This window comes from Aristolochia californica, unplaced genomic scaffold (genome assembly GCF_029961685.1).
Source record: "Aristolochia californica isolate CCGP_79_NKW_82.1479 unplaced genomic scaffold, dmAriCali1.0.hap1 SCAF_11, whole genome shotgun sequence".
Taxonomy (NCBI): Eukaryota; Viridiplantae; Streptophyta; class Magnoliopsida; order Piperales; family Aristolochiaceae; genus Aristolochia; species Aristolochia californica.
In genome coordinates, this window is record NW_027181782.1 from 4,990,444 (window position 1) to 5,278,801 (window position 288,358).

At 38.6% G+C, this 288,358-nt stretch overlaps 10 protein-coding genes and 1 non-coding gene across 23 annotated transcripts; 8 read left to right on the top strand and 3 right to left on the bottom strand.

Moving 5' to 3' along the window:
- Positions 1-5,075: 5,075 nt before the first annotated feature.
- Positions 5,076-13,535, top strand: LOC137944133 (uncharacterized protein At2g39910). 4 transcript variants are annotated; one of them, XM_068789677.1, is made up of 11 exons: positions 5,076-5,264; positions 6,643-6,824; positions 6,911-7,400; positions 7,539-7,625; positions 9,663-9,853; positions 9,982-10,177; positions 10,875-10,939; positions 11,236-11,337; positions 11,738-11,822; positions 11,935-11,992; positions 12,785-13,535. In XM_068789677.1, the coding sequence occupies exons 2-10, from the start codon at positions 6,745-6,747 to the stop codon at positions 11,950-11,952; spliced, it is 1,314 nt and encodes a 437-aa protein (XP_068645778.1). In that variant the 5' UTR covers positions 5,076-5,264; positions 6,643-6,744; the 3' UTR covers positions 11,953-11,992; positions 12,785-13,535. The 4 variants fall into 4 exon arrangements, with proteins under 4 accessions (XP_068645778.1, XP_068645776.1, XP_068645779.1 ...); XM_068789675.1 differs by having other exon boundaries at positions 12,934-13,535; XM_068789678.1 differs by lacking the exon at positions 12,785-13,535 and adding an exon at positions 12,442-12,769.
- Positions 13,536-15,287: 1,752 nt separating this feature from the next.
- Positions 15,288-16,031, top strand: LOC137944284 (histone H2B.3-like). Its single transcript, XM_068789920.1, has one exon. It carries the CDS (start codon positions 15,368-15,370, stop codon positions 15,800-15,802), a length of 435 nt encoding a protein of 144 aa, XP_068646021.1. The 5' UTR covers positions 15,288-15,367; the 3' UTR covers positions 15,803-16,031.
- Positions 16,032-22,223: 6,192 nt separating this feature from the next.
- Positions 22,224-34,096, top strand: LOC137944681 (uncharacterized). 2 transcript variants are annotated; one of them, XM_068790397.1, is made up of 6 exons: positions 22,224-22,647; positions 22,738-22,928; positions 23,049-23,094; positions 31,345-31,427; positions 31,518-31,634; positions 33,753-34,096. In XM_068790397.1, the coding sequence occupies exons 1-6, from the start codon at positions 22,470-22,472 to the stop codon at positions 33,822-33,824; spliced, it is 687 nt and encodes a 228-aa protein (XP_068646498.1). In that variant the 5' UTR covers positions 22,224-22,469; the 3' UTR covers positions 33,825-34,096. The 2 variants fall into 2 exon arrangements, with proteins under 2 accessions (XP_068646498.1, XP_068646499.1); XM_068790398.1 differs by having other exon boundaries at positions 22,439-22,502; positions 22,718-22,928.
- A 922-nt stretch (positions 34,097-35,018) lies between these two features.
- Positions 35,019-142,491, top strand: LOC137944269 (protein SHOOT GRAVITROPISM 6). Of its 3 annotated transcripts, none has more exons than XM_068789899.1 (51): positions 35,019-35,134; positions 35,208-35,298; positions 35,422-35,476; positions 35,552-35,683; positions 38,503-38,574; positions 40,173-40,263; positions 40,361-40,456; positions 40,626-40,704; positions 48,807-48,870; positions 60,557-60,660; positions 61,212-61,317; positions 72,871-72,960; positions 73,316-73,393; positions 73,569-73,636; positions 73,846-73,945; positions 74,421-74,597; positions 74,682-74,771; positions 74,913-74,978; positions 75,566-75,664; positions 75,792-75,866; positions 84,399-84,458; positions 89,092-89,181; positions 97,015-97,136; positions 97,456-97,585; positions 97,680-97,759; positions 106,125-106,260; positions 109,184-109,265; positions 115,422-115,585; positions 115,682-115,762; positions 115,932-116,056; positions 116,844-117,082; positions 117,288-117,397; positions 117,532-117,654; positions 117,740-117,814; positions 117,902-118,035; positions 118,270-118,342; positions 119,321-119,452; positions 126,582-126,757; positions 126,846-126,968; positions 127,066-127,126; positions 127,224-127,319; positions 127,414-127,514; positions 130,737-130,842; positions 132,438-132,551; positions 132,648-132,722; positions 133,474-133,572; positions 135,359-135,430; positions 141,320-141,405; positions 141,504-141,597; positions 141,838-141,945; positions 142,178-142,491. In XM_068789899.1, the coding sequence occupies exons 1-51, from the start codon at positions 35,095-35,097 to the stop codon at positions 142,355-142,357; spliced, it is 5,220 nt and encodes a 1,739-aa protein (XP_068646000.1). In that variant the 5' UTR covers positions 35,019-35,094; the 3' UTR covers positions 142,358-142,491. The 3 variants fall into 3 exon arrangements, with proteins under 3 accessions (XP_068646000.1, XP_068646001.1, XP_068646002.1); XM_068789900.1 differs by having other exon boundaries at positions 115,932-116,032; XM_068789901.1 differs by lacking the exons at positions 35,019-35,134; positions 35,208-35,298; positions 35,422-35,476; positions 35,552-35,683 and having other exon boundaries at positions 38,501-38,574; positions 40,369-40,456.
- Positions 142,492-143,701: 1,210 nt separating this feature from the next.
- On the bottom strand, positions 143,702-148,807 carry LOC137944271 (pheophorbide a oxygenase, chloroplastic). 2 transcript variants are annotated; one of them, XM_068789903.1, is made up of 8 exons: positions 148,746-148,807; positions 147,382-147,691; positions 147,046-147,281; positions 146,524-146,650; positions 145,345-145,481; positions 144,927-145,086; positions 144,400-144,678; positions 143,702-144,302 (listed from the first exon to the last, which is right to left on the bottom strand). In XM_068789903.1, exons 1-8 carry the CDS (start codon positions 148,781-148,783, stop codon positions 144,048-144,050), a joined length of 1,542 nt encoding a protein of 513 aa, XP_068646004.1. In that variant the 5' UTR covers positions 148,784-148,807; the 3' UTR covers positions 143,702-144,047. The 2 variants fall into 2 exon arrangements, with proteins under 2 accessions (XP_068646004.1, XP_068646003.1); XM_068789902.1 differs by lacking the exon at positions 148,746-148,807 and having other exon boundaries at positions 147,382-147,971.
- Positions 148,808-149,312: 505 nt separating this feature from the next.
- Positions 149,313-154,782, bottom strand: LOC137944272 (DEAD-box ATP-dependent RNA helicase 41). Of its 3 annotated transcripts, XM_068789907.1 has the most exons (5): positions 154,566-154,584; positions 154,129-154,304; positions 153,879-153,920; positions 151,546-151,692; positions 149,876-151,416 (listed from the first exon to the last, which is right to left on the bottom strand). In XM_068789907.1, the coding sequence occupies exons 4-5, from the start codon at positions 151,574-151,576 to the stop codon at positions 149,876-149,878; spliced, it is 1,572 nt and encodes a 523-aa protein (XP_068646008.1). In that variant the 5' UTR covers positions 151,577-151,692; positions 153,879-153,920; positions 154,129-154,304; positions 154,566-154,584. The 3 variants fall into 3 exon arrangements, with proteins under 3 accessions (XP_068646009.1, XP_068646008.1, XP_068646005.1); XM_068789908.1 differs by lacking the exon at positions 154,129-154,304 and having other exon boundaries at positions 149,313-151,416; positions 154,566-154,782; XM_068789904.1 differs by lacking the exon at positions 154,566-154,584 and having other exon boundaries at positions 154,129-154,555.
- A 14,394-nt stretch (positions 154,783-169,176) lies between these two features.
- LOC137943893 (calcium-dependent lipid-binding protein-like) lies at positions 169,177-179,167 on the top strand. 3 transcript variants are annotated; one of them, XM_068789319.1, is made up of 12 exons: positions 169,177-169,268; positions 169,499-169,677; positions 170,639-170,740; positions 172,701-172,751; positions 172,870-172,990; positions 173,993-174,111; positions 174,216-174,314; positions 174,687-174,767; positions 174,922-175,007; positions 176,175-176,400; positions 176,588-176,752; positions 178,511-179,167. In XM_068789319.1, the coding sequence occupies exons 2-12, from the start codon at positions 169,573-169,575 to the stop codon at positions 178,871-178,873; spliced, it is 1,518 nt and encodes a 505-aa protein (XP_068645420.1). In that variant the 5' UTR covers positions 169,177-169,268; positions 169,499-169,572; the 3' UTR covers positions 178,874-179,167. The 3 variants fall into 3 exon arrangements, with proteins under 3 accessions (XP_068645420.1, XP_068645418.1, XP_068645417.1); XM_068789317.1 differs by lacking the exon at positions 169,177-169,268 and adding an exon at positions 169,269-169,323; XM_068789316.1 differs by lacking the exon at positions 169,177-169,268 and having other exon boundaries at positions 169,305-169,677.
- Positions 179,168-187,912: 8,745 nt separating this feature from the next.
- On the bottom strand, positions 187,913-235,111 carry LOC137944770 (uncharacterized). Its single transcript, XM_068790516.1, has 8 exons — positions 234,346-235,111; positions 219,728-221,635; positions 219,567-219,621; positions 209,108-209,256; positions 200,825-200,911; positions 190,254-190,382; positions 188,736-188,904; positions 187,913-188,660 (listed from the first exon to the last, which is right to left on the bottom strand). Exons 1-7 carry the CDS (start codon positions 234,412-234,414, stop codon positions 188,761-188,763), a joined length of 2,541 nt encoding a protein of 846 aa, XP_068646617.1. The 5' UTR covers positions 234,415-235,111; the 3' UTR covers positions 187,913-188,660; positions 188,736-188,760.
- Positions 228,599-228,701, top strand: LOC137945083 (U6 spliceosomal RNA). The gene has a single exon (XR_011110902.1). It is a non-coding gene; the product is annotated as a U6 spliceosomal RNA (small nuclear RNA).
- A 12,644-nt stretch (positions 235,112-247,755) lies between the features above and the next one.
- LOC137943523 (EP1-like glycoprotein 2) lies at positions 247,756-249,164 on the top strand. The gene has a single exon (XM_068789017.1). The coding sequence runs from the start codon at positions 247,756-247,758 to the stop codon at positions 249,040-249,042; it is 1,287 nt and encodes a 428-aa protein (XP_068645118.1). The 3' UTR covers positions 249,043-249,164.
- Positions 249,165-253,080: 3,916 nt separating this feature from the next.
- Positions 253,081-279,980, top strand: LOC137944573 (uncharacterized). Of its 2 annotated transcripts, XM_068790256.1 has the most exons (11): positions 253,081-253,185; positions 254,051-254,139; positions 256,142-256,247; positions 256,697-256,795; positions 256,904-256,969; positions 257,072-257,188; positions 270,668-270,742; positions 270,957-271,059; positions 275,249-275,296; positions 278,869-278,990; positions 279,068-279,980. In XM_068790256.1, exons 1-11 carry the CDS (start codon positions 253,129-253,131, stop codon positions 279,167-279,169), a joined length of 984 nt encoding a protein of 327 aa, XP_068646357.1. In that variant the 5' UTR covers positions 253,081-253,128; the 3' UTR covers positions 279,170-279,980. The 2 variants fall into 2 exon arrangements, with proteins under 2 accessions (XP_068646357.1, XP_068646358.1); XM_068790257.1 differs by lacking the exon at positions 256,697-256,795.
- Positions 279,981-288,358: the final 8,378 nt, after the last annotated feature.

The following is a 288,358-nucleotide window of genomic DNA, read 5'->3' on the forward strand; positions in this document are numbered from 1 at the left end:
CTAGTTTGAATCAAGTGTTTTGTTCTTCCTCTGAGTGGTGATTTGTATTTGAGCTACCCTTAAAAAGTGAATTGTCTTTTTGTTGTGCGCTAAAGTTAGGCCATGTCTTCCGCCTTAAAAATTGAACGAACTGTGTTTCAGACTATGATCATTATTTATTAATGGATGGAGGCTTATCGTATGGCTAGGAGTGATTTTTTTCTCCCATATTGTGTTTTGTCCAAGTTGGGTCTTTATGTCCATTTTATCCCCGTTTTGAGGGGGAGAAGTATAAAAAATGGATATTTTGTTCCACATTTTGTGGTAATTTTTATGTGTCCAAAATATTAAAGAAAAGGGGAGCACAAAAGATGAAGTTTTTGCATCTATATAAAATTATTTTCAGCAAAAGAAAATTGAAGACCAAAAATATTTTTCATTGCAAACTAAAGTTATAAACTCTAACTTGAAGGGGAGTGTTGAAGAACACGTATGGAAGAGTCCTACTTGTCTCTCACATTAAAAAGTCTCATAGAGCTGTAATTAATATGGGAATCTAAGAAGAGTCTCATGGAAGGTGGTCTGACAAAAAAGTCTCAGTTAAAGGTATTTTAATTATGTTAGTCTTCTATTCAATTGTTCTACGACTTATCTTTTAGCATTTAACTTTGGGTGTAACTAAGATAAGGGTTGTTTAATTTTAATTGGATTTTACTTATTCCTTCCATGGTTAATTGTACTCAAATTACAACAAATCATTGAAATATTTTTCTTTTTCTGAAATTCAACAAAATAGAATATCAAAGTATCTTACACCCATTCAGTCCAAACTCAACTTTGAATCCCTTTTCACATAATAGACTTATGTTCACTGGAATATTTTTAGGAGGGAGTGGAGGGTTCATGGCAAAACACAACACCTAGAATATTTTTAATAATTATTTTAGCAATATAAATTATTTTCTTAATTTTTAAATATATTATTGGAAGCTTTTTAATATTTATTTAGTAATTATAGTTATTTATAATAATTAATATATAATTTATATTAATGTTTGAATTGAATGGATTCCATAATGTGTTCTTATTGAATATCCAATAGCAATTCATCAAGTTTATCAAGTTAATTGATGATATGAGTTCCATTTGAATTTGGATAAATCCAGATCCTTGACATCGTCGTTATCAAAACATCAAATATGATTTCATTGCAGTAAAACCAGGAGAAAATGGATCAAATTTGAAAGATAATCCAACTGAAAATAAAATATACATCCCATGCACAGAGAGAGAAAAAAAACAATTAACTCGTCGCTCTCTCGCCTGGAACGATATTAATTTCTTCCATGATAGCCTCATATCTGTTTCGATTTCGTAACAATCATAAAACCAGCAGCAACAATGGCGACGATGATCCCAGAGATGACGAATGCCGACTTAACTGTTTGCATTGCTTCTCTCTTCCCTTCTTCCTTCGCTTCCGCTCTTGCTTTTGCTAGCTTCTTTAGTCTCAACAAAAATCCAGTACAGCCAAAATAAGCGCCAAAGATAAATTAAAACGAGAAACCGAAGAAAATCTGAAAACAAAAATGACGAATACCATATACCTGCTGCTCTTTGGATGTGTCGACATCGGAAGATACGGGATCAACCGGAAATTTTTTCTGCTTGCTCGGGTTAAATTCTGCATCCAAGTCCACTTCGGGAAATGCCGACTCTGAGTTCGTTTTATCCATTGCCTGAGCCGCTGCTTCAGTAGAGAGGAATGACCGGAAAATCTACAGACTGTGTTTAGCTCCGCAGAGAGAGAGATGGAGAAGAGAGAAGACAGAGGGAGTCAAGAGAAATTTAATAGAGAAAATTAATGGATCATATCCATCCTTGTTATCAAGTGAAGAAGAGCCTGTGCCATTGCTTGCACGTTGAAGCCATCACGGCATCTGCGGGAAGGAAAGGCTCCATCCCAGCCCCGATGATGTAGCCTCTTTTTCTTCCAACTGCATTCTCATTTTGAATCGTCGTAACCGTTCGACAGAACTGCTGCAGAAGGCAAAACTGATCTCCTCGAGTCTGGATCATCGTTTTCCATTGATCATTAATCATCAAATGAAAGCTTTAACGTCGAAACTCAGATGATCGATGGTGGGCATCTTGCCCATAGATTTTGGTCCCTTTGATACCCAAAAATAACTCTCTTCCATTGTTAGTAAAAACTAATTATAAGAACCGGAAAACGCTCCAGTCCCTTGTCAACTGAGTTGTATGGGCATATCTAATCTAGTTCTGACAACGTTGTTCTATATATTTCAAAATTCCAAAATGCCCACCGAGCTTGTAACCTTCATAAAAATTACAAAAAAAAAAAAAAAAAATCATTTGGGGGTTTCAGAATTCATTATATCTTCAAACAATCTCTTTGTTCTTAGCTCTTGGAAAGAGTCACATGCAAAACTTAAATTCATTAACTATAGAAAAAGAAAAAAAAATCATCAGCATCATACTTCATACTCCAAGTTCTGTCAATCACTATTATTTTAAAATTTTCCTAAATAAAGAGATTAATAATTTTATAACTTTTAGTTTTTGTTATGAGTGGATAACTTAATTTAAAGAATATTTATATATATAATTCAAATATATATTTTGATAATGTTTTTATGTTTTTATGATATATATATAGGCCTAATCCAATACAAAAGGTCATTTCGTGCGAAACATGCAAAATGGCTATCTCAGCCGTCAGATCATGATCGAATAGCTGAGGTAGCCGTTGTTCGATCTGACAGTTGAGATAACCGTTGATCGGACATCTAAGATAACCGTTTATCATGATTGGACGGCTGAGATAACTGATTCGCACAAAATACCCTTTTGTGTTGGATTAGGCTATATATACACATATAGAGGGATGATGGGGTACGAAAATGAGTTTGATGCAAAATGTATGAAAGGACTATTTTAACAGTCCAATCTTGATCAACGATAAAGGCAAAAGTTCGCTCATTCCCTCTCATTTTGCCTTTGCCTATGCCATCGCCTCACCTCTTTCTCGCCATTGTAAGGGCTATAGACACTACCTTTCTCCGCATTGGTATGATATTGTCTATTTTGGGCCTAAACCCTTATGAATTTGCTCTTGGGCTTTTACCCCAAAAAACCTCATACCAATGGAGATAGTATCCACACTTATATATCCATGATCCTCCCCACTTTTAGTCAATGTGAGACTTTATTTGTATACCTAACAGCCATCACCTCCATCGATTGTCGCCATTCACTAAAAAAGCCTCATTTCCACTGATAGAGTGCCTCTTCCTAACCTTCACACCTCTCCTCACCTTATTCTAGAAAGTCATTCTCAGTCGCCTCTCATTCCCACCAGCCCCAATGCCTCCATTCGCCGTCGTGGTTCATCGGACCTTACTTCTTCCTTTAAAACGAAAAATCCCTCTCATTCCCTCTCATTCTTGCCTCTTTCTAACTTTCCTTCATGTCCATTCACATGCATGGCTCATGTGGCAACTAGAATTTTTTTTTTAATATTTCTATCCCATCCTGATTAATCACAATTTTTTTGTTTTTGCAGGTTGGAGGTTGTCATCAACCTCTAGCACCAGTAGAAGGCAGTGCCATGCACTGGCCTCCGTCACAACCTCGACGCTAGCCATTGTCGATGCACCAACTTAGGTAGTGCTCTGGCGAGATCACACCGAACGATGGCGCACACAGCGCTAGTCTACTTTGCACACGAAGAAGGAAGATTCAATCTCGATACCGACGCATCCAGCACCGGCCTTGGCTGCGTTTCAACACGTGCCACCGTTGTGATCGACACCGGCGCACCCACCGCCGGCCTTGGCTGTGTTCCGATGTACCGTAGATGTCTCAGCTCTGTTACAACACAATGCAGTCTCTCGACTACAAAAAGCCAACATCTCATCCATTCGGACTTGACTCACCACCCTGCACCCCCATCTCCTTTCTCTGGTGCCTCTGCCGTAGGTATTTGACTGTATTCTGAAACGTGTAGCATTAACAGTGCAAGCCCAACTCGCACCTGTCAAGTGCATAATGTCGACACATGTCAGGTGCACAACTTGCGTTGGCACACTCGACACCTCCCTTGGTTGTCTCTGCAAACTATCCTCACGCAGTGCCAAGGCATGATCATGGGACAATATTTTTTTATACGAGCTTGAGCATCGCACAGAGAGCTTGCTCTTTTTCTCTTGTAATGGAATTGAAAGGCAAATTAGCGGTATCACTTTTGATATCAAATGAAAGATAAACTAATTTTTACTTATATCATGAAATTCATAAATAGAATACAAACAGAAGCATGAACTCTTACCTCCAGCCATGGTGATCAAATTCAGGAATTGTAGAAGAGCATCTCATCTATTAAGAAGTTCCACGATGAAAAAGTCACAGCCAACCTCAGCTAGACCAGATATTTCATAAACCTCCATTTTCCCATCAAAAGAGGGAGTGGTTATATTACAATTTTTTTTTAATGGATGAATCACAGTAATTTGTTTTTATCCTTGCCAATATCTTACTTATCTGCAAGTTATGTAGGATAATATTCGCCAAAGTTTATTGGAATAGACAATTTATTCAATATTTCTAAATTTATTAAACTGTAAATATCGTTGTTGGTCCTAGATTGGTAACATTATTATTTGTTATCGATATACCCTACTTTCTCACTGTTGTCATCTCTGCAAACATCAAAAACTTTTTATGAGATTTTCAATTTTACTGAATGATAATAAGTGAATGAGCTTAGTTTTTTTCTCTCCCTCGATAATCTTATTTGAATATGATAATGTTTTCTTTTATATGCAGATTTTCCTCTTCTATTGAGCAGAGAAAAAATTGAATTTCATTAGAGAAACTTATTGAGTAGTTTCTAAAAGTTATTGGATTAAAACTCTTCTTTCGTAGAAGTTCAATGTTTGGCCTGCTCAATAATTGAATTTGATACGCCAGAAAGAAACAAGTAGTTTAAAGACACGAGTTGTATTATGATTATTGCTTTATTAAGGATGTTTACCTTCAAATTTTACTATTTCTTGGTTTCGAGTCGGCCACTTGAAAGTTCCGGGTACGACTAGGCGAGTTGAGGGTTGTACTGTCGCTTGTGAGAACTGATAACTGAGAAAATAGGAGTTGTCAATTGAGAAATGGGTTGTTCCTGTTGAGTTCAAATTTTCGAATTGGAACTAGGAACAATAGACACTAACCGCGATCATTGCATTGGGTTCTATCTGAGACCCAAAAAGGTAGAGTTATTTTCATCTCGTTCTGGGCTTCTCATTGATAGGATGAGCACGACTGCACAAGCAACAGAAAATGTTTAGGGCCTGCGCTGAGAGAATTTCTGTTTATCTTTCTTCCCCACAAGTTTTTTCTTTCCCATTTCTTAAATAGGCGTGGGATTTTTTATTTTTTTTCTGTTTCTGTTTCTGTTTCTGTTTCTTCTTCTTCTTCTTCGTTTTACTTTCTTATTCCATCCATTTAGTTTTGAGTATATTTCAGTTTCTACTGACTTTTCGCTGCAGCTTCACCAGTTTAATTCCCATTCTTTATCAATTCTTACATAAACACCTTAATTTTGTGTTCAAAGTAATTGATTATGAATCTCTGTGAGCTGGAGGTCTGTTATCTCCATTCATGTTTTGGGTTCAAGACTCGCCAGTGGTAAGAGGGCTCTGTGCGGTTGTAACCAGCACTCAAAAAAATAGTTAGGATGTCCATTTGTTTTACATGATGGTAAACATGTCGTTGAATCAGTATGACTTGACTCAGACTCTTGGCAGGTATAAGTAGTTAATTTAAGTCCTATTTTGTGTCATCAGTTAGTAATTTTTTATCATATTATATCAATTTAAATTTTAAACAGTTGAGGGTTTTTTATGACTAGTTTTTCTATAAAGTGATATGAATTTAAGGTACTTCTTACATATACATGTGTATAGGCTCAATAAGACAACTTTAGCAGGACCCAGCAAAACTTTTGGTTGATGTCCAAATCGGTTTGAGACATTAGACTACAAATTTCTTAATTAAACTATTTAATTTTGTTTATGAAGTATCATAAAAAATTCTAGGTTCATTTCCTTCCGGTAAAAAAAGAAGAAGCTAGGTTCATGTCCTTCCAAATTGCTGCTAGGTTTGTTTTCCAAGTGGCCATCTCTGATTGATTTTTTTGTTAGTTTTTGTTACATATCTTTTCTTCTGTGTCTAAGCCTTCTGATAAAGATATCATAGTTTCAACCATGCATATAGATTATGGAAGGAATTCTAGTGATTGACAGTGGAAAAAACAAAATTGTTGTGGTAAAAAAAAAAAGATAAAAATAAAGACAAGATTATAAACTATAATAAAATCCTTCCAATTGTCTAGAATTTAATTGTTCTTTTTGGTTGTGAAAGACTGGTTTGTGGGGTTTCTGAGAGGATGCCTGTTCTTATGATTTGTGTTCTCTCCCTCTTCTGTATCACCATGAATGGAAGTTTCTGACCACTTCATCTCAATTAGTTAACATAACTGTAGCTCTTCGTCTTGTCTGTTATGGGGCTTTTGACACTCCAGAAGTCATTTTTTTATCCATGATTAGTGTGTCCTGTGGGTAATCAACTGATTACTGTACTTGCCAGTGATGTGATGAAATCAGAACCTGAACTGCACACAAAGTGATCTTTCTGTGTTTAGTCTATAGAAGTGTACAATTAATTTGAGCAAAAAGTTTACATACCAAGATGCGGAAGGGTATAGTGCTAAGTGCTCTCTCCAATGAAGATCCGGAGTGTGCTTTAGTAACTTATCAACATCTCATCAGGTATGCCTTATCTAAGTTATTCTGGTTAATGATTCATTTTATTTTCATGCCACTTACTGTTGTAAACATCTACCTTCCAATCACAGGATTTCAAATACATTACAGAAATCCCTTTCAAAGACCAGTATAAATGTGCCAGAAGGTACAAATTTTCCACTTAAATCAGTGCTAGAATCTCTCCTCCCCAAGAAAGACTCATCATTGATTGATGAAAGCTTGCTCCAAAGTCAAATAAGGGACTTCTGCCTCTGCTGTGCTGGACTGGCTTCTGCAGAAGGGGAGGCTGGAGCTTTGATGTCTTCAATCCCAAGTAATCTATCTTTTGCAGCAAAAGTGGCCTTCCAAGAATTATCAGAAACATTGTTTAGCTGTCCAGATGGTGGTTTGGCGGGAACAATCAGCTGTGAGTGTAAGCTGGTGGTGGAGATGATGCCAGACCTGTTACCTTTGTTGAAAAAGGTTATTAAGGACAGCTCCATTGATTCCGAGGCTGATGAGATTGTTGCAGCATCGGCTAGGGTTCCAGTAGGTTCAGCAATCTTGGCTGCCTATCAGTTTCGATGGCTTGTTACAAAGGTATGTTGGGATTGTTTATGTAATTCTTTCAACTGTTGTTGTTATTGTCATCGCTATTTGATACTGTTTTAGCTTAAAGCAAGGTGCTTTGCAGTTGGATGGTTTTGATTAATTATGGGAAATTGTTTGAAATTTCAGGTTGGTAATCCACATTTTGGGAAATTATGCTCCTTGATAATACCATGTGCACTGACAGCTTTGGATCACTGGTCGCCAGAAGTTAAGGTATTGGCATTTGGCTTTTGTTTTCAGTTTATCTCCATGTACCTTAGCTTGGATTCAGATGGATGTTAGCCATTTTCTTGCAGAGGAAAGGATGTGTACATGTTGACTTGCATCCCGTTTATTGAAATTGAGTTCAAACTTTGGCATAATATCTGTTTGGCTAGATATTATAGAAAATAAAACTCTTGTATTTTTAAACAAGTAATTTTATGCATTTTTTTAAATGAAAAAGTGAATTTATGTATACGTTCAGTTATTATCAGTTGCAGTGCAGTAATAATTTCCTTCTTTTTTTATTTTTGCATGTAGACAGTGAGAAACAATAATTCATTTAAGAAAAGAATAAGCAAAGGGGCATTGAAGGGGTGGAAGGTACTATAAAGAGGTCGCAAAAAACGAAAGAAAAAGATATTTTCAAAAACCAGAACCACCCTCAAAAGACTTGAAACAAAAGTTCTAATTGGCAGTAGCAGGAGAGTCTGCAACCAATAGATGACAAATTAAACTAGAAACAAGCCCAGAAGTCTTGAAAAAAGGGCTCTAATTGGTCAACAATGTGTTTTTTGAAGGTAATCACATCTTGCAGAAGAACCATCACTTAGTCTGCACACTAGAGATGACAATTTGAGTTGCAATAGTCATGATGTTGTTGAAAAGTTACTGTGGTATGATCATCTTTTGGAAAGTGGCAATAAGGACTGCTATTCATAGAGTCATTGAAGTAGTTCAGTTCAAAATGATGAAGTAGAAAAAGACTACTTTAGGTTCTGAGATGGGAAGGAAGACAATTCTCTTGAAAAAGCTACTTAAGGAAGAAGAATAAGGATTCAACAAGATTGATTACTTCTATAATGTAAAAGATGGTTGATAAAGGATCCATCACTGTTAGTAGGAATAGATATTTGGACTTGTGAAGTTGGGTCCAAGGCCCATACCAAGATGACTAGCCAAATAATAAACTTAAGATCTTTGTACTCACTAATCTATATGGGACTATTCCTTAACACTCCCCCTCACATGTAGGCCCCCCTTTTTTTTTGTGGCTTTACATGTGGATAATATGGGTGGAGGCTCACATATGAGTACCTGCTTTGATACCATGTAAAGTTGGGTCCAAGGCCCATCCTAAAATGACTAACCAACTTAGGAAACCTTTTTTCCAATTAATAAACTCAACATCTTTCTACTCACTAATCCATGTGGTATTCCTTAACACTCTCCCTCACATGTAGGCCCTCTTTTGTGGCTCTACATGTGGATAAGTAGGGTGGATGCCCACGTATGAGTACCTGCTTTGATACGTGAAATTGGGTCCAAGGCCCATCCCAAAATGACTAACCAACTTAGGAAGCCTCTTTTCCAACTAATAAACTCAACATCTTTCTACTCGATAATCCATGTGGGACTATTCCTTAACAGAACTTTTAGCAGCAACAACATTGGTTTTCCATGGTTTCCAGGTGCGAGTAGTGCATGGAATTTCTACATCAGAAATAGAAAACTCTGTTGATTGAGAATTTCAAAATTTCTTGCCCGAGTTTTGTTAACTTGTTTCTCTTCTTTCTCATTCTTTAAAGTTGTGGCCCCATTAATTTGCAAATTTTCTCTCTACTTATAACATAATTTGTTATTTGTCTCTTCAGTTTTCTCGTTTCTTCAATCTTCCTCAGGTTGAGAGGAGAAGCAAAAGAGAAGAAACAAGCTGTCTTGCTGAACCTTGTAGTGAGGCTAAGTTTTAGATAGCTCCAACCATCATATTTTAAGATAATAACTTTTGGAAAGGATAATATCTAATAGGCACATACAAAAAATTAATCCGTGGGAAATAATTCCTTTCTTTGGTTGTTTAAAGAGAAGTTGATTTTGCAACACTTGAAAACTAACATGTTATATGGCTGTTCTCACTTCGATACTTGGATGTTAATACATCTGTACTTTAAATGTATTGTACCATTTTTATAGTATATCCAGTAATAAGTTACTTAACATCCTATCCTGAACTTATTATACAGTGTGGATTTTGGTATTTAACTTCAGGGTCAAGCAATGGTTAGCTTTATACACATGATGAAGAATGTTAATGCGGCTGAGATTGGTTCATATGAAGATGTGATTCTTGATGTTGCATATCGAAATATTCCTTCTTGTGACGAACTCTGGCATCATGTGGTTGAGATGTCCGTGCTTCTGTTAGTAGGCACTCAAAGGAGGAATCCTCGGAGCCCTTGGTATAAGTTAGCCTTCTACAATTAACAAGTGCACTTTGTGAAGCTATCTTATAGAATTTTTGCACAACTGGATTGTGAATTTATAGCCTATTTCTCAGGTTGCAGCTGTTTTTTTGCTTCTTTTATAGGTTTGAGAAGATCCTAAGTGAGATGCTAGGACACTTGGAGCGTCAGCCGAAGAATACAGAACGCCGAATTGCTTGGCTTGAACTCATCGATCAAGTTTTTGATGTGATGGGCCTTTTCTTGTTAGCCCATTTCAGACGATTATTTCCACTTTTCTTCCTGTGGATGCATGCAGATGATGATAAAACTGTCATCCTGGTGTGTTTTGATTCCAATCCTAACTTGTACTGATGAGCTTATAATGTAGGAAGATAGTAGAATTTGGTTTATATTTTAAATGAAACATTTGTCGACTGGGCTTTTGTATCAGCTATTTTTTCAAAATTAGTGGATAATGGCTACAAAACAAATGTCAAATCAGAACCTTGAAAAAGGACATCAGAGAATTAAGACTGTTTGAAATTGAATTTTTTTAGCAGTTTGGTCTTTAGATGAGATGGATAAGCATGACAGACATCAAACTGCTTGGGTTTAACATTACTATTCTTTTATACTTAAGCAAATTATGCATGTTCTTTTGGTATGTTGTATTCCGGTTTAGTTTTTTTTTTCTCTTAAAATCTTTTGATGGTGAACACTGTCAATATTATGGTCATTGGTTGGTTCAGCAATGTATCTGCTAATGAAGATAGAGAGTGAACCTGGAATAGCACCATGAATTTTTCTTGTACATGTAGTACAAGCCTATGTAAAGCTGGTGCAGTGCCACTGGTTTGGTGTTGATCAAAGACATCCTTAATGATGTCTCCCACCACATGACGTTGGCATTGGTTTCAAAGTTCTCGTTCTCGTTGGCTACAAAGTCTTTTAGCTCCTGCTCTTGATGGTTGTGCTGCTATATGTTTTGGCTTCGTAATATACTAGGGATCATTTAACTATTTCAGTGATCTTCCAGGTTCTTGAACGAGTTTGCATGATTCTAAAGCTAACATGGATCAGGAAGACTCAATATGTTGAAAGGTAAATTGCTTTTCTCTACTTAATTTGTATTATTCTTTTTTTTTTAAAAGTATTTTGCTTATTCTAGAAGCAGCCACAGTCATGTTAGCAATTTTCGTCAATTCTTAATTGTGTCTAATGCTCAAAATTCTGGTGTTCAAGAAGTCCAGATTCAGTGTGTTGAGCAGGTTTCACTTTATTAGTATTTAACTTAGTTAAGAGAAGGATCATCCTTGAGGACCTCAACATATTATAGTCCAGTCAAACTCTAAATATATTGAATTAGACAGTGATAGGTGTTATTTGTTTGATGCCAGATTGGTGGACGAGCTTGTCCTTGTGTACAAGGAATCAGCCGTCAGGAAGGATCGTGAAACAATTCGTGTACACATTGTCCGCATATTGGTTTTGCTTCATAAGTAAGGATATTTTATTTTCTTAATTGATTTTTTATGAAAATATTGCATGTAGTTTTTGAAATTATCTAAATCAAAATGAAACTGTTCAATGAAAGGCATCATTAGTCATCTGGGAGTTAGAATTCTTCAGAATTTGGTGTAACAGAAGTGGACACTACTGCTGTTAGTCAAATTACATGTCCTAGACTTGGAATTTTTGAAATTTGCAACAGAAAAGTGTTGGAAATATTAATGTTTAGAGACTCCTCTCCCCTATTTTTATTACAATCATGTCCCTACAACCTGTAAACCCTATGAATCTACTTTTTACAAGAAGCAATTTGCTAGAAAATACAGAGAACTAATTTAAGTCAAAATATTTCCAAAAATATTTGTTGAATTTTATGATGCTTTTCTCTAGTTGCATGAACCAAAACTTGGAAGCCGCTTGGGGTAAGCACAAGGATGATCCTAATCTAACTGCCCTGGCCTCATCTTTCAAAAAGGTAATTGTTTTTACAAGGAACTACTTTTTTGTATTTCTTGCATACCTGTATTGAGACTGACAGGTAAAACTTCTTGCTGTATCACGACTGTGGATTTCTTTTGGATATGCAGATGCAGGGAGTGAAGTAGTTGGAACGTGTCTGGCAATTTGAGCCTTTGTCTATGCATGGTAATTTTGGATAAATTGAACAAATAAATGGCAATTCTGTTTTTTTTTTTTTTATCATTTTCTGATTATTTGATCAATATAAGCATGCGTGGCTTTCTAAGAACTGAGCTTGAGATAGTCACTGAACATATAGCATCAAGAATTACACCCATATCTATTGTGTATACTTGTCTGATATTGGCTCACTCTTTAATTATGTTCCTACCCCAGATGACAAATGTCCTAGTTTTGCCATGAGCAGGAAGAATTATTATTTTGGCAAAAAGCATCAAGAATGACACCCAGATCTATTGTGAATACTTGTTCTGCTTTTTACGAATGACACCCAGATCTATTGTGTATACTTGTTCTGCTTTTTACGAATGACACCTAGATCTATTGTGAATACTTGTTCTGCTTATTACTTGTCTAATATTAGCTCACTCTTTTTTATTATGTTCCTACCCCAGATGTCAAATGTCCCAGTTTTGCCATGAGCAGGAAGAATTATTATTTTGGCAAAAGCATCAAGAATGACACCCAGATCTATTGTGAATACTTGTTCTGCTTATTACTTGTCTAATATTAGCTCACTCTTTTTTCTTATGTTCCTACCCCAGATGTCAAATGTCCTAGTTTTGCCATGAGCAGGAAGAATTATTATTTTGGCAAAAAGCATCAAGAATGACACCCAGATCTATTGTGAATACTTGTTCTGCTTTTTACGAATGACACCCAGATCTATTGTGAATACTTGTTCTGCTTTTTAGTAGTCTGATATTGTTTCTCTCTTTTATTATGTTCTTCCCCCAGGTGACAAAAGTCCTAGTTTTGCCATGAGCAGGAAGAATTATTATTTTGGCAAAAAGCATCAAGAATGACACCCAGATCTGTTGTATATACTTGTTCTGCTTTTTACTTGTCTGATATTAGTTCACTCTTTTATTATGTTCCTACCCCAGATGACAAAAGTCCTAGTTTTGCCATGAGGAGGAAGAATTAGCATTTTGGCAAAAGAAATCCACCCTGTCGAAATTGTGAAACTGACAACATTTGGATCCGGTAAACCATCTCAATTGCTTCATACCCATAAGAGCTGCTTTTATCTACTGAAGAGAGCATATCCAGTGACCTGTCCTAGAACGGGAGGCACACCTATCAGCAGTTTGGAGCAAGTTACAGTCTTTGTGTATAAACTTTAGCGCTTGGAAATGTACCTTCAGAGCCCACAGGTATTAATTCCAAATGCAATCTTATTGCTGTGCTTCACCTTCCTTCAGACTTGCGAAAAGGGTCAAGGCTGAGAACTCTTTTATGTCTTTTTATTTACATGCAAAAATGGAGATTCATCAAGTGGTAATTGGTGCCTGCCTGCCTATGTTTTTTGCTCTCCTCTTTCCATTTGGGAAATCTCTCTGGGTTTTCAATTAATCCTCACTTATCCTTGTAATATGACAAAGATTGCCTGTATAGCTTTGCCATTTAGACCTTACTATTTAACCCTAATAAATTGGGTTGGGGTGAAATCCAAAAACCCACATAGATTTAGGGTTTGTTTATAGAAAATGAGAATTTGATTATTATTATTTTTAAAAATAGTTAGTGAAAATAAAATAATGATTAAATTTTATTTTTTATTAATTATTTTTTGGGAATAATAATGGTTGAATTTTTATTTTATTTTATTTTATTTATTTTCTTTTTTAGGAGTTCCAAACAAACCCTTAGGGTAGTGATAGGTTTTTCTACCCATATTAGTTTGGGGTGGGAACAGGTTTTTCCATATGTGCGCTATCGATTTTTGGAATATATATACTATTAAATATTTTAAATTTTATTTAATTTTTAATTTTATGTGATTTATTTGTAGAGTTGTGTTTTTTAACAAAAAAAATACTAGAATTTTCATGATTAGTTGGCCACATAAAAGTATATAATGGAACCAATGGCTAGTATATAATTTATTAAATAAATATTTTTAAAATATGAAATTTGAAAATCAATGTGATTTTTGGAATTATTCTTTACATTTTCAAACAACACAGTTATGTTATTAATGTGATTGATTGTAGTTAATGAGGAATTAAATTAAATTTTATTTAAGTCGAATAAATTTAATTAATTAATTATATTTGAATGTCTTCATGTAATTAAAATTTATTTCAATAATGAATAGATTAGTTTTGAAAATAATCTATCCAAAAATATGTTATCTTCAATAGAAAAACAAACTAAAAATAAAATAATTTTAAATTTAAATTAATTTATTTACTTGAAAATTAATTTAATATTGTAATATAATCAACATTGTATATAACATTGATTAGCATAAAATTCACATATCCTAGTTGATAACTGATTAATTGGCTGATACATTCAATTTAGTAAAAAATAATTTTAGGTATTTTAAGATAATTAGTTATTAGTAGCCCCTAATAACATTGTAAACCCTATGATATTCGACTTTTATATATTTGATAAGTTTATAAAATATCCTTATGCAACATAATATTACATTAAAGTTTTTAACATTTAGTGCGGGACAAGGTTATATGTCACGAGTTTTTCACAAAAACGAAGTTGCAGGGCAAGGTCGGGTATTTGAAATCCTGTGTTTGACCTTAACGCCAATCCTAACCCGATCGATTGCCATCCCTAGGTGTAACATATGTGATGTTATATAATTAGTAAGTATTTTTTTTAAATATGATACATAAAGAAATATATTTTTTAAATATTTAAATCATATAAAAATTATAGAAATTGTAAAAAATATAATTTTCTCACACTCTAAGGATTTGTTTGAAACCCACAATAAAGAAAAAGGGGAGAGAAAAAAATTTCTATTATTTTGGTAATAAATAATTATTATAATAAAATAAAATAAGAGAAAAAATCACTTTTCTCTTTTTGTTAGTAAATTTCTTTCACAAAATAATGAAATTTGGGGAGAAAAAAAAAGAAAAAGAAACTTTAGAGAAAAATTTAAAATATTACTATTTTTTTTTACTTTAATATAAATAAAATTATATTTCTCTTTTATTTTCTCTCTCATCATTCAAAACATTTTTATTTCTTTATCTCTCTCTTCCGTTTTTTTTCCCCATTTTCGTCTACGGCGCGCCAAGAAAAGGATTTCGTAATTTGGGTGTATTTCCCGCGCGTAGAATCTAATCTCACCCGTGCATTCTACTTCCGAAAAAATCAACGCTTTCAAAAACTTCGATCCGCATCGAGTTCTTTCCACCAATCACAGCTCACCTCTCTCTCCTATATAAAGGCTTCACACACCGTTCCTTCCATCTTCACCCGAGCTGAATCCTGCGAAACGAAAACGCTCGCTCTTTCCTCTTTCTCTCAAGTCCTCGTCTTCAATTTGTTTGTTCTCTGTCACTCATGGCGCCCAAGGCCGAGAAGAAGCCCGCCGAGAAGAAGCCGGTCGAGGAGAAGAAGGCTGAGAAGGCCCCCGTAGCGGAGAAGAAGCCCAAGGCCGAGAAGAAGCTCCCCAAAGACGCCTCTACTTCCGACAAGAAGAAGAGGCGTTCGAAGAAGAACATCGAAACTTACAAGATCTACATCTTCAAGGTCTTGAAGCAGGTTCATCCAGATATTGGGATTTCGAGCAAGGCCATGGGGATCATGAACAGCTTCATCAACGATATCTTCGAGAAGCTTGCTCAGGAAGCGTCGCGGCTTGCAAGGTACAACAAGAAACCTACCATTACCTCTCGGGAGATTCAGACTGCCGTTCGTTTGGTGTTGCCCGGGGAGCTTGCCAAGCATGCTGTTTCTGAAGGAACTAAGGCTGTTACAAAGTTCACAAGCTCCTAGGTTAGGTTTTCGTTTTGGGGCTTTGTTCGGTTAAATTTAGGGTTTATTTTTCCTGTCTTTTTTTTTGTAGTGGTGGTGATGTTGCTGTAATTGGAAGTGAATGTATAAATTTCTCTGTGTTTGTCTTCTTATGCTTGATTCTTTTTTGGATCGAAGGGTTTTCATCCAAATACGGATGTATGTTACTCAAATCTAGTTACTGTACCTGAATCTCACAAGATTTTGTCTATCTTCTCTTCCTTTGGATGGAAAGACCTAATCCTGTTTCGCATTTTTAGATGTTGATCAGTTAATTTTCTTCTTGATGGCAGCAATTTGTGTGCGTGAAATTTCTGGATACGAGGGTCCAAAGGGAAAAACATCAAATAACCTTGTGAAATCAAATCGTGAAATTATTACTTTTTATCCAAATTAGTAATGCCTAAATTCTGGAAAAGATTAAGATGCGGAGAACATTTCTTCCATAATCTGTGTTACTATTCATTTGGCTTAGATGGGATTATTCCATCGGTGGAAGAATGGAGAAGTAGGTTACTTGGGCAGGGGACCAGTCCCTCGTCCACGGCATATACAAAGATCGGACTTTCCAGGTCTCTCTGCTTCCTTGTTCTCTTCGTCCCTTCTCCTCCACCGCCTGCTTCCTTTACCAGCTGACATATTAACCTGTGGATTGCAGCAATCCCGTCGGAGCAGAATGATCCTGAAAACCCAACCAGAGTTAGGCCGCTGCTGTGGGGGCTTTATCTACCGCCTCACCCAAGTCGAAGAGTACGAAGTGGAGTGCTGTGGCCATCATTGCGCTTCTACATCGGCTCCCAATCTGGGTGACGGAGTAGGCTGCCGGGGCCCTCGTTTCGCTCACATCCTGTCGATTGTCTTCAACCCCCAGCGCGAGCTCTCAATAGGATACGTTCCTATAAAATCAGAGCCAATATTAATCGAAAGAAAGCAGCGGTGGCGACAGATAGGTCATCTCATTAGCATAGGCGGCGACGGCGGTGTTGGTGGTATCCTCGCCGGCTCCGGCTGTGGAAAAGGGTACTGTGTGATAGGCGAAACCTCCTTGGAGCAAGAATCCAGATCGTATCGGAACAACGAACTCATGGTGCTATTTCTGCCTATCACCTTGAAGAGAGAATAGATGGAAACGATGGTTAGCATTCCCGCCCCTTCTCTTTTGACCTAATCAAAATTGTTTTTGATAGATTGTGACGGAGATGAGTAATTTCTTAAACCCTTTTGTGGAATAGAAGTGATTCTTAAAAAAAATTATGTTTGTTGAAATCAACATATCAAGAAGAAGACTTATTTGAAATTTCTGCCATTCTTAACCAAACACACAAAACTTTCTAATATTCAAGGGATTGAAGAACTTAAAGAACAAATTAATGTAAAACACTAAGAAATAAGTGGAGTTGAGTATGGATCCAAGCACATTGTATTGTAGCCAAACAAAGACAATTTAGGCAGCAAAACAAGTTTGCACAGCCGTTACAAGCAACGGTTGGAAGAAGTGTATCGAATCCATACTCATATGGAGTTGAGTACACAAGCCATAAGTAGAGCCCAAAACTTCTGATTTTCAAATCAAGCTTATAAAAATCAACAGAAGGAGTCAATCTCATAGGGAAGAAGTCGACCCCAAATAGTTAGGAAGAAGTCGACCCCATATAGTTAGCTGGAGTTCAGTTGATCCCTGTAGGAAGAATGCGTATATAGGAGTTGATTATATCAAATGGATTTGACCATTACTAAAGATGTTGAATAGGAAGGATTCAAAGCCTTGTAGAAAATAGAAGATATGGGATTCAAGTTAGACCGGGGATCGACCTAGAAAAGAGCCATTGGAGCATAAAGGAGTCCACATCAAAACAACTATTCAACCCCGAGGTACAAAATGGAAATTCAAGATATTCTAGAACTCCATAACTTTGGCTATAGATCTCCAATTCATATACGCGACCTATAAAATTTTTGGATTATTTTTCAATACTTTTTTACGAGAGATAGGTATGAAGCTTTTTTTTTTTTTTCAGTGGCTAGTTTCTTTCTTGAACTTTGATTTTGTTCTATAAATAGCCAAATCATTTCTAGCCTTTACAACAACTTCAACCACCAAAGTTTTATAACTTCCAAGTCATATTCAAGTGGTTTTCAAAGGGGCTAGGTTTGAAATTTGAGATTGGAGTCTCTCTTCAATTTTAAGCTAAACATTTATAAACGTTATTTTTACATCTATTGATTACTATTTGTCGAGCCTTACGTTTTTTAAATCAAAACTTCTATTTTGATTAGAACCAATTGATCTTTGTTTTATATATTTAGTAATGTTTTTGATCAAATTGATAGTTTCATCTAGAAAACTCTATGTAACTTTATTATGGTTTTCGATTTATTATCTACCTAATAAGAGGTATTGTAAAACAACACTTCCTTGCTTTTGAGTCAATCAGAGTAGAATGAGTTGCTGTATTTTTTGAAAATATATTTTTAGTCTAGGTGACTGCACCTAGAGTTGTTGGCTATAAGTCCTAGAGTGTTTTGGGAAGGTGTTGTAAATGAATTAATGAGCTTCAAAGCTATGGATATGGTTTAGCTTTTTATAGTGGATATTGTAATCCAAGGAAAGAGTCCACTAGGATATGGGTAACGATATGAAATAGTGATTGTGAACCACTATAAAATTTTGGTGTAGTGGATGTGCTTGTTTCAGTTATGTTAAATTACAAATTATCTTAGTAAATCTATTCACCCCCTCTAGGTTTACTTGAACAAAACCATTTCAAGCCTTTTCTCTCTGTCATTTGGTCAGGTATATGTCAGATGGTCTACCTTCATTAACTCCATAACTAATCACTAGACATTTTTGCATGTGACGTTCAATTGATCATAGTCGGTCGGACAAGTGGACTACTAATTCTCTTTTCAAGTCTTTATTTAGTTCTTAAGTGTTTATTATCGTCATAGTTACCTTCATGGAGATATTTTAGACTAACGAATTCTTGGATTACAACCTCGAGGAGTTAAAACAATTGATGACTGTAGTGCCTGCAATAATTAAAAAACAAAGTAATATTTTCCTTAACGATGGGAATGTAATTAGAGGTAACAATTCGAATGGGAGATTTGTGTACTTCTAACAGTAAAATCATGAGATATCATTTTTCTACAATTATATTATTATGTAAACTATTATTTATTTTACTGTAAACAATATAAATTATTAAAATATCATAAACTATAGGATAATATCATTTTATAAAATATTTATTTTATTTTATTTTAATGTGATGTTATATTATATTATTCAAATATTATTCGTTGTTTATATATATTTATTTTTATTTTACAATTTATAAGTTTAAGAACGAGGCTTGGTATGGGAGCATAAGACAAGCACAAGTTGAGAGATGGCATGTCATGGACAAAGTTGAAAATTCTTAGCTATCACAATTTTAAATGGGGACAACAAATCATAGTTGGATTTTCCAAAACTTGACCTAGCTTGAGCCAAACTCCTTTACATAACTATATGAGGATGCTGAAAATTTGAGCTGATTTAGTCATGATACGTTATCTCGGTTGATTCAAATAACCTATCTCACACTTCAAAGTAAGATAGTGCCTAACTAATTTAACCAAAATTTTTGCATGATAAAAAGTCTAATTAAATTCATTCCACAACCTTTATTGTGCACATTGCAATCCAAATCAATTTGGTGATACATAAAATATGATTTTTCTATATTTTCTTTGGAAATTATATTAATAGATATTAGGAAAATTTGATTATTTTTTTAGGCACATAACTAGTAAGGTACTAATAAGATTTTAAAATAACATTTTTTTGGAATTCTATAATCTGAAAAAGCATATCTGACTTTTCTTAGGATATAAATTTCTAGCCTAGGGCATTAATGGGGACCTAGATATTCAAGTTTGGATAGTGAAAATTAAAACTTGGTGAATATCAATTAGTGATCTAGAAGTAAGACTTAAATGAGATACCTCAGCTTTAGTTATTGTATCTAGACGAAAAGTTGGAGGAAAAGAGGTATTTGAAAGTACGTCCAATCCATATTATAGAACCTGCTACGTAAAAGATATGAACGTTGTTGGTCGGATTAAGGTTAGTCTTTCTTTCCATATATTGTTAAAATCACATATTTTAAGAATGTTTTCAAGTTGTAGGAAGCAGTAAAAAGTTAAAGAAATAAGTCAGTCATAGTGTTAAAGAAGGAGATAAGTCGGCCATAGTTTCATAATCATCTCAAATTCATTTGCAATCAATTACGAACAATTGGAGAATATGTCTCGTGTAGGACAAGGTTATGTACTTTTTGAGAAACCTTAAAGATAGAATATGAGATGTTCTTTCAATCTTTTATTACACAACCACTTCTACTTGTGATATCTTATTGCCTTTTTTACTTCAGGATGTGTGGTACCTTTGAAAATTTTATAATGCCCAAAGCACTAGTTGATCGGCCTTTGTTACTAGTTATGAAAATAATCAAAACAAAAGGGTAGTTTTTGGTGGTACAAGGTCTAGGAAGAGGAAAAGCTAGAGATGGTTGATAGAGGTTTTGTTATCAATAGTGACAACAAAGAATACCACGCCATTCATGTAAAATCTGTGCATGTTAGAACTCTTCATAGTCCCTTAATTTTTAAATTACTCTCCTTGTGCCATCTTTTCAAAGTCACTTATTCTCAATCTTTCAATTTATAAACTTATTAGATGTTGAATTTTTTCATTTATAAATTTATATGACATTGAATGTGTATATACTCTACCTATATCTTACCAAGGACTATATCTCATCATCGACCCTCACTATAGGTGAAAAGATAGGTTTTTATACTTCTTTGAAGTGGATTGTTACATTTAGAGAGGCCTAGCTGCACCAATGCATACCACAATTTTTTGTTCAGAGTCTAACTTGAAGTCTAAAAATTGTTGAGTCATGTTAGTACTAAATTTTTATGACATGGTCATTTTGATCATGGTTCAAATAACACAATGGATAAATTGTCCAGTTTTATTTCTAATTCTAATAAAGAACAACAAGATTCTCTTTGTCATTTTGTCAACTTTCTAAACATTCCTAGCTGCCATTTTATTTATCTGAAAGTAAGATAGATCACTTGAAATTGAATCATATTGATGCATAGGATCTAACCTTGTTTGATAGATGTTTCAATCATGGTATTATATTATATTTTTGGATATTTTTTCACTGTATTTGATTTGTATTTTTAAAAAAAAATCCAAAGTGTTTGACAGTTCTAAACAATTTCAAAATCATGTTGAAAAAATGTTGAATTTGTATATATCCATATTTTTTTTGTTAGAGACACACCATAATATGGCTTTTATTGTTAACAAGACATACCATATGGTGTCACACTGTCCGAGTTACTTTTTGGGGAGGCTCCTCACTACTCTCTCATTTGAGAACTTTTGGGGCTACTGTTTATGTGCACAACATAATCATGAAAAGATTCGCCTCCAAAGCGATTTTTTGGGTATTGTGATTTTTTTAAAAGTTACTTATGCTGTAACATTGACTCATTCATGATAGATATCTCAAATTGTGAAGTTTTGACGAATTTGGTGTTTTTTATTTTAATATAGTTTCGTTAAAGGATAATAATGGAGTTATTACTGCAAGAAAGTAGAACCACCTATAGCCAAAAATGTTATTAGATGTAGTGGGTCTACAACTTTAAATATAAATTATATAGCAGCCTTGTAAGGTATAAAACTAGTTTGATGGCTCAAGGATACAATAAAAAATATTTTCTTGATTATGACAATTTTTTTAGCTTAGTCATTAAAATTGTGACGGTTCAACTTAATCCAATTCTTGTTGTTTTGTAATTGGTGTTTGCAACAACTTGACTTCTTAAGAACAACATAACGGGTTTGAAAAATATATATACACACACATACACATACACATTGCTGATAATGATGGCATGACTATTCCTTTTAAATAATAGCCTGATCAATCTTTTTTAGACAAAGAGTCTGATTCTTTAAAAATATTTCCTAGGAACTAAAATTGATAGGTGCTCTAGTGGGATAATCTCAAGTTACTTGAGTCTTGTTTGTGGTTTGTATTATCTAATTCTAGCACATCTGGATAGCTTTTGGTGGATCCATTTTTTTAGTTCATGTACTCTTTGTCAGATGTCATAGGGAGGCATTGAAGTGAATGCACTTCTTCTACTACATTGGGTCTATATGGTCACAAAGATGAATCCTCATGGTAGTTTTTCTATTACTGGTTATACTGAGTTGCAGTAAGTCCAAGGATGTTCGAATTTGAGAAGTCAAACTAGAACATCAAACAAAACATGGAGATGCAGCCCAACTTTTTACCCAATTGGGATACTTTGGTTTAGAGTTTTCCAACATAGAATTGTGACTAAAGTCACTGGGTCTATGGATCGGAAAACCATGATTTTGTTTTTCTCAGACAGTCAAATGTAGTAGTCATTCCAGTCCGGTTATTTTCCTTTCATTGTCGGTCTTATCCTCAAAATAGCCAAAAGAAAACAGACGAAATATGTTTTCTAGGAGATTATTTGCTCTTTTTTTTTGTTGATTTTTCATTCTTTTTCTCCGTCTTTCCGTTGTTCAGATTGCAGCCATTTCCTTATGGCGGCTCTGAACTCTTCTCCTTGGATTCTAGTAAGCACCGTCTCCTCCATCCCTTCAAAAGACCATAGGACCCTTGCCTTCCCTCGCATTTCTGCTATAGACTCACCACCCAAAGCTCGATTTGTCGCCAAACGCTCCCAGAGCATCTCTGTTCGACAGCTCCAGAGACCACTCCGTAGGACTATAAACTAAAATATTAATCTATTACTTGCTTACTAACTGATTCATGGCTAATTTATGGCTAGGGTGTATTTGCTTTGCGCAGTTGAGTACATGGGGTTGCCCGCTAGCCAGTATTCAGTTTTGGACGCTGAGCGGATTGAGCGAATTGATGAAAACACATTTCGTTGTTATGTTTACAGAGTGAAATTTTTCGCATTCGAGGTTTGCCCAGTTCTTTTGGTGAGAGTTGAGGAAGAGTCCAACGGCTGCTGCATCCGTCTCTTGTCATGCAAGGTTCTGGTTCTTCATGTTAATAACCTCTTAAATTTTGTTACCTTTTTGTGCATTTCTTGTTTCTATTGTGTAACTGAGTTTGATGTTATGTTTTGACTTGTGTTTGCTCGTTATGTCAAGCTGGAGGGCTCCCCAATTGTAGTTGCTCAGAATGACAAATTTTCAGGTTTTCCTTCTTCCTCTCTTGTGCTCCTAATTGTTTATTAGCTTGAGAATGATCCTTAGAGTGGTTTTGCTATTTAATAATTATTGGGCTTTTGGAACGTAACTCACTAATTACAGTAGTTCCCTATACATATTTTAACTTCATTGCTTTATATCATGTTTTTTTCTTTTTCAGTGTTTTAATTTTTCTCCATTATACACTCCCTTTAGCTTAATGGAGGTGTTGCACTTCTAAATCAAGCATGGATATCAGTATGTACTTTTATACTTGAAGGAATATCAAGAATCAACGTCAAATGGTTCTGAATGTCAAGGATGTGACTCTTTTAGTGGGGTAGTATTTTTTTATAATTTTATTATTTTCTAGGCACTCACTTATCATTCAGATTGTTTTTTTTAAATAGATTTATAAATTTTAAGGGTTGAAGGGGCAGTTTTGACATTTGTAAAATCACAGTAGGCGTTTGGTGCCAATTAAGAACAGGGGCGCAGGGGTAGTTTTTGTTATTATGTTTTGAGTATATTTTAGGCAATATGCCGGTTTAGTGAATTTTTTTTTGGTGTTATGCCAAGGGAATAGTTTAAGGAATATATGAAGAACATGATGGGAAATATTTTGTAGGGTGAAAGACTTTTCTTAAGCTATAAATAGAGAGATTTTCAAGGGGAGACTCATACTTTGAACCCCATAAAATTTTCTGTATAGTTTCCTTTCTTTTTCTTTGTTTTACACTAAATGTATACTCTCTCTCTCTCTGTCTTCCAACTTATCTGTCTCTCTGTCTTTGATGCCAAGTTATCTACTCTTGGCTCTGGAACTAAGCATCCAAGTCGGGTCAGAAATATATACATTTGAAGTTGCGTCAACTCTTATCCCATATGAGTGGCTGAAAGAAGGTGATTCTTATTCATATAAATGAGGCTAGGATCTTTTGAGCTCATGAATAATGTGGGATTATTCATCCACTTACAACCCCTCTTGAACACATACCATGGAACGCATATAAAGGCCATAAAAAGGTGGGGCTTTACCCATCAACTTCCCTCCTTATGTCTATAGTACTAAGGAGACAACTCCTCTTGGGACATGGAGAACATAAAAGCAGACAACAGAACAGAAAGAGACCTGGGTGTGGATTTGCTCTAAAATTATGTTGAAATTGGGTTTTTTGAATCCCAAAATTGTTTCTGAAGTCAGCATATTACCAGAATTTTTTTTACAAATAAGCTTCAAGATTTTGCAGGAAAAATATAAATACTTCACCACACAAAAATAATTTAGCCATTCAAATGCTACTGAAAAATAATTCACAGAAACCTTTAGCTGACACAAACCTTTTCCTCCCTTTTTTCTTGTATTTGGCTTCATCTTCCACAGTCAGCCAATTCTTTAGCTGACACTCTTGCTAAGCAAGGAGTTTCCCTTCGATCGCTTGTTGTAATGGGAAATGCTCCTTTGGTTGTTAGTTTGCTCCTTTTGCTTAATAAAACTCATCCATTCTTTTTTATAAAAAATCTCTCTGCTAATCGGACTTAAAGGTTCGTTGTTTTCTTTCTACTGTGCCTTAACCTAAGGGTTAATAGCTCGTACTGCTGCTTTACTAGCAATTACTGTGTGATTATCTGATCCTGTAAGGATCAAATTATGTTCCTGAAGAATTATTGCCTACATCACCTAGCTTAGACACAAGGCTTCCTACACATATTAATTTCTGGGCCCACCCAGTTTGCTGTCCTGTCTCCTAATTGATTCAATTAGTATTCCCTTTTTGAATACTACATATCAAGGCTTACTACTATAAAATTCTAGGAGTTCTTTCGTGTCTTGTGAGGCACACATACCTGCGTATATTATATTGGATCTGCCAAGTGTTGATGGAAAGGTGTGTGTGAAGAGACTTGTTGTGCCACTGCATTTGTGTTTGGTGGCTGGTAGTGAGGGTAAATATGGTTGATTCTAGAGAAGTTATCACCCCTATGAAGTCTATTGAAACTGCAGAAAATAAGGAATATAATCAGATAACTTCTGTGAAGTTAGATGGGAAGAACTACTTGAATTAGTCTTGAGCTGTTAAGAAATTTCTAATTGCCAAAAGGAAACCTTAGTATATCAAAGAGGATCCACCTGATCAAATTACAGAAGATTGGGAGGCTAAGGATCATAAAGTACAGACAAGGATGTTGAATTCTATGCAGCCTCATGTTAGTAATCAAGTTATCAGTTGTAAAATTGCTAGGGATATGTGGATGATGCTTGAGTGTATCTTCTATCAAGAAAGCATCTTGTCTAATTTGATCAGGTGGATCCTCTTTGATATACTAAGGTTTCCTTTTGGCAATTAGAAATTTCTTAACAGCTCAAGACTAATTCAGAAGATTGGGAGGCTAAGGATCATCAAGTACAAACATGGATGTTGAATTCTATGCAGCCTCAAGTTAGTAATCAACTTATCAGTTGTAAAATGGCTAAGGATATGTGGAAGACACTTGAGTGAATCTTCTATCAAGAAAGCATCTTGTCTCATGTGTATGAGTTATATGTTAAGTTTTTCAGCATGAGCAAGGGAAATGAAACTGTGACGTAGTACTTCACTCAGACGCATGGGGTGTTGCAAGAGATGGTGGTACTTCATCCTTTTATCATTGATCATGTGAAACTACAAGAAAAGGATGGACAGATACAAGTGTCAGATTTTTGGATAGATTGGAACCAAAATATGAGGCTCTACAAGCACAGATGTTAGTAGACGATGTGGGGCTTACTCTTGAGAAGGCTTATAACAATGTAATTAGAGCAGAGAGTGCAGTACTATAAAAAAACCAGCAACTTTAATCTATTCTCTACTCCTTGATCTAAGATAGCTAGGGGGAGAGGGGGAGGTAGAAGACATGGTCATGATGGAGAGGCAGAAGCCGAGAACGTGGATATAGGAAATGCTCACATTGTGGACGGACCAACCACAATTCAAGTAAATGCTGGGAGAAATTTGGAAAACCTGTGTGGCCTAACTCCTTTATATCTAAAAGCACTGGAAGTGCACAAGAATCTATTGCTAGTCCACATGGTGAAATTCTGCTATTACTTCATTGTTTGGGACAACTCACAACTATACCCATGACTGCTCCTACTATGGTTGGTAGATCATCTTCCACTCATGCCACTCTAGCTACGCTAGGTATGTTTGCACTACATATTTCTTCTCAGCGATCATGAGTTATTGATTCTGCAATATATATTCTGAGGAGGTCTTCTAGATGCTACTTAAGCCAGTTTATAGACCGTGTTGAGAGGTGTTGCTGTGATACCTTTCTTGTGGCATCTAATAGTTGGTACATCCATCCCCATTAAAGTTTTATTAGTTTCCTCTTACTCTTTTCTTAAGATATTTTCTTTCAATGTCGATCATGCCAACTTGGGAAGCACCGTAGTAGTTCTTTTCCATTGAGTAGCAGCCATATTACAGTTCCATTTTAGTTAGTCCATTTTGATGTTTGGGGTCCTTGTCGGGCTTCCACATTGTTTGGATTTCATTATTTTTTGACTTTTATAGATGAATATAGAAGAGTTACCTGTGTGTATCTCCTCAGGGAAAAATTTGAAGTCTTCGATGTATTTATCAAATTTTTCTCTAAAATTGAAGCTCAATTTGGTGCTTCAATTCATGTGTTCTGGTCTAATTGTCTTGAATTTATGAATAAACAATTTTCATCTTTTGTGCATCTCATTGGTTTATTCATCAATCATCATGTGTGTATACCCCACAACAAATAGGGTTGCTAAATGGAAAAATCGTCATTTGCTAGAAGTAGCTCATACTCTATTATTAAGACGAATGTCTTCTATTGGGAGATGTTATTCTAACCTCTTGGTACTTAATTAATAGAATACCATCCTTTGTTTTGGTTGGAAAAATTCCATTGCAAGTTTTGAAACCATAATGTTCCTTATTTGAAGTCACACCCAGGGTGTTTGGTTCCTTGTGTTTTGTTAATTCATTTGGTCCACACTGTGACAAATTTTTTCCTCAGGCTGTAGAGTGCATTTTTCTTGGTTATCCTCATAATCGAAAAGGTTATAGATGTTAAGATCCTACTAATAGGAAAACTTATATTTTAGCAGATGTAACATTTTTTTAGACTATACCATTTTTTAGTGTATCTCCTAAGACATGTGGCTATTGAGTCCCCTATTCTTGTTCTAGTTATGGACAATCCCACTGTACCTTCCACTGTTTTGCCTCATGAACCATTGCAAGTATATCGGCACAAAAAGGTAAACAAACAACAGCCCACTAGTGGATTGCAACATCAAGGCTCCTCTATGGCCCCTTCTGACATGGTTGAATCATTTTGCTCTAAGCTTGTGGACCTTGTTTTCATTGATGTGCATCTTCACATTGCCATAAGAAAAGGTACTCATCATCCTATTTCATAGTGTGTTTCTATCCATAATTTGTCTCCTTCATTCTGGTATTTTGATGCTTCGTTGTCCAGTGTTCCTATTCCAACTAAAGTATAAGCTGCCTTGTGTTCGCTTGAGTGGAAGAAAGTTGAGATGGATGCCTTTGTTGACTAGGAATACCTGGACCTCGGTAGAACCTCGTACAGGTGCTGCCATTGTAGGCTCTCATTTGGTGCCTCCTATCAAATGTAATGCTGAGGGGACGATTGAAAGATATAAGGCACGACTAGTGGCTAAGGGTTACACCCAAACATATGGTGTGGATGTATTTAATACTTTTTTTCCAATAGCCCATATGACTATAGTCTAGATTCTAGTTTCTACTCTTGTAGCTAAGAGGTGACCCTCGTTTCTGTTAGATATAAAAAATGTTTTTCTCTATGGTGACCTTCAGGAGATGTACATATAGCAATCTCCTGGGTTTGTTGCTCAAGGGGAGAACGACAAAGATTGCAAGTTGCATAAATCTATGCATAGGTTGAAACAAAGTCCTTGGGCCTGGTTCAATAACTTCAGTACGGTTGTCATAGCATTTGGGTTTGTTAGGAGCCACTGTGATCATTCCTCGTTTGTTTTACATCGGTCATTAAGGAGTGTGATTCTTATAGGGGGGTTAGTCCCCCAAATGGATTTTTGAAGTTCAAGTTCATGTCCAACATGAAGATCATGTTAGTCATGTACATGAAGATCATCTTCGCACTTGGTGTTAGTGTTGACGACTTCATTTACACTGGAAAACAGTTTCCAGTGTTAGTGCCCCAACATGAGAAAAACATAAAAAACAAGAGAATCCCTAAACCTTTACAGTACATTTAATTACAACATAATCCTTAAACCCCAAATTAGGTAAAACAACCATTATTACTACACGAATAAGTTAATTAAATATATTAATATATTTCTTAATTGAATTAGATATTTTATTGTGCATTAATATGGTAATTACATGAGCCAATGAAATACGTACATGATTAATTACAAATAGTAAATAAATAACGTTATAAATAACAAAAACGAAAGTAATACGTTGAGTTATTAATTTATTAATAACATATGATATACTTTAACCTAAAATTAAATAATTTAAGAGAAAAAATTGATCTAATCATAACTTTAACACACTATATATTTTTACATAATATATTTTATGTATTATTAATTAATAATATATTATCACAAAATTTAAAACCATTGGTTTAATTAACTATAGCAATCAGATAATTATGCCAAAATAATTTATCAAATATTTATTTTAATAATATTTTAATTATGACTATTAAATCACTATTTTAATATAGTAATTATAAAATAAATATATTAAATAAATAAAATAATTATTTTATAAATATAAATAATTATTTTATAAATAAATTTTATAAATTAATGATTTTTATGACGATAGTTTAATTTTTCCTAACTTAAGAAAAATTAAACCATCGTCGTCTTCCTCAGCGGCTAGCCAGCGGGCGACGGCGATGGGCGAGTGGGCAATGGCAACGGCGGCGGGCAATGCCGACAGAGGCAGCCCTCCGACGGTACGCCGAGAGGGAGAAGAGTGGGAGGCCGAGAAGCTCTGCAATAGATGCTCGACCTCCCGTGCTCTGCGACGGAGGTCGAGAGGGAGAGGAGAGGGAGGATGGCTGTTAAACCGAAGCCGATGGCTGAAATCAAAGCCGAATGGGGAAATCGATGCCGAATCGAAGTAGAAATTAAAAAAATCGAAGCCCAAATGTCAAAATCGAGCAGGAGGTTCAGAGGGAGAGCGAGTCCGAGATGGAGAGAAGGACGCCGAAAGGACGTTTGCAGCAAGATGGACGCCGTGGAGAGGGAGACCGGAGAGGGACGGTGAAGACGAGAGAGGGAGCAGAGAACGAGAGAGGGCTACGGGAATGAAATGGCAGAGAGGGTGTGCGGCAGAGAGAGCCCCGCGATAGTGTCATGTACATGATTCTCAAAATCGGGCGGAAAACACTTTCTGCCGTTTACTCTTGGGACATGAATTCCTGAGTCATGGATGATCATGTACATGACATGAAGTTTGGCGTTCCTTAACGACTTCAGGACATGAACTGAGTAATGCGCATGAAGATCATGTCCTGAGTCATGTTGACTAACCCCCCCATAGTGTATGTAGATGACATAATGTTGTCTGGTAGTGATACCCAGGGGAGTGAAGAAGTGAAAGCCTATCTAAGCAGCCACTTCAAACCTAGGATCTTTGATCTCTAAAATTCTTTTTGGGATTGAAGTCACTAAAAGCAAGCAAGAGATAATACTTTCCCAGAGGAAATCATTGAAAGTCTTTTTTTGCAAATTCGGCAGCAGATGTGCTTGCCAAGCAGGGAGCGTCCCTTCAATCTCTTGTTGTTAGGGATCTGCTCCCTCTTCTTTTGTAAATTCTCTCTTGTTTATATAATACGTCTTTATAAAAAAAAAAAAAAACTTTCATAGAGGAAATATAATACTGACATGCTATGCAAGTATGGGCTTTTAAGAGTCAAACTAGTTTACTCTTATGGAGGTTGGTCATAATTTGTGGAATGAGGATAACCCGTTACTAAAAGACAAGACCATGTATAGAAGACTAGTGCGATAATTGATATTTGAGATTCTGACAAGACTTGATATTATTTTTTCTATTAATATGGTGAGTTAGTTTATAAAGTCTCCATGCAAAGTTCCTCTTGAAGTAGCTAAGAGAATCTTACGGTATTTGAAGTGAGCTCTAGGCAAAGGGCTATTTTATACTTCTCATGATTATCTTAAGATTTATGGATTTTACAATGCAAATTATGCTGGATCAAAACTTGATAGGAAATCCACTATAAGGTTCTGTGTATTTGTTGGAGGAAATCTTGTTAGTTGGAAAGTAAGAAACAAAATGTGGTAGAAGAGTCTAGTGCTGAGGCGATGTATTGATGGTTGGCCCACACAATGAGTGAGCTCATGTGGATTCATTATGTGTTGAAGGAGTTTAAAGTTGTAGTTGAAGAGCCTATGGTGCATGTGATATTAAAGTGGCTATTTTCATTGCTAATAATCCTGTCTTTCGTAAGAGGACAAAACATATTGAAGTTGATCTTCATTTTGTAAGAGATTAGTGATGGACGGCAAGTTGATTACTGTAAATGTCCAGACCGTTAATCAGATTGGTGATATCTTTACAAAACCTCTTGGAAAGCGAAACTTAAATAACTTTTGTACCAAGCTGGGTTTGTTGGGTATATAAGCCCAACTTGAGAGGGAGTGTTCAAAATCAGGGGTATTTTAGTTATTACATAGTGGTGGTATATCTGTAATAACGTAGCCAAGAGGTCCCAGATTTATAGTATGGAGTTGGGGTTGTTACTATGTAATTTTTAGATTATTTTAGATGCGTTTTTTTGGCTCTTATGTACAAGTTCCTATGTAAGGGGCAATGCAGTCTTTCTGTAACACATCTTCAGAGGCTTAATAAGATAAAGATGGGAATCAACTTCTCCCTCCGTTGAGTAGGCTCTCAACTAACCTTCTTTTCCCTCTCGCTTCTTGCTTTCTTTTCCTCTCTCTTCTTGCTTTCTTTTCCTCTCTCTTCTCTCATCTCATTTTACAATACTCTATTTTAATGGTAATGAGCCACTGAGACTTTTTTCTCTGGCCACTCAGGCATGGTGAACTCACACATGCTTATATTACTTATACGGTGACCCAATGTAGCAACTCTTAATGAAAAATAATGTTCTATTCTAAATCAAATATGCAATTTTTTTTCAGGATTCATTTGACATTGGTTTGGTCTGGGAAATGCAGCTTCGATGGTCAACAGAATATCTTGCAATACCAACCTAAGCAACTCAGAAGTACAGCAGCTCACTTCTGACACTGTTATTGAGGTGGCCACAATTATTTTTTGCTTGCGTTAAACAGTGAGGTGTGCCGTATTTTTTCTTTAAAAGTAATACTAATTATTTCATTACTTATAGGTTGGCATTGACATTCCCTTCGCTTTCCGGGCATTACCAGTTGAAATGATTGAATCAACTGGAGCCCAGGTTCTTGAACAACTGTTGGGAATTATGCTTCCCCGCTTCTTGGCACAGGTTAGAGAACTTGCAGAAACATCTACTCTTATTAGTTCATTTTTATTGTTCTATTCCTCATATTTTCCTAGAAAATGCTATCAAACTATTCCTTTAGCATCCAGTGAGGCCTTTTTTTGTTAAATATATTCAATATTTTCATATCAAATTTTTTGAAAAGTCAGCTGTAGGTGGTTGGCAAACTACTAATTTGAAGTAGAATTTTCTCTCTTATTCATATCGTCATCTCTATTATTTTAAAACATTTTGGATGTGCATTTCTTTTCAAAATCCAGTGTTTTTTTTTTCAGTTTTGCATGCTAGATCATGTCATGATTTATGAAATACTTGGAAGTATATACCAGTATCTTTTTTTTTTTTTTGGAATTCTGCAAATAACATAGCTATATATAGAAGCTTTTTCCAATATTTTCTTTAGTAGATGCATCCTAACCTTTTTATTTATTCATTTGAAACTTGTTGCGGTGTAGACCTATCCTTTGCTTGGGCTAATGTTTATGTCCTTAGATTAGGGATTAACTCTGAGGTATCAACTGTTCCAGTATCTGAATATATTTTATGTTAGATAACATACTTGAGCTGTTGAAAGTATTATACCGGCTGATTTGTTTTATTTTTCCAGCTGGTATCATGTTCTTCTTTTTTGAATGAGATGATGAATTAATTAAAGAAACAAATTACAAGCTAAAGGGGAACTCCCCTTGTAACAAGAGATTGAAGGGAGACTCCTTGTTTAGCCAAAGAATTGGCAACATCAGTTGCTGATATAGGCACATGAGACCAAGCACAATTAAAGTAAGAAACAAGAGGTACTGGATTCTCTTTCGGATAGGCCCTGAAAGGAGAAGGAAGGCTGGAATGCCAACAGACGTCTATTGTCTAATTCACCCGACCCAGTAGGAGGACTGGTAGCATTTGAAGACCAACTAATGACAATCTTGTAATCTCCTTCAATAATAAGAGTAACATTAAAATGATCATGAAAAATGAGTGGCCCTTGAAAAAGTGTAAATAACTCGCCTGAAGTAGAGTCTGAAATTCCCATTGGCCCTCAAATAAGTAAGAAGCTGAACACCTGAAGAATCATGAATAACCCCGCCAAATCCAACTTGACCAGGACTCCCAACAGCATTACCATCAAAATTAATTTTTAAGTAGTCAATTGGGGAGGCGGGGGGGGGGGGGGGGGGGGGGGGGGGGGGGAGGAGTCCATATAGTCATGCTAGGAGGTCAAGAAAAAACCTTTTTGGAGGCCTGCTGGTAGAGATGAAGTCAATCCCCATTGACAAACAACCAATCCAATTTGGATAAAACTGGTTTTTCTGTCTATTTGACCATGTATACACGCCTTTTCAGATAGACTAATTTCCTCCAATCCATTATTACTGGTGAAACCAGCAAAAACTCATATAGAAGAAATAATGCGAGTGTAAGGAGGCATTTTATCACTAAAAAAAGAACAACATTTAAAATCACCAGCCAACAGCCAAGGAGCAGTCCATAACCGAGTGTGATCATTTAGCTCATCCCAAAAACATTACACTCAATGTATCTGGTCGGTCCATTACCCCTGCAATACCCCAAGTCTGCCTATTATTTTTTCGTCTCTAATTTTTAACCCAATCAAGGAAATCCCCATAATATCATCAAGACAGTCAATCAAAAATTGTATTCCACATAATTAGGATTCCTCCTGAGAATCCAATGGTAGAGTAGCACCATAATTCATGAGCAATTTGATCATTCATTTGTTAGAGTTTAGTTTCTTATGAAATTACCAAAGACACCTTGTTTGATTCCAAAAAAACCACAGATTGAAGCTTTTTTCCTTTGACTTCCAATCCACGAACATTCCAAGATAATACAATCATTTTTTTGTTTTTCACTCCTGAAATATGAAACAATATGTTAGATTTTGAAAAAACATTGAATTCGTTGGGACATCTACTAGTTACCAAAATATATAAAGAGTAAATTACTCTAGCGAAGAGGCAGATGCTAGAGATTTGGTTCTTGTACCATGTTTGGGTATTCTGCAATGGATGTAAAGCTGATCATTACTGGGTATAGTGGTTATTATTTTGATTGTTAAACTTTTGCTCATATGGTTTCTGGCAGCTTTTGAAAGATTATCAAGCATGGGCTTCCGGTGACATCTCCAGGCAAGCCCTTGGCACTGGTGAAATTTGAGGCTGATGGATCTCATTCAGGATAGATTAGGATCTCACTGTGCATACTTCTCTTAGTCTCTTATTTTATAGAACGACGGTCTTAATTTGTTGTATTTCACTGTACAAGAAATTATGTGAACGCCTGCTGTGTAGTTCTTTCTTGACCATATATTTGCCTATGCCTTTCGGGCACTTTTCTTCTTAAACTTATTCTTTCTGGTTCTGAGAATCGTTAAGAAAGGTTACCTGGAGAAACATTGCATGAAGTTTGTTCTTTAAAAACAATTTCGGACTGGACCAGCTGATTAAACTGGATTGAGCCAGTTTCCTATTTAAGTTTGTCATTTTTAATTTTTTCTTAAGTTTTTTGAGCAAACACACTTTTATAGTGTAACTGGATTGTTAAGCACTTAACTAAAACTATCCAAAAGACCGGCTTGGTAGGTAGTGAAAAACCAAGTACTTAACCCTAAGATTATAATAATACTCCCATTGTTATGAGCCGACGTCCATGACGACCTATTTTAGTGACTTGTACCCTTTTTTTGCGTTACACAGGTCTCTAGGTCACCCCCCCCCCCCCCCTTGGGGATTCGAACTTGTAATTATCGTATAACTTTGATATTAAATGTTAAGCATATAGTTAATACTATCCAAAATACCGATTTGTTAGATAACGGAAAACCAATACTTAACCTCAAGATTATAACAATAAGTAGAATTAAGGTATAATTTGTAAAAAATTTAATTGAATTAGTATTGGTTTAGGTATTCCCACATTTTTGTTGCTCTCGTTACCATTTCATCTCATAACAGTATTTTTCCTTGTAAATATAAAAGGTTAATTTAAAGATTTTTATTCAATTATGCTAAATTCCTACATAATATCACTAAATACAAAGAAATAAGTGAACAAAGTATTAAGGAGTTTTCTGATAAAATTGTTTTTTCTCACTAATAGATTACATTTATCGGTGAAATTTGAATTTTACTGCTAAAAAAACAAGATAAACATTTGCAAATATGAAATTAAACTATTTCATTGTTACTTTCTTTTTAATACAGATTTCATGTTCTTTTGACCCGGTGGTAGGGGAGGACCAGTTGGTGGGACTCTGAGTCCACTACGCGACAATGTAATTAAATAAACAAAATAGCCGAAATTTAGTTGCTTTGTGCAGGTTTCGCTGGCAGCACTTTCCAGGCTTCCCCTTCCCTTCTCTTGTCTGTCCCTTAGCCTTTTCCTCTGTATTTCTGTTCCAATTTATTCGAAGATTTGCTACGAATTCATGGCTTCTACTAGCGGCGGAACATCTCATCCTGTGCCAGGTGATCTCAATTTCTCTCCAGTAAATAGAGAAGTTCTCCTTATTTGTAGTATAATTCCCTTTTTGATTCGCAGAGGCCGTGCAAGTTCTTGTGTCATCTCTGGCAGACGATTCCCTTATGGTGAGGGAAGCATCGATGGCTTCACTCAAGGATGTGGCCTCCCTGTAATGCTTCTTTCTCATTATATTTCGATACTACGGTGCAATAATGATACGGCATTTCCTTTCCTTCTCTTTATTTATTTATTTATTTATTTTTAAATTTTCTGATTAACATGTCTGTTGTAGGGAACCTTATTTGGTTCTGGACTGTTGCTCGGCTGTCTCCCGTGGAGGGCGTCGGGTAAACCTTGCAACTTCTCATCGGTTACCGCTGTATCTGTTCTTCGGTGATTATGATTCATATTTACTGTAGCAGCGGTTCGGAAACGTGGCTGGGCTTTTTCAAGTAATGGCATTTGCTGTACAAGCGATGGACAGGAAAGACGTGGATCAGGCTCTCATGGCAAAGTTGACAAAAATTGCCTGTGCTGAGATCATCACATCTAAGGTTAGTAAGAAGAAAAAATAGGTGTCTTCTTTTATTGGTCTTATTTGCTGACTCAATTAGAACTTTTAATTCCATATTTTTTACGTGAAGTTAATATCTATTAATGGTTCTAGTTGAGTAAATATAGTAAACAGATAGAGGAATATGTGAGGAGAATGGACCGAGAGGTCCATCTAAGACCAAACAGACCATGCAAATTCAATGGAGCATCCATATTGTATTAGGAAAGTTTGACTTCCAAGCTGGAAGTTTCTGGTGGCTTGGCAATGTCGTTTGCTTGTTCTATTTCGCTAGATGGTTTTGCTAGTGCTTTGTGGATATCCATGAAACTAGTCTATATATATTTGAACGTTGATTGCAACTACACCTCCCTATCCATGGTGAGGATTTTTATTCTCTAGAAATTTTATTTTTTACAAGGTGACGATTTTTTTGACCGGAGAGATATACCTGCCAAAATAAGAAATAAATAAAAATAGTAGATTGATAGACAAACAGCTTCCTAGAGGCAGTTTCTGTCTTAAAGCTAGATTTTTTTATGGAACTTATTGCAAGATGTGGATAAGAAATACAATCTTTAGCAAGGTGGGCTGCTAAATTTTTCCCTGAACGAGCTGTGTGACAACATATCACCTCTCAACAAAGAACAATGTTGTGAAACCCTAAAGTAGTAGCTGAGAAGCCAGGGGTGAACCAGCTGATGGCAACTTCTGTATTCTTCTTTCGATAGCTACCCCTAACGAGCAAGATTTGATTCAGGGGATTTTCAGGTAGAATTACCCCTCTCCTCTTGATAGAATGGGATTCTTTGGTGGTGGTTGGTTGGTTTGCAGCAGGACATGTCCCATTTTTTTTGGAAAATTTTAGGATGAGATTATGGTCTCATTATTATAAAAACCCGACAAAGTTCTGGATATGTGCGGACATCTTCAGCTTGATTGGTGTCCCACTATGACATGCACTAATGGAATGACAGATTCTCTAGGATGGGTGGTTCTCTACAATATCTTGTTGAGAGTGTCCCAGTCCCTATTAATGTTTTGTGATGAGTTTGTTGCATTTTAATATTTGTTTGTAGAGTCATCATTAGTTTTTTTTTTAATTATCTGTATCTTTCTTTGGTGAATGATGTACATTGAGGGTAATATGGTATTTTATATCAAGTGTTGTTTAAGCATTTGGTATCTTGTGTTTCCCTCTCCTTAGATTGATGGTTATGTAATTTAGATATAATTTTACATGTTTAAAGTGCTGTAAGATTTAATCATCTCTTATTTCCCAAACAATATTGCAGGAATACCCTCCATTTCCTTATTATATAATTTCCTTTTTTATCACTGAAATAGTTAGGAACGAAATTACAGGAATATTCACCATCTTTTCATTAGATATCATAATGCTTTTTAAACTCATAGAACTATATCTAATTACGTAACCAATCATTCTAAGGAGACAGGAATACACGATACCAAATGCTTAAACTACCCTTGATACAAAATTATCATACTGGCCTTGGTGTTCATTATTCAACATTCTTTTTATTCATTTTTGATTGCTTACTTTATTTTTTACATTTTTTTTATTGCTAACTTTAGGTGTGCTACCTTTTATATTTTTTTTAATTTTTGTGATGCTGAGATGTACCTCATTCTAATCCTGCTTTTTTCTTAATTCTTTCTTATGATTCTCAAAAATTGGAGTTTGCAATAGGTGGTTTGTAAACTTTACATGAGGCTGAATCCAATGAAATTTGGTTGACTTATTATGGCCTGAATATCTAATATTTGTTGGGTTTCTAGGGCCTCATTAATCAAGTCTAATTATTGCAAAGACGTCAAAGAGAGAGTATTTGTAAAATGGCTCTGTTGAGTCCTATATCGGTTATGGAACCAGTTCCTATAATTATGAAACCCATATGAGATATGGAAGAATAGGCTATTCTTTTTTTAAAATTGCCATGACCAGGAGAAAAGGGTGAGAGAAGTCATCCATCATTTATGATAGAAGAAATAAGAGAGGAAAAAAAGGAATTAGGGAGAACAGATGTTGAGTTAATTACTGCCCTCAGCCATCCTCTATTTATTATCGGAAGTACAAAAAACTTAAGATGAGGGTAGGAGAGTCGCTTAATGAAAGTGTACTGAGACTTAAATATGATTTAGTTATAAAAAAATGTTTTTTTTAAAAAAAGTAAAAAGTAAAAGGAAAAGGACTTCTTAATCTTGAGCTTTTCTTATGAGGGGAAGCAAGCTACTCTGCTCCAATATATCGTTCTGGACAAGATATCAACAGATTGGGATTCCAAGCTCTTCAAGTTTTGTTAAAGAGTCATTTAAAAAAAAAAAAGTTTTGTTAAAGAGAGGGTCTTTGAGAAAATTTGAGAATGACTGGGTATTCCATTTTTTTAAAGATGACTGCGTATTCTAGTATAGTCGGAAAAGGAACAAAAGGGACTTAACTCTTCTGTCAAGGATATAAATTCCATGAACAAAATTTTTAACGTTTAAAAAGGGAATTCCAAGGAGTGGATGCTTAGGCTGGAATCATATCTTGATGAAACTGCCTCTCAAAGATATCATGGTGAAGCCAAAGTTGGTCATGGTTCCTCTCTTTCGTCACGATGTTTAAAACTCTTTCTTTCACTGGATATGCAGCCAAGTATGCTGCTTCTTGATCTTCAAGCTTCCTAGAAACTCAATATACAAAATTTGGTTTTCTGTATCATATTCATACATTTAATTTTAACAAAATTAGTCCTCATTCTCTTATTGGATCTGATTTGTTTTCCTTATATGTCTTTAAATTCTTTCTGGTATTAGGAACTTGGATCTGATTGGCAAAGAGCTGCATCTGGTTTACTTGTTTCAATAGGGTCGCACATGCCTGATTTGGTAAGGATTCTATTTCTTGAAATTTGTTTTGTAGAGAAGCACTTTGATGCTGTTTTCCTATTTGAAAGGTAAGCTTAAAATGACATGAAGTCAGGAAATTTTTTGTGCCAGATATAGTTCAGAAATTCACTATTATATGGGAGAAGAAGTGACATTTATTTTGTCATCTTATTTGCTTAGTGCTCTTTGCTTGCCAAACTATCCATGAACTCCTCAAAGAGATTGAGTTGTCCTATGTTCAGTCATCAATTTTTTCCCTAGTAATTCAATGATATTGTTTATTTGATTTATTCCTTCTCGCATTCTTCAGTACTTGTGGTAAGCGCCAAACATGACTTAATCTCTTTGTAGTATCCTTTACATATGTTAATAATTTTCTTTAGGTGATGAGTTATACACTTTGGTTATCATCAATATTGAAAAGAAAAAGGAAGGCATTTTTGCTATTTGCAGAAAACTAGCCACAAAAGTTGCTTCCCCTCAGCTTTCCCAAAATTCACTTTAATTCTCCAAAAAAGGCATGTGGGTAGTTCTGGGATGATTCTGGCAGGACTGCACTTTGGCTACTGTATGGGCCTTCTAGGAACAGCTCAGTTCTGAGTCATGTTTTTTTTTTTTTTTTTTTGCAATTTTTAGGAATGAAAATTTCATTCAAGGCAAGCCAGGAACAAAATACAAGATTAAGGAAGGAGCTCTCCCAGTACTTGGAATCACATTCCTAGGTCAGCCAATTCTGTGGCTGATAGGCTAGCTAAATTTGGAACCTCCCAATAATCTCTCATTATTTGGGATGGTTCCCCCTCCATGTAATCTTGCTCTTTTGAGCCTTTTAATATAACTCAGCACTATTTCAAAAAAAAAAAAAAGGAAGGAGCTCTCACTTTACAACAAGCAATTGGAGGGAGGGTTTTTGCTTAGCTAGAGAGTAAGGTTGGCAAATATTTTTAGCCCTTCAAGTAGTGTACAAAACTTCGGTAGAGTTTCAATGGCTCAAAAGGACATAGTAGACCCGAAGATGTAATTGTCCATCAAATGGTTTCATTAGATTGCTTTCTCTAGAAGTTGGAAGATTGAGAATTGTTTTCAGTGAATTATATGCTCAATAACCCCTAAAAGAGTGGTATTGAATTTTAAAAGTTCAATTTCTGTTCTTCCCACGAAGCATAGACAACTGCAGCCTGAGAAGTCCACCACAAATACCAAAACTTGGCAATAGCCTCCTAGTGAATTGCATAATGATATTTGGGAAGGTTAGGGGAAACAACATTGAAAGCCAAGTTTTTGTAGCAAGGAGGCAAAAGGGCAATACAAAAAAATGTGATCGTCTTACTCAACTTGCAAATTACTGAACTTTACAATTTACATTTTGGACGATCTGATTCCTACGAAAAGCTAGTCTATTGTTAATACTTTAACGTTAGAACCGCACCATACGAAGTACCTAGTATTACGGGAGCAGGGTTGGGCGAAACTACTGGTTCATTTTGTACATCTTATGTTTGTAACTAACGATGCAACACATTAGTTAGTTCTCACAATTCTCTGTCATTCAACACTGTTTCTCATCTTCTCTATCTTGCTACTGTTGAATCGTTTAGATGATGGATGAAATTTTTCTCCACCTATCTGGACCTAATCCGGCTGTTCCCTCCATGGTGCAAATACTGGCAGATTTCGCTACTGCTGAAGGTTAAGCATCTTCATTTTTTGAGATGATGAAATTGAATTTGTTACAAGAGGACAACTTTAACTGAAGTATCTGCTTGATTCCTCATCTTATTTGAAGCTTTGCAGTTTGCCTCACGACTGAAAAGTGTTCTTTCACGCATATTGCCCATTCTTGGAAGTGTGAGGGATTCCCAGCGACCTATTTTTGCAAATGGTACACATTTTATTGTTCTGTTAATGATTCTTGCTGTCTTGTCAGCTTTCCATGAAGTAGATCATGTCTGAAGTGGTTTTTTGTAATTATTCTTTTGGTCTGTTTTGTGTCGCTCAATGACTTGCTCCTTTGTGGCATTTGTTTAATCGCTATAGCTATTGTATTGCAGCTTTCAAGTGCTGGTGTCAAGCTGCTTGGCAATATATCAGGAATTCACCTGCTTATGTGATTTTTGACAGTGATGTTATGTGAGTATCTGTCTGCCTTGGTAGCATGATTAGACTGTTGCACTCAATTGGAAGTGATCTTGGCTTGTATCCTAAGAAAGTTTGCAACTGTCATAGATATTTTCTTAGAATAAGAGCTGGCTACTTTTTTACTTAAAAACTTAACAGATGTTTGTTTTCCACTTCTCTCTCTCTTTCTCGGTTCAAATGGTGTCACTTCTGTTAGAAGGTTTGAAAAGAATTATTTTTTGAAAGGGTGTATTTCATTAAGCCCGAAGGCAAACAGGGAAAAATGGTGGGGGGCCTTTACAAAAAGGGGTTGGAGGTCACCCCCTCAGTTAGCCAAAGAATCAGCCAAAGCGTTGGCTGTTTGAAAAACATGACGCCAAACATAAATGAAATCATTAGCCAAATTCTGAATTTCATGAAAACAGTGCCAAAAACGCCAAAGAGGGGACCTTTTTTCTAAAGCACCAGCTAATAACATTTCTGTCAATTTGAGAAGAGTATATTAAAAGGTCACAAAGGTTGATTAATCATTTAGGCATGTAATTGAGCTGTATCAGAGCAAGTTGAATGTGTGGGTTGAAGGCCACTAAGTGGTTCATTATTTAGCTGATGTTACAGCTCGTCATTTAAGAGAATTTGAAATGAGGGTCTGCGCGCCCGAGCTTGCAGGAGAGAACTCGAGAGAGAGGGTGGCCCCGCCGGCCATCAAACCCACGACCAGTGCCGCCCGGACCCACCTGCTGGCCATCTCAATTCTGACAGCCCCGCTGCCGTCATCTCCGGCCAACCTCGTGCAGAGGCCGTCTTCCGAGCTACACCTAGAACCAGGAAGGACTCCTCTTCCAAAAGAGGCCAGAGCTGGTGTCGACAGTCGAAAACCTCTGATCACCACTCCGGTGAGCTTCCAAAGACTCCGACGGAAGGAATCGACACGGGTTGGACCACTGTCTCCCGGCGAAAGAAACAAATGACCTTCTTTCGTTTTTGCTACAGGAAGAGTAGAGTAACGATCGAGAGGGTCAATCGGAGCTCCGGTCTGGTCATCCACATCTCCTCTACAAATGGCTCCAAGCTTTCCTTCATATGCGTGCCAATTGTGGTAGTTTCAAGCTTCATCAAACAATTCCTCCGTGCGACCAGTGCGACGAAGAGTTTCTCATGCGAGCTGTGGTCGGGAGACTCAGTTTTCTTCTTCTCGGTGACCACATTCCGTGGCCGCCGATTATGCCGGATCATCCCTAAGGCCACGAACAGGTTTCTGCTAGCAGGAACTGGCTGAAGCCCTTCGTCTCTGTCTCCAACGAGAGGAGCATCCCCCCAATGAAATCAGATAGACCTTCCCGCCCCTTCTTCCCGAGCCTTGCCGCCACCAAATCCCCACGCCCCCTCCGAACCCAAAATCCAGGACCGATACCACCCTCTGCCCTCCAAAACGACCTGAACCATCCCCCATTTCTGTTCCAGAGCTCCCTGCTCTTGCCGAGCCCCCATAAAACATTTGAATCCCCCCAAATCTTCTCTGCGATGGACGGCTAGTCTTGGCGCGATTCATTGTTATCCGCACAAGCCCTGACATCGTCAAATCCAACATCCTTCAATGGCTGATTGACGAAATCCACCTTCCATACATGCCTATAATCTCCTATCTCACCACCCAAACCTGGCTTGTTCACTTCGGTACCCAGCAGGAGTCATCAGCGGCTCTCGCTTTCCCACCTCACACCCCCTAGGGCATCACGGGGATCTCGAAGTGGCTTCCCTCGATGCCTTCCAGCCAGTTCAGTCAATGGGTAACCATTACTGGCCTACCAACGAAACTTTGGCAGACTGCGGTTTTCTCGAGAATCATCTCTGAGTTCTCACCGAGCATTGACACCGTCTTGATGAGGCCTGGAGCCTCATCAATCCCCTTCGCTCATGCGAAGGTCAGCATTTTAGATGTATTATAATTGATAATGCCCGGTTTTGGGTCCGAATCTACATCAATGCCATGGATGACTTCCGATTCGTGGCCTCTCCCACTATAGTTGAGCCTCGAGAAGCATCCCCCCTGCTTGACAGTGCATTGGGGGCAACATCTCGGGTCTCCACCTCTCTCCTAGAGTTTCGATCCCCCTTCAGACAGCTCTGGAGCAAGTCATGATGTCATGCTTACTTGCCCCCCCCTCCCCCCCGACACACCTTCTTACATGTCTGCCCTGCCACCCCGCTTTTCTCAGTCCCCACCAGAAATTATTTCCTCTGAACCTTCTATCTGCCCTAAGCTACCCACCCCGCCTTAACTCTAGAAATAACCTCACCCCCACCCCCTTCGAAGCCTCCGCGTGTCCCTTGCAGCCTTCCCTCCATTAAATTCAACCCCCCCCACAACCCATACACTCTAGAAGCCATCCCCCAGAGTATGGACTCTCCCTCCTTCACCTCCGAGAAATCCTCACCACCTAAACCACTTCAACGCCAGTGAGCGTGATCCTCAAGGCCGATCCCAGAACCGCTCTCCTCCCCCTCTTGCCACATACCAACATCGTAACAAAGGCCAACCGCGACAGCTGCTTCAGGGAGGGCCCAATGCTCAGACTCGCTTCCCCCATGATCCAGAAACAAGCTTTTTTGTGTTTCCTGAACCGGGTTAAAGATCCCAACACTTTGTGGAGGCACTTCAGTCCGAGCAACATAAATTTGACCTAGAAACCTGGGCGCATATAGTGGAACTAGCCACAGTGATGGGCACTGTTTTCACAGAGCCTCTCCTGGGAGACAAGCACCCATATGAGAAGTAAAAAAAAAAAAAAGGAATGATCAATGATTGTTCTCTCATGGAATGTTCGTGGAATTGGGTCGACGCGGTGTCACGCGTGCATTCGAAGTCTCCTTGCCTCGACTAAAACTAGCATTGTTGTGCTTCAAAAGACAAAGGTGGCTTCCTTACCCTTGGTTACATCCTTGATTTATGGCCCCTAAAGGAGCCCAATTGGACTTTTGTGGATGCTGTTAGCTCAACAGGTGGCATCCTCCTTGTATGGGACACTAGTACTATTGAGTAACTGGACTACTGCAAAGGCACCTATTCCCTTGGAGTCAAGCTGAGGGATAAAGGCTCGGGGAATATTTGGTGTTTTGTGGGAGTCTACGAGCCAACCAGGCACAGTGAGAAACACCTCTTCTGGGATTACCTCTTATTGGTTTGTCAAAAAATGGCCTGTTCCCTTGTTGTTTGCGGGAGATTTCAATGTAACTCGCTTCTGCAATGAGAAGTCTCCACCGTCTCAGAGGATCATTACCTCCATGAGACTCTTTGCGGATTTCATTGGATGTTGGGACCTGGACGAGATTGATCTATTCGGAAAGACCTTCACTTGGTCCAATGTCACTGTTTCTTAGCCAACGAGGATTGGCTTCGGCTTTATAGCAATGCTATCAGTAAAGTTCTCGGTCGTGTAGTTTCGGATCACTGGCCGATCATGGTGGATACTCACATCGGCAGATCCCAACACTTTGTGGAGGTACTTTAGTCCGAGCAACATAAATTTGACCTAGAAACCTGGGCGCATATAGTAGAACTAGCCAAAGTGATGCGCATTGTTTTCACAGAACCTCTCCTAGGAGACAACCACCCATACGAGAAGTCAAAAACAAAAAAACAAAAGATCAATGATTGTTCTCTCATGGAATGTTCGTGGAATTGGGTCGACGCAGTGTCACGCGTCCATTCGAAGTCTCCTTGCCTCGACTAAAACTAGCATTGTTGTGATACAAAGGCGGCTTCCTTCCCCTTGGTTACATCCTTGATTTATGGCCCCTAAAGGAGCCCAATTGGACTTTTGTGGATGCTGTTAGCTCAGCAGGTGGCATCCTCCTTGTATGGGACACTAGTACTATTGAGGTACTGGACTGCTGCAAAGGCACCTATTCCCTTGGAGTCAAGCTGAGGGATAAAAGCTCGGGGAATATTTGGTGTCTTGTGGGTGTCTACGGGCCAACCAAGCACAGTGAGAGATACCTCTTCTGAGATGACCTCTTATTGGTTTGTCAAAAAATGGCCTGTTCGCTTGTTGCTTGCGGGAGATTTCAATGTAACTCGCTTCTGCCATGAGAAGTCTCCACCATCTCTGAGGATCATTACCTCCATGAGACTCTTTGCGGATTTCATTGGATGCTAGGACCTGGACGAGATTGATCTATTCAGAAAGACCTTCACTTGGTCCAATGGAAGGCAACCCCCCTGTAATGTCAAAGCTTGACCATTTCTTAGCCAACGAGGATTGGCTTCAACTTTATAGCAATGCTATCACTGGCCGATCATGGGGGATACTCACTAGAGTTCTCGGTCGTGTAGTTTCGGATCACTGGCCGATCATGGTGGATACTCACTAAAGTTCTCGGTCGTGTAGTTTTGGATCACTGGTCAATCACGGTGGATACACCCCCCCCCCCCCCCCCCCCCCCCCCCCCACACACACACACACACACACACACACACACACACACACATTCAGATTCAACAATGCATGGGTTAAGGATCCTACATTCGACTCTTCTATATAGTCTTTCTGGCAAAAGGATTGTTGCTATTGGCCTGAGCGGCTGGTCCCTCTTGGTGAAACTCAAGATGCTGAAGCTACTGTTGCGCTCTTGGGCCTTTGACCGCAAGTCCTCCCTCTCGGTTGAGACAGTCTCCTCCCTTGCTCTGATATCTTCCTTAGACTCAAAGGAGGAGTCTAGAAGCCTCTCATCTGCTGAAGCGGCTCAACGATCTGCCCTCCAAGGGCAACTGCAAGCTTTTGCCCACAGTGATCTTGTCCACTGGAAGCAGTGTGCTCGTTTCAAGTGGCTCTCAGAGGGAGATGCCAATACCGAATTCTTCCATGCTGTCGTGACAACACGGAGAAGAGCCAACCACATTACTTCGCTCAATGTTAATGGCGAGACCACCTCAGAATGATATCTTGTCTCTGACTGATTGGTGAGCTTTTTTGCAGGTCTCTACTCTGAATGCCAGGCAATTCAACCTTTTTTTCAGAGGGTCAATGTTTTGGCTATTCCTTCGGCGGCCGCCAACCTTATTGAGATCCCCTTTTCTAGTCGAGAAATTGAGAAAACAGTTTTGAGCCTCCCACTGGACCGTGCTCCCGGCCCGGATGGTTTTAATGGAGAATTCTACTGACACTATTGGCCCTTCATTGGTGAAGACATTGCCCACATGGTCCACTCATTCTACCATCGTGGCGTCGCCTACAGGAGTATTGGAGCTTCCATCATTGCCCTTATTCCCAAGAAAGATGGGGCTGAACTTCCTTTAGATTTCTGCCCTATCATTCTCACCACCAACACCTATAAGGTGATAGCTCGTCTCCTCGCTAACCGCCTCTGAGCGGTTCTTCCGGTGGCCATTCATGAGGGGTAGAGTGCCTTCCTCAAAGGAAGGAATATTTTAGACTCGGTAATGGCTTGTCATGAGCTCATCCACCATTTCAAAGCATTGAAGCTCCCCATATTCGTTCTCATGCTAGACTTCGAGAAGGCCTTTAACAGAGTTAATTGGAAGCTGCAGGATATTCTCCTTGGGAAGATGGGATTTGATGAAAAGTGGCGGTCTGGATTCAAAGCTGCATCTCCTCTATCAAGTTACTTAGTTCTTCTTAATGGGACTTGTTAAAATACTAGTTCAAGGGTATTTTTGTCATTTCTTATATTTTCCATATTACTTTTTTCTCTTATAGTTTGGCTATTAGATAGAGATATTTTATCTCTAGTTAAATTTTCATTCAATTTAGACATGTATTTAGAAGATATGTAATTTTGAGCATTGAGGGCATTTTTTTCCTTTTGTAAATTTTCACTTAAACCTTGATTATAAAGAAACAGGAAGGGCCTTTCTGGATTGGACTCCAAGGTAGCAAAGCTGCCCCTCTTCCAGAAATATTTTTCCTCTTCAATTTTCTCCCCAAATCACTACCGACTGCATGGAAAGTTGCTAATTGAAGGGGATTCCAAAGTATTCATCAGTTCGTGCTCCAGCACTAGCTCCCCCCCAGCACCAATTGCCAACCATTTCTTATATTGCTGACATTGTGTCCACAATTTATTATACATGGAATCACATTCCTAGATCAACCAACTCCTTGGCTGATAGGTTAGCTAAATTTGGAACCTCCCAGCAATCTCTTATTGTTTGGTATGGTTTCCCCTCCCTGTAATTTTGCTCTTCTGAACCTTATAATATAACATTTCGAAAAAAAAAAGGTGTGGGCTGCCAAGTTACAATTGGTGTGGAGCATAACTATTTGAATTCTTGAAAAATGGGTAAGAATTTATTCTATAAAAGGGCAAAAATCATTATAAGGGAGATGTGGAGCATTACTCCCTCTTTGGGGTACACTCTCGACAAAGAGAGTTTGAAGGGAGGCACCCTGCTTAGCTAAAGAGTAAGCTAACAAATTGGTTGAACGAGGTGCATGAGTCCATATGCAAAAGAGGGGGGAAACAATGTCCATAATCTGATGATAAGTTGGCCAATGTTTGCAAGGCGCTCCACAACAGAGGAACACCATCTGATCATGATCTAAGAATCGCCTTCAATAAGGAGGGGCCCGCTGGGGTGGTCATTGAAAAGAATGAGACCCTAGAGAAGCACAAAGAGTTTGGCTTAAGTGGAGTCTACAATGCCCCATGGTCCTGCATAGGAGATGAGAGTAGCACCCTGTGAATCCCTAAAGACACCTACACAACCTGCGATTCCTTGGCAGCCATGGGTGTTGCCATCGAAGTTGAGTTTTATGTAATCAGGTGGAGGGGTTTTCCAAGCAATATTGGGAGGAGGGCGGGCAGGGGCAGATAGGTTGGCCAGGAGATGTTGCGAAGGGAAGTACCCATGAAATAAGCGAATTCTTTCTTGGTGTGGAGTGAGGTGGAGATTTGACCAATGAAGCTGCAATAGAGCTCATTGGTATTTTTGGATTTGTAGGTGAAACGTCTCTGGTTACGCTCCTTCCACATGGCCCAAGGAATATAGGCAAGGCAGGCCGGGAGAAGTGACTTTCCTAGCTTGGGCAACGCTCAAATCTTGTTGTGGTTAAATTCCTTGCCTCAACTAATTAATCTTTTTAATTACTCCTTTGGGAGCTATACAACCTTCTTCTCTTAATGTAAATCATTCTTGTTGTTTTCCAAAAAAAAAAAAAGAAAAAGAAAAAAAAGAAATCAATTTCATGCTGAATTGAGTAAGACCATTCTGAATAAATGATCATCCGAAAGTATGGTCCATCATGTACATTTGGGTGGTGCATTTCTTGATCTGCAATGTCATGATATTTTGAGAAGTGCCATTTAGTTTTACTTTGTTTGCATGCCTAGTTCTGGATGTGTAGTGTCAGAAATTATAAAAAAATTATCATGATATCTTTTTTGGTTCATGATATATTAGTTTAATAGGTTAGATTTAATTAAGAAGAGAGAGAGGGGACGAAAAAATTACAAAAAAATTATGAAGGAAAGGAAAAATATTATCAGATCTCATGGGAAACAATAGGTCCAACCATGAGGCATTGGCAGACTACACTGTCTGATAGTAACATTGTTTCATACTTGTCCGACTGGAGTATGCGGTGTGTTCAGAGGTCACAATGGAGACCCTATTCTTTCTTATGCTGGTCCGGTGGGCATTGCCGATTCTAATACTACTGAAGTTAGTGCTCTGCTGTTCGGCCTCCAAATCTTCGTCTCCATGGCAAGTTAATCATTGTCGGTGACTCGAAGACTATTATTAGTTGGTGTTCCAAAGACAGCTCCCCCCCTTGGCGCCACTGACCCGTCACTGATGGTATTGCTGACATTGTATCTTCTACTCATTGTAATTGGAATCTCATTCCTAGATCAGGTAACTCTTTGGCTGATAAATTGGCAAAATTCGGAACTTCCCAGCAATCTCTCATTGCTTGGGAAGGCTTCCCTCCTTTGTAAATTGCTCTTTTGAGCTTTTGTCTTAATAAAAATCAGCATTATAAAAAAAAACATTGTTTCATACTCTATTGCTCATTTTCTCCATTTGAAGTTGATCTAGCTCATCCTTATTTTGTCACCCTTGGTTGAGTATACTGTCTTGCTTTCTGATGTAGGTCGTTTCTGAACTCTGCTTTTGATCTACTGTTGAAGGTGTGGTCTAGTTCTCGAGACCTCAGGGTGAGAAAAAAACCTTACATGTTAATTTTTCTCTGTTTCTCTCTTTTTGATATAATATCTATACGATTTTTTCTGTAACTAACTTTTATTTAACATTGATAAAAAGTATTGGATCACTCTGCCTATAGGATTTCTTTCCGTAACTAGCTTTTATTTAACATCGAATTTTTTTTTTGGGATCAGGCTGCCTACATTTGTACGACCACCCACAACTTACACAAGCCCGCAGAACCTTAAACACACACTCAGACAGTATGTACAAATTCATGTACTGAACAAACTTCAAGTTTTAGACACCAAGATTTCGTTTAGCCTGCAGAGCATTAATTCCTTTGTATACCATGGTAGAAGTTGGAAGCTCCTAATTAATCCTCGTTTAGTGTCATCCATATGAATCGACTTAGACACAAAACTTCCGTCACTGGGCCCCCTTCTTCTTCTCCATCTTTTAGAAGTTCTGCATGATATGGGAAGAGGTTGGGCGCCTCATCACCTGCAGATGTAATTAGAAGTGGTGGGGCTCGTTCCTTCCCTCAAGTAGATAGGGGAGGCTGCCTCCCTACAAAACAGCTTTTTTTTTCTTAATACAGTATATGATGTCAGATGACAGCATCATTGGTTCAATTGGCCTTTGGTTGCCTCATCCAGTGGCTGACCTGGTTGATTTTACAACGTTGCGTTGAATTTGGTTGCTTTTTGAGAGTGAATGTACTATAAGCTGCTTTTTGTTTGAGGATCAATTTCTAATCTGGTCGCCTCTTATCCATCAATCAGCATTCAGAGGCTGGTTTGCTCATGAGGGTGTTACCTATTGTCACCAGGTTATGTTGCTAGTTCAATGCTCCTTTATGTAATCAAGTGCCTTTTTCCTTATTTGCGGCAGTGCCACTTTCTTGATGTAGTAGCTATATCAATTATACTATTCAAGTGTCACAGGAATGCATCCCTACTTGATTGCTAAAGTTTCATTGCTTTTCTTTTTGTACCCATATTTCCTCTCCCCTCCCCTCTTCCCTCTTCCATGCACCTTCTACAATTCCATGGTTGAGACGACTAATCACCTCCTCCTCCATTGTCACTTTTCCTGGTTGGTCTGGTCAGGCATCTTCAACTTTGCCTCCTCAACATCCTCCTCTCTACTCTCATGATTGCTGCTCAGTCCTCCCTTCCAAACTTGGGAAGAATCTTAATCTCCTCTGCTATTGGGTTAGCTCCTTGGATCCTCTGGAAAGAGCGCAATAACAGACGCTTCAACTTCAAAGCTTGCCATCCCGGATTGATAGTCAACCAAGTCTCGGCCTTGCTTCACACCCCTAAGGAGTTCCGGTTTATTAACTCCTCTCTGTGCCTAGGTCAACCGTAACTCATATGACATACAGCCACCGCCCTCCCGCCATGGCTACCTGAACACCCCCTGCTGGATTCTTAAAATTAAATTTTGATGGCAATGCTAGAGGATGCCCAGGCATTGCCAGTTTGGGTGGAGTGTTCAGAGATGCTGATGGCTGAACCTTGCTGACATATTCGGGACCTATGGGGACTACTGATTCAACTGAAGCTGAGCTCTCTGCTCTTCACCATGGTCTCCTCCTTTTCTATCATCATCTTAGTGGCCCACTCATCATTAGAGGGTGATTCGCTCATCGTCGTCAATTGGTGCTCAACTACATCTTCTCCTCCTTGGCGTCACTGGATCGTCCTCCATAGGATCTTAGACCTCTCCTCCCAGATTCAATGTTATTGGACCCATACCCCCAGATCAGCAAACTCGTTTCTGATTCTCTTGCTAAAAATTGATCCCTCCTCCTATCCCTAATTGTAAGGGGAGAGCTCTCTTAATTCTGTTTGTATTTTTTCTGTTTTCTGCTAATAAAACTACGCTTTATAAAAAAAAAAAAACTTATATTTGTAGTCTTACATGTTGATACTTGTAGGAGATAGAATTTAGAGAATTCAAGGTTACAATTTTGCTTTGTATGTTCCCTCGAAGCTCAAGATGCTCAAGAGTAAATTTAAGGTTTGGTCCTCATATTGTTGCCAGCCTGCCATTGCCGAGAAAGCCTCCCTCTCTCAAATAGCTGACCTCGACGCTACCGAAGAATAAAGATTTTTACATGGAGGAATGCCACTCCAGACCAAGGCTTCTTGGCCTGCATTTCTCAAAGATCATTCCTACGTTGGCGGCTTTCCTTGAGCTGCCTTTTCTCTGCAAAAGAAATTGAAGATGCTGTCCTGGGAATGTGTAATGATCGTGCTCTTGGGCCAGAGGGGTACGATAGAGAATTCCTCAAGTGGTGCTGGCCGGTGTTGAAAGAAGATATTACTACCTATGGTGCACAACTTCTATAGCAAGGGCATATCGTTTAAATGCATTGGAGCATCCCTCATCGCCCTCATCCCAAAGAAAGCAAATGTAGAGTTGCCGGGTGACTTTAGGCCAATCAGTTTGGTGTCAAGCTCTTACAAGTTTATTGCTCGGATTCTGGCTCGCAGTTTCATGACTGCCATCCCTATGGTCATCCACTGTGGCCAAAGTGCTTTCATCTGCGTGAGAGACATTCTTGACTCTGATGGCCACTCACGAGATTCTAGATCACTTAAAAAAATCCGGCCTCCCCCACTTTGTACTTGAACTTGATCTAAAAAAGGTTTTTGACTGTGTAAACTGGGGCTTCTGGACGACATTTTGGATCATATGGGTTTTAGGTGCTGTGGGGGGTACTAGATTCTCAGCTGTCTTTTCTCTGCATCATAGATTCTCCTCCTCAATGGCACAGTTTGTGGCTTCTTTTGGGGCACTAGGGGCATCCAGCAGGGCGACCCTCTATCTCTGCTTCTCTTTAACATCATTGTCGAAAATCGACCCTCTATAGTTTATTCAACAAAGAACTTGAGATAGATTAATGCTGTTTCCCCTAAGGAAGAGTTCAATATTCCTTTATTGTAGTTTATAAATGACACCATCTATTTTGGAGTTGGCACAATTGATTAGTGACAAAATATGTTGAACTTGGTGATTGTATTGAACTGCATGAGGAACGAATTATAATGGTTTATATGTACATCAGAGTAACACTATATTAGGTAACTACCTAATCCTGGAAATGCAAATCAGAATCAAGTCAAAATCTACTCTAATCCTTACAAATTAGAAATTACAATCACTAGAGAAAGTCAAATATTCACAACTGTACACAAACTGTATTTTCCCACATGCTGCACATGCTGTATTCACTGTTGTACACAGACTGTATTTTCTCACATACTGTACTTGCTGTATTCACAGCTGTAGACGCATTGTATTTTCCCACATTCCCCCTCAAGCTGATGAATGGATATCATCCATTCAAAGCTTGTTTGTTATTCTCTGAAAACAGTACCACACAATCCTTTGGTAAGCACATCGGCAAGTTTTTATCAACTTTAATGTGTTTGGTACTGTCATTTTGTACTGGGTTGTGTGCAATATTGATGGCTGATTTGTTGTCATAATATAGCCTCATTGAACCTTCCCACCTGACTTTCAGATCCTCCAAGATTATCTTTAGCCATAGCAGTTCACAAATCCCAAGAGCCATTTCTCTAAACCCAGCTTTTGCGCTGGACCTTGCATCCACGATTTGTTTTTTGCTTCTCTAAGTTATCAAATTGCCTCCTAAGAAAGTGAAATACCCCGAGGTCGATCTTCTATCAACTATAGATCCTGCAATAAAATCATCACTCCTTAAAAAAATCATTTTTCTTTGCATCTTTCTATTTCTCAAATAATTGTTTTAAAAGAATGGAATTTTAGTGGCACCAACTTCAGGGAAAATTGGCAGTTAGTTGCAGATCTCTCTTAGCCCTCTTGCCCACCGGTCATGGCTAACTTTGATGAGAGTGCTCTTGGTTGCCCTGGTCTTGCGGGATACGAAGGAGTTATACACAATGCAAATGATAATCTCCTCTTCTCTTATGCGGACCCTTGGAAACTTTGATTCCACAACAGTTGAATTATTGGGACTGCTAAACGGAATCAAATTTTTTTCAAATCATCTCTCGGGTCCACTCTGCATTGAAGGTGATTCAAAGGTGGTCATCAACTAGTGTGCAAAATCCATCAGGCCCGCGTGGTGCCAATGAGATATGCATTGAGAAATTTGTAATTTTATTTCTCATTTGAATTGTAATTTGAAGCACATTCCTCACTCTGCCAATCACTTGGCAGACACCCAGATCAAGTTGGGCATTTCACTCTACCTTGTTGTGGAGGAAAGCCCTCCGACCTAGGTATGTTTGTACTTGCTCTTCTCTTTTAATCTATTTACACACTTCTTAAAAAAAAAAAGTATGTTGATCGCGCATATGGCGGGCCTCTGCAGGAATCCGATTATGGCCAAGATCCCATCCTCCCCCCCCGCCCCCCCCGCCCCCACCCAACTCAATTTCGATGGCAGTGCTTTAGGCTGTCCTGGACCGGCTGGAGCTGGTGGTGTTTTCATAGACAACAGTGGAGACCCTATTCTATCCTATGCTGGGCCAGTGGGTATTGCTGATTCAAATACTGTTGAAGTGAGTGCTCTTCTATTCGGCCTCCAAATCTTCAAAGAGCGCCTCCATGGCAAGCTGCTTATCAAAGGAGACTCAAAGACTGTCATCAGCTGGTGTTCTAAAGTTAGCTCACCCCTTGGCGACACTGGTCAATCATTGATTGTATTGCTGGCATTATGTCATTCATTCATTGTAATTGGAACCTCGTTCCTAGATCGGCCAATTCTTTGGCTGATAAATTGGCTAAATTCGGAACCTCCCAGCAATTTCTCATTGTTTGGGAAGGCTTCCCCCCTTGTAATTTGCTTGTTTGAGCTCTCTCTTAATAAAATTTAGCATCATTTAAAAAAAATATGAAATTTTATCTGGTTTAGTTTGGTTTCTTTTTCTAAAGAATAACAGGAGTTTTTGTCACTTATATGTATTGAAATCCCTTTGAATATTTGATTGTGCTTACTCTTGGATTATGAAATTGTTTAAAATGAAAAGGATAGTGAAAGATTGACCAGCTTACTTCAATGAGGCCAGGTTGTCCAGAATTTGATTTGCTAATATCATAATTTGGTAGTAGAATTTGAATATTATATTTTTCTTCATTGTCCCATTGATTTTTCTGTGTGGGGTGCTGAGCTGCAAAAATTTGCTGCCATTTTTACTTTCCTTTATCTTTTCCATATCTGATGCCAAGAGAATTTATTTATTTATTTATTTATTTATTTATTTTTTTAGTGCTAGTGTGAGTTTGCTTGATAAGGGGGTAGCCCTCTCCTCCTTGGCGTTTTTGGGCCAATAATATTTTTGACCTTGCTAAAGTTGTTGTTTCCACATGGTCTCATGTTCCTAGATCAACAAATAGTGCTGCTGATTGTTTAGTTACAGAGGGGGTAGCTCTCCAATCCCTATTGTATGGGCCCCCCTTTGCTTGATATATTTTTTTTAAAATGTTGATAATTTTATTTCAAAGAAAGGGAAGATACATCGAGGGAGACCTCCCCTAACAACAAGAGGTTTAAAGAGGGGGGAGTTGTAATTTAGCACACAAATTAGTAGCCGAATTGGCTGATCTAAGAACATGAGACCAAATACAAGAAATGGTGGATACAATGTCCAAAATATCAAGAAAAAATTACCAATGACACCATGGGGGAAAGGATGAGGTGGAGCACCATCCGATCCAATGACGACCTTGGAGTCTCCCTCCACGATAAGGGGACCACTGAAGCGGTCCTGAAAAATACGCAAGCCGTGAAGGGTACCAGAGAGCTCAGCAGTGGTCAAATCAACAATTCCGTGAGGGCTAGAGTAGGAGAGTATGGCAGTGCTGCCCAAATAAAAAATCACCCAACTAAAACCAGCCAAACCTGAGTTCCCAAAGTTGTTACTGTTAAGTTGGGTCCAAGGCCCATCCCAAAATGACTAGCCAACTTAGGAAACCTCTTTCCCAACTAATAAACTCAAGATCCTTGTACTCACTAATCCATGTGGGACTATTCCTTAACACTCCCCCTCACGTGTAGACCCTCTTTTTGTGGCTCTACAAGTGGATAATTTAGGAGTAGGCAATTTAGGTGTATGCCCCTCTTTTGTGGCTCTACAAGTGGATAGCTTAGGTGTAGGTCATCTTTTGTGGCTCAATAAGTAGATAGTTTAAGTACATGTCCACATATGAGTACCTGCTCTGATACCATGACAGTTGCTAGCCAATACACCCAAAAGATCGATCTGTTAGGTGCGGAAAGCTACCGCCTACAAGAGTGGACGAAACCACTCTGACACCCACCCCGCCCATTCTCTACCGCCTCTCACGGGATTCGAACGTGGGACGTGGCGTGCCCAACTCTGATACCATGTTAAGGCTAGGTACCTAACATTTGGTATCAGTGCAGGTAGGTCGTGTGTTCGAATCCTCCTGCTGCCCCTGTATCGGTTGTTGAATATGATCCCCCGGGTTAACATGGTCCCCAGTGTTGTGGTCGTCGCGTGCGGGGGAGTGTTGGAGAAGTCCCGCCGCCTGTCTTTAATATCCACGTTGTGCCTTCTCTAACAGGTCGACCTTTAGCGCAATTGGTTTCCATATGGTATCAGAGCAGGTACTCATATGAGGGCCTGTACCTAAACTATCTACTTGTAGAGCCACAAAAGATGGCCTGCATCTAAACTATCCACTTGTAGAGCCACAAAAGAAGGGCCTACACCTAAACTGCCTACTCCTAAATTATCCACTTGTAGAGTCATAAAAGAGGGGCCTACACCTAAACTACCTACTCCTAAATTATCTACTTGTAGAGCCACAAAAAGAGGGTTTACACGTGAGGGGGAATGTTAAGGAATAGTCCCACATGGATTAGTGAGTACAAGGATTTTGAGTTATTAGTTGGGAAAGAAGTTTCCTAAGTTGGCTAGTCATTTTGGAAACCTCTTTCCCAACTAATGAACTCAAGATCCTTGTACTCACTAATCCATGTGGGACTATTCTTTAACAACTACCGTAAAAGTTCAACTTATAATATCCAATGGGAGGCTCCCAAACTTGGCGAGGGGCAGAGGGGACGGGCACCTGAGCAATAATCTTCCAGTTGGTGCGGACCGGGGAACAAGAGAGGCAGGCGAACTCTTTCCGGGTGCGGATCCAAGAAGAGATGAGCCCTGTGGTGATGTAGGAAACCTCTGCAGTAGAGTGAAAAACACAGTCAAACTGTCTGAAAATTTTCTCCTTCCAAAGGCACCAAGGGATGAAAGCAATGCAGGTAGCTAGCAGAATCTTGCTCAAGCTGGGAAGGCGGGTCCATGAAGAGAAATGACACATGGTGCTCAGGTCAAGTGGGATGCAGATGTTGAGTCTCATAGTATCAATCATGTAAGTCCAGACCTTCCAAGCAAAAGCCGTAGTGGAAGAGAAGGTGAGTCACAGTTTCGGCCTCCGTCCTGTAGAAGGGGTAGAGAGGATCAGGAGTGGTGTTACCACGCCTAATAAGGTTGTCTGTAGTGAGGGTCTAGTTGCGGCAGGCACTCCAAAGAAAAAACTTCACTTTGGATGGGGCTGTGAGGCGCCAAGCAAAAGCTACTAGGTGGGGGGTGGGTGGCTGGGTCCATTCCATAAGATGGCTGTAGGCTAAGGAGACCGAGAATCGCCCGTTGTCATCAGGGAGCCAAATCATTCGACAACCGTTTGAGGGCAGACCATAACCCTACCAAGACTATCAATCAAGCCACATACAGAAATGACTTCCTCATCAGTAAGGCCGCGTTTAAGGCAAAGATTCCATGAGGCATTCCTCCAAGCGTCAGAGACAAATAAGTCGTGGTTGGTGGTGAGCTGAAGCAGTGGTGGATAAGACGAGGCAAGAGAGCCATCGCCCGACCACCAATCCGTCCATAAACGCAGACTGGAGCCATTCCTTATAAAGAACCGAATGATAGTGTGAAATGTGATGAACAAATGAAACACGGCCTTCCAAATGGGGGAGAGATGACGACGGTTGCCATTAGTGATCCATCTATCTCCAAGACGCCGAAAGCTTGAAGGCAACCATTGACTTTCACGAAGCCCCCAAGGAAGAGTTGAGCTTCCAGAACCACTTGAGAAGTAGAGCATGCCCCATTTCCTTGGTGTGTCTGATCCCGAGCTCACCCAAAGACTTTGGCCTACACATTTCATCCAAGGTGATAGTGAAACTCATTTCTAGTGCCTATCCCTGATTGGAAATCTGTTTATAAGTTGCTCCCAACATTCAATGTTGCGACCTCTTTTATTTTGGACCGACGAGTGGTGCGGTCCTCACCCCCTCTCTGAGGAACACCTGGGGCTGTACAGAATTGCTATGGACCTTTCATACTCGGTAGCCGAATCTTGGAGTAATCTTTCTTGGAGTCTTCTCTTCTGCTAGAGCTTGAATGATGATGAAGCTGTAGCCTTCTGCTCGCTTCTTTCCAGTCTCAATAATACCATCCTCCGGGAGGAGTGTCCAATGAATTGATTTGGAAACTTAGTATCAGTGGTACATTCACAGTCCCTTCAGCCTATTCCTACATCAGGCCAGTCAGCTAGAGCACAAGAAAAACATCGCCTGGTGGCTTTCAATGCCTAACAAAGTAAAATTCTTTATTTGGACAACCATCAGAGAGAAAATCCTCATGGCGGACAAACTTCACAGGGGAGGCTTCACTTCCCCGGATGCTACCTGTGTTAAGTTGTGGGCTTAATCAACGCCCTACGCTGAACGGTATGCGGATCAACCTTCGCGGTAAGGTCGCTGTGGGGGTTGGAAAGGGGGCTGAGTCCCTGAAAGGTCCACGATATATTGACTACTGTTTCATTAAGGGTAGTTTGGAAATTTCACTCTTGTAATGCGGTTGTGCTAGTTTTCTCTTTATAATTGGGGGGCAGCGCTATTAGGGTTTTATCATTATTTCCTTGAAGAAGGATTTCAAGTTGCGGTTGAGAGAGGTTAGAGAAAAACCACCTGTAAGTGTGTGCGATTTGTCTTGTAAACTATTTAATCTTCATAGTGGATTACTACAACGGCGGAAGACAGGATGTAGTCTCACCTTGAGACAAACCTGTATAAAACTTGGTTGTTCCCGTGCTTGCTTTTTTATTTGTGCCGCATTTATTATTATTGCTCTTGTTAGTTTGGAATTAGGGCGTCAAATTCCTAACAACCTGCCTCCTATGTGGCAATTGTGAGGAGTCAGTACAACATATTCTTCTGCATTGTGGCTTCTCGTGGAGAGTTTGGATGACAGTGTTCCAGAAAATTGGCATTCAGGTGGGCCTCCATTAGGGTCTATTTGGCACTATACAGATGGTTCTTGGGACTCGCCTCCCTAGAATTGGCAAGATTCTGCTTGCCTTGTTCACACCCCTTGGTGTCTTTGGCTTGAGAGAAATAATTGGAGAATCATAGTGGAGAGACTATCTTCTCCTATGCTGATCCTGTGGGCATTGCGGATTCTACCACTACGGAGGTGAATGCTCTTCATCTTGGGTTGAAGATCAAGACAAACTTCAAGGGAAGCTGTTCTCGAGCTTTTGCCTTAATAAAAATCAGCATCATTTCAAAAAAAAAAAAAAAAAAAAGGGAAGCTGTTGATTGAGGGAAACTCCAAAGTGGTCATAAGCTGGTGCTCTAATTCAGCCTCTCCCCTGTGGCAGCATTGGCGAATTACTTCATCTTTTTTTTTTTTTTTGTTGTGAATGAAGATGTATAAGCTATTAAAAGAGTAAAGAGTACAACAATTACTTCATCAATTGCAGATATTGTATCTTCCATTTCTTGTACTTGGAATTATATTCCTAGGTCAGCCAATTCTGTGGCTGATAGACTAGTTAAATTTGGAACATCATAGCAATCTCTCATTTTTTGGGATGGCCCCCTTCCTTGTAATCTTGCTCTTTTGAGCCTTTTAATAAAAATCAACACTATTTAAAAAAAAAAAAAATTCATTTCATATGTCATGCCACAGAAAACTTTTCTTGATCATGTCGATACACCGACTAATAGAGGCGGGGCAAGCCAGGAAAGAAAGGTAGTAGTTAGGAATACCCGTGAGGCATGAGTTTAAGAGGATCAATCTACCCACCTTGGAGAGCATGTTACCCTTCCATGTGGAGAGGCATCGCTCAAGCTGGTCGATCATTGGAGCCCATAGTCCCATTCGGGGTCTACTGTCAGTAAGAGGGAGGCCTAGATAGTACGTATCGCAACCAGACATCCCAAAGTCTCTGCCATTATCTAAAGCAAGGGGGGGATCAATATGATATCCTATAATGGCCGACTTTCCCCAGTTTACTGTTTGACCAGAAGTGATCTCAAAAAGGCCAAGAAGGGCCTTAATGTTAAGGACCTGATCAAGTGTGCCAACCCTGCTTGATGTTGCTGTTCAGCCTTGGGGCATCTTAATAAAAAGGATTTTTTCTCGAAAAAAAAGGGTAGCAAGAATGATTTTATTGGGAGGGGGAAAGATTACAATGAGCCTCCGAAAGAGAGAGGGAGGCTCAGACAACAAGAGCTAAAATTACAAAGTAATTAACAGAATGCAAACATCGTACAATCTAAAATTAAAAAAACTATGATTATAGGACGAAAAGCCAAGTGTTCATGATGCTGAATAGTCAGTTTCACTGCCTTTTGCTAACTTAACAGCTTGGCCATTAACTGATCTTCGAGTATGCAACAAGGAGGTGGACATCTTTTGCTCTATTGCTTGGGCATTGTGGAAAAAAGAAGAATAATGGAACTTCTCACACTAGACCCTGCACCACCGGTTGGATATTTGAGGTTATGGTTTAATAAGTAGTTCAGTATTAGTAAGAATCATCTCTTCAATATTTAGTTGGTTATGTTTTGAGGATGAATTGGATAGATATTGCTGCCTTTTTGACTTTAGGTTTGCTTAGGTTAAATCTTGACGGTAGTTCGGTAAATCTGAAGTTGCTGGGGGTGGGGGTGTTATTCTTGGTCATTTAGGGCAAGTCTTCCATGTTATCTCTGCTCTACTTGGGCATTATGATTCTCTTGCTGGATTCGGCACCCTTTATAGTTGGTAAATTTTTGTTGTTCTTGTGGTGGAAGATGACGCTTCAGAGCTTATTTCATTGTTCTCTACATCAAAGATTTCTCTGTGCAATTTTCTCTCAATATTGTGACTTTAAGAATATTTGTGGACCTTTCAAATTCATTGATGGTATACTCTATGTGGTGCAAATTGTATAGTGGATGAATTAGCACTCAGGGGTTTCTCTAGACCATTTTGTTGTGGGGAAAATTATCCCCTTGAGTTAGCAGTTTGCTTTTCTCGTTTGTTTTTGTATTGACTTCCATATTTGTTCTTTCCTTTTCTATGCCTCTGGCCTTGTTAGTGGCCTTGAGATGTAATTTTGATGTAATCTTTTGTTCTCTTTGTACTTTATTGTTATTTTCAAAAATAAAATAAAAATAAATCTGAAGTAGATTGGGCTTTTGGCTCAACGGTCACATTTCGTTTCTAATGTGAGGTCTTAGATTCAACTCTCGCTAGGATATATGTGATCAACATTCTAAAGAAAGTTGACAAAAGATTAAATTTTTGTATAGCGAGAGTTGAACCTAAGATTAAATTTTTGTTGGCCTTCCTATTTGTTGTAAACAAATCTTCTTTTGTGTTGCTTGAACAGGTACGTGTCTCTTCCGTGGAGGCAATGGGTCAGATGGTGGGTCTTATTTCTCGAACACAATTGAAGGCAGCTCTGCAGAGATTGGTTCCTACTATATTGGGATTGTAAGATGGTCTTTTAGTGAAAGTCCATGAGGCATCTTTACAATAATTGTTTTCTGTTAAGAATAGTCCTACATGGACTCAGAATTAGAATGATCTTATACTTATCACTTTGAATGAGATTCCAAACTTCAGCCAACAATTTTGGGATGGAATGAGGCCTAACTTTAATTCGGTATCAGAGTTGGTACTTGTACGTGGGTCTCCATTCCAAATTGTTAATGCGTAGGTGCCATAATAAGGGCTAAAAGTGAAGAGAGGGGTTGGGGGGGGGGGGGGGGGGGGGGGGGGGGGGGGGGGGGTGTGGGGGTTGTTGAGGATTGTCCTACATGGATTTGGAATTGAAAAGATTTTATGCTTATTAATTGGGAAGAGGCTTCAGGATTTTGGTTAGTCATTTTGGTAGACCCAACTTTACCACTTTCCTATTACTAAATGTTGGGATTGTTATAATGTAGTTTTGCAAGTTAGATCTTATGTTGAGTTTTTTCTAGTTTGCAATACATTAATTTTCAGAACTTCGACTTTAAAGCTTTTTTCTCTTCCTAAATCAGGTACATGAAAGATCAGGAAATTGCTTTTGTTGCTACCTGCAGTTTGCACAATCTCCTCACTGCCTCTTTGCTGTCAGAGACTGGTCCTCCTTTACTTGATTTTGAGGTAATTCTCTCTTTGATATATGTATAATTTTTTTTTTTTTGTTTCGAGAAAGAGCGCGATTCTATTAAAGAAGCCCAACGGCAGAAACAAACAAATATCAAGAATGGGAGTCTCTTACAATAAGTTGGGAAGGCTTCCCCCCTTGTAATCGGCTCGTTTGATCTATCTCTTAATAGAATTCAGCATTATTTAAAAAAAAAAAAAAAAGAGATTGATGTGAGACTCCCTTTTTAGCGAAAGAATCAGCTAAGCTATTAGCTTCTCTAGGAATTAAACTCCACTACAGACAAAAAGACTAGCTAAGTCATGAACTTCATAGAAATAATGCCAATGCCACCATGAAAGAGACTTGCCATCACACCAACTAATCACACTCTTGGAATCTTCTCCAACATGAAGCTGGCCTTGAAATTTATCACGAAAAAGACAAAGCCCTTGCCTAAGAGCAAGAAGCTCTGCTGAAGAAGAGTCAAAGATATCAATGGAACCCGAAAAAGCTGACAAAATTCTGCCATAAGAGTCTCTGAAAACACCATCAATTCCTGAAGGACCAGGATTTCCCAAAGCAGAGCCATCAAAATTTAATTTTATAATTTGATAATCAGGTGGTGTCCATTCAACCATCTTTGGAATAAAGACCAAATCTTGAAAAGCTACCTTAGCCCAACTATTCCTCAATAAGTCACCAAGAATGTCATGAAATAAATCTAGAGACTTTGATGGCAGCTTCCTCGACAACCCTAGTTTGGCAGGTTATGGTGGGGCCTTCCATGACTTGGACGGTACCCAACTTTTGTCCTACTCTGTCCCATGGGTATCGCGGACTCCATTGTTGTTGAGCTTCAGGCCCTCCTCACAGGCCTCATCATCTTTCATGAGCATTTCTCCGGGCCGCTCCACATTGAGGGAGACTTTGTGGTGATCATCGGATGGTTCTCCTCTCCCTCTCCCCCACCATGGCGTCATTGGGATGCTTACTACTCCATTTTGGACATTCTTCCTCATATTACCTGTATTGGGTCCCCATGTTCCCCGATCTGCAAATTCTGTTGCAGACGGTTGTGCTAAGCAAGGGGCCTCCCTCCATGCTCCTCTTGTAAGTAGGAGGCCTGCCTAATCTTGTTTTTGTTTCTGGTTTAATGAATTCATCTCTTTCTAAAAAAACAAGAAAGAAATCTAGGGACTTCAACCATCCAACAATTTGAGATAAAGCCCATAGCCAAGGATTCCTGAGAAGAGGACACTTGTGGAAAATGTCTAAGATTCCTCTCAGTCCAAATCAGCCAAGGAATGAGGGATAAACAAGTTTGGAGCATAATTTTCCATGTGTATCCCCAAGCATGGAGAAATAAAGTCTGAAATAGAAGCTGGGAAACATAGATTCATACAAACAAACCAAAAACTCTGTTCCAAATATACCAAGAGAATTTGTAATGAAGGAGCAAGTGGTCAATCGACTCGTTCTGTAACCCACAAAGTAAGCATAAAGTGCTGGAAAAGAAGGAGTTATGACGAATCAGATTGTCCTAGGTTAGAATCTTCCCATGGAGAGCACTCCACAAGAAAAGTTTTGACTTTGGAGGCCAGTGAAGAAGAAGTTCTGTAATTTGAAGGAGATCTTGCATTTTTTTTTTTTTTTTTGAATTAGTGCTGAGTTTTATTTAAAGGCTCAAAAGAGCAAAATTTCAAGGAGGGGGAGCCATCCTAAACAATGAGAGATTGCTGGGAGGTTCCAAATTTAGCTAACCTATCGGTCACAGGATTGACTGACCTAGGAATGTGATTCCAAGTACAAGAAATGGAAGATACAATCTCTGTAATAGAAGAAGTAATTGGCCAATGTCCCCAAGGGGGAGTGGCTGAATTAAAGCACCAGCTTATGACCACTTTAGAGTCTCCCTCAATTAGCAGCTTCCCTTGAAGCCTGTCTTTGAAAATCTTCAACCCAAGATGAAGAGCATTCACCTCCCCAATGGTAGAATCTGCAATGCCCACATGCGCAACATAGGAGAAGATAGTTTCTCCACTGTGATTTCTGAAACCCCCCACCTTGCCCCCCCTGTACCAGCCGGACTTGGGCATCCAAAGCACTACCGTCGAAATTCAACTTAATGCAATCTCTGGGGGGAGGCTTCCACTATCGGAGTCCTCTGGGGGCTCACCATGTGGGCCAGAAGACACCAATTCCATCGAAGGGAGATACCAGCCTGAGGAGCAAATTTCTTTTTGGTGTGGAGCTAGCTGGAAACCATACCCACAACGCAAGAGACCGTACTATCTAGATTGCTGAATTTGGAGTTGAATCTCCGATTATTTCTCTCAAGCCACAGACACCAGGGGATGTGAGCAAGATAAGCAGAGAGCAGAATCTTGCCATTTTTGGGAGGCGAGTCCCAAGAACCATCTGTAAAGTGCCAAATAGCTCTTGATGGAGGCCCACCTGTATGCTGATTTTCTGGTACACAACCATCCAAACTCTCCACTAGAGGTCCCAATGCAGAAGAATATGTTGTACTGACTCCTCACAAATGCCACATAGGGGGCAAGTAGCATCCATGAGGTGAAGCCTCTCCTATGGAGATTGTCTGCCGGAAGGATTTGCTCTCTGATGGCTGTCCAAATAAAGAATTTAACTTTGTTAGGCGCTGAAAGTCTCCAGGCGAGGTTTGCTTTGTGTTTTGACTGACTGAGGACAACTTCCTTGATGTGGGAATAGGCTAAAGCCACTGTGAATGTTCCACTTATACTAGGCTTCCATATCAGCTTATCCTATACTCTCTCCCGGAGGATGGTACCACTGAGACTGGAAAGAAGCGAGCTGAAGGCAACAACTTCATCATCATTCAAGCTCCGGCAGTAGAGAAAACTTCAAGAAAGATTACTCCACGATTCGGCTACCGAGCATGAAAGGTCTATAGCAATTCTGTATAGTCCTGGGTATACCTCAGACAGGGGGCGGAGACCGCATCACTCGTCAGTCCACAATAAAATAGTTCTCCCGTTTCTTGGGTAGAAGGAGGTCGCAACCTTGAAGGCTCGAAGCAACTTATAAACGGATTTCCAAATCAGGGATAGATGGCGAGGAGCGCCTTCCTCTCTCCACCAGTGCTCAGGAATCTGAAGATAGTGGTACACCATATTTTTCCACAAATTTCTATGGTTGGCATTGAGGATCCAAATCCACTTAAGCAGGAGGGTATTATTCATGTCCTTTGTAGGTCGAATGCCCAACCCACCTCTATCTTGAGGCATACAAATTCTAACTGACCAAATGATATCTGAATGTGTCTTCAGATCCTCTCCATAGGAAGCGACGACGAATAACATCTATCTTTGAGCACACAACGGCTAGACACTTAATAAAAGATAGGAGATAATTTAGCAGTCCAGCCAAGCAAGACTTTAGCAGGGTGAGTCTACCTGCTGTGGATAGGAGTTTTCCTCGCCATGTTGCATGACACGTCTCAAATTTCTCAATAAGGGGGGACCAAAGCCCAACCGTGGGCCAGGAATCAAAGAGGGGGAGACCCAAATATGTAGCAGGCTTATTCTCCAGAGAGCATCCCTGAAAATCAGCCTTATCTATGAGCTCAGCTCCATCTATATAATATTTCAGTGGAGTGGTTTTCCTCCACTTAATATTCTGACCTGAAGCCAACTTGAATAGGCCAAGAACAGCTCTCAACTTCTTGATCTGATCCATGGTGCCCATGCCAAAGCAAATAGTGTCATCTGCGAACTGAAGAATTGGTATGTCAAAAGCCGCAATATCCGCTGTGGGGAGAAGCTACCCCAAACCTTTGGCCGAATAAATCAGATAGGAGAGATATTCTGCCACCACATTAAAAAGCAGAGGGGACAGGGGGTCCCCCTGACGAATGCCCCGAGTGCCTTTGAAAAAACCACACATTGTACCATTCAGAAGCACCGAGTAGCTGGTCGAGGAGATGCAACTTTGAATCCAGAATCTCCATTTAACACCAAACCCCATTTTTTTTAAAAGAATATTAAGAAACTTCCAATTGACTTCATCGAATGCTTTCTCAAAATCTAGCTTGAGAACAAATCTGGGGAGTTTCAGGTTTTGAAGTAGTTTTGAAGCTCATGAGGTCAACTGAGACAACTTCTCCTAGGAAGGCCTAGTGCTGCTACTCGATACCCTCACAATTCAGAAATGGGAGGTTTCATCTTTCCGGAGCCGGGTGAAAGATCTCAGAATTTTGTGGCTGCTCTTCAGATAGAACAACATAAATATGACCTAGAAACTGGGCCCAGATAGTGGAACTTTCCAAGGTGATGGGCACTGTCTTCATAGAGCTTCTCCTGGGAAACAACCACCCATTTGAGAAGTCCAAGAAGAAAAGGAATGATCAATGATTGTTCTCTCCTAGAATGTTCGTGGAATTGGGTCCTTGCGACACCACACATTCATTCGTGACCTTCTTGCCTCTACCAAAGCAAACGTTGTTGTGCTTCAAGAAACCAATGCGGCTTCTCTACCCCTTAGCTATATCGGAGAGTTGTGGCCACTCAAGGAGCCCAGATGGTCCTCGGTGGATGTGGTGGGATCGGCGGGCAGCATCACCAATACCATCGAGGTGCGAGATCGTTGTTGTGGCATCTACTCCCTTGGAATAAAGCTGAGAGACAAAGGTTTAGGGAACATTTGGTGCCTAGTGGGTGTTTATGGTCCAACCAGACACAATGAGCGACATCTCTTCTAGGATGACCTCTTGATGACTTGTCAGGAGTGGCCTATTCCTCTGATGCTTGCGGATGACTTCAACGTTACCTATTTTTGCCATGAGAAATCCCCGCCCTCTCGGTGAATCACAACCTCCATGAGGCTATTTGTAGACTTTATTGGCTGATTAGACCTGGACGAGATTATCCTATCTGGGAAGACCTTCACCTAGTCAAATGGTAGAGAACCCCTCGTCCTTTCCAAGCTCGATCGATTCTTAGCCAATAATGACTGGCTCCAGCTATATAGCAATGTCACCGACAAAGTTCTTAACCGTGTTGTTTCCAATCATTGGCCGATCATGGTTGACACCCACTTACCCCCCCTTTCAAATTCAACAATGCGTGGATGGTGGAGCCCTCTATCCAGTCCTTCTAGCAGAGGATGGCCGTTGCTGGCCCGAGCAAATGGTTCTTTCCAGTTAAACTCAAGTTGTTGAAGCCGTTGCTGCGCTCCTGGGCCTCCTCGAGAAAGGTCTCTTCCTCAGCGGAGAAAGCTTTCGCCCTTGCTCAGATTGCCTCTCTAGACTCAGAGGAGGAGTTTAGAGGCCTCTCTTCTGCAGAAATAACCTAGAGATATGCCCTCCTCACGCTTGGATGGTGGACTCCCCCTCACACTGGTGCTCTCGTTCATGAGGCCCAGCTGGCATAAGAAAAGTGAGAGTAAAATCACTTCAAGTCGTATGACATTGCTCTTTAATCCAGTCAAATAACTCATGCTGGATGTTTGGCACACTCCTATCTTCTATAGGTAGTGCCACTCCTATTAATGTAGGTAGTGGGTTTATATGCCGCTCGAAAGTGTAATAAAAAAACTCCTCCATCACCGTGTTCCTCCACAGGACAATGACTCACAAGTGGTAGGAGTAATAAATGCCAATTCATGGGGGTATAACATAGAGTTAGTAATAACATAGATGTCCTTACGGGTAGTGGATATAGTAATAAGCTCCTCCGTCACGGTGATGTAAGATATATTGAGGTCACATCTTCTTCAATAATAATGTCTCATTCAATGAGACATAATAGCAGTAGCTGTAATGGGCTTGGGCCCATATAACATGAACCAAAATAATCCTTGTAAAATTGATCCATGAAATTATCTAATGCAAATATCTGTACCAAATAATATGCTGACCAAGGAATAATTTATCAATTCTTCAAAATAATAATCCAGCCAGAGAAAAATTTACCGAGTTGCGCTGAAATATGTATAAACTTGGGCACATATACTGAGGCAAAAAATAAGTGACTCTGTCCGAGTTGGTCTGGGTTGACTCGGTCTACTGGTGCTGCTCAACAGCAGCTAGAAGGGCAGCCTTGGGTTGCTGGGTTGACCCGGACTGGTCCGGGTTGGGCTGGAACAGGCATTGAACCGGCGCTTGATTAAGTCCGTTTCCTAAGTTAGGAAAATCAAATTTTCCAACAATAGTCTTCTTCCCATGGCACCGAAAAACCAGAGATAGCGATGAACAAAGAAAATCTAGGGAAGTTAGCTAATCAAGCTCCAACCGAATTTACGGAGCAAAGCAATACGACTTCCAGAATAAACTCATCTGAATAAACCTCAATAAAATCCATCCAGCAAGGAAGATAAAAATTTTCGGAAGCTCACGAATCTGTATCTCGGTATGAAATCCAGCTGCAGCAGAAAAACAGAGACAAAAACTCAGTGAAGAGAAGTTTCTGGAAAATATTTTTGAAGATTAGAGACTTTCATTTGATGGCTCGGGATGGATATTTCAGCAAATAGAAGTCACAAAAGTCATGACGACTGGATTGATCCGATTTAGCAAAAAAAACTTCCGAATCTTCCGAAGATGGAGTAATGCTCCCATGTTAATGTTTGAAGCTCGGCGATGACATCGGTGATGGAAATGGCAGCAGTAGCAATGGCAGCGGTAGGTCTCTGGCAGATAAGAAAAAAATTTCCGGCCGCAAATTATTTCGTCCAAGTTCGACTCCTGCTGTAGAAATCCATTGGCGGGGTTCTCTTCCCTGACATGGCTGGCTGACTCCTGCCTTTTGTGACTTTGAAACCGTGATAGTCTTTTGAAAATTCCTTTGGAACTCTGCGTTGGTGGTCGAGGACCGTCGTGGGTTGCTTCCTGCTAATGATATCGTTGAGCCAGAAACCGAAGAATTTTACTTTGCATGAGAGAGAGAGGTGGAGACGTCAGCGCTTGTTGGTACTTTTGTTTTGAAACTTTGGTGTTTTGCAGGAGAGATATTTCCAGTGCCCCAGCCTTTGCACCGGAGACGAGTGCCAGTGAAAGCAAATACTTAGTGGGCGGAAGCATAAACAAGCATATGATGGTGGCAATTACTAGTAGAAAAAAAACAAGGGCATGGTAAATAGAAAAAAATAAAAATAAAAAGGGTTTGGAATTTAAGAAACCATAGCTACGAGTCCCGAAAATCAATGCTCTGATACCATGTTGATTTTCAGGACTCCATGAATTTAGCTCATGGAGAAAAAGGGAGAGAAACCTATTGGGAGAAAACTGGAGGAAGAAGAGGTTATGGACTTGATTATCTTAACCCATTCCCTAAAGCTCAATTTATAGATTAATGAAACTACTATATTACAATAATACCCCTGAACTTAGGGTTTAAGGTTTTAACCCTAGAATTTTAACCTAATTACATCAATGCCATCTCTATGAGATGACTCTTTATTTACCATCCTACCATCATTGTATAGGCCCGTGGGCCTTCTCCTTGATGTATGGGCCTTGAGCCCATCTTTCACATCTCTTGGATGTGTGGGTCTTCCTTGTTCTTATGGGTTTGGACCATCTTTCGACACACTTGGATATGTGGGCCTTCCTTGGTCGTGTGGGCTTGGGCCCTATCTTCCAACAGAGGTCTCGTGTTCTGTTTGGATGGAGCACATAGTCCAGAAAGCATGGAAGCGTGTACAAAATGGTTTTCCCAAGTTGTGCAAGACAACATCCACCAACTTTCTGCAAACGAGCAACATTATAGTATTCACACCATCAAATAAGATGAGGAACAAAATCTCCCAACTGAATTGATTAAAGAGGCATGCAGTGTGAAAACAAAGTTCGACATGATATTGTTGTTCAATTGCCTGTTAGTGCGGGCTCCTCACTTGCTTCTTCCCCGGCTCCTAGTTGCTTGTGCTAGTCATGGAATCTATTTCCAGAAGGTTTTTTTTTTTATGGGAGGTCCTCGTCTAGTGGGTTGACACCAATTGCACGGCTCTCACCTAGGAAGATGTGTAGACATTTCCGGCCAGCCTATCCTGCATTCGAGCTTGAGGACAAGCTCTTTCTCCAGAGGGGAGTGATGTCATGGACCGAGTCATTCAGAGGCGCCGTGGCTGAGTCATGGAGTTATTCAGTTAATCACTTTTCTTTCAGTGTGCTTTTCCTTCATTTTATTTCAATTGTTGAGTTAGTATGCCGTAGGGGCATTATTGTAATTATTCCTTTTGAACTCTGGTTGGTGCCAACCCTACTTAAGGGGGAAAGTGGGATAGGAAAGTAAGTTTTGATTTTAGGTTAAACAAGGGATTTGGAGTTCTCCGCAACGAGCTCTTGGGTGTGCGTTCTCCTCAACAGACCTAAGGATGTGTGTTCTCCTCAATGAAACATAGGGTTCAAATTCCCCTTCGAGCTTGGTTTTCTCCTCCTCCTCCTTCTTCCCTGCGAATCGTTGTGTGAGATCCGGGACCATAACAGTTACACAACCCCTGATCGTACTTGTCCCCTTTGTGGTGTGTGCGACGAGACAGTCCAACATGTTCTCTTACATTGTGATTTTTCTTGGCAAGTGTGGATGAAGATATTTCAGAACATTGGACTCCAAATGGGGCTACATTAGGACCTTTTCGACAGCTATGAGATGGTTATGGGGATCTGCCTTCCTAGGTTGGGCAAGATAATTCTCTTGGCGTGCCTTGCGCATGTCCCATGGTGCCTATGGCTCGAGTGAAATAACCAGAGATTCAACTCGAAGGCTAGCACCCCGGATAATACAACTTCTCCGACAGTGGGCCTTATCTCGAGTTGGTTATATACTAGGAAGGAGTTTGCCTCTCTATCGGGCATTTCACTTCAAAAAAATTGGGGTTTGATCGTGCATATGGCGGGCCCTTGCAAGAATTCGGTTATGGCGACTTGGGATCCTCCCCCTTACGACTGCATCAAACTCAATTTTGATGGCAGTGCTTTAGGCTGTCTTGGGCCAACTGGAGTTGGTGTTGTTTTCAGAGACAGTAGTGGAGACCCTATTCTATCCTATGTTGGGCTGGTGAGTATTGTTATTTCAAAAATCTGGGTTGGCTCCTTCCCACTACGGATTGTGCAGCCTTTGATGTGCCGATCCTTCAGTTTGCAGACGATACAATTTGCATTGGGGTTGGTACTATGGATCAAATCCGAAAACTGCTTGTTGTATTGGGACTATTTGAACTGGCTTTTGGTCAGAATATTAATTGGGAGAAAACCACCTTCCTAGGGTATCATATCGACTCACTGGTGCTTAAGGGTATGGTTGACTATTTGGGGTGCTCAGTGGGAAATTTGCCAGCTATATCTTGGACTACCACTCTTTGACTCTCGGCCTTCGGGTGATATGGTCATGTTCTATCTTCAACCTTCGGGTGCCTGGTGGAGGGAGGATGGCGCTACTCACCTCCTATCCCCGAAATGGAAATCAATTCAAAAGCTCCTCCCAATATTCAGAGATGCAACTTCCTTTCACACAGGCAACAGAAGGATCCTCCTCTTTTGGTCGGATGAATGGTGCGACCCCCGCCCCCTCTCTGAGGATATTCCAGGGCTCTCTAGGGTGGCGAGGGACCTCTCTGGCTCAGTGGCTGATTCTTCGAGAGATCGCTCATGGAGTCTCACGTTTCATCGGGGATTAAATGATGAGGAAACTATCCTTTTTGCTCTCTCCTCTCCAGACTCAGTAACACTACTGTTCGTGAGCATGCAGTTGATAAACTGACATGGAAGCCCAACATTAATGGCCGATTCACAGTTGCATCCGCCTATTCTCACATTAGAAAACAAGATTATAGAATGCATGTGCGCAAGGCAAACCTGGCATGGAAGCTCTCAGCGCCTAGTAAAATTAAATTCTTTGTGTGGACGACCATTTGGGAACATTTCCTCACCTCTGACAACCTCCATAAAAGAGGTTACACTACCCTTGATCTCACTTGCCCCCTTTGTGGTGTGTGCGATGAGACAGTCCAACAAGTTCTCTTACATTGCGACTTTTCTTGGCAAGTTTGGATGAAGATATTTCAAATGATTGGTCGCCAAATGGGGCTACATTAGGACCTTTTCGAAACCTTTGAGATGGTTATGGGGATATGCTTTCCTAAGTTGGGCAAGATAATTCTCTTGGCATGCCTTGCACATGTCCCATGTGTATATGGCTAGAGCGAAACAACCTGAGATTCTACTCCAAGGCTAACAACCCGGATAATATAGCTTCTCAGGCAGTGGGCCTTATCTCGACTTGGCTACATTCTAGGAAGGAGTTTGCTTCTCTATCGGGCGTCTCCCTTCGAGAAAATTGGGGCTTGATCGCGCACATGGCGGGTCCTTGTAGGAATCCGGTTATGGCCACCTGTGATCCTCCTCCTTATGACTGCACCAAACTCAATTTTGATGGCAGTGCTTTAGGATGTCCTGGGCCGGCTGGAGCTGGTGGTGTTTTCAGAGACAACAGTGGAGACCCTATTCTATCCTATGCAGGGCCGGTGGGTATTGCTGATTCTAATACTGCTGAAGTGAGTGCTCTTCTATTCGGCCTCCAAATTTTTAAAGAGCGGCTTCATGGCATGCTGATTATCGAAGGCGACTCAAAGACTGTCATCAGCTGGTGTTCAAAAGATAGCTCCCCTCCTTTGCGCCACTGGTCAATCATTGATTGTATTGCTGACATGGTGTCATCCATTCATTGTAATTGGAGCCGCATTCCTAGATCAGCCAATTCTTTGGCTGATAAATTGGCTAAATTCGGAACCTCTCAGCAATCTCTCATTGTTTGGGAAGGCTTGCCCTCTTGTAATCTGCTCGTTTGAGCTCTATAAAAAAAAAAAAAAAATACTGCTGAAGTGTATGCTCTTCTATTCACCCTCCAAATCTTTAAGAGAGGCTTCATGGCAAGCTGCTTATCGACGAGACTCAAAGACTGTCATCAGCTGGTGTTCAAAAGATAGCTCCCCCCTTGGCACCACTAGCCAATCACTGATTGTATTGCTGACATTGTGTCATCCATTCATTGTAATTGGAGCCTCGTTCCTAGATTAGCCAATTCTTTGGCTGATAAATTGGCAAAATTCGGATCCTCCCAACAATCTCTCATTGTTTGGGAAGGCTTCCTCTCTTGTAATCTGCTCGTTTGAGCTTTCTTAATAAAATTCAACATCATTTTAAAAAAAAAAGAATGTACAAATTTCCTGAACCTAATTTCAGCAGTGGCAGTCAAATCTTAATATTTCTAAGATCTTTCAACATCATGGAGAGGAAGGCTTTAATGGTTGTTTTATTTCTCTCTCTCTCTCTCTCTCTCTCTCTCTCTCTCTCTTTCTTTCTCTCCCTTCTTTTCTGGAGTAGATACAATTTGCTTAGCTTTATTTAATGGAATAACTGCTTAAAAGAAGTATTTCTATGACAAAATATTTTCATTCTTTTAGTAACATAGAATTTTTATTGTATTGAACTTTTAGTGTACGTTTGTCTCTGACCTGGATTATTTTTGTTGAACTTCTCTCTAAATTATAAGTTATAGATGTTTTCACCTGCTTTCTGATTTGTTGTGCAGGAACTTGTAGTGATATTATCTGCACTTCTGCCAGTGGCATATAACAGTAACAATAGAGATGAAAGAAAGGACTTTTCAGTGGGGTTGAAGGTATTGGCTCATTTTAATTGATCATATCAAATTCTGCTTGCTTTTGGATTTTCTTTTGTGATAGTACCCATTGTATCATGTAGCACGTGCTCATTTAACACAACTCATAGGTTGCAGAGCCTTTTCGAGGGTCATTTTCGAGTTGTTCTTATTTCATTTTTATCTCTATCCTCATTTTTGGTGTCATATTAGCTCAATTAACAAATGCAAACCTTATTTTTTTAATATTTTTGAATTGGTTGCAAAAGTTATTAGTTCTTTCTTCTGCGTGCATCCAACAATTTGAGCTTCTAATTGTATTTTTCTGAATCTCCAAAAAGCCATTACATATCTTACTTCATTTTTTTTTTTGCAGACATATAATGAAGTTCAACATTGCTTTCTGACTGTCGGTATGGTTTATCCTGAGGATCTTTTTGTGTTTCTTCTGAATGTGAGTAACTTTAACCTAATTTCTATTTATTATTTTAAATAATTTATTTATTTATTTTGATAGGTATAGTGTGATGGGTTATTTCTATTATTTTTATTAGGGGATTCTCTATACAGAACGTGAAGTTAAAATTGGTTTTCTTTTCGAGAACTTAGACTTTTTTGTGATTTTTCAGAGAAGCAAATCAAAAGAAGACCCTTCAACGTTTGGAGCGCTTTGTGCCTTAAAACATCTGGTTCCAAGGTATTCGTTTCACACTGTTTCTTCACCTATTTTTTCTTTTATTTTTTTTGAATAGGAAAAAAAAAGAAAAGAAAAAATAGGTGAAGAACAGTTAATTTTTTTCTTCACCTATTTTTTCTTTTCTGATTTCAGAGTTAGCATACAAATTTTATTAACTAGTTAATTTTTTAAGCCATGAAAGTGACCTGACTAAACATTACATCTTGGAGATTGTCTGAAGCTTGGCATGGGAAAAGATTGGTGCTTGTGGAAACTGCGAAATCATTGCTTGATGAGCAGAGCTTAGGTGTCAAAAAAGCGCTTGCAGAGGTAGTCTTTTGTTTTGAACAATGAGCATATTAATTTTGGAAAAGAATCAGCTGAAGGGCAATTTATTTGTTTTTTGCATGGGTTTATTTGCATTGAAGTTGGGATAGTTCCTTCCGAGATGATTAAAATAATTATGAAAATCTCTTCCTTAGTAACAAGCACAAGATCTTTCCAAGTCTAAACTAATGCATGACTCTCCTCCGACAGTAATTTGTCTAAATCTCAATCCTGTAACTTGTGCATGAGTTTCTACAGGCAAAGAATGTGGGACTTCTTACCAGCCAATACTCCCTCTTATGTCTAGGCTTAGTCAAATAACTTGTCCCTAGACATAGATCACTTGCAGGGACAGCAAATAAATACACACAACCCACGAAACAACAATAGATATGATTGGTTTTGTGTCAATAACATGTTGAGATTAGGTCAATAACATATTTTAACACTTTCCCTCTTTTTTTTGTGCTAATGTCAGTTGATTGCGGTCATGGCTTCAAACTGTTACTTGTTTGGTTCTGCTGGAGAGACATTTGTTGAATATCTTGTACGGCATTCTGCTATATCAGATGAAGAAATAAAAGAATTTGAGCAGTCAAAGGAAGATGCACAAACCAGTGGCAGTTTTCAGACTTTTCAAGCTAAGAAGTTAGAGGTTTCTGTTTAAATTCTTTTCTGAACCTGCTGCTTTTAGTTTTTGACTGAATTGTACTGTTCTGAAGTGCTGAGTTATTATTAGGTCAAAATGGGGACCATTTCTCCATCAGAGTTGAGAGCAATCTGTGAAAAGGGCCTCCTTTTACTTGCAATTACTATTCCTGAGATGGAGGTAAGTGAATGGCAGATTAACTGATGTGGTATATATCAGCTTTCTGTATATAATTGCCATTAGTCACGGTAATATTTTTTTAAATCATGGCAATTGTATAACTATAATTTGTATCATGTTCTGACATTTACTGTTATGCAGCATGTCCTTTGGCCATTTCTGTTGAAGATGATTATTCCACGGAAGTATACTTGTGCAGCTGCCACTGTAAGAAATCACTTTTTTGGTTTCTGGGTTATCTTCAGTCTCTGAGTGATTTTCTATGTTCTATAAATCTCATGCCTCTGTTTTCCTTTAGAGCAAATTTGAGCGAGAGAGAATCCCCTCTCCTTTGTTGTGTTGCTCGAGCTTCCCTACTTCCTAGGGGAGACTGAGGAAATCTATTGTATTCACATATCCCACCTCTTCCATTCTTAATGTAAATTCTAATAATGTAATTAGTTGGGTGATTTTAGATTAGTTATCTTTCTTGGAGGCCTTTCCTGTTTTTTGAAGAGTGTCAGGATATTATGGGACAATTTTCTTGTATTTTTGCCCTTTCCATTATAAAATTCTCCCCATTCTCAAAATATCCTGATAGATTTGTTAATTAGCGACCTACTGACCATCAATGCCTTATTATAGGAGATAGCGTCCCCTTTGTAAATTGTTCCCTTTAAGTGCCCTTTTATCTTTCTCCTAATTTTCACATGTTTTCATGAAAAATCTAAATGAGTATTTTCTTTTTTTAATGGTAGTTGCTAATCAGAATCATGCGTATCTTCTGTATTCTGGTGTTACTATTTCTTTTACAGGTGTGCAGATGCATCTCAGAAATTTGTCGTCGCAGATCATCCTTTTCTAGTTCAATGTGTGCTGATTCTGCAGGACGTATAGATATTCCAAAGCCTGAGGTCCAGTTCTATTGAATATTCTGGACAGGATTAGTCAACACTTTCTTAAGGCTACTGTTTTAGTTATAATCTTATTTCTGTTTTACTACTCAACGGAACATGGTTATTTAGAATATCTTGTTTGCAGGAGCTTTTTGCCCGCTTAGTTGTATTGCTGCATGACCCTCTTGCCAGGGAACAATTAGCGACTCAAATTCTAACGGTGATTACTGCTATCCTTGGTTATCTAGGAAGATAATGTTGCACCATTATTTTGAAAATAACTTTTGGAATTTCTTTAGTTTCCTAAAATCTAATGTTCTATTTGGAATTTTTGAAAAAGTTTGTATAGAAGTACAAAAAAGATATAAATGTTAAAAGTTGTTATAATGGTGAATGGATAATTGTTCCTTTTTTCATACGAAGATATGCATGGTTAAATTAGATCCATTCTTGTATAATCTTAATGAACTTTACACTTCTTATTGACGGTCCTGCCTGCTGATTCTTTAAGAGCTTTGGAGATCCCTTTCCCCTTTGCTTGTCAATATTGCCAGAGATGCATTGACTCTCATCTTATAATGGGCCCATGAGTGTGGTTGGCTTACATGTTTCTGTGCCCTTGTTCTAGTTCTGTGGTGATGTCCTTTGTTTCCACAAAGGTTGAATATACAATATCATTAAAGGCTCTGTTTTACTTCTATGAGCAGACCTCTGGTCAGGAAATTTGTAGGGCTAGCTCAGCTTTCTATTGGGTTCACGAGGCAAATGTCACAATCTCCTTGTGAGCTCAGTGCAGCCTATTCCTCTGAATCTCGGGCTCAATTTGATTGCCTGATCTGAAAAGCGGTGTCATATCTTTTGCGGGAAGGGCAATGCTGATCAAGTCCACCTTGCAGGTGTTTCGAATTATGTTTTATCCTTTCTCCATTGTGTCACTAATTTTTTTTTTTTTTTTTTTTTATAAAGGTGTCACTAATATTGTCAATTGCATGAGGCCCTTGAGAGGTGTTTTCTTTGGAGCACAGGGAATGCCAGACTTAGATAACATTTAGTAAATAAGAAAGAGGTTTTCTGTACCCAAAGGTTTGGGTATTGACATACCATTATAATCATATTTTCTGGCCTCACTTTTCAAGCACAGTGAACAGAAAAAGTTAAAGAAACATTGATACCAGAAGGTAAGTAAGGTGGTAGAATTTGATAACAGAAATGGAAGAGAGAAAGATGAGAAAAAAGATGAAAGTAATAAGACAAGTGAGGAAGATTGAAACTACTAATTCTGAATTCGGATGGAGCGTTTTAAAGATAGACTCAGCAGCCTCTCCCCACCACTTCCACCCAAGAATCCAACACATCCTACACTCAGTTTTCCTCTGCTTCCAGCCAGCAGCAATCCACCTTGGAATCCGCCCCTACCCTTTGTGTCTGCTCCAGTCTCTATGGAAACTGAAACCGATGATCTCAACCGAAATCTCTTTACCATTACCCTCCCCACACCAACTCTGCTCGAAGGTAAATAATGTCACTCTGTACGATAGCCACACCTGACAACATATTCTTGGATGGTGAGGTATCTCCAAGTGAATATCTGAACAATTCCCACTATCATGTGCACCTTATTGCTCCTATATGCACAATCGTGATTGGCACATCTGCTTTTCCTCAAAAGCGAAGATAAGGTGAACGCTAGTAGGCTACTATCCCACCAGACATCATTCCTCAATAGGAAAATTTCTTGCTTTCGAGACCAGAAACTGAGTAGTGAGGCACATTCCCATGGCCAATGGATTAGACAAGGGATCCTATTTCCCCCTTTGTGTTTAACATTGTAGCTGAAGGACTCGAAAAGTCTTTTTAAGTTGGCTATGGTTCTTGACTGGTTCCATCCTCTCTTTTTGGATGATCGAATTGTGAACCTAATCATTCAATATGTGGATGACACAATAATATTTGGAGAAGATTTTGTTGATTAGGTTATTCGTATCAAGGCTCTCCCTCGTATATTCGAGCTCATGACAGGCCAGAAAATAAACTAGGCAAAATTAAGTTTATTTGGGTTTAATGTTTATCAAGACACTTTAATACTTTGGCCACTCGGCAGGTATTTGGACTAAAATCACTTCTGCGAACCTACTTGGGGCTTCCTCTATTTAATGGTTGGGTTGACAGAAGTTTGTGGAATCCAGTAATTGAAAAATTGCTCAGTCAACTACAATTTGGAAGGGAAAGATGATCTCTAAAGCAGAATGGATAACTTTGATCAAGGCTTGTTTGGTGGGAATCCCAGCATAGTACCTTTCCTTACTGCATTGTCCAGTGAAATGGCCAAAGAGATTGAGCAACTAACGAGCAAACTTTTGTGGAAAGCCTCAAGTGAAGGATTCAAGCAACATTTTAGTTAGCTCGATTGATGTTTGCGAAGAGAAGAATTGGGGAGGCTTGAGAATTAGAAGAATTTGAGAGACTAACAAGGCATTTATTACAAATGATGCTGGAGAATAAATACTCAGCATTAGTGGAGACCCTATTCTATCCTATGCAAGGCCGATGGGTTGGTGATCAGAGTATAAATCTGCAAAAAAATTCACCAGTGAGTCATAAATAATGGCTCGGTTCGAGGTGATCTCACCGTTGACGCTAAGCATGGCAATGCGGTTGGCCCTTCTTCGTGCCGAGGCGATTGCATGGAAGAATTTAGTATTAGCATCCCCATCGGAGAGCCATTTGAATCTTGCCTGTTGCTTCCAGTGCACTAACTTGCTGTGGGCAAAAGACTGCAATTGCCCTTGAAGGGCATACCTCTGAGAGACTTTCGGAGGAGAGAGACCTCTGACTTCCTCCTCTGAGTCGAGAACGGCTATCTGAGCAAGGGCATCGATTTTCACAGCTGAGGAAGAGGCCTTTTTTCAAAAGCCCAAGACCTCAGTAGCGGCCTCAACATCTTGAGCTTGATTGGGAAGGCCCACCCTCTTGGTCCTGCAACGGTCATATTCTCCCAAAAGGATTGGAGAGTTAGATAAAAAGAAGGGTCCGTCATCCAATTGTTGTTGAATCTAAAAAGGGGGGGGGGGGGGGGGGAATTGCCAAAATGGGTATCAATCATAATTGGCCAATGATCAGAGACTACTCTATTGAGCACTTTGCTGGAGACGATATTGTAGAGCTGAAGCCAATCATTGCTGGCTAAGAATCGGTCCAGCTTTGAGAGGACAAGGGGCTGCCTGCCATTTGACCAAGTGAAGGTCTTCCCAGATAGGGTAATCTTGTCCAGATCCCAGCTGCCAATAAAATCAGCAAATAGCCTCATGGAGGTTGTGATTCTCCAGGATGGCGGGGATTTCTTGTGGCAAAAGCGAGTGACATTGAAGTCACCCACAAGCATCAGAGGAATAGGCCACATCTGACAAGTCCTCGAAAGGTCCTCCCAAAATAGGTGGCGCTCATGGTATCTGGTTGGGCCGTAGACACCAACTAGGCACCAAATGTTCCCCAAACCTCTGTCTCGCAGCTTGATGCCAAGGGAGTAAGAGCCACTGCTATGATCAAGCACCTCAGTAGTACTGGTGTCCCACATCAGTAGGATACTGCCTGCCGATCCCACTGCATCCATTGAAGCCCAGTCGGGCTCCTTTAGGTGCCACAACTCACGGATGTATCCAAGGGGTAGAGAAGCCACCTTGGTTTCTTGGAGAACAACAACATTTGCCTTGGTAGGGGCAAGGAGGTCCCGAATGGATGTGCGGCGACGCAAGGACCCAATTCCACGGACATTCCATGAGAGGATGATCATTGATCATTATTCATCTTTTTTGACTTCTCAGATGGGTGGTTATCTCCCGGGAGAGGCTCCTCGAAGACGGTGCCCATCACCTTGGCAAGTTCTACTATCTGGGCCTAGGTTTTTGGGTCATATTTGTGTTGTTCTGACTGGAGAGCTGCCACAAACAGTTGGGCTCGTTCGCCTGACTCTGGAGTGATGAAGCCTCCCGTCTGGGTTGCAGGGGTATCGAATGGTGGCACTGGGTCCTCCCTGTAGAAGCTGTCTCTGCTGCCCTCTAGCTCGACGTTGGTAGGTTACAACGGGAGGGGGAGAATTGTTTTGCCTGTGGGCACGAGGAGCGCGTTCACTTCTTTCGGACTTTGTGTCAGAGAGGTAATTTTCATGGTGGGGATTTCTCGGGGGTGATCTAGGGGGGGATTTCAATATCTGGGGGGAAGTTTGTGGAGTGTGGGGGTTATGGGGATGATTTGGGGGAGGGTCTGTGAGGGTTTCTAGGAGGAGGGGGGGGGGGGGGGGATGCCGGGGGGTCAGCGAGTATAGTTCCCATGCCAGCTATAAAGCTGCTAGGAGGGGATCACAACTGCTGGGAGGGGGCAGAGTCGAGAGGTGTACTTCCGATGACATTGGCTGGCCATGCGATTTCCCGAGGTTTGATTTTGCTTTCGGGAACCACATCTCTAAAATCATCCATCTCAGCGATGCTGATACGGATCCAGTATCGCGCTTTATCCACCATAACGCATCTGAAATATTGCCCTTCACATGGGTGAAGAGGGTTGATGAGGATCCGGGCCTCATCCAGATGGTGCTAGTGTTCCGTGAGTGGGGTCTAAAGCAATGATAGAGCCAAACTCAGATATGACTCTCGAAAAGACCGCGTTCTGTCATAGCTCAGTAGGAAGCCCTGTAACTGTGACCCATTGGCCGTACTGGCTGGAGGGTGCTGAGGGGATCCACTCTAAGACCCCGATGATGCCAGAGCTGGTGTGGGGTATGATGGTAAGAGCCGAAGAAGACTCCTGTTGGGTTCCGAAATGAACGAGCCAAGTTTGGGGACTGAGGTAGAAGATTCTGGGAGTGTAAGGGAGGTGAAGTGTGTCAATCAGCCAATGAAAAATGCTTGATTTGATGACTTTGGGGGATGTTTGGACGAGAATGGAGCGAGTCAAAATTCTGCGCCCATCATGGAGAAGGTTTGGTGGGATTTGGATGATTTCGGGTGTTTCTGTGAGGGTAGGGGGGACTGATGCATGGTTTTGGGGCAAATAAGGAATTTTTGGGGAGGAGGGGATGCTGGTATGAGTAGGAGGGGATGTTGAGGCGGTGTTTTGGTGGCGCTGGGTTGCGGGGAATAGAGGTGGAAATCTTACTCTGGCATCACCGGGGCGTATTGGCTCTTCTGCTGTGGCTAGCACCGGGGAGAGGCTCTGGAGTGCATCGGCTAGCTCATTCCAGCCAAAACGCGAGTTTGTGGCCTCAGGCATGAATAGCCTGGCTAAAATGGAGGTTCCTCTTCTTTGGGTGATCCGACATTCCCGACAACCACGGAAGGCAATCACCGAAAAGAGGAACATTGAGTCTCGTGATCAGAGCTCATGGGATTTTTCAGTTTCCGAAGTTGCTCTTTGGAACTGAAGCCTGAAGTTGTGGATCGCTTCTACTGGGACACACATGAATGAAAGTTTTGATCCGTCGGCTGAGGAGATACGGATCACCGGACTGATTTCCGGATGACTCTCTCGACGGTAACTCTGCATTTCCTATAGCTGAAGCGGAAAATACTATTTCACTTCTTCTAGCAAGAGACCATCGTCCATTGAGCTTCGTATTCCTCCGTCGGAGCCTCAGAAAGCTCGCCAGAGTGGTGGCTGGATGGATCCGACCGTCTGTGAGTTTTCTTCCTCGTCGTGGGGAGACATTTCCTCCATTTCTTCTCGTCGCAACATCGCCGAGCCCTCTGTTGGCGTTGGAAAGGCTCGTCGTAGCCTTGCCTGAGTAGCAGTGGTCGACGGGGTGGTCCGCTCGCCGGCCGTAGGGACGGCAACCGTCGGGAGAGCTCTCTCTCATTTGAGGGTTTTGGCACACGTTAGCAATTTTGAAATAAACGGCGCACGATACGATGGCTAAAGGCGCAAGTTACGATGATTAACGACGCACGTTAAGCAAAATTTCGCCCGAAATCGCCCAAAATCGCACGCTCACCTCACTCACGCTCCCGCTCGATATTGAAAGTGATGACACATAACTAACTTAGCACTATTTCAAAAAAACAATTTCCATAATTTCAAAAAACGTGTCCCTATGACACCACGAAGATGCCGAGGAATGCTCACACAAGCCGATAACCACCTTAGAATCTCCCTCGATGGGAATGGGTCTGGTGCAGTGATTGCGGAAAACGCGGAACCCATTAAGTAGGCCGTCGAACTCGACCGTCGTGGAAACCGCAATGCTGAGAGGACCGGCAAAGGAGATGATCTGGTTTCCAAGAAAGTCACGAACCGCTTTGCCAAAACCAGCTAAGCCAGGGTTGCAGAAAGAGGATTTGTTAAAGTTTAATTTAAGCACACTGGCAGGCGGCGGGGTCCACTTAGAAATAACTTGGGACTTCGAAGATGTGTGAAGCTGGGTAAGACAACTCCACTTGTCTCTGTAGGAAGATCCCGAGAAGGGGGAGAAGGCTTTTCAAGAGTGGAGCCATGTAGCAATATTTCTTGAGATAGTTTCAACGACTCTTTCTTGAGAATTGAACTTGGCATTGAAGGAATGAAAGCAGAGATCATCATTTTTCCAAGACCGGGAATGACAATCCTTGCAAGCTTCCGACAGGCTGCGGGGAGATATGCAAGGAAGCAGAATTGGAATCCAATTCGACTGATAATCAACGTCCAAATCTCCCATGAGAAAGGGCAAAGGAGGAGTAGGTGGCTAACAGTTTACTCGGCGACATGGCAGAAAGGGCAAATGGGGTCCACCCCTAGCTGGCCACGCTTTCTGAGTTTGTCAGTAGAGAGAATTTTGTTGAGACAAGCGTTCTACACGAAGAATTTTACTTTGGGGGGAGCATTGAGAGGCCAGGTGAACTCCACTGCATGTTTGGAGTTGTGAGCGAGCCTTGGATAACAAGATAGGCGGTGGAGACTGAGAAAGAGTCGCTCTTATCAGGCCACCAAATTAATTTATAAGATCTGCTAGCCTAAATTCTGGTTGGCTATAAGGCTTCCAAAAGGCGATTGGCTTCCAGAGCTTCAAGATCTAATAGTCCCCGACGAGGGTGAATGTTCCATCCCCATTACTGGCGACTTCAACAATTGTACTCCTCCTCAGTCTTGAAATTCTGAAGAGATTTGGAAAAGAATTTTGAAGAGGCATATCACCTGACCACCAGTCTTCCTAGAATCTAATATCTTGGCCTTTTCCCACATAGAATTAGATAGCCAAGTAGAAAGTTGAGATAAGGAGATAGAGAGATCTCCAGATAGGAGATAAGAGCCTTTTGTTTGTCCCCTCGGTCCCCCAATTCGAAGACATGCCGAGCTTTGCTTGCACCATATCTTTCCAAAGGTTTGGAGCGGATGAGTTGAATCTCCAGATCCATTTTAGGAGCAGGGCATGATTCATGTCTATGGTAAGCCGGATCCCGAGGCCTCCAAGAGTCTTTGGAAGGCAGACCTCCTCCTTGTCCAATTATTCATCGAAATTGGGGAAATGTTCTTCACTTTCATAGTTCCTCAGCTGAACCTTTAGTCTTTTGGAATCCGCCTCTAGTTGGTTTTCTGAAATTGAAATTTGATGGAAGTTGTCTTGGTAATCGAGGTCCAGATGGTGTTGGAGGAGTAATTTGTGATCACGCTGGTAAAGTTGGCCTATTCAGGACTCCCTTGGATAGGAGGGTTCTCGAAAACCAGAGAGTAAGTCTCTTGTTCATGGGCTTAAGTTATATATCTGGCAGTTCACTTATTCATTAATAGTGGAGGGCGATTTTCTTGTGGTTATTATTTGCTTTCCTGGCCTTCTACTCCAGTTTGTCAACTTTGGCACATCTACGATGAGCTCCTTATTTTAGCATCACTAGTTTTTCACTCTTGGAAACATATTCCCCACTCTGCCAATCACTTGGCAGATGAGTTAGCTAAGTTAGGCGTTACAAGCTTGTGTTTTATTGTGGGAGATTCTTTACCCCTTAGGACTAAAGTCCCATTTTTTTAATATGCTTTATTAGCTATAAAATCTTCAACATTTTCAAAATAAATATTTTGAGGGATTAGTCAGATTTATGACTTTGATTCTTAGTTGAGTGGTTCTTGGAATTTCAACTTTAGAAGGGGAGTTGGGGAAAATGAAGTTGAAGGGGGAGCTCATCTTTTGACACTTTTGGATACTTTTTTGCTTGTGATGGTGTTTCCTGACAACACCTTGTATTGTTGATTTTATGTTATTTTTTATTTTTATTTTCTGTTGAGGATTTTTCAGTTTTTTTTTTTTTTTTTTTGTTTCTTTTCAGTCCTTGTGGTCCTTTGTACTCCTTTGCATTCTTTATCAATAAAAGTGCCATTGTTTTAGAAAAAGAAGAGGGTCCATTTACCTGCCTTAACTTGTAGTGATGAGCATGATGATGATGACTCTTTGAAGTCCTATATGATGTCTAGAAAATTTAAGGTTATTCTCTTTTATGTCATATTAGAAAAAATTAAGCCTATACTCAGTGGTCACACTGGTATTTGTAGGCATGCAGACTTAACCTAACTGGTACTCGCAATGATAAATGGTAATATGACTAATAAAGTGGGAAATGTTCTCATAGTTGTACTACCATGAGTGGTTCTGCTATTCCCCCTTATGTTTTCTTCAATAAAGAACAAAGGAATTTACAAATACTTTTGAGTGTTGAAATTTATATACAGGAGTTAATTGTGCTTTTCATTTCCAGGGGCTAATTATTTGTGTAAATTTCATGTTTATTATTGCCAGGTCTTGTGGTATTTGGGTCCGTTATTTCCAAAGAACATCAGTTTGTTTTGGCAAGATGAGGTATGACTTTTGTTTGTTTTTATTCTCATGTCTTACTTGGTCATTGTTGTCATTCTTACTTGAAATGAGTAACCTTCAGTATTAAACATTTCATGACTTATGTTTGTTTTTTCTGCAACTTGCAGCTACAAAAAATCATGAACTTAGAATAGTCGGGCTATCTTGTCAATTGAATTTTACGATCAAAGAGGAGAATTGTTCTCCTACTTGCACTTTCCACAAAAGCCCTTTCAGTTTTCATTTTCAGTGATCTTAGAATTCCTATATTCCTTCATCAAAATTTCCTCTTTGCTTATCGAGAATTATGTGCATAAGAGAGCTCCAGAGTATTCCTTGGGGTTGAAGCTTTAGTTTTTTTAGTTCTTTTATTTTTCGTTTTTGAGAATGATGAATGTTTCATTAAGAAAAGAAGAAGGAGAAGGTGAAGGTTGACAAGTCTCAAGCAAATTTACCAAAGTCTGATTGTGAGAATACAATCAAGTTTTAGTTGTTTTCTCAAGTGCTGTAGGTAGTTGCTATTGCCAGGATTGTACAACTCACGACTTGGGCAGGTCAATTCTCCACGGTCAGGGGGTAATAGCCTCTTGTATTTTGTGTGATTACCCCATGACTTGTCCTGAGTCCAGCCTTGGACTCAGGGGATTACCATTTCAAAAAAATAAAATCTGTTAAGGAGATTAGTTGCCTCAAACATTAATATCTATTGCCTTGACTTTTTTTTCCTTTGTGGTAAGTGACGAACTCTGCTCTTCTTCTTTAGTGGATCTGGAAGTTTAATATGCAACCGGATTTGATTTGGAGAACTTTCGTTGATTGGTGGGCTGGCCAATCCCCACTCAAAAATAGCTTCGTAGAAATCTCTGGCCTCTCGGGTAACTCAGAGGTCTTTATCTCTAACATCTGGTTAGAAAATGGGGGCTGGAATTTAAACCTTAGAAGGTGCCTCACTGATCCTGAAGCTCTCCTTGCCGCCGAGCTCCTTCACAACTTCCCAGTCAGAAAGCCAACTAACTCAAGTGATACTCTAATTTGGACTCTCTGCCCAAAAGGATCCTTCTCCACATCCTTTGCCTACAAATTCCTAAGCAACCTCTCCACAGCTCACCCTGCTGCCTATGCCTGGGACCTCCTTGCCCCTCCACGTGCCAAATTCTTCATCTGGTCTGCATGCAGGAACAAAATCTTAACTTTTGATTCCATAATCCGTTGGGGCACCCTTATCTTGGACCCTCTCTGCCCTTTTTGTAAAAATGCTCCAGAAACAACAATCCATATTCTCCTATCATATCAGTTTGCCCACTTGGTCTAGACATCCCTTCTAAATAAAATTGGCTTCCAATATTGTGCCTCGGGAAACTTAGCTCTCTGGAAAGAACGTGATAGGAGGAAATTCAAATTCAAAACTTCTCCTATTGAGGTTCTGACTGAGCAAATCTCTAGCCAAGTTTCTGTTTGGCTCCTAAATAAAAAAGAATTCAGAAACTTCAGCGATATAAACTTCAAGGGAAACTGGTAGACAATCGCTGGGCTATCTCTGACCTCTCGCCTCCCAACCATGGCTACATGGGCCCTCCCTCCTCCCGGGCACTCAAAGCTCAATTTTGATGGAAGTGTTCTTGGCTGCTCGGGTCTAGCAGGGTTCGGTGGTGTTATCCACAATGAAAACGGTGACCTCATCTTCTCTTATGCAGACCCCCTTGGCAACTCTGACTCTACCACAACAGAACTCTCGGGACTGTTGCACGGGCTCAAAATCTTTTCTAGCCACCTCTCTGGTCCCCTTTATATTGAAGGCGATTCAAAAGTGGTCATCAATTGGTGTGCAACCCCCGGTAAACCCCCATGGTGTCATTGGGATATGTTCAATGAAATATGTAATTTATTTTCCCCTTTAAGCTGTAAATAGAATCACATTCTATGCTCTGCTAATCACCTGGCAAACTCCCAGGCCAAGGCGGGCATTTTTCTCCAATATTTTGTTGTGGAGCCAGGCCCTTGGACCTAGGTTTGTATTTTTCCTTTTTTTCTTATCAATATACGCACTTTTTATAAAAAAAAGTGGCAATTCTATTAAGCAATTTGTCGTCACTTTGACTACCAAGTTAACTTTCTTTATCATGCCTATTACCTCAACAACAATGTTGTCAGAATAGGACTGGACCAGCTGGGTGAACCAGTACCAGAGTCGTTTCCTGTTTTTGTCTGGTTTTTAAGTTTGAAAGAACCTTTTCCAGCAAAAAACCGTTCAACCATAAAGTCGACCAGTTCAACCTGTATGGTTCAATTGAAAAGGGAGAATTTATTTGTTAAGAAGAGGATTCGAAGTACAGACTTCATATGTGCCTGGCTGGATGTGTAACCATTATGCTAGACTACTGTTTTGAGTCTAAATATAGACAAACAGTTTATATATCATAAATGCATAGGCAAAATGTGTTTTTGGTTCGGCCACTGGTCAAATTTGGTATAACTGGGTTTGACCTCTGGTTTGATGACTGGTTCGGTTTTAAAAAATTTGCTCAAGAAGCTTCTCTCCATCTTCAGAGTTCATACTGTGTTCAACAGATCAAGACCAACAATGTGGGAGAAGACTTAAAATGCATCTTGTTGGGGCACATGGTCTAATGTTTGCCAAATAAGATTGCAATAACTAAAGCTTCTCGGCAACCCTGGGAAAGCGGGATTTGCTGGAGTTGTTCGTGACTCTTTGGGAAACCAGTTCGTCTCCTTTGCTGGCCCCCTTGGTACTGCGGACTCCACGACAGCCGAGCTCCACGGCCTTCTTAATGGACTCCGAGTCTTTTGTGATCACTGCGCTGACCCCATTCACATCGAGGGAGATTCTAAGGTGGTCATTGGTTGGTGTGAGCAATCCTCAGGGCCTCCGTGGCGTCACTGGGACCCTTGTTTTGAAATTATGGAAATTGTCAGCCTCTTTGATTGCTTTTAGTCTCACATCCTGAGATCAGCTAATTCTGTGGCCGATGTTTTGGCCAAGGAGGGAGCCTCCTTGCAATCTCTTGTTGTTAAGAGATAGCTCCCCCTTTTTTGTTTCCTTTGGCTCTCTCTCTTAATAAAATCACCTTTCATAAAAAAAATAATTATAAAGCTTCTCATTTTTTGGAGCTCCTTGACCAGATTGGAAGTGAGAGGGTTGATTCTTAGCATAAAAAAGCATTGTGACATTCTCTTATTAGGTTTAATGTTTCAAAGCTGATAAGGTCAGATTTTGGCTATATGAACAGATTAGGACTCTCCTTTATCTATAGCCTTCTTTAGCTATTTAATGTCGTTAGGGACCATCAAGTTTGGGTATTTGATTCTTTTGTAGAGGGTGCTGGGATTCTAGCTCTTTGAAGGAGTTTAAGGGATGATGAAGCTGTTGAGGAAGGGCATTTTCTTGTCTTCTGCTTAGCCTTCAAATAAATTCGGTTAGATATGGATCAGCCAGATAGTTCTGTCCATTCAAGTTTTCTGTGGTGATCACAATAGTATCCTTGCCATCTAAATTACCAGACTGTGGTGTAATTACTTTGCCTGAATCACCCATCACCTGCTATTAGTAAACACAAAAAAATATTACAAATAACAAGTAGGAATACACTACCACGACATCCAGCACCAAAAAACCACTAAAAAGACCTGTTCATGCTGCACAGATGAAGTGGCCCTACACAGCACAGAAAATTAGGGCACCTATTGATATTATCACACTGTTACCAATCACTAATTTAAGAAAATAAGCTCAAGAGGAAGTCAATTAGGGCTGACATCAGCTTTGAGGATAATGATGCTGTCAGTCTGCAAGTCTAGAAGACTTGTGTAGGCACAATATTGAGGGAGAAGTACCCAAACAACCTTTAGGGGCACAAAAACTTTATGTAGCTTTTCGATTGACAGCATAAGCCATTAACCCTAGGGTTAATGGGCAAAGAAAGGGAAAATAGTCTAACCTTTTAACTTCATTCAGTAGCAATTCTGGAAAATTTCCCCTTCATGGAGAGTTTGCAGGCTCGAGGAGAGGAAGGATCTTGTTGAAAACTCACAACAAGCTGATAGTATGCTCTGATACCATGTAAAATATAGAAATTAAGTAGAATTAGAGGAAAGAGAAGGGAAAATAGAAGAAATTGAGAAGGCTGCATTGCATAGACCCTATAATCACTGATAACTCTTTAATTACACCTCAGAATGAAACAAAAAATTAATATATGACTCTTGCATAAAAATAAGCTCTCTGCTATCCTATGAGGGACATACGACAATAGTATGTAACCAAAAGACCCTTTTATAGATATTTCAACAGTTTTCTCTCAAGAGGCTCATTCAGAATGAGCCTCCTACCTAGCTTGTTATGTTTGATTTCTTTCTTGTGCTACTGAAATGAAATATCACCTTTCTCAAAAAAGAACTGGCTCATTAACAAAAAAGACAAAACATATGATCTCTCTATTTGACCGTGGTGTCCTCCTGTTATTATTGAGGCATACATTCCAAAAAATGTTAAGTTGAAGATTCTATTTCATGAGTTTGTTCCACTATTAAAATAAGATCACTACTGTTACCTTTTGTCAAACTTAAAAATGGTGATATTCTTATAAAACTTATTTAGATCTCGTTTGGTAAGCTCTAGATTCCAAAAATGAAGGCATATGTCAGCGACACTGAAGATCTGAAGCAGGATCTTTCATACCAAGAGACATGGGACGATATGATTATTAATGTAAGTATAATGTAATTGTTTTGTTTGCAATCTTTTAAGAATTTGAATGGTTTAGGGGATACATCTCTTTGTTTTGTGTCTGTGTTTCATGAGGTATTAATTATATTTTTATACCATTTTGTTTAAAATGACTTTTATGTTTCCTTCATCCTCGTACTCTTCATAATATTTGTTTTTACTCTCTTTATAAAATGAAAATTGATCTATTGTGCACTGTTTGTTCCATAATAGTGCAGAGGTCGACCTTTCTTGATATTCTTCTTCCCGAGTAATTACTATACTCATTTTGCCATTTAAATAATCTTTGTTACTTTACTCATTAGATGGTTAATTATCGTACTTTTTTTTTGAATGGCAAAGAATTCATCAAAAGAAGCTAAAAGGCAAGGGAGGGACCCTTTACAAACAAAAAGAGAAAAGAAGAAAAATGGATCAAATTCAAAGATACAATGAAAACGAAATTATAAATATACAATGAGTTAATTAGGAGGGCTCAAAAGGGATAGCAAGGTATTGATGGTTGATGCCCTCCTTAGCATGTGAATCTGCAAAAGAATTTACCGAGCACAGCACATGATTCCAAATAACATTGAGAGAGGCCATCGGCTCCTTAGTGTGAAGGAAGAACTATTAAATCTCCAAGGACACACCCCCAGCTACCACCCACCAACACTCACTCCATCTTTACTCTAGAAAAAGCCACACCCCCATTGTTCCCACATTTGGAGGTCGCCACATGTCCCTTGGATATGCCTTCCCTTCCTTTAAATTCAACCCCCCACTGCTCCCTTACGCTGAATTAGGGACAAGTGAGCAAGCTCCTCAAGGCCGCCACCAAAACCACTTCCCACCCCTCATAGTCACATACCAATGATGGAATAGAAGTTAGCCTTGACAACTGCTTCAGGGGGAGCCCAATGCTCAAACCCGCTTCCCTCGGGATCCAGAGACGGGTCTATTCGTTTTCCCGAAACCGGGTGAAAGATCCCATTGTTTTGTTGAGGCGCTTCAGTTCGAGCAGCATAAGTTCGACCCAGAAACTTGGGCTTAGATTGTGGAATTAGCCAAAGTGATGGGCACTGTCTTCATAGGGCCTCTTCTGGGGGACAACCACCCCTCTGAAAAGTCGAAGAAAAAAATAAATGATCAATGATTGTGCTCTCGTGAAATTGGCTCGTTGCGGCGCCATGCGTCTATTCGAAACCTCCTTGCCTTTACTAAATCAAGCATTGTTGTGCTTCAAGAGACTAAGGTGGTTTCTCTTCCCCTCGGCTTTGTTCGTTATATTTGGCCTCTGAAGGAGCCCGATTAGATTACTGTGACGTTGTTGGCTTGGTGGGAGGCATTCTTCTTATTTTGGACACTAGTGCTATTGAGGTGATTGATAGCTTTCGGGGAAGCTACTCTCTTGGCGTTATGTTGCGGGACAAGTGCTCGGTTTGGTGTCTTTTGGGGGTCTATGGGCCTGCTAGACATAGCGACCTCTTCTGGGACAACCTCCTGTCGGTTTGTCAGAGATGGCATGTTCCTTTGTTGCTTGCTGGAGACTTCAATGTGACTCTATTTTGCCATGAGAAGTCTCTGCCGTCTAGGAGGATCACTACCTCCATGAGGCTCTTTGCCGACTTCATTGGATGTTGGGATCTTGATGAAATTGTTTTGTCTGGAAAAACCTTCACTTGGTCCAATGGTAGGCAACCCCCTGTTTTGTTGAAGCTTGACAGATTGCTCTCCAACGAGGATTGGCTACGGCTCTATAACAATGCAACCGACAAAGTCCTTAGCCGTGCAGTTTCGGATCACTGGCCGATCATGATGGATACTCACTTCGGTAGTTGGCCCCCCCACCATTCCTATTCAACAATGCTTGGATTAATGACCCCACCTTTGATTCTTTTGTCCAATCCTTTTTGAAGAAGATAGATGCTATCGGCCCGAGTGGGTGGTCCCTCTCGGTGAAAGTCAAGCTGCTAAAACCCCTTTTGCACTCTTGGGCCCTAGAGTGCCAGTCACCCGTTCTGCGGAGAAAGCCTTTGCCCTTGCTCTGGTGGCTACCATTGACATTGATGAGGAGTCAAGAAGCTTGACCTCTGCTGAATCGGCTCAATGCTATGCCCTCTAGGGGCAATTGCAAGCCTTTGCTCATTGCGATCTTGTTCATTGGAAGCAGTGGGTCCAATTCAAGTGGCTATCAGAGGGAGATGCAAACACTTAAGTTTTTTCATGTTGTTGCCATTGCCAAGAGAAGAGCCAACCGTATTACCTCGCTCTGTGTCAATGGTGAGGTTACATTGGACAAATCCCTTATTTCTAACACTTTGGTGAGTTTTTTTGCAGATCTTTACACATAATGCCACTCAGTTTGACCCTTCTTTCGATGGGTCAATCTTATGGCTATCCCTACTGGAGCCACCAATCTTGTTGAGCTCCCCTTCTCTAACCGAGAAATTGAGAAAGCAGCTATGGGGCTCCCTTTGGACTGTGCTCCAGGCCCGGATGACTTCAATGGAGAATTTTATCGTCACTCTTGGCCCTTCATTGGTGAAGACATAGCCCATACGGTGCACTCATTCTACCATCGTGGCATAGCTTACAAGAGTATAGGGGTTTCTTTCATCACCCTTATTCCCAAAAAAGACGGCGTAGAGCTTTCTTCGGACTTTCGGCCTATTAGCCTCACCACTAGCACTTATAAGGTGATTGCCCGTTTCCTTACCAACCGTCTCTGAGTTGTACCTCCGGTTGCCATCCATTAGGGGCAGAGTGCTTTCATTAAAGGGAAGATCATTCTGGATTTAGCTATGGTTTGTCATGGGCTCCTTCATCACTTCAAGACTTTGGAGCTCCCCAAGTTTGCTCTCAAGCTAGATTTTGAGAAGGCATTCGACATAGTTAATTGGAAGCTTTTAGATATTCTTCTGGAAATAATGGGATTCAATGTCAAATGGAGGTTTTGGATTTAAAGTTGCATCTTCTCTACCAATTATTCGGTACTTCTGAATGGAACAGTGTGTGGCTATTTTAAAGGAACTCGAGGCATCCGTTAGGAGGACCCCCTGTCCCCTTTACTTTTCAATGTAGTGGTAGAATATCTTTCCTCCTTGATTTATTCGGCCAAGGGTTTAGGGTGGCGCCTCCCCACGACGGATTCTAAGGTATTTGATATTCTGATTCTTCATTTTGCAGATGACACCATTTGCTTCAGTGTGGGCACCATGGATCAAATCAAGAAGCTGAGAGGTGTTCTTGGTCTATTTGAATTGGCTTTGAATAAAAATATAAATTGGAGGAAAACCACTCTTCTGGGATGCTATATTGATGGTGCAGTGCTTAGAGTTATGGCTGATTTCTTGGGGTGCACTCTGGAGAACACGCCAGCTACATACTTGGATCTTCCTCTTTTTGATTCTCGGCCCACAATTGCACTTTAGTCCCCCCTTATTGAGAAGTTCGAGAAGAGACTTGCCACTTGGCGGGCAAGCTCCTATCCATAGCTGGTCGACTTACTCTATTAAAGTCATGCTTGGTTGGGCTGTTCAATTACCTCCTGTCTTTTATTCAATGTCTGGCCTCAGTGTGTTCAAAGATTGATGCTATCCGCCATCGCTTTCTATGGAGAGGTTCAGAAGACATTCAAATATCACTTGGTTAGTTGGAAGGAGATTTGTCAACCTTGGGCTAGGGGTGGTCTGGGTATCCGACCTACAAAGGATATGAGCAATGCCCTCCTTCATAAGTGGATTTGGAATCTCAATGCTAATCATAGCAATTTGTGGAGGAATATGGTGAGATACTATCTTCAGATCCCTTGCCACTAGTGGAGAGAAGGCGGCTCTCCCTGCCACCTATCCCCGATTTGGAAATTCGTTTACAAGCTGCTTCCAACCTTCAAGGCCGCAACCTCCTTCTATCTTGGAAATGGGAAGACTCTTCTCTTCTTGGCCGATGAGTGGTGCGGTTTCTAACCCCTTTCTGAGGAGTACTTGAGGCTTTCCAGGATTGCTATGAACTTATCGTGTTCAGTGGCAGAATCATGGAGTAATCGGTCTTGGAGTCTTTTCTTTTGTTGGGGTTGAATGACGATGAAGCTATAGCCTTCTTCTCGCTTCTATCCAGTCTCAGTAGTACCACCATTCGAGATTGAGTGCAAGATAAATTGATTTGGGAGCCTAGCATCAATGGTATCTTCACAGTAGCCTCAACCTATTCTCACATCAAGGAGGATGACCCCAACTTGTCTGAGCACAATGCGAATCTCGCCTAGAGATTCTTTGCGTCTAGCAAGATAAAATTCTGCATATGGACAACCATCAGGGAGCAAATCCTCACTGCAGACAACCTCCACAAGAGGGGCTTTACCGCCCCTAATAGTACCTGCCCTCTCTGTGGCCCTTGTGAGGAGTCAGTCCAGCATATTCTCTTGCACTGCGGCTTCTCTTGGAGAGTTTGAATGGCAATCTTCCAGAAAATTGGCATTCAAGTGGGCCTTCATCAAGATCTATTTGGCACTTTCCAGATGATGTTGGGGTCTGTTCTGCCTAGAATTGGCAAGTTTCTTCTCTCTACATGCCTTGCTCACGTCCTGTGGTGTATTTGGCTCAAGTACAATAACCGAAGATTCAATTCTAAGTTCAGCAACCTGGATAATACGGTCTCTTGCACCGTGGGTAGGAAGGAATTTGCCCCCCAGGCCGGTGTTTCCCTTCGCTGGAATTGGTGTCTTCTAGCCTATATGATGGGCCCATTGATTGAGGGGGACTCCAAAGTTGTCATTAGTTGGTGCTCCAGTTCGGCCTTCCCCCCTTGGTGGCATTAGCTAATTATTTCCTCTATTGCAGATATTATAATTTCAATTACTTGTGCATGGAATCATTTTCCTAGATCAGCCAATTCCTTGGCTGATAGGTTAGCTAAATTTGGAACATCCCAACAAGCTCTCATTGTTTGGGATGGTTCCCCCTTATAATCTTGCTCTTTTGTGACTTTTAATATTACTCAGCACTATTTCCAAAAAAAAAAAAAAAAAAAAAATCTCTGAGGAGACTCAGGGTGACCTTGGCCCTAGTACACCGCTACTTGAGAACCATCTTCAATGATAAATGGCTGGGAAAAGATTCATGGTAGAGTTGGATACCTTTGAAGGCAGCCAACACTTCTGCCTTTGTGGAGTCTGCTGTACCAATAGGACACATAAAAGAGTATATATCACCCTCATTGTCTCTAATGACGCCCCGTATTCCACTAGGCCCTGGATTGCCTGTACTATTTCCGTGAAAATTGAGCATAAGATGTCCCACCGGGGGACCTGTACATTCCGTAATGGGGTTAAGCCTCTGGCGACAGCAAACAGCCAAGCTTTTTCCAATTCTGCCTTAGGATGGCACTGGTGTAGTTTTTAAAGTCATCATTGAGCTTCATTTAAAAAAAAAGTCATCATTGAGCTGGGTCCATGTCTGGGCAAAATGTATTGCCTTTTCAATAACTGCCTCAGTCGAAGAGACCTTATAATTGAACACACTCTTGTTGCACTCCAGCCAACTACTCCCAAGTAACAACCACCCCAACAATCTTCCATAAGGATTTACCCAGTCTTGGAAGCGGTAAGGCGACAAACTCAGATGGCCAGCCATCAAGACTGCCTGGGAGGCAGATGAATAGTCCAAATTTCATAATAAAGGACCTCTATTTCAAAAAATTAACAATAAAGTACCTTCAAAACTCAGCTGCAAAATTCAATGATTACCGAGCCAATGATTCAAGAATTCTCAACAGCATTACAGAATCTGCAGCTGGTAATATTTTTCTGGAAGCTTATTTGAATAAGCTGCTCACTGATTAAAATTCTACCCTTAATGACTGTCCATAAGAATGCTTTCACCTGTCGGAGCCAATAAAGCTCCTGGCCTGTGAGGGGTTTTAGAAATGCTTTGGCAGGTCCCCAAAAGGCTGCCATTGGCTGAAGAGGTGGTGAGCATATCAGAAGACTCCAATCCCCAGAACCGCTTTCATGGCCACAACCTCTAAAGAAGATCAGAGAGCCCCTTTGAGAGAGACCACCATTATTTGTACCAAAATGAATGTTTTAATTTCTCTGGCTAGAAGACCAGAAGTAAATTACCGAGCCTTTGGATGTGCTGCTAGCACTGAAGATTGATGGGAACTCAGTGGCTAGGTGCCTGGCCCCAATCCACATATATTCCTGGAACTTGACAAGATTGCCAGAGTGGACACCAAATTTTTATGCATTTTAAAAGTATCAGGCCGAGCACAAATCCCATTCCATAGTGCAATGCATTGCGAGGGGCCGAGTCCAAGGGATATCAAGTTAAAGGATGTAAGTTATATTTTGTGCAAATAATCTTTCTCCATGAAGCATCTTTTTCAATGCTAAATCTCTTGAACCATTCTGTAAGAAGGAGCTGAAGTCGACGAATACTAGGCCCACCCAAACTTTTAGGAACTCAAACTTCCTCCCAATTGACTGGCTGATGCCTTGGTCTCCATAGAACTACACCTCAAGGAACTTTCTTTCCATGACCTCCAACCTAGAAGCAATTGAAACTGGACAGGGAAGAAGGGAAAGAAAGTAATTTGGTGAACCAGCCAATATTGATTTAATAAGAGTAATAAGACTCCCGTTTCAAAAAGAGTAATAAGACTCCCAAAAGAAAGAAACTTTCCTTTCCAAATAGATGGCCTCCTTTCAAATATTTCTATCACCAGGTCTCAAGAGATTTGAGGTCCCTTCTCGGTGAATGGGAAGGCCAAGGTAGGTTGTAGAAAGGGCATAAAGCCTACAGCCAAGAATTGAAGCTATGGAGTGATATTATCATGTTCCATGTTGATCCCAATGATTGAATTTTTGTGCCAATCAGCTCTTTGATCAGAGATGATTTCGTAGGTAGCTAGGAGGGCTTTAACATTGAGAATCTTATCTATACTACCATCTCAAAAACATATGGTGTTGTCTGTGAATTGCAAGCTGAGAGTGCTCAGGCAAGAGCTGGGCGAGAGTCAGGAAGCCATCCCTTTTCATGGGCAAAACTGAAAACACTGTTCAACTATCATACATGTAATCAGCCGAATGATGTCATAATTTGCAATAGGAAAAAAAAATATTTTCACATCAAGGACCTTCCAAAGATAGCATTTCCCGAGAACCTTCCGATGACAGCATTGGTGATGCAGATCTGTGGAAACTAGTGGAAAATGTGATGAGATAACATGGAAATCATGAAGAAGTGCGTTGCAGCCTGAGAAAGTCTTTGGGAGAGAGAGAATACAGTCTCCAGCTTCAGATCTGGCACACCTTATTTGAGCTTGGAAGTTGTAAGAACAGTAGATAAGGAGGCTTGAGAAAGAAGAGAATGAAGTGACACAGAGAGAAGAAAAGAAAAGTGATTAGATGCAGAATAGGGAGGTCTCATTGGGGGTCAGAATTTGATCCTTGCTTCTTTTATTAGGTTCAGTGAAAAGAACAGCGCATGGACAAAACTGCCTTTGCCCTTAGAACAAATAGATTAACCCATAATCATGTGTGAAGACAGTAAATTATGTCCTGTGGAGACTGGAGATAAACTCCAGCACTACTGAAGGTAATCATAATAATTCCAATAAGTGGTGCCCCGAATTACAAGAAGGGAATACTGATGTGGTTGTGAAGTAAGATTTTAGTGTCTTTATGAGTTGTTAAATCAAGCTCTTTCAAACCTCTATCTCTTTCATGAATTGACTGACTTTTTTTAAATATTTAAAATGAAAGAAAATCCATATTTTTTAAAGCAAATTATGAAGTCTGCTGCCGGATAACTATTTTTTGACTTCTAAGGACAGTTTTTGGCAGAGTCTCTGGATGTGATTCAAGATACTGAATGGGTGATTTCATTGGGAAATGCTTTTACTGATCAGTATGGACTATATGTAGCTGATCATGAGCATACAGCTTTACTTCATAGGTAATCCTTTTCTTATTGCTTGCTCTTCAAATGGATAATTGAATGCCCTAACAGTCTTTTTTTCCAGAAAAGACAGCAGTACAGGTGGTCCAATTCATTTAGGCTAATCAGATTTTTGCGGTCATAGTATTTTGACCCATTACTCACTTATGACTGGCACCATGTGGCTGGAATATTCTATACCAACAAGCTGATCTATGTTTGATGACCTTTTTTATTTTTATTTTTTACGAAGAACTATATTTTTCTGCATGTGGTGGTTAGTTGGTCCCTATAGGTCCAACATGCATTTGAGAGGTTCTCCCCTTTGTTGATGCAGATGCTTGGGGATGCTGCTCCAAAAGGTAGATATCCGAGTTTATGTTCATGAGAAGATAGACTTTATGTACAAACAGGCAAATGTATCTGTCCCTTCCAACAGGCTAGGCCTCGCTAAAGGGATTGGATTGGTAGGTCTTCTATTGTATTTACACTTTCCACTTCCCCTAGGTGATGTACACATGCCATGTTAAAACTTCATATTTCTTGTATGTTTTTTGCAAGGTTGCAGCTTCTCATTTGGATACTGTCCTGGAGATGCTTAAGAAAATTCTTGACAATGTTGGACGTCATAGGTTTCAAAGGTATGTCATAAATATAAAATGAATCAAGCATTCCTTTTTCCTTTTCTCTCTGCTTATTGGTTATGTTGGCATACATAAATGTAATTGCCATCCGTATCTTTTGTGATGTATGTTACTTGATGCTAGAAGATAGTTTGATTAGTGATTAAAATCATAAATTACATCATCAATGACACTGGGAGGAGTTTTATTTGGGCACTGCAATACCATTTCCACTTGGATAAATAATATTACAAGAAATTGGTGGAGCCGTGTAATGCTATTTTTTGATTGGTGAAACGGCTATTTCCATCATGCACTTCATATATACTGACTGTAAAGGGTTCTGAGCAGGATAATGTTTATACAAGACGTACTCAAAAACTTTTTTTTTTTTTTTTTTAAATGATCACTCAAAAACTCTACTGAAGCTTATATATAATTACAGTCATTTTTTTGCTTCAATCGAGTTTTTCTCAAATATGATTTTTCTTTGTCTTTAATACTTATCATGGTATCCCTTTTTTTCAGATAAAAAGTAATAATGCTGATTTTTATTAAGGCAAAAACTCAAGAGAGCATATTACATGGGAGGGAAGCCTTCCCAAACAATCAGAGATTGCTGGAAGGTTCCGAATTTTGCCAATTTATCAGCCAAAGAGTTGGCTGATCTAGGAATGAGATTACAATTACAATGCGTAGAAGATACAATGTTAGCAATACTATCAGTGATGGGCCAGTGGCGCCAAGGGGGGAGGCTGTCCTTGGAACACCAACTATTAACCGTCTTCGAGTCGCCTTCAATGATTAACTTGCCATGGAGACGATCCCTTTAGATTTGGAGGCCGAACAACAGAGCACTAACTTCAACAGTATTAGAATCAGCAATGCCCACCAGACTAGCATAAAAAAGAATAGGGTCTCCATTGTGACCTTTGAACACACCATCTGCTTCTACTGGACCAGGACATCCAATAGCACTACCATCAAAATTCAGTTTTATGCAGTGGCAAGGGGGAGGATCCTAGATAGCCATTCTTGGAGCTCTTCTGGGGCCAGACATGTGAGCGATCAAATTCCAATTTTCCCAAAGGGAAAACCCACGATAGAGTGGCAAAATCCTTCTTTGTATGAAGCCAGCTCAAGATGAGGCCGATGACATGAGAAGCTGTGTTGTCTGGGGTGCTAGCTTTGGAGTTGAATCTCCGGTTGTTCCACTCGAGCCAAATGCACCATGGAACAGGCGCAAAACAGGCCGAAAAAATTAACTTGTCCAGCCGAGGAAGGAGAATCCCTCGAACCATCTCAAAGGTGCCAAAGAGGTCCTGATGTAGCCCCAGTTGGAGCCCAATTTTCTGAAAGATCTTCATCCAAACTTGCCACGAAAATCCACAGTGTAAGAGGACATGCTGGACTGTCGCACTCACTGCAAAGGGGACAAGAAAGATCGGGGGCAGTGAAGCCTCTTCTATGAAGGTTGTCTGAAGTAAGAATCTGTTCTCTGATGACTGACCACACGAAGAATTTGATTTTGCTTGGCGTTGAGAGTTTCCAAGCCAGATTCGCCTTGTGCTCATGAGTACTGTAGTCTTGCTTTCTGATATGAGAGTAAGCCGAAGTGACAGTGAATCGGCCATTATTATTGGGCTTCCAAATCAACTTATCAACTGAGTGCTCCCAGATAATAGTACTGCTGAGTTTAGTAAGGAGAGAGCAAAAAGCCAACGATTCCTCATCATTTAATCCCCGACGGAATGGGAGACTCCACGAGTGATCACTCCATGAATCAGCCACAGAGCAAGAGAGGTTGCTTGCCACCCTATGCAGCCCCGGGAAGTCCTCCGAGAGAGATCGGGGGCCACACCATTCGTCCGATAGAAGAGAAAGGTCATTCCATTGCCTGTGTGAAACGAGGTAGCATCTTTGAATACTGGAAGGAGCTTGAAAACTGATTTCCATATCGGGGAAAGGAGGCGAGCAACGCCACCCTCTCCCCCATGCACCCGAAAACTGAAGGTAGAATTTCATCATATTCTTCCATAAACTGTTATGCTTATTGTTGAATTTCCAAATCCATTTGAGCATAAACTTTATTCATTTCTCTTGTAGGCCGGATGCCCAATCCTTCCCTACTAAGAGGCATGCAAATATCCTTCCAACAGACAAGATGGTATCTAAAGGTATCTTCTGAACCTCTCCATAGAAATTGTTGACGGAGGGCATCAATTTTGGACCAAACGGAGGCCGGACCGTGTATGAATGATAACAAATAATTTGGCAGCCCCACCAAATAAGACTTGAGAGTGAGACGCACCGCTGTTGATAAGAGTTTACCCCTTCAAGTGGCTAGCCTCTTTTCAAATTTCTCAATGAGGGGGGGGACCATAGTGACGCCGAAGGTCAAAAATCAAAAAGTGGGAGCCTAAGATATGTAGCTGGCATATTTCCCACAGAGCATCCCAGATAGTCCCCCATATCTCGAAGCCCAGGTAGATCATTGTGATAGCCAAGGACTGGTTTTTCCCCAGTTTATGTTCTGACCGGAAGCCAATTCAAATAATCCCAGCACGACACAATTTTCTTATATGATCCATAGTACCAACCCAAAAGAAAATAGTATCATCCGCAAGTTGGAGAATCAGAATATCAAAGGTTGTGCAATCGGTCATGGGGAGGAGCCATCCCAGGTTTTTGGCCGAGGAGATCAAGGAGGATAGGTATTCTGCCACCACGTTGAAGAGCAGGGGGGAGGGGGTCTCCCTGTTTGATTCCCGTGGTTCCCTTAAAATACCCACAAATTGTTCCGTTGAGAAGGACAGAGTAGCTTGCAGAGGAGATGCAACTTTGGATCCAGAAGCGCCATTTTTCTCCGAATCCCATCTTCCCTAGGAGGGTGTCCAGAAACTTCCAGTTAACTTTGTCAAATGCCTTTTCGAAGTCAAGCTTGAGGATGAATCTGGGGAGCTTTCGGATCTTGAAATGATGACTAAGTTCATGACATGCCATGGCTAAATCAAGATTGTTTCTTCCCTTAATAAAAGCACTCTGGCCATGGTGAATGGCAATAGGGAGGATTGCCCTGAGACGACTAGCAAGGAGGCACACAATCACCTTATATGCACTGGTAGTGAGACTGATCGGCCGAAAGTTGGATGGGAGCTTTGCCCCATCTTTTTTAGGGATGAGGGAGATGAAAGTGGCTCTGATACTGGCTCATTGAGGGGGAAGCCAATACTAAATTCTTCCATGCAGTCGCTTCTGCTCGGAGAAAAGCCAACCGCATCACCACGCTCAGCGTCAATGGTGAGAGTACCTCAGATCATTCCCTTATTTCAGACTCACTAGTGAGCTTTTTTGCAGAATTATACCCTGATGGCCAGCTAGTTTGCCCTTTTTTTGGAAGGGTTCATCTCCAGGCTATTCCTTCGGCCATAGCTAGACTCATTGGGCTCTCTTTCTCCAGTAAGGAAATTGAAAAAACAGCATTGGGTCTTCCTTTGGATCGTGCTCCGGGGCCGGATGGCTTCAATAGGGAATTCTATCGCCGATGTTGGCCCTTCATCAGAGACGATATTGCCTGCATGGTCCACTCGTTCTATCAGCATGACATCAGATATAGGAGCAGCAGAGCGTCGTTTATTGCCCTCATCCCTACAAAAGAAGGGGCAGATCAGCCTCACCACTAGTGCCTACATGGTGCTTGTGCGCCTCCTTGCCAATCGCCTCAGGGCGATTCTCCCTATTGCCATTCCTCATGGCCAGAGTGCTTTTATCAAGGGAAGAAATATATTAGACTTGGCCATGGCATGTCACTAGCTCATCCACCATTTTAAGGCTTTAAAGCTTCCCAGATTCATCCTTAAGCTTGATTTTGAGAAAGCCTTTGATAGAGTTAACTGGAAGCTTTTGGACACTCTCTTGGGAAAGATGGGATTCGGGAAAAAATGGCGCTTCTGGATTCAAAGTTACATCTCCTTTACAAGCTACTCCGTTCTTTTGAATGGAATGGCCTGCTGTTATTTTAAGGGATCCAGGGGGATCAGACAAGGAGACCCCCTTTCCCCTTTGCTCTTCAATGTGGTAGTGGAATACCTATCATCTTTGATCTATTCGGCCAAAAATTTGGGTTGGCTCCTCCCCACGACGGATTGTGCAGCCTTTGACGTGCCGATCCTTCAGTTTGCAAACTATACAATTTGCTTTGGGGTTGGTACGATGGATCAGATCCGAAAATTGCGTGCTGTATTGGGACTATTTGAACTGGCTTCTGGTCAGAATATTAACTGGAAGAAAACCACCCTCCTAGGCTATCATATCGATTCACCGGTGCTTCAAGGTATGGCCGACTATTTGGGGTGCTTAAGTGGGAAGTTTGCCAACTACATATCTTGGACTACCACTCTTTGACTATCAGCCTTCGGCGACGCTCTGGTCCCTCATTGAGAAATTTGAGAAGAGGCTAGCTACTTGGAGGGGCAAGGTTTTATCTACTGCTGGACGACTCACTCTCCTCAAGTCTTGTTTGGCAGGATTGCCAAACTATTTACTATCATTCATGCACTGTCCAGCCTCCGTTTGCAACAGGATTGACGCCATCCGTCGGTGTTTCCTCTGGAGAGGATCAGAGGACACCTTCATATATCATTTGGTGAGTTGGAAGGATATTTGCATGCCCCGCAATCGGGGTGGTTTAGGGCATTCGGCCTACGAAGAAGATGAACAATGCCCTTTTGCTCAAATGGATCTGGAACTTCAACATCAAGCATAACAACCTATGGGGCGATATGGTCAGATTCTATCTTCAACCTTCGGGTGCCTGGTGGAGGGAGGATGGCGCTACTCGCCTCCTATCCCCGGTATGGAAAGCAATTCAAAAGCTCCTCCCAATATTCAAAGCTGTAACTTCCTTTCACATAGGCAATGAAAGGACCCTCCTCTTTTGGTCGGATGAATGGTGTGGCCCCCGCCCCCTCTCCGAGGATTTCCCGGGGCTCTCTAAAGTGGTGAGGGACCTCTCTTGCTCAGTGGCTGATTCTTGGAGAGATCGCTCATGGAGTCTCACATTTCGTCGGGGACTAAATGATGAGGAAACAACGGCTTTTTGCTCTCTCCTCTCCAGACTCAGCAGCACTACCATTCGTGAGCATGCAATTGATAAACTGATATGGCAGCCCAGCATTAATGGCCGATTCACAATTGCATCCGCCTACTCTCATATTAGAAAACAAGATTACAGCTTGCATGAGCACAAGACAAACTTGGCATGGAAGCTCTCAGCGCCTAGTAAAATCAAATTCTTCATGTGGACAACCATCAAGGAATAGATCCTCACGTCTGACAACCTCCATAAAAGAGGTTACACTGCCCCCGATCACACTTGTCCCCTTTGTGGTGTGTACGACGAGACAGTCCAACATGTTCTCTTACATCGTGACTTTTCTTTGCAAGTCTGGATGAAGATATTTCAGAAGATTGGTCTTCAAATGGGGCTGCATCAAGACCTTTTCGGAACCGTTGAGATGGTTATGGGGATATGCCTTCCTAAGTTGGGCAAGATAATTCTCTTGACATGCCTTGTGCATGTCACATGGTGTATATGGCTCGAGCGAAACAACCGGAGATTCAACTCCAAGGCTAGCAACCCGGATAATATAGCTTCTCAGGCAGTGGGCCTTATCTCAAGTTGGCTACATTCCAAGAAGGAGTTTGGTTCTCTGTCGGGCGTCTCCCTTCAAGAAAATTGGGGCTTGATTGCGCACATGGCGGGCCCCTATAGGAAACCGGTTATGGCCACCTGGGATCCTCCCCCTTACGACTGCACGAAACTCAATTTTGACGGCAGTGCTTTAGGTTGTCTTGGGCCGGCCTGAGCTAGTGGTGTTTTCAGAGACAGCAGTGGAGACCCTATTCTATCCTATGGAGGGTCGGTGGGTATTGCTGATTCAAATACTGTTGAAGTGAGTGCTCTTCTATTCGGCCTCCAAATCTTTAAAGAGCGGCTTCATGGCAAGCTGATTATCGAAGGCGATTCAAAGACTGTCATCAGCTGGTGTTCAAAAGATAGCTTCCCTCCTTGGCGCCACTGGCCAATCACTGATTGTATTGCTGACATTGTGTCATCCATTCATTGTTATTGGAACCTCGTTCCTAAATCAGCCAATTCTTTGGCTAGTAAATTGGCTAAATTCGGAACCTCCCAGTAATCTCTCATTATTTGGGAAGGCTTCCTCTCTTATAATCTACTCGTTTGAGCTCTCATAATAAAATTCAGCATCATTTAAAAAAAGAAAAAAAAAAGAAAGCGACTCTAATACTCCTATATCTGATGCCATGCTAATAAAAGGAGCGGGCCATGCTGGAAATGTCTTCTGTGATGAAGGGCCAACAATGACGATAAAATTCCCCGATGAATCCATCTGGGCCGGGAGCACGATCCAAAGGAAGACCAAGGGCTGCAATTTCAATTTCCCGCTTAGAGAAGGGGAGCTCGATGAGACTAGCTGCAGCTGATGGAATAACCTGAAGGTTAACCCTTTGGAAGAAGGGCCGGAATGGCTGGTGATCAGAGTATAAATCTGCAGAAAAATTCACCAGTGAGTCAGAAATAATGGCTTGATCCGAGGTGGTCTCACCGTTGACACTGAGCATGGCCATGCGGTTGGCCCTTCTTCGTGCAGAGGCGACTGCATGGAAGAATTTAGTACTAGCATCCCCATCGGAGAGCCATTTGAATCTTGGACGTTGCTTCCAGTGCACTAACTCGCTGTGGGTGAAGGACTGCAATTTTGCCCTTGAAGGGCATACCTCTGAGAGACTTCCGGAGAAGAGAGACCTCTGACTTCCTCCTCAGAGTCGAGAACGGCTATATGACCTCAGCAGCGGCTTCAACATCTTGAGATTGATTGGGAAGGCCCACCCTCTCGGTCCAGCAACGGTCATATTCTCCCTAAAGGATTGGAGAGATAGATCAAAAGAGGGGTCCGCCATCCAATTATTGTTGAATCTAAAAAGGGGGGTGGGGCTGCCATTTGACCAAGTGAAGGTCCAGCTTTGAGTGGACAGGGGGCTGCCTGCCATTTGACCAAGTGAAGGTCTTCCCAGATAGGGCAATCTCATCTAGGTCCCAACTGCCAATAAAATCAGCAAATAGTTGTGATTCTCCGGGACGGCAGGGATTTCTCGTGGCAGAAGCGAGTGACATTGAAGTCACCCACAAACATAAGAGGAATAGGTCACATCTGACAAGTCCTCAATAAATCTTCCCAAAATCGGTGGCGCTCATGGTGTCTGGTAGGGCCGTAGACACCAACTAGGCACCAAATGTTCCCCGAACCTTTGTCTCGCAACTTGATACCAAGGGAGTAAGAGCTACTGTAGTCTGGCTAAAATGGAGGTTCCTCTTTTGTGGGTGGTCCGACATTTTCAGTGACCATGGAAGGTAGTCTCCGAGAAGAGGAACATCGAGTCCTGTGACCAGAGCTCACGTGATTTCTCAATTTCCGAGGTAGCTCTCTGGAATTGAAGCTTGAAGTTGTGGATCGCTTCTACTGGGACACATATGAATGAAAGTTTTGATCCGTCGGCTGAGGAGATACGGATCACCGGACCTGATTTTCGGCGACTCTCTCGATGGTAGTTCTGCATTTTCCATAGCTGAAGTGGAAAATACTAATTTTCTTCTTCCGGCAAGAGACCGTCGTCTAGCGAGCTTCGTATTCTTCCGTCAGAGCCTCAAAAAGGTCGTCGGAGCGGTGGCTGGACGGATCCGACTGCCTGTGAGTTTTTCTTCCTTGCCGTGGAGAGACATTTCCTCCATTTCTTCTCGTCGCAGCATCGCCGAGCCCTCTGTCGTCATCAGCAAGGCTCGCCGTAGCCTTGCCTAAGTAGCGGTGGTCGTCGGGGGTGGTCCGATCGCCGGCCATAGGGACGGTGACCGTCGGGAGAGCTCTCTCTCTCATTTGAGGGTTTTGGCGCACGTTAGCAGTTTCAAAATATATGGCGCACGATACGATCGCTAACGGCGCACGTTATGATTATTAACGGCGCACGTTAAGCGAAAAATCGCCCAAAATTGCCCACTCACGTCATTCACACTCAAAAAATTATTCTTATCTATTAATCATAAATGTTTTTGAATGGTTATTAATGCCAATTATGGAAGCTCATTCATCTCTACCTGTTTCACCTTTGTGTCTGTAGAGTTGGATTATATGAATCAGTAGTCTTTTAGTTTATGATCTATGTTTACTTCCTTCTCTTCAGTCTATCTGTTCGCTTTTTCTATATGACTATTTACATCATCATACTGCCACCATCACCATCATAGTTCTCCTTCATTCTGCTTTATCTCACAATTTCTGCTAACCTTTAATATCATCTTTTCCAGATTTCTGTCCTTCTTTTATGGGGGAATTAAGTTGGATGATGCTGATGATGTGCATGCCGCCTTAGCTTTAATGTATGGGTATGCTGCAAGATATGCTCCATCTACGGTTATAGAAGCCAGAATTGATGCTTTGGTGGTATGAAATGTGTCACTCTTGTTTCTATATTTTTTTTTCTAGTCTAATTGTTTTGCTTTTTCTTTTCTTGAGAATCTTGAAAATTCATTAAGAGAGAAAATGGGAATTAAAAAAGAAAATTTAACAAAGCAAGGCCATCTAATACTAAGAAAGCCTTCATAGGGCAAAGAAAGAACAAAGCTTCAAACCAGAAAAAACAGAAGAAAACCAAAGACCACGATCAATCATCCAGGGTCAATTGGGTAAGTGTTGCTCCCCTCAAGTTTTTTTCTTTTTTGAGTGACATGGCCATCGACATTGCGGATGACACCCCCATATCTAGCAATCCCGGGACAACGGCGGGCACTCCCATCAAAATGTAGCTTAGGAGTACCCCGAAGAAGGAGTCCAAGCAAGATTAATTGGGGAGGGGGGGAGTAGGTAATAATCACAGTGCCACTAGCATCAAAGATCACTCCACCAAAGCCCGCTAAACCAGGACATCCGAGGGCGCACCCATCAATGTTGAGCTTGAAGTGACCAGCCAGGGGGGCAACCCAAACCATCATCTGAGGTGATGGGGAGGGGGTAGCCATTTGAGCAATCACGTTCCAATTGACACGAAAGGGGGCACAGGAGAGGTGCTGAAACTCCTTTCTAGAGTGCATCCAAGTAGAGATGTGACCCGTGGCAGTACAGAAAGCCTCAGTAACCGTGCGAAAAGTGTGGTCAAATCTCTTAGCATTTCTGACACCAAGGAATGTGGGCTATACATGCAGATAAAAGGAGCTTGCCCTACCTGGGTAGGCGGGTCCTAGAGGAGAGGAGACACGAACTCAAATCCTGGGGAATACAGATATGGAGGCCCAAGCTGCAGAGAAGCGAAGACGAAACATGTCAAGCAAAGGAGCAGTGTAGGAGCAAGTGACAAATAGATTCCTACTCCTTTCCACAAAAGGGGCAGAGAGGATCCAGTGATGAGTTTCCACGATGAAAAAGATTGTCAGTAGTGAGGATCTTGTTACGACAAGCGCTCCCAAAAAAGAATTGTGACTGGGAAGGAGCCATGTGGCGCCAGCCAGAGGTAGCCGAGTGAGGCGAAGGGGATCTGGCCCTACCCATGAGTTGGCGATAGGCTGAGGAGACAGAAAAACGACCACGATCATTGGGGATCCAAATTATCCAATCAAACACATGAGGTTGGAGGGTGATGATGCCAAGATCATCGATCAGGCTACAGATGACAATGACCTCGTCATCATAGAGATTCCGACGAAGGTGGAGATCCCAAGTACCATTAACCTAGGCATCAGCCACAGAGAGGTTGCAGCAAGTATTAAGCTGGAGGAGTGAAGGGAGGGAGGGTGAAAGCAATAGGCCTAGCTCCTGCCCACTAGTGAGTCCAAAAGTTGAGGCTGGATCCGTTTCCAACAAAAAACCTGATGGCCGACCTGAAGACATGGAACATATAAGGAAATGCTCTCCAGAGAGGGGAGAGGTTGCACTTGCTGCCATCAAGAAACCAGTTCGCCCGAGAAGGCAGAGCTTAGAAACCACCATCGGCTTCAAAAAGCTACAAAGTTGGAGTTGAACTTCCAAAACCACTCGAGAAGGAAAGCAGCTCCCTTATCCTTAGTGCGTCTAATTCCCAGATCACCAATAGTCTTTGGCATACAAATGCCATTCCAATTGAACAGATGATAATGAAAGTCATTGCTAATTCCTTGCCATAAGAAACGCCTTTTGATCATGTCAATGGGCCGACAAACAGAGGTGGGGCAAGGAACAAATGAACGTACAAAACATGTAGAGGTTGATTGACACTTCATTGTGATGTGGTTATGAGTGGAGCAGTGGTTACACTGTATGTTAGATCAGCTGATCAGACTGGTGACACTTTCTCTAGATCTTTGGACAGAAAAGAGTTTGAAAGTTTTTGTAACAAGCTAGGTTTTCTTGACTTACATACTCCAGCTTGAGGGGAGTGTTACAATATTCCAGCAGCTGTCTTGGCTCTTGGCTCTCTCTTTGTTCTCTTTTGTGTTTGAACAAGGAAACCGTTGATTTCTTGACTATTCGCTGCTTCATTTGGATGTCTTTAAAGTTTAATGGTCGTAATCTGTTGTATTTCATCTCTTATTTACCCTCATTTTTGTCTGTTAAAGTTGTTGTATTTAAACCGCTGTACAATTGTTTACTTGTGGCTTAAATTAATTCATCTAAATAAGAGGTCTACCTTGGGTGTTGTTTTCTTCTCTCTCTCTCTCTCTTTCTCTCTCTCTCTCTCTCTCTCTCTTTCTCTCTCTTTCTCTCTCAGTATGGTAAAGATGAGGTTGCTCATTCCACTTTACACAATGCCCATTCAATTCTTCCCAGAAATCTCCTATCACTTCCTGATACTGGACTGCAGGCAGGCATTGGAAAATGACAGCGAGTTTACTGTCAACTCTACTTCTAAATTATTGGGGGTTAATATACCTTCTACTAAATGCATCCAAGATTTCCAAGACCCTTTTATCCCAACCTGTAAGAATCCCATAATATTCTTTATTTTATTAAGAGATCTTATAAATAAGAAGGGATAAGTTCTTTATTTGATACTTTCTCTTGTTTTCTCCTTTTTTCTGCCCCAGTTCTCTTCATTTTAATACAGTTACATCTTTTCCTGCACAAGCTTCTGGTGGGTGGTTTCCCTACCTCCATCTCATGATGCTCTAACATAAACGTTAATAGATAATAAGGTGATGTTAAGACTGTCTATTATATTCAGTAATTTAGTTGTTGTTGAAGGCACACCTTATTTAATGTTACCTTTCTAGTCTTTTTCAAATTTTTATATATCCGATTTGGTACTGTTAAGTTATTTGGTCAAGATAATGATCTTTTTAACCTGGTTAAATGATGCATTCTGGACATGCTGATCATTTGTGAAGTACTTATACAGGGGACTAATATGCTCTCTCGACTTCTTCATGTTGAACGTCCTACTGCAAAGCAAGCTGTTATTACTGCAATTGATCTACTAGGTGGGCCTGATTACCTTAAACTTTTAAATTTTGTTCACTCAACTTTGTGCAACCTCCTGCATAATACAAAGAGGAACATTTACTTATTATTTATATGTTCAACAAACTACTATTAGAGAAATATTAGAAAGTAATGAATAAAAATAAAACGGAAAACAAGAAGAAAGATAAAGAATATAGCTGCCTGTGGTTAGCATACAGTACTCTTCTCCTGGAGTCTGGGGATGCCAGCATCTCTTCTATATAGTAAGCTCATTAGTGGTTTTCATATATTATTTCTCTTAATAAATTTCTCCCATTTTGTTTAAAACTCATCATTGGTAGTTAAGTTATCCATACTGTTTAATTGTGTGCAAAAGAAGTCTGTATTTTTTATGTTTACTTTGATCCTGTGAAGGAAAATTTTGCGATATCAAAGGAAAGATGCCTGTATTTAGGCCATTTTGGAAAATGATGAGAATATCTCTAAAAAGAGAAGAAAAATATGAAGTAGAATTTTTTTAGAAAACAGCAAGAAAAAGAGCCAACAAAGCTTCCAGTTACAAAGGAAACAAAAAATTCTTAAGACTAAATACAATCACCATTAATGTCAAGAGGAAAAGAGTCTTCCACAAGTTTCTTGTACAAGCAAAAGAATCTGCCATGCAGTTAGTTCTCAGAATATGTGAGCATAAGACTAAAAGAGATCTATTAAGGTTATAAACTTGTATTTGGTCTCACATTCCGAGATCTGCTAATTCGGCAGTAGATGTGTTTGCCAAGACGGAACAAACCTTCAATCTCTTGTTGTTAGGGATTTGCTCCTTTCCCCTTTGTAATTTTCTCTGTTAATATATACACCTTTTTCAAAAAAAAAAAAAGTTATAAACTTTGTAAAAAAAATTGGTCCAAATTCGAAAAGAGACTTTGCATGTCCGTACGCGTAGGTGAGAACCCGAGAGTGAGCGAACCTTCGCGGGTCACCATCCCCACGGACGACAACCAGAACCCACAACATCGGACCTCTGGCAAGACTGCAGTCATCTCCTCCGACGTTGACTGACTGTACGACGACGCCTCGCCAAATAGATTCGAAACAGATCCTTCCTCCAAACGCAGAAGAAATCCCCCCAGACGATCGGATCTCTTAGCTTTTCCTTCCGATGAGCCTCCAAAGCCTCCAATGAAAGATTTTGACGCCAGTTGGACGGCAATCTTCTGGCGTAAGAAGAGAAACCACCCTGTCCGATTCAGTTACGGAAAAAGCAGAGTTACAGTGGAGAGAGTTGTCCGGAGCTCCGGCCATGTGATCCACATTTCCTTTGCTATCAGATTGAAGCTTTCTCAAGGAGCCCGTATGGGCCTCAGTGGATGTGGTGGGATCGACTGGTGGCATCCTACTTGTGTGGGACACCATTACTATCGAGGTGCTAGATCGTTGTTGTGGCACCTACTCCCTCGGAATCAAGCTGAGAGACAAAGGTTTGGGAAACTTTTGGTGCCTAGTGGGTGTCTACCGACCAACCAGACACAATGAGTTACATCTCTTCTGGGATGGCCTCTTGATGACTTGTCAGAAATGGCCTATTACTCTGATGCTAGTGAGCGACTTCAACGTTACCCATTTCTGCCATGTGAAATCCCCACCTTCTCGGAGAATCACAACCTCCATGAGGCTTTTTGCAGACTCTATTGGTTGCTAAGACTTGGACGAGATAGTCCTATTTGGGAAGACCTTCACTTGGTCCAGTGGTAGATAGCCCTCGGTCCTTCCCAAGCTTGACCGGTTCTTAGCCAATAATGACTGGCTCCAGCTATATAGCAATGTCACCGGCAAAGTTCTCAATTGAGTTGTATCAAATCATTGACCGATCATGGTTGATACCCACTTCTGCAGCTGCCCCTCCCCCCTCCCCCCCCCCCCCCCCCCCCCCTTGCTTGGATGGCGGACACCTCTATCCAGTCCTTTTGGCAGAGGATGGTCGTTGCTGGTCCGAACGGATGGTCCTTCTCGATAAAGGTCAAGTTGTTGAAGTCGATGCTACGCTCCTGGGCCTCTATGAGAAAGGCCTCATCCTCGGCAGAGAGTGCCTCCACCCTTGCTCAGATTGCCTCTTTAGACTCAAAGGAGGAGTCTAGAGGCCTCTCTTCCTCAAAAGCAACCTAGAGATATGCCGTCCAAGGGCAACTGCAATCCTTAGCTCATAGTGAGCTCGTGCACTGGAAGCAGCGTGCTCGATTCAAGTGGCTCTCAGAACGGGATGCAAATACTAAGTTCTTCATTGCAATCGCTTTTGCTCAGAGAAGAGCCAATCGCATCACCACGCTTAGTGTCAATGGTGAGGCCACTTCGGATCGATCCCTTATTTCAAACTCATTAGTGAATTTTTTTGCAGATCTATATTCTGATCGCCAGCTAGTCTACCCTTTCTTCCAAAGGGTCCATATCCAGGCTATTCCATCAACAATAGCCAGTTTCATTGAGCTCCCCTTCTCCAATCGGGAAATTGAAAAAGCAGCCCTAAGTCTCCCTCTGGATCGTGCTCCGTGCCCGACTGATTTAACTGTGAATTTTACCGTCGCTGCTGGCCCCTCATTAGTGACGACATGGCCTGCATGGTTCATTCCTTCTATTAGCATCACATTAGATACAAGAGTATCAGAGCTTCCTTTACTGCCCTCATCCCTAAAAAAGAAGGGGCAAAACTCCCATAAGACTTCCGGCCGATCAGTCTCACCACCAGTACCTACAAGGTGATAGCACGCTTCCTTGCTAATCGTTTCCAGGCGGTTCTCCCTATTTCTATTCATTATGGCCAGAGTGCTTTTATTAAGGGAAGGAACACATTAGATTCAGCCATGGCGTGTCACGAGCTCATCCGCAACTTCAAGGTTTTAAAGTTCCCTAGATTCATCCTCAAGCTTGACTTCGAAAAAGCCTTTGATAGAGTTAATTGGAAGCTTCTGGACACTCTCCTAGAGAATATGGGATTTGGGAATGTTAGGAATTAGACGCCATAATTCTAGACTAATGAGAGCAATAGTAATGATCGCAGAAGAAAGGAAAAACAAGCACAAGAACAAACAAGATTTATACAGGTTCGCCTCAAGGTGAGACTACGTCTTGTCTTCCACCCCTACAGTAATCCACTATGAAGATGAAATAGTTTACAAGAGAGATTGCGCACACTTATAGGTGTTGTTTTTCTCTAACCTCTCTTGGCCGCAACTAATGCTCCTTGGATGATAAAACCCTAATAGCGGTGCCCCATATATAAAAAGGAAACTAGGGCAACCACGATACAAAAGTAAAATTTCCGAACTACCCTTAATGCAATGACAATTAATATATCGTGGACTGGGCGAGGGATCTACAACCTCAGGAGGGGGGCGGGACTCCCACGGTGAAGACCGCGTACCGACTCAATTTAGGGCGTTGATTAGGCTCCACAATTTAACAAGGGAGAAGTGGCACTTCTGGATCCAAAGCTGCATCTCCTCTATGAACTACTCCGTACTTCTCAACGGAATTGTTTGCAGGTATTTTAAGGGATCTAGGGGAATCAAACAGGGAGACCCCTTATCCCCCTTGCTTTTCAACGTGGTGGCAGAATATCTTTCCTAAATTTATTCGGCCAAGAACTCGGGATGGCTTCTCCCCATGATGGACTGTGCAGCCTTTGATATACCGAACCTTCAGTTTGTAGATGACACCATTTGTTTTGGGGTTGGTACCATGGATCAAATTAAGGAGTTGCGTGTTGGTTTGGGCTTATTTGAATTGACTTCTAGACAAAGCATTAATTGGAAGAAACCACTCTCCTAGGCTATCACATAGACTCATCTGTGCTTCGGGGCATGGCAGAGTACCTGGGGTGCGCCTTAGAAAACTTGCCAACTACATATCTGGAGCTCCCACCTTTTGATTATCGGCCTTCGGCGACGCTTTGGTCCTCTCTTATTGAGAAATTTGAGAAGAGATTAGCCACTTGGAGGGGTAAGCTTTTATCTACAACGGGGCAACTCACTCTCCTCAAGTCTTGCTTGGTAGGGATGCCAAACTATCTTCTATCATTCATGCATTGTCCGGCCTCAGTTTGCTCCAAGATTGACGCCATCCGTCAGCGCTTTCTCTGGAGAGGATCAGAAAACACTTTCAGATACCATCTGGTGAGCTGGAAGGAAATATGCATGCTTCACAATAGGGGTGGGTTAGGCATCCGGCCTACGAAGGAGATCAACAAAGCCCTTATGCTCAAGTGGATTTGGAACTTTAACGTCAAACACAACAACCTATGCAAAAAAACAAAAGGGATATGGTCATGTTCTACCTTCAGTTTTCGGGTGCTTGGTGGAGAGAGGGTGGCATCACTCATCTTTTATCCCCGATATGGAAATCAGTTCAAAAGCTTCTCCCATTATTCAGAGATGCGACTTCTTTTTACACCGGAAATGGGAGGATCCTTTTCTTTTGGTCGGATGAATGGTGTGGCCCCCACTCCTTCTTAGAAGACTTTGGGGGGCTCTCTAGGGTGGCTAGAGACCTCTCTTGCTCCGTGGCAAACTCTTGGAGTGAACATTTGTGGAGACTTTGATTTCGCCGGGGACTAAATGAGGAAGTTGCATATTTTTTCTCTCCTTTCCAGACTCGGCAGCATTACTATCTATGAACATGCAGTTGATAAACTGACATGGAAGCCCAATATCAATGGTCAATTCACAGTAGGTTATGCCTATTCTCATATTAGAGAATACGACTATAGCTTGTATGAGCATAAGGCAAACCTGGCATGGAAGCTTTCAATGCCTAGTAAGATCCAAATTTTCATGTGGACAGCCACCAGAGACGAGATCCTTACCTCCGACAACCTCCACAAAAGAGGCTTCACTGCTCCTGATCGTACTTGTCCTCTTTGTGGTGTGTGACGAGACAATCCAACATGTTCTTCTACAATGTGGGTTTTCTTGGCAAGTTTGGATGAAGATCTTTTAGAAGGTCGGCCTCCAAATGGGGCTTCACCAGGACCTCTTCGGCACCTGTCGGATGGTTATGGGGATTTGCCTTCCTAGATTGGGCAAGTTAATTTTCTTGGCATGCCTTGCGCATGACCCATGGTGTTTATGACTTGAGCGAAACAACCGGAGATTCAACTCAAAAGCCAGTACACCGGATAATACGACTTCTTATGCAATGGGCCTTATCTCCAGCTGGTTGCATACCAGAAAGAATTTGCCTCTCTATCGGGTGTTTCCCTTCGAGGAAATTGGAGCTTGATCGCTCATATGGCGGGCCCTCGCAGGACTCCGGTTATGGCTACCTGGGATCCTCCCCCAAGCGATTGCATCAAACTCAATTTTGATGGCAGTGCTTTAGACTGTCCTGGGCCGGCAGGAGCTGGTGGTGTTTTTATAGATAGCTGTGGAGTTTCTATTCTCTTCTATGTTGGGTCGGTGGGCATCACCAACTCAAACATTGCTAAAGTGAGTGCTCTTCTTTTTGGCTTTCAAATCTTCAAGGACCGTCTTCAAGATAAGCTGTTTATTGAAGGAGACTCCAAAGTTGTCATCAGTGGGTGCTCAAAAGAAAGCTCCCCCCTTGGCGCTATTGGCCTATCACTGATTGTATTGCTAACATTGTGTCCTCAATTGATTGTAATTGGAATCTCATTTCTAGATCAGCCAATTCCTTGGTTGATAAATTGGCTAAATTTGTAACCTCCCAGCAATCTCTCATTGTTCGGGAAGGCTCCCCCCCCCCCTCATTGTAATCTTGCTTGTTTGATCTTTTGATTTAATAAAATTCAACATCATTTACTGGTTGTGAGGGAGCTGCTCCCTCTTCTTTTGTAAATTTTATTGTTTATATATAAATACATCTTTATAAAAAAAAAAATTCAGCATCATTTAAAAAAAAGGTAATAAACTTTGTCGTAGCTCAGAACGACCATGGTAGTATTTTTCCCTGAAGAACGACCAATGAAGAGTCACCACACTGCAATAAGTGGCAAGAATGATGTTAACACTGAATATTGCTCTTATTCAACATTTTAGTAACTCATTGAGCAGGGTTAGAAGTCACCACTCTTACTTCCTTTTAATGCAAAGGGGTCAACCTCTCATCCTTTTTCCTGTAGAATTCTTCAATTTGCCAGTATCATGTTTCTTCTTTTGTTGCAGGCCGAGCCGTCATTAATGCTTCTGAAAATGGTATATCATTTCCACTAAAAAAGAGGGATGTGTTACTGGACTACATACTAACTTTGATGGGAAGAGATGATAATGATGATGAGCATGATGATGAAAATGTTGCTGAGTCTGATCTCGAGCTTCTTCATACCCAAGTTAGTCTCTTAGCAGGATATTCACTTGTAAATGTTCACAAGGTTCTTTTTCTGCTGCTCAACCAAAATATTTTCATTTCATGCTTGTATATGCAGACTATTGCACTCAGTGCATGCACGACTTTGGTTTCTATAGAACCAAAACTGACTATTGACACGAGGAATCATGTTATGAAGGTAACATCTGCTGTTGTTATTATTACCATTATTTATTACTATTACTACGACCAATTATACTGCTGCTGCTGCTGTTGCTGCTGCTATTATTAGTAATTATAGTGTTGAGAATTTCTTAGAGTCTCTTGTTTTAGTTTTACAGCTTGTGAACACTATACTTTTTTTGCAGGCTACTTTAGGCTTATTTGCATTGCCTAACGATCCATCGTCAGTTGTTGATTCTCTTATCGAGAACTTAATAACGTTGCTTTGTGCGATCCTTCTTACAAGGTTACTATCATCACATTGCTCTTGGTAAAAATTTTTAGACGGTTTTCTGACAGATTTCTGAACTTTGTTTGGTCCTTTCTGAAAGAAGCAGTATGTGAGTCGGAATAATGCCACACAGATTACTATCTGGAAAAATCCTGCAGTTATTAGTCGGTAAAAGGCTTAGTAACTTTGATTAGTCATTTTGGGATAGACCTGGAACTTTATTGTGGTATAAGTGTAGGGTCCTATGTTCCCCGAGCTACAAATTCTATTGCAGACGGTAGTGCTAAGCAGGGGGCCTCCCTCCATGCTCCTCTTGTAAGGGGGAGGCCTGCCTAATCTGGTTTAATGAATTCATCTCTTTCTCAAAAAAGGAAAAAAAGTGTAGGACATTTGTTCCATAGGGATTATTTCATGTCCTATTTAGTTTGTATCCTTTTTGTGTTGTTCACATCTTAGTTCTGTTATCTGTGTGTTGGCTTGGATGTGGGGGGAGTTTTGTGGGAATAATCTCACACAAACAGCTATTAGGAAAGATCTTGTGGTCATTTTTTGGGAAAATAAACACGCCTAACTTTAAATAGTCATTTTGGAATAGACCTGTACCCAACTTTAATACAATTTTTATCTATGAAATTTGAAACTAAAGAAATATTAGTTTTTTGTATGTGTTTATTTGTAATGCTTTGAATTTGAGACAACTTATTGTTGCTAGTTACTGCATGGAATGGACTGTCAATTATTTTGAATTGTATAAGTTTTATTATTTGACATCTTGTCTAGTTCTCCTGAACCATTATTTATTTTCAATAAAAACATGTATAATCAGTGGGGAGGATGGTAGAAGTCGGGTCGAGCAGCTGTTACACATTCTGAGGAAAATTGATCTATATGTTACATCACCAGTGGAACATCAGAGAAGAAGAGGTTGTCTTGCTGTGTATGAGCTGCTTCTAAAATTCCGCACACTCTGTTCTGGTGGTAACTGTGGCCGTGGTTGCCATACTAGTTGCATGCACAACAGGAAGGTTGATCGGGCCCTGCAGAGAAATCTTTCAAATCTACCTGGTAATTATGGTTTTCTATTTGTTAATGAGCATCTTTGTATTACTGTTGAGTTTAATGTTCTATCCCATAAATTGAAACTTTGGCTCAGTGCCGATGTTGGTGGATTTCATAATTTGAGGTCTTGGGTTCTAGTCTTCTGGATGTTGAGGTATCTTGGGTGTGTTCGTGTGAATGATATTCAGAATATTTTCTTGATCACTTGCAGCTGCATTTGTATTGCCAACTCGAGAGTCTTTAAACCTTGGAGAAAGGGTCATAATCTATCTCCCACGTTGTGCTGATACTGGTTCTGAAATTAGAAAAGTTTCAGCTCAGGTGTGTTTGTATTATCTGCTTCCATCTGGGAAACTTTAAATTGTAACATATAACCTTACTATTGTACTCATTGGACTAGTATAACTTATCAAGCAAATTGAAGATGTCAATCTGGATTTTATGAACTCTTCCAGATCCTTGATCTATTCTTCAGCATTTCACTATCTCTTCCAAGACCATCTGCTTTTAGTGTAGATGTGGAAACATTGTATAGTGCCTTGAGTTCCCTTGAAGATGTCATTGCAATCTTGAGAAGTGTGAGCATATTTAAAACTCTGACCTCTCTTTCCATATTTTGGGTTTTAGTGGATGCCATTTATTGAATGATTTTTAATTTTTCAGGATGCTTCTATTGATCAGTCGGAGGTCTTTAATAGGGTTGTTTCTTCTGTTTGTATTTTACTGACAAAAGAAGAGGTGACAAGTTCATATACATTCCTGTTTTTCCAGTGGATCTAGCAGTTATTTATCTGTCTTTTAGCTCATACGTTGTATTTGGGACAGCTAGTAGTTACCTTGTTTGGATGCACTTCTGCCATATGTGATAAAATTAAGCAGTCGGCAGAGGGTGTTGTTCAGGCTGTGGTTGATTTCATTACAAGAAGAGGCAATGAGTTGAATGACTCTGAAGTGTCAAGGTTGTCTCCCTTCTGTCCTTGTATTTTGAGAGAGAGAGAGAGAGAGAGAGAGAGAGAGACTGATGCTATAAAGGAGGGGCATTTTCATATTTACTTGCTGCCATCTGCTGCCTATCCACAAAGGAATTCATGACACCAGTCTCTCTCTCTCTCTCTCTCTTTATATACACATGCACACAAATTTGACTGACATGGAGTATGATTTTATGTTTTTTTGGATGTTTGGGACTTCAGGACGACCCACTCTTTGCTTTCTGCCTCAGTATTAGGTACAGATAAATATCTCCGCCAAGAAGTTCTTGTTGCAGTATCCTCATCCATTTTCTCTTCAAATTAAGTATTCAGTGGACTTCTTCGTGAATATAGTGATGATGGTCTTTAATTGTTGGGATTTCAATGTTGGAGTACCACGGTACAAGGAAAGAAAAAAACAAAGATAGAGTTGGTGCTAGTGGTTTTGGCACCAAATTTGTTTTTTGTTGGGCATAATGTTGTAAACTAAGTGATATACATTTAATTATGTTACTCATGGAAGAAGATCCTTTTCCACGTTTTGCAGCAATATTCATTCTTCTTCATCTTCTTTTTATTTTTTATTTTATCCTTTTTTTATGGGCTGTGATGGATTAAAGGATCCACTGGCATGAAGTTCTACATGTATTTCGTGTCTTTTGCCGACTATTTGAGAGTGAGAGGTATTTTATGTCGGAAAATAGTCCTAAACTGATTTGGGTTTGAAAAATCCTACAGGTAAGTGTTGGTCATTTTGATAGGAAGCAGCCCCAACTTTAATTTTGTATCAGGACCTACCCAAGCTGGTTTCTGTGTTGTGTATGAATCTATGTTTCCTTGTTTGTATATTCTCCATGTCTTGAGCCAGGTTTTTGGATTAGGGAGGGACGTGAGAGGGAGTATTGGTGGGTAAAAAGGTCCAACTTTCTATAGTTGTACTTGTGCTCTTACATCTCAAGCTTTTTGAGGGAATCATTGTGTATAGGGAGTGATATCACTGATGTTTGGGCTTCAAGGGATCTTATGCTTCTTAGTTGGGAAGAGGCTATTTAACTTGGCCTGTCACTTTGTGAGGAACCAGCCCAGATATAACATGGGAAAAGGAGAAATGTACTGCTACAGATGTGTTTGTGGGACTCTCTTCTTTTCTGAGGAAATTAGTTTCTTGAGTTGGTTGATCTTTGAATGATGTAAAGAATTTCCTGAAAATTTAGTACTGGTTGTTGACAATTAGTATTTTGGAGGTTTCTTGGTTTTATTTAACTCGCACAAGATATGTTGTCTGGCTGAAAATACTACTCCAAAGATTGTTTTCAATGAAGTATTGGCTGCTGCTGGGAGGGATGTTGTCACAAAAGATATATCGAGACTGCGAGGTGGCTGGCCTATGCAGGACGCCTTTTATGTGAGTTCCAGTTTAATTGCATATTATTTATGAAATTGAATATAACTGTTTTGATAATTTTCAAAACACTAAACATATAAGGCTGCCAATAGCTTGATGTTAGAATATGCCATGGTTTTTTCCAGAGTCGTTGTGAAATAGTAAACCCAAATCTTTTGCACTGCCACTGTTATTTGTCTTGCATGCTACCTTTTCCTTAAGGGTCTGTTTGGAACTCCATGGAAAAGAAAAGAAAAAAAAGTTAAGAATCTGACCGTTATTATTCTAAAAAATAGTTAATGAAAATGAGATTTCAAATTCTCATTTTTTTTCTTTTCTAGGGGTTCCAAACAGACCCTAAATTTCACTAATACCTGATAATTCATACCTTTGATATTCTCATGTCATTTCTTTTTTCTTTTTTCCTCTAATAGGAATTCTTTTTTTTTATTGAATTTTCTATTCTTTGGTGAAAATAGTGTTTGGAAGATTTACTTAATGATGCAGGTGGAGCAAGAGCACAGGATTTAAAGTTAGAGTTTATTATGTGGGAAAACAAAACTTGTACTCTAAAATTCTACTTGTTTATGTAGTTTCTAGTTGAGTTTCATACTCATATCTTTCCTACTTAAACTAGGAAAGCCTCGAATCTGCAATTATAAGTGAATTATGAGGGGTCCAAGAGAATATGCTGAACTACCCTAAGTTGGGAAAGAGGGGTACAAAGATCTTGAGTTTATTAGTTGAGAAAGAGGTTTCCTAAGTTGGCTTGTCATCTTCGGATGGGCCTTGAACCCAACTTCACATATTTCACATGGTATCAGATCAGGTACTCATATGTGTGTCAATATAATTTTTCGAAATCTTCTTACACAGAAAGGTAGTAAAGTTGATAGAGAAAGCTCGAGAATGGGTAACCCAACCCATAAGTGAGAACCCTCAAATTTACAATAATGTCCCTTCCCTTATATATATATATATAATATATATATATATATATATATATATATATATATATATATATACTCGATAACATCTCCCCTCAAATGGATGTTGATAAGTCAACCAGCAACAATTTGCCAACCAAAAATTGATGCTGTTGTCGAATCATTGCTTTGGTGAAGATATCGGCCACTTGGAGATCCGAAGAAATGTAAGGAAGAGATATCACCCGGCTCTCCAAGGTATCTCGGATAGAATGACAATCATCCTCAAAGTTCTTGGTGTGTTCATGGAAAACAAGTTTGATGGCAATCTGAATAGTATTAATGTTATCAGCATGAAGAGGGGTAGAAGTAGTCTAAGGAAACTAAAACACCACAAGAAGACCACGTAGCCATACAATCTCAGAACATGCAGTAGACATGGCACAATACTCGGCCTTAGTAGAGGATTTAGAAACACGATCTTGTTTCTTACATCTCCAAGAAATTAAGGGTCACCTAAAAACATACACCAACCCGTAGTAGATCGACGTGTATCCGGACACCCAGCCCAATCAGCATAACTATAAGCAACAAGTTGAAGGGATGAGCCTGTAGGAAAGAATAACCCACGAGTAGGAGAACCTTGAAGATAGTGGATGATGCGTCTAACTACAACAATATGGAGATGCCGAGAAGAGGACATAAACTAACTGACCTGATGAACTGCATAGGAGATATCGGGGCGAGTAGTGGTCAAGTAGATAAAACTCCCAACTAGGCGACGATAGAGAGTAGGGTCATCTAGAAGGTCCCCTTCATCTTTCCTGTATTTGACATTTATCTCCATAGGAGTATCAATAGAAGAAGTGTCCTCCAAACCAGCCAAGGTAATAATATCTTGGATACACTTATGTTGTTTTAAGAAAATACTCTTGGCCCGATGATGTACTTCCAGTCCTAAGAAATAGGTGAGCTGGCCAAGATCTTTCATATGAAAAGTGGCATGCAACAACTGTTGAACCTTAGTAATCAAACCACAGTCACTGCCAGTAATGATAACATCATCCACATAAACCAAGAGAAGGACTATACCCGATGCAAACTTGTGGAAGAGGAGAGAAAAATCATACTGACTTTGTGTAAACCTGAAGGTAAGAAGTGTACTGTGAAACTTCTCAAACCAAGCCCGGGGAGCTTACTTGAGTCCATATAGAGAACGTCGTAGCTTACAGACATCATGAGGAGAAGTAGTCATACCAGAGGGAAGCTTCATGTAGATCTCTTCTTGAAGATCACCGTGAAGAAAGGCGTTCTTCACATCCATCTAATGTAGTTGCCACGACTGGGAAGCAACAATAGCTAAGATGGTTCGAACCGTGGTCATTTTGGCAACAAGAGCAAATGTATCCACATAATCAATCCCATATTCCTATTTGTTGCTCAGAGCTACTAGGCGAGCTTTGTACCGATCCAAAGAGCCATCAGAGTGAAGTTTTACAAAGAAAATCCATTGACTCCCAAGAGGCTTGATTGTAGGAGGGCAAGGAACAATATTCCAAGTGTGATTCTCCTCAAGTGCTCGAAGTTCTGTTTGCATTGCATTTTGCCAACACTTATGTTCCATGGCCTGTTTGTAGTAAGAGGGAATAGAAATAGAGGATAAAGTAGTCATAGGAGAGACAGTGGAGGAGAAACCATACCAATGAGGGGGCCGAGAAGGGCGAGTAGACCGGCGAAGAGTGGTGGAAGCAGGAGTAGGAGTAGGAGCAGGCACCAGGTCAAGATCGTGAGGGGGCATAGAGGAAGTGGAACCAGACTAATGTCGACCACGTCTTCCATACACAAAACCAGGTTTGAACCTTTCTACAATTGTCAGGGAATCATAAAAACTCAACAGAAGAGAAAGATGCAGATGGCAGCTCAACGTGAGATGGAAAGAAATATTGATTTTCAAAGAAAACCACATTCGTAGAGACATGTATACAACGAGCATGTGAATCATAACAAACATAACCCTTTTGAGGTATAGTATAACCAAGAAAGGCACACTTAACAGATTGAGTTGTAAGTTTATGTCGTTCATGAGCTGGGAGATGCACAAAACAAATACAACCAAAAGTCTGAAGATCAGAATATGAAGGAGAATGGCCAAACAACTTAAAAAAGGGAGAAACATGATGTAACATAGGAGAGGGTAAGTGATTGATCAAATGAACCGAAGTAGAAAGTGTTTCACACCAAAAACGAGGAGGAACAGATGATTCAAGTAAAAGAGTTCTTACCACATCAAGAAGGTGACGATTTTTCCTCTCAGTAATACCGTTTTGTTGCGTTGTCGAAGGACAAGAACACTGAGAGACGATCCATTTGCTTTGAAGAAAGTCCTGAAACTCATTGGGCATGTATTCGCCGCCAGAATCAGAGCGAAGGACCTTGATGCTGGCAGAGAATTGAGTCTCAAGAAGTGCAAGAAAGCGCTTAAATACTAAAAAAACTTCAGCCTTAGCCTGTAGGAAGTAAACCCAAGTAAAGTGACTAAAGTCATCAATAAAAGTAACAAAGTACTTGTAATGCGCATGAGAAACAACAGGTGCAATCCCCCAAACATGACTATGAATAATATCGAAACATTGTAAGGCATGAGATGCATGATGGACATTCAAAAGAAAGATCATGAGAAGAACATGCTTTATGTCCCAATAAACCAGAATTAAACAACTTACAAAGTACATCAGAGTTTGGGTGGCCTAGACATCTATGCCACATCTCAATTCCAGAACCAACAACATTGCATGCAAATGAAAGTAAAGGAAAACTAGGAATAAAGGTGGAAGGAAACGTTAAGAGGAAAGAGTCACCCACTTTAGGCCCCTTCGCGATCATCTTGCCTGACGCTTGATCCTGCACGACACAACCAGAAAGAGAGTTATTATCAACCAATTGACCAACAGAAATAAGATTTGTGGAGAGATCAAGAGACACAAAAACATCAGTTAAGGAAGAGGAAAGATCACCAACAGCACTGATAGGCAAAGAACTGCCATCAGCGGTGTTAATTTTCAGATCTCCATCATAATTTCTGACATTGGAAAGAGAACAACAGTATTGGTCTTATGGTTAGATGCTCTGGAGTCAAAATACCATGGCTTAGAAGAAACTTTATGATTACCTAAGAGCCTAGAAGAAGAAAAAACAGAGATGATCACCTGTTGTACCATTTCAGGAGTATGTTATGGTTTTCAGGCAATGGGGCGAGAATTGGAACAACTGGCAAGGCAGCAGGCAATGCAGTAGAACTAGAGACACTAGCGGAGGCATGATAAGCAACACCCCGCTTCCTTTCTGGAACAAGCAGAGATGATATGACCCTGTTTCTTGCAGTAGTTACAAAACTTCTTAGGACAATCCCGAGCAATATGACCAAAAGCTTTACAACTAAAGCACTGGACATCATGCATGTCTCGACCCTTATTCCTCCCTTGTGTTGTATAAGCCACAGTAACAGGGACACTAACATTAGCCCGATGTTCCATGCCAGCCTGAGTTACTATACGCTGCTCCTCACGAAGAAGTTCACTGAAACAAGCATCTAGAGATGGTACAGGATGACGATTCATCAAATTAGAACATGCAATTTCAAAATTGGAACGGAGCTTCATCCAGAATTGATCTCTCTTGCTTGTTTCATGCACTGCTTGAACAGCAAAGAGAGCTGCAACGGGAACATTAGCATGAATGATGATTGAATAGTTAGCCCAAAGATTTTGAAAACCAGAAAAATATTTCTCAATGGAGAGGCTTCCCTGTGTGAAATTAGCCATTTCATACTCCAATTGAAAACGCCGATTCGTGTTGTCTTGATGGTAAACCTTGTTGAGGTAATTCCACATGTCAGCAGCATTTTGATAAGGCCTCAGATTGAGAACAAAATCAGGCCCAACGGAGCCAAGGATCCATGTCATGACCTTAGTATCCTTGCTTTCCACTTGGACAAAGCCTCGACCTCTTGAGGTGCGGGATCACTCCCATCTATATGGCCCCATAACAAATAAATGAAACTGAAATTCCCAAGCAGCGTAATTTTTACCCGTGAAACGAATAGGGAATGAGTCTAACCTTTCAGATGACATGATAAAATCCAAACAGCAACGACAAAATAGTTCTCCTATGCAAATGAAATTCAACGGAATGAACAGCGAGCTCTTTGGACAGAACCCCACGCCGAAAACTCCAGTCCAAGAAACAAGACATTGAACCTCCACTAACAGATCTACTTCCGAACCCCACTCCAAAAAGAACAGAAATCAACAAACTCCAACAATGAGCCTACTACAGGAATCGTAAAATTCCGTGAGCCCGTAATGATCTCCTCTGAGAGAAACCACACAAGCCAGACAAAATCCAATGAATAAGAAACGAGGAAAGAAACCTCTCTGGACAGAACCACCGAACGCCCACGAAAGCCTCTGCAAACGGGAACCCCAACGGAACGAAATCGACCGAAAGCGACAAAGAACTCAGACAAACCAAGAGTCTCCGCCGAATGAGATCCTCCGCAAAGAACCTCCAAAATCCATTGCATAAGACAAATCGAGAACCGAGAACCGACGAACTGAGAAAGATGGGAAAGATAACCCACCTCTAATAGCACCCAAATATGTCGAAGGAGTACTCGTCGATGATCTCCAAATGCAACTCAGATGGCGCCGAGAACGAAAGAAAAAAAAAATTCAAACCTCTGAACCTAGCTCTGATACCATGTCAATATAATTTTTCTGAAATCTTCTTACACAAAGAGGTAGCAAAGTTGATAGAGAAAGCTCAAGAATGGGTAACCCAACCCGTAAGTGGTGACCCTCATAAAATTACAATAATGCCCCTCCTCTTATATATATATGATAACAATGTGGGCCTATGCCTAAACTATCCACTTGTAAAGCCACAAAAGAGGGTTTACACCTAAAATTATCCACTTGTAGAGCCACAAAAGAGGGCCTACACCTAAAACTATCTACTTATAGAGCCACAAAAGGGGGCATACACCTAAATTATCCACTTGTAGAGCCACAAAAGAGGGCCTACACCTAAATTATCCACTTGTAGAGCCACAAAAGAGGGCCTACATGTGAGGGGGAGTGTTAAGGAATAGTCCACATGGATTAGTGAGTACAAAGATCTTGAGTTTATTAGTTGGGAAAAAGATTTCCTAAGTTGGCTAGCCATTTTGGGATGGGCCTTGGACCCAACTTCACATGGTATCAGAGCAGGTACTCATATGTGGGCCTACACTTAAACTATCCACTTTTAGAGACACAAAAGAGGGCCTACACCTAAACTATCCACTTCTAGAGACACAAAAGAGGGCCTACACTTAAACTGTCCACTTGTAGAGCCACGAAAAATGGCCTACAACTAAAATTATCCACTTATAGAACCACAAAAGAGGGCCTACACCTAAATTATCCGCTTGTAGAGCCACAAAAGAGGGCCTACTCATGAGGGGGAGTGTTAATGAATAGTCCCACATGGATTTGTGAGTACAAAGATCTTGAGTTTATTAGTTGGGAAAGAGGTTTCCTAAGTTGACTAGTCATTTTGGGATGGGCCTTGGACCAACTTAACATAACTAAAATACCTTTAATTGAGACTCTTTTGTAAGACCTCCTCCTATGAGATTCTCGTAAGTCTCCATCATATTAATTCTGGCTCTGTGACACTTCTTACCATGAGAGCCATGTAAGACTTCCATATTTGTTCTTCAACAAAAAAGTTAAGAGAGGAGAACAAGAGACTCTAAAGATAGAAAGTGAGAAGAATAGGCCATATTCTTCGATTTTGTTGAAAATAATCTTAACTGCAGGCAATCTTGAGTCTTGTCCTTCGGGAAGTTAACAAAAATATCCCACTTTTGCAGGCTTTGTCTGTTTGTTAGATTCTTGCATTCTCGGCTTCTTCTTTTTGTATTGTTGGCCTTGCTGTTTGTCTTTGGCTGGCTCTTTGTATTTGTAACTTCTTATACTTCTTTTTCTTCTTAATAAATTCTCATCATTCTCAAAAAAAAAAAAAAAAGTGTTGTTGGAAATGAATCAGTTGATCACCTCCTCATGGCCTCTTTCCCCCCTCCCCTTTAGATGGGAATTTCCCTTCTTTTTTGTTTTCTCATTTTGCAGGAATATCTTCTTTTTTACTTCTTTAATTTTTTCAGGATTTTTTTATGTCAATAGGTATTTTCCCAGCATGCCGTACTTTCAGTCCTGTTTCTGGAGCATCTAGTTTCTGTGCTAAACCATACAAGTATCATCAGAGGGGAGCTAGACAAAGTAGAGAACCAATCATTTGAAAACCTTACAGACGAAGACATTCTCCAAGCCGCTGTTCTTGCCATGACTGCCTTGTTCAGGTCTGATATCATTAGATTGTGAAGGAGGCGATCATCTTATTTATTTTTCCCTTTTGTTCTTGTTAGAAGATGTTGTATCCGGTTTCAGGGGTGGCGGTAAGATTGGAAGAAAAGCTGTTGAACAGAGATATCCTGCTGTTCTATCGGAACTTACTCTTCAGTTAGGAAGCTGTCATGGTATCGCTGGTTCTGGCCAACAACAACCACTGTGGTATCTCCATGGACTTTCCCATGGATTTTTCTGTGCAATGAAATGAGTCACTGTTCTGTTCTGTTCATTTAGTTTTTTTTTTTTTTTAAAATTGCAGGACTTTGTTGGCTGCCTTTCAGTCATTTTGTGAATGTGTTGGTGATCTTGAAATGGGCAAGGTATTATTTCTCCATATCTGAAATTTTTAATAGTACAGTCATATGTGAGTTTCTCTTGTGAGGAAGATTCAAGTTAAATTATTTTAACAACTAGTAGGTTTTGGCAAAAGGTGGAGAACAAAATGAAAATGAGAAATTGACTAATCTTATTGGTGACCTGGCTAGTTGTGTCTCCATAAAGAGGCCTAAAGAGGTATAATGAACCGGTAACCTTTTCCTCTTCCATTTTGGTTGCAGCTTTTTTGCACATCTTATTTATTTTTATCTTTTGTGGCTTCAATCTGTAGGTTCAGCCTATATGTGCAATTCTCAGTGAAGCTCTGAATCGTCGCCAGTGTTTTCAAAGGGAAGCTGCTGCAGCAGCATTATCAGAGTTTATTCGTTATTGGTAATCTTTCACAGCTGACTATAATGGGTTTGTTATTGTGGTTGTAGAGGCTTTGTATGAAGAGAGAATGAACATTCGTCTCTTTTGTGATCTACTTCCAAGATAATTTAAAAGTAATAAAAGTTATTTATTTTCGAAGTCATGAAAGATTTATAAGTTATCTCCCACATGTGAAGTGGATGATCCTTGTTGAAGTTCATTTAGGTTTATCTGGGAGGCTGTTTTCTAACCAAAAAATTCAGTATCGGCCAAGTCTAGTTTTAGCACCCTAGAGTTTCATGTTGTTGAAAGAGGCGGGTGAAAACTGACTGTAGAGAGAGGCAGAGTTTTCTTTTTTCTTTTTTGAGAATGCAAAATTTTCATTAAAAAGTGGAGACAGATTTAGGTATAATACAACCGTCCATGAACAAGTGACCAACAAAGAAGGGTAATAAAAGGAAGACAACAAATGGAAGGACCCTTCTCTTCTGGTCAAACGAATGGTGTGGCCCCCAATCCCTCTCAAAGGACTTCTCGGGGCTACATAGGGTGGCAAACGACCTCTCTTGCTCTGTGGCTGATTCATGGAGTGACTTGTGGAGTCTCCCGTTCTGCCAAATGATAAGGAATTGTTGGCTTTTTGCTCTCTCCTTACCAGACTCAGCAGTACTATTATCCGGGAGCACTCAGTTGATAAGCTGATATGGAAACCCAGTAATAATGACCGATTCACTATCACTTCGGCTCTCATATCAGAAAGCAAGACTATAGTATTCATGAGCACAAGGCGAATCTAGCTTGGAAACTCTCAGTGCCAAGCAAAATCAAATTTTTCTTGTGGTCGGCCATCAAAGAACAAATTCTTACTTCAGACAACCTTCATAGAAGAGGCTTCATTGCCCCCGATCTTTCTTGTCCCCTTTGCAGTGAGTGCGAAGAGACAGTCCAGCATGTCCTCTTATATTGTGGATTTTCGTGGCAAGTTTGGATGAAGATTTTTCATAAAATTGGGCTCCAAGTGGGGCTACATCAGGACCTCTTTGGCACCTTTGAGATGGTTTGAAGGATTCTCTTTCCTCGCCTGGGCAAGTTAATACTTTCGGCCTGTCTTGCACATATTCTATGGTGCATTTGGCTCGAGCGGAACAACCGGAGATTCAACTCCAAAGTTAGCACCCCGGACTACACGACTTCTCATTTCGTTGGCCTCATCTCGAGTTGGCTTCATACAAGGAAGGATTTTGCCACTCTATCGGGGATTTCCCTTCGAGAAAATTGGAATTTGATCACTCATATGTCTGGCCCAAGCGAAGCTCCGAGTATGGCCATCTGGGATCCTCCCCCTGTGACTGCATTAATCTGAATTTTGATGGTAGTGTTATTGGATGTCTTCGGCCGGTTGGAGCAGGTGGTGTGTTCAGAGGTCACAATAGAGATCCTATTCTTTCTTATACTGGTCCAGTGGGCATTGTCGATTCTAATACTACTGAAGTTAGTGCTCTGTTGTTTGGCCTCCAAAGCTTCATGTATCGTCTCCATGGCAAGTTAATCATTAAAGGCGACTGGAATACGGTTATTAGTTGGTGTTCCAAAGACATCTTCCCCCCTTGGCGCCACTGGCCCATCACTAATAGTATTGCTGACATTGTATTTTCTACTCATTATAATTGGAATCTCATTCCTAGATCAGCCAACTCTTTGGCTGATAAATTGGCAAAATTCGGAACTTCCCAGCAATCTCTCATTGTTTGGGAAGGCTTATCTCCTTTGTAAATTGCTCTTTTGAGCTTTTGTCTTAATAAAATTCAGCATAATTTCAAAAAAAAATAAAAATAAAAATAAGACCTCAACAACAAATGAAGAACCATTAGAGGAAAATAATCCCTTTCAATAAGATTTTGTACATGAACCCTTCAGAAGACAGTATCTACCATGCTGTTCGTACGTCATGGAGTTTGATACTGTTGAATGTGGATGGAATTACTGATATGCCAAATCTTCTTACTGAAAAGCAAATAATGCCATGGTGGGCCTCCCAGAAGAGAACCACGAAATAACTATCTAGAATCTCCTTCTACCACCAAGGGACATGAGAAATGCTGAATAGAGGTTCTCTATCCACATAACAAGGAAAGGAGTTTTGCCTCAGTGGAATCAAAGTGCTCAAAAGGGGTGGAGGATAGACAAATGACCTGATCCATTTGGTAACATATGACAATCGCACCTCCGACACAACTTGGATTACCCTATGCACAACAATGAAAATTTTGTTAAACCATCCATGAGAAAGAGGTTCCCATTGCAATAATTTGTGCAAATGATGAGCTAGAAGTGACAATATATCTCTCTAGTGCATTATTAAAACAGAGCTAGAAAGATAATGAAGAGGAAAATTTACTAATATAGAATTGTGGGCAATGAATTACATGCTCAACAACTGCACCTATGGTTTAGCTTTGATTTTGAATTGTTCCATATTGCTCTCTTTCCAAAAGGACCACACACTATCAGATACTTGGGGCAATGGGGTAGTTTTATATAACTGGAATATATGGAGTATTTTATGAAAAGAGAGGGTTGGGTAGTATTTTATTATATTCAGGGTTAAGGGAGCATTTTGGTCAATGAAAAGTAGAAAGATCTGACAAAAAAAAAAAGTATTTGACTCGGGCCTATGGCTGAATAGTCAGTGGAGGTGTCTGGTGTGAGATCTTGGCTTCAAGTCTCACTCAGTTAGAGGGTTTCAACATTCAAAACACCGAAGGAAGGTCTGGATAACGTAGTTTGGATCCAAGTATGTGCTGCCATTCGTGTTGGGTTAGCTTTTTGGAAGCAAACCCACAACTTTTATACTTAAATCTTGTAAGGCTTCTCAATTGATGTTAGGCTTTTGTAGCCCTAGCCATTATTGACTTTTGTGGTCTGGCCTTTGTAGCCACAGGGTGTTGCAAGGGTTGTGTACCCTTGGCTTTTAGGCTTGTATAGCCTAGTTTGTGTTGTTGTAAGTCCTTTTGTGAGCTTTGATGTAAATTGGGGGACGGTGGCTAGAAATTGAAGCAGTGTTAATGCAATAGAATGTTTTGAAAATTTTCTTTGCTATCTAAAGCTTTTCAGGATTGTGATTTCAATGAGTTTCGAAGCTACAGTCTACTCAATTATTTGTTCCAATTTGCCTGTTCAGATTTTGTCTGGTGTGGGTTTTGGATTTTCACTTGCTTGTTACATTCTGATGGTCAATTTCAGCGATAGGGCTGGTTACTCGCTGGAACAGATGGTTGGAGCCCTATGTCTGCATGTTACAGATGAGTCACCAACTGTTCGGCGCTTTTGCTTGAGAGGGCTGGTTCAGGTAATAATTTTTTTTACTTTGATAACTGTTAAAGTTAGGTGAACTCCATAACTAGTTCAGGTATTACAGTTCCATTAGCTTTTCTTTTTGAATGTTGAACCTCATACTTTGGTGAGACTTGATCTCAAGAACTCACCCAAGCTAAATACTGAACCTACTATAGTTTCTTTATCTTGGTATCTAGTAGACAGTGTGAAGAGCTGCTAGTGGCTGGGTTACTTCATGACTTAGGACCATGTAGAATTGAGAAATCAAGCATTGACAAAGCATGGAAAGTCGGGAGGAAACTTCCTACTGCTGTTAATTTACTGATTAGGAGATTAGGAAATAAGATTGACCCCTTGATCTACAGATTACAACTTACATATTTTTTAGAGCAATATCACAACTTGTAAGAAATAAGGGTATTTTCACAATCTGTATTTATGTGTATTTATGTCCCTCCAGGTTTAGAAGCGTTTCTAATTTCATTGTAATTGAATTATTTCAGGAATTAGCAAATATTTACACATTAAGAGGTATTATTGTAATGAGGGTCAGAGTTGTCTTTTTATTGTAATTTCACAAAGTGATTTATAATAGAAGGTTAGAGCTCAATTAAGGCTTCTAACAAGATTGCCATCTTTACAGTGGTTCTTACTCACTTCTTCTCTTCTTCTCCTTTCTTCCTTTAATCTCGTAATCACTTTGATTCCATATGATTTACATTGAAAAGACAAAAAAAATTCAGCTTCTAATGTCCGTTAAGTCACTTTAACTGACCACTCTATCCCTGAATATGCAATCACTTAGAAAACTTGATGATAATAATTTCAATTGTACCCTTGGTCTCACATCTTTTGACACTCACCCTCAAGCTAGAACATAAATATTATACGTGCCTAGCTTGTTACACAGAACGGTAAAATCCTTTTTCAGGAGGACCTTGGTAAACAAACGTCCTAGCTGTTCAAATGATCTTACAGGAGTTGTAATCAATATCTATGTGCTTAGTCCTCTCGCAGGACTGATTGCTAGCTATAAAAATAGTTGGCTGATTGTCACTCTCGGAGCTTCTCAACCACAACCACCTTAGCAATAGAAGTCTTCAGCCACGTCAATTCACATCTAATTATAGTTTGCTACTTGGCCTCTTTACTTGATCTAGTTACTACTATCTGTTTCTTGCGATTCCACCACTAGTGGATTTTCTATTGTTTGGTGAAAAAAGAAAGAAATTGAGGAAGAAAGAGAGAATAAAGAGATTGGAGGAGAGAGTGCTAAGCCAGCACTCATTAGAGGCTCAAAGTCGACCTCCCTTTTTTTATTTCACTTATGTGATTACAAGAATAAATTTACAATAGTGCCCATCATAGCTCCTACTCATATAACTTCATGTATATATATCAGTATTTAACCAAATTTGAATTTACAAGAGTAAATTTACAATAGTGTCCTCATAGCTCCTCCTCATATAACTTCATGTATACCCATCAGAATTTAACCAAACTTGAACATAGGTTCTTAACATGACATATAATCTACTGTTAATTTCAGTACAACTCAGGTCCCTAGTTTTGGCTCAGATAATTATCCCTGATTCCAAACTTCTACAGATTCCATCTGGGTACATCCTGCAGTACAGTACACAAGTTATGGGGGTTATTGTAGTGTTGCTTGAGGATCCTGATGAATCAGTTCAATTAACTGCTGTGCAATGCTTACTCATGGTAAATCCCATCCAAAATGTAGTATCTCTGTGTTTTACTTCTTTGAATTGCCCATGTTGATAATGCTAATGAAGTAGTGTGTTATGAATGTGACAGGTTCTTGGATTGTCAGTTAAGGACGCAGTTGATCCTTTGTTGCTTAGCCTTTCTTTACGGCTGAGAAATCTTCAGGTGAGTTCCATTTCGTTTTTGTGTAGCTGAAATCAAAATGCAGCTATGACAAATTATCAGGAGTGTCTATCCTCAGTAGGACCTAAATAACCAATTATCTAGTGCACACCTGATATTATCTGGATTAGCCAAGCTTCATAATTGTGTTTCAACAAGTGGATATCAGAAACTAAATTTAGATCTATACATCATATGCTTTTTGTAAACATCTTGGCAAAGCTGACGCATTTCAGCTTGTAAGGCGGTTTAGAATTCAAGTGTCTCCACAATGATTGTTTATGCTTTTTGGATTGTATGTGTTAAGGTGCCATGGTAGATCTGATTGACCTGTTAAATAAAAATATAATACACTATGAATCTGATTCGACCAGTGTGGGATCCTACAAAATAGACCTGACTCTCATTTTCTTTTCTTTTTTTGGAAAGTAGTCTTTATTTGAATTTGATTTACCAGTTTATGGCCTGCAATATTAACTGGAAAAATGTTAAAATGCCCATAGCTTTTATCAGGGATTGTATACAAATATTCTTACATGATTTACCATTTCTTATCTAGGACATCAAAATTATCTATGGTAGTAAACTGATTTTGTTACCCACCATAATGTGTATAAGTTGTATAAGTTTTGGAAAGTTCTACTACACTTATTCTATATTTACTCCTTTTTCTTTCAAGTTTACGTTTTTTAGATCCAAAGAAGCAACAACTGAAAAGCTAAATTATTGATTTTACACTTTATGTGGCAAACAGATGAGCATGAATGAAAAGATACGTGCTTGTGCATTTGCATCATTTGGAGCTCTAAGCAAATATGCTAGTAATGGTCAACTTGATTCCTTTCTTGAGCAGGTGAGTGCCCTTCTTATTTAATGTGTTGATCAAAACTTGGAAGACATGCTGTATGAAATATCTATAGAAAAGTTTATTTTAGTATTAAATAATAGATTTTGAATTGATTAAGTTCCAAGTTCTTGTTGTTGTTGTTTTTTGGGTAATAATCAATTGAAATGTTATTAATATGGGCTGGGTCAAACTCCAAAAGCCTACATTAGCTTATTAACTTTTTATTATCTTTCACTTCTGCTAGGGCCAGTTATGGTGCACTTTTCTACTATTCTAACACTCCCCCTCACGTGCGGGACTTCTTTGTGGCTCCTACAAGTGGATAGTTTTTGGGTAGAGGTTCATGTAGATCTACCTGCTTTAATATCATGTTAGAGTTTGGGTCCAAGGCCCATCCCAAAATGATTAGCCAATTAGGAGGCCTATTGCTCATTCTTATGAACTATTAGATCCCCAAGTAATTTTTAGACATGCAACTAATAACAATACTACACTCCCTCTCACATCCAGGCCCAACAAAAACAAATGATGGGCTTAATGTGGACTGATACAGATAGGGCACAAGCATACAGGTTTGAACTATAACCTGTGTTTGGTACTTTAATAAGTTTGAGCCCTGTTTTATCCTAAAATGATTGGCCAAGTTAAGAAATCTCTTTCTAAACTATTAAACCCAATAACTTTCTACACTTTCGATCCATGTGAGACTATTTTTAACACTCTTCTTCATGTGTAGGACCCCTTTGTGGCTCCTACATATGGATAGTTTTTGAGTGGAGGTCCATGTAGAGATATCTTCCTTAATACCATGTTAAAGTTTGGGTCCATGGCCCATCCAAAAATGACTAGCCAATTAGGAGGCCCATTACTCACGCTTATAACTAACTAAATCGCCAAGTAATTTTTAAATGTGAGACTATTACCTATGCTAACACCCCCTCTCACATCTAGGCTCAACAAAACAAACTGATGGGCATGTAGTGTGGACTAATAAGGATAAGGCACAAACAAACAGGCTTGAACTGAAACCTAGCTCTGATACTATGATAAGTTTGAGCCTGGTTCCATCTGAAAATGACTAGCTAAGATAAGTACTAGACATTCAGGCTTTAGATAAATAGACAGGTGGGTTGTGATGTTGACTGATTTAGACAGGGAACAAAAAATGGGCTTGAATTTGTAACCTAGATTTGATACTATGATAAGTTTGAGCCTAGTTCTATCCTAAAATGACGATGAAGAAGTCTCTTTGTAATCTAATTAAACCCAAGATCTTACTGCTATTTGATCCATGTGAGACTATTCTTGACTTTTAAATGGTATCAGAGTAGGTGCTCAAAAGTGGGCCTTGCACTTTAATTTAAATACTTTATTTTTTGTTAAAGTTGGATGAGTATAAGAAGGAAAAGACATGAAGTACAATGAAAAGTTCATCATGGAACAAAATGAATTAGATGAATTAGAGAATCACTGTTGTACATTTGGACAAAGGAAAGGGGAGCCCTTGCAGGTTGTTAAATGTATCTTTCGGAAATCAGTCTGATACATATATTTGTAGTTAGAAATTATCCATTATGAAATTTAGTTATGTCATGTGTTCTATACTATTTATCAAACTGGCGTAGCTTAAGTTTCGTGACCATGAAAAGGAAACATCACTGTCTCTTATAAGAACCTCCACTAATAATGGCAGATATCTGTTGAACAATACTGCAAATGCCTTGATTGGCTGTAGATAATACAAGTCTTATACACTGAGCTTGAGGACCTAAATAGATGCAAATTTTTCCAGGTGCATGGAGCTGTCCCACGGCTTATCCTCCATGTCCATGATTATGATTTGAATGTTCGTCAAGCTTGCCGGGTACTGCTATCTCCAAAGTTTCTGCTATCTCCACAGTTTCTGTATTGTTTCTTTTAATATTTTTGTTTCTTCTGCCATTGTGGGAAAATATTGTGGAAAACAATTAAATAATTTTTATGCAAAGAACTATTGAAAACTCTTAGGATTCAGGAGTAGATAGATTTAAGAAGAAAAGGACAGGTTGGAAGAACAAGAAGAGTAACTAAAGAGAGTGATTAAACATAATGGCAACCTTTCTGTCTCTATTATTTATCTTCAATTGAGTAACTAATTTCTAGTTCCATTTATACTTGAATGAGTAATTTATGTGTACTCGAACACTCTCTTTCAAGCTTGTGCATATATAGATCATAGAGGTTGCCATAGATTGTTTGTAACTGAGCCCGTGCTAATGTTTTTGTAAAGAGATCTACTAGCTGAATCTGGAATGAAATGCGTTGACTAGAATGGCTATCATACATGGATCTATAGTTTTTAACTCTCCCTCAAGTTAGAGAGTATGTAACATGAATCTTTGCTTGAAACAAAAGGATATGAATGAGGTGCTTTTGGAAGATTGATATTCAGGTTGAATTGAAACACTTTGAGAGGACTTTTTTTTTTAAGAAAGTGCAAATTTTATTAAAAAGGAAAGAGCAAACAAATAGCAAGGTGGCCACTGAGGCCTCCGAAGAACACAAAGGCCACAAAGGGAACCAAAGAACACTCTGACCAGGGAAGCCACAATACTTCTGAGAGATTATAATACTATGGTGCAAATGACCCATTTTAGCATTATGATCAGCAAGCAACTACACCTCACGAGAGACTTTAGACCACTCAATCGGCAATTGAGAGGTCAAGTCCACAATGTCCAAGAATTCCTGATCACATATTCAACTTAATTGGCAATCCCAATTCACCAATGAAATCACTGTTTTAGAATCCACCTTCAACAATTACCGGAAGACAAGTGTCGATTGTAAATCTTGAGCCCTTGGAGGCAATGAACTTCAGCCGTATTGGAGTCGGATATGCCTAACAGACCATATTGGGAGAGGATGATCAAACTTTCTTGATGCACTCTATTGAATACAGATGGCCCAGGATTTTCAGTCAAGCTCCTGTCAAAATTCAGTTTAAGGTGGTTCATGGAGGGGCTGAAACAGCCAAGAGCTTCAGTTTGTAGCACAAAAGGGTGACAGTTTTTCTCCACTTTTCTCAGATGACCGTGGCTGGTATTTCTTGAACATCTTTAGGAGCTTAGTCCACTTTACAGTGACATGTCTTCTTCTCAATCACCCTACCTTCAATCCATTTTTTACCAAATGAGTACATTCATTATCTTCTAACAGATGAACCAAGGAATGCCTGCAATGTTAAAGCGCCACAGAAACACCCCCATCTCTGGCAGGTGAGTAGAAAAGGAGATGCCCAACAGCTTGGCAATGCTGTTTGGCATGCAGAAGGAGAGCCCAAAAAGCTGTAGGAAGGATTGCCAGATCTCCCTCACAAAAGTGCATGCAAAAGCCGGTGGTCAATACTTTCAGGCTCAGTAGTACAGAATTTATGTAGGCAATTGTTACTGGTCATACCTCTACATTGAAGTTGGTCACAGGTAAGGATTCGTTTCTTCAGCATGCACCCCAAGAAGAATTTTACCTTTGGGTGGGTCAATAAACCTCCAAGCCATGGTAGGGGCAGCCCTAGTATCATGCGTCACTCCAGCAAGATTTCACCAAGAAGAGGCCAGAGGTTGCTGCAGTCCAAATTAATCTATCCTTGCCAGATGGGCTGGTGTAGACACTATCAAGAATTCTGAGCAGGTGGGGAAGCTTGTGATCAAAGAGGGGTTGCCTGAGGTTCTGATTCCAAGCCTCTCCTGTGGGATTGCAAGTAGCACCGACATAGGAGTTCCTGTGATTGTCGAATCGATAGATGACTGCATAGGAGTTGGCCAGGCACTGTTCTCCAACCCAAGTGTCTAGTATCCAATCTGATTCCCATTCTGGTAAGGCTTTTGAACTTGTCAATAGCATTACACATGGCTCTCCAGATAGCGGAAGTACATCTTGTTCTTCTTTCAGGAAAGAAGGTGTTCTGCATGCTATATTTTTCACAAACAATGCTTCCCAAAGGCTGTTGCACTCCCGATTGAAGCACCAAATCCACCTCATGAGGAGGACAGTGTTCATGCGGAAGATCTTTTTTATGCTGACACCCCCTGCTCTCCTTGGCCTACACACTTCGTCCCAATTCATCAATCTGTATGTAAAGTGCTAATCTGCTCCACGCCACATGAACTTTCTCTAGACATTGTTGAATCTGTGAGCAGCTGCCATGGGACAGGGGAGGAGAGAGATACGGTAGTTAGGAATACCAGTGAGTCAACTTGATCAGCATTAGTCTGCCAGAAGGTGTGAGGAGCTTCCTCTGCAATGGAGAGAGGACCTCCAGTTTACTAATTTCCGGGTCCCACAAGGAGGCAGTGATGACACCGGAATGCTGAAGTACCCGAGAGGCAGCTAGCCTACATTGCAATCAAATAGGCTGGCCAGGTACCAAGAATGCTCGTCCTTCATATTTTGGCTTATTAGAGTAGATTTACCTCAATTCACTTTTTTCTCCAACATAAGCTTCTACACCATGAGTAAAGCTTTGACATTCAGAATGTTATTCTCCTGACCATCACAAAAACATAAGGTATCATCTGCATATTGCAGAATAGGAGTGGAGAAAGGGGAATTGACTTTTTCATCCAAGAGAGAACCGTTTTGCACCGGTCAGGAACTGGTTCATGGCTTTCAATGCAAGATTGAATAGGGTCTCCTTGTCTTAGACCCCTAGATGCCCCAAAATAGCCATATGCAGCCCCATAAATAAGGATAGAGAATTTGTCAGACATGATGCAACTTTTAATCCATAGCCTACAACTATTTCTGAAACCCATCTTTTGAAGAATCTCATCTAAGAAGACCTAATTGACCATCACAAAAACATAAGGTATCATCTGCATATTGCAGAATAGGAGTGGAGAAAGGGGAATTGACTTTTTCATCCAAGAGAGAACCGTTTTGGACCAGTCAGGAACTGGTTCATGGCTTTCAATGCAAGATTGAATAGGGTCTCCTTGTCTTAGACCCCTAAGATGCCCCATAAATAAGGATAGAGAATTTGTCAGACATGATGCAACTATTAATCCATAGCCTACAACTATTTCTGAAACCCATCTTTTGAAGAATCTCATCTAAGAAGACCTAATTGACACTATTGCATGCCTTTCCAAAAGGATCGAATTCAGATCTGCATCCCTTTTAAGAACGATGACTGATGTGCATTAATGAGTGTGTTGAACACCTTTGGAAGTCTGTCAGCAGCAAGGACTCTTGTAATGAGCTTGAATGTGCTGGAGAGAAAGACTAATTGGCTATTAATCACCTGAATGTGAGGCCCCAACTATCTTTGAAGGGTTAGGAATGAATCCCCAATGCAGATGCTTGTGGTACCAAAATTGTAGAACTCATTGAATTTGATTAGTCCCCCCATGTCGTCATGTAAAATTCTACACCAAAGCCATCTGGGTCAAGCACCTTGTCCTTGGGCATGGCATTCATTGCCTGCTCGATCTATTTTTGGGAGAAGCTAGGCAAGAAGGTTGCTGGATGGAAAGCCCGACTGTTGGTGGCTGAGGGACGAAACAGCAGGTTGTCTTTATAGAGGTTGGCAAAGATACTGACCAGTGTGGATGTGATCTTGTTAAGAGTTAGTGATTGACTACCCATTTAGCTCAAGCCTACCAATTGAGTTTAGTCTCCTTTTTGCGGCAATAGCATGGAAGAAGCTGGTATTCGCATCGCCATCAATAAGCCAGCCGTATGTGGCACATAGCTTCCTACAGGTGCAGTCACTCGGGACAATCAAACTTTAGATTGCTTTTGAGTGGACAATCAAACTTTAGGTTGCTTCTTATATAACTTCTGCACCTCATTGTTCCACCCATGTATGGTGAATTCAAGCAATATTTCGCCGGATGGAGCCTATGGCATGTTGAAAAATCCAATAGGCTAAAATAAATACTTAAGATGAAGTGAGGAAAACCCAAAGCCCTGACTAGAGGGCAAGACAAAATATAGAAGGATGGCAATTAGTTGAAAATAGTGATGAAAAAAAAAAAAAAAAAAAGGAGAAAAACTATGAATGGTTAGACAAATGGACAAGAGAGTGATGAGGGGAGAAAGATACTGAAAGAGTCAGAATTGCCAAAAACAGGGAGAAAAACTGAGATGAGACCTTAATTTACATTGCAGATGACTTTGTGTTAATCATGCTACGACGAATGGAAATGTTCAGGAGAGTGGGAACAGCGTACTTCCATATAGGAGCTATGTTTTTGCATGGTTGGTGTCTGTTCGTGAATGTTGTTGGTGATGTCATCGCAGCTACTGTAAAATGAAGAAGAAAGAGAGGAGAGAGATTGAGAGGTCTAAAATCAACATCTCTTCTATTGAATAGTCGCTTAAGTGATAATAGGATAAAAATACATAAATACCCCTCTACACTAAAATCTCCATAGCTCCCTAATTACAGCTCAAGACAAACTAAAAATTGGACCATATAACTCTTATACAAAGATCAACATAATCCTACACTAGAGGGACAATCTGGTAAGTGTGAAAAGACCAAAATACCCTTTACATATAATACAAACACTTCGCTTATATAGACTAATTGAAGACAGCTTTCAAACTCCCTTTTACAAATGGAAACCAAAGAATGTGCAGCCCCTCAGAATAATAATGCTGTCCGGTTTACCCATTTATAAAAATGATAAAAAAAAATAAAATAGAATCAAGTTTGCACTTGGAACTACTGAAAAAAAAGTTTTCACTTTACCTGAAATTCAGGCCCCTCCATCATGGTTTAGTCTTGTTTTGTCCTTATTGAGAGGTGAGGTTTGGGTTGAGAGTCTTTCCAGTATCTGTTTGGCTGGTGCTTTAAGACAGTGGATCCTCCTTGGTAGCATTAGTGTCTTTAACGAAATTGTGGATATTTCTGATATCTTTCCTTGTATTTGAAGTCGTGCATCAACAACAACTATTCATGTAGCTTATTCTCTTGCCTAAGACTCCTACTTACCAAACTAGACTAGTTTTTTAGATCTAATACTCTAAAATAAGGATCTCTTATAGATAAAAGGACTAGTATAAACTAGGAAACACATATTAAAAGAATTTTTACATAAGAAAGTCCTAATAAAAATAATGTGAAATAGGAAACCCCTAAAATGAAAAAAAAAAAAAAGTGGTGGATTGAGGGCGATTCCACTCTTAAAACCCATTACCATTTCTTAAAACTAATATGGGACTTTTTTCCACTCAATACACCCCCTCATGTCCAGGTTTACACATAGGCTTATACATATCTGATCTGAGACATGGGTACAAACTCCAAAGGAAGCACAAAAGAAACAAACTCCCAAATGGAGCACAAACCGCGCCTCGGCCCACCTACACATCCTGTTTTGATAGCACTAAAGGATTGAACCCAATTCCATCCCAGCTACTTCAGAGACCTATTTGCTCAACCATATAATTTAATATTATTTCTTACTACTTATCAATATGAGCTTTTTTCCCACTCAACAAAAAGACCCCCTTCTCTAGGAAAGAAACTTCCTCGAAAAGACAATTACTAAAATAATAAAATACAACTTAATGCAACTAGGACAGTTTTAAAAATAAAAAGAAACCAAACTAGGAAACTCCTAAACATGGCCTCTTCAGTTGTTAATGTGACTACTATTATGCAACAAACAAATTACAAGTATTACTTTATATGAGATTCATAGAAGTTCCCTCCGCATTTTTGTATGAACTGATGGTGTTTTTTTTTTCTTTTTTTGGCAAATAGAACACTCTTAGGTGGATTGCAACTTTAATGCAAGTGGATGGGATCTCTGGCCTATTCAACACACAAGCTTTCAACTCTGACCACCGGTATTTAGTGGGACCCTTAAAATTTCTGGACCTGAATTTCCTTCTTAAATTCTACTCTTGATGCATAAATTGATATTGATGTCATCAATCTTTACCAGAAATGATTATGAAGACTTCCTGAGGGATATAGCTAGGCAACTCTGTCAAAACTTTTCTGCAAAAGCTGATACATACATGGCCTCAATTATCCAGGTCTGCCTATACTTTTGCAAGTTGATATTGATGATCAGATAATAGCTCAGATGAAGCTGTCCTGAATCAGACCACTAAATTTAATAATTTTATTGACTAAGCCAAGTTCTCCAATTTCTGACTCAGTTGGGTCTAAAGCCATTCTACTTATCATAATTTAGTCCAATTTTCTTAGATTGGTTGAAGTGGTCGCCAGAAAGAATGTTGAAATATATTGCTCTTGGAAACCCTTTAATGCAGGCTTTTGATGCTCCATGGCCGACTATCCAGGCAAACGCCATTTACTTATCTTGTAGCATGTTTTCATTTTTAAGCGATCAACGCTCCATGCTGCCATATTTTACACAGGTTCCCTCAACTGACTTCTGTGGATTAGTTTCTTTTTCTCTTTGTTATTCTGCACGGTCACCTGATTTCAACGCACTGTAGTTGTCCAGATTCAAATAATGTTTTGATTATAAAATAAGAGGATCATAGTTTTCACCTCTTTTTTCTTTTTTCATGTTGTACTCACCGGCTTTTTAAATTAGTGCAGTGGAAATTTCAAAAATTGATTTGCAAGGGTGACTATCACTTGCAGGTGTTTGGCTTATTGGTAGCTAAGACAAGTCGATCACCCGATGCTATTGTTCGAGCAACAAGCTCATCAGCTTTAGGTTTATTGCTGAAAGCCACTAACTTGGTAGCATGGTCCACAGCAAAAAATGAGCCAGTTAATTCACCTCGAAGGTCTTCGCCCGAACCAGTCCTACCTAGCTAGGATTGAAATGGCTTTAACCTGTACAGTTGACTTTAATCTGTACATGTAATTATTTTAGTTTTTCCTATCCAGGTATACATTTCTTTGTTAGTTATAAATATCATGATGATGTAATGATGGTAGTCATGTGTGTATGGATGTATTGTTTAATAGATTTTTACTGTAATTACCAATTATCTCCATTTAGAAGTTAGAGATAGTGCTGAGGGGGGGGGGGGGGGTGGAGGGGAGGTGGCTTCATTATAAGCAGGAGTCACAAATCCCTTCAGTTTATCAATTTGCATCTGATTCCTATCTCTCATGGACTGCCTTATTAGTTCAACACCCACCGAAGATATAATGGGACTAAGCTCTTGATTTCTAGCACGTTTTTATATTCTTGGACTAGTTTTCTCCCAAAGTTTGCTATGGTTCTCCATTGTCATTAAAATGCAGCATCATGTGCATCTTCATTTCCAGTGTTTTACTATAGATGGGTTGAAGCAATAGTATAGTAGACAGTGCAGTCTAGCTCTTCTCTGGAAGTGTGTTGTGGTTTTGGATAGTCCTTGAGAATGCCATTTTGTGCAACTGGTTGTCTGCTGTTATCGTATAATTAATTTGAAGATAACAGTATGTTATGGCAGTCCAGAAAAACTTGTAGGCAGTAATCCCCAACTGCTTCTACAGCTCCTGTTATGAAGGTGAAAATCCAGTTTTAGTATAGGGTACCGATCTAAGAACGGTTGAGGATCGTCACACAAGATTGAAGGAAAATAAGAGGATCATTTGCAATGAGCCCCAAAAAGTGGAGAGCTCAAAGAACTCAAGAACTACGATAACATTAGCAATGATGCATTTTATTGTGGAGCAAGAAAAAGGTGGATTTTTAAGTTATGAGCTAGCTCGAGTAAAAACTGAACTAGCCGAGCTTGAATGGTTTGCGAGTCGGTTTAGTTTTGTGCTACCCCTCATAACAAGAATGATTTTCTTTCACTTGAAATCAACTTAGATTGTTTTACCTACAGCTATCCAATCCTAGTGCAACCAACCTTTCCTCTAATCTGATATCACAATCTTCAAACCCCAGGGAGAAATAAACATACACTTAACTTTGGAAATGCAAGACCTTTATCAAGTCAAGTGAACCATTTACAATATAGGTGCCATAGTTTATGTTTTCATCCCTCATATTCTCTTAATTTTTTCAACTATCCTAAATCCTAGAAAATTCCCAGTTGTCCACATCCCCAGTTCTCTCCTCTGCAAAAAATCCTCAAGAGTGATGGACATATGCTGCTCAAAACAAAATAAAAGGAAAGAGGGTATTAGGGCCTTAGAATGATATAGCAGCTCAACAGTTGCTTCACACCATTAATAATGAACTTAACATTTCAAATCTCAATTCAATCGCACTTTGTAATAATTCCCATTATACATCTCTATATGCAATACCCGTAAAAACCCTTATTGATTCAAACCTGCAGGCTATATTTGAAAATTAAGCCAACATAAATCTGCTAAAGCTCCCTATCTCAGAAATTAACATACAACCCCATCCAAAGGCAGAATATACATTTCTCAGTCTATTTGGCTTCATCTGGAAAGCAGAAAATTACTTTCTTCTCTCATTTACAAGTTACAATAGTACTGCAGTCTTTAACAGACCCAGTTGCAGAAAACAGATTACTTTTGCTATACCGTTCAATAGTCAATCAATTTCTGCATGAACATAATCAACAAAGACAAAGTTCTTCTGCAGCTCAAACAACAGATATGCCAAAGCAGCACTTAAAAGTGCCCCCCCACCCAAAACTGCCCGCAACATGATCTCTGAAGGCAAGCCAGCAGTTGCACATAGGACGACTGTTGCGGCAATGAGAACCTTTTGTAATGTCTGAAATGCATAGTAAGCTCCTTTACATGAAGAGCACTTTAGGGTATGCTGTTCATATCTATCTAACATCTGCAAAAGGGTTCAATGGTACACTAAGAAACAATAGAATAAAAAAAAAAGACAGAATATCCATCATACTGTCCTGTAGCTTTTCAAGTATTGCTACCTGGCGTTTAGAAAAAATTGTTGATGGAGGAGGCTGCTGGGTCAGAGATCCAAACCAGTCAGGTTCACTATTACCATGCCGTCTCAACCAATTCCGAAATGCCAAAACAAAGCGATCTGCTTGTGTGGGTGTAAAAGTAAGTTTTGTGTACTGTTCGTTGATGTCTCCTGAATTCTCCTTGGATTTGGAAAGGAATATTTTTTCTTGACCTTGAAGGACAATCATGTCCCCATCATAAACCTTATTTGAGGTCCAATGTTCGTGCCATCTAGGAACCAACTGTGCACATGAAATTTCACCATTATTAATTACCCTACAATAATTTTTTATTTTTAATTTACAATTCGGTGGTTCGAAAAATCATGAACCAACTATAGATAGCTTTAGTGTGTATAATTGATCTTTAGCAGAGTCAACTGGTTTCAGAAGAATAAACTTCAACTAAGGGGTAATCTCTGCTCCAGAAGAACTTATTTAAGACGTGTGCAACAAAGGCAACAACCAAATTGTAGACTCAAAAGTCTCACCTGCCACCATGCAGACCCTGGCACTGTAACTTGGAAAAAGTTCCGAGCACTACAGACAATGGAGCGGGTCTTTCCAGGGGCCATTGGAATGTTGAAGGAACAAATCCATATTGTCCACTTCTGCTCTCCAATTATGGGGATCTTTGTATCAATCTCGATCCTGAGAGAAACAAATAGATTGACAAATCACTCAAAATATTTTCTCACAACAACAGGTTATGCTTGAGGGGCTACCCGTTGGACACGTGAACAAAGATATGTTAATTAACCACATACTTGAAGTTTCTAAAAACAAAAGACGCACTACAAAGTAAACTAAACAAATAATAAATAAGTAAACAAATAAAAAATCAAAGAGAAACTAAGGCAACCAATGAAAATGAAATTCACAAAGATCTTCCTGCCAATATTGACTCACTTATTCATATAATAACAGGGAGCAAAGAACTCTGCACTAATTCGTGGGTTTCCATCATTTGATCCAGTAAAGCCCCATACACCAGTAGACTCCACCTTGAATGGCAAAGGCTTGGCTCTCTCTCTCCTTCCTGTGACCTGTGGTACCATAAAATAAAAAATAATAATTTGTTAAAAAAAAGAAACTAAACAACAAGTGGGAAAAATATTGAATAAAATAGCTGAATTTTGGCCTTAATTTTAGAATTGAAGCCCCCTCATTTTGCTCAAGTGCTTGTGGAGAGGTTGAGAACATTTTTTTCTTCCTGCCTCATATATATTTATCACAGGCTACAGGAGAAAGCTAATAGTATTTTCTTGTCACTGATTTTACTTTCCTGAGGAGTGTCCATTATTGATCGACCAAATGAATCACCATGAGTATGAAAGAGTGGTCTCTAGAAGACTGCAAGACTGCAGGGACTAAAACCACCAGAAAGAAACAATAGACAGGCAGATATTTGGTGAATTCAGATTGAACCACTAGTTTGATGGCCACATGGCAGGTTTCTGGCATGAGGAGTTGGGTTTCAGTCTCACAGAGGAAAAAGGGTGTGGTATGTAAATGTAATCAAAATTAAAAAAAAAAAATAGAAATATTTAAATATATATCACAAAGTATTGTAATGAAGGCCCTGTAAGATCAGTTGGCCGTTTTGTTGCATCTCTCCAAAGGAAAAAGAGAAATAGCCTTCAAATTGGCCACCAACCAACCAGAACTAGTCTCCATTAAGGTCAACAGGCAAATGAGAAGACATTAGTATGATAAAATGAGAGCCTAAGGTGATTCATGCAGAATCTCATTCAATCCAGTATAAATCACTTAACCAGCAGGACAAGGTTTATACTTTTATTTGGAAATATTTATTTGGAAACACTTAATTCCAACTGCATTTTGCCCAATTACATTCTGAAATGCATGATGATTAGGAGTGTTTACCAACAAAAACATCATCAAGACCCATGATGCAAATAAAATTTTACAGGTGCACTCATTCTTCAATTAATATTCCAAAGTCAAGAGCCCTCTTCTAAGCCTGACTATATTCATGCAATTCTCACATTCTCAAATCAAGCATACTTCGTTAATGTTTTCCCTTAAACAATGGAATCAAACAGAAAGACTGATAGCGGATCCTACCTTATGGTGCGCAAATTCAATATGTGAAGGGTCTGATACATTCTCCATAAGTGTGTCATAGCCATAGAACAAATCTCGCTGGATCGTCACCGTAGCAAATTCAGGATCTTCAAAATCACTAGGCAACCTATACACATCCAAGTGTGTTTATTCAGAACTTAAAGAAACCAAAACTCATACTGCAACTAGTAAAAGGAGAAAGAACTAACTAAGAGCATAATGTATCATTCATGAACCTTCAACACCATATAGATTCCGTGACATGGAAAGTTCTAAACAAACAATTGAACTCCACCAAAGATAAATTTTTATTCTATTTATTAAACCATATTGCCAAAGAAAATAGAAATCTATGTAGTGACAGGGCTTCCATTTTGTGATATTAAGCAAGAAGTAAACAGTAGGGGAACTACTGCATTAACAATTCGTTTTCGAGTATTAGAATTTCTAAGCACGGTTAGGTCCTCAAGAACAGAGAAAAACAAAACTAGACAATTGTTAAGTTAGTAATTAGCGGCTCACATAGGAGGCTTGGACGCCAAAGCTTTCTTCCATCCATTCTCGTCGGGCCATACAAAAAGCAATCCCTGCGAGATCATGGTCGGAAGCCTGGTCGAGCACGCGCGACTCGATTTCACGGCACGTGCCTCCGGGCCTTGACCGGACGCCTGAGGAATTCGCACGCACGATCCCTTCCCGTCGAAAGACCAGCCATGATAGGAACATTGCAGACACCCCTCCTCATCTATCCGCCCTTCCTACAAAGTAAAAATCCACCAAAAGGAAAATCCATATTAATAAAACAAACGCCAAAAATTCCGAGAACACGGATCACAAGAAGAACCATTTGGCACTTACAGAGAGAGGAGCAAGGCGATGGGGGCATTTGTCGTCGAACGCAACCCAGTCTCCAGATTTGGGATCCTTCCACAGGACAATCTCGCGACCCAGAAGCTGAAACGGGGTGGGAACTCGCGGGTCGAGGTCTTCGATTAGGGAAACGGGGTACCAGTGGTCTCTCCAAGAGAATTTACTGCTAGATGATGCTTCCTGTTCTTCATTTGATACTCCAATTTCCGATGCATCGTGTTCTTCCGAAGATGAGGTAGTTAACGGCGAGGTTGGAGTAGCTACTCTGGGAGGCTGGAAGTGACTTTTAGTACGAATTCTGTCGGAAACATGAGGCAGAAATGTTGATTTCTGAAGAGGAAGACATAGTTTAGAATCTTTAAGAGGAAGGAGAGAGCAGAAGGGGATGGTTGTCGGGAGAGAAAGCACTGTGGCGGCCATTCACGAGCAGAGTTTACCGTAGGAAGCAGAAATCCGAGGAGAGGAGTTTTTTAAGTTTAAATCAATAAATAAAGAAATACCCGAAGAAGGTCATTGTGTTTCGGGTGCGATACCGTTGCGAAGAGAAGATTCACCAGACAACTGAGTCGGCGCCAGGAACTTTGCGTGCACGGGAATGCAAACCATACAGAGACACGCAAGTGGAAAATGCCAAAATGGCGAAGGGTAAAAATACGCAGAAGCTGAATTTCTGAAACTCCGGAGGCTATTACTTTCTCTCTCTTCCCATTGTTCCATCCCCAGTTTCCACCATGGTAGGCGTCTCCATTTATACTTCTTTCATGGAATTCGATTCCACTGAAGAATATCACTTGAATTCAATTCTGTTGATTCTTCAATAATTTAATTCATTTTTTTATTAAACCTACAACCTAATCTTTTCTAGCCTAAACAACAACTCCACAAAAAATTTCAAAGCTCTCTTACAGTTCTCAAGGGTTTTCAAGTGCTAGATTTGAAATTTGAGATTTTAAATCTCTCATTCGAAGTTTTATCTCAAGGATTACTACTCAAAAAGCGATAGAAAATTTCATTATTTTCTGTATTTGAATTATTGTTTTTCAAATTGGACAATTTTTTATGTATAATGAATGAATTGTAGAAAGATTACATGGGTTTATATAGGTTTTGAAAAAAACCTTAAAAAGATAAATAAATCACAAAGACTTCTTCTTACAATTTGTAAACTAAGTATTTTGACATAATTACATAAATCAATTCAAAATAGAATTCAATCATTCTTTTCATTTTTTATATTGACTTCCTTATTTGATTTTGTCTTGATTTTCTTCGAGTAATTTGAGATAATTTGTGTCATTTATTGATTTGATCATAATTTGTAGAAAATCCTTGAGTTGGATGTAGAGACCTACATGTGAGAGACTGAAAGGATTGAATTCTTTAGAACCATGCATGGGGATGTCCTCTTTTTGAGTGGATGAGGGAGGCCATAGCTATGCTTCTGTCACATTCTCTCTGTAAAACTCCAGAGCTTTCTCAACATGTATAATTCATCGAAATCGATCCCATAGTTGCACTGTAGCAGTAACGAAGAAGAGTTGGCTTTATCAAAATGCACGAATATGGAAGAACCAGCTGAAGGAGCAGCAGCTGCAAAGGCCTAGCTTCAGAGTCATCGTCCAGGAAGATAAAATGAAAAAAATGATTGAAATAGCTTAGCTCTGCACTTGGTCGACTGTGTTTTCAAGGCTGACCATGTATGCGGTTGAGGTAATTCTTCTGAGAGGAGAAGAATGCGTTCTCATACAATAGCAGCTGCTTCTCATACCAGGTGTAAACAGGTGACAAATGCAAAAAGAAACAGAACCAAAATCCGTCGTCTATTCCATTTTCGTTTGTCCAAGGCTCACCTGCTCGAACATCAACATTCGAATGGAAGATATAAGAATCAAATTTGTCCAAGAGAGATCAAATGCGAATGGTAAAAACCAGACAGGGCATAGTTACTATTTAAATAAGCTCAATCAGTCTGTACAGCATTGTTCTTACAAAATCACTATAGAAATTAGCAAAGTGTGTCGATATCTAGACATTTCAATAGGCAACTACAGTTTCGATATCTAGACATTTCAATAGGCAACTACAGTTTCTCTTGTAACACTAACATACCAACTTTCATATAGTAACCGTAGTCTTCTTTCAACGTTTAAATGTCTTTATGGTTTAAAAACAAATCTGCCTCATAATTTCACTGGATATACATAAAAAAGGAAATAGTCCAAGCACAATGTTTTCCATTTTTAAGAATTTTGCACAGAACACTCTTAGTGTTTAGAAGACTTACAAATGGGACCAGATTACAGGAAGCAGTCCGTTTAAACCTTCAATTACCTGAACCTCAACAACCTTCAATGGCAGGCAATGTGTAGTTCTTTAAAGATCATGGTGTGACATGCATCATACTGGTAAGAAGAGATCATTCGATTGCATCCTTATCTGTAGTATTGAAACTTTTGAAGTCGGGACGATACCGAACAAGAGCTCAACATCCATATTTCCTTTTCTTTTGCTTCCTTCCGCTGTTATTAGATCCCAGGGAGTATGGAGAATTTGTGAGTTCTCTAGGGACTGAAGCCCCCGATGCTTTTAAAATCTCAACCAGTTCTCTGAAAAGATTCTTATCTTCTTCACTCACAAAGATAATTGCTGAACCCTCCTCTCCTAATCTCGAAGCCCTTCCAATCTGGTGTACATACTCCTTAATTGAGTTTGGCATATCAAAGATTATCACCTGCCTCACTCCCAACAAGTTAACCCCACGTCCCAAGACTCCAGTAGCCACCAGAACAGAAATCTCCCCCAAAAGGAACAACCTTAAACTCTCCCTCCTCTCCTTCATTGTCTTCTCACCGTGAACTGACAGCACTCTTAACCCAGTTTTGACTGTGATTGCTTCCGCAAGAAGGTCTGCACCAAGTCGTGAACCCACAAACACTACCACGGGTGGCTTAAAATGCTGCTTACTCATCATTATCTCAAAAAGTTTCTGCTTTTTATGCTTGGAATCCACCCAAATCACTATTTGCTTAACTGAATCACTAGGCTTACTAGGCTTTCCAGCAGAAATAAATATCAAATCTTTTGCCATTGAACTTGCCATCTTCTCCACTTCTTGAGAAATTGTGGCAGAGAACATCAACACTTGAGGCTGCGAAAGAGCTCGAAAAATCTGCATTACCTGATCCCTGAACCCTCTCTGTAACATGCAATCTACCTCATCCAAAACCAGAATTGAAATCTCATCTAACTCTATATCATGTTTAGTAAGGAGGTCAATCAGCCTTCCCGGAGTCCCAACAATTAATTCCACCCCTTGTTGAAGCCGATATACCTGTGTGGCCATGGCATCACCACCGACAATAAGAGCTGTTTTAAAGGGCAAGCCCTTGCCAAGCAGCTTGGCTTGCTCCTCAACCTGCACACAAAGTTCTCTAGTAGGTGCTAGGACCATAGCCAAGGGCTTCTTCTGCTCAGAAGAGAGCTTAAACCTAGTGTTTGAACACCATGAAATTACAGGAATCAGAAAGGATGCTGTTTTACCAGACCCTGTATCAGCTGTCACAAGCAAATTCATGCCAACCAAGGCAGCAGGAATTGCCTGCATTTGTACTGGGGTTGGGATTTCATAACCTGCAATTTCCAGATTGTCTTGAAGCCTCTGGGGAAGATTGCATGAGGAAAATGACAAGATAGGAGCTGGAGCAGACTCTCTTTTCACAATGATATCTAATTTCTTTCTCAGCAATCCAATTTGGTCACTGCTAAACTGATCGGTTTGTGGTCCTTTGTCATCTCTAACATAGAAGCAATCATCACTAGCTGGTAATTTTACCGTAGGTGGAAGATTCACTGCTTTACAAGAACTGGCGAGCCTACCAAGGAGAGTTTGCTTACACTGGAGGCTGCAAATATCATCATCTGTTTCATCGCAAATGTACTCACCATATCGCCCACATATAACACATCGGGGCTCTCCTGGTAGAGCTTCTCTCTGACCCCAACATCTATCCTTCACAGGGCCGGCTGCATCAACATTTGCAGAAACAAATTGCATGAACAGAAACAGTTTTATCTTTAAATCAGTATCTTGCCCAGGGATCAAAATGACATAATGAAAAAACCTAGAATAATAAGCACCCCTGATTATCTTACCTGCTGCTTCACCCTGGATTTCTTCTCCCATTAGATGGTTCCACTATATCAATGTCATGCCAAGGCCGCAAGAGGAAAAAATTAAAAATGAGAATGGTTCCACTGGCCTCCACCTTGACACTCTCCAGTTATGAAGAAGGTAAAATTCTGTAGATAAAACTTAAAAATTTTAATGAAAAATAAGAGTTACTTTCTTGCATTTTTAGAACACCATGTGATCAAATACAGGATCCTGAGCAAAAGAGTGACATAGTGATGTCAGAATCAAACCCATGAGAAGGTTATGATATACTAGAGATATCTGGACACCAAATGGCACAGAAGAAAAAAATAGACTTACAAGAGACTTTTCCACGTCCATCAATCAAACAGACACATTTCTATATTCAACCAGTATAAGGTCCTAGTGTGAAAAACCAATCTGATGAAACATGTGACTCAGGGCTCACCATTTCAAGGGACTAATAAAGCTGTGAAAGGACAGCTTTCTTCTCTTAGCGAGAGAGAGAGAGAGAGAGAACACAGAAAAAAGAAAACAGCACTTAGAATCTTATTTTGACATTGTCCAACAAACTAGTCCTTGCTAATTAGACAAACAGTTGAAGTGCCATGTGATCAATGTCTTATCAGAACAAAATCATCTCTAAAGTATTCTGTCTGACTAATCAAGGGCAGAAGATACACACCATAAGAGACAGATCCTCTTAGTTGACTCTACAATGCTAACCAATCAAAAAAACAGAGAAACGGTAATTACACATAACAAGTTTTCCCATTTTTAGGTTCTCAAAAACTGACAGAGCCCATTGCTACTTTTCATCTAACTCCTGCACGAATCTAAATTGGGGAAGAAACAGGAGCATTTAAAAATGAAGGGACTTTGTTAGAAGATTCAAGAAGCTCCAAGATTTGCAGGTTCTAAAAAATGGTGACAGAGAATAAAGCTTTTATGAATGTCAGAGAAATTTACATGTCACCACAACTCAAAATGACAAAGACTAAAATATTTTCACTTAGGCAGAGACTCTTTTTAGGCTCTATGCATTAAAAACATCAATTAGAAAGGCCATTGACTAACTACACGCATGTCAATGCATCTGATGCCAAAGTAACAACTTGACATAATCCAACCAATTTGTCTGCTATAAAGAGAAAAAAAAAAAAGTTATCACCAAGTATTCTAATTAGATGCCTCAATACAGGATCCTTTTTGTAAATCATTTACATTATTTCTAGGAAACTAACTGTTCCATTAATTTTATCAATTTCCTTTTTCTCACGTTATCCTATATCACCAAAGAAAAGACCTATCCTAAAATGGCCCTGATCTGACCATCTCTATTTTGGTACCAATCTAATCATCAGATTCCAGACAACCTGATAAGTGGATGCCTCACTAACAGCTCAACCATGAAAACCCTCATACAAATGATGTCATATGGATCAAGTCCATGGTTTAAATCCTACATATCTGAAAATAAAAAATGGGAAGAAAAGAAAAAACTTGTGGGGCTGTCAAATGGATAGTGACCAGCAGGTATTCAGTAGTCTTAGGCTTGAATAGGCCTGAGTGCCATTAACTTAAATAGGGTTAAGAAGAACATTGATCTTAAAGGCTGAAGGGGATAAGGTATAACATGTAAGACCAGTTAAAATGATGTAGTGACCTGAAAACAGATAGGATGCAGAAGGACATTGATTATTCATTTTCTAAATACTAATGGAGATATGCAATGAAATTTCTCGTGCCCACAGGCAGAAATCGAACTTTTAGTTACATGACCACATTTCCTTCTATAGTTTGCTTCATTTTTCAGTAAATAAAACTGTATATGCTGGAAATTCTATGGACTAAAGAGGAAGCAAAATGGAGATATGAGTCCAGCCTAAAGCAGAAATCCAATTAACATATCTGCTCTTCAAAATGCATGAATAAACCTAGAATGACAATCCAAGGAATAGCATATATAAAACTGAAATGGAGCGAGGCTCCTTTGGATGATTTCCTAATTGCTGATTGTTCAGAATAAGTAATATCATGAACAAAAAATAAGTAATATAACCAACATAAGCAGCAACAACAGAATGTTAATATTCACACTCCAACAATGACATAACAAATATAATGAAAGATTCATACCAATGTAAGTAACACTATAACTCATTATTATATTCCACTAGTTAGATAACACAAAAAAGAAATTTCATGCAAAATAAATGAATGGAAAATAAAACCACCATAACTTATTATTATAATCCACAAGCTATATAACGCAAAAAAATAAAAAAATCACACAAAATAAACGAATAGAAAATAAAACCATGTAACTCACCCGTTTTATCTCTGCCAAATCCTTTTTTAGATCCTTCAGCATCTTGAAAGAATCAAATAGCAAATTAGAATTGATAAAAAATTAAAGCATTAAAAATGATATTTTGGCATATCCCAAACTAAATTAAAAAAAAAAAGTAAAATATGACACGAAATTATAGCTCTTTGTTTCTGTGTTTGCAAGGACTATCACGATTAATAAAATAGAGAATGAAATTAAAAAAAGGAGAAAAACGATGAGATGGAGTTACCTTAAACTTACTAATGGGTTTCTGGACCAGAATGACAAGATTTGACTAACATATACCATTCCTTTTTCTATTTGTTTTCTCTATCGCTGTTTCAGCCAAAACCACGAAATTACAAAAACAGGGAATAAAACAGAGAGAAGAAAATCCCAAAAGGAGGAAGACAACTCAGCGAAAACCTGCAGATGGTACAGGTGTGTATAAGAAGATCCTTATCAAAAGAGAAACGAAATGGGAGTAAAAAAAATTCTGCGTATAACAGCTTCCTCTTCAAATCAGGGAAAAACAAACTGAAAACACAAAATCAGAAATTGGTTCTGTTCTGCGTGTAAGGCAGAAACAGAATGAATTAATGGGTCTCTTGATAGTATAAGAATAAAACTCATAAACCCGCAACCAAAACCGAAGAACAAACGTATAAAAAAAGAGATGGAACTAACAGGTAACTCGACATCAGCCTCGGCAAATGCAAAGTAGCAGGACAAACGCCGAACCGTAGCACTATCCGTACGTCCGCTCGGCTTTCAGAGAAATCAAAATCCTGGATTAGAAGTCCGGAAGAGGGAAATAAGATGTAGATATCATGAAACGACGAGGAGAAAAATACGGAAGACAAACATTTGTTTGTTCAAATTAGGGTTTAGTGACTCGGGATCGGGACGCAACTCAACGTCGGCCGGTCGCTCGGGCGAGTCAGCCTTTGAACTTTGTACCGGGCCTTAAAAACAAATTCAAACAAATTTTAAAAATAAATAAAAATATGAATTTTTTTAAATAATTTAAAAGGAAAAAATATTTAAAATAGTATATATTTTTTATATATAACTATTTAATTTTTAATCATTTTTATAAATAAATTCAGTGCATTGTGGATCGATCATCTAATTTTGACTAAGTATTTGTTCAGACACAACTCGACCCGAATCGCCTTTATAAGGCAACTTAGCCCTAAATTCTAAATTACTAGCTTGCTTACTAATAATTTTAAAGGTTTTAAAATATTTTTTAAAACATTAAACCCTCACAATTAATAATATTATTTTTCTCATCTTAAAGTTATTTATCAATTAATACATAAACTCACTTAATAACCTAACATTATTAATTACTTTCTTCCTTACTAATAATTTCAAGGGTTTTAAAAACCCAAAACCGTCACAAGTTACTTATAATTCGTTAATAATTATAAATATAAAAAATATATCTAGTTAACTTTAGGAGGGATGTACAAAGTGCACTAACCCCTCCCTACCCCTTGTAAAAGTGAATTACTTTTTTGTGTTAGTGTGTTCAATGAAAAATGTAATGTAAAGTATTTTTTTGTACTAGTGTGCATAACGAAAATTATAGTGGAAAGTGGATAATGAATTTATTAATAAAATCCTCTGATAGATTTAACTTTATTAAGATAGTTTTATTTAAAATTTTAATAAAAATAAATAAAAATTTAAAATTTTAATATAAAAATAATATATGTAAACAAACATGGTTACTTTTATAATGTCTAAATATTTAATCAAATTCTTACTTTTATAATATCTAAATTATCACTCTTAAATTAGTAATTTAATGTACTATTAAAAGTCATGAATATAACAAATAAATAAATAGGGTATTTTATTAATAAAATAAGATAGATTTTTGTTTAGTCTAAATTAATACAATAATTACAAAGTAAAATAAAAATAAAAATTTAATTAATTGTAAAAAATAGAATACTTAAACAAAAATATTTACTCTACATACTTGATCAAATTCTTACTTGTACAATATCTTAATCATCACTTTTAAATTAGTAATTTAATATAATATTAAATTTTATAAATATAATAAAAATAATGAGGTATTTTATTAATAAATAATATAAGTACTTTCATTAAAATTCAACTAAATTAGTTCAGTTTCAGCGTTGAGCATCGAGTGAAATGACGAGTGAAAGTAAATTCACTTTCACTTACATAGTGCACTAGCAGACCCTTAATATCAAAGTTATAATGAAATACATGAGAAAGGTTTTTGAAACTTCACTACGTTTTTTGGCTTCGTAGGGCTAACAGTAATAGGTAAAATAAAATATAAGATGTTTATTTTAAATAAGTAACTAGGTAATCAACAAACTACATTAAAATTAATCAATCATTGTTAGTAACATTATTACTATTGTCCTAAGTGGCTGCTCAAGAGGGGGTGAATTGAGATTATCATATTAAAATCGAGTTGTGTGTGTAACTAAAAATCATGCATAAATGCAATTCAAAATAAATCAAAACATGCACACACCATAGGAACATAGAAATTTTTTGTTATAGATGTTTTCCTAGTGGTAGTCACCGCCCAAGAACCCTTGCTTAGAAGTTCCACTACTTAAAAAGTTCTAATAGCTTGAATTATATAAAGAGATTTCGTTTGTCTTTGGCCATGTGTAGCTCAATATATGCTTTTTCCAACTCCAATCTCCCCAAGAGATTCCTGCCAGATTCTAACTCTAGCTAGCTCTTTCTATCTAAATTCTATTTTTTTATAAAGTTTCACAAATTTAAGTAGCATAAAGGGAAAAAAAAAACATTACTTGGAGAGATGTTTCTCCTTAAGAGATTCAAGCTTCATCTTCCTTTATAGCACCATGTGAAATGATTGGAGTAGCTTTAACTATGTGAATGCAAGAATTGGATGAAAGACGGGTGGAATTTTTCAAAATATGAAGCTCTCTCTTTTACTCTAAAACATTTTTCAAATAAATTTGCAAGATTGAGAATAATGGCTAGAAGTATTTGCCAATAAATTCTCATTAACTTCTCAATACACGGTTTGGTGGGGGATTTATTGTCAAACGCCCAACCAATACAACCGGTCTGTTAAGAGCGGAAAGCCAAGTACCTAACCCAGGTGGACCAGGGGTGGACGGAACCTAACCCAGGTGGACCGGAACCACCTAGCTCTGACACCCATCGTTCCCTGTTCCCTACCGCTTCCGTCGGGATTCGAAAGCGGAACGTGGTGCCCAGCTCTGATACCATGTAAAATGCTTAGCCAATATAACCCAAAAGACTGGTCTGTTAAGTGTGAAAAGCCAAGTACCTAACCCATAAGTGAACCAGGGGTAGACGAAACCTAACCCAGGTAGACTGGAACCACCTTGCTCTGACATTTATAACTTTCCCAACTCAAACTAATCATTATTTTCCCATTTTCACAAATCATTACATTGATTGACCGATCACTGTAAAGTCATTAATCGATCAATTGATCATAACGACTAATTTTTTGCCAACAATGACTTATTGATCGATAGATTGATCGATCAATATGTTACCGTTGGTCCAAAAAAGTTAAGTTGATCGATCATTGACACGGGGATGATCGATTGAAAAAAATTCCCTATGGTTGTGCAATACAAGTATGATCGATCATGTTTTATGTCCCTTACTAGCAAGGTTTTGACTAATCGATCGTTCCATGTGAAATTAGTTTGTATGGGCAGAATTTGATCAATCAATCCAAGTGGGATGTTCAATCATGCTTTATAGCATGAAATGGTCATATTCTAAATGATCGATCAATCGATTATGGTTGATCGAGCATGTTTTATATTTATGGCCTATACAATTTTGGATGATCGATTATTACCAGTGGTTGATGGATCATTCCAATGCCAATTCAACAATGTAGACTTTTAAAACATGAAAATGTTTCTTCTAAGTGTTCTAGTATATTCCAAATGATGTTTATGATGTTCATAAACATGTTTATATGCAATTTATGACCTCAAGTTCCGGTTTCACATTTGTACATAGAGAAGGGAGTTTAAAATATTCTCTTGAATATGTGAGTGAGTTTAGACACTTGACTATTACACTTGAACTCTAATCTTCTCGTTATCTTCCTTGTGGTTGCTTCTTCTAGAGACATCCTTCAATGATGCTTGAAGTCTTGAGTTACACTTGATCATATTGAAGCTTTAGACCTTGTGATACTTTAATTTTTTTAAGGCGAAGTATCTGAAATAAAGAATATTACAACTATAAATATTTTTATTCAATTAACTTCTCATCGTAGTTGGAAAACTCAATTATTGTAAATGAAAATGGCAACCTAAAAATTCTAACTTGAAAATTTTGCATAGATAAATTATAAGAAAGTTTTTTACAACAAATAACAAAAATTAAAAGGTCCATTTTTTGGTGTACCATATTTTATTATTCTATAAAATAGGTCGTGAATCAACATTTTGTTCTTAATTTCATAGTGACTATATAACTTATTTTTATAAATTTTACGCCTTTTAAAACAAAATTTTAATATATAAACAATTAGATGACAAATTTGCACATTTATAGTTCGATTAGAGTAATTCTCATTAATAATTAGTCAATAATTATTAAATTTGTAAATTTATAATAAATTATTTAGATTAAGTAATTTTTTTATCAAATTGAACAAATGCTTGGTGCTTGAACTCAAATTTTGATTTATTACTAACCTATAAACTTTTTCTAAAGTTAAAAAAAAAAGTCATTTCCATTTTAAGCAATGAAAACATCCAATGACATTTCAAGAGCTACAAATTAATAATTTTAAGGATTTTTTAACCCTAAACCCTCACAATTAACCATATTAAGTTTCTTCCTTGTTTAAATTATTTTTAGCTTAATAAATAATGACTCTTTTTAATTAACTTAATGTCTTATACAATTACTAATAATTTTAGGCATTTTTAAAACCCTAAACCTTCACAATTAATAACTTTAAAAGAATAGATAATTTATAACTGTTGATTTTTAGGGACTTCTCATAATCTTCTCATATAACTGTCACTGATGTAAATAGTTTATGATTTATGTCACTTATTTACTCTTACTAGGATGAAGGGTATTCTTGTAATATTATTACTTTTGATATCTATAAGTACATAGGGAGGGTTTGGACAAGTCCATTACCCTAATCTTCCTCTTTTTTTCTCCAAATTCGTTACTCTTTCTCTTCTCCTCCTAAAACCTTCTCTCTACAAGTCTTCTTCTTCTTCTTACCCCTGAATCATCTTCTACTGTGATTATACATCAAAGAATCCTAAGTTTCAATAATTAAAAATAATTTAATAATTAGTAACTATTTTGACATCTGCATTCTTGATATTAATTAGTAATAATTGTTATACTTCACAATTATTATTATTCTATCAGTACTTTGTAATTAATTATTCATTAATTTTTATTTCAATTAGTTATAGATATATTGTAACTATTAGTTACTATTTTTACTATCAACTATTCTTATCGAAAATAATTATCAATAATTATTTCCCTAAATTAATGATTAATGTGAAACTAATAATTTGTAACTATTTTTTATGATTGCCATACTTAATAATTTCTATTACACTATTACTACTTAATAATTATTAAGTTAATACTTCTATTAAGTTTTAAATAATAATTATAGGTTTGTTCTAATAATTAAATTTTATACTAATACACATTTTATAATCACTAGAACATCATTTATGATATGGCCTTTGAGCCTCTTTCTGTTTAATACTATGCATTCAATTTTTATATCCTCTTGAGTATGACAAAATAGGGGAGAAGAAAATAAAAGAAACTTGGATCGAAAGACCTAGCACTCATAACATTACGCTTAAAAGGATTAAAAACAAACTATGCAAACAAACTATGCTATATTTGCACATTTACTCAACTCCAACCCTTAGGGAAGTGTTATATTTATCAAAAAGGGGAAGATTGTTGACCATAAGTTGACACTCACATTGTTTTTTATGATAACAAAACTTAATTGAGCTAATAACTTACCGATCAAGTATTTTAGATACTTAATCTTCAAGAGCATCTCAAGGTCTAAAACATCAAAGTCAAAATAAAGACCTCAAATACAAAATGAAGAACATCTATTTAAGAAACACCCACAAGGAAGAAGTCAACGTAAAGACTTAAGTTCAAACTTCACTAAATAAATATTTAAACTCGGTTATATTATGTAAGAGAGTTTTCTAACTCCTATTCTTTAAGTACTTGTGAAGATCGAAGCTTTAGGATACTAAATTGCATATAATTATCATATATATCATTTAGAAACATGTTAAAGCAATTAGAGAGAAATTCTTCTATTTTATAAAGACATATAATTTTATCTGGCAATGGAATGATCGATCGATCATCTAGAATTGTGCAAGCTAAAAATATAAAGCATGATCGATCAACTATAATCAATCGATCGATCATCTACGACATGGCTATTTCATGCTATAACTCATGATCGATAATTCAACAGAGATTGATCGGTCATAGTTGTCCTAGCAAGCTGAATTAACATGGAATGATTGATCTCCCACCAGATTGATTGGTCAGACAAAACCTTGCTATTGGTCAAATGAAAATACATTGATCGATCAATCACTTACCAATGATCGATCAATCAACGGTCCGATTTTTGCCAACGGGAAAATAACGACTAGTTTGAGTTGGGAAAACTATAAATACCCCCACCAAACTATGATTAAAGAGAGGCATGAACATTTATGATCATATATTTCAAGCCACAAAACTTTATCTTGTAAAATCCCTTTCAAAAGTGCTTTATAGAGAAAGAGAGTGATTTTACCTTTGAAAAACCTTCATCTTTTTCAATCATCAAAGGAGGAGGAAGTTTGAAATCTCTCAAGGAGAAGCATCTCTCAAAGTAAGGGTGTATATTTTTCTCTTTATTTTATGTTATTTGTTAAAGGTTCATCTTAAAAAGGCCTAGCTAAAGCTAGAATCTTGCAACAATCTCCTGGGGAGATTGGGTTGTATGAAAATTGTGTATTAAGCTACACGTGGCTAAAGTCAGCCAGAATCTCATTGTATTTTTCCAAGGGTTCTTGGGCGGTGACTACCACTAGGGGAACATCGAGAACAATTTTTTTTTCTCCATATGGTGTGTTCATGATCGTACTTAAATTGAATTGCTTAATTGCATGATATTTTGTTTTCTTGCACAAAATGATTTTAATTTGAATATCTCAATTCACCCCCTCTTGAGAAGCCACCTAGACCAATAGAAATTTAGTGAATTAACTAGGGAAGACAATGACCAACTCAAAAAGAACCCTGAGGCCATAAACCTCTTGGTATGTGTCTTTGGACCAAACAAGTTCAATAGGGTCTCTACATGTAAGACTACTGAAGAAATTTGAGAAAAACTTGAGGTCACACATGAAGGATGCACTAGAGTTAAAGACTCTAGAATTAGTTTATTGAGAGTCCAATATGATGAATTTAAAATGAAACCGGGTGAATCAATTGTTAAGATGAACTCAAGGTTCACTCATATAATAAATGAGTTGAATATCTTAGGAGGAGATTTCCTTACATAGGCAAAATGACAAGCTTCTCAAGACACTTTCAAGGTCATGGGGCATGAGTAAGACAATCATTCGTGAGAATGCTAACTCTAGAACTATAAGCTTGGAAGAGCTACTACGAATCCTTCTCACATATGAGATGGAACCAAAAGATGTAGAGAAAGAGCAACTTAAGAAGAAGAACATTTCTCTTAGGGACAAATATATGTGTTGAAAGTAACTCTAGTGATGAGAGCTCAGATGAAGTGAGTTTCATCATTAGACATCTTCAAAGACTCTATAGGAAGAAGAAAAACTTCAAAAAATTCCAATTTAGAACTCAAAATGATAAATCTCAAAAGAAAATTGATGTTAAACGAGTGTGGTAAACTAGGACATAGAAGGAACAAAATGTCCTAAATTCGAAGAAAGAGACAACTAGAGAGAGATGGAGAGAGAACTTGGAGAAAAGAGAAAGGCTAGGGACAAATTTGAGAGAAGAGGGGAGACTTGAATAATCCACCCCTTGCCTTGAGCCTCTATTTCTAGTTTATGAAGGAAGGTTATAATGACTACAATGCCCTTAGGGCTATAAGCTCTTAAAAGGAAAAGACATAAGTAGACATACATCATCTTCTTTAATTACACCTTTGTGTCATCCATATGAGAAGATCATTAAATTACATTGTGTCACCTCCTTGATGCGGGTAAGGTGTTTACCTTAATGTCATTTGAGGTGTCTTCCAACACTCTCCCTCAAGTTGGTGGAGAGAGAACATCATAGATATCCAACTTGCCACATATAGTGGTTAAGATTTTGAATGTGACTGGTTTTCCTAGAATGTCTACCACTTATCCTTGTAATGAAACATGACTAAGAGATACGATACCAAGTTGAAATTTCTCCCGTATAAAGTGTCAGTCTATTTCAATATGTTTTACCCTCTCATGGAAGACAAGATTTGAAGTGATATGAATGGGCGCCTGGTTGTCACAATATACCCACTATAGAGCTACTCTGATACTAATTGTTGGCCTAGGTGGATTCTCAAGAGGGGGGTTATTTGAGATATTGCAAGTTAAAAATTTAGTGCTAAAAAGAAAAATTAAAGCATGAATTTAATAAACATGCACACACCACAAGATTTGAACACATGGAATTTTTGTTTCCGTTGTTCTCCTATTGGTTTTCACCGCCCAAGATCTCTTGTTCGAAATTTCTCACTAATAAGCTCTATTAGTTGGAAAATACACAAAAGAGATTTCGGCTCTCTTTTAAGCCATGTGTATGCTCAAATACACATTTTAAAAATCTCCCTAGAGATTGAATGGTTAGATTTTAGCTCTAGCATGCTCTCAAACCTAGATTTCAAGTTCTAGATCAACCTAAAGAATAAAGAATGACAATACAAAAGAAAGGAAAACTTACACTCCTCGATATATTGGAGAGACAACTTTCTCCTCAAGATATCCAAGCCTCAAACCTTTGATGCACAAGAGAGATGGTTTATGGACCTTGAAGTAATATGATGGAAGGAGAAATTTTGAGAGCGATGGGAATTTTGCAAGATTCTACCTCTTTTTCTCTCAAAAGTGGATTTGTAAAGAATTTCAAGTGGAAATGGACAAATAAAGACTCAATGAATACTCAAAGGCATGCTTTGTGGAGTACTTATAACTTTCCAAACCAAACTAGTCGTTTACATAAAGTTGACACACACATTGATCAATCAATGAAAAGGTATGATCGATCAATCGAGTGTAACAATTATATTTTATGAGGCCTTAGGCTTATTGATCGATCAATACAATTTCATGTTATGATATCTTAAAATATATATTAGATGTAATTTATATTCATAATTGTTGTATAATTTGGGTTATGTACATAGGATTATTAGATTAGGCTTAATGGGATAGGTGGCATTGTATTGGGCCCATGGACCATTTTGTAACAGTAAAACCTAAGCTTAAATACATAATGAAAGGGGGAAAACGGTAACAGGAGGAATTATTTTCGTCTCTTGTCTTCCTTGTCTTCACTGAGAAACCAGAGAACTCAACGCTCTCGTCTGGACTGTTCCGTCAGTCCCGTGAGGTAGTGGTGTTTATGTACACCGTTGTAGGAGTTGTGAGCTCCCTGTTAGGCTATGCCGTCAGCCTTTGTCAGATGCATTTCGTCTCCGTGAAGACCAAAGTTCTGTGAGTCTTAGTTTGTTGTCGAAAACCTACATTGACATGGTATCAGAGCTGGGCACCACGTTCCGCATTCGAATCCCAACGAAAGCAGTAGGGAACGGGAACGGGAACAATGGGTGTCAGAGCTAGGTGGTTCCTGTCCACCTGGGTTAGGTTCCGTCCACCCCTGGTCCACTGATGGGTTAGGTATTTGGTTTTCCACACTTAACAGACCGGTCTTTTGGGTAGTATTGGCTAGGTGTTTGACATGGTATTAGATGGATTATTGGATCGGTACAAAGCTCGCCTTGTGGCCCTGGGGAACAGGTAGGAATATGGGATTGATTATGAGGAAACATTTGTGCCAATTGCCAAGATGACCACAGTCCGTACTATCTTAGCCATTGCAGCATCTCAATCCTGGCCATTGCATCAGATGGATGTGAAGAATGCCTTTCTCCACGATTATCTGTAGGAAGATGTCTACATAAAGTTTCCCTCGGGTATCTCTACCTCCTTTCCTGATCATGTCTACAAGCTACGTCGTCCTTTGTATGGGCTTAAGCAAGTCCCTCGGGCTTGGTTTGAGAAGTTTCGCGACATACTTATTCTCCACAAGTTTACATAGAGTCAGTATGATTCATCTCTCTTCTATCATAAGTCTACCGCGGGCATGGTCATTCTCTTGGTTTATGTGGATGACATCATCATTACTGGCACTAACTTTGGACTGATTACCAAGCTTCAGAAGGTGTTGCATGCCACTTTTCATGTGAAGGATCTTGGACAAGCCACGTACTTCTTAGGGCTGGAGGTACATCACACACCCAAAGGTACTTTCTTAAACCAGCATAAGTATATTCAAGATCTTAGTACTCTTGCTGGGCTGGAGGACACATCTTCGGTGACTACCCCTATGGAGGTCAATGACAAATATAGGGAAGATGAAGGGACTCTCCTTGATGATCCGACTATCTATCGACAACTGGTTGGGAGTCTCATATACTTGACTACTACTCGCCTGGGCATCTCCTATGTTGTTCATCAGGTCAGTCAGTTTATGTCATCTCCTCGGCACCTACATCTTGCGGTAGTTCGGCGCATCATCCTCTATCTACGTGGTTCCCCTGCTCGTGGATTATTCTTTCCTACCGGCTTCGCTCTACGTCTGGTTGCCTACTGTGATGCTGATTGGGCAGGGTGCCTCGATACCTGTCGCTCTACTACAGGCTGGTGTATTTTTTTAGGGGATACACTGATTTCTTGGAAATGTAACAAACAAGACTGGGTTTTCAAGTCATCTATCGAGGCCGAGTATCACGCTATGTCTACTGCGTTTTCTGAAGTTATTTGGCTCCGTGGTCTTCTTGTTGAGCTCCAGTTTCCTCAGCCCTCATCTACACCGCTTCATGCTGATAATACAAGTGTTATCCAGATTGCGGTCAATCCGGTTTTCTATGAGCGCACCAAGCATATTGAGGTTGATTGTCACTCTATCCGTGACACTTTGGAGCGCCGGGTAATATCTCTTCCATGTATTTCTTCAGATCTTTAAGTGGCTGATGTCTTCACCAAAGCATTGTCTCAATCCTGACATAATTTTTTGGTTGGCAAATTGTTGTTGGTTGGCAAATTGTTGTTGGTTGACTCACCAACATCAATTTGAGGAGGGATGTTACGATATCTTAAAATATATATTAGATGTAATTTATGTTCATAATTATTGTATAATTTGGGTTATGTACATAGGGTTATTAGATTAGGCTTAATGGGATGGGTGACATTGTATTGGCCCCATGAGCCATTTTGTAAAAGTAAAACATAAGCTTAAATACATAATGAAAGGGGGGAAAGCGGTAACGGAAGGAATTCTTTTCGTCTCTCGTCTACCTTGTCTTCGTCGAGAAACCAGAGAGCTCAACACTCTCGTCTAGACTGTTCCGTCAGTCCCTTGAGGTAGTCGTGGTTCCGTCCACCGTTGTAGGAGCTGTGAGCTCCCTGTTAGGCTGTGCCATCAGCCTCTATCCGACGCATTTCGTCTCTGTGAATACGCGAGTTCTATGAGTCTTAGTTCGTTGTTGGAAACCTACATTGACATTTCAAGCCTTCAGAAAAATTAAGTTGATCAACCAATCCAACTTGATTGATCAATCATGCATTGAAGCTCTGGTTGTGCAAAACTATCATCAATCAATATAATGGATATGATCGATAATGTTTTATGTCCCTTGTTGGTATAGTTGTGTCTAATCAATCAATATTATAGGTATGATCGATCATGCCTTACATTTTTCCAATGCCTAGACAAGTATGATCAATTAATCTAGTGGGGATGATTGATCATATTTTATAACTCATTTTGGAACAGTTTTGGCTAATCGATCAATCTACTTGGTTTATCAATCATGCTTTCTATTGCTTGCCAATTTGCTTAGGGTATGATCAATCATGTTTTCTACTGCTTGCTAGTTTGCATAGGGTATGATCAATCATTACTGGATAATGATCGAACATGCCAATTGCTAGTTTTCTGAACTAGACTTCTAAGTATGATAAAAATGATCCCAAAGTTTCCTAACAAATTGAAAACGTGTATATGCATCGGCTAAACACGATTTGAAAGAAATATGCCCTAAAATTCCAAATACTCTAGTGTACCTCAAAATTGGAGTTTTGGAGTGGTCCTCTTACATGACTATGTGAATGATCAACGCAATTTCAAGCCTTCAAAAAACATTAAGGGGGGGTTAATCCACAATGAACTTGAATTGAAGATTTTAATTCATCTTAAATGAATTGATTCAACTTCAACTCATCCTTGGGTATTAGTATAGACGAGTTCAAGTGCACTGGAAAACGAATTTCAGTGTTAGTCCCGCAAAATAAAAACTATGATATAAACAAGAGAATGAATAATTTTTTGTAATATACTTAAAAAGAACATAAGACGAAACAGATAGTTAACCAAAATAAGCATGGTTACTAAACTTATAAATGATTTAATGTGTATTAAATATATTAATAAACTAATTAATAAAATATTACATTATATTACTTAATGATTAAAATTTATTATAAATTAATATAATAATTATATGTGATAAGAATAAATTATAAAAAAAATTAAATAAAAGTAAAAAATAACATAAGAGAATATAATAAAAAAATAAATTATTTTTTTAATAACATAAGATATATTTTAACATTAAAAACCACTAATTTAATATAGTAATAAAAAATTAATATAATAAATATATATATTATTTTATCAACAACATAATATATATTTTTACTTATTATTAATTAATAATATATTATCACAAAATTTAAAACCATTGGTTTAATTAATTATAGCAATGGGATAATTATACCAAAATAATTTATCAAATATTTATTTTAATAGTAATGTAATTATGACTATTAAATCACTAATTTAATACAATAATTATAAAATGAATATATTGAATAAATAAAAATAATTATTTTACAAAAAAATATGGATTATTTTTTAATAACATAAGATATATTTTAACATTAAAAACCATTAATTTAATACAGTAATAAAAAAATAATATAATAAATATATATATATATATATATTATTTTATCAATAAAATTATATATATATATATATATTATTTTATCAATAAAATTATATATATTTTTATGTATTATTAATTAATAATATATTATCACAAAATTTAAAACCATTGGTTTAATTAATTATAGCAATGGGATAATTAAACCAAAATAATTTATCAAATATTTATTTTAATTATGACTATTAAATCACTAATTTAATACAGTAATTATAAAATAAATATATTGAATAAATAAAAATAATTAAACCACTTCGTCTTCCTCACTGCGCGCGTCGTCTTCCTCTGCGTTGGCGGGAGACTACGACAGGCTAGCGGGCAACGACGACGGAGGCGGCGCTCTGACGGTACACCGAGAGGGAGAAGAGAGGTTGAGAGGTCAGGAGGCCGAGAGGCTCTGCGACAGAGGTTCGGCCTCCCGTGCTCTGCGACGGAGGTTGAGAGGGAGAAGAAAGGGAGGCCGAGAGCGAGAAGATAGAGGGAAAGGGAGAGGAAGGCCGAGGGAGAGGGAGAGCAAAAGGGAAATGAGGGATTTTTTTTCGTTTGGGGTAGGGGGGAGGGAAAACACGGGACGTGCAATTCATTATGATGATTCGTAAAATAGGTCTGAATCTGATTTTCCTCGTTTTTGCCTTATTGAATTACCTATCGTGATTCAAATGAAGTGGAAATCATTCCACACTAACAACCTAATCTAATGAACTAAGTAATACAAAAGTAATTCAAGTACAACTTATTTTTGGACTAACCCCCCCCAAGTTAATCGATCAGTCCAACCCAATTGATAGATCATACATTGAAGTTATGGCTATGCAAAACTAAGTATGATCGATCAATATAGTGGATATGATCGACCTTGCTTTATGTTCCTTGCGGGCATCATTCTGTTTGATCAATCAAATAATGTAGGTATGATCGATCAAGCCTTATATTTTTCAATGCCTTGATAGGTATAATCGAGGCAATGAATGATCATGCTTTATAACTTATTTTTGGCATAGTTTTGTTTGATTGATCAATCCAATTAATTGATCTTTCATGATTTATATTACTTGCCAGTTGGTATAGGGTATGATAGATCATTACCAAATAATAATTGATTATACCAATTGCTTGTTTTTTTTAACTAGGCTTCCAAGCATGATAAAATGAATCCTAAAGGTTTCTAATATGTTGAAAATGTTTATATGCATCGGTTAAACATGATTTGAAAAAAATATCCCTAAAGCTCCAAATACTTTTGTATACCTCAAAATTAGAGTTTTGGTGTTGTCCTCTTATATGACTAGAGTTCTTGACATTTTTTTATACATCTTAGACTCTAATATTCAAATCTTCATTTATTTGCTTACGGGTGTTTCTTTAAGATGACTTGAGACACATTTGAGTTTGAGGTCTTGAGATGTGTTTGTCGTTTCATTTGCAAAGACCTTGAAAATTGTCACTTGAAGGAAAAAAGGAAAAAATCTGGAATGTTAAATTTATAAATATTATCACTATTAAGTTTTGTTACCATTAAAATATGAATGCATCAACTCGAGGTCAACAGTTTTAAGTCTGACATAGGTTTGAGGCAATACGAGTTTTACCAAACTAGATCCCCTAACTCATACCCGACTCGATCTCGACTCTAACCTAACCTAATTAACTTATATACCCTTTTTAAATTATAATTATATATTAAAAATAAAAAGAGAGAACTTCTTTAATTTTTATTTTTATTAATTTTATTTATAAAGTATAATATTTTTTATATAAATAAAAAAATTAAAATTTTATATTATTAAATAAATAGTAGATTGAGTTCGTGAATAGATGCCAGGATGGATGAATGATATAAAGATGGGATGGGGAAGGAGGGGGATTCGACAAGGATAGAATGACCGAGTTGTGGGAATGAGAATCGATTCGGGTCGGGAGTTTTTGTTATTTGGGTTTCATATCCTATCCTCTACTTACACGTGTTTCAACCCTAACCACCAGCCATACCAAGGAAAGCGTCACGAGTAAATTCGAGCACCACGTGGCAGGTCTCATTCTTGAAATCTGCGTAACGGATGATTTGTGAATTGAGTTTTTCATTTGGTTCGTTCTTTCCATTTTCATGTCGGAGTTTTTCTGGTTATTTGCGAATGTAATTGTGTTAATGAAAATGAAGCGACATTATAGTAAATGACACATTATTATCACGAAATAAATTCATAAAAATTTCTCGATTCGTCGCTCCTCCCTAAATGCTTCGCTGTGTGCACCGGAGCAGGAATTCTAGAACGGAGGAAATCCGGTGGCGTATGTAGGATCTGAGAAAGTTGGTTTCGATAGGGGAAAGACAAAATGGGTTTGATCACGGGGTTGATAATGGGGGTGTTGGTAGGAATCGCTCTCATGGCTGGATGGCGCGAAATGATGAAGTCTCGAGCAAGGAAGCGGGTGGCTAAGGTACTTTTCGTTCTCCATTTTTGCGGTTATCAAAGTGTTTTTTTTTCTGTTTTGGTATCGGTGGAGCCTAATGCTGGCTTTTATGGGAATCTTAGGTAGTGTTCGGAGATCTCTCCTTTAGTGTTAGTCGGTAGCACTTTCAGCTGGCCTTGTTTAACTGAACTACTTTTTGGTGGACGTATTGAAATTGAATTTGATAATGTGATTTTGTTCTTTTGGTTTATGCAAATTTAAGTAAGAAAATTGACAGATCAGTTATATTGTTGCACAATTTTGCTCGAGTTCCTTTCTATACTTAACACGAGGTTGCAGTAGATTGGAGTCTGATTGTTGGATAAAAGTCATGGACTCCAAACATTTTTGCTTTAAATGTTTGAATTTCATTGTTGGTAATTAGTAACATTCGTGATTTCCTGTACAATTTTACTTTTATTTTCTAGTTCAAAGTTGAAGGGGGAGTTTTCTTCTGGTGTCTTTGTAGTACGTTAGTCCTTGTTTTTAGTAATCCAATAGACAAGTCATGACATGTTTTGTGATTGCTTAAAAATGTTCAATAGAAAATCTGCTAAAGGCGATTATGAATCTAGTGTTTCTGAATGCAATCCCTTGAAGGAAGATAGCTTCAACAATCAATTTGAGTTGAATGTGCTTCTGAAATTATTATGAGATCATATTCATCTTTTCAATGATTGTACTTACGTGAGTAGATTTTGTACTCCACCTGTGGCAGATTCAAGGGAAGGTCCTGCAGAGGCCATGGCCTTTCCATAAAATTGAAATATTTGAACAGTGTCTTATAAAGAGACAATATGGGGTCAACCATAACAACGGTTTCTGATCAAGCCCAATTATCTATGCAAAGACAGCCATGACAGGCGTTTGAAGAAGACTCCTGATTCTGCCATTACTTTCAGTTATGACATAAACATTTTTTCTAATACTTACATCTTATCATCTGCAGGCTGCTGACATAAAGCTTCTTGGGACCCTCAACAGAGAGGATTTGAAGAAACTCTGTGGTGACAACTATCCTGAGTGGGTGTCATTCCCGATGTTTGAACAGGTTGGATTCTCCTGGATTTGTCTTTTCCACTAAGCTTAGACTTTTTACTTTGTCTATATTCTTTGTCCCTTGTCTAGTTTACAGGTCTTTCTTGGTAGAGTTGGTAAAACCTTTTAGCAGTGAATAATCTCTTTTTAATCAGTTCTCTTGATTCCATGCACAAAGGGGACAGCTACTACAGTAAACATGTGAGAAGAGTGACAAAGGCAAATGTCTACTTAGTTCTGTCCAACTGTTTAAACCTGTGATAAAATGCCAAACTGTATCTTCCATTGAACATTAAATTCTAATGTATCCATAATTATAGATGTAATTTGAGTTTTTCCACTAGTTCAACATTTATACGGTGATTCAAAGAATCATTTTAAAAAGAATTAAAGTTTAAACAACATGTAGTCATTGCAGTGGGAAATTATTTGGCTTATGAAGATAGATTTATATGGGAGCTAAATAGAGGGAGTTGGTGAGGCTGCTTTGAAGATTGATTCACATAATATCCAAAATTACTTCACAAATCAGAGGCGGCAGAATACTACTTTGGCTGATATACATGAATGATAAGGGATCAGTGGGTTCTCTTCCGTTTTACTAATTCATCTTCTTCAAAATAAAAAAAAATAAAAAAGATAAGGGATCAGGGGGATCTCTGTGCAATTATCCACATAAACAGGATATAATTTCTTCCTCTGTTTGGTTAATGCCAGGATCATTTATTCCTCCATAAATGATTGCTAAGTTTTGTTTGGGGGCCAAAATCTTGGATCTTGTCCATTTCAAAAAAAAAAAAAGAAAAAAAAAAGGAATCTTGGGGATAATATCCAGGAAAGGGTTTCTCTCTATAACAAGATCATCAAGAACAAGTAGGTCCTTAATGTTCCAAGTAAGCTTGTTATACCCTTGTTGTACGAGGCCCACCCTCCTAGGCCTTTTGTCCCTTTTTGGGCTTGATAAAATTCACTTTTCTTAAAAAAAAAAAAGTAAGCATGTTATAGTCCTATTCTTTGACCTCTCATAATAATAACCATGTGGTTTAGGTGGGGGTGCTTTTGCAGAGATGTTTCAGTAGTTAAGTTGCTCTCTGAGGTGGCCTTGTGTACTCTAATTTTAGTACATAAAAGCACAAGAAAGAGTGTTCATTTCCTGAGTTCTGTCATATCTCATGCAGCAGTATTTTGTAAGTCCTTTCCCATGGGTTCTGTTTTTGTGTGCCACAAAGTTAGTGCAGACAGAAACGTATATGTGGCCGAATATTGAAAAACTTCTAAATTTTTCAGAGGTTTCCCCAGGTGGTGTGATTAGATGTTTCATGCAGTTCTGATACTTTTTATTTTTATTTTTTTATCAAGATGATAGTTAAAGGTTAGTGACATCAGCTCCATGCCTTCAACATGTTTTTTTTTTCGGAATTGGGGTGTAATTTGTTGATTATAAAAGCTGATTACAAAGAGAATAGCTTTTAAGCCCAAGGAGAAAAAGCAAGTGGGGATTGGAAACATTATTCTTTCCACATTTGTGAACTTGGGCAGGATTCTTTGGCACTAAACCTGGGCCATATTTTTGCCTGGAAGGTCGAACATGTCTGTTCTATACATAGGACAGGTGGATTACTAGATTGGCTTGGTATGCCACCTAGTTGGTGGAACGAATTACAGAAAAATGATTAATTCTCAAACAGTAAGCTATCTCTGGTTATTTGGAGTGAGAAGTGAGAGGCTGCATATAGGCTATCAAGCTATCCAAAAGCATGGCAAAATTTTGGGTGTTGATTGCCAGTCAACGGATAAAAGATGAGTTTGTATTCCAATTGAGAGTATCTATTATTCTTAAAATTTTAGGAAACATATAAGACAAGTCCTATTTGTTTATTTGCCGACTTTCTTCATACTTTGTTGGTGTGCATGAAACTGAGTTTTTTCTTATATCTCTGCAATACTTGATGGGTTTCTCTGCTGACTTGCAGGTGAAGTGGCTGAACAAGCAACTTGCAAAATTGTGGCCTTTCATTGCTGATGTAAGTTGAAGATACTATTTTTAACTACCACAGTTATAAATTCGCAATTTTATTACCTTTTTTTCTGTAGATATACAAATACTCAAGTATAATTGTTCCTTTGGCTCCTCCATCTCAGGCGGCATCAATGGTAATTAGGGAATCTGTTGAGCCACTGCTTGAAGAATATAGACCTCCTGGAATTACTGCTCTTAAGTTCAGCAAGCTTTCTCTGGGAAATGTAGCTCCTAAAGTTGAAGGTTTGGTTTACTTTTATTATACTAGTTTTTCTCTTTTAGAATAAATTCTTGTCCGTGTTTTAGTTTTATTGGTCCATATTTCAAGTTGCTATTGAGCCTCTACAGAAAGAAAAGAGAAAAAAGGGAGTGAGTACAGTCAAGAGAAGATAAGAAAAATAGGGACCGTACTCTTATGTAGGACCGAACTTTCCTTTCTGGCAGAAAAGAGAGCTTTTCTCTTTTATGCGTGGAACCTGATCCCAAGAAGTAGTATTTGGTGAAACCCTGCTTCTTCCATGGGTTCTTATTTTTCTCATGCATTGTGATGTCTTCAATTGGCAGTTCTGACCATTTGCAAAGAAACATTCCTTTACATCCCTGCTTCTAGGAGTTGCTGATGACTCTCTTTTGCTCCTTGAAGTGAGGAGCTGAGGGCTCCTCTTTTGTTGATTCTCTCTCTCTCTCTCAAATTTTTTTCTAAATGGTTATTAATATAATCTTTTTTACTCAGAACAATTTAGTAATTTTATATAAATATCATCTCATTTCCACCTTGAATAAATTCTGTAATTAAAACTCTTAAGATCACTCCATAGCTATTAGATCCTTAACTTACAGATTGATAAGAGGAAGCAACCTTTTTTTGTTGGAGCATAATTGCAATGATCTCACACATTCCTCTTGCCTGGAGCATGACTTTAAAAGTGAAAGGGCAAGATCATACATGGAATAACTGGACCAACTGAGCCTCTTAAATCAGATAACAAGTTCTGAATTCTCTGTTTCCGTTACCACATAGGAGCAGTATCGTCTGAAATACTTATCATGCCTTATAAAAATGAATAAAATTATCTATTTCAGTTCCAGCTAGTGAATTTATGTTCTTTCTTCTTAGGCTCTTGCTTGTTGATTATCTGGACTGCATTGTGTGATGAGTTACTTTTTTTCCTTGAGGGGTCTTATGTTTGTATGGGTCTGTGTGTCCTCCATGTCTTGCTTCATTTTTGTGCGAACTTACTGCAGGAATTCGAGTTCAAAGTCTTAATAAAGGCCAAATTATAATGGATATTGATTTTCGATGGGGTGGTGATCCAAGCATAATCCTTGGTGTTGAAGCACTTGTTGCTTCACTTCCAATTCAGGTCCTGTCTGCCATCTTTATTTGTGAAGTCATTGAGCAATTTATTGACAGAGCAAACATTATAATTCGGTTTTTGTTTTTTTTCTTTTGTTTTTCACTCTGCAGTTGAAAGACCTTCAAGTTTTCACTGTTGTACGTGTTATATTCCAACTTGCTGAAGAGATTCCCTGCATTTCAGCTGTCGTTGTGGCACTTCTTTCAGATGTAAGATATTGTTTAAATATTCAGTTTCATGCAGGTTATTTATTAATTTTTATTTTATGGAAATCCACTGGGATTTTTTGCTAGCACTTCTTGCTTAACTTGCGGCCCTGTATTTCAATGATCTCCTTAGTAGTTGGGAGTGAAGGGTAGGGCTCATGTAGTGCTTACTGGAGAAATGGTTCGCATGCAGATTTTCCTCATTAATGTGATTGTTTTAGGGCTGGTAGAGTCCATCATGTAACAAACATTATTTCAGTTTGTGGTTACTTTCGCATATCCTTGCTTCTTTTTATGAAAAGTGGGTCACTAAATTTCTTGTTTGGAATGGTACACCATGATTCATATTCAATAACCATCCTATGACTAATCCAGCCGAAGCCTCGAATAGATTATACATTAAAGGCTGTTGGGGGGAGTTTAACTGCAATACCTGGACTTTCAGATATGATAGATGTAAGTTTTGTATGATTGTCAACTTCTGCTTTTACAATTTTGTTTTCTTTTCTTCCATTTTAAAAAAAAATCTTCAATATTAAAAGAAACCTATTTTCTAGTCAATTCAGTTTCAGCAGTTACTAAGAATAATGTGATATTGTTGGTTTGTTAGGACACTGTGGATACGATCATCACTGATATGCTTCAATGGCCCCATCGGATTGTTGTCCCAATTGGTGGTGTTCCTGTTGATACGAGGTAATGGGCACCTGCAATGATTTTGTTCTGAAGGTTTTAAACTCTAAAGTTGATTGGTTGCATCACCAATTATGAATAGAACTAGTTTCAGAATTCTACTTTAAGGTCTGATTGCTTCTGGAGCCAGATTTGGTTGTTCACAATTTAATATCAAAGGACTGAGTATGTCTACAAACGTGTGTGTATAAAAATTATGTAATTAATCAATGTAAAAATCAACCTTTATGCTTGAAATACACAACATTCAGATTTAAATTTTTCCATTAAAATAATTTTTGATTGTAACCTGTTTCAAGATCCAGCAAATATTTTTATTGTAATGTTGTATTCTTTTCTACATCTGATATTCATACCACATTTACTGGATCTGCACATTCTTTCATTAGCTTTACTCTTTCTTCATAAATATCAAATTGAAGTTTGTCTTTTGCATTGTCAATCTATAAGTTACATAGAAAAGATATCAAAGCGGTTCTATCTGGGCTATTTCCTCATGTATTTGTTGGCCATGATTTGCCAGGTCAGTTTTTACTTTTTTAAATTAAAAAACGACTAGTAACATCCAATGTAAATGATGAAGTGTAAAATGCCTCTACGTTGTGGATCACTTCACAACCATTGTGGCATAGTTTCTCTGCACAGGCCCACCTCGCACTTGTGGGTGCTCATTATGGATAAAAAAAGGTGTAGGTCCAGTGGATTTGCTTTGATACCACAAGAAATGACATCCAACTCAGTAGCTGAAGCTCAGAGTGGAGAAACTCGACTTTTGCTTTAATACTTGATTGTAGATCTATTCACAATCAATGTAGGCTTCTTCTTTTTTAAAGTAAGATTTTTTTTTATTGTTCATATCTTTAATTTTATTTAAAAATAAGAAAAAAGTATGTTGTTGTTTATATCTTTAAATTCTATGTAGTGGTTTGCTTAAAATTTAGACCTCTTTAATATTTGATAAATTTGATGAATGTGTCAATTCTGCCTATGAACATGGCTTGCTTATCAACATTCACAAATTGGGTTTTCGTGGTATTTCATCTTATCTGGAATTACCAGTAGAGGCTTAACACATGTACATTGAGTTTGCCGTTGATTTAGTGTGTTTCAAGTAAAGTCAGTCTGAAAATATTTTCATTCAATAATCAAATGAAATTCTTTTTGCTGCAGTGAATTAGAGCTTAAACCACAGGGAATGCTCTCAGTGACTGTAGTGAAGGCAACCTCTTTGAAAAACAAGGAAGTGATTGGCAAATCTGATCCTTATGCTGTCATCTTTATCCAGCCAAAGTTCAAAGTGAAAACAAAAGTTGTTGACAATAACCTGAATCCTGTGTGGAATGAAACATTTGAGGTGATTGCTGAAGACAAGGAGACACAATCTCTCATAGTTGAGGTCTCAACCAATGTCTTTTAGCTTTATATTTTAAGTTGTTTCTTACTGCAATATATATGGATCCATGTTTTGACTGACTAATGAGGTTTTCGATGTGCTGCAAAAAAGAGTAACTGGAGGACTGACTTTTGCACAATTTTGTCACAGAAGATCCCTGAGCCTTTATGTCTTTACATACTTAATGCAGGTTTTTGACAAAGACATCGGACAAGATAAGAGGCTCGGTATTGCAAAGTTATCTTTAATTGACTTGCAGCCTGAAAAAACAAAAGAGGTTGAGTTGAGGTTGTTGCCTTCACTTGATATGCTAAAAATCAAGGATAAGAAAGATAGAGGCACAGTTACTGTCAAGGTACGTTGTTCCTGTGCCTTTTTAACTCACTCCTGTACATCAAGTATTACCTTAACGAGTTTCATTCAACCTGCTAATAAGTGACATATTTTATGTTTCTCTTTTTTTCAGTTTCTTTTTATTCTGATTATTTTTATGTAAATACTACTGCCAAAACAAAAAAAAATTATTAGTAAAAACAACAAGAAGTAAAATTAATAAAAAATATATTCCGACTTTTGTCATGAAAAGTAAAATCACAAAACCTGCTCAGCATCTTTGGCATGATTATGATTAGACACTGGTTTTGTGTTATGATATTAATGTTTCTTGGAGTCATTTAAAATCATGTTGCTGATGATCTTGCAAAATCAGGTGTATCGAGATCTTGTCTTTTATTTGGACATTCTCTCTCGGTTTGGGCTTGAGGGCGCTCCTCTCCCCTTATTGTTGCTTTATCTTTTCTCATATTAATGAATCACCATTTCAAGTAAAAAAAAAAAGAGGCTCAACACATTAAGAGCTTTACAGAAAAAGGGGCGGTATCGGCCAGTCACTGAAGCCTATTTCTGACTACTTTTTGGTCCATCAACTTGTGAATTCTTATTTTGTCCATAAGCCAATTAATAAAATCAAGTTTATCCTGGCGTTTTTGAAGCTTCCCTGAATGAAGTTCCTTGGATACGTTTTACAGCAATACAAGAAAGGACCTACATAATTCTTTTGAGTTATTTCATTGTTGTAAGATCATATCCTTGACCTGGTTTTCTTTTGTTTGGTTTTAACATTAGTTTTTTTTTTTTTTTTTTTTTTTTTAAGTAAACAACAGAATAAGTGCCTACAAGTGTTTTCGTCACAGGAATCCACATTTCACTCTTGTTTGGGTAGATCGAACATCTCTCACAAATATAATATAAGCATGGGATAGTTTCCTGCTACAGTGGAGACACAGGAATGTGTGTATATATATATATATATATATATATCAGACAAAAGGTAATGCCTTTCAGTAATTCCTCAAAAGCAGCTTGCGTGGTGTAACTCATGCCATGGGTGTAGGGTGTACCAGACGTTGCAGTTGAAAAGGCCTAACACATGGGAACCTTCGTTGGATTTTTTGATGGATAAATACCAGGTTTGAATCAAATCCGTAAGGGGAAAACAAGCAAAGATGAATTGGAGGAGATGGTTTCTGTTGAAGGAATTTGTGCTCTTATAATAGTTGATGATTGATGGTAATCAGTAAACAACAGTTATAACTGATTCTGGGAGGTCAAGGAACAAAGTATGACTCGGAGCACTTTTTCTGCTGCTGCTTGTTGAGGAGATTAGAGAACTTCTTCACATACCATTTTTTCCTACCACCTCTCTCTCTCTCTCTCTCTTGCATGCATACCGTAGTTGTTGTATAATACTGTCTAGCTTGGCAGACCATGGAAAAAGTTTTATAAAATATAAAGTTAATTATAAAAAATTTATCAGAACTATACAATTATTTATGTTCATAATAAATGTAAGGACAAAATAAATGTATTTCCAATTCCACCCCAGACAATGGCTTCATTACAAAATGTTGAAACTGAAACTGAACAAGCAATTCTCATATGTTGTTGCAATTTCTTTTGATTTCTGGTAGGAACTGGAATTGGTGTCCAACTGATTTAATCACTTTTACTGATTTCCTAAATGTGGTAGAAGTTAGTACAGCTATTATATTCTGATATATACATATAATTCATTTCTCTATTGTTGCTTTATATTTTGTTCTGGGGCCTGTAGGTGCTGTACCATCAATTTAGCAAAGAAGAGCAATTGTCAGCCTTTGAAGAAGAGAAGAGGATCTTAGAGGACAGAAGAAAACTAAAAGAAGAAGGACTAATAGGCAGCACGCTGGATGCAGTTGATGGGGCAGCATCATTAGTGACATCTGGTGTTGGTCTAGTAGGGACTGGAATAGGGGCAGGAGCAGGACTGGTCGGTTCTGGAATTGGAGCAGGAGCAGGGCTGGTTGGATCCGGCCTTGGTACAGTTGGCAGTGGACTTACCAAAGCTGGAAAATTTATGGGCAAAACTATTACCGGTAATTTTTCGTCAAAGAGAAGTGGAACCAGCACCCCTGTAATGCAGGAGAATGGAAGCTGAAAGATGATTATACTAGTGAGCTGCTATCATCTTGAGTGTTGGTGTTGTTGTTGTCTATAGGTAGATGGAACAGATGTCGTGATTATTTTAGTTCTTCATCCACTACAGCTTTTGCTATTTTTTTTTATCAAATTTCTTGTTATACTTCTGAAAGCTGTGAAAATATTTTCTGATGCTTGTAGGCACTTCTCACAAGTTTTAATTCACACTGTTGTTTAATCACTGCATTCTGATCTGTCCTGTTGAAGGTTTTTGTAATGGGAAAAACTGATATTTTCATTACCTGAATAATAACTGTTTGTTTCACAATTGGGACAATTTTACCTTAAAATAACTCTCATTTATTATGCGGTAATCCATTTGAGTCCCCAATATTCCACCCTTGGAGCCAGGAATCAAATATTGGCAGGAACCAAGTTTGCTATTGGCTGTTTTAAAAGATATACAGGCTTTAATGGGGTGTATGAATTCCATTGCAGAACGCTCGAAGGATAGGAGGGAGTAAGAAGTTCTGAGTGAGAGGTAGGGCTAGATGGATTAGGAGTTTCTGGAGTAAAACCCTAATCCTCCCTCTTAACTTAAAAGTTGAAATATTATATAACTACCCTTCTCACATTAGGGCTGAAAATAAAGATTAAATAATGATAAATTAATGTCACTCTTCTATTTGCCCTCTAATACTCTCCCTTAAGTTGGTGCATGTTAAAACTTAGGATTTCATGATGTATAATTAAAGTAGAAGATGATTAAAGGGTGAGAAGAAGAAGGAGAATTATGGAGAGAAGGTTTAGGAGGAGAAGAAGTGTGACGAATTTGGAGAAGGACAAAGAGGCTGGAGAATTAGCGTTATGGAAGATATCCAAACTCTCCCCCTTAATTTTTATTTATAAATATCAAGAGTACATAAATTACAAGTATACCATTCACCCTAGAGAGAGTGAAGAAAAGACAAAGAACATAAGATATTTACTATAATGCCATGTAAGCTTGTCTATGACTTTCCCTCCTCTCTTATGGTGGTGAAAAAACATCGTATAACCCTAGCTTGATACATGCAGTGGAGAGAATTTTGGAGTTAGACTAACTTTATGAACATATGAACAAGTTGTCTATGAGTTGAGACATGTTTAAGGCTTATGGTTTCTACTTGGAACTTTTCTCTCACAAAGTGATAGTCCACCTTGATGTGCATAGTTCTCTCATGAAACACTGAGTATCCCCCCCCCCCCCCCCCCCCCCCTCTCAAGTTGGTGGTGAAAAAATACCATATAACCCTAGCTTGGTACATGCAGTGGAGAGAATTTTGGAGTTGACTGACTTCGTGAACATATCGGCAAGTTGTATATGAGTTGAGACAAGTTTAAGGCTTATGATTCATACTTGCAACTTTTCTCTCACAAAGTGATAGTCCACCTCGATGTGCTTAGTTCTCTTATGAAACACTGAGTTGGAGGCAAAATGGATTGATGCTTGATTATCACAATAGAGTTCCATATTACCTTCTTTGTAGAATCCCAATTCAGCTAGAAGAGATTTAATCCACAGAAGTTCACTTACAGTATGTGTCATGACTCTGTATTCTGCTTTTGCACTGGACCTTGCAACCACATTTTGTTTTTTACTCCTCCATGTAACAAGCTTGCTTCCAACTAGAGTACAATATCCTAAGGTAGATTTTATATCATCTTGTGATCCAGCCCAATCCGCATCGGCAAAGCTTTCAATATTGAGATGACCATGACACTTATATAAGAGCCCTTATCCTGGTAACTTTTTCAAGTACCTGAGAATCTTCTCCAATGCCTGCCAATGAGACATCTGAGGTTTATGCATATTGACTGCAAAAAAAATATCTACTTTAGTCACAATGAGATAAATAAGTTTGCCAACTAGCCTCTGGTATTTGCTAACATCAACTTCTTCTTTTGAGTCAATACAATTTTGTATTTGTCTCCATGGGGGTGTCAGTAGGGCGACATCCCATCATTCCTATTTCTTCAAGCAAGTCAAAAACATATTTCCTCTGTGATAAGATACTACCATACTTGGACCGAAGAACCTCAATACCGAGAAAATACTTAAAGTCCAAGTCTTTCGTTTTGAATTCATTGCATATCTCGTTTTTTACTTGACTGACGCTATTAGAATCACTACCCGTCAGAATAATATCATCCACATATACAACAAATAGTACAACTCCTTTCTCAGTATGACAAATACAAAATGGTCCACAAAGCATCTGTGAACCCAAATCAAATCATTGCTTGACTAAACTTGTCAAACCAATCCCGCGGAGATTGTTTCAGACCATATAATGATTTTGTAAGGCGGCACACTAACTCCCCCTAAACCACATATCCAGGTGGTTGCTGCATATAAATTTCCTCCTTAATATCGCCATTCAAGAAGGCATTTTTTACATCTAGCTAAAAGACGAGTCATCAAGAATTAACAGCCAAAGATAATAAGAGACACACCGAATTGAACTTGGCAACGGGGGATTCCTCATAATCAATCCCATAACATTGGGTATAGCCTTTAGTCACAAGTCGGGCATTAAGGCGGGCCACCGTGCCATCCAGATTTTGTTTGATAGTGAAGACCCATTTATAGCCTACCGCCTTTTTACCATATGGTAAGGAAACAAGGTGTCATGTTTGATTCTAGTAAAGAGTTGTCATATCTTCGTCCATGGCTGCTTTCCATCCTGGATTCTAAAAGGCCTCCTGATAAGATGAGGAATAGCAACAAAAGAAATGGAGCCAAGAAACTAACAACAAGATGGTGATAACCGATGGGTAGATAAAAAATGAGCAATAGGGTGAGAGGTAGAAGGTTTTGTGCAGGCCCTAGGTTTTTTTTGAAGAGCAATAGGCCAAGTATCAAATAAAGGACCAAAAATAGGGGGCAGGGAAGGAGAACTTACCTTAGAGGAATCTGGAGACACCACATGTGTAGTGTCGACCAATGCTTCAGGGGACGGGGTAGGTACATTAATACAACCATGAGGTGCGAGGTCATCAATTATCATAATAGGTTTAGAAAACTCATTGGCTACAAAAAGACCAAGTGGGGCACCGGTGGATGGATAAAAAGGTTGACAATAAAAAAATGTGACATCACTAGAAACAAACAATTTCCAAGGAGATGGATTGTAACAAGCATATCCTTTCTGAGTACGAGAGTACCCAAAAAGATACATTTAAGTGTCATGGGATCCAATTTAGTAGTCTGTGTGAAAATATTATGAACAAAACAGGTACAACCAAAAATTCTAAAACGAAGGGAGAACAATTTATCACCAAGAAGAAGACAAGAATATGGTGTTTGTTGACCAAACACTGAAGAAAGTAACCTGTTAATAAGATAACAGGCTGTGAGAAGAGCATGGGGCCAGTAGAAATGAGGCACATGCATATGATGGAGTAGAGCACAAGCAACCTCAAGAAGGTGTCTATTTTTTTATTTCAGCTACACCATTTTGTTGTAATGCCTTTGTCCTGGCAAAAAGTTTGGAAGTCTGAAGACAAATATTCTTTGGCATTATCGAAGCGAATATTCTTTAAGGTAGTGTTGAACTGAGTAGACACCATGGCACAAAAATACTTAAAAAGAGGTAAGACTTATGATCTCTCTTTTAATAGGAACAACCATGTAACTCGAAAGAAGTCATCCACAAATGTAACGAAATACTTAGACAGGGAAACATTGGAGATGTTCATTGGGCCCCATATATCAGTATGAACTAAAGTGTTAGAAAATGGGTTCAAGCCCACATGACTATAGAGAAGGTCTATGTTATGGTCCTGGGGTTAAGTACCTATGCCTTCTGCTCCTAACAAGCCGGTCTTTTGGGTAGTATTGGCTAGGTGCTTAACATTTGGTATCAGAGCGGGTTCCCACGTCGCGAGTTCGAATCCCCGAGGGGAGTCCTGATGCAGGTGTTGCGAGCCTCGGACGTGGTTGCCGTAAGGGATTATGGGATCTTGACCCAGCACCCATCGTTGAGTGTTAAGCCGTCGTGGACGTTGGCTCACGAAGGTGGGGTGTACTGTTATGGTCCTGGGGTTAAGTACCTATGCCTTTCGCTCCTAATAGGCCGATCTTTTGGGTAGTATTAGCTAGGTGCTTAACAGTCTACACATCCAAGATAGGTGGCATAATGATAAATAAGAAGTCATCTCATAAAGATGCCATAAGGATGTAAATAGTCAAGAAAAACATGTCTACTTATGTCTTTTCTTATGTAAAGCTTGTTACCCTAAGGGCATTATAGACATTATAACATCCTCTCAAAAAATATAAATTGAGGCCCTTGGCTTGGGGTAGAGCATCAAGCTCTCTCCTCTTCTCTCACTTCGTCAAAGCATTCTCTCTCGTCTCTCTCCCTTTTCTCTCTGCTCTAGTCGAGCTCTTGCTCTTTCTCTCCTCTCTTCTTCTCTTCTTTTTTTCTTCTCTTTTCCTTCTTCCCTCTCTTACTACTTTGATCCAGGTTTATATCGGATTCTATATGGTATCAGAGCAAAGGATTTAGGATCTCCACATTGAAGTGATGCTTAAGCTTTTTTTATGATCAAAGTCTCATGCAAGTCACTCATGATTTAGGATCTCCACATTGAAGTGATGCTTAAGCTTTTTTTATGATCAAAGTCTCATGCAAGTCACTCATGAAGCAAGGAATCAGGCTAAGGGAAAGATAAGTTTTTCTTAATATTCATCCTTTACACTCTTTTACAACAAGATTGACGAGCCCTTGATCTATGTTTTTTGAGTCAAGAGGTATGATTTTTATATAGAGATTATGAAGTTATTCCTTGGTATTTGAAGAAGAAGTTATAATCTTGTTTACTCGATGTACAAGTTTTTTTATAAAGTTCGGTTACTTGCATGAAAGTTATCATTTTATGTGAGGGAAATTTTTTTAGAAGACTAAGTTGGTATTTGCATGAGACTAAGCTCGATCTCCTATGGTTAAAGGACTGATTTTTTTGTCTAAAAAGATCTACTTTAAATCCAGTTTATGCCACTCTTATCAATCTTCTCAAATCAAGCATGAAAGTTGGTTTTTCTGGTTTTCCAGGCATGAACAACAGTAATTGATGATTTCTTTTTGTTTTGAGAATTGCTCTCCTTTCTCTCCCTCCCTCGTTGGGAATAATAAAAGATTTACTTGTCTAAAGATTTTAAGAAAAAAAGGCAACAAAAATTGTTTTTTTGACAACTAAGTTTGGCACCATTCTAGGAAGGAAACTTTCTTTTTAGAACTTCTTTGGCCATCCACGAATTTTGTGACACTTTGTTGCTGATTTGGAAATATTACAAGAATCTAATTTGATATCCTTGAGTATTAAATCAAAGAAAGATTATGTTTTGGTAAGTGGTGCCATAATACAAGGGAAAGTTAAGTGGCTGATTTTATGAAAGATCTTCTAAAGATCATCATTTGGTGGATAATTTGACTATCACTTTTTAATTAAGAAATGCATGATTTTTTGGCCAGCCAAGAGTTTCCTTCATTAAGTGCATGATTAATTGACTAAAGTCAATAATTGACTTCAACTTGAAATTGAAAGATTGGGCTCAGATTCTTCCTTGAGCCAAATTGGTTCAAATTGACACTTACTTGGGATCTTTGGTTTGGCTAGGCTTGGAAATTACTTTCTTCTTTCATCCTTTACAAGTTTTACTTACCTCCCATGGCTGAAGAACATATTGAAAGTATGAACGATGTTCTTATTGGGCTCAAATTCTTCCTTGAGCCGAGTTGGTTCAAGGCTCTTTGATTTGGTTTGGTCAGGCTTGGAAATTACTTTCTTCTTTCATCTTTTACAAGTTTTACTTGCCTCCTATGGCTGAAGAACATATTGGAAGTAAGAACGATATTCTTAGGATTACTACCATACCCTTAAAGAGGGTTATCTAATTACCTGAGCTGGTCAAAATTGATTAGGAGATTCCTTATGATCCGAGACCTATTAGGTAACCTGACCAAGCTAGGACCACATATTGATGAAGAAGACATGAATTACAATAAGTGGTTGAAAGATGATACTTTGGTGATTAGTTGGATTATAAACAGTATGGAGGAACAAGTAGCTAATAATGTAATCCACATAGAGACAACTAAACAAATCTGGGATACGTGTCTCATGCTATACTCAAGCACTGATAGTCTCCAAAAGTTATATGATGTTTTACAAAACATGTTCAATACCAAACAAGGAGACAACTTAAATAATTGAACATCAATAGAATACTATCGTGATTAATACACCTTTTAACTGAGATTCTTTCATGAGACTTCCATCTATGAGACTCTTGTAAGACTTCACCATATAAAATGTTGTTTTGTGAGACTTCTTGTTGTAAGAGTCATGTAACTCTTTCATACCTACTCTTCAACATCCAAAATTGTTCTTCAATGTTGTATAAGTCCACTAAACTAGGCAAAGTATTCATGCATCCTCCCGTCCCCCTCCACCCCAACACCCATGTTCGGCTTGAATGACATCACACAATTTATGTAATCTATCAAAACTCGAATATAGTTTAGCACAAGTCTCCCAAATAATTGTTGGTCTCAAGATGAAGTGCATTGTAAGCTACATGTTCTTTCATGCTATTAATGAACCACGTAATGACAAGAGTATCCTCTTCAAGCTACTTTTATAAAAAGACATCTTCTTCATCAACAACAAGAGATAGTTTATTGAAATGATCAGCTAACTCTCTAGTAATTAAAAATATTTTAACTGATTGTAACCAACTCGAATAATTTGATAATTCATCACTGAAGTGGGTTTGTAGTCATTTTCATGAGTTCAATTTGTCCAAGCATATGTGCGAGTCCTTTAGCCATTGAAAAAATAGATAATGCAAGATTCAGTTACTAGAAAACAAGAGGTATGTTGTTTCCGACTAGAAAACAATAACTCAGCTACTCACAAGGAAGAGAGTTTTTGAAAACTACTATTGTTTCAAGAAAACAAAGTCTTTGAAGAAGAAGACCTAACTAGCAGCCAAGATCAACAAGTCCCAAAAGAAACTTGGGTTTCAAAAAGAAGACTCAATCTATTGTGCATGGGATCAAAAGACTACTCAAGTATCTAGGCCTACGATGCATGTGGTATGCAAACATCAATAATTTCCAAAAGAAAGGAATGATCTTTCTCTTGTTATGTAGATGCTATTACATAAACAAATGATTTTAAACTAGGAACCAAAAACTTACATGCAAGGAAGGGACTATTCAATAAGCCTGGACAATTAATTTCATGTGTATGATGGACTTACATGGATATATACAAATAATCTACCTTCCTCAATTTTGAGAAGAAAAAGAGGAAATAGAAGTTACTTAAGGAGAGGGAAAAAGTCTAGCTGAGAGAGGTGAAGAGGAAGGAGAGAAAAAGTTCTAGGATTCATGCCCTATTCTCCCTTTTATGTGTTATTTATGGACCTCCTTGAATGGTTACTATAAAATTATGAAGTTACCCTCTTACATAAGCTAAAAAGAGAGTAAATATAAAGCCGAAAAATAAGAAAGAATTAGAACTCTAGTCTTCCATTGTCAAAACTTTTCCAACATTTCCTATAATGAGTTCTCTTACTTATAAAATACTTGCTTCCTTATTTGTATGGGATATCCGATCAATCAAATATCGAGCAAACAATTGCTAGAAATTTTTTTTGAGGCTCTTTGAACTTCGATACATTCTTAATACATGTAATTTAAGTGTCTGTTATTATTAAACTTATCTTGATGAGAATCTTGAGACCAACGCTTCCTCACCCTATTCTTTAGTTTAAGTTTTAAAACCAAAACATAGTTAGCTTTCATACAAATGATCATAAATTAGACAACTCTCTCTTGGAGGTAGGAAAGACTGAGAAAGGGAAAGAGAAAAAGAGAGTTCTTCCTTCACTATGTGTAATCAAGGCAAAGAGGTAGTGTTATTTTAATATATTATCCTGTGCATTCTTGAAATTAATAAAAAATTATTAATGGTCTTACTATTAATTTTTAAAAATTTTAAAATATTAATAATTTTTTTTCTATTTTCTATGTACATCCATAAAAGAGAAACTATAATTTTATTGCATTTTCTCTCCCACATTTCATATGCATCTAGAAACATCAGTTATTTGTTATGGTCCTGGGGTTAAATACTTATGCCTTCTCCTTTTAACAAGCCGGTCTTTTGGGTAGTATTGACTAGGTGCTTAACATTTGGTATCAGAGCGGGCTCCCACGTCACGAGTTCAAATCCCCGAAGGGTGTTCCCCGACACGGGTGATCGCGAACCCCAAACACGACGGCCGTAAGGCTCCCGTTGTTAAGTGTTAAGCCGTCGTGGACGTCGGCTCACAAATGTGGAGTGTACTGTTATGGTCCTAGGGTTAAGTACCTATGTCTTCTACTCCTAACAAACCGGTCTTTTAGATAGTATTGGCTAGGTACTTAACATTATTTTTTTATCACTTTCTCTTTCTTTCTCCTCCTTTTTTGTTCTCTCCCCTCTCTGTGCTACCAAAAACGCCTAAACCCTTACTTCCCTCTCTTCCCTTTATTCCAAGGTTTAAACCCAAAACAACTCTAACTTTAATATAAATGAAAAAAGTAAATCTCCAATGAAATAGAGACAGATTCTTCCATCACTATATGCCCTTTTTTCTAAGTTTTAAACCCAAAACAACTCTAACTTTAATATAAATGAAAAAAGAAAATCTCCAAAGAAATAGAGACAGATTCTTCCATCTCTATATGCTATCAAGGCAAAGAGAAGACACTAAGCCAGTTTACTTCAATTTTTATACAGTTCAACTAGTTCAACCTTAAAAAAAAAAGGCAATTGGACTGGTAATGAAATCAGTAAACACTTTATTTGTTACTTATAAAAGATTTTTAAAAATTCAGTGGAAGCAGCTCTTTTGATCTGCAGAGAAGAAGGTGCAATATCTCATATCTTTTTCTGTAATGAGGAAACCCATACTAGACATCAGTGTTTGTAGACTTAGACGAGGGACTACCATAATTAAACTCAGTTCAACTGTACCAAATCCCAGGGTCTGAGAACACGATTGATGCAGAAACTACTCAAAACCATTTTATATAGAGTTCTCACCCAAACATTTTTATTATCTACACCTGGGAAACTAAAGTCCATTGAAGCTGCTTCAACTTACGAATCTAATCTGAATCAAGTATTGCTGAGAGGCCACACAGCCAGAGTCCAAAAATGTTAAGAGAGAAAAAACTGCAATAGCACTCTTTACGGCAGGTAAAATACTCATTTAAAAGCCTGTCATCTTGTTGCTTGATGGCTGTAGTTGACACGAATATACACCTATCTTTGACAAAAAGATTAAAAAGATGTGTGAAATTAGGTATTGGGCAGCCTCCGACAGGAGCAGACAGGAGAAACATATTAATCTAGAAAAAAACCCGGCAATAAAAGAACAGTACGTGGTTTCTCACCACATTCAACAAAGGATTATTCAGCAACTCCATCGAAATTATCAGTTCTGTTTAGGAAATCTCAAACGATTTCCAGCAATGGAGCTGAGCGAATAAATAACCTTGTGACATTACTGCTACCTCTGATATTCAAGTTTCTTGGTGTGCACTCTCCACAACTGGAAAATCCTGATCTCCCTTGGCTATCTCATACTCGCCTAAATGACCTCAGCAGTTAGTTTTGTCAGTGCTACCACAAATAGAAAACAATTGGCTTATATACATATCTTCTGGGGTTATGACCTTCGAAAAGCGAGAGAAATAGGGAACCTGTATATAAGAATAGAGGGAGTTACGTATACATAGGTAAGATCGACAGTGAAGATGTAGGTTTGTCCCGCTTACCACATTCGGGAGCAGACTGAATATATTATCCCACTGATGTGTTATTATCACGAAGCCACTGAGATCTTGCATTGGTGTCATGGTTGCTCTTTTTTGCAGTAATATTAGTTGTTGCATATGGCTTAATGAAATTACGATTTGTCTCAAACATGAATCTCATGCCTCTGATCTGCAACCAAAGATGAAAGGTCAATAGCTAGTATTAATTTTTGTCTCAGATGATAAATGCAAAATGCCTCATGGCAGTGTCCAAGACCATAAGGGTCTGTTTAGAACCCATAGAAAAGAAAATAAAAGAAAAAAAATGACAATTTGACCATTATTATTCCCAAAAATAGTTAGTGAAAATAAATTAATGATCAAATTATCCTTCTCACTAACTATTTTTGGGAATAATAATGGTCAAATTCTCGTTTTCTTTTCTTTTCTTTTCTTTTTCATAGGGTTCCAAACAGACCCTAAAGAGCATCCCATAATTTGTTCTAAGGTTGTAGCAGTAAAAAAAATGTTGATTAATGTAAGGTCCTGCTGTATCACATTTGACCATTTCAATCCGTCTCCAACTAGCCAGCAAACACTGATCTCCTATCCAGAGCAAACAGTTAAACCGGACCCTATATGGCTAGATGTGAACCTGAGCAGTAATAATAACAACTCCAACTGTCCTAAATATGGAAAAAGGTGACTCTTTAAGGGTCTGTTTGGAACCCATAGAAAAGAAAAGAACATGAGAATTTGACCATTATTATTCCCAAAAATAGTTAGTAAAAAAAAGAATTTGATCGTTATCTCATTCTCACTAACTATTTTTGGGAATAATAATAGTCAAATTCTCATTTTCTTTTCTTTGCTTTTCTAGGGATTCCAAACAAACCCTAAGGAAATATGAATACATTTTATGCAGGTAAGATAGATAAATCCCCTTATACAGGTAAGAACCAACTTTGACCTTTTTTCCTCCAATACCTCCCGGTTCATTCATCCAGATAATAATTAAGAAAAGAAGAAACCTGTGAGACATGTTCATTTCCTTCACCTTTATTACTACAATGAAGAAGCCTACTAGAAACCAATAAAATAATTAACAGATGTCAGACTGAAGAAAATCCAAAAGACACTCGCTAACATTGTGTTCAAAGAATATCAAAATTGGGTGCGATCATACCAGCACTAATGCACCGGATCCCATCAGAACTCCGAAGTTAACATTTCAAAAAAAAAAATGAATATCAAAATTGCTTGATCAATTAAAACAATCACCAGCTTCATCATACATCATTTTCAGCAGGAGAAAAACATATACAATCTCATAGTAAATTAGATCTGCATTAGTCTGAATTCGAACAGAGAAAAGAAATGCTAATAAATTTTTTTTTTTTTAAAATATAAACATTAAATATTTCATATACCGTTTTCATTCTTTTATTCAGCAATAGAATTTGAAACCAAATTTTTTTAATGCAAATGCAAGATTTTAAACTTCTAAAGATCATAAAATAGAAAACAAAACATGCATACCTCAATTAAACAACTTGAGCTGAGATTGGAGCATTGCCCGTTTGCTACTTCCTTGCTATTCACTAAAATATAAGACTTGCCAAGGTTCGTCAAGTAGAATGCACCGTCTTCCTCCATCTTTATAGTTGCCTATTAAATATAATATATTTTATTTCTGAAGTTAGTAATGCATACAGGTTATTTCAGAAAAGAAAAAAAATGCATTCAGGACACCAACTACAGACAATCTCAGAATCAGTGTAAAAGAATAGATGTCATATGCACAGTAGTTTCTATTACAGACAAGTTACAACTCGTATCGTTCAGAACACAAGACATTGATAATTCAAACAAATCAACATAATAGTTGGAGAATTCTAACAATAAAAACTAATAATAATGATTGGAGAAAAGCACTAGGGTCCTTGTCTAGTTTTTAAGGTAGGTTCCTTTATCAGCAACCCCACGTCCCCACGTGTTTATAAGGATAATTACAGAAAGGAAAGAAGAAGAAAAATTAAGTATTTGTGTCCCATTCCAAGTACATGCATTACAAGATAAGTCTAATCGTAATTATGCCAAATGTTTTAATGAGCCCGATGAAGTGTTTCTCAAGGTCTCTCAAAATGTTATTAGTTATCTTTCCCTCCCCGCAAACACTAATAGGCTAATGTTTTACTAGAGAAAGTAGACATTCACTAGACAGTGAAAAAAGGTAAAAGGTACAGATCACCATGTTAAGCTAAGCTGACATCAGCTTATAAAATGCATGCATATTACAACCAGATTCTTGAACAAAAAGTTGAAAAAACTTACATTGCATTAAAAGTATAATAGAAAATTTGTTTCTAGAAAGCATGATCTAAATGATGAAGGCAGATTACAGCCAAAACACAACATATAATTTTTAAAAAAAAAAACAACAACAATAATACGGGTTGATTACATCCAACCCTGAAATAACATCAATAATACATGCAAGCTTCTGACTTTGAAATTTCATTATGCTTGCTCCTCTTTTTTTATAATGACAAGGACAGGAATAACCTTTTGTTTTGAACACTGAACCCCACACTCAGGACTCAGGACTAAGTTGAACTCAAAACTTCACACTAAAAAAACCCCAACACCATGCCCCCCGTCCCCTTACCCCATCGTGGACACTAAACCAAACGCTAAAACTGCAAAGTACTCCTTATAACCCTTACCGTGTTTACAGCAAAACTAGTGAGGAGTCCACCTCTTCTCCACTTTTTGCTCTGTCAAGAAAGGGAAAGGAGAAGAATGAGGAGTACCACCCCTACCACCATCCTTCTTCTCTTGTATAGGCAAAAAGTGGTGAAAGGGTTATTAGATTCTAGGGTTTCATGCTTGAAAGGGTTTATGTTTGAAGAGAAGAAGAAGAAAAGAAGAAGAAAAGAAAAGGAAGAGAGAACACAAGTAGAAAGGAAGAGAGAATTAGGGCACAAAGAGAGAAGCTCGAATTGTATGTTAGAGCCCTCTCTATTCCTCTTAATTATAATGAAAAGTTGGTACAAAAAGGACTAAATCACCATTATGAATAATGGAGAATAAAGAACTAAAGAAAACTTAGAAATAACAAGTTATGCCATTAAATAAACTTAATTCATCTTTTTCAACACTCCCCTTCAAGCTGGTGGAAAACATCACATATTTCAAGCTTGTAGCAAGTGGTAGTAAGGGCACCAACTGCTATTGCTTTTATGGAAATATCTATTAGCTGATTTCTAGAGGGGATTTAATTGGTATATATAACACCAGCTTAACGTTTTTCTCAAACAAAATGGCCATCAATTTCAATGAACTTTAATCTTTCATGAGCGCTACCATCAAAATTTAATAAGTTGCTCCAAAATTTTATAAGCGGGTATTTTCCTTTAATGGCTCCTCTGAGAAGGTTTGGGTGGTAGAAGATAATTTAGTAATGACCTGGTAAGTCAACAGTATGGAATCCAGATTTAGTTACCAAATTTTGAATTGCAATACTGCTAAGGCACTATGGACTACCTTGGCTTCCATTTTGTCTCAAGAAAGTAATTTGTCAAGGATCTATGAGTAATATGTGAAGTTCTTTAATATGAAGCGTGAAGGTAGATCAGTGACAGATTATTTCACTAAGATGAGGGGAGTACTACAGGAGATTAATACATTTCATCTTTTTACTACGAATGTTGAAGACATTCGTAAGATAGAAAATCAAATTCAAGTAACCCGGTTTTTGGATGGTTTGGGGCTTGAGTATGATGCTATTAGAACCCAGTTGTTGGTCGATGAGGATGTGACCACCCTTGAGCAAGCCTTTAACAAAATTCTTCGAGTTGAAGGTGCATTTGTAAATAAGAATGAGTCAAGTGGAGCTTTCTCAGAAACAGCTGCTTTTAACCTTCAATCTTCTATTGGTAAGCCTGATGGTCAATTTCATGGTGTGGTAATAATAGAGGTAGAGGTCGCTCTTACTCAACCCGTGGTCGTGGCCGAAATGATCAAGGGGATCGGAAATGTGTTCATTGTGGTAGGACTAATCATATTTCTGATAAATGATGAGGAAACTTTGGTAAGCCTACATAGGTCAATTCTATAGTCACAGATAAAGACACCTCACATATTAGATCCTATGAGGACGTTACAACAACTAAGTCAACGGACTGCTTCTCAGACTACTAAGACTTCTCCTTCCTCCTCAGCGAATGCCATGATAGCTAATACAGGTATGAATGTACTGAATGTGTCTCACACATGTCAGGGATGCCCTCCCTATTTCAATCCATAAGTCCATCTCATTCATATTGTCGAGTTACTTTAGCTGATGGATCCACCTCTCCCATTTAGAGGGAGGGTACAGTTCACACTACTCCACAAATATCCTTAGATTCTATTTTATTTGTACCAAAGTTTCCAGATAATCTCTTGTTTGTGAGTCATATAACTAAATCCTTAAACTGTTCAGTAACCTTTTATCCTACTTGTGTTTTCCAAGACTTGCAGATGAAGAGGACAATTGGTTAAGGACATGAGAAGGGAAGGCTCTACATGTTGGATGATGTATCCATTTTTCGAACTATATTTCTCACTACTGCAGATTCTTCTTACTTGTGGGAAATGCACTTGGGACATCCCTCATTAGCTAAGTTGCGTCAGTCTTTTCCTTCTTTGCCAGTCAATTTTTCATTTCATTGTGAATCCTAACAGCTGGGAAAGCATCATCGTTCCAGTTTCCCAGTTAGTTCTAGTCTAAGTACTAAGTTGTTTGAATTAGTCCACTCTAATGTATAGGGCCCATGTCGGGTTCCTAGCACATTTGGTTTTATTTTGTGTCTTTCATTGATGATTTCAGTAGAGTCACTTGGATGTCTCCTACGAGAGAAGTCCAAAGTATTTGATGTATTCCTCAATTTTTTCAATGAAATAAAAAGTCAATTTGGTGCATGTGTGCATGTGCTTCTGACAATGGTTTGGAATATCTTAACCATAAATTTTCAGCATTTTGTGTTTCTCATGGTATTACCTATCGAACGTCTTGCCCTCATACACCACAACAAAATGGGGTGGTTGAACGTAAAAATAGACATTTCTTGAGGTTACAAAGACACTATTACTGCATATGAATGTTCCTAGATCTTTTTGGGGAGATGTAGTTTTAACTTTGCGCTACATGGTTAATTGTATACCCTCATTTGTTTTGACTGGTCAAGTTCCTCTTTAGGTTTTAAAGCCCAATTGTAAATCGTTTGATGTGCCTCCTCATATTTTTGGATGTACTTGTTTTGTTCATATGTTTGGAAATTCAATTTTGATAAGTTGTCACCTCAGTTTGTCAAATGTATTTGTCTGGGATATTCTCGTTGACAAAAAGGGTACAAATGTTATGATCCTATTCGACGGAAGACATATGTGTTAGTCGATGTGACCTTCTTTGAACATTATGTCATATTTTTCATCATCCACTGAGCTTCCTGTATTACCTGAATTTCCTTTAGACAATCATGTTCCTATTGCAGTTTTGGATGTACCAACTTCATCGAGTTCTTCATTGCATCTTCGCGTTTACAATCGCCACTCTCGTGTGCTCCTACAATTACCTCTACAGAGTTCTCTTCTCATGATCCACTAGCTTCCTCATTGCCTATAGATCTTATTGTCTTTGATTTGGACCTGCTATTAGTATACGAAAAGGTAAACGATCTTGTACTTCTCATCCGATATCTAAATACGTCTCTTGATTTTTTGTCCCCATCTTTCAAGTCCTTTGCTATGTCATTGTCTACTTCTCATATACCTTGTTCAGTGCAAGAAGCCTTGTGCTCTTTAGAATAGAAACAAGCTATGGATGATGAGATGAGTGCTTTGGTGTCTCGAGGAATGTGGCATCTATATGATCCACCTGCAAGAGCGGCTATTGTGGGGTGTCGTTGGGTTTATACTATCAAATATAATGTGAACGGTACAAAGCTCGGCTGGTAGCGAAGGGGTACACGCAGACTTTTGGAGTTGATGTCTTTTAAACATTCTCTCATGTGGCCCGACTTACTTTGATACGTATCTTAATATTTGTGGTTGTTAATAAAGGTTGGCCTCTCTTTTAGCTCAACGTGAAGAATGTCTTTCTATATGGTGATCTACATGAGGAAGTGTATATGGAGCAACCTCCTTGGTATGTTGCTCAAGGGGAGACAGGAAAGGTGTGTAAGCTGCAAAAGGCTATTTAGGAACCTAAACAGAGTGCATGGGTTTGGTTTGAAAAGTTTAGTAAAGTGGTACTACAGTTTGGGTTCTATAGGAGCCATTGTGATCATTCTATGTTCCTAAAAGGAAGACTGGTATGGTGATTTTGGTTGTCTATGTAGATGACATTGTGTTATCTGGTGATGATCTTGATGGTATTATAGAAGTTAAACAATATGTGGCCACACATTTTCACACAAAGGAATTGGGCTCTCTCAAGTACTTCCTTGACATCGAAGTCGTTCGTAACAAGTGAGGTATTGTTCTTTCTCAGAGAAAATATATATTGGATATGTTAAAGGACTATGGTTTATTAGTGTTAAACCCATAAACACCCCCATGGAAGTTAATCATAGGGGGTTAGTCAACAAAAAGGATTTTTGAAGTTTATGTTCATCTCCAACATGAAGATCATGTCAGTCATCTACATGATCTTCATCTTCGCACTTGGTGTTAGTGTTGACGACTTCATGTGCACTGGAAAACAATTTCCAGTGTTAGTGCCCCAACATGAGAAAAACATAAAAAACAAGAGAATGCCTACCCCAAATTAAGTAAAACAACCATTATTACTACACAAATAAGTTATTTAATGTATAATTAAATATATTAATATATTTATTAATTGAATTAGATATTTTATTATGCATTAATATGATAATTACGTGAGCCAATAAAATACGCACATGATTAGTTACAAGTAATAAATAAATGACGTTATAAATTATTTTTTAATAACATAAGATATGTTTTAATATTAAAAACTACTAATTTAATAAAATAATAAAATAATAATATAATAAATAAATTTATATATTTATCAATAACATAATATATTTTATGTATTACTAATTAATAATATATTTATCAATAACATAATATATTTTATGTATTACTAATTACTAATATATTCTCACAAAATTTAAAACCATTGGTTTAATTAATTATAACAATGGGATAATTAAACCAAAATAATTTATCAAATATTTATTTTAATAATATTTTTATTATGACTATTAAATCACTATTTTAAAATAGTAATTATTTTATAAATATATTAAATAAATAAAAATTATAAATTAGTGATTTTTATGACGATAGTTAAATTTTTCCTAACTTAGGAAAAATTAAACCATCGTCTACGACGACGACGACGGCGGCGGGCCAGTGGGCAATGCCGACAGAGGCGGTGCTCCGACGATACACCAAGAGGGAGAAGAGACGGAGGCCAAGAGAGAAGAGAAGTCGGGAGGCCGAGAGGCTCTGCAACAGATACTCGGCCTCCCGTGCTCTGCGACAGAGGTCGAGAGGGAGAGGAGAGGGAGGAAGGCCAACGGGGGGGGAGGGGGTAGAGAAGTCATCGCCGAGGGAGGAAGGCCTCCCTCTCCTCTCCCTCTCGACCTCTGTCGCAGAGTATGGGAGGTCTCTGCGACAGAGGTCGAGAGGGAGAGGCCATAGAGAGGGAGATCAGAGTGAGATGCCGAAGCCGAGAGAGGGAGCAGAGAGATGGATGCCAAAGACAAGAGAGGGAGCAGAGAGATGGATGCCGAAGCCGAGAGAAGGGGTGCAGGAACAAAATGAGAGGGCGCGCTCGTTTCATGTACATGAATGCCAAAATTGGGCAGAAAGCACTTACCATCGTTTACGCTTTGGACATGATCTCTTGAGCCATGTTAGTCATGTACATGACTTGAAGTCCGATTCTCAACTAACGACCTCAGGACATGAACTGAGTAATGCGGCTGAAGTTCATGTCCGGAGTCAAGTTGACTAACACCCCCCCCCCCCCCCCCCCCCCCCCGCCCCCCACATAATCTACATGACACCCATGGTCCTACACTCAAGGATAAAAGTCAATATCGACCAGTAGTAGGTAAGTTGATCTATGCTACAGTTACCATGTTAGATATCTCATTTGTTGTGGGAGTTGTGAGCCAGTTCATGGAAAATCCACAGAAAGTACATTTAGAATATGCTGAAGTACTTGAAAGTTGCACCTAGAAAAGGTCTTCTATATACTGAGAATGGGAAAGTTGATGTACTTGGGTATTCCGATGCCGACTATGTTGGGTGTAAGATGGATAGACATTCTACGTCAAGCTATTGTTGTTTTGTTGGAGGCAACCTGGTAAGTTGAAAAAGTAAGAAACAGATAGTTGTGGCTAGGTTGAGTACAGAGGTCGAGTATCGAGCAATGGCTCATACAGTTAGTGAGCTTATGTGGCTTAAGTTTGTGCTTCTTGAGTTCGGTTTTAAGTTACTTGACCCTATGATTATGAATTGTGATAACCAAGCAGCTATTTTTATTGCATGCAATCTTGTATTCCATAAGAGAATGAAACATATAAAGGTTGACTGCCACTTCATTAGATGTACAGTTATACAAGGGAAGGTGGTAACCCCTTACGTAAAGTCTTCAGACTAGTTGGGAGATATATTTACCAAGCCTTTGGGAAGACGTGAATATGTATCCATTAGAGACAAGTTGGGATTGTTTGATATCAACTCTCCAATTTTAGGGGGAATGTTAAAATACAAGTCCAGTAATAGATAGAAAATGTTTTATTTTATCTCTAGTTAAATTTTCATTCAATTTAGTCATGTATTTTAGGAAATAGGTAATTTTGCGTATTGAGGGCCATTTTTGTCCTTTTGTAAATTTTCACTTAAACCCAGATTATAAAGAAGTTGGACGGACCTTTCTGGCCCGGATTCCAAGGCAGAAAAGTTGCTCCTCTTCCAAAACTCTTTTTCCTCTTCTATTTTCTCCCCAAATCACATATTTTTAAGAAGATTTCCACAAGTAGAGAATCCTTTAAGGGCACAAATCTTGCATGGAACTGACTTAATTAGTAGTAGGAACCATTAACCCTTGAATTATGGCAAAAAGAAATAAAAAAGTTCTGACCTTTAATTCTAATCAGATGAAAATCTGGAAATCCCCCTTTTCTGGAATACGCAAACTTCAGTAAGAGGGAAAAAGACCTCATACAAAGGCCTGAAACAAGATCTTATTCCTCAGATACCATGTAGAAAAACGAAAAAATTGAGGAAGAAAGAGAAAAAAGAAGGGAGAATAAAGAGATTGGAGGAGAGACTGCTCAAAGCCAGCACTCATTGGAGGCTCAAAGTCAACCTCCCTCTTCTTTTATTTCACTTTAAGTGATTAGAAGAGTAAATTTATAACAATGCCCCTCATAGCTCCTGCTCATATAACCAAACTTGAACCATAGGTTCCTAACCTAAAATATAATCTACTGCTAACTCCAGAAATATAATACACTTAGTAACTGGAAATAACCAAAATACCCTTGCATATATTTTAACATGGCCAAGTGCACAACCAAGATTTCACATGTCGGTAAGTGATATCAGCAACAGTCTCCCATGAAGAAGGGTCTGATTGAAGACCCTCTGATTTCGCTGCTTCCAAATACTCAAAGAATGAAGGTCAAACAAGCCTTCATCATAATCTTATCAAGCATAGGCAGGGGTAGACAAGTAACCATAGAGATAAGGTCTTTAAAAGAGGGAAGCAAGCAGAGAGGAAGTGCAAAGAGGTTGAAGAAGAAAGCTCCACACATGCCATGAGAATCAGCAAATGATCAATGTTCTCATCAACCAGCCCATAGAAGCGAGGTACTAGCCAAAAGGGATCCTCTTCGAACAAGGTTGTCTCTGGTCAATATTTTCCCATGGAGAGCGCACCAAAGGAAGAATTTGAGCTGAGGCAGCCCCAAAAGTACCCAAGCAGAGGTAGCAGAGGCAACAGAGGAAGGAAGCTGAGAGGTCCCTTCAATAAGTTTCACATAGCAAGACACACCATAAAGGTGCCATCAGCCGACGGGCACCATACCATCGTATATGAATGGGAAGGCTGAAAGTAAACTTGGGCAAGGTACTTGATCAAGTCACAGATGTCAATAGCTTCAGAATCATTGAAAGCTCGCCTGAAGTGAAGACTCCAATCAACCTCACTAAAGCTGCCATGAAGCAAAATATCTGATAGGAAAACATCTCGACACCAGGCAAGGCAATAAAGCTAGGAGAGAAGGTCTTTGAGAGGGCATCCCAAATCCACAATCAGTTCAGAATCTGATCTTCTCACCTATCATAGCTGAAAATTGCATACAAGCAAAGAAGAGTTGCAAATTGTGGTGGATATACCTCCATACAGCTGATAAGAACCTAGTTGAACAATCACCAAGCCACAAGCAGAAACAATTTTCTTGGTAATAAAGGAACACCACGGAAAGAGTTGAATCCATTACTTCTTTTTTTTTTTTGAAACTGATGAGTTTTATTAATAAAAGCCAAACAATTAGAAAAGCATTTCTATTACAATAAGAGATTGCAGGGAAGCTCCGTTTTTAGCAAGAAAATCAGCCACAGAGTTGGTTAATCTTAGAAGATGAGACCAAACACATGACAATAAGAAGGAGATCTCACTAATATCGCAAAAAGTTACCCAATGGCGCCAAGGGGGCTCAAGGAAAAGGGAGGAGCACCAGCTAATCACCATGCTGAAGTCACCTTCAATAATGAGGGTACCGGAAAGATGATCTCGGAAGATAATGAGACCCTACGGAAGAGCCATGAGCTCGGTCGAGGTGGAATCTTAGACTCCCATGAACCCGGATTAGGAGATCAAAGTGGTGCCCTCGAAGGTTTTGCCAGCAGGACCGGGATTGCCAAGAGTGCTACCATCAAAGTTGAGCTTCAAAACACCAAGAAGAGGGGCTTCCCATTCCTGTATAGTAGGACCACGGAAAGGCCTAACATCTAAGCATTAGCCCGCCAACTGCTGTAGAGAGGGAGACCGCCAAGGCCTTTATAGTCCTTGTGCAAATGAATCCAAGTGAATATCAGACCAGTGATGTGGCTAGAGACGTCGTCTCCACTGGTAAGCTTACAGTTGAAATGTTTGTTGTTTCTTTCAATACAAAGACCCCAGGGTATACAGGCAAGGCAGATAGAGAGGAGAGCCTTACCCATCGTGGGGATGGGGGAAGCAAGCAAGAGGCGGCAGGAAGCATGAAAATAATGAGGGAGGCAAACCTGGAGGCCAATCACATTGAGGCGACAAGACCACACTTCCATGCAAAAGAGCAGTGGCGAAGGATATGGGTGACACATTTCATCAAAAAACAAAAAAAAAAAAGGATATGGATGATACAGGGGGCATAAGATGGGGGGGCCCAAGTTGCCTCGCTTTCGGAGGTTGTCCAAAGGTCAAGATTTTGTTACGGAGAGCACTCCAAATGAAGAATCTAACCTTGGGGGGAGCGGAAAGACACCAGGAGATAGCAGAGGAGTGGAGCTCATGAGTTCTCATCCATCCCGACATTTGATGGTAAGCAGAGGAGACTGAAAAGACATCACTATCAATAGACCTTTTCTAATAAAAAAGAGATACCACCTCTTTGGCTGATAAATTGGCAAAATTCGGAACTTCCTAGCAATCTCTCATTGTTTGGAAAGGCTCCCTCCTTTGTAAATTGCTCTTTTGAGCTTTCGTCTTAATAAAAATCAGCATCATTTCAAATAAAAAAGAGATACATGTGTCCTTTTTCAAACAAAAAAGGACGACAAAAAGGGGATGAGCTTAATTAGCTATAAATATCCACTGAAATGCAACCACTACCATCATGTAATGGTTTCTATTAGAAAAAGTCATCAAACCATGCTCTATAGTGTGTTAAACTGAAAAGCCCTCCCAAGGGTAAAAAGATGAGTAATATGGAGCATTCATACCTCCATCTTAAAGTAGCAACAAACCCCTTTTTCTTGGAGCCAATGTTGGTAGAGCTGTTAATGACAAAAATGATACAAGAACAGAAATTAATTACCTGACGGCGTGATACTTTATTAGCACGACCTTCTTTTCCCAAGTCAATGTCCACACTAATATCCTCAGTAGCTCTCCCAATTGACACCTACATACCAGGGAAAGTTGTGCTTACAGTAAACACAGGAGTAAAATAGTTAAAACAATTGACTAGTTCCAAAATCTAACATTCAATGTGCATATACCAAAATAGAAAATATGTAAGCTTCTCATCATCTTTACAGCAGATCAATACTCAAAATTCCAGCCACTTTCTGTTCAATTCTGAATAAATATTCCCTTGACTAGTTTCTTTCTTAAACCTACAAATGTAGAATATTATATAACTCAATCAAACAAAATTGTTGGATCTCTTACAAAGAGAAATTATTAGATAAAATCTAATCAAATGATCATTAAGTTAACACTAGGCCACAATATCAAGAAACTAGGAAGAAGGAACCGCTGAAATGCTTTAAGATTGTTAGAAATGAAGCTCTCAAGGGCATTTTGGTCTTTCCTTGGGCAGGTCTCTCTCTGAGGTTGTTAGTGGCATAATTATGGATCCGTTTTATATTTATTTTATCAGTTTTAGTACTATTTTTATGTTAAGTAGAGAGGGTATTTTGCTCTACTTCTTGTAAAACTCACTTGAGTGAGATATGAAAACGGGGTCAGAGATTGAGCTGTCTTTTCAGATTATGACACTCCCAGACTGTAATAACTACAAGTTACCACATGAGACTTTAAAGAAACCAGGAATAAATCTCCAAGTGCCACTATGTTGAAGAACAGATATGGAAGAGTCTTACATGACTCTTTTTTTTTTTAGGGAAAGTGTGAAATATATTACTGAGAGAGAGAGACACAAACCTAACTAAACAGGACCTTCCTCCACAACAAGATGTTGGAGAAAAGGACCTGATTTAGCCTGATCATCCGCTAAGTGATTAGCGGATCTAGGAATATGATTCCATATACATTGTAATTGAGAAGTTAAAATACATACATCATCAAAAAGACTCCAGTGACGCCAAGGCTGTTTACATTTCTTAGTACCCCAACTGATAATGACTTGAGAATCGCCTTCAACATATAACAGTCCTACTATCCTTTGATGGAACAGTTTGAGGCCATTAAATAATCCTGATAACTCTTGTCAAAGTGGAGTCTGAAATCCCAATAGGTTCAGAAAAGGAAAGGAGGAGATTCCCTTTATCATCGTGAATAACCCCACCATAGCCCGCTAGTCCTGGACAACCCAATGCACTTCCATCAAAATTTAGTTTAAAGTATCCAGCCGGGGGGGGGGGGGGGGAGACCAAGTCTTCATTATTGGAGGTCGAGGGGGATAAGACATTTTTGCAACCAGATTCCAATTTTCTCGTAAGTTGATTCCTTCAAGGTTTTTAAATTCTTTTCTCATACGAATCCAAGATGTAACTTGCCCAATAACATGATTGCTAAGAATATTATCAGGAAGAGATTTTTTATTAAACCTTTGATTATTCCGCTCTTTCCAAAGGGCCCAGATGATGTGACCAACACAGCAAGAGATTAAAAGCTTTCCAAGTTTTGGGAGATTAGCGTTTGTGATTGTATGAATAGTTTCTATGATGTTTTGAGAAGAGCAGTATTGTAGGCCAATTTTGCTAATGAGAGTAGTCCACACCGAGTGAGCATAATTATACAACAATAGTATATGATCCGCAGTTTCAATGGAGACAAAGCAGAACGGGCACATAGGATCGGTGACCTGAGTTCCGCAGCGCATTAACGAGTTCGATGTCAATATTTTATTTTGGCAAGCCCTCCAAATAAAGAATTTTGCTCTTGGAGGGGCATGCAAGGTCCACGCAATTGCAGATAAGTGACCGGATTGAGCAGGGGGTGAGAAGAGTTTTATATGCAGTTGAGGTAGAGAACGTACCTTTGGGACAAGGAGTCCATATCAAAGTATCAGGAGCATTTCTGACACGAACTGCAGATAATCTCGTAATAAGATCAGCAACTTCAAGAATTTCTCCACTGAAACTGCGGATCATGTACTTCTGCATTGTAATTATGCGCACTCGGTATGGACAAATCTCATCAACAAAATTGGCTTGCACTATTGCTCATCCCAAAATCTCGTTTCTACAATCCACACGATTACTAAGGTTAATCTCCCTAAAATTGGAAAGTTATTAATCTCCTGCAGCGTCGATCACATTATCTGGGGCCTTTGGGAAGAACGGAAATGGGGGGTTAGTTGGATATGGGGGGGTTATCCATGATGACAAAGGAAAATTGCTCCTCTCTTTTTGCGGGCCTCTCGGCATATCAGACTCAACAACTGCCGAGTTATCTGGGTTGTTCAATGGCCTGAAGCTGTTTCATCAGAGAATGGAAGGACCTTTATTTGTCGAAGGTGATTCACAAGTTGTTTTTTTTTTTTGAGAATAGTTGTAGATGTATTCAAAAAGAAAAAATACAAACCTAGAGACTAAAAAGACATTTCCTCCACAACAAGATGTTGGAGGGTAACGCCTTTTTTCGCTTGAACATCGGCTAAATGATTAGCGGATCTTGGAACATGTTTCCAAGTGCATAATAAAACAGAAGTTAAATTACAAATTTCATCAAATAATTCACAAGTTGTTATCAGTTGGTGTAAGAAGACATGCAAACCCCCATGGCGGCATTGGGATCTTTTTGATGATATATGTACTTTAATTTCCCAAATACAATGCAAGTGGAATTATATTCCTAGATCCGCAAATCACTTGGCGGATAGTCAGGCTAAAACAGGTGTTTTTCTCCAACAGCTTGTTGTGGAGGAAGGTCCTGTTTAGTATGGTTTGTATTTCTCTCTCAGTAATATATTCACACCTTTTCAAAAAAAAAAAACTTCAAGAGTTTTTGTTTCTGTTAAAGCCCTACGGAGATTTAGGTTCCAGTTACAAGAGTTCTACCCGACCACTGAAATATAATCCTCATTGTTCCTTGCGAGAGAGAAGATTTGACAAAAGCTAGAGTTTAGGTTAGCCTGGCCAATCCACCAATCCGTCCAGAATTTTGTCCACTACCAGATCCAATATAGCACTTGACAGATTTTTGGAAAACAGGAAGCAAGGCGGCTATTTTTTTCCAAACAGGAGATAGCCTGTTATACCTTCCTCCTTCAGTCCATCATCCGGAGAATTTGTTTGCTTTATCGGCCACTATATTTCGCCAAATCAGAGACGGGAACATATTGTCTTACATGACTCTCACAATAAGAAGTCTTATAAAGCCAAAATTATTATGGAAGGAGGTCTCATAGAAGAGTTTCAGTTAAAAAGTGTTTTAGTTATGTTAGTCTTCTATTTATGTTCAGTTGTTTAATTATATTAGGACTTGTCTTTAAGTGTTACACTTTGGGTGTAATTGAGACAAGGGTAGTTTAATTGTAATTGGACATTACTACCTTCCTATATTACAACAAATTAGTGAAATTCTTCTCTTTTCCATAAATTCAACATGGAATCAGAGCAAGTTCTATGAGTTGACTTGGTCAACCCACAGAGATAATGTGATCACTTTCTTTTCTTTTCTTGGATCGGTGATGATTTTATTTCAAAAGAGAGCAAGAAAATACATCAAGGGAGATCTCCCCCTACAACAAGAGATTGAAATGTGATCCTTCTCTGATTTATCATCTCTAGTGGTTTAGATCTTCGAGTCTATTTTTCAATGCAACAAGAATTTTAGCAATCGGTGTTTTCTAGAAAGATAAATCTATATTTAAAGCAACAATGGTCAGATTGCAAGAGAAGTTCGAGCAAAAGCAGAAAGCTTCAATTTTCGAGGCGCTTCATGTCATCAAGAATGAGACTTTATATGGAGAATTATATATCAAAAGAAAGATATGTAAGTCTATTTTCTTACTTATTCAACCAATTCTCAATCTTGGTTATCTAGAGGGAGATATCGATCTCGGAAGAGTCAATGGTCATGTTGGCCAATGAAGAAAGAGTATTCAGTTTGACCAAATTTCAGAGTCCAAAATCTATCAAATTCATTATCTAAAAATAAGTATATTTTATAAAGAGAAGTTATACTTAGATGAAAAGTATTGAAGTCTAGTTTCAGAAGGGGGAATTTTCATATCAAACAGATTTATATTTTTAAGGAAATATTCACATTGGAATCGGCAAGGGTAAAGAGGTCATAAAAGATTCAAGAACGAATCTTTTTGTGTCAGTTTAGGTATCAAATTAAAGCTCTTCGAGTCTAGTTTCTTGAGCAACAAACCGTTTGTGATTCTGAGCTATAATTTTGGAGATATTGATATCATAAGTACCAAAGGTCAATTCTGTCAAAAATCTCTCTTTTTTTCCTATTTTCTCTCCTATTCTCTCTCCAGGCATTGATGTGGATTGAGTTTCTTTTTCTCCTAAACTCCGATTTTTTTAGCCAAATTCTAATCAAAGAGTTTTGGTCTGACTTTAACACTATCTTCTTTTTTGAAGCCTCTTTGATCCCAAAAATCTCTTATCTTTGGAAAATTTAATTTAGGAAAGTGCTACTAATTCAGGGAAGTCTATCATTGGAAAATTTCTATTTTGATTTTGTAGAATCTGAAAAGTATTACAGATAGGAATTCGTTGAGTATTTGATTAGAAACTTTCCTCTTATGGAGTGATCAATTTGGAAACAGAAACTTGTAAGTTATGCAATTATCAGAGTTTCATAGTCACTGTTGTTTTCAAGCAATGAGCTTCAGCATAACTTCAAGACCTTGAAGCTCCCCAGATTTGTTCTCAAGCTAGATTTTGAGAAGGCATTCAACAGAGTTGATTGGAAGCTTCTTGATATTCTTTTGGAAAAAATGGATTTTGGCATTTAAGCAGATATTCTAGATTCAAAGTTGCATCTCCTCGGCCAGCTACTTGGTGCTTCTGAATGGTGCAGTGTGTATTTTTTTAAAAGCACTCAGGGCATTCGTCAGGGGGACCCCCTGTCCCCTCTGATTTATTCAGCCAAAGGTTTGGGGTGGCTTCTACCCACAGCAGATATTGCGGCTTTTGACATACCGATTCTTCATTTTGCGGATGACACTATTTGCTTCGGCATGGGCACCATGGATCAGATCAAGAAGTTGAGAATTGTTCTTGGTCTATTCGAGTTGGCTTCGGGTCAAAATATTAATTGGAGGAAAACCACTCTACTGGGATATTATATAGATGGAGTTGAGCTCAAAGGTATGGCTGATTTCCTTGGATGCTTTCTGGAGAGTACGCCTGCTACATATTTGGGTCTCCCTCTCTTTGATTCTCTCCCCACGGCTGGGCTTTGGTCCCCCCTTATTGAGAAATTTGAGAAGCACCTTGCAACTTGGCGGGGCAAGATCCTATCCACAGTGGATAGACTTACTCTGCTAAAGTCTTGCTTGGCTAGCCTGCCAAATTAACTCCTATTTTTTATTAAGTGTCCAGCCATTGTGTGCTCAAAGATAGATGTTATTCGTCGTCGCTTCCTATGGAGAGGATCAGAAGACACATTCAAATATCATTTGGTCAGTTGGAAGGAAATTTGTATGCCTTAAAATAGAGGTGGGTTGGGCATTTGAACTACAAAGGATATGAATAATACCCTCCTGCTTAAGTGGATTTGGATCTTCAATGCCAACTATAGAAATTTGTGGAGAAATATGGTGTGCCACTATTTTCAGATTTCAGGGCACTGGTGAAGAGAGGGAGGCGCTCCTCGCCGTCTATCCCTGATTTGGAAATTCATTTATAAGTTGCTTCCGGCCTTCAAGGCCACGACCTCCTTCTACCGAGGAACCGGGATGACTCTTTTATTCTGGACCAACGAGTGGTGCGGTCCCCGCCCCCTCTCTGAGGTATACCTGGGACCGTACAAGATTGCTATGGACCTTTCATGCTCGGTAGCCAAAATCTTGAAGTAATCTTTCTTGGAGTCTTTTTTCCTTGGAGTGACCAAAATATTCAAGAAAGGGGGAGCACAAAAGATGAAGTTTTTGCATCTATGAAGAATTTTTTTCAGAAAAGAAAATTGAAGATCAAGAATTCTTTTCATTGTAAGTTGAAGTTATAAACTCCACCTTGAGGTGGAGTGTCGAAGAGCAGATATGAAACAGTCTTACATGACTCTCACAATAAGAAGTTTTACAGAGCAAAAATTATTATGGAAGGAGGTCTCACAAAAGAGTTTCAATTAAAAGGTGTTTTAGTTATGTTAGTCTTTTACTTTTTTTTTAAAAAAAATGATGCTGATTTTTATTAAGACAAAAGCTCAAAAGAGCAATTTACAAAGGAGGGAAGCCTTCCCAAACAATGAGAGATTGTTGGGAAGTTCCGAATTTTGCCAATTTATCAACCAAAGAGTTGGTTGATCTAGGAATGAGATTCCAATTACAATGAGTAGAAGATACAATGTCGGCAATATTATCAATGATGGGCCAATGGCGCCAAGAGGGGAAGCTGTCTTTGGGACACCAACTAATAATAGTCTTCGAGTCATCTTCAATGATTAACTTGCCATGGAGACAATCCCTGGAGATTTGAAGGCCGAACAGCAGAGCACTAACTTCAGCAGTATTAGAATCGGCAATGCCTTCAATGCTTACTTATGTTTAGTTGTCTAATTATGCTAGGATTTATCTTTAAGTGTTAAACTTTGGGTGTAATTGGGATAAGATAATTTAATTGTAATTGGGACACTACTATTTTCCTCTATTATAAATAGGAGTTTATGTACTCAGATTACAACAAGTTAGTGAAGTTTTTCCCTTTTTCATAAATTCAACACAGCAGAACCTATACAACATCAGAATCCAGATGGTGTATAATACTGAACCAGAAGAATATCCACAGGTTGATGTCTCAAAGAAAGGGTTCATTCTTAATAACAGCACTGAGATCTAACTTACAAGAGATAAAAGAGTTGCATACAATCCCTCACAAAAACTATACAATTCTATGCAGCTCATCACCAACCACAAAACTTTGTCGTGACTATGTTGGGACGGGCAATGCTTTCCATTGGGATAAGAGAGTCCAATTAGTTAAGCCACAATGAGGAGCCTGAAAGGTTTGATTACCAGACTGGCAGCTAAGCTTTTCCATTTGGGTAAGAGAGTCCAATCAATTGAGCTACAAAGAGGAAGAGCAGCTGAAATAGTTTTTTTTTTTTTTTTTTTTTTTTTTTTAGTAAAAAGTGCAAATGCTATTAAGAAGAGTGAAGAGTACAATACCTGGCTAAAAAGGGTCTTCCTCCACAACAAGGTGTTGGAGTGAAACACCTAATTTAGCCTGAGTGTCCGCTAAATGATTAGCAGATCTAGGAATGTATTTCCAGTTACAGTTTAATTGAGAAATTAAATTACAAGTATCAAAAAACAGCTGAAATTGTTTATTACTAGAATCTGTAATCTCAAACGACCTCAAACAGTTTCTCACAGTCTGTAGTACCCAAAGCCTCTTTGAAGACCATGAGAATTAAATAAAAAATGAGAAAATAACTATTAAATATTTGTGACAAAGTACAGAAGAGCAAAGAATGACTTCTCAAAACAGTCCAGACACATCAAATGCAAATACTAGAAAACAGAAACATAAATAATATATAACCACAAAAAGATGCTGTCATGAAATTTCAACCCAAGCCAGCAAATCTGTTACATAGTTTGCACCCCACAAGAGTATGAAATAAACTGACACTGCTTGTGCTTCTAATGTCATCAACAGCACCAATATAATTGGAAAAAAAAAGACCATGGCCAAGGATGTCTCAATGGGTCACCCTCCCCCTAAATGAAATCGGCTACAGTGCCAACACCAAGCCTTAGACCTTCCAGGAGAGCCTAGAGAACAGCTTCAGTACAGCCATAGACGCAATTTGGTGTATAACATACAACTAACCCCTCCACCACCTAGACCTGAGAAATTGTATCAACTTTCTAATTGAGATACTTCTTTCTAATTGAGAAACACAATGCTCATTAAAACCCTGCACTTGAGAAATGTAGGTGCTATCGTTTGCCTTATGAAAACTGCCAAAATTTCTTTTCCAGGAAAACTTCCAATCTTTGACTACGTTATTGCCTATATGTGCCAGACAAATTGCCTGTTGATTGCCAGCCATTCTTGACTGAGTTAAGTGTAGCAATCATCACCCAATAGAGTAAAATAGAGCCAGAGCCTTAAGGTTGTTACCTTTGCTCAAACACAATGCCACCAATATTTGAAAAGCGCAAAGAGACAGGACTAACACTTAGTATCACTAAATAGAGATATAATTAGCAATCCAAATGCACCTCAGGTTTCTTAATATAATACTTCAAATGGCGTCCATAAAAAACTGCCAGAGCCCCATGTGATGCCATAGCTCTCTGTATGCATGATCTAGCAGCTTGCTCCAATCTTATGATTGTCTTTTTGGTGTCCTCATATTGATACCTAGAGACTGAAAAAATTAAATGAACCAAGATTAAAGTCATAAAAAAAAATGATTTATGAAGGTAAAATGCTTTTCCAACATGCAACTTCTAAGAAAATTAGCTCTTGCTGCATAGGAAACTATTGACAATGCAGATGAGATTCCTTTCACAATAATTAGTTTTCCTGAAGAACCTCCTAACAATGTCTTTCTAACAATAAGCAGGTAATGCAAATGTTCTTGTAAAGAGAACTGTTGAAGTATATTCTGTAGATTAGAAACAATGATTCTACTACTATGATTCTAACCTTTTTTATTTTATTTTTTTGAAAATGATGTATGTATTAACAGAGAGACAACAAAACAGAAATCAAGGTTTATTGGAAACTATGATTCTAACTAAGATGCAATGTAATTTTCATTTATAAATAGAAGATAACAAGAAGTTAGACTGGATTGTGCTCCACCACCCTTCTCTTTCACTCTCAAAATTTCCTACAGTGCACTCTGATTTCCAAATCTAATATTAGAGCAGGTTTAAGATAAAGAAAGAAAAGAAGAAGAAGATAAAGGAGACAACATGGTGAATTGTATCCCCACCAATACCCCCATGGAGTGTGACAATTAAATTTTCAAAAATGGTGGTTGGGGCAAGACTAGACCCAACTTTTCCAAGAGGGCATGGAAGAGGCAACAACGGAGGCAATTATTGGAGAAATAACGGGGTAAGAATTGACCAATCAAAAATTGAATGTTATTATTGGAGAAATAATGGGGTAAGAATTGACCAAACAAAAATTGAATGTTATTATTGGAGAAATACTGAGTTTTCCTGGTTCTCATTCATTTCTTCTGGCATCCAGGCAAGTACTGAGATTTCCTTGCTCTTCTTCTTATCCATGGATAACAAAATAGCATCCAAACAGACCAAAACTCTTTTTTTATTAAAACTCCAGGAGTTTGAGATTCTTCCTACAATCAAATCCCAGTTTCTGATCATCCATGACCCACATATCTTTATAAAGATAAATCTGAAGTTAGGCCTCAGATTCACCTTTTTTTCTGTTTTGATTGCCCCTTAGATAGGAAACTTATTAGTTTACCGGAAGTACAACTTTTTTATCCATGCTTCCTGCTTCTGAGAAAATGGACAAAATTATTTCTCAGGTTATTCTCATAACAAAGTTGATTTTTGGAATTTTGAGAAAGGAATTTATTATAAATCTTCATAGAAAAGGGTCTTTTATAATTTAAAAAAGAGTTCTTTTATAAATATTCGTGAATACAAGTTCCGTTTTTCATTCTTATAAGATCAGGGACTTCTAATTTTATGTTCCAGATTCTATTGTCCCAAAATTTACTCTCTGCATCTGTTTTCCAGAAATTGCTTTCCTAGTAATTCATAAAAATTTCAGAAATCTCTATCAATTTCAAGAAAATTCTTAGAAAATCCCAAGATTCTTTTGAATTTTCCAAAAATACTCTAAAAAGTTAGAAAAGATCTAGGAAATATCTCAACAGTCCCCGAAAATTTCCAGAGAATCCCAAGAACCCTAGAAAACGCAGAATGAAAAATCCTGAAAATCTCTAAACTTTTTTTAAAACAAAAAATTGTCAGAAGCCTGAGAAAAGTTTCAAAAAATCCCAAAATATTCAATAAAAATTGTAGAAAATTTTCAAAGTTGTGCAAATGTGTTTTGTCATTAACTGGAGTCAAATTAAGAAGTCCCACAAATTACTACCATTCTCTCATTCTATTCAAAAAATGGACTCTTCGTATCAAGATCAAACTCTTGAGTTTTTCAATGAAATTCATCTATTTGTTGTCTCTCAATTATAACTTCTTCCCTTCCTGTTCTGACCTCTTTCGTTACTTTGCCCAGTTCAAACTTTATTTTGGGAAAATGTTTCCTTTTGCTTTGGGATTCTATCATATCAATCTCTCAGATGAATTCCTTAGGTTGGTCTCGTTATTGTTGGGTCTATTGAGTGATTCTTTTGTGCTTAATGGGATGTGGATACAACTGTTCCCTTGTTTCTCGATCTAGGTCTTCTGTACTTAGTATTTTTTAACATATGAAAATTTCATAAATAAATAAAGAGCAATATATACAAGTAGAGAGAGGAGGAGAGTGGGGGCGAAGGGTTGGAGATATCTACTTTATTTTTTGAGAAGAGTTGTAAATGTATTCAAAAGAGAAAAATACAAACTAAAAAACTAAAAAGATATTTCCTCCACAACAAGATGTTGGAGGTTAACCCCTTTTTTAGCTTGAACATCGGCTAAATGATTAGCAGATCTTGGAACATGTTTCCAAGTACATAATAAATCAGAAGTTAAATTACAAATTCCATCATAAATCTTCCAATGACGCCAAGGAGGTTTTGAAGGCTTGGAGCACCAGTTTATAATAACTTGAGAATCCCCTTCAATCAAGAGAGCACCGTCCTTTTTTTGTTTGAAGAGCTTCAGCCCGTTGAGCAAGCCATGTAATTCCGCACAAGTAGAGTCTGATATTCCAATTGGACCCGCATAAGTGAAGAGAAGATTCGCTTGATCATCGTGAATCACTCCACCAAATCCGGCTGGGCCCGGACAACCGAAGCACTTCCATCAAAATTTAATTTAAAGTGTCCAGGAGGAGGTCTAGTCCATTTTATCATAATAGGAACCTTCGAAATAAGAGACATTTTCGGAACATTTCTCCAATTTTCCCTCATATTTGTTGCTCTTAGATCACAAAATTCTTTGCGAAGGAGTACCCAAGAGCTAACTTGACCGACTATCTGATCGCAAAGAATTTTCCGAGGAATAGCTTTCTAATTGAATTTGCGATTGTTTCTCTCTTTCCATAAATTCCACACAATGTGTCCAACACAACAAGATATTAAGATTTTCCCTAACTTCGGAAGACGGGAGCTTACCAATGTTAAAATAGTGTTTAGCAAATCTTGCGAAGGGCAATATAATAAACCGATCTTGTCCATTAATTCGGTCCAAATCTTATGAGCATATTCGCAATGCAGAAGCGTGTGATCTGCTGTTTCAGGAGATGTGTTGCAAAATGGGCATTCTGGATTGGAAATATTAATGCCTCGTCTTTGCAAAGCGTCAGAAGTTAAAAAAATTTTACGACAAACCGTCCAGATGAAAAATTTGATGCGAGGAGGAATCGGGAGCGACCAAGCAAAAGCAACAGGATGTTCTGCGTGAAGAGGAGGGTAGGAAATCAAATGATGGTACGTTGAGGCTGTAGAGAACATACCTTGTTTGTTGGGCGTCCAAATGAGAATATCGGAGGAATTTTTTAAGGCCACACCAGAAAGTAGATTGATCAGGCCAGTTGCTTCAACAGCTTCAGAGTCATTTAATGCCCGTCTGAGATGAAGATTCCAACCACCCGAAGACTGCCAATGGTCAGAAATCATTGAACTACGAGATCTTGACAGCTGGAATAAAAGAGGATAACTTTCCTCTAAGCAACTAGTCCCGATCCACCAATCGGACCAGAAAAGAGTATTTTCACCACTTCCAATATAACATTTGACAGCAGCTTTGAAGGAAGGTAAGAGTTTGGCAATTTTCTTCCAAACAGGGGATAACTTGTAAAATCTTCCCCCATCCGTCCACCAACCTCTCTCTTTTCCGGATTTACTTGCAACCATTCGGCGCCACAGTAGATTGGGTTGCATGTTGAACTTCCAAACCCACTTTAATAGCAGAGACTTGTTGGTGGTAGCAACGTCACGAATCCCGAGGCCCCCCATTACAATTGGTTTGCAAACATCAACCCATTTTACAAGATTAAACTTTTTTTCCCCATTTGGCCCATCCCATAAAAATCTTCTTTTCAAAAATTCAATTCTATCCCGAATAGAAGCTGGACAATTGCACAAAGATAAGAAATAGGAAGGTATTCCATGAAGGCATGATTTAATTAGAACCAGTTTACCAGCTTTGGATAAAAATTTCCCTTTCCAAGAAGCCAGAAGCTTCTCAAGCCTCTCAACAACCGGAAACCAGGAATTTTTCGAAGGCAGGAAAGGAGTCAAAGGTAAGCCCAGATATGTACTCGGAACTGATGCTACCTTACAACCCAGATAGTTCGCCATTGAGTTGAGAATAGATGCATCAATATTAAAACCAAAAATTGTGGTTTTCTCCCAGCTTATCTTTTGACCAGACGTCATTTCAAAGATGTTCAAGATTGCTTTCATGCGTTTTATTTGTCTCATGGACCCTTCTCCAAAAAGAATAGAATCATCTGCAAACTGAAGAATGGGGACGTCTTGGATTGGATCAGAAAAAATAGGACTGAGCCAACCCGAACGTTTAGCAAACCGGATCATAGAGGTAAGGTATTCTCCAATGAGAGTAAAAATAAACGGAGAAAGGGGGTCTCCTTGTCTGATCCCTCTAGAGGATTTGAAGTATCCTCGAGGTTTCCCATTTACCAAAACAGAATATGAAGGGGAGGAAATACAACTCCTCATCCAAAATTTCCATCTCGTACCAAAACCCATACGGTCAAAAAGATAATCCACCAGTTTCCAATCAACCCGGTCAAAGGCTTTCTCAAAATCAATTTTCAGAACAAACCTAGGAAGGGAAGATTTTTTGAACGAATGAAGAAGTTCATGAGCAGTAAGAGAAGAGTCCAGGATGTTTCTGTCTCGGATAAAAGCACTTTGACAAGGATTAATTACCTTGTAAAGGACAGCTTTTAGCCGATTAGCCAACAGACGACCAATAATTTTATATGAACTGGAAATGAGACTAATAGGCCGAAAATCTTTAGGCTCCTCCGAATTTGTTTTTTTAGGAATAAGCGCAATAAAAGATGCGTCAATTCCAGAGTGAGTAATTCCCACTTGGTGAAAATTGTGAACGAAGGCACATACATCATTTTTTAACAGATCCCAAAAACAGTGATAAAACTCACCATTAAAACCATCTGGTCCGGGGGCGTTATCTTTAGGAAGGCCCAACACAGCCCGTTCAATTTCTTCTGAGGAGAATGGTTTTTCAAGATCAACTGCGTCTTCAATTGAGATGCGCTCGAAATCGAGCTGATGGATTTTTGGTCTTCTGAAACAGACTTCTGAATATAGCTCTGAGAAATACTTCACCAAAAGGTTAGAAATGGAGGCACTATCCGTTACCACTTGGTCTCCGTTACAGAGAGCAGTGATACGGTTAGTCCTCCTCCTGGCCGAGGAGGTGGAATGAAAAAACTTTGTGTTTCCATCACCCTCAGCCATCCAACGAAATCTTGAACGTTGTTTCCAACGGACAGAATCAGAATGAAGAAATGTACGGTATTCAGCATTTAATTTATTTCTAATCAAAAATTCAGTAGGAGAGATTAACCTTTGTTCCTCCAGTAGATCCAGCTCAGAAATGCGGCGTCGAATCGAATCTTTCTGGGAAGCAGCAGAAACACGGTGATTTTTATCCCACATTCTGATCTTTGCCTTGAGGGCTTTCAGTTTCCGAGGGAGGGCCCAGCCCGGGTTCGGATGATTTTCCAATTCGAGCCACCAAGATTTCAAAGAAGGGATGAGAGCCGTGGTTAAAAACCAGGCATTCTCAAATCGAAAGGGAGATTTTTCCCATGCAACAGGCCGAGAATTGAGTTGGATAGGCCAATGGTCAGATCCTATTTTGTTTAGGACTTGGCCATATGTGTTGGGAAAAAGGAGGTTCCATTCTATATTTGAAAAAAATCTGTCCAATTTAGACAAAATGGGGGGGTTCTGACAATTTGTCCAGGTGAATTTTTTCCCCGAAAGAGGAACCTCGGAAAGAGCAACACTATTGATAAAGTCAGAAAAAGCTCTCATGGTTGATGAGGTTCGGGAAGCAGGAGGACATTTGTCAGAGCAAAGTAATGTCGCATTGAAGTCTCCTCCAATGAGCCAAGGGAGGTCCCACAATTGGACAAGCTGAAAGATTTCCTCCCAGAAAGATGCTCGGTCACGGTAACGAGTAGGCCCATATATGCCAGCTAGAGCCCAACAAGTACCGAGGTTGTGATCCCGGAGCTGGATACCGATTGAGTATCGCCCCGGAAGGACGGAAATAGCATCAAAAGCAATTGGATCCCAGATGACAATAATGCCCCCAGAATGGCCAATTGCAGCTACATGCGCCCACGCTGGGTTGGAGTCATAGCATATATTACACACAATTGAATAATCAAAAGACTGCATCTTCGTTTCAAGAAGTATAGCAATTTTTGGTTTAACATCAAAAAGCGTTGCTCTGACGAGAGCACGCTTGGCCAGAGAGCCGAGACCTCTTACATTCCATGATAGAACGATCATGGGGAACGGTGGGAGTTGATGTTTCGCTCCACGGCGCCAGCTTCAGAGTATCCCGCACAAAATATGTTGGCAAGCTCCGTCATTACTGAAAATTCTTCTTGAGGAAAGTCTTGTTCCTGTTCCAGCAGGAACAGGAGGAGCTCATCGCGCGGATTGGGAGTGAAGGCCTTGGCTAGGGTAGATTCAGAGGTTATAGTTGGGGGGAGGTCGGACCAAATTGGAGGGATTCCAGAGGGGAAAGCAGGGGGGAGATCGTACCAATCATGGGGAAATTCCCTTGGAAGGACAGGAGGGGGATTTGGAAGGGGGGAAGGTGGGGGGTTAGTGTCTTTGATTTTATCTTTGTCATTGTTTTTCTCGGAAGGTGTGGGGTTACCGAATTTGGCTTTAGTTTTCCCTGCTTCTTTTTTCCTGGAGTAGGTATATCGGAAAGGGGTGGTGGCAATTTGTTTTACAGTATTGGTGTGGAAGGGAGGGGTGAAGGTTTTGGGGTTTGAGTTTTCCATGGTGTCAGAGTGGGGGAAAATAATACGAAGGGGGGTGGGGCAGAGGATAGTGGGAGAGTGAATATATAAGGGGGAAGGGAAGTGAAAGGGGGGTTCGAAATCCCAAGTGGATTCATTAGAGAAGAGGGGTGGCCGTATAAGGGGAGATTTGAGTCAGAGGGGGAGGGTTTGATGGGACGGCGAGAGGAGTGGGGTGCTGGGATGGATGGGATGGGTGATGAGGAAGGTTTGAGGTCGGGGGGATCACAGAGGGAGATCCTCGATAAGGAGCCGAGAATGTGGGTGGAAGTGGGGGGGAAAGGGGATTTATCGAGTTAGAGAAGCTGCGGGACGGGAATGCCAGGTGAGGGGTGCGGCTTCGGGAAAAGGAAGATTTAGGCGGCGGAGGGGAGGAGAGGGATTTAAGAGTGAAAGGACGGGAGGGTGGCGTGATTTGGACTGAGGGATTGACGTACGGTAGGCTTCGGGAAAAGGAAGATTTGGGTGGCGGAGGGGATGGGAGGGATTTAAAGATGGAAAGATGGGTACTGCTTTGGGAAACGAAGAGCGGCGGAGGTGAAAAGGTTGATGTAGAAAGGGAAGGACGGGGCGTGATGTCGACTGAAGGATGTTGGAGGTTGATGTATGGCAGGCGAGAGGTATTGCTTCGGGAATCGAGGTGCGGCGTTGGGGAAAGGGTTGATGTAGAAAGGAAATGACGGGGCGACGGCGTGATGTGGGCTGAGGCGCTTTGGAAGTTGTAGAGGTCGACGGCTGTGGATTTGATGGTTGAAAAGGTGTTTTTTTTTTTGTGTAAGAGTATGGTGCGGGGCTCGAGGTTGAGAGGGTGATGATGGGTTTTGGTAAATGGAGAGATAGGTATGTGGGGGAAAGTGTTTTTTTTTTTGGTTTTTGTTTCGAGGCGGGGTAGAGTTTGACAGTGATGGATGTGAGCAAAGGGAAGTAATAATCCCCTTGTCCGGATGTGTCTGCACATCGGTTTGAAGGATCCTGTCAGATTTTGGATTTGGGGAGTGGTGTATTGCAGGTGTTTTGGAATTGGGGATTGGCACTGTTGCCAAGGGCGATTTCAGAGATGAGATTTTGTCTGCGGATGCACTTATGTGGATAGGATCTTTTTCGGCGGAGGCAGTGAAAGGGTTACTGTGAACTGGTGTTGATTGGATTGTTTCGGGATATGGGGATTGATTTTGTGTGGTCGGATTTTTTTTTTGTTTTTTCGGAACCCATGTCCGATTGAACTCCGAGTGCGGCTTCCGAGTCAGCAGCTGGCGGATCTGCTGAGTCTAGGTTGTGTTTCGTGAGGTTTCTTCCGAGTTGGCTGTCGGAAGGGTTTCCAGATCTCCGAATTCCATGGAGACCCAGATCATGGTTTTTCCGCAGGAGATATGAAAAAATTGTAAACCACTTACCGGTGATTTTGGCCGGATGAAAATTTTTTCTCTGTGAAGCTGCGTTGGCTGGCTTTCGGCCCAAATAACCTCCGAATTCTTTTGTGAGGCATTCCAGAGTATGCCGGCATCGGATTTCCACCGGAAGACCTTTGACGATCACCCATTGCCCCGAGATGGGGGTTGTGAGTTCTGGGCTCCAATTGGTCATGTGGAGGATCGTTGAAATAGTCTCTGCCTTTAGTGAATGAAGTCTCTTACGGTCCTCCTCCGAATGGCAGTTGATGATCCAGCTCCTCTCATGAGCTTTGATGATGGTTGTGAACGTGATATTTCGTTTTTGCAGCCATTCTTGGAGTTGTCTTCTGGTGAAAAAATTTTCCGGGTCTTCCAAGAGGACTGCCAGGGACATTTTGCGCTTGCCCTCAGTTTCAATGTGGGCTGGCAGGGATATAAAGAATTGGTTTTTCTGGGGTGAAAATTGGGGGAGTGGTGTTGATGGTGGTATTGGATAATTGGTTTTGTAGGCCTGAGTTTTCTCTAGTGGAGGAGCCGGTGGGAGCGACAGAGTTGTCTGGTGTGAAGCGCTGGGTTGTGAGTGGATTTTTGGTGGGGTGGCTAGCTGCTGAAGAATTTGATCAAATCGTTTCCAACCCATTCCAGAAGTGGAGGGCTGTGGGAGAAAAATCATACCCATTATCATTTGTCCACGTCTTTGATGGATGACGCAATGAAGAAGTCCTCCATGATACTGGCTGTGTACTTGGAATTCCAGATCGCCGGTGAGGAGTGATCTGCTGTATTTTCTTCCCGTGTTTCCTACTTGGGCTTTCCTGAAAATGTCTAGGAAAAACTTGACTGCGGAGATCGGGAGGGAGATGTATGATTTCTTTTTCCCCTCTTGTGCATGAATCTGGATGGCCTCCCCACTCTTCTCCTTTCTCTTTCGAAAAGTCAGCTTTGCTTTTCCATTCCGGAATTCGTATCGGGTCGGATCCTCCACAAGGATCCTTCGGCGTGAGGATTTCGAGATTACAGTTTGCCATCTCTCGCCTGAACTGTCTTCAGAGTCAATAACTTCCTTTTCCTTCTTTTCTTCTTCTTCCGGTTGTCTACCTTTTCGTTGCTGCTGCTGCCGGTGCTGCTTCCCCAGACTGGTTCGTTCTTTGCCTCTTCCTGGGTGCTGTCCTACTAGAGGTGCTGGATCAGAGGGAGTGGTCGTTGAGTGGAAGTTACTTCGTTCCCCAGATGGTTGGTGGGAGGAAATTACTCCTTGACCGACCCCTCGTCCAGCCATAATGGCTGCTCTTTGGAGATATCTACTTAGCAATCAGTATCACTATTTTACATTTGAAATCATATATTGCATCTTTGTTGATTTCGAAATTTACTATGTCATCCATCTTTTCTACCCTTTTCTTCTATATTTTGTGTACCCCATATTTAGCGTTGTGAAAATCATTCACATCATCTTTCTTATCTGTTTTCTAACCTAATGGATCTTTCAGTTTGTCATAGCTTATTTCCAATTGAACTTCTTTAGATGCTGTGGCTAAAGGGGAGAAGAAAGAAGTTAAACATTGAGAGCAATCTGAAGCTTCCTATTTTGGTTCACTTAAGTTTTTTATTCAAGATGAGACTACTTATTATATACTCCCTGCTTGAGGGGAAGTTATGGTACAAGGATTCTGGTGTTGATCAAGCATCTATCTGACAGCTTTTTTTTTTTTAAATGGAGCATCTATCTGACAGTTGCAAAGCTCAAACAACCATACAAAGCTAAAAATTTGTGTGAAGAATTTTTTGTGAGGCAAGGTATAGGACAAAGTAAATCCTACTCAAAAAGTTTGATCACAGAGATGAGCAAAAAATCCCTCGTTTGATCACAGAGTCTGTTAATTGTTTTTCTTGTTCTGTTTGCTAGCCCCATAAGTTATAATCTTTTTGTATTTCCACTCTTTAATGATTTTCTCATTATTCTCTAAAACGAATAGTTATAAGAACCAAAGAAAGTAATATATGGATGCCTAAAGGAGTAAGATACAAGAAATCAACAAAAACTAGACAAACCAATTCAGAGAAAGAAAAAAATGAGTAACTGATATATGATTACCCTCTCTAGCAAAAAAAGAATCCTCATCACCTGGCCCCAAGTCCATATCCAGTATCTGCAAGAAAACAGCAATAAGTTTATACTGAACCAAGTTTCACTGAGGTGGCAAGGATAACAAGAAATGGATTCTCTGACATGGGTCCATAAAGCTTGAGATATACCATGGATTCAACATCTGAAAAGTAGGGTACATCATCATCACTATCAGGATTTGATTCTTCAAAATCTGAGTTAGGCATTTCTGTTGCAGGTTTCACATGTCTCATTTCTGTGGATGCCAATTCAATTTGTGATGGGGACATTTTCAGATTTATTTCTGGTTTGCAGTTACCATGAGAATAGCTTTTAGTCAGGTCCAAAGCCTGAACAGGGAGATCAAGAAAAGAATCAGTAGAGTTCTTCAGATCAACAGATTTCTGCAGTTCTCTTGTCTTCATATCTTCTGTCATGGTTATGATGGTAGCTGACTTGTCCATATTTAATTCTTCATTTGGAGGGAATTCTGAACTCATTCCATGGCAGTTCATGTCTGAAGATCTCTCCATAGTGGAGCCAGCGATGGATTTGATGTGCATTTCTTTTTCTTCACCTATCTCGATTACTCCATCCTCACTGTTTCTATCAGATGGCTCTTCAACCTTAGGAATACAGTTAGCAGATTCAGGAGAATCAGGTTGGATCCCAGTAGGTGGAAAAATGTCATCATTGAAAGGGATTTCAAGATCCTCAGTATTCAAGGTGCAGATCATGAATTCTTGGCCAAGTTTAGGAGAAGAATGATCATGTGAAGTGGCTGTCACCTCATCAAACCCTGAGTCAGAACTATTTATAGAATCACCAAGCCTTGATTGTAAGGGGTTCATACCACCACCCACTTGGTCTGGAAATTCACCTTCTGAAATTACCAGGCCTGTGTCTAGGCCTACAGATCCTTTTGGATCGCTAGATCTTGGAGAACTCAAAAAAATAGAATTCAGACCATCAAGACAAGATCGATCAATGAGGTCTTTCTCATCAACATCAATGCCAAAAAACTCTTCTTCACTAGCAAAATTCAAAAGAGAACTTTGAAGATCCATAAAATCCCCGTCTGGGATAGCATGCGAACTATCTTTCAATTTTGACTCTGGATTGGCTGCATCAAATTGTGATGGAACCATTTCTTTAACATCCACGCCAGGGAGGATGCTGTTTTCTTTGTCTTCAATGTTTGGTTCTATTGGCAAAACGGGTGCTGTAAGTTCCTCAATTGTTTTCCAAATGGGCAGACTGGGCAATGGAGATGAAAACTCCAACTGATGAAAAGAGCCGCCACAATCAGACATAGGAGACCCAAAGTTACTATTTCTTGGATCAAAAGCAGAACAAGATTTTACAGACAAATCATTGGATTCAAAAAAATTTCCATTCACTGCCACAGTTTCAGGTGGGCCCATTTCTGGAACCTCAGAGCAATTTGAATAAACACCTAGATTTTCTTCAATAACCTGAGGCATTTCTTTTTGTAGAGTATCTGCCTCAAAATCATGCACAGAGCCACTGTTTCCTGTGACAACATTTGGAGAGACATCTTCTGTAAATCCATACAAGCAGTCCCTACCCATTATTCCATCTGGGAAACCATCTTCAATGGCCTCTGACTGATATCTACGTGCAGTAATATCAAAACCATTGTCAGGAAGTTCAAACTGATTGGAAATGGGAGCTCCCATCATGCAATTCCCATCTTCACTACCATTACAAAGATGAGAACTAGGCCCCACAAGGAAACTCATTTCCATAGAGTTACAAGGCTCATTGCAAATTCTCTTTCTTTTGGCATAGTAATGACTACGTACAGAGTCCACAGTTCTTTTTGGATTCCATTCCTTCCCTCTTGCATTTGAAGATTTGTTGGGTTTTGAGAAGCTGGGGACAGAAGGTTCAAAGACCACAAGTTGATCAGCAACTTTAGAAGCAATGGTTTCGTTATACAAGAGTGAATGCCACCTGTCCTGCAGCTCCCTGATAGTAAATCGACGAGAGAATCGGACAGCTCCTTTGGCAAGTGATTCTAAAGAAGCACCAGCCTGTAAAGAAAAGAAAAAGAAAATTAAAGAATAAATAGAGAAGAAAAGATAATATATTCTTAAATGACACCAGAAAATGTAAATTCGACATTGGTAAATAAAATAAAGAATAGAAAAATTCAAAAGGATAAAGAAACCATGAATAATAATCCACTTGTTGCTACTTCATGAATTTCATGGTATTGTTTCTTTCAGTGATTTTTAAATGGCTCTTTCTTTTGAAGCATTTTCATGCAGTTTCATTATTTCACTACACATACACTTTTCATTCTCGTTGATCATTAATGAGATTCATCTGTGTCAAATATGCAAATACAAGAGAACAGAGAGGAAGTCCAAATTGACTTTGCACAAAGGACAAGTTTTCTATTTACTGCTGATCAAAGGTTCTAGTTAAGTAGAATAAGTTGGTTTGTCATTTTTAATTTTTTTAATGATAATAATTATAATAAGAGAATGAAAGGATATACAGAAAAATACATCGAGAAAAAGCACTTACATCAGCAGCCCAAAAGAACAAAATAACAATATTTTTTTTTAAATAACAAAATAACAATATGCAACCCAATGAAGGAGACGTTAAGGACTCAAATTTAGGAAAATGGAGTGACAGAGGAAGGGGAACCCCCCCCCCCCCCCCTCGCCACTCCTCCCCCACCACAAGAGACTCTCTTACCCCACCTCCCCGAGTTCCGCGGGTGGAATCCAACACAGCGCAGAAGCAGCAACAACAGCAAGAGGAAAGCGACACAAAGAAAACCAATCTCAAGGACGCAGCAGATGAACCAGAATGGCAAACCGTCGTTAGCCGAACATCTCGACGGAGGATTAGGGTTGATGACCCAGCAGAGCTACACTATTGAAACGACATCGGCTCCATCTCCCTCCAAAAAGCGAAAGACAGACATGGACCATATCTGCGAATCACCTCTCGATCCGGAGCGAAGCAGTCACTCATATCCATCTCCCTTCAAGCAGTGGAAGCATTTGGCTCCATTCTGGAAAAAGTTTGGGAGGGCAAGACGGGTCGAAATTTCGGTCAGGCACTCTTCACTGGGGAGGTGAAATTCCATATCCATACCCAGTCTTCACTGTCGGATTCCACTCCTCCCCCACCTCCCCAAGTGGAATCCGACACAACGCAGAAGCAACAACAACAGCAAGAGGAAAGCGACACGAAGAAAACCAATCTCAAGGACGCAACAAATGATCCAGAATGGCAAACCGTCGTTAGCCGAACATCTCGACGGAGGATTATGGTTGATGACCCAGCAGAGCTACACTATTGAAACGGCATCGGCTCCATCTCCCTCCAAAAAGCGAAAGACAGACATGGACCATATCTGTGAATCACCTCTCAATCCGGAGCGAAGCATTCATTCATATCCATCCCCCTTCAAGCAGTGGAAGCATTCAGCTCCATTCTGGAAAAAGTTGGGGAGGGTAAGACGGGTCGAAGTTTCGGTCGGTCACTCTTCATTGGGGAGGTGGAATTTTCCTCCCGCAAAGCCTAAACTATGGTTTGGGATGGAGGCAATTCCAAATATCGATCCCTCCTCCCCCCCCCCAACCACACACACACCCCACCAAATTCTTCGCCCATGAGAATCACCTCTCACTGGTCCTCCCCGAGCGTCCTGAGGGAGGGTAGGAAGAGGCTATCGTCGGTTGCAACCGTCAAGGTTCTAAATGAACACAAGTCTGTTGAATTGATCGGAGCCTGGATTTAAAAAAAAAAAAAGCTTATCTCTGAGGGCCAGTGAAAATCACTCACATCCAGGAAAACCTCTGGCTTTTGGCTTTCCGATCGCTAGAAGATAGAGAGGCTTTATTTAGGGGGGAAAATGAGGTTGAATCCCCAATAACAGATATTGGGCTTCCGGCCTCTTGGGTCGAACAGAGGGTCAGTGCACGCGGCATCCTAGAGGAACTCCAGTGCAGACACACGATTGAATGCATGGCAAAAATCTTTAGAGAGCTCATCTGGATCGACAAAAATCCTATGGAATTGCTTTGGGAAAATTTCTTCATCAAGCCAAAATCCCAGGTAAGAGGAACTCAAGTCATTTAGCTTTTTTTCGGTGATTTCTCTACTTGGGTCATCCTGGAATTCGATGAACTGTGTTGTCTCCCACCCTCCAAGGCCTCCGACTGGCAAGCTCTGGAGTCGCACCCGACTCGGTGCAACTTTGACCTGCTGAGTGCCGAGTTAAACCAGGATCATTCTTACCCTAAGTCAAGGCCCGAGATAGCCAGCTAGACTCAGCTACAGTACACCTCGAGTTCCGCACAAGGAACTATCTCAAAGGACATTTCAAATTTCGAATGCCATGAAACCTACAGCACCACTCCATCACCTCATCGCCGATTACCAACGCCAAGAACATCTCACCTCAAATCACCTCTGTACCTCTCCACAACTCCCGAAATATCATCCTGACCCAAACCCCTGGCGTAGAAAACAAATCATCATATCCCCTTTGCTCGAACCAACCCTCCTCTGACCCAACCCACTTCAGATCTCTCGTACTTGGAGTCAAATACACCTCTCAAACGTTTGCCTCTGAACATGACACCTGGAAATCCCCCCCCCCCCCCCCCCCCCCCCTCCCCCTAACCCTACCCACCCTCGATCTTTCATACCTGGAGCCAAGAGCCTTTTTGACTACCCCTCTCATTCATTCGCCATGTCGCTCCTCATTAGAAACCCAAATCCCATGTCACCCGCCATCCCTCTCCACGTCCCCTCTTTTCCCATCGATACATACCACCCCATCCCCAAGACAAATCAGCCTCTCTGTGAGCTCCATGCCACCAGCCAAACATCACTCCGCCACACTCCAATCTCCCATCAAACTCTACAGCCGTATAACCTTGTGTCAGCAGGCCAGCCTCCATTACACCTGGATAACCATGCTCCTGTCCCAACTTCAAAAACACCACGTCAATCATCATCTCCCTCCCAAACATCCTTTCTGCCCACTGACACACCCCATCCCACCCTCGATTTCTCTACTCAGATCTCCCTGACACAACCCCCTGCTACCATACCTTACCCCACTCAGATGAACTTCCTATCAGCACAAGTTTTCTCAACCCTGACAAACCCCTTCAAACAAACGCTACCTTTCTCCCCCCATCAGGAAACCCGTTGTCCCCTGACCTTGCCCCCCCCCCCCCCCCCCCTTTGCCATACAGAACAATCCAATGATGAAAATCTTTCCCGAGATTCTCCAAATCTTCCTACTGAGACCACACCTCTTTTAAAATGGCATACCCCCTCTCCGAATAGACCACCACCCTTACTCCATCGTCCTCTTCCCTATGCCTATGGCCTCAATGGACCCTAACTCCGATAAACTCCCAGCGACACCTACTAGTAATTCCGCTCGGCATGGAAACAACAATTCCTCCCCCATCACCTACTCCATACGCAGGCCAAAACAAAGGAAGCCACCCACAGTTATCACCAAAACATACTCTAGAAAAAAATTCCGTAACAAGGCAAAGACCCTGCCCTAGAACCCAAAGAGCCAAAACAGGACCCGCCCTCCACCCCATCCCCCCACGTTCTGAATATCTCAAGGACTATCCCCATCTCACCCAGAAGGAAAGGTGTGAAAATATGCAGAAATAGATAATGGAATACTCGGTGGGCTCCGTCTTCCCACAACAGCTGGAGAAGATGTTGGAGCTATGTTGGGAATTCTCCAAGTACTATAATGGCCTCTTTTGCTACTCAAACAAGGATATTCGCAGAATCTCTTGGCCATGATTGTCCTATCCTGGAATGTTCTGGGAATCAACTTGCCCTCTAAGCGAGACTCCATCAGAGTAGCTCTTTTTGATTGTAAACCTGATATTGTAATACTTACATAAACAAAGTTGCAATGTTTTGATATCTCTGTGACCCGTAGTCTATGGTTTAATTCGGACCCCAAGTGGCTGTGATTGATGCAATTGGACACTCTGGTGGCATTCTTGTCATCTGGAACCCAAACTCGGTTGAGGTTGTATCCTCTGATCTAGGTCATTTCTCCCTCTGCATTCGCTTCCGAGACAGATCTCTGGGATCCGAATGGGCTTTAGCGATGATTTACAGGCCTTCAGGGAAATGCGATCGATCCATCATCTAGGATGAAATTTTGTCAAAAGTTCAACAATGGAGTGTCCCCTGGCTTTGGATGGGGATTTCAATGCCACCCTCCGTTGTTATGAAAAAAGCCCCCTGCAAAAAGAATCACCTCCACAATGAGAGCTTTCTCGGACCTGATTAGTTGTCTAGAGCTCCATGAAATTCCCCTAGCAGGGATAAAATTTACTTGGTCCAATGGCCAAAATCCCCTCAACCTCTCCAAATTAGATCAATTCTTGGTTAATAATGATTGGTTGCTTGTCTTCCCTCATACTGTTGGTCAGGTCCTCAAGAAAATCGGCTTTGACCATTGGCCTATCCTTATAAACACTCATCCCCCAAAATGAGGGTTTTCTCCATTTCGATTCGAAAACTCCTGGCTTTTGGTGGACTCCTTTGTCCCGAATCTGAAAAAATGGTGGGACGACCTACCACATCACCCAAATCCAGGGTGGGCGTTCATTGTAAAACTCAAAGCTCTCAAATCAGTTATAAGGCCCAGGGCTCGCAACCTCTCCGCTGCTATTGCATCTGCATCCGTCAATGCCTCTCTGAATTGGATCTTCTAGAGGAGCAAAGGTCTCTCACTTCTCCCGAACTCATTTGTAGAAATAACATGAACTCTGATCTCTCTAAAATGCTCACACGTGAAACTATTCACTGGAAGCAGCGTGCCAGATTCCGCTGGTTGTCTGATGGGGATGGTAACACGAAGTTTTTTCATACCATTGCTATGGAAATTCAATATGCAACCTGCTTTAATCTGGAGAGCCTTCGTTGCGGAAAAAGCACATTTCCACTCTAGTTGGTGGACGGAGAGGGGACGAGTTTACTCATTCTCACCTGCCTAGAAAAAAAACATTAGACTTCTCCCCAAATTCAAAATGGCAGTAAAATGTTACATTGGAAATGGAGCTTCAATTCTGGAATGATTGGTGGTCTGGCCAATCCCCCCTCAAAAATAGATTCCAAGAAATCTCTGGCCTTTTAGGTAACTTAGATGTCTTTATCTCTGACATCTGGTAAGATAATGGGGACTGAAACTTAAACCTTAGAAGGGGCCTCTCAGATCCTGAAGCTCTTCTTGCCTCCGAACTCCTTCATAGCCTCCCGGTCAGAAAGCCAAATAACTCAAGTGACACTTTAATCTGGACTCCATGTCCAAAAGGATCTTTCTCCACATCCTTTGCATACAGATTCCTAAGCAACTACTCCACAACACACCCAAAGCACCCTGCGGCCTATGTCTGGGACCTCCTTGTCATGCCACGTGCCAAATTCTTCACCAGGACTGCATGCAGGAACAAAATCTTAACTTCTGATTCCTTAATCCGTCGAGGCACCCATATCTTGGACCCTCTCTGCCCCTACTGTAAAAATGCCCCAGAAACTGCAACCCACATTCTCCTATCATGCCAGTTTGCCTATCTGGTCTGGATATCCCTTCTAAATAAAATTGACCTCCAATACTGTGCCTCGGGAAACTTAGCACGCACTGTCATCTCACTCATTGACTCCAAAGCCCAAAGACAGGCAAAATGATTATATCATGTTGTATTGGTCATATCATTTGGGCACTCTGGAAAGAACGTAACAGGAGGAAATTCAAATTCAAAACCTCTCCTTTTGAGGTTCTGACAAAGCAAATCACCAGCAAAGTATTTGTTTAGTTCCTAAATAAAAAAGAATTCAGAAACTTCAGTGATTCAAACTTCAGGGAAAACTGGCAGACAATCGATGGTCTATCTCTGCCCTCTCCCTTCCCCCCCCCCCCCCCCAACCATGGCTATATGGGCCCTCCCTCCTCCCGGGCATATAAAACTCAACTTTGATGGAAGTGCTCTCGGTTGCCCGGGTCCAGTAGGGTTCAGTGGTGTTATCCACAATGCAACTGGTGACCTCCTCTTCTCTTATGCAGGCCCCTTAGCAACTTCAATTCTACCACAACAGAACTCTCGGGACTGTTGCACGGGCTGAAAATTTTCTCAAGCCACCTCTCTGGTCCTCTTTGTATTGAAGGCAATTCAAAAGTGGTTATCAATTGGTGTGCAAACTCTGGCAGACCCCATGGCGTCATTGGGATATGTTCAATGAAATATGTAATTTATTTTCCCATTTAAGCTATAAATGGTATCACATTCCCTGCTCTACTAATCACCTGGCAGACACCCAGGCCAAGGCGGCCATTTCTCTCCAACACTTTGTTGTGGAGTCAGGCCCCTAGACCTAGGTTTGTAATTTTTCTGCTCCTTATTTATCAATATACGCACCATTCATCAAAAAAACAAAAAAAAAAAAAAACATTATGCAACCCGAACTTAACAAAATAAAAATACAAAACAACCCCAAAAACTAATTATGAAGGAGTAACTAATCTTCCTCAACTATGTGCAGCAAAGAAACTTCTAGCCTGGCCAATTGGTCAGCCATAAAATTAGCACTGCACAAATAATGAAACCAACAAATATCAATAGAAGCAAATAAATACTTAATCTCATCATAAAAGCTAAGGAGGTGTCAATGAGGCATGCCAACAAAAAATCTCCCTCCATAACCAATAGGCTAGGGAATGATCTAATAAAAATCCCTAGTCCACAAACAAGAGCAGCGAGTTTAGCCCACATAGGATTATATTGTCCACAAGTATTCATATATGATTTCTTAACTCCCCCGCCTTCACGGGGCCTGGGTTACCTTTAGAGCTCCCTTCAAATTATTTAACAAATCCAGCAAAGGGAGAAATCCACAAAGAAATACAATACCTAGGGGAAGATGATGCAGTCATGTCCATCCAATGCAAAAATGCACTTTCAACATGGTGAAAGGATGTCTCTTCGGAGATGTCCAGTAAAATTGGAACAATACATAGAAGATTAGCATGGCCGCAGCACAAGGATGACATGCACAAATCCAGAAAGGAAGGGTATTTACTACCCAAAAATTGGGTATAATTCATTATACACTAGATAACCCCACTCATAGAGTGGGATCTATTTTCAAAAGTTCTTCCATTCATTTCTTCCCAAAGGGACCAAATGGTTGCCACAACAGCAATCCTTCAGCCTTTCCAAAAAAAAAAGTAAAAAAGATGAAGATGGTGATTCATTAAATAACGAGAAAAGCCTTTTCCTGAAAAATTCAAGCAAGCAACAACCTTGATAGCAAATTTTTGCAGCACAACATCCCATACAGTAAAAGCAAAAAGACTGTTAAGAATAGAGGCTCACATGGATTAGTGAGAACAAATATCTTAAGTTTATTACTTGGGAAAGAGGCTTTCTAAGTTGGGTAGTCATTTTGGGATAGGCCTTGGACCCAACTTCACATGGTATCAGAGCAGGTACTCATATTGGGCCTACACCTAAATTATCCATTTGTAGAGCCAAATAAGATGACCTACACCTAAATTATCCACTTGTAGAGCCACAAAAGAGGACCTACACCTAAATTATCCACTTGTAGAGCCACAAAAAGAGACCTACACCTAAATTATCCACTTGTAGAGCCACAAAAAGAGGGCCTACACCTAAATGATCCACTTGTAGAGCCACAAAAAGAGGGTCTACACCTAAAGTATCCACTTGTACACAAAAGAGGGCCTACACCTAAATTGTCCACTTGTAAAGTCACAAAAGAGAGCCTACACGTGAGGGGGAGTATTAAGGAATAGTCCCACATGGATTAGTGAGTACAAAGATCTTGAGTTTATTAGTTGGGAAAGAGATTTCCTAAGTTGGCTAGTCATTTTGGGATGGGCCATGGACCCAACTTCACAAGGACAATGAAGGAAAACATACCTTCATACTCAGTAGCATCATTACAGAACTTGCATTAACATTGTCTATTAACCGACCTCTATGAAGATGTCCATTAGTTCTGGAAGCACATCACAAGAAATGCAAAACCTTGGAGGAGCAAAGCTAGACCAAGCTAAAAAGGACATAGGATAATAAACAATAACAGACTCTAAATAAATGTAAATAAAAAGACAAAACAGAGAAAGTCCCCAAAGAAGACACGTGTCGTTCTCCAAAGAGCGACCAACTAAGACTTCATCGTCAACCTGACAACCTCAGAGGCCTCTTCTGAAACTGAAGTCCCAGTTACCAGCACTGAAGGCATAAAAAACTGAGATATATTGATCCCAGATACCCTCGGAAACGAGAGGCTGTCCAATTTATTGAATCAAAAAATTTACGAGTGTGCATAAAAAATTTCCTATCCACTTATCAGCACAAAAAATTTACTCAATCGATCACAATGCACATGAAACCTAATCCCTTCATAGAACAATGGTGTAACAAGAATAATGAATTTCCAAAGGCTACATGCTGTTTAAGGCACTGGAGCAGATGGGGCCCCAAAATCAGGAGGGTAATAATATTTAGAAGCAATAAGTCATCTCCATAAAGCATCCTCCTCAAACCCAACTCTCCACAACCATTTCACAAGAAGGGCCAAAATCATGAGCCGTACAGATTTAATGTCAGACCGTCGTTTATTGTTAGGCATGCAAACATCATACAAATTCACAAAATAATACATAAACTATCCAATAGTCTCTTCCATAAAAAGATCCCCATGATGGATTCTATGTGGGAATACATACTTATAGGAAATGGAAGAAACGAAAGATAGTAATTATGAATCCCTGCCAAGTGACTTAGATCAAAGTAATTGAAACTTAATTTTCCAAGAGTTCATATGACTTTCAAGCTGCTCAATAACCAAGGAAAGATCCTTATGATGACGACCAGAAATAAGGTGAGACCCAAGTAAAGAATTGGAAGAGAGCAAACTGGGAGTTATCAACATTTGACAAATTTACCACCATAAATGCAGATTTCAACCATTAATTTTTTAGACCAAAAATAAGCTCAAAATTTGGCAGAAGAGCTTTAACACTTAAAACCTGATCCAACAACCCATTACAAAAACACTTAAAACTGCTTTAACACTCAGGTGAGCCTGCAACCATCATAGGACTCAGAAATGTAGAAAATGACAGCCAAAGTCCCACCAACTATATTAAGAACCACGGAAACAATGGACAACCTTGCCTAGTACTAGGAGAACTTTTTTAAAAAATAAAAAATTAAAAAGAAGAAGAAGAAGAAAGAAGAAAAACTGTATCAACACCATTTACAGGGACAGAAACTAAGTTGACTACAAACAACTTTTAAACCAAAAAGACCATCAAGAAGGAAAACCCATCTTATTCAAAACATAATCTAATAAAGACCAACTAACCTATCAAAAGACTTATCCATGTCAAGTTTAATCAGAACTCCAGAGGTACCACAGCCATGCAAAGAGTGCAGCAACTCATGAGCAAAGAAGACTGAATCAAAAATTTGCCTCCCTTGAAAGAAAGCATTATGATTGAGGCTAATAACAGACACAATTGCCTTGCTAACCAGTTGTTTATTGTACAAAATCTACTCATAATTTCTCATGATTTTTAAGGGTCTTTCAATTATTACATTAAAAAGGTATTTTGGTGACATTAATTAAGTTTTCAATTCACGATCATTTCAGAATTGAATAGCAGCTCTAGAAATTCTATAAGAATATGTGATGGAAAATAAATAAAGGAGTTCTTTAACTTTCTAGTCAAAAGTGAAAGGTTGTTGTTGTTGAAACCAATGCGCTAAAAGGCTCGAACCTTTTAAGAAAGCAACCCCACGGATCTTATTCAAGGATTGGCCCGGTCGATACAAATAAATATTCCAACACTCCCCCGCACGGGGAAAACCCATGGACAAATTCACCGAAAAAACCCAGGACAAATTCACCAGAAATACCTGGGACAAATTCGGTGGGAGCGGGACTCGAACTCGGGACCAACCTGCTCTGATACCATGTTGAAACCAGTGCGCTAAAAGGCTCGAACCTTTTAGGAAAGCAACCCCACGGATCTTATACAAGGACTAGCCCGGTCGATACAAACAAATATTCCAACAGTTGTAATTGGAATCTTATTCCTAGATCAGCCAACTCTTTGGCTGATAAATTGGCAAAATTCAGAACTTCCCAGCAATCTCTCATTGTTTGGGAAGGCTTCCCTCCCTTGTAATATGCTCTCTTGAGCTTTTGCCTTAATAAAAATCAGCCTCATTTCAAAAAAAAAAAAGTGAGAGGTCGTTTTTCAGTTTTTGCTGAATCTATTTAAAAAGTTACAGTGTACTCCTGAAGAAACCAAAGAAATGAGTCTATCATCACCGGTGTAAAGGTTATTTTCCTCTTGATTCTAAGATAAGATAAAGCTTTAATAAACAGGTCATTAATTTAGAATCCGAATTTCCATCTGAAAGTGTTTTCCAATTTCTAGTCAACTTGCTTAAATTACTTCAAGGTGGTTTAAGAATGTTTTTCATAACTTTTGTATATCAAACATCATAAGGCACTCTTGTGTCCTAGAATGAAACTTACTTAAGACCCAACTGTAAACTTCATGACAAAAGGGGGACAAATAGTCCTCTTAAGAAAAACACTTTCTCTGCCTTGGAGGCTAAGGCTTTTTTTTTTTTTTGAATGCAGCCACAAGGCACTTGTTATATTACTCATTTTTTTTATAAAGATGTATTTATATAAACAAGGTAAATTGCGGAAGAGGGAGCAGATCCATGACAACCAACGATTGTAGGGTAGCTCCCTGCTTGGCAAGCACATCTGCTACCGAATTTGGGGATCTCGGAATGTGAGACCAAATACAAAATAAAAGTGAGGTAATTTCAAGAATCTCCCGAAACATATCCCAATGGCGCCACAGGGAAGGAGATGCACACTCACACCATCCAATGACCACCTTCGAGTCCCCTTCAATGTGAAGGGGACCGTTACACTTATCTCTGAAAACACGGAGCCCGGTGAGGAGGCCATGAAGCTCCGTAGACTTAGAATCAGCAATTCCTAAAGGGCCGGCATATGAGAAAAGTTGGTTGCCAGAATGATCCGAAATAACCCCTCCGAATCCAGAAATCCCGGGATTACCAAGAGAAGAGTCATCAAAGTTCAACTTAAGGTAACCAAGTTTAGGAGGGATCCATTCCTGCATAATCGGGACCTTTGTCCCAAGTGCATCATAGCAAAATTACTCCAGTTTTCACGGATAGGAGTACCCACAAAGGAGGAGAAAGACTTCTTAGTCAGGAGCCAAGAAGAAATATGTCCCACTACTCGGCCCGCGACACAATCAACTGCTTCACTTTTTCCATCAAACCTCCTTCAATTGCATTCATTCCAAAGCCCCTATAGGATGAAACTAGCACAAGCAGAAAGCATCAACTTTCCAAGGCCAAGAAGGGAAGTACCAAGGAGCAACTTATTGAATGAGAGCAGATCAGCCGCCATGCAGAATTGCAACCCCAACATGCTAAGAATGGATGTCCACACCTTCCATGAGAAAATGCATTGAAGCAGAATGTGACTTGTGGTCTCGGCATTAGTGTTGCAAAAAGGGCATAGGGGGTCGATTGAGGGGTGACCTCTTCTTCTAAGCACGTCTGCCAAGAGAATTTTACTATGACAGGCACTCCACATGAAGAATTTCATCTTAGGAGGAGCACAAACACGCCATGCAAAATAGATCTCATGTTCCGGTTGAGACAGTTTCCCATTGATGAATCCGTATGCAGATGATACCGAGAAAGTGCCTCTTTTGTCCAGACACCAAAGGACGAATTTTTATTGAGATTACAGAGTCCATCAAGCAGCTGGCTTCCAGCGCCTCCGTATCCAAAAGACCCCATCTGGGATGGAGGCACATACCACCCCCCTCAAAAGCATCGGCCACTGATATATCTCTACAGGTAGGAGGAGAAACAGGCTTCTGAAGCCTTGGAGGCCAAGGCTTTTCTTGACTATGTTTTGATTCCATTTATAAAGTGCAGTCACAAGTGGCACTGAATGAGAGTATCGTAAACAAGACGAATCTTTAGAGGGTTGTAGACCTGTTCAGAATAGTATCAGTTATGTTGTCCAATTTCGCACTAAGCTGTTGTTCAAAGAGATTCAAAATCGTTGTGCCAGTTCTGAACCATATAAATTTGATATTTGGAACGGCACCAAGTTGAAGCCTAGAGTAGTACCAAGTTGCCACTAATAGTAGTATCAGATTTCTGTCAATTTCCAACTTAAACTCCATATCACATAAAGTTTCTACAGCAAATCAGAGTTGATTCAACATCTTTACCAACACATCCACACGATAAAGTTCTCATAAATTTCACCCTTAGAACATGATAGTCTCACTCATGGTTACATACTGCCAAAGGCACACTATGCATAGAAATTAATTTGATTAGAACCACTCTCAGAGGAGAGACTAGTATTTCTTCCTGAAGTAGCCAATTAGAAATGGAAGGCCCGAAATTTCCTAATTTTTCAGGTCAATTTCGCCCAGTAGAGAGCAGAATTAGCATCTCAAAATAGAAAAGTGACATCAAGTATAATGGAAAGAATCAATGACACTGTTGGTTGCGCAACTTTTAGCTAATAGAAAAAACACAGGTCTAAATTTATATAAAGGAAAAAGAAAACTAATCACAGCCTTGATAAAACAGGCGCAATCTACCTCGACTGCATTCTTCAACAGGAGATCGTCTTCTGGAACCCAATGCGGTAGAGGAGCAAGAGCACCCATGTGGAAGATTGAGGACTTCCCTCTTCCACAGGGGAGAGAAGGCAGCAGAAGCAAGAACTCTTGAATGAGAAGTATGGAAGATGAGCCTCAAGCCGCGAAGAAAGAAGAATAGGAGATGCGAGATTAAGCACTTTCCACCAACAGCTACTTAATTAATGTTGTCGTCTGCGTGACTAGAGAATAAGTAGTCGTTTGGCCAAATTCAAAAGCCATCACCAGGACGTCCTTTTTGTCGAAAGGGTTGAAAGAAGCAAGCACTTGTGAAGCGGCCGCGCTTACCGGACACAGTCACAGGGGCAAGGAGGAAGCGAGCGAGAAACAGTGAGCCGCAGAATAGCTATGTGTGCAGGGAGAAGACAAAGGAGGAAGTAAGAAAGTAGAAACCCTCGAGAGAAAGGATTTTATTGTTGCGAGAGGGTTTCGTTGACTGCAAGTGATGGAGTGAGCTTTGTCGTGAGAGAAGGTTCCACCGTCAAGAGCGGCAGGTTTCCCTGCCTGAGGGGCTGGAAGACCCAGTAAACTCGGGAGTTTGCGGGAAAAACTTTGGCGCTACGAGGTTTCACATACGAGAGTTCATCAGAGACCCAGAGAGAAAGCTTCATGGTGTCGGATTCCTCCGACTGGGATACCGGTTAAGATTCGTCATTATCGGCTGATCACAGCTTCTCCACTGCTCCAAACTCGAGTGTCGGGTGGACTAGCCCGAACCTTTTGTGCCCCTACTTCACAAATGCAGTATATTTATGCCCCAGCTTTCCATATGTCTGCAAGGAAGCACCGGAGCATAGGCCTCTTGGGCACCTAGAAAGAAGGAACGAAATGATTTCATTTCAGTGATATAAAAGTAATTAGTACCTAAAAAGTAGGGTGTATTTAAGAGCATGTTAATATGTTTAGAATTGCACCTAAAATGGTCATTGAATGTGGTATTTTATATATGGCATTCAATCCAAATTTAACAAATAATTAAGGTTACACACAATTAGTAGATGATAATAAAGAAAATATTTTATTTAATTATTATTTTTCCAATATTTTTATTTTTAATATTTTTACAATCGAGAGAAAAAATGAGACAGGGAGGGACAATTGTTGCCCCCTCCCCTCCTCTCTCGATTATTTGCAATAATGGAGATGTTGTTTGGATCAGGCTTTGCCTACTACAAAATGTTTGTGGCACTTCAAGCCTAGAATTTAATCACTAAGTTAGTGATTTCACTTATCTAATAGAGCCTCCATCCTTTGTAATTGGCTCTTCTTAGCAACTAGTGCATGTTTTCTCCCAAAATAGAGATTTGGAGTTTCATAATGGAACTTATAGTGTGCATAACCCATCCTCAATGGTCTACCTTGTTCATCCTTCTTTCCCTCCTCAATGGAGTCCTCCTTAGTGCTCTTGATGACTCCTTTTTTGGGCAAAATTTATGGTTGTTTCTTTCATCAATTATCTTGGACACACTTTATGTGAACAAATATGTTATTTTCTTCTTGTTTGTGTTTTATTCCATTTGTGACTTAGTTGCTTAACTTGAGTACATGCCCTTAGGCTTTGTTTGGAACATAAAAAGTGGAGAGAGAAAAAAATAAAGAGAAGAGAAAGAGAAATAAAATAAAAGAGGATTATTTTCTCTTGTTTGGATGCCCGTGGAAAATGAGAGGGAAAATGGAAGAGAAATGTGATTTATTTTGTTTGGATACATGTGAAAAATGAAAAAAAAAAAGTAAATTTTTAAAAAATTCTCTCAAGTTTCTATTTCTTTTATGTTCTCCCCAAATTTCATCATTTTGTGAGAGAACTTATTAACTACGATATTTTCTCTTTTGTTTTCCTTTCTCTCAGTGATTCTCTTATGTCAAACAACAAAAAATAATTTTCCCTTCCCTTTTCTTTTGTTTTCTCTTCTTTTCTATGGGTTCCAAATAGGCCCTTATAGTTTTCATCTAAGTCTTTGTAAGAGCTGTGTAGGTGTGAGTCTATTGTCATTTACATTTTCCTTCTTTTGCTTCCTCTTTTGTCTCTCTTATCTCTAGCTTCCACAAACCCTCATAACCTTCTTCTCTCTTCCACTCATAAACTAGTATTCTTCCTCTTAATACTATTTTTAGCTACATGGTATCAAAGCAAAGGATCTTACAGGACTAAGAAAAGGTTGTGCAAGTGCTTCTAGTGATCAAACAAAGATGAGAACTAACTCATATGTTCAAGTACGTTTATGTAGAGTTATTTTTTTCTTATTCTTTAGTCTTGTCCACCTTGGGTTGGTCATCTAGTTTAGTTTTTGGGACCATCAGATATACATGTTGTCTAAGCAAGGTCCTAGTTGGCTTCCTTGATGAAGTTCATTGTCATTTTTAGAAGTGAGGATAGAGGAGGAACCAACTGTCTAGGAGTAAAATAATCCAAGAGAATTCTCTAGAAGGTGCCACCAGCCATATAAGCACAAGGGCAAAATTGTCAAGAGTTATCCAAAGTGGCCACCAACTTAGAAGGATAAAATCTAAGAGAATTAAAGCTTGCTTGGCACCAAAGAAAGGGGGTGCCAAACTCTTAGTCCTACATAAGAGAAACAGTAAAAAAGAAAAAATCCTATCTCCAATCTATTAAAAGGGAGCTTTGTAAGCCTTGTAACTCGTCCAATATTCTTTTAGCTTCAACTACTTATTAACTTCAGCCTAGGCATCTTGTCTCATAATATAAAGGTCTTTAGGTGGCTAGTTTCCAATCAAAGTGTGTTTATCTTTTTGAGGAGGTTCTACCCTTGGCAAAAGTAAGCCAATCCTATCTTTTATCCCTTCATATTTATTTTAATTTGGTCTTTGTTGAATTTTGGAGAATAAAATAATTCACTGACTTGATTAATAATTGAGTACAATGGTCTCTATTCATAATAGAGGAAACAAGTAGAATCATATTAAAATTAAACTACCCTTATCCCAATTATATCTAAAGTCTAACTCCTAAAAATAAGTCCTAGAATAATTAAACAACTGAACATAAATAGAAGACTGAGATAACTAAAAATCTTTTAAACTAAAACACTTCTGTAAGACTTTCTCCCATGAGACTCTTGTAAGATCTTTCCATATTAATTATTGCTTTATAATACTTCTTTCTGTGAGAGTCATGTAAGAATCATTTATACATACTCTTCGATGTTTCTCCTCAAACTGGAGTTTATAACTTTAGCTTACAAGAAAAAGATTTTTGGACTTCAATCTTCTTTGGTTAAAAAAATTCTTAATAGATGCAAAATCTTCATCTTTTATTCTCCCCCTTACTTGATTATTCTGGTTAAATAAAATAAGATATCTCTTTCTTTGTACTTCTTTTTTTACTTTTTCTCTTCAAGTTTGGGATTAAAAAAGACATAGAGACGTAACTTGGGTAAAACAAAATGGAAGAAGAAAATTACTCCTAACCATATGATAAAACTTCATACACTAGTCAAAACAATCATGGTCTGAAAATTAAAAAAAAATACTCAATTTCAAAGGTGAAAAAACCCAATTTTAGGGCATGAAAAAAAGAGATTACTCACAATATAATGGTAGCTCAAACAAAAATACCTCTTGGGTGAAAAATAAAAGACTTAACTCAAGCTGGATGTTGGACACACTTTTATACTTTGTAGGTAGTGGTTCTAGTCATTGCTCTGAACTAATGAAAAATATGACAAATTAAAAAAATACTAGAGAGACACTAGGATAGTGGCACATCATAATTCAGATGAAAGGAGGCGATAATGTAACACTTTACTTCCAAAACTAACTTTATAAACTTTGGACAGAAGGAGGCGATAGTGCAACATTCTATTTCAAACTTAGTTTTAAAAGAAAATAATAAGGATGTGCTTAACAAATCAATAATGAGTGTAATCATTTTTTTATTTTTTATTTTTTTGAAAAACCTAGGGGAGATATAACAGCAAAACTATAAAAATAACAAACAAGTTGGACAAAATATAACCTAAAAAAATGTGGATGACCTATAATTTTTTTGGAGATGATGATGCAGATGATATGCAACATGTACTAACAAGCAAGTCAACACTAGAGAGGAGACCACGAGCCAAATCGTCTCATACGATCTCCCCCTCGAAACCAAAATAATAATTTATTAGAGATAGGTCTTTGCATGAGAACACATAGACCGAGCTGATTTTGTGAGTTTGAACCATATAATTTCAACTTGGACCTTGTCCCAAAAGAAGTATGACAACATCATGAACAAAGATACCTAGAGCTTCTCTTGAATTCAAAGTAGGCGGTGTTTATCCCACAAGCATAAGAACTTGTCCCCATTGTTTGGCAGAAGTACGTACTCCAATCGTCCATCCAAGTTTTGTATTAGTGGTGGACACTCTGCTAGAAAAAAATCCAACTTGTTGTAATTCTACTATCCATCTTCAACTATAAACACTTAATTATAGGAGGGAATCCATTTTTCCTTCTAATGAAGATCTTCTTCCCTTGTTGATGCATCAAATACAAAGTCGTAGATTCCATTGTATTTGAGTCATGTACTTTGAGAAGATATGAAAGTTCAGCTCCTTGAGAAATTCTTGACCTGATAGGCTTCAACTAGAACTAGGAATTTATTATCAACTAGAAAAATTTTGTACCTTAGTTGACGTGCAACTCTTCATGTCCAACTATGACTCTGAGTTTACCATCTTGTTGTCAATTCTATTCTAGAGCTCGCTACCAAAAATACTCAAGAATCAAGCATGAAGTGTCAAAATATCACCATGTTCACTTGACTACAAGTGATTTTGGGATTAGAACTGTTAGAAGATGGACTCAAGCCCGTGCATCCAAGAGGTGGCATATTGATAAATAAGAAGACTTTTCACAAAGATGGCATGAAAATGTAATTACTTGTCTATTTATGTCTCTTCTCTTGTAATATTGTAGCCCTAAGGGCATTGTAACAATTATAAATAAAGGTCTCTTGGCTAAGAGGTAGATCATTAAGTTCTCTCCTCACTTCTCAAACTTGTCCAAACTCTCCTCTCCCTTCTCTTGGAATCCGACCTCTAAACTCTCTCTCCTTCCTCTCTTCTTCTCTTCTTCCTCTCCTTCTTCTCCTTCTCCTCTCCCTCTTTGGCTCGAGATCAATATGAAGGAGTCCTAAATCTACAAGAACAAAACTGAGGAACAAGAAGATGAAGGTGGCCACCGACGATTGTCATCTGGTTCACCATAGACATAATCGCTTCAATTTTCTCAATCATCTTATGGAGCACTTCATGAATAGAGGATTAGGTCTTCTCATTGTTGGTTTCCTTGAATCCATCTATACACGTTCATTAATTCATCAAGACATTGTTAGCCACACATTGAGGTTGGTTGCTTGATCCGGGAGCCCATTGTTCAAGTCTACAAAATTGTTGGTGAGCTTGAGTAACTTTTCGACTGTGAGGGCCAGGAGCTCTAGGAAGTTTATGGTGGTTTTTCTAATCACTAAGTTAGCACTGCTGAGGCAGAACTTATGCGTGTTTGGATAATATTCTTGAAGGTGGTGTTGCACGAATTTCGTTGTTTGCTAATTCAATGGTTGAGTTGAGCCTTTCCAGGAAAACATAACCACCATTCAGTTGTCACAGAGAAGATGAACTAACAAAATAGAGCACTTTGCAATCAAAGCTACTCTACAAATTTAGAAATAAAGAAGGCTAGAGAAATCATGATGTTGCCGATATTAGTCAGAAAAAGAGAAGACGACGAGATGTTTTAGCAAAAGGCCTACCATGAAGAAAATAAGGGGTAATCTAGGTTTCTGCAAGACGAGTTTTGATGATGCGGGTGTCACACATATTGAAATTTACAAATTGGGAAATTGATTAAAATAAAAAAAAGAAATAAAACGATCGAAAAGAGATTTAAAACTAGCAATTAATAGAGGTATTGAAAGACTGAAAAGAACTTTTATATCTTGTGAGTTTGAAAACTTACAAATAAGGGATAAAAGTAGAAGAAGAAAATAAACTAGGGTAAAAGAAAAAAGATAAAATACTCTAAAATCTGATTGGGAGAGAAAAACACGTCATCTCTATAAATTGATACACCATCTATTTATAATCGAGGAAACAAGTAGAATCATATTACGATTAAATAACTCATGTCCCAGTTACACAACAAATCTAACTCCTAAAGACAAGTCCTAGAATAATTAAACAATTAAACATAAATAGAAGCCTAAAATAACTAAAACTCTTCTAAAAAGAATCACTTTTGTGAGGACTTTCTCCCCTGAGATTGTTGTAAGATTCTGCCATATTAATTATTGCTCTATGAGACTTATTTTTTGTGAGAGTCATGTAAAACACTTCCATGCCTACTCTGTTGATCCAGATGGCTTCTCAAAGGGAGGGGAGGGGGTGCTGGGTGAATTTAACTAAAGCGTGAAAACATAGAGCATGCAATTTCAAAGTAAAAGCATTCACACACCATAGGGATAACACAAGATTTTTTTGTTATCAATGATCCCCTATTTTTATTCACCGTCCAAGAACCCGTGCTTGGAAATTTCCATTATATTAGCTCTAATAGCTGAAATTTACTTCAAGGAGATTATGGTTCTCTTTAAGCCACATGTAGCTCAAGTACACCTCTTTACAATCAATCTCTCACAAAGATTGACTAGATTCTTACTCTAACTAGGCTCTCTCTATCTATATTACAATAGGCTCTAGATGAACCTTTCACAAAAATATAATGTAAAGATAAGTAAAAACACTTACACCCTTTACACCTGGAGAGTATCTTCTCCTTGAGAGATCCAAACATCCAACTTTACAACATAAAGAAATGATAGAAGCTTGTTTAAATACAAATGCAAGGAGAAGAATGGAGGAATGAGTTTGAGAATTTTCAAAGGAATAGCTTTTTCTTTCACTCAAAAGCACTTTGAAAGGTTTTTCAACTATTTGAGAATAAAGGCTCAAGAATGTGCCTATAAATGTCCATTAACTTCTCTATGGGAGGTTTGGTGGGGTATTTATGAGTTCCCCAAACCAAACTAGCCATTTTTTGCTTGTTTGCAAAAGTAAGTGTTTAAACTGATCGATCATTGTAATGTTTTTGGTCAATCAATCATGTGTAACGAGTATTTTTCTTTCAAAATGTGTCTTATTGTATGATTTATCAATATCTTCCCCATTGGGTCTGACATTTTAAGTTGATCGATCATTGCCAAGGTATGATCAATCAATCAAAATTCGTTCTGATTGTGCGATGCAAGTGTGATTTTTGAATGAACTTCCAATGATCGATCATGTTTTATGTCCCTTATTGGCGAGATTTTGTCTGATTAATCAGTCATGTGGGATGATTGATCATTCAAAGAAAAAATCACTTGATTTTCAGGATTCCATGGATTACAGCTTGGGTAAAGGAGAGAACACTGGTTGGCGTTATGGACTTAGTCCAAACCCTCCCCCTTAAGTTATATTTATAGATGTCAAAAGTAATAATATTTTAATTATATTCTTCACCCTAGTAAGAGTGCAGAAGAGACAAAAAGCATAAATTGATTACCGTAGTAATAACCACCACCAATATTCAGCATATAGCTCCTTAGTGGCACAATAGGTTAGGACATCCATCTCTTCGGTCTCTCAAACAAATTATTCCTACATTACAGTCCATTTTCAAGTCTCAACTATGAAAATTTTCAAGTGAGTAAACACTAGCGGAGTACTTATTCTCCTCGCGGTGAAACCGAAAGTGTTGCCTCATTTTCTTTAAACACTTATATATGGAGCCCGATGAACATTCCCCATGTTTCTTGGTTAAAGTACTTTGTTACATTTGTGATGACTTCTCCTAAGCGACGTGGTTGTTCCTCTTAAAAGAAAGATATGAAGTCTTACCCCGTTTATGTCCTTTTGTGTCATGGTGTCTACTCAGTTTAACATTACCTTAAAGATTCTTCATTATGATAATGTTAATATATGTCTACAAACTTCCAATCCTTTTGTCAAGAAAAAAACACAATTCACCAAACCTCTTGTGTCTACACACCACAACAAAATGGCGTTGCTGAAAGAAAGAGTAAACACATTGAGGTTGCCCGAGCTCTACTTCATCATATGCATGTGCTTCACTTCTACTGGCCTCATGCCTTCCTCATTGCCTATTATCTTATTAACAGGTTACCCTCTTCTGTGTTTGGTAACTAGACACCATACTCTTACTTTTTCTTGGTGATAAGCTATTCTCTCTCCCTTTGAGAGTTTTTGGATGTACCTATTTTGTCCATATTACCTCCCCACATACTACTAAATTGGATCCCGTGGCAATTAAATGTATTTTTTCGAGGTACTCTAAGACTCAAAAAGGTTATTTCTGTTACAATCCACTTCGTTGGAAATTGTTTGTTTCTAGTGATGTCACATTCTTTGAGGACAAGCCATATTATCCATCTACTAGTGCCCCGCCAGTTTTTTTTTTTTGCAACTAATGAGTTTCCTAAATCTATTGTGCTCATTGATGACTATGCAGTTCATGGTTGTCTTGATATACATGTCGTGCCCCCTGATGCATTGGCTGACACTATACCTATGGCGGCTTCAAAATCTTCTGAGGGAAGCTCTCCTTCTCCACCTCCTATTTTTGGTCCTTCATTTGATACCCGACCCATTGTTCTTTGGAAAGAACCTCGAACTTGCACCCAACCTTCTACTTCTCACCCCATTGCTCAATTTTTATCTACCCATAGATTATCCTCATCTTGCTATCAATTTCTTCTGTTTCTATTTCTCAATCTTATCAGGAGGTTCTTCAAAATCCAGGATGGAAAATAGCCATGGATGAAGTAATAACAACTCTTTACGAGAATCACACATGGCACCTTGTTTCGTTACCTTTTGGTAAAAAGCCTATCGACTGTAAATGGGTTTTCACTGTCAAACATAATTCATATGGCGTGGTGGCTCTTCTAAAAGTTTGACTTGTGGCTAAATGCTATACCAAGTATTATGGGATTGATTATGAGGAGATTTTCTCATTCGTTGCCAAGCTTAACTTAGTGCGTCTTTTATTGTTTGTTGGAAGATGAGCCCAAGCCCACACAACCAAAGAAGGCCCACATGTCCCAGTGTGTGGAAGATGGCTCAAGCCCACACAACCAAAGAATGCCCACACAACGGTGGCATGATGGTAAATAAAGAGTTATCTCATGAAGATGACATTTATATAATTAGTTTATGATTTATGTCTTTTATTCACTCTTACTAGGGTGAAGGGTATTCTTATAATATTAGTACTTTTGATATCTATAAATACAACATAAGGGGGAGGGTTTGGACAAGTCCATTACCCTAATCTTCCTCCTCTTTTCTCCAAATTCCTCACTCTTCTTCTTCTCCTCCTAAAACCTTCTTCTTCTTCTCACCCCTTAATCCTCTTTCTAGTATGATTATACATCATGGAGTCATAAGTTTCAACATGGTATCAAAGCGGGCAATGATTTGAGATGTAAAAGGAGAAGAAGATGGAGAAGTAGAAGAAGAAGAGGAAAAAGGAAAAGAAAAAAAGGAGTTTCTCATTTTTTCTAAGTTTTATTTCTCAATTTCTATATTTCATTGAATGTTTCACTCTCTTGCCCTATTTTTCATATAGCAAATTATATATTGTTGGAAATATATTTGAGTCTAGTTTCCAATCTAGAAAGAGAAATCGACATCTGAAGTAGCAAAGCAAAGCAACAGAAAAGTTTTGTGCAACAACAAAAAGATTCAACGTTCGATCCATTTTATGCTATCAAGAGTGAGACTTTACATGGAGAATTATATATCAAAAGAAATATTTGTAAGTCTATTTTTTTACCTATTCAATACATTCTAATTCTAAGGTTTTTAGAAAGAGACAATCTTGTTAAGTTGTGGAGCCTAATCAATGCCCTACACTGAGTTGGTACGCGGTTCGACTTTTCGCTGTAAGGTCGTCGTGGGGGTTGGAAGGGGCGAGGAGCCCACTCCCATGGGTGTAGGCCCCCGCTAGGTCCACAATATATTAAGGTTGTTTTATTAAGGGCAGTTTGAGAATTTCACTCTTGAGCAGTTGCCCTAGTTTTCTCTTTATATTAGGGAGGGGTGGGGAGATGGCTCTACTATTAGGTTTTTCTGATTATTAATCATCTGAGGAGCATCAATTGCGACTGAGAGAGGTTAGAGAAAAATAACACCTGTAAGTTTATTTGATATCTCTTGTAAACTATTTCATCTTCACAGTGGATTACTGTAGCGGCCGAATGCAGGACGTAGTCTCACCTTGAGGCGAACCTACATATATCTTGTTATTATTGTCCTACATATATCTTGTTATTATTGTTCTCGTTGCTTTTTTTTTCTTTTTCCGTGATTATTATTATTGCTCTCATTAGTTTGGAATTAGGGCGTCTAATTCCTAACAAATCTAGGAAGAGTCAAAGGTTATGCTAGCCAAAAAAGAAAGAGTACTCAATTTGGCCAGATTACAAAGCCCAAAATCTATCAGATTATTTATCTTTTGTGCTTCCCCTTTGTTGAATATTTTGGTAACATAAAAATTACCATAACAGTGGAACAAAATACCTCTTTCTTGTACTTCTTCTTCTACTTTTCCCCCTCAAGTTGGGGATAAAAATGATATAGAGACCCATCATGGACAAAACACAATATGCGAGAAGAAAATTACTCCTGGCCATATGACAAAGCTCCATACACCAATCAAAACGGTCATAGTCTCAAACACACTCCACTCAATTTTAAAGGCAGAAAACTAGCCCAACTTTAGAGATTAAAAAAGAGCTACTCACTTTTTAAGGGTAGTTTGAACACAAATCAGCTCTCAAGTGAAGAATAAAAAACTTGACTCAAGTTGGATGTTGGGCATACTCCTATACTTTTTAGGTAGTAAGTCTAGGCAATATCTGAAGTGATAAAAACAAAAGATAATAAACTGAATAAATACTTGAAGAAAACAACTTCAACCGGATGTATGCGACCATGCAACACTCATACTTCCAAAGTGACTTTTTTGTTTTTTGGAAAACTAGGAGAGATTATAATGGTATAACTTAATAAACTTGACCAAGTATAACTTTTTTGGGGTGATCACAATTTTTCGGAGTGAGCTATGCAGAAGATATACAACCAAGAAACAAAAACACAAAACTTGAAAACAACATTGAAACAAGATATTGCATATTTTGAATGAGCACATTATGGAGTGATTAAGTTTGACCAAAACTTTCTGATTAGAAGACAAATTTGGCTAAAAACTTGGATTTCAGGAGAAAGGAAACTCAAATCACATCAATGCCTGGAGATATAATAGGAGAAGAAATAAGGAAAAACGAGAGATTTTTGGCAGAATTGACTTTTGATACTTTTGTTATAGATCTCTAACAAAATATAGCTCAAAACCACAAACGGTTTCTTTATCAAGAAACTATACTTAGCTATCTTTAATTTGATATCTAATTTGACATAGAAATATTCATTCTTGAATCATTTACGACATCTTGATTCTCTTCTTTAAGTACACGTTTCATTACATTGTATTTAAAGTAATAAAATATTAAGTTTTATATTAATTATATAAAAATAATTTTCTAATGTAATTAACACGTTTCATTATTGATTTAAGAAATTTTATATTTAAAAAATATATTATCAAAAATTATTTTAGCTTTAAAAATCTTATTTTTCTGTACACATATTATTACCTTCTATTTATAATAATAAAATACAAGATTATGATATTAATTAATTAAAAAATCTTCTTCTAATTTGTTTAACACATTTCATTATCAATTTAAGATATTTTATAATTTAAAAATAGTTTGTAAAATATTATTTAAGTCAACACCATTCATTATTGACTTAAGAATACCTTTCATTATAATTTTTAAAAACTAAAATAATTTTTTTCGTATTTTAAAATTTTAAAATATCTTAAATATATAATGAAATGTGTTAAATAGATTAGAAAATATTTTTAATTAATTAATAAACAAATTTTATTTTATTAAAATGAATAGAAGATAATAAAATACGTATTGAAAAATTATATTTTTTAAAACTATTTTTTGAAATATTTTTAAAATTTAAATATATCTTAAATCGATATTGAAAAGTGTTAAATATATTAGAATATAATATTTTAATTAGTTAATATAAAGTTTTTATATTTTATTACAATAAATAGAAGGTAATAAAATATGTACAGACAAATAAGGTTTTTAAAAACTAAAATAACTTTTTTAAAACATCTTAAATGGATAATCAAAAGTATTAATCAGATTTTAATACACTTTTTTAATAATTTAAATTAAAATTTTATATTTTATTTCAATAAATACATAGTAATGAAACGTTTTCCAAAAAAGAAGATTTTTAAAACTAAAATATTTTTTAAAAAATATTGTATAAATTAAAAATATCTTAAATCGGTAAATTAAGGTATTAATTACTTTAAATATTTGTTAAAAAATAATTAAAAAATAATTTTTATTATATTAAATAGAAAGTAATAAAATGTGTAAAAAATTTAAAACCAAAAATTAATATTTTTAAATATTTTAAATTACCAAAGAACTTAAATCAATAACGAAAAGAATATGAGAAAAAAAGTTATAATACGGAGGAGGAGGGCTGATGACAGTATTTTGATGTGTTACTCGTGATGTGGCACTAGTTCCTCTATTTGCTCATGTGGTATGATGATGTGTCACCACGTAAGTGTCAAGTTGGATTGTATACCTATGCATTTGACATGTCAAAGTTAGGTATTTTTATATTAAGTTTGGAACATAGTTATTTTTTAAATATTTATTTAAAAATAAATAATTTAATAAAATTCCCCATAGTGGGCACGACCAGAAAAAGCAAAAAGGGCCTATCATTATTTGTTTATTTGGATCTTATCACGGATCTCTATCCATACCAGATCATATGAGTTGGTAAGGCCTGCTCCCATTGGATCTGGTCAAAATTCGCACTTCATCGTCGTAAACAGGAGTGACTCCATTACAGGGCCTCTTACCTGCATCGGGATACTCGTTCCTGCCTTTTTTATTCTTCTTCATCATCTCCAGGTACGGCGTTCTAGTAAAAAACTGCGAGCGATAATACATGGGGACAGTCCGTCGAGAATGTTTTGGTGTCGATCCTCGTCGTGCTGCCAGTTGCAAGTGGCGAAGAGCCGCAGAGATTGAAATTCTGAAAGCCTCCATGGACCACAACTAGCACGACGCGTATGCATTAAAAGGAATCATGCTATATAAACAGCTTTTTGCTTTCAGTCATCTCACGAATCAAACACTGAATCGAACTCAGTTCTTTAGCAAGAAGAATGGGTATTCGTCTTGTTTCCTGCTTCGTTCTTTGTTTCTCTTTCCTCTCCACAGTATCCCGAGCCATTGTCCCCGACTCCCAGACGTTCAAGTACGTCAATGAAGGTGAATTTGGAGACTATGTCTCCGAATATGATGCCAGATATCGTCTTCTTCCTGTGGCCACCTTTCCCTTTCAATTGTGCTTTTACAACATCACCCCAAACGCCTTTCACTTGGCTCTGCGCATGGGTAATCGCCGGTCAGAATCCCTTTTCCGATGGGTCTGGGAGGCTAACCGCAACGTTCCTGTCCAGGAGAATGCCACTCTTACCTTCGGCCGGGACGGAAACCTGGTGCTGGCGAATCCCAACGGTCGCGTGGTTTGGTCGACTGGCACGGCCAACAAGGGCGTCGTGGGTCTGAGACTACTTCCTACCGGCAACTTGGTCCTCTACGATAACAAAGGGAAGTTTGTGTGGCAAAGCTTTGATCATCCAACAGACACTCTCTTGGTCGGCCAATCCCTCAAAGTCGGAGGACCTACCAAGCTTGTCGGCCGTGTATCCGACTCCGACGGGTCTGAGGGGCCTTACAGTTTCGTGATGGAGTCCGGTAGGCTTTCCATGTACCTTAACGTGGCCGGAAGCAAGGCAATTTCTTACTCTTCCGGCTACTTCAGCTTGACGGGAGACCCCCTCATTGAGGCCACATTCAGCAGTGAACCTGAAACAGACGAGGCGAATTCCTACAAGTTGAAGTTGACTCTCACCGAAGGTAGCTCCGCCGGGTCTTTCATTTTAGGCAGACCAAAATACAACAGCACATTGTCCTTCTTGAGAATTGGCTCCGACGGAAATCTCAAGGCCTACACTTACGATGATAAGGTAGATTATAGAGCTTGGGAGGTGACTTTCACTTTCTTCTCCGGTGACGGATTTCTAAGTGGCTGTAGCTTACCCGCCAAGTGTGGTTCCTTGGGGGTGTGCGAAGACGAGATGTGTGTTGCTTGCCCACTGCCTCAAGGGCTAGTTGGATGGAGCAAGAATTGCCTACCTCCGAAGATCAGTTCCTGTAGCGGCAGATTCGATTACTACAAGGTGGAGGGAGTGGAGCACTTTCTGAGTGCATCTGGTGAAGGGCCTATGAAGATCACACAGTGCAAAGACAAATGCAGCAAGGATTGCAAGTGTGTGGGTTTCATGTACAAGCAAGAGACTTCCAGGTGTTTGTTGGTTCCAGTGCTTGGCACCCTCAGCAAAGTTGAGAATGCCTCTCACTCGGTATACATCAAGATCGCCAAGTAGGTATTTTGTCAGGACAACTTGATGCAAATAAAAACAAGCTTAATTCGGCAGGTCATGTTTCTCTTTTGTGTGTGGCAGATGGTTTCAGTTTAGTTGAATGTATGAGAGAGTTGAAGAAAGATGTGAACAACTTTTAAAACATCAAAAGTATTAGATTTGAACTACTTTTTCGATCAATTTTTGCGTCTATACATTGTAGTTCACTTTGTCGATGTTGTTGATACTTTAAAATGTTCTACGTTTAAAGGGTCTGTTTGGAACCCCTAGAAAAAAAAATGAGATAATAATGAAATTCTCCTGTTCGCTAACTATTTTTTGGAATAATAACGGTCAAATTTTTATTTTTTTCTTTTCTTTTCTTTTCCATTGGGTTCTAAATAGATCCTAATTATCTAGACCTCTTCGTAACATAGTGCCCCCTTTCGTTGTCGTCGCAAAAAGACAAAATTACATAGAGAAATTCCTCCAATCGGTTTACTTAGGGGTGTCAATTTTATCGCTTTGTCCAATTTTCTATTCATTGTCTATTAAATAGAATAAAAATGGGACAAAGATCTTACCCAATTAGACATTTCAAATAATTTTACCCGATTATTGATATACCATTTATAAGTAGAATATAAATGGAAAAAGGTTATTCCATTTCTGATTATCTCATTTTATATAAAAGTAATTTAGTAATTTTTTATTTGAGTAAAATTTGTATGTTTGAGATAAAATATGATTCAAGTGTTTTTTTATACGAATTGTTTAATATTTTTTAAAGATTTTTTTTTTTTACATTAAAATGACATTGTTTTTAGACCTTTTTGTATATGATAAGATAATTTTTTAATCCTTTTTATAAATTTATAAGTAAATTTGGTTATTGTTCCATTTCTTTACCTGCTCTATCGTATGATAACTACATAAATAAACAATATATGGGACAACTTATTCGATATATAGACAACATACTGATATACTAAATATAAATAGAATGATATATAGAATAGCTTATTCTATTTTATTTATATACCGTTTACAACACTACTTCCATATGGACAATAGTCCTCTTGACTTACATATATGAGCATCGTTATTTTACACGATAATGACCAAGTATTCATATCTTGCTAATAAGAATATAATATATCATTCACATCCATGTCCCAGTGAAAAATCTTCGAAAAAAGACTCTTGGAAATAAACTTGTAATTGCCCTTGATTGATGGATTGAGGGAATACTACAATACATTCACCTTCCTTCCCACCATTCTCTAACAAGAAAAGGAAGTTTTTCCAAATCTTTTGGATAAGATCTAGGTGGCCTTCCTATTGGGTTCAGGAAGAATTTAAATTTGAATGATCTTCGACCCTAGATTGGGGGAGACTTATAAGGTATGTTAGTAGGCATAGGATATCTTTTCTCCTTGATGTGAGGAAAATGTATGTGGACATTGTTTTGAGCCACGAGTGATTTCGAAGGAGCTAGATGTGGGTCCCTTGATCGAGCATTTGTAGGTGACATCACTTGTAATTTACCTTGCATGGAAGGAGTTGGGCATCCTTCTTTGCATGGAGAGGGATGTCTAAATGGCCTTATGAGTTTGTTTCTTCACATCTACCCTCAAGCCAAACCTGTTTTTTAACACTCCCCCTCAAGTTAGAGTTATAACTTCAGCTTGCAATGACAAAAATTCTCGTTCTTTAATTTTCTTTTGCTGAATTTTTTTTCATAAATGCAAAAACTTCATCTTTTGTTCTCCCCCCTTTTTAAAATATTTTGGTCACATAAAAATTACTTTAACATGTGGAACAAAATACTTCTTTCTTATACTTTTTCTTCTTTTCTCCCTCAAGTTGGAGATAAAGAACATAGAGACCTAGCGTGGAAAAAATTCAATATGTGAGAAATCACTCCTAACAATACAACAAAACTCCATGCACCAGTCAAAATGGTCATAGTTTGAAACACACTCTGCTCGACTTTAAAGACAGAAAAATGGCTCAATTTTAGGGCATAAGAAAAAGGTTACTGACTTTTTAAGGGCAGTTCAAACACAAGTCGCTTTTTGGGTGAAAAAGAAAAGACTTGACTTGAGTTTGATGTTGGGCACACTCCTATACATTTTAGGTAGTGGGTTTACACTCTTACGCAATTTTAAAGGCAAAAAAATGACCCAACTTTAGGAAACAAGAAAGAGATTACTCACTTTTTAAGGGCAGTTCAAACACGAATCACCTGTTGGGTTAAGAAGAAAAGACGATTCGAGCTTAATGTTGGGCACACTCCTATACATTTTAGGTAGTGGGTTTACACTCTACTCAGTTTTAAAGGCAGAAAAATGGCCCAGCTTTAGGACACAAGAAAGTGATTACTCACTTTTTAAGGGTAGTTTAAACACAAATCACCTCTTGGGTGAAGAAGGAAAGACTTGAATCGAGCTTGATGTTAAACATACTCCTATACTTTTTAGGTAGTGGGTCTAGGCATTGCTCTGAAGTGATGAAAACACAAGATGATAAAATTGAATAAATACTAGAGGAAAACAACTTTAACCAAAAGGAAGCGCATATATAATACTTATACTTCCAAATGAATCTAGAATGTGACATTTTTTTATAGAAAAATTTGGGAAGATTGAAAAACTAGAACTAAAATAACTTAACAAATTTGACCAAGTATGACTTTAGAGGGTGACCACAATTTTTCGGAGATGATGATGTGGAAGACCCACAACCAAGTAACAAAACCGCAAAACTCGAAACAACATCAAAACAAGATATTGCATAACTTTAACGAGCACATCATGGAGTGATTAAGTTTGACAAAAACTCTCTAATTAGAAGATACATGTGGCTAAAAAGCTAGAATTCTATGAGAAAAGGAAATTTGATTCACGTCAATGCATGGAGAGAAAATATGAGAGAAAAAGGAAGAAAAATTATTTTCGGTAGAACTAACCTTTGTTACTTATTTTATCAATTTCTCTCAAAATATAGCTCATAATCACAAACAATTTATTGGTAAAGAAATTGGACTCAAAGAGCTTTAATTTGATACCTTTTGCCGACTTCAATGAGAATATCTCCTTCTATATAGATGAGATTAACATAAAAGTTAATCCTTTTGAAACTACACTTTGATATATTTCATTCAAGTATAATTTTTTTATAAAATATGCTTCTTGCGAGAGAAAGAATCTGATAGATTTTGGACTCTACAATCTGGCTGAACTCAGTGCTATTTCTTCTTTGGCCAGCATGATATTGACTCTTCCAATATTGACATGTCCTTCTAGAAAACTCAAATTGAGAATTTATTTGATAGGTTAGAAAATAAACTTGCAAATCTTTTTGACATATATCTCTCCATATAAAGTTTCATCCTTGATAGCATAAAACACCTAAAAAATTGAAACTTTTTGCTAATGTTCAAGCCTCTCTTGTTGTCAGATCTTTGTTGCTACAAATATAGATTTCTCTTTGCAAAAAAACTCTGATTGCCAAAATTCTCTTTGCGTTGGAAAGTAGAATCAAGGAACTTTTCCTAAATATATAATTTTTAATTATGAAAAGCCAGTGTGGAGGAGTGAATACCAAAGAAACAAAAAATACTAGGATATGAATGAAAGAGAAAATTAGAATACAAACCTAAAACACTAGAGATGATAAACCATAAAAGGATCACATTATCTCTGTGGGTTGACCAAGTAAACTCATAGAGCCTGCTTTGATACCACAAGTAGAATCCAATTGGAGCTCCTCATTCGATCTACATAGTCCTCTAGTAAGAGGAACTCTCCAAGAAAGAAGTTATTGCAATTCTCGTGTTTCTCGGTTGGTTTACTCGGATATTTGATGACCGTTAAGGTTCTTAGGTAGTCCGGGTTTTAGTACTCTGTTACTCTCCTGCGGTGGTCTGTTGATCATTAGATTACGGAAATTCCGTCGAGATATTAGTCAAATGATAAGGTGGATCCCACCTTCACAGTGCCGGAGGAGGTTATCAAATGTTGCAGGTCATATTGAATGAATGGTATGCAGAGAGTCACTCCCGCCATCCACATTTAGAATTGTAATCGCGGATATCCACGGGCTCGAATGGCCACTATCCTCGCAACTTCCACTGTTGCAAGTTTCCGATCTCCTCTTCCTACAGTAAACACTCTCCCTTCGAGCATTATCATGACATTTCTGCAATTACTTCATTTTCCTGCTTCTTGGATTTCTTGTACTTGAGTTGGAAGTATTTTTGATTCACGGCCAGACATGCCATCTTTCTCTGTGAAGTTAAAATCAACAGCGTCCCTATTTAGCTAGAATGGATTTGAGGTATTTGGCAATTAAAGTTCTTTCAAGTTCTCTGGTTGCTTGCTTTCGGCGACATAGTCTTCTTTAGAATGGAGGCTGATGAACTTGGTGGCGGCTTTTGCTGCCTGACGAACTGGATTTATTTACTGCACACAGACTTTTCTTAGGGGTATACTGGCTTTTACATGTGGTACTAGGACAGGTATCTCTGACATGCAGTAGCAGAAGTTCGCCATTGAATATCTGAGACTCAAAACTACCAGCATTGGGTTAACATAGTTACTGATTTACAGGCTTGATTTTTTCCCAGCTGCAGGCTTTTAATAATTTCCTTAGTTCTTCAGTCCCTGGAAAAAGTTTCCTTTGTCCTGGTCTTGGAATTATAGAAACTGAATACAATTAGTCGTACCTGTTGATGACCAAAGGTGGAACGCTGCCTTGCTGGATTTTCTCATTCATAGTATGAGAGAGAGGCCAACTGTTTTCTTTTTTCTTTTTAAGCCTCTAACTTTGCACTTCATTTGACCCTATTTTCTACCCTCTGAGCCTTGCTCTTTTTTTGAGTCTTTTAGATGTCCGCATGGAAAACGAACTACACTTACTAATGCATTGGTATGAGAAAAAAATAGTCTTTCTGACAGACACTTATTATGACGTTTGTATGACTTTGTAGTTCAATGTTCTATTAATTGATGTTCGATCTGTCATCCAGGGTTCGTGGCTACCAAAATTAAAGTTTGGAATTCTTGTTATGGAGAAGCTCGAATCCTTTCTCTTTAAGACTTCAAAATGGGATCACAGGCAAGTTTTTGTTTTCAAGAATCTGTTATTGTCATATGAATGCGTGGGTGCTGTGATTGCAGATGGGGATGACATCCTCCTCATATTAATTTGTAGCTTCATCTTAATTCCTAGTTTTAACAACAACTGGAAATCTACTGACAACGGTGCTAGTCAGTGAGCCTACATTTAGCACCACTGAAGCTTCTGTCTAACTCGTGGCAGTTCTTTTTAGACATTCATGATTGGCCATCCTGACGCCAAAGTTTTAGTCAAATAAGAGATTCTTGCATCTTCCCGCAAACCCAACTGCAGTGTTCAATTTGGAAACCCTTAACGTCTACCTGTCAACTGAATTTCACTTTAAGACAATTATCAACCCTTAACAACTTTGACATTGTGGAAGAGACATTGTTCTTCCAGAGATTGTATTTTAGTAAAAGTAAAGTTGAATGAAAGTTATACATTCTGCTTTGTTAGGCAATCTTTATTTTAGTGCTCATGCCAATCTTGTATTTGTAATGTTGTAAGCATATTCAATTGAAGCATGATGATTTCACATGCAATAATACAAATATTACTCTAAAAATAAGTTTATGATATTTGATTAATACATGTGACAATGACAAATAACAATAAAAGACACTTTGAAGCCTTGCTGGTCATGTATTTGCCCTGTTCTCTCAAATGTCGGTTTTTAAAGTTACTGTTTTCTTACATTTTCTATAATTGTATTTCTAACTGTATCAGTCTCCACCATTTTTCTTTAGCAAGTATTTTTCTCACAGTGGTCAATCTGTTTGCTAACTTTCATCATTTGGTTATGGCATTTTGATTGCAATATACAAAATCATGTACTTATACAGTTTGAGACTTGAGATGCAATAGTCACTTGAGCTGTCAATAATTGGTTGAGACTATTTTAATCAATAACCTGAATTCATTTAAGCTTCAATGTTGAAGGCTTTTCTTAGGCTGTGTTTGGAACACAAAAAGTGGAGAGAAAAGAAAAAGAAGAGAAAAGGAAGAGAAAGAGAAAAGAAAACAAAAGGAAAGATGTTTCTTTTCTCTTGTTTTGATGTCAATGGAAAATGAGAGAGAAAATGGAAGAGAAATATAGTTTCTCTTGTTTGGGTATACGTGGAAAATGGAAAAGAAAACAAAAATTAGTAATTTTTTAAAATTTTGATAATTAAAATTTTCTCTCAAGTTTCTATTTCTTTTCTTTCTCCCCAAATTCCATCATTTCGCGAGAGAAAATTTATTAACTGAGAGAGAAAGTGATTTTCCCTCTTCTTTTCTTTTCTCTCAATGATTCTCTGTTGCCAAACAACAAAAATAACTCTCCTCTTTTCTTTTCTGTGGGTTCCAAACAGGCCCTTAGAAAAATCTTTTTTTTGGTTGAATTTTAGGTTTTAGACAGTTTTTGATATCATTTTGTCTTCTGACCTTTCTAATTTCAGGATTTATGTCAAGTTTAACTAATTTCTTAAATGACACACTCTAGAATTCCATTGAATTACTATGGCATTTTTGAGCCACTACTGGTTTATCTGTTGGATTATTCCAGCTTAATTATTGATTTTAATTCTCTGGTCCCTTATCGGTTTTTAGGGCGAGGATGTATTGGTTACTCTTGAAAACCTACATGTTTCATTTTTTAGATTTGTTTCTTTAGGTTTCTATTGTATTGCCTTGTACTTCTTGAGTTTTCTTGTTAATGTTGTTTGCTCGCATACACAAAAGACCAACATGTATGGACACACATGAACATGCGCATAAATCTCCACATAAATTTTGCCAAACCTTTTAAGTCTTTTGCTGAATTTCTTTCTGTTTTGCTCTGTGTGAATGCTTTGCTTTGTGCTTTCTAATGTTTAGGTATCACTTCCATTTGATGCCATTTGGACTTCTTCTCCCTTCGATAAAACAAGAGTCTTTCAGATTTCAAATTAAACAGGGCCAACATATGTTGGCTAGTGTATACGAATGCCAAATGATCAGGTTTGGATTTAATAAACAGGAAAAATTTAATCTGTGCAGTCAAGAAAGATGCCGAGGAATCATTTAAAAAGACTGTGGAGGTTGATAGGCTAATAGATTCACTGAGGGATGCAAATCCAATTGAAGTAAGTGTGCATATGTATATAAGTCATTTGATCCTACTATTTTTCATAGACTGTACTCATGGTTCAATTCTTCCTGAAGAGTTCCTGAATTAATCTGATCCCATGAAGTGGCTTATACTTTGGGGTAGAAAGCTCTCTTTAACCAGTAAACTCTGACCTGCATAACTAGTGACACAACATTTAAGCACCTATCCTAAAGCTTGTAGATGGCACATCTGTTTTCACATTGCATTATGGTCTATAGGTTCCATTGGAAGATGGTCACTAAGCATCCCTCTTTTCAATATGGTTGAATAATGTGACCATCATCTGTCTTCTTTGACCATCAAGAGTAGCCCTCCAGATACTTTCATAAAACAGATCTTTGGACTCCTGTTTCTTATTTTTCAGAATTCTAAATCTCTTACACAAAAAGGTGCAATTCTAATTACCTTTTGTCTTCGGAACAGCTTCAAAAGCTCGTCATTGAAAATATCCTGGCATTCAATGAGGATTTCTGGATTCGTCTGGCAGCTAGAACTGAGACATGCAAATCTGATGATGATAAAGCATGGTTTTTTACTTGGTTGATGTTTTGTCATGTTTTTACTTGACCTTTTCCCTTATCTCCACTATAAGTGGTTATCTTATTAGATTTTTTTTTTTGCATATCATAGAAGGATTACGAGGAACTGGCATCATCAGTAATGAGTATAGTAGATCGCATTATACATAAGACCCATGTAAGCTTCTTTGTTCTATATTACGTTACATGTAAAAGTATTTCTTGTTCACCGTTATTATTGCTGTTATATTATTATTTTTTAAATTTATTACGTTTACAGGAAAAAATAGAATCTTCAACAGATGTTCTTAAAGAAATCTTGAAACCAGTAATGGATGAAGTGGAAGAGATCTCGTGGCCTCCAAAAGATCCACAATCTCTCATTTTGTTGGAAAAAGTGAGTGGAGGTTTTGGTTTTACTTGGATCAATATTATTTGTGAAAATAACAATACATCTTTTTCAAGCTTGTCTTACTCTTTCAATTAAAAACAAACTAAAAGTGTACCAGAAAATCCTTATCTGATATTGTGCTTATTGTTTGCTTTAATATTAAAATTTCTTGTCTGGATGTCTGGGAAGGCTGCTTCTATGTTGATCAACCAGTGGTGGCAGATACAAACATTCTTCTTAGTTGGTATTAAATATACAATATGGTGCTTGATAACTGTTAAGGAATAGTCCCACATGGATTAGTGAGTATAAAGATTTTGAGTTTATTAGTTGGGAAAAAGGTTTCCTAAGTTGACTAGTAATTTTGGGATATGGCATTGGACCCAATTTAACATGGTGTCAGAGCAGGTACTCATATGTGGGCTTGCACCTAAAATCTATATACTTGTAGAGCCACAAAAGAGGGCCTACACCTAAAACTATCCACTTGTAGAGCCACAAAAGAGGACCTACACCTAAATTATCCACTTATAGAGCCACAAAAAATGGTCTACACGTGAGGGGGAGTGTTAAGGAATAGTCCCACATGGATTAGTGAGTACATAGATTTTGAGTTTATTAGTTGGGAAAGAAGTTTCCTAAGTTGACTAGTCATTTTGGGATAGGGCCTTGGACCCAATTTAACAATAACAATATAGCAAAACTTTTATTTTCTTTAATTAAAATTATTATACGATTCGTTGGCCTTAGTTGATTATTAAGTGTATAACAAGTGCTGAATGTGAAGAAAGATGGAACAGATTGGAACAATGAAGTGGGTCGGTACCAATTTGAGAAGATATAAGATCTCCTAAACTCTGAAAAACAGATGAAATTGGCGAGAATTCTATCTGTCATTGGGATTGGTCAAATATCCTTTATTAATTCACTTTCTTGGTTCATGACAGACTAAAATGCCCTTACATCAATCCATTGACCATAACATCATTTTCTTCCGCTCTAAAATAATAGGAAATAAGCATAAATGACAAACATAAATAACTAACAGGAATAAATTGTTGGAAGATAAACTCAAACCCACACGACCAAGGAAGGTCCACATATCTAAAATTATTATAAGATGGGCCACATGACCACGGAAGGCCAACAAGATGGGCCCAAGCCCATAAGAAGTAGGACCCACAATGATTACCATGAGCTGGCATCCTTAACACATCAGTTGGAAGATCAAGAAGGATTCATAAAAGTATCTCTATCTTAGGGTCACTACCAAGAAGAGTTTTAGTTTGAGTTATGTTTGTCTTTTATCTATATTGAGTTATTTAATTATGTTAGGACTTATCTTTAAGTGTTAGAGTTTGGGTGTAATTGGGACAAGGGTAGTTTTATTGTAATTGGACTCTACTACCTTCCTCTATTATAAATAGAGGTTCATGTACTTTGATTACAATAAGTTATTGATGTCAATGAAGTATTTCACTTTTCCATAAATTCAACATGGTATCAGAGCAGGTTCTGTGAGTTGACTTGGTCAACTCACGGAGGTAACGTGATCATTTTCTCTAAACCCTAAACCCTAAACCCTAAACCCTAAGCCTAGGTTCATAGTTATTTTTTTTCAGTCCCTACACCCGTAGTTTTCTTTGAGTTTTTTTACCCCTATAAGTAGGTTTTTATATTGCAAATTATATATTGACGGAAAGATATTTGAGTTTACTTTCTAAAGAATGCCTATTTGTTCCAATCGGAGTTATCTATAGAGAGATATCGATATTTGAATGAGCGAAGGTCAGATTGCAAAAAGGTTCGAGCAGCAACAACAATCTTCCGATTCCGAGGTATTTTTTGCTATCAAGAACTAGAATTTATATGGAGAAATATATATCAAAAGAAATATCCGTAAGTCTATTCTTTTACCTATTTAACCAAATTTTTATCTGAGTTATCTGCAAAGAGAAATCGATATTTGAAGTAGCAAAGGTCAGATTGAAAAAGAGGTTCGAGCAGTAGCAGAAAGCTTCAAACTCCGAGGTATTTTATGCTATCAAGAAAGAGACTTTATAAGGAGAATTATATATCAAAAGAAAGATATGTAAGACTATTTTCTTACTTATTCAACCAATCCTCGATATGATTTTTTTTATAAGGAGATATTGATCTTGGAAGAGTCAATGGTCATTCTGGAAAAAGAGGAAAAACAGTACTTAGTTCGGCTAGAAGACAGAGACCGAAACCTATTAGATTATTTATCTTCTGATAATTATATTTTATGAAGATATGTTATACTTGGATGAAAGGTATTTAAGTCTAGTTTCAGACGAAGAAAATTTCATGTCAATCTGATCTATATTTAAAGATATATTCGCATTGGAAGAATCAAATGTCATGCCGGTATTCTGTTACATTGAAAATCCGAATTTAAGCCGATTGTTTTGCGTCACTGTTTGAGTTGATATATCAGAAAAATATCTCACTGCTCCCTGGTTTGAGGGCTTATTTATACATCTCTGTTATTTGTGTTTATTGCTACATCTATGATATTTTATTCAAGCTGGGATCACTGCCATTACCTTCCAGCTTGAGGGGGAGAAGTAGAAGAAGTACAAGAAGTACAAGAAGTACAAGAAAGAAGTATTTTATTTCATATGTTGTGAATAAGTTTATGTGACCAAAATATTCAAGAAAAGGGGAGCACAAAAGATGAAGCTTGTGCATCTAAGAAGAAATTTTTATATCGGATTATTTCATGGGTTCTTTTACAAAGTTTATTATTTGGTTCGTGTTATATGTGTTGGAAGATGGTCGTGTTATATTCAGCTGCAGCTATTATGTCTCTTTGGAGACATTATTATTGAAGAAGAGGTGGCCTCATGTCATCATTTATTTTACCCCTTCAAAAAGATCAAAATTATTTGTGGTTGGGAGTCCATGACAGAGGAACTTCATCCCCGTCAAAAAGATCAAAATTATTTGTGGTTGGAAGTCCATGACGGAGGAATTTCATCCCCGTCAAAAAGATCAAAATTATTTGTGGTTGGAAGTCCATGACGGAGGAACTTATTATTACATCTATGTAATCTCCCCCCTTGTAATGGCTTTTATGTCTCCTACCACTTGAGAGTCGTTGTCCTGTGGAGGGACACGGTGGTGGACACTTTAGAGCAATGCCGATAGACACACTACTGATAGAAGACGGAGTGTGCCCTACATCTAGCATTACGACTAGAGTATGAAGCAATGACTTACCGGCTAGGAGTGATTTTTACTCTCACTTATATAATGCCGCAGGGCCTCAATGAAGGACGCAACAGCGTGAGAGGGAGTATTGGAAGATGAGGGCATATTGGAAGATGTGCCATTTTATAAAAAAATATTCTATACATCATTTGTAGCAAGCTGGGAGTTCATGTTGTTCTCTCACCCCCAGCTTGAGGGGGAGTGTTGGAAGATAAGTTCAAGCCCACACGACCATGAAAGGCCTACAAGATGGGCCCAAGCCCATAAGAAATAGGACCCACAATGATTACCATGAGCTGACATCCTTATCATATCAGTTGGAAGATCAAGAAGGACTCACAAAAGTATCTCTATCTTAGGGTCACGACCAAGAAGAGTTTTAGTTTGAGTTATGTTTGTCTTTTATCTATATTGAGTTATTTAATTATGTTAGGACTTATCTTTAAGTGTTAGAGTTTGGGTGTAATTGGGACAAAGGTAGTTTTATTGTAATTGGACTCTACTACCTTCCTCTATTATAAATAGAGGTTCATGTACTCTGATAACAATAAGTTATTGATGTCAATAAAGTATTTTACTTTTCCATAAATTCAACATAAATAATCAAAAATAATATTGTAACTGTATCATTCTACCCCCTAAAAGAACTTTGCCTTGAAGGTTTTAAAAATCTGGACCTGCTGACGTTGTTGCTGCAACATTGATGTCTGATAGGATGGTGGAAGCTTCAAATAGACTCTGTTGCCAACCTAGAACTCTCGTTCAATATGGTGCTTGGCAGCTAGCTACGTCTAACAAATCTGAGTCGTGGTCACCTCCTTTAATTCGGGTGCCTCGACCAAATGGTAAGTAGGTCCCTCCAAATGTAGACAAGTGGCTTTTGACACATGTGTTCCTGCAAGTGACTCTGTAGTCCGCTTGGTTCCCCGTTTCAGCGGGCCATGATTTTTCAACAGAGTGGTTGGTCCTTTTTGTCAAATTCAATGTAAGGGTCAGTAAAATTCTAGTGGATGGTCCCAACAGTTTGGAGACACTCTAGGCCAAGTACCACATCCGTTCCCTTCACTGCAAGAATGTAAAACTTGACTGAGATGGAATTGCCTTGAATACCAAGAGGTACTTGTGACACACAAATGAACAGAAAGAGACTAATCATTTCCCACCATCACTTGAAAAGTTGACACTGTCGTTGGAACGAGGTCAAGGTTCTTGGCAACTTTCCCACAGTTGCATGCTGCCCTATCCAAGAGCACCGCTACTGTAGTCTTTTTTATGGTCCCTACTAATTTCTTGGTGTGAGGGTGTAAGTTCCTTGCACAACCTGAAAAGACACTATGGAAAAGAAGGCTGATAACTTGTTGGTGTCCTCAATCTCACCATTGTTGGCTGCTTCTTTGGGTTCTTCATAAAAGAGTAACTGGAAATGTTTGCACTTATGTCCTAGTGCAAATTTCTCATTACAATTAAAACATAATCATCATGCACATCTATTTCCATCTCCTCTTGAGTAAGTTGCACAAAGTGTTTGGACCCTGAGTTCGCAACTGGTTTCTGGGTTGTGTTTGTCACTTACTTTTTTTCAGGCTGAGGTGTGGGTTGGGCTGTAATGCATGTAGGAACCATTCCTAGGTTCTGCAGTATGTTAAGTTTCTCCTTCTAGGCATTTGCCAAACGTGTAACTTCAACCATATTCTTAAGATTAAAGGAACTAACCTCTGTGGGGATGTCTGTTTTCAAACTGTTGATTACACAATCTTGATTGACTTCTTGAGGCCAACCTAGAACTTGGTTTGAAAGGCATTCGAATTTGGCTCGATAAGCATGGGCTGTAGTTGTTTGTTTGAGTTTTGCCAAGGCGCCATGAAGATTTTCATATTCCTTTTGTCTGAATCTTTCGCAAAACACTGGGATATAGCCCATGAAGGTTCTCTGTTATCTTCCTTAGGTTCTAGTACCATTGGAGTGCCTCCCCTTCTTTTTAGAAACTAGTCAAACCCACTTTCAGGCTTTCTCTAGTTCCATGATACTCAAAAATTGCTCCACTTTCTTGACCCATGCTGTAGCTTTTTCGTAATCCACATATTTTAGACAGTCTAGATGCATCAGCCTTGCAGTAACACGGCCACGTTCTGAACCATCCGATCGACCTACTGTCAGAGAACCTCTCAGCTCCCTCTCTTTACTCACAAGCCTCTTTGTTAGAAGTTCTTGCAAAGCTCAATCTTTGAGTTTATGACCTTAAACTCCTTGTCAAAACCATCACAACACTCCAAGAGTGTCTGGAGGGTAATTGATATTTGCTATAAGAGTCAGTCATGCTGAAATATTTTCATCGGACATTTGATGTGCAAACTGAGAAATATTACTTGATGCTAGCCATTTTCTTTTGTTCAAAGAAGAGGAAAATTGATTAGGAACGAGGTACGCCCTTTAATTTTCTGGTCCGATCGTGAAGTTTGGAATATAAAATAAATGAAGCAAAAAGGGAAAAGCAGAATTGAGAAGAAGAGGAAAGAGAGGAAAGAGAAGAATAGAGAGGGAGAAGAGAAAGATCGGGAGGGGAAAAATAGTAAGGAGGAAAATTTTCTTATCATCATCAATCCTCACTAATCTGATTACAATCTATTAATAAAAGGGAAATTGAAATTCAAAATTCAAAAAAGAGATAAATCACTAACTGATAAATCTCGTAAAATCAGGAAGGTAAAAATAAAATAAAGTAAAATAAATGAATTACAAAAATATGGAATCACCCAACACAATGTGGTGGCTCTTGGTGGGGCCCGATGCCTCCGAGTGTAAACTTGGGTTGGTGGCATACTGGTGTCCCCCACCAACTCTCCCGGGGTAGGTGAATCTCGACCTCGTCGAGTGTAGCTTCTGGTGGCTTTGATAGTACTCGAACAAATATGAGTACAATTGCTGCAGTCTCTCATGAGAAATCCAAGTGTTGTTTGAGTTTGGGCGGCCCCCGCCCAACATACAAAGAAACGTTGAAATGCACCGTTCCTAGAAAAAACCACTTGTTCATCTAAAATAGTATCAATATGATCTTTTTGTGCTGGTAGGAGGGGAAGAGGGGAAGAGAGGAAGGAGTCAAAGGGGCTGCAGGGGTGGGAATAGGTGCTATATCGGACGAAGTGGTAGAGTCAGAAGGGGTCAGACAAAATGGATCATCAGGAATGGACGAAGGACCCCTGTATATTATCAAATCCTCAATGTTAAAAGTAGAGCGAATGCTAGATACAAGTGGCAAATCACAACATAAGCATTAGATCCTACGTTTTTTAGCACCTTAAATGGTCCTGCACTACATGCTTGCAGCTTTCGAGCGTGCTCTGAAGGTAGCTGCTCGGGTCAAATCCGAACAATGACATTGTCACCCTCATTAAATTCTTTAGCATTTTTGTGCCGTCGACATACATTTTGTATTGGGCATTACTTGCGTGAATTAACTTTAGCATGCAATTCTTGGACTCGACGTGCAAATGAAACGACGGACTCAGAAACCTTAGCATGGGGAGACATTGGTATGAGATCTAAAGGTTTCCGAGGTTGATACTCATGGACAATTTGAAACGAACTCATACCTATTGACCCATTCATTGAATTGTTATATGCAAATTTTACAATGGGAAGAATTAAGTCCCATGTCCGATGATGGTCACCAACAAGGCATCGAAGTAGGTTCCCTAAACTGCTATTAACGACTTTAGTCTGATCATCAGTTTGTGTATGGTAGGTAATCGAAAATTTCAATTGTGTACCTACTAAGTGCCACAAAGTTTTCCAAAAGTAGCTCATGAAGTGGACAAATCTGTCAAAAACTATGGTCTGAGGAAGACCGTATAGCTTGACGATCTCATCAAAGAATAGTCGAGCGACTCTAGATGCATCTGACGTTGTAGCGCAAGGGATAGAATGAACCATTTTGGAAAACAATCTACCCCAATAAAGATAAAATCATTTTTTCCGAAAGGTACGTGCTAGACCTAAGACAAAATCAATGCTGAGGTCTTGCCAAGGGCATGTAGGGACCATTAGGGATGTATGTAACCTAGTGTTTTGTTTCTTATGTTTACCCAATTGACATGTCCTACACTGTCCAACCAGTTTTGTAACATCCCTTTTTAACCTTGGCTAGTAAAATCAACTTTCCACCTCCTCAATCGTTTTATTTCACCTAAAATGTCCCCTTGAGTCCTCCCGCATAGAGTTTCCAAACCAAAAAGTCTCGCACTAACATACGGGGAACACGTAGCTTATCTGCTCGAAATAAATAGTTATCCTGGTGATAGAAGTCATAGATGAGGTGTTGCTGTCCCTTTCACAATTCAGTTTACACCTTACCAATGTCGGGGCAAGAGGCATAATCATATATGATCTCAAAACTGGTGACTTGGAAACTCATAGCGGATAACAAGCGAATCTTACGACTGAGGATGTTTGCCACTTTATTCACACATCCGGATTGGTGCTTAAAGGCAAAAGAGTATGTTTGTAGGTACCCGACCTATCACTCATGCCTACAATTAAGTTTCTTTTGAGAGTTGAGATATTGAAGGGCCTTGCGATCTGAGTACAAGACAAATTCATGCGGAAGGAGGTACTGACGCCAATAATGTAAAACTTGTACATAGAATTCCTTATCATAGGTCGAGTACTTTTATTTGCCGTCGTTAAGTTTTTCACTAAAAAACGTGATTGGATGTTGCTCCTATCTCAATACTCCACCTATTCCAATACCTGATGCTTCGCATTTGACTTCGAAAACCTTAGAAAAATCAGGTAATCTCATAATAGGTGCTTCTGTCATACGTTTCTTAATTTCTTGGAAAGCGCGGGAGGTAACTTTCAACCACAAGAACTCTCCTTTCTTCATGCAATCTATGATGGGCACCATGATGGAATTGAATCCCCTGATAAATTGTCGATAAAAAGTAGCTAAACCATAAAAGCTAAAAACCTCATGAATGGTAGAAGGTTCTGACCACTCAACGATTGTTTTTACTTTTTGGGGATCTGTAGTGATACTAGCAGGAGTGACCACAAAACCTAAGAAAAACACTTTATCTATAAAAAAAAGGAGCATTTATGAAGATTAGCATAAAGTTTCTCCTTTCGTAGTGAGTGGCAAACCTGACAGAGATGGTCAAGATGTTGGTCTTTAGTTTGACTATAGATAAGGATATCATCAAAATAGACTACTAAAAACTTGCCAAGGAATGGTCAAAGCACTTATGTCATTATGCTCATAAAAGTACTTTTGCATTTGACAGTCCAAATGGCATGGCCATCCACTCTTACACTCATCTTTTGTTTCGAAGGCTGTTTTCCATTCGTCATTCGGGCGGATCCGAATTTGATTGTGACCGCTTTTAAGGTCAATCTTGGAAAAGATAGTGGCTCCCATCAGTGTGTCTATCATATCATCCAACTAGGGATCTGGGAAGTGGTACTTTACAGTGATTTTGTTGATGGCTCTACTGTCCACACACATTCTCTAGGTGCCATCATTTTTTGGTGTGAGTAAGGCTGGCACAACACAAGGGCTTAGGCTTTCCCTGATAAAATCCCTTTTGTAGAAGCTCATTCACCTGCTGTTGTAGTTCACCATATTCAGAGGGATTCATTCGATAATGCGGTAGGTTCGGCAATGTGGCTCCTGGAACCAAATTGATAGCATGCTGGATATAATGCATAGGAGGCAGTGCATTAGAAAGGGCTTGGAGAAAAAACATCTTGGAAGTCCAATAAAATGGACTCTACCTTTGGTGGAGGATCTTCAGAGAAAGGCATAGGTGCCTCATGGGCTACCACAACAAAAATTGTAGATTCATGCGGGATTTCTTGCTCCAAATCTTTGGGACTAATGAAGTGTAGAGTTTTCCTTTGAGAGTTCAGTCGTCCCTTACACTGTATGATGGGCTTAGGTGGTAGTGGCTTGAGGTGGATATCTTTCCTTTTAACACAAAGGAGCAAATGTTTGAGTGCTTATAAATGGTGACGTCCAAATCATAAAGCCATGATTGACCCCGAATAATATGGCCCACGTCCGTGGTGATCACATCACACTGGATATTTTCCTTGTACTCAAGGAATTGAATAGGGACCAGACACTGTCCTTCAACTAAAATGGAAATGCATCGACCCATGAAACTCGATAAGGTCTGGGTGTGGCACGGGCTCAAGGCCTAGGTGGGTAACATTGCGGGACGATACGGCATTGATGCAATTGCTGCTATCAATGATGACTTTACAACCCTTTTTTTTTTTGAAAATACTTTACAGCCCTTGTCACCATACTTAATGTAAGTATGTAATATAGTAGTCCGACGCCAATCATTAGATTCTTTGGGCTGAATCAACTGCACCAAATAACGTTCATTCTGGGAATGGAAGGGGTGGTAGACCTGGTGCAACTTAGATTGGCTGAATTGTCCTTATATATATCTTCTAAAAGATCAAAATTGACAGGGTCAGGCTCGTACTCCATATTTTCCTGATCGTCTTGTGGTGACTTATGATCTTCAATGAGAAGAGCTCGAGTACTACAATTGGACGCAATGTGATCAAATCCTTGGCATTTGTGACACCGTATTCTAGAATTGAAAGTCTTTCCCTATTCCTGATATAGGGGGTTTTGAAGTGCGACTCACTCTCGGAGAGGGTGCCCCTAATATGGACTTTCCTAGCACTTGCAAATTGACGGTGGAAGGCCTAAGGTGTCGGATGTGTAGGCGGGAACTTGGAGGCTAACTCGTAATTATGTGCAAGTGCATAGGCATCCTCCATCGTTATGGCACCTCGAAGTAGCATTTTACGCTTAAGGTCATCATTGAGGTCTTTTTTGAATCGACTCAAAGTGATCACCTCATCCTTGATGATGGAGCAATGCATCCAAAACTCATCAAATTGAGTGATTTATTCGGTGACTGACTTATTTCCCTGCCTAAGATTGTGCTACTGATCTAAGAGCGTGCTTCACTAGGAGGGGAGAAGTATTTAGTATGTGATTTGAGCTTCATTTCCTCCCAATGTGTAATAGGAACTTCATGCCTTTTGGCGATATATTTCTCAAAATTTTCCTAGAAAAGTTGAGCAGTGTCGGTTAACTTCATTTTGGCAAACCTAACCTTCCTATCCTTAGATAGTTCATACCACTCAAAAAAAGGGTACATCTCGTGAACCCACATGGAAAATACCCATGGATCTAAATGACCATAAAATGCAGGGGCCTCGACTTTTATGTGTTTCAAAATTTTGTCTTTAGGCCCCTCATGGAGTTTGGGGAAGGATGCATGATTCCTAAAAGGAGGGAATATGTGAGGATGAGCACGAGGGAAGTCTTCCTCTTTGGTATCATACCCCTAGGAGACCTAACTTCTACATGGCTTTTTCCTTTGGTTGATCGAATTTCTAGGGCAGTGAGCCTATCATTAATGGTGCTGAGTTGTTCCAAAATTTGTTTGAGGGTATCATCTTTGGTTTCTATAATAAAGGATAATGCAATTGCTGACATGATGCGACTACTATGTAAATGCATATACTATTGAGTTCCCACAAGTAAACCCAAACAAACTCTATGCTTGTTAAAGTGTCTTGCTTATGGTTCGTTTTGTGACTAAGTCAAAATTCAAATCAACAAATATGCAAGACAAGAGTGTACAAACTAATAAGGTAAAGGAAAGAATGAAATTAAAGTAGTGACGTAGATCGCACCGATTGGCAAAACTTCAAAATAAACAATAAGAATTGAAACCACATAGGTAATGCAAGCACAAAAAAATAAATGTGGTTCCTTTTTTTGGGCAAGGATTTTGAGGTCTAATTAATGTTGGTACAACTAACTACCGACACAAAAATAACTATTAATGCAATCTAAGACAAACCGTGTACTACCAAAGAGGGGTAGAACGATGTAACTTGGTAGGCTGGAGCAAAAATGAACAAGCTGATAATGATTCTTCCTTTTTTTTTTTTTGTTATAAAGCTTTACAAGCGCGATCGGGATTAAAAGCCATTTGGGAGAGGGTATGAATTTTTTTTCTTTGAGTTTGGTTTTCCCCAACCAAGACTTTGGTTCGGTGCCCACAACGAGATGATGCTGGCTGTGGCAGCGGTTGTTCCGCTGATGACAACGATGGAGGTGGCGTTTTCAGCAGTGGTGAGGTACGTTACGCAACTACCGACGATGAAATGAAAGATCAAGCTCGTGTTTGATGTGGAGTGTCAGCGGACGACATCATTGGTAGACCAGTGATGGAAGGGCTGTAGGACGGTGGGAAGGCTTGAGCTATGAGTGGCAATGGCTAAAATCGAGGTTTTTGGTGGTGATGTGGTATCTGCGAGAGGCTGGGTGTAGTTGCAGGTGTCAACGGAGCCAGAGATGGAGGCCAGACGGTCGGTGAGGGCCAGCGATGGGAGGATCGGTCGATTGAGGAGAGTTGGTCGATGTTTGGATAGGTGTTGGGTTGGCGCGCCGGCGCTGCAAAGCTTTTGAAGTGGGCTCGAAGAGGAAGGGATGAAAATTGAGAAGTCAATTTGGGGAATTGACGAAAGGGTTGGTTTTAATTGAGCATTGGTTGGTTTCGTTGAAGCCGAAGGATGAGTGCTGAGAGGATGTCATTGCAGGAGAAAGCTCGTCGAAGGGATCTTCGGCTCTGATACCAAATTGATGAGGAACGAGGTAGGCCCTTTAATTTTCTGTTTCCGATTGTGAAGTTTGGAATAGGAAATAATAGAAGCAGAAAGAGAAAAGAGGAATTGAGAAGAAGAAGAAAGAGAAGAAAAGAGAAGAATAGAAAGGGAGAAGAGAAAGATCGAGAGGGGAAGCATAGAAAGGAGGAAAAATTTCTTATCATCATCAATCCTCACTAATCCGATTACAATCAATTAATAAAAGAGAAACTGAAATTCAAAATTCAAAAAAGAGATAAATCACTAACTAATAAATCTAGTAAAATCAGGAAGATAAAAACAAAATAAAATAATTGAATTATAAAAATATGGAATCATCCCACCACAATGTGGTGGGTCCTGGTGGGCCCGATGCCTCTGAGTGTAAACTCGGGTGACTGGTGGCATACTGGTGTCCCCACCAAAAAATAATGGAAGAAAACCGCACTGAAATATTGAACCTCACCATCTATATGCAAATAGCCCACGATTCAACCAGCTGCTTCGATAGCAATTAAGGTTGTCAAATTGGGTCCAAGGCCCTATCCCAAAATGATTAGTCAACTTAGGAAACCTCTTTACCAACTAATAAACTCAAGATCTTTGTACTCACTAATCTATGTGGGACTATTCCTTAACACTCCCCCTCACATGTAGACCCTCTTTTGTGGCTCTACAAGTGGATAATTTACGAGTAGGCAGTTTAGGTGTAAACCCTCTTTTGTGGCTCTACAAGTGGATAGTTTAGGTGTAGGCCCTCTTTTGTGGCTCTACAAGTAGATAGTTTAGGTGCAGGCCCACATATGAGTACCCACTCTGATACCATGTTAAAATTGGGTCCAAGGCCCTATCCCAACATGACTAGTCAACTTAGGAAACCTCTTTACCAACTAATAAACTCAAGATCTTTGTACTCACTAATCTATGTGGGACTATTCCTTAACAAAGGTTTTTGTGGAAACCTACCCTTCTATCGTGCCTTCCATGCGAAAACCAGCTCTTAGGTGACTAGAAGACTTGCTGTTTTCTCTCTCTATCTCTCTTTCTCTCTAAGTCTAGCCTACTTTAGATGCGCTCCATAGTCCGAGAAATTGTCTACTCTAATACCAAATGATACAATTTGTTGCCCCCCCTGATTATTAAGTGGATAACAAGTGTTGAATATGAAGAAGGATGAAAAAGATGGGAATAATGAAGTGGCCTGGTATTAATTTGAGTAGGTACCAGATCTCCTAAACATTGAAAAATAGAGAAAGTAGGTGGGAATTCTGTCTGCCTTTGGGGTCGGCCAAACATCCTTTATTAATTCACTTCCTGAAATGCCCTTTACATCAATCCCTTGATCCTACATCATTTTAGGCTGCTCTAAGATAATAGAAATGCACATAAATGATAGCAATAACCAACTAAGAGGAATAAATAGTAAGAATCATATAGTAACTGTATTAGATTAATCCCTGGTCTATTTGCATATTTTGCCTTTTCTTGACAACTAACGATGATTTTATTTTGTGTGAATTAAATCTGCCTGATTTCTCTCTCTCTTTCATTCTCCTTTTTTCTCCCCAGGAAGTAGAACAAAGAGAAAAAGATGGACAACTAGATGAAGGGTTTCTTTCTGAAGTTAATGCACAATTACGACAAGTGAGTCTTTTGGCACAAGCTTCATATCTGGCATTTTACTTAATTTTGGGCTTTTAAAGGCTTTTATTGTTATTTTATTCCTTTATCATTTTATCACTTATTTTGTTATTGGTGCAAAGAGATGTTGTTGTACTAAAAAAATAGTGTTTTTGTTGTTCTTTATTTTAATCTTTTAGGTTGTTGAATAGCTGAGTTTTGATAGTTTGTTTTTTAGGCAAAGGAAGATAAGGACAAACCGGGGTTTGAGGCTATGCTGCAAAAAGTTTTGCAACTTTATGCTGCCAAAACCCTATCAAAACGCAGCTATGCATATAAAGGTAGTATTGAGTCAGTCATTACATGAATTTATGCAGTTACATTCATATTTTGGATGGTTAATTTAGTCAATCTATTGTTTCTCCCAACTTTTGTGCATATATATTTGTAATAATTAAGAATTAAGAAGAGAGAGGAGAGAGAAGAAGGCAAGAGAGTGGAGAGAGAAGAGGCACGAGAGAGTGAGAGGAAAGAGTGCGATTAGTCCGACACTTATTGAGAAGTTAGTAGTTGACCTCATTTCTATTAAATATCACCTAAGTGAATAATAATGTATATTGACCAGAATACTCCTCTACACTTAACTCCTTATATCTTCGTAATTACATAAGATGAAAATGCTGAAAATTAAACCATGCAACTACTACATGAATTAGAACTTTCCTACTATAAAGGGATATCATTAGTGAAGTGAAAAGACCAAAATACCTATTATATAGAATTCAACCCTCATCCTCAAGCTGTAGTATATATATCAAGAAGCCCTGCTTGTTATAAAAATTCCCCCTCTTGTTTTCTCAAGGGCTCAATAAACATGTCTCCAATCTGGTTAGCAGATTTTAACATATGGAGTGACTATTGCATTACTTATCATTGTATGAATAAAATGATAACCTACTTCCACATTCTTTGTCCTTGCATGAAGTACCGAATTACTAGCAATTAAGATAGAAGCTTGGTTATCACAATGAATAGAGACAAAGCCGTGGGTGAAGTCAGTTAAGACAAGATTTCACTCAACATAGTTCATTTAAAACATGAGCTGTTGCTCAATCCTTTTCCTTAGCACTAGAATGAACCATCATTTTGTTTCTTTCTCTTCCAACCTATTAAATTCTCTCCAACAAATACACAGTATCCAGTGGTTGATTTTTTGTCCAACTTAGAACCTGTATAATCAACATTAGAATATCATATAATTTGCAAATGATCATGAGGCTTATATTGTAAGCCTTTACCCCAATGTGTATCTTAGATACCTCAATATTCTTTGAGTAGCTTCCAAATGGATCTTCTTTGGGTTCTTCATTAACAAACTAATCACACTTACAAGAAAGGAGATGTTTGATCGGGTTACTGTTGCATAATTTAATTGACCGACTAGTCTTCATATTTGGTCTTATCCTTGAGCATTGGATTATTTTCCTCATGAAGACTATGATTGACTTCCATGGGTGTCTCAACAGGCTTTGCTCCCAACAAACCATACTCCTTTAGCATATGTTAGTAACATTTTGTGGGTCAATACAACTCCAACCTTACATCTCGCTACCACAATACCTAGAAAGTACTTGAGTGGCCCTAAGTCATTTGTTTGGAAATGCCTCTTACAATGTTCCTTCACCTCTTCAATACCCTTAGCATTACTTCCAGACAACACTGTGTCATCCACATACACTATCAAACTACTCTAGACGTCTTTTTTTATAACAAACAATAAATAGTCACAATGAATTCTAAAGAAACCAAAGATATAACAACTTTGCCGAACTTGTCAAACCATGCCCTTTGGCAAGGTGAAAAATACCCTTGTTCAATCTGCACACTTATTCGTTCTCCTTTTGAGCAACATACTCAGGAGGTCACTTCATATGCACTTTTTTCCCCCAAGTGGAAATACATTCTTTATGTTTGTGAGAAAATCAGCTCAAACAACTTCTAACAGATGTCGATTCTGACGTTCTGCCACTCGATTGATGCAATATACCATATTTTTGACAAAAAAATCAAAACTTTGGTTCATAAATTCAAGGCTATTATCTGTACAAAAATACAAAGAGATGCATCAAATTGGGTTTTAATTTCATTATAAAAAATTTGGAATACATCAAACACCTCTGAATTCTCAAATAGGAGATACACCTAAGTAGTGCGACTGAAGTCGTCAATGAAAGAAACAAAATACGTAAATCCAAAGAAACTAGAAATTGGACAAGGTTCTCATATATCTGAATGAACAATTTCAAACAACTTGCTACTTTTGGTTTTGACTTGAAGGAAAACTAGTCCAATGGTGCTTGCTCAACTGACATGATTCACACTGAAAAGACAAACTGAAGAAAAAGTAGGGAATAGTTGCAGCAACTTCAATGGAGAAGGATGGCCTAGTCATAAATGTCACTGAATGGAGAAAATATAGCATGAAGGGTAGGTGAAGGCAGCCGGGGAGCCTTCTAGGTGGTATAGTCCTCTCTCACGTCTGAAACCAATCGTCTTTTTTGTTGTGAGAGTTTATAACACACAAATAGGGCTGTATATTTGAAAGACATATGGTAGAGAAAAAATCTTTTCTTTGTTTCTCTTGAGTGGCTATGTCAGTTGAATATGGTTGAGCAACTTTCTATTCTTGTAGAAGCCCTCTAAATTTAGCAAAGTATTCATAAAGATTATCTCCATGCTTTTCTTACACATCTTATGAAAAACATCATAAACCTTTTGAAGGCTGCTAGGAGTGGAATAAGTCTAGAACAAGTCCCAAATCTCTTGAACTGTATCCAAGTGAATAAAATTGTTAGCAACCGATTCATCCATCCTATTTACGAACTAGCTTATGACTAAAGCATCATCCTTCAACCATTTTTTATATGAAGGATCATCTTCAGTAAGAGGTGGCTGAGTCAAGTGTCTTGCAAGGTCTCTTTTAATTAGGAACCTCATCTTCAATAAGAGGTGGCTGAGTCAAGTGTCCAGCAAGGTCTCTTTTAATTAGGAACCTTTTTACTGATTTGAACCATGATGAAAAATTACTTAGACCCTTGAGTGGAATAGTGGTGATTCTCAAGAGATCTGGTTTGCTATAATCAGCATAGGTAGGGGACTTTTGTGAACTTTCAGCCATTAAATAGCCACAAAACTCAAAGAAACTCTAGTGTTTCAAGAGAACAAACACTAGTACAATTTAAACATCAGAAGGAGAGGAATTAATCACTTGCAATAATAGCACAATGGCTGAAAAAACAACTTAACTTAAAAAATTCAGCACATTTGCATACTCAACGTGCATGAAAATTGAGAAAACTATGAACTTTGGCTCAACTTCATCATGATTGGACTATATTAGGCAATATATCAAGGCTAATACACCCATGAAAACTTTAGAATCCTTGGATGAATCAAACTCTTAAAAGACAGCACCTTGAAACCTTAACTTAGGGTTTGATGACTCAAAATTGATAAAACAAACAACAAACTCTAGCAATTCTAATCAGAATTCACTAGTGGAATTTCCGTAAACATGATTAGAAATTTATGACATCAATTTAACACAATTTTGAAGCCATATGCTCAACAATTCAAAACACTGGATTTCAACCCTCATATAGGCTTCAAAAACGATTTTTTTGAGAGAAACTTGGAATTTTAATTTGAAGGACATCAAATGAAGCATAAATATGAATTATTGGGAATTTAAAACATGAAGGAAGATGATTTTGGAACCTAATTTAAACTGGAGACCTGCTGGAATTTTTTTCAGCACTCATGAGTTGATGAGGACGACCCTTTTCATGCCTTTAAAACAACTTTACTTCACTTTTGAGCAGCTTATTAAAACCCTAGAATCTTTGCTCTGATACTATGTTAGATTCTAGAGTTGCATGTCTAAAAGAGGCTAGAGTAAGAGGTAAGAAGGAGAAGAGGAGAAGAGAGGAAGAGAGGAGAAGGCTAGGCTTGAGTTCTAGAGATAGGGTTTCACACACTAGGAGAGCTCGTTGGTAATGGGCCTCTCCCCCTTCATATATATTAAGGAGGGTTAGAAACACTAGTACAAGTGAAAGAAAAGAGGGACTTAAAGTCCTACAAATTACAAGTTGTGCCACTCATCTACTTAATTATAAGATATGCCACTAATGCTTCTTAAAACTACTATTGGAAGCTGGCATCTATGATTGATGTGCCAGTTTGAGTGGCAGCATTAAAGTATATTTTGGGAATAAAATGGGTATCTCAGGGTAGTGTTTGAGTATAATAGGGAAGAAGGCTCCTTGTAGAAGTCCTAATTTAGTCTCTGAGTTTTTTTCAATCTAAGAAACTTGTAGTATGCTGCTTTAAATAAAGTGTGAGAGGTCGAACATGTCATATTTGACTTTTCTTTTTTCTCCTCTCAGATTTCTATTTATACACTGTTTTTGCATTATAACAGCTTTTCATTTCTTTGTGCTGGTCTTTATTTCCATTTTTTTTTTTTGGCAGGGTCTAAAGTTTTGAAGTCTGAGCAATTCCTTGAATCTTTAATCAAAGGTAATATCTTGCCATACATATGCATTGCCAAGAAATGCTTTTGTATGATTAATTAAACCCAAAAAAAGAAAAAAATCTTATGGTTGAGTTGTTGGCCCCGTGGTTACATTCTGACTAGCTTCTAATGTGAGGTCTTGGTTCCAAGTATTAAAGGCAAGTATCTGGGGTTGTGTGATACAGCCCAATATTCCAGAAAAAGAAAAAGACAATTTAAAATCAGATTGTTCTTTTTGTATATATTTATATCCCTACTTCAATATCTACTTTATGCTTTGAAAATGAGGAAGTTACGTGGAGCATATGAAACTCTTGTTGTTTATTGTTATTCCTCTGAAGCCAAGTTAGATATGCACCTATTTGATTTCTGAGTTTTTATTCTTTAATAGAGTTATTAATTTTAGCTTTAGCCAAGACCAACTGGTCCTATGATATGATTCTAGGCAAAGAACAAGTTCCTTCACACAAGGCAGCTCTCTCTTTGGAGTCAAAGTTGAGCTGAGGGTCTTGTTAAAGCTCAACTACAGACCTGCTAACTTAACAAACTTACTAATATAAGACTGTCCTAGGACTGAACTAAATAAACTAAACTGGGTATATAGCAGACAATTATCAAAAGAAACAAACTGGGATAGGGGATGCCTTGTACAACACCAGAGTCCTTTTGGAAAATCTATAGGATGTTCAATTACAAAAGTTGGATCTTCCTGTGTGTTGGACAAAGGCATATGCATGGTAGGTATATATATATATTGCCACCTGCATTAGGAGCAGCAGGTTCAGCAGCACCACGTATGCTCTTGCCTCGTTGCCTGTACACATGTAATGGCTTTGTGGGCTGTTTTGCATTAGGAGCAGCAGGTTCAGCAGCACCACGTATGCTCTTGCCTCGTTGCCTGTACACATGTAATGGCTTTGTGGGCTGTTTTGAAACTGTGCTCGGAATAGGCTCAGTCAAAATAAGAAAAGGAATAGACATGGGAACTTCAACTCTTTCTGCTAAAAAAATGTGACATCGGCTGAAATATTCATCTTATTTAAGGGATCATAAAATTTATACCCCTTTCGTGTTCTCAAATGACCAAGGGATACACATTTGATACTCTGATGGGACAATTATCTACCACAGGCAAAAAATTATGAACGAAGGAAACACAACTAAATATACAAGGAGATGAAGCAAAACAAGGATACATCTAGACAGAACCTTGATAGGAGATTTGCCATTCATGATATTAGGAGGAACTCTATTGATTAAGTAACTTGCTGTTAAAACAGCTTCACTCTAATAAAGTTTAGGCATATTCATTTGAAAAAGAACTGTCTGGTCAACATCTAACAAATGTCTAACCTCTTGCTCTACTACTACATTTTGTTTTGGAGTATAAATGCAGGTTATTTAGTGTATTATACCATTTACTGCACACTAAGAAGACTCAAATTTCTTTGTATTGTTAGAATGCAAACAACAATTGTGGGCAGAAAATTGAACTTTTATTTTTGGATAAAACTATTTAAATACATCACAAACGTCAGATCTGTCTTTCAGCAAGAATAACCCACTGACTTGACTATTATTATCAGCAAAGATAATACAATACTAATGCCCAAACAAACATTTAACCTTAAATTGGTCCCAACACATTAGTGTGAACGACTGAAGAAGGCTGGAACTCCTTTTGTTAGATGATAACATAGCTCTATGATGTTTTCCTAACTGGCCTGACAATCAAAAGACAATTTGATGCAAGAAACGTAATAGTTGACGTATCTCTATAGATGTAGGATTTGAGTCTCAAATGCTACTAGTAGGAATCAACTTTTGTCTTCTAGGCATATAGGTCTCAATCTTCTCCACCATTTAGATAACATAATCCATTCTGTTCATGACCACCATCAATGGTCTTCCTCATCTGAATGTCCTGGAAGACACACTTAGAAGGAAAGAATATCACTAGGCAATTTTCTTAGAAAGTTGGCTAACCGATAAAATATTTATTAGAAATTCAGGAATCTACAGAATAGAATTCAAAGACAGAAGAAGATATTGGAACAGATCCTTGATGGCAAACTTTGGACTCAGATCCATTAGCCAAGGTAACTGAACCCAAGATTTGGCGAGAAGATAAAGAAGAAAAACACTCAACTTACCTTCATATGTGCAAAAACACCAGAATCGATCAGCCAAGGTTGAAGTGAGGGAGAGACTAAAGTACCTCTATGGGCTAGTGTAGCATTTGCATAGGAGGAAGCAGTTGATGTAGACTATAGACTTGTAGATCGAATGAACTGTTGAAAAAACTTATGACACTCATCTTTATACATAGAGGCAGCATCAAATTGAGTAGTGGACTGAGGAGGAGCACTTGCATCTTGGGATACTTAATTGGCCCACCCAGGTTTCCAAACTTATCCTAACATTTTGTTTGGCATATGATTTGTAGAACCACAATGAATGTATGACTGAAATACCCTGCCTGTACCTCCACCTCTCCCCCCTTTTGTTTTCGACCTCTACCTCTTTGATTTCCACCTCTACTTCTACCTGCTGGATCTGTAGTTGTATTTAACGCAACAGAAGTATCACTCTTAGGTGTAATTGGGGGGAGTGAGTTAAGGCTGACTTGGCTCTAAGGCCTTACCGCGATGGTCGATCCGCATACTGACTCAGCGTAAGGCGTTGATTAGGCTCCACCCCCTTTCCAACCCCCACGACTGACTCAGCGTAAGGCGTTGATTAGGCTCCACAACTTAACACCTACAACAAGCAACCAAGAAGGTTGAGTAGGCACATAAACTGTTCTTAGAGATTGTTGTAGGTGCGAGAATGAATCCCAATATTTTTGTAATAACTACTTGGAGTTAGAATCTAAGCATGATCTGACGCTCACATAAATAAATCACTATAGAATGAACAAACATGCCCCAAATAACTTGAATAAAACAGACAGTAAAGACCATTGTCTAATCTACCCCTTAAGTGAGCATCATCAAAGGATCACCTTCTTCATAACAAAAAACCCTTATTCTGCCTAACTCTCAACAATTAGTATTTCTGTTTAAGTTAGGGTCTTTATTTTTAAATTAGTGAAGCCTAAAGTAAGCAATTTTTCAAGTTACAAATGATTTTCTATTTCTACATTTATTTCTAACAAGAACTAGCTTTAATAAGTTCTAGTTTGAGTCTGTTTCTAAAATGGAACAACTTTGACGTTTTCTGCTTTGTTGAATGTCTATCCTATATAAAGGCTTCGTGTGTAACAGAAAACGTTCTTTCTTATGATCCCTATAGAATAAACTTATCCTTTGTTTTATTCTCTATTTGCTATTTTTTTAGTAGCTGCAAAAGTCCTACTTTTTGTCTTTCAAGTTTTACCCATCAAACCTAAACTTAGATTGTATTTTGTAAGTTGTTACTGAAATCTAGGTTGCCTCATGCTCTAGTCCAGGCTTCCAACTTGCGTGTTCGAAACCATGAGTTGGTCTTTTTCTTTGTCATTAAATGTATACATTTGCCCTGGCTTATGCTTTTTCAGTCCATGAAAGATTGCTGACAAGTTCTAATTCTGATACAGCTCCTGAGGATCAATGGAATAGGTTACTAATTGATGGACTATCAGTGGGTAAAGGAGAAGTTTCTGCAGAAGAATTTTATGCTGTTGTTAAGAAGCGAATCGAACGGACTCTAATCCGAACAGTATGTGTTCATGCTTAAGACCCTTAAAATTCTCTATAAATTTCTGTAGTGCATAATTTATTAAATCCCATTTCCAGGAGGGAGGGTCTTACCAACAGCGGATCCTCACAGAATATTTAAGAGGCATACAGTCTAGAGCACAAGAAACTGTGCAAGCTCTTAGGGAGCCACAAGATTGACCTTGTATTACACTACCTTCTATTTTCACCCCCAGGATTAATCAACTCATTTTTGTAATCTCTGGGCATATAGTTCTCCTTCTTGAAAATGATTAAGAATCAGCAAGTGATCAAGCTGGTCTATCGCTTTGTATATAGTCGCAACATGTTTCCTATTCCTTATGTTGCATGCAGGAAAGATGACCACCTGACCGAGCCAGGTCCGTTAGGGCCTGTTTGGAACCCATAGAAAAGAACAAAAAAAAAAAAAAAAAAGTAGAAAGAAAGATATTTTCTGCTGTTTGGCAGCAAAGAAAATTTATTAACTAAGAGAGAAAGTGATATTCTCTCTTATCTTGATCAAGTTAGTCTATTGCTGTATATAGTCGCAACATGTTTCCTATTTCTTATATTGCATGCAGGGAAGATGACCAGTTGACCGAGCCAAGTTTGTTAGGGTCTATTCGGAACCCATAGAAAAGAAAAAAAAAGAAAAGAAGAAAAAAATAGAAAGAAAGATATTTTCTATGTTTGGCAATAAAAAAAATTTATCAACTAAGAGAGAGAGTGATATTATCTCTTATTTCGATCAAGTTGGTCTATCGCTTTGTATATAGTCGTCGCAACAAGTTTCCTATTCCTTATGTTGCATGCAGGGAAGATGACGAACTGATTGAGCCAGGTTTGTTAGGGTCTGCTTGGAACCCACAAAAAAGAAAAAGGAAGAGAAATGTATTTTCTATTATTTGGCAGCAAAGAATTATCGAGAGGAGAGAAAAGAAAATAAGAGAGAACTCTCTTAGTTAATAAATTTTCTTTAACAAAATGATGGAATTTGGGGAGGAAAAAAAAAAAAAATAAAAACTTAATAGAAAATTTTAATCATAAAAAACTTAAAATTTACCAATTTTTTTTCCACGTATATCCGATTAAGAAAAAATATATTTCTCTTCTGCTTTCTCTCTCATTTTCTATGTGCATCCCCACAAAGGCAAAAAAAAGCTTTTTTTTTTTTTTTCTCTCCACTTTTTGTGTTCCAAATGCATCTTTTAGGCTTTTGTCTTTTCCCCACTTTTTCAATTTAATCAGTCCAATCTGGTTCCTGGTACAACCAAATACCAAAAGAGTCGTGTCTCAATTGGCCTTTTTCAGATTCTCCTCTGTTCATACATAAGAACTACTACCCATTTTCACAAACCTGCGCAACCATGCTCTCGTTAGCGTTGACCAGTCCTCAACTGAGATGGCCCCCCGCACCCATTTTAAACCATGCTTCAACCCAAATCGTAGATTTGTTAATGAGAAGAAGTCTCTTCCTCGACGCGGTCATCATTCTCCCGTCGCGTCTCTCTCGTACCCGCCACCGACGACGGTACGATCGACCGGCGGGTCCGATGGCAGAGGCAACGACGAGCAAGGATACGGAAATTCACAAAGCAGAAGAGAAGAAGCTGGAGAAGGAGGCCGAGGATTTGCCGCCGGAAAAACCTTTGCCGGGGGACTGCTGTGGCAGTGGATGCGTCCGATGCGTGTGGGATGTTTATTACGACGAGCTCGAGGAGTACGATAATAGGAGGAAGAAGAAAGATTCGTCCAATCCCAAATAGGATTTCTTCTTCTTGTTTTGTGATGTTTGTTTCGGTTGTGATTGTGATAAGAAATTACATGTTTCGTTTTGTTTTTCTCATCAATTCTTGTGGTCAAACTGACCCCAGATTCTGACATTCGGATACAGTTCCTTTTGGCTGTTTCAATTGTTCTAATTGTTCTGGAGATTTTGCTTCATTACTGTATTATAATTCGAGAGGCATGAGACAGGTCGATGGAGATCAAAATATAAACCAGACAAGTTTTTGCCCCAATTCTATATCATGTATGCTAGTTTGATTTGGGTTTTATAAATTATATTTATTGTTTTTCTGTTTGCACTTAGAACCAATAATATTAAAAAAATAAAACATTAAACTTAGTTATTATACTTGACAAAATTAATTTTGCTAATGATAATTTCTTTAATATAAATGAAATTCTCATTTAATCTTCTTAGTATTTTATTTAATTTCAATTATAAAATAAGAGTGTGGATTTAATTAAGGGGAAAACATTAATATATAGTTATGGTTAAAATTAATTTTTTTATATAAATTTACATACTTATCTAAATTATAATTTTATATTTCTCTAAAAAAATATTTTTTTACCTTAAAAGTCTAAATACATGTAAAAAATAATTTATCAAAATAATAGTGATAATTAATTTATTATAACAATTGAAATAGATAAATTAATAATAAAATAAAAATAATAATTCTAATACTTTTGAAATAATATAAATAATACAATAATAATATTTTAAATTAATAATATAAATATAATTATAAATGAATGATTAATATTAATTTCATAAAATAATAAAATATTAAATTTTAATTATTGGATAAATATTAAAAAAATTAGTTAGTTTGACAGTTTTGACTACTGGTATAATTTGTCCCTCTAATGTTGATTAATACTGCCCAATCTCAATGTAATGGGAAACCGTTTTTTCTATTTAAACAAAGATAAAAATTCAAAACATAGATATGAATTTTTGTAACGAATTTATTTTTTTCATTTAGAATTAAACAATTTTATGATGGATTTTATATTTTATAATATTTAAAAATATATTTATAAATTCTCAATTATATTTAGTAATATAATTAAAATTCCACCTATAATAGTGATTAAAAAAAATCCCATGGGTTTTTTTAAATAGTCTAGATTTAATTTAATAATTTTATAAATTTACACATGTCTTTAAATTTAGTAGTCAAAACTGAATAAAAAAAGTTAGAAAGTCGAATAAAAAAAAATGAAAATTTTATAAAATATCTTTATGGGCATACTGAGATGCATGGGCATTTAGATGTTGACTATACGGGTTCCAATGATGATAGGAAATCTACTAGTGGATATTGTGTATTTACAGGTAGAAATATGTTTGCTGACCAAGTAAGAAATAAAATGCCAAGATATAGGGTTGAAGTATAGTACAATGCTATGACTCACACGGCTCTAATTTGGGCATTTTTACCAATGACTATGGAATGTGATAATCAAGCTACCATCTGCATGAGCAATAACCTAGTGTTTCATGAAAGAACAAAACATATAAAAATTGAATCAAGCCATTTTATTCGTGATTGTTAACCGGCACCCACATGTGTAGGGTGGTATTATGGTAAATAGGACAACCCTCCAATAAGAGGTGGCATGATTTTGTAATTATACAAGTTGTTGTATGTCCTTTTACGTCTTTTTTATCTCAAGAGATGTGGCCCAAAGGGTATTGTTGATATTATAATTTTCACACTTCAAATGTAAACAAAGGCATGGGGGCATGGTTAAAGCGTTCAACTCTAGCATGTCTTCTTTCAATTTCTCTCTTCTTTGCTTCTTTCATTCTCTTCCTCTTTTCCACAAGTTTGGATTTTTCCCTTCTCCTCTTTCCGTTCTCTTCTTTCTCTTCCTTCTTCTCCTAACCCTTAGTAAACATTATGCGACGACATCTAGAAATTAACATGGTATTAGAGTGGGCTAGGTTTAGACAAGGAAAAGGAGAAGAATATGGAGAAGAATGGTAGGACAAAGAAGAAGAAGAAGAAACAAAAAAAAAAAAAAAAAAGAAGTTTTGTATTTTTCCCTTTTGTCTTCTTTTTTCCTAATTCCTTTCTTGTTAGACTTTGAACTAGCATACCACACTTTTAATATAGAAATTTAAATATTTTTAAAAATATATTTGAGTATAATTTCTAATGCAAAAAGAATTTTGTTATCAAAGTTCTCTACAAAGAAAAATTGACATCTCAAGCAACAAAGGTCAGATAACAAAAAAAAATCGAGCAACTACAAAAGCTTCAATTTGAAGGAATTTTTTTTGTGAAAATAATAAAATAATTTAGATAGAGAATTATATGCCAAACCAAATCTCTGTAAATCTATTTTCTATCCCAACAAAACCTTTCTCAATCAAATTTTTCTAGAGAGAGATATGCTTAGTGGAAGAATCAAAGGTCATACTGGTGTTGCATGCGAAAAATCCCAATTTAAACAGATTGTTTGCTTCACTTTTTAAGTAGCTAATCTTGGTTTGACTAATTTTCCTATTTTTTTTTCAAAATCAAGTCATGATTTTACCAACTCAAGCATCTTTCCTTCCTTAGGAGTTTCCTATCTTTGATCTCACTTTACATGGGTTTTCTTAAGAGAAGTCTTTCCCTATATGAGCTTAGTAGCCTTTTTGACAAGGTCTGAAAATGTTGAATTAGAAGGTCTTGTTTCCTCATTTTAAATTCCATATATTAGTGTCCTAAATCTCCCTTACCCTAGAATTTATTTCTTGAATTTTCATTCAAAATTGGTTAAGTTGTGTTAAAAAAGTAATTATCTTACATGATAATTTAATTTTTAGAAAGTTTCTATTATTATGTTCCATCTCAAAACTTTCTTTATTGGATTTTTTTTTTAAGTTTCCTCAATCATGAATGTTCATAGAGGAATTATTTTTTATCTCCCTCTTGAGTCAAACCTAGTCACTTTTTATCCATCTATTGGTCTAAAGGTGCTTCTTTCTTACTTGGAAGTATGAAGAGTTGCATTGTGTGCATCCTACCATTTGAAGTATGAGAGATGCTATATTTTTATTCACATTCTTAATTCCTCCAAGTAATTTATTTAATTTGTATTTTTTAAAATCACTTCAGAGCAATGGCTATAGACCGACTACCTACAAAGATCAGAAGTGTGCCCAACATCCAACATAATTCAATTCTTTTATTATTTTTACCCAAGTAGTATTTTGAACTACCCTTAAAAAGTGAGTAGACTATTTTCATTGCTCTAACATAGTCCGGATTGTCTTTAAGTTTTAGCAGCCATTTTAGACTAGAGTTAGAGTTTTGTCATTAGGCTAGGGGTGATTTTTCTTCTTGCACAATTATTTTGTCCAAGTTTGGTCTCTTGATAATGAACAAAGAGAACTCCAACTGGAGGAGAAGTAGAAGTAGTAGTACAAGTATGAGGTAACAAATAATGAAGAATTTTATAAGTTGTGGTAATTTATCAAAATTTGTATGACTAGAATATCCATGGGGGAGAACAAGATGAGAATAAAGAATACATTTAGTAAATACTATTTATTAAAAAAATAGAAAAAATATTTAAAACGATAAAAAAACTACCAGTAAATATTAAAAAAAATCACTGAAAAAATTCAAAAGAAATATTTCTTTAATAATATTTATTAAAAAATTAATTTCTGCCAACGAATTTGAGTTTCACAAGCAGAAGAGTAACCCAATGAAAAATAGAGACAATTGGAAGAATCGTAGCTCAATGAATTCCAAAATTCGTTGTTACATTATCTTCCCAGTGAATTTATTTCATCATTGTTAGAAGGTTATGCCAACAAGATATAAAATTCAATGGAAACTCTCATCTAGAGGAAACTGGACAACAAAATTTTTGTTGGTAGTGCCAACAAAAATTTTCTGTGGCAAAAGTGAAAATTTCTTGTAATATAATCAAATTTTAATGTAACTAGAACTTCCAAGGGAGAGAACAAGATGAGAACTAGCTAAAGATTACAAACAAGATGTAAATAAGAAAAAGATGCATCAAGGCAGGGCAATCAATTTTTTTTTTCAAGTCATACAAGATTATAATTTCTTTTCATACACAAGTTTCTTGACCAAGATTGTTTGCTCGCTAAAAGACACCCACATATGTATGGTAACATTATGGTAAATATGACAACTCTCTGATAAGAGGTGGCATGACTTTGTAATTACACAAGCAAGTGTATGTCCTTTTTTGACCTTTTCTCTTAAAAGGTGTAGCCCTAAGGGTATTATTGATATTGTAGTCTTCACACTTCAACTATAAATAAAGGCAAGGGGGGCATGGATTAGGGCATTCAACTCTAACCTCTCTTCTTTCAAATTTCCTCTTCTTTGCTTATTTCCTTCTCCTTCCCTCTTCCACGAGTTAGGGTTTTCCATTATCCTCTTTACCCTCTTCTCTTATTTCTCTTCTTTTTCTTCTTTCTTCTCCTAACCCTTTGTTAACATTATGAAAATGCTCTAGAAATCAACAGTGAACATGTCATAAGGGGGAGAATTAATCCTCCCATTTGCATTCAAAAGATCAAGTTGCAGATTTTTTTGCTAAGGCATTGCAAGGAGCTCAGTTTCTAAAGTTGTGTTCATAGCTACAATTATTTAAAGCCTACTCTCAACTTGAAGGGGAGTGTTTAAAAGCTAGAAGGACCTATGTTATTTTTACTCAGTTTATATGTTATGAACTATCTAGTAGCCTATTTTATGTTTGAGAAGTAGCACGTGGGGCAATTTCGACACTTTACATTCAGTTTTTTATAAATATTAAATAGAATGAAGGTGGGTGAATGAGGTTAGACCCAAAAAATCAGGATTTAGCTCTTGTTTGAGAAAATTCTTCTTGCCAAACTTAAAAGAAACTTCCCTAAAGAAGTTGAGAAGAACGAAAGGGGGGGGGGGGGGGGGGGGGGGACCAAGTCCACTATATGTTTAATGTGCAAAGAGAGTGACCCTATGTCATACTTGTTCCTGCCAGTTCCAATTGCTTCATCAATTAAACCAACAAACATGGTGTAGTCAAGTAGGTTTTGATCCATGGTGTTACAGTGTTTTGATCCATTAGAAAGGCCAGTCCAAGTTCAAGCGGCCAAACTGAGCAGGTAACATTGTGGTTCATTTATGAAGTTTTCTCTAATGGTTTCACAATCTTTAATGTTAGCATTTACTAAACCGTTCTTCTTGTAATGGAAACAAGCATCTCTTTTACATATTTTGGTTTTTGTCTCATGGCCCTTTCGAGGTAGTTAAAAAACCCTCTATTTTCTTATTTTGTTAAAACCAAGTGTCCCTTTTTGTGGCACTACCAAAAAAAGGCTACTATTGTAAATTTTTGCCAAAGCAGAATTCATTACTTCAAAAGAAGAGAGAGGAAGGCATAAAAAAATTCTCAATGTCTCTTCTTATTTGGGTCATTTTTTTTATTTTTTTGACCCCTAAATAAAAAAATTGTTCAAATGGGGAAACTAAGTTTAGGTTTTGCACTTTTAAATTTTTTTTTATTGATTGATGTATGCATTTAAAAACCAGTTTAAGAAGAGGACAAGATGCTGGTTTAATTGTCTATTGTGTCCATTAAATGGGCTCTTATAACAACACTCAACTCCCTTTAGACATACTTGTAAAATATTTTAGATAGTTTAAGCTCTAATAATTTGCTAAGCACACAAATGTATAAATATTTCAAATATTTTTTAAAAACATATATGATGATAAAATTGAGAAATTTTCTGGTAGAGGGCTTACTAATACATGCCCTGGGAGAGGGACATGACCCAGTGAATTCCCATTTCGCTAGTATTTAAAAAATGCAAAAAAAAAAAAAAAGATCTCTAGCATAGCAAAATTTTTAATTCATACTGGTACATGGTTTCAATTAATAAAAAGAGTTTGATAGCATAGATTCATCAGCTTTAGTGTTGTTATATAACAATGGCAAATATTGTTCACATACTTTGATACTCATTTAATGGTGTTATAACATTAATGAAGAGATCCAAACCTCATATTGTCAACAAATTGAATAATGTCATAATCACTACTTGGGTGAAGAATCAATTGAAGACAATTACTCAACCTTTATATTTTGGAATAATTGGGTAATGATTACAAAAAAAAATCCAAGTAAATATATAATTTCTTTTGTTGTTTTCCATAAAGAAATTATACTTGTGTATGAACAAATCATAAGATTCTAGATAGCACATATATCAATCATTGAACAAAAAATTGAAACAAGATATTGATATATGAAGCCATGTTGAGAGGAAATTCTTCTCAAACCCCCCCCCAAAAAATCTATGTAATGTGATGTGAGTTTGTACTACATAAAATCATGGCATGAAAAAGAGGATATCTAAAGATGAACCCAATTGTAGAAAAAAATTGGCTTTTGAACTAGATGGATTTTTACCTATTGCCTTTAACTTAAAATCAGGCTTCAACATAAATACCTAGCCTGTCCTTGCAATCACAACCAAGTTGGATCAATTCTGAATTGTCATTTGAACTTTGTAACTACGAAGCCTATTGGATCATACATAATACACATAGAAGAGGGAGCAACATAAAGAGAGAGTATACATAATCATTGAACTTCTCAATAGATTTGGCATCCTTATCCGAAGTTGTGTTAATTGAAACCTATTCATAGTGTTTGCTTTCTGAGTACCCTCTTTCAAATCAAAGCCCTAGCTTTAGCTTTGGCTTTTGTGGAAGGAGAAGCTTAGGATTTCTGCAAGTACTAAGATTTTGATGATAAGAAACATACAAATTTAATTATTTTACTCTTTAGTAGTTTATGAATAGAGAACAAGTTATTTCTTAGCTGAGAGTCTATTCTATAACATAGGAATTGAGCACATACACAAGAAGAAACCAATTGAATTCAAAATTTCAATCGCTTCCACTTCAAGAAGCAAAAGGAGTCGACCACCACTCATAAGGAGCCATGCACACACTATTGGAGTCGAGCACGGATAGAAAAGGCAAGAAAAAGGATTTGAAAAGTCGTTATAGACATCAGTTGGAATGAAAAAGAAGCCGAGTACCTCCTCGTTGAGTTGAGCACATGTAGATGGAGTTGAGCCCAAAGAAGAAAAAAATTCAAATTGAATCCATGCTGAAACACAAAAAGGAGCCAACTATATAGGGAAGGAGTTGACCCATATAGCTAGTTGCAAGGAACAAGGAGTCAAACATGAAAAATAGTAAATTTAAAATTATTTAAGGAGTCAACCTTTGTAGGAAAGATTAACATATAGGAGTCAGTTATATCAGGAGGATTTGATTTGAGTTCAAGACAAATATCAGGGAGGATTCAACCACCCCTACAACAAGGACTCGATCCTTGTATGACGCAGAATATAAAGGATTCAAGTCGGACAAAGGATCCTACCTTAAAGAGAGTCATTGAAGCAAAGATGATTCGACCTCAAGATACAAATATGGAAATCCAAGACTTTTTAGAGGCTATAAGTTTTGGTATAGGTCTTCAATTTGTGTAAGTGACCTACCAAAAAGATAATCACCACCAGTAGATTTTAATAATTTTTTA

Excerpts from the sequence above, each read along its gene's own strand:
- LOC137944284 (XM_068789920.1), top strand. The coding sequence starts at position 15,368 with ATGGCGCCCAAGGCCGAGAAGAAGCCCGCCGAGAAGAAGCCGGTCGAG.
- LOC137944573 (XM_068790256.1), top strand. The coding sequence starts at position 253,129 with ATGGCCACTATCCTCGCAACTTCCACTGTTGCAAGTTTCCGATCTCCT. Across the intron at positions 270,743-270,956 it reads TTAATGCACAATTACGACAA|GCAAAGGAAGATAAGGACAA; the intron begins GTGAGTCTTTTG and ends TTTGTTTTTTAG. Across the intron at positions 275,297-278,868 it reads CCTTGAATCTTTAATCAAAG|CTCCTGAGGATCAATGGAAT; the intron begins GTAATATCTTGC and ends ATTCTGATACAG.
- LOC137943893 (XM_068789319.1), top strand. The coding sequence starts at position 169,573 with ATGGGTTTGATCACGGGGTTGATAATGGGGGTGTTGGTAGGAATCGCT. Across the intron at positions 172,752-172,869 it reads TGTGGCCTTTCATTGCTGAT|GCGGCATCAATGGTAATTAG; the intron begins GTAAGTTGAAGA and ends CCTCCATCTCAG. Across the intron at positions 174,768-174,921 it reads GACTTTCAGATATGATAGAT|GACACTGTGGATACGATCAT; the intron begins GTAAGTTTTGTA and ends TTGGTTTGTTAG.
- LOC137944271 (XM_068789902.1), bottom strand. The coding sequence starts at position 147,813 with ATGGCCGCCACAGTGCTTTCTCTCCCGACAACCATCCCCTTCTGCTCT. Across the intron at positions 146,651-147,045 it reads TTGGCGTCCAAGCCTCCTAT|GTTGCCTAGTGATTTTGAAG; the intron begins GTGAGCCGCTAA and ends GGATGTGTATAG. Across the intron at positions 144,679-144,926 it reads CAGGGTCTGCATGGTGGCAG|TTGGTTCCTAGATGGCACGA; the intron begins GTGAGACTTTTG and ends TCATGTGCACAG.
- LOC137944269 (XM_068789899.1), top strand. The coding sequence starts at position 35,095 with ATGGCTTCTACTAGCGGCGGAACATCTCATCCTGTGCCAG. Across the intron at positions 73,394-73,568 it reads TTTTTGTGTTTCTTCTGAAT|AGAAGCAAATCAAAAGAAGA; the intron begins GTGAGTAACTTT and ends GTGATTTTTCAG. Across the intron at positions 73,637-73,845 it reads TTAAAACATCTGGTTCCAAG|ATTGTCTGAAGCTTGGCATG; the intron begins GTATTCGTTTCA and ends TACATCTTGGAG.
- LOC137944133 (XM_068789677.1), top strand. The coding sequence starts at position 6,745 with ATGCGGAAGGGTATAGTGCTAAGTGCTCTCTCCAATGAAGATCCGGAG. Across the intron at positions 10,940-11,235 it reads AAGACTCAATATGTTGAAAG|ATTGGTGGACGAGCTTGTCC; the intron begins GTAAATTGCTTT and ends GTTTGATGCCAG. Across the intron at positions 11,338-11,737 it reads ATATTGGTTTTGCTTCATAA|TTGCATGAACCAAAACTTGG; the intron begins GTAAGGATATTT and ends GCTTTTCTCTAG.
- LOC137943523 (XM_068789017.1), top strand. The coding sequence starts at position 247,756 with ATGGGTATTCGTCTTGTTTCCTGCTTCGTTCTTTGTTTCTCTTTCCTC.
- LOC137944272 (XM_068789908.1), bottom strand. The coding sequence starts at position 151,576 with ATGGGAGAAGAAATCCAGGGTGAAGCAGCAG. Across the intron at positions 151,417-151,545 it reads AATCCAGGGTGAAGCAGCAG|CCGGCCCTGTGAAGGATAGA; the intron begins GTAAGATAATCA and ends ATGTTGATGCAG.
- LOC137944770 (XM_068790516.1), bottom strand. The coding sequence starts at position 234,414 with ATGGGTGCTCTTGCTCCTCTACCGCATTGGGTTCCAGAAGACGATCTC. Across the intron at positions 221,636-234,345 it reads TGTTGAAGAATGCAGTCGAG|GCTGGTGCTTCTTTAGAATC; the intron begins GTAGATTGCGCC and ends TTTTCTTTACAG. Across the intron at positions 190,383-200,824 it reads ATAAAGTATCACGCCGTCAG|GCAACTATAAAGATGGAGGA; the intron begins GTAATTAATTTC and ends TATATTTAATAG.
- LOC137944681 (XM_068790397.1), top strand. The coding sequence starts at position 22,470 with ATGGCGGCTCTGAACTCTTCTCCTTGGATTCTAGTAAGCACCGTCTCC. Across the intron at positions 23,095-31,344 it reads TCAGAATGACAAATTTTCAG|CTTCGATGGTCAACAGAATA; the intron begins GTTTTCCTTCTT and ends TGGGAAATGCAG. Across the intron at positions 31,428-31,517 it reads CTTCTGACACTGTTATTGAG|GTTGGCATTGACATTCCCTT; the intron begins GTGGCCACAATT and ends CATTACTTATAG.